This window comes from Castor canadensis, chromosome X, assembly GCF_047511655.1.
Source record: "Castor canadensis chromosome X, mCasCan1.hap1v2, whole genome shotgun sequence".
In the NCBI taxonomy this organism is placed as follows: domain Eukaryota; kingdom Metazoa; phylum Chordata; class Mammalia; order Rodentia; family Castoridae; genus Castor; species Castor canadensis.
Window position 1 is genome coordinate 135,708,502 of NC_133405.1, and position 288,018 is coordinate 135,996,519.

At 42.6% G+C, this 288,018-nt stretch overlaps 3 protein-coding genes and 1 pseudogene across 8 annotated transcripts; 2 read left to right on the forward strand and 2 right to left on the reverse strand.

Moving 5' to 3' along the window:
* The first annotated feature begins 3,448 nt into the window (after positions 1 to 3,448).
* Positions 3,449 to 5,400, forward strand: LOC109695759 (TAF5-like RNA polymerase II p300/CBP-associated factor-associated factor 65 kDa subunit 5L pseudogene; annotated as a pseudogene).
* A 71,830-nt stretch (positions 5,401 to 77,230) lies between these two features.
* Positions 77,231 to 77,926, reverse strand: LOC109675137 (uncharacterized; the record flags this gene model as incomplete). Its single annotated transcript, XM_020151931.2, has 1 exon — positions 77,231 to 77,926. A coding segment is annotated over one exon (696 nt), but the record flags the coding sequence as incomplete, so codon positions are not given.
* An 11,835-nt stretch (positions 77,927 to 89,761) lies between these two features.
* Positions 89,762 to 225,818, reverse strand: LOC109675136 (protein Shroom2). 6 transcript variants are annotated; one of them, XM_074063421.1, is made up of 11 exons: positions 225,435 to 225,818; positions 161,164 to 161,315; positions 136,163 to 136,294; positions 131,146 to 133,591; positions 128,895 to 128,995; positions 103,318 to 103,485; positions 102,825 to 103,034; positions 98,481 to 99,032; positions 97,598 to 97,769; positions 94,387 to 94,656; positions 89,762 to 92,488 (listed from the first exon to the last, which is right to left on the reverse strand). In XM_074063421.1, the coding sequence occupies exons 1-11, from the start codon at positions 225,609 to 225,611 to the stop codon at positions 92,222 to 92,224; spliced, it is 4,647 nt and encodes a 1,548-aa protein (XP_073919522.1). In that variant the 5' UTR covers positions 225,612 to 225,818; the 3' UTR covers positions 89,762 to 92,221. The 6 variants fall into 6 exon arrangements, with proteins under 6 accessions (XP_073919522.1, XP_073919521.1, XP_020007518.2 ...); XM_074063420.1 differs by having other exon boundaries at positions 94,387 to 94,659; XM_020151929.2 differs by lacking the exon at positions 103,318 to 103,485 and having other exon boundaries at positions 94,387 to 94,659.
* Positions 225,819 to 252,268: 26,450 nt separating this feature from the next.
* Gpr143 (G protein-coupled receptor 143) lies at positions 252,269 to 287,763 on the forward strand. The gene is made up of 9 exons (XM_074062693.1): positions 252,269 to 252,667; positions 256,825 to 256,934; positions 258,336 to 258,430; positions 266,785 to 266,877; positions 269,235 to 269,344; positions 270,712 to 270,820; positions 271,891 to 272,008; positions 273,589 to 273,832; positions 287,389 to 287,763. The coding sequence occupies exons 1-9, from the start codon at positions 252,418 to 252,420 to the stop codon at positions 287,481 to 287,483; spliced, it is 1,224 nt and encodes a 407-aa protein (XP_073918794.1). The 5' UTR covers positions 252,269 to 252,417; the 3' UTR covers positions 287,484 to 287,763.
* The last annotated feature ends 255 nt before the right edge of the window (positions 287,764 to 288,018 follow it).

Below are 288,018 nucleotides of genomic sequence, written 5' to 3' on the forward strand. Positions count from 1 at the left end.
GCTTCCTGGGCATGTAATAATCCCAGTGTCTTGCCAATCTCCTGGGACCACACTGAGGGGTTAAACCCATATGTCTTCCAATACCTGTCCCCGTTGCTATGCCTGACTCAGTAACGATCTCTAACACATGTCAGATAACTTGAGGCTTTATGTTGGCATGTTATACATGAAACATGAGGCATTAAAGAGGCAAGTACACATGGATGAGTACAGAAAAACATATACACTCCTACTGCATTCTTTTAATTGAAAAATTATCAAAAAATTAGAAAACCTATTTTTGTGAAAATTCGGATACAGCTACATTCAGAACTATTTACTTCAAGTTGCAGTATTTTTATGTGGCTTATGGGAAACTGCCATTTGAAAGGTAGACCTTTCTAAGATGGACTGCAAATCATTGCAGCCAGAAAACCAGCAAATGCAGTCAGGTATTATGATCAATGAGAGAAAGAATGGCTATTTCATTGGAAGTAGCTGTGACTCGCAAATATTCCCACTTCTGTATCTCATCACATACACAGACAGGCAGAAACATGCCTGCAATACACTCACACAGAGGTAGGCTTGCTTCTGTGATTATCTGTGCCATCACTAAAGCACATGGGCTGACAACGTCAAATTTGCAACACATCACCCTGGCTTACCTTTGCCAAGGCATTGTGGCAAACCAACAAAGAGTCGTAAAACAAGTCCCTGGTTTAAGGAAGGAGCGATTCTCAGTTTAAAAAATGTCCTGCAATCCAGCTAGCATGAAGAATAGGTAAGAGGATCTCAACTCAAGGCCTGCCTGGACAAGAAGCACTAGACCTTGTCTGAAAAATAACAAAAGCAAAATGGATTGGGTTAGAGGTGTAGTTGGGATTGAATTTAAGGCCTCACGCTTGCTAAGCAGGTGCTCTACCACTTGAGCCATGCCCACAGCACTTTTTGCTTTGGTTACTTTTGAGATAGCGTTCCACATTTTTCCCTGGACCAGCCTGGACCACAATCTTATTGATGCTTCCCACATAACTGGGATGATAGGCAAACACCACCACATACAGCTTTGATTGATTGAGATGGAACCTCAAGAACTTTTTGCCCAGGCTGGCCTCAAACTGCAATCCTCCCAATCTCTGCCTCCCCATTGGCTAGGCTCACAAGTGTGAACCACTACACCCAGCCAAACTTATTTCTTTAAAATATGTGAAGCAAAGTTGGCAAAATTTAACATGTATCAAATTTCCTGAAAGTTATTGGGGGATTTTACTGTTTGCTTTCTATATTTTCTACATACATAATCTTTTGTAATGTAAAGCCAGTTATTAAACTTCAATAACTATTTTAAGTCAGTGAAGCAAGTTACAGTGAATGGTGAGGATGAACACCTTGCACGTTAAAAATCACCACATCAAATAATTTAGGAAAATCACTCAAAACATGTTCAACAAGAAAGGGCAAATTAGAAAACAATGATACGGTGTCATATTTTGTTTTAAAGTTATTAACTCTCTCTTTGCATCACATATCTATAAATGTGAACATAATTCAGACTTTAATTACACCTGCATATTGCCATGGTAGATGACTTGTGTTTTTCTCTTGTATTCAAATTTTAAGATGAATATTTAGTCATTTTATTGGAAAAGAAATTAATGAATTGTTTATGTAAGTAGCATGTCAAAAGTAAACAAACAATAAAGAAAACTGTTCAATTTCAGAGCAAATACTATGAAATTATTCTTCTGACTAGTATATTTGATATGCTTATGCTGATGTCCTAAGGACAAATGGAAGAGTGTGTTAACCATGTAGAGTGGAACTATTTTTGCTTGTAATGTATTTTATGTGCCTAGGTCCAGATACAATTATAGTGGGTGACCTCAACACTCCACTCTCATCAATAGATAGACCATCCAGACCAAAAGTTAACAAATATATAGCTAGCATTTGTTGCCCTTAACGCAGAGAAACTAAAGCAGATACCTTAAAGCAACTGAGGCCAATAGGAAAAGGGGAACAGGTACTAGAGAAAAGGTTAGATCAAAAAGAATTAACCTAGAAGGTAACACCCATGCACAGGAAATCAATGTGAGTCAATGCCCTGTATAGCTATCCTTATCTCAACCAGCAAAAACCCTTGTTCCTTCCTATTATTGCTTATACTCTCTCTACAACAAAATTAGAAATAAGGGCAAAATAGTTTCTGCTGGGTATTGAGGTGGGGGAGAGGTAGGGGGCGGAGTGGGTGGTAAGGGAGGGGGTGGGGGCAGGGGGGAGAAATGAACCAAGCCTTGTATGCACATATGAATAATAAAAGAAAAATGAAAAAAAAAAAGAACTAAACAACACCATTGACAAAATGATAGTCTTCCATCCTACAGCAGAGAAATTTTCCTCAGTAGCCTATGGAACTTTCTCCAAGTTAGGTCACATCTTGTGCCACAATGCAAGTCTTAACAAATACAAAAAAGTCAAAATAATTTCCTGTATCCTAACAGACCATTATGGAATAAAATTAGAAACCAATAGCAAGAAAGACTATAAACACTTTCAAATATGCCCAGGGTCAATGAAGAAATTAAGAAAGAAATTTAAATTCAAATGGAAATGAAAACACAACCTACCAGAACTTGTGGGACACTACAATGACAGTGCTAAAACAAAATTTATAGCCATGAGTGCCTATATAAAAAAACAGCAAAAGAAATAATCTAATTGATAAATAGGCAAATGAACTGGACAGTTCTCAGAAGGAGAAACACAAATGGCTAATAAGCACATGAGGAAATATTCAACATCCTTAACAAAAAGTAAATGCAAATCAAAACCACACTGAGATTTGATCTCACCCCTGTCAGATTGGCTATCATCAAGAAAACAAATGACAACAAATGGTAGAGAGGATGAGAGCAAAAAGGAACCCTCATACACTGTTGCTGGGAATGTAAACTGGTGCAATCTCTATAGAAATCAGTTGGGAGTTCCTCAAAAAACTAAAAATAGACTCACTAGACCACTCTTGTGCCTGAAGTGGTGTATATCTGAAGGAGTGTAAATCAATATACAAGACAGACACCTGCACACCCATGTTTACTGCAGCTCTGTTCACAACAGCCAAACTGTGGAATCAGCTGAGGTGCCCAAAAACTGATGAATGGATAAATACAACCACAACAAACCACAAACAACGACAAATGTTGGCAAGTATGAAGGGGGAAAGGAATCCTTATCCACTGTTGATGGGAATATAAATGAGTGCAGCCACTGTGTAAATCAGTGTGAAGTCTCCTCAAAAAAACTAATAGTAGAACTGATACTCGGATCCTGATATACCACTCCTGGGTGCATGTTCAAAGGATTGCAAGTCAGGATATAAGGGAGACCCTTGCACACCCAGGTTTATTGCAGCACTATTCACAATAGCCAAGCTATGGAATCAGCTTATATTCCCTTCAACAGATAAATGGATAAAGAATATTCGGTACAGGCAGGCAGCGCCAGGCTCCGTCAGGCAGTCACGGAACCCCGGTGGGGCAGCAAGAGCCAGCTGCGATGTTCAGCGCGCGGAGTAGGTCCAGGTGGCAGTGTCTCTTACCCCAAATACCAGCAGTACGTGGACTCAGATGGCCCCCTGAAGCAAGGCTTGAGGCTGTCACAGACCTCATCTCCCTGAGGAGATGGCGACCAAGCTCACAGCCCAGCCAGAATCTGGTCGAGTCAACATAGTGTCTGCAGCCCCAAACTCCCAGTTTGGACGACTGCGGAGTTTTCTCACCGGTTCTGTTTCCCAGCACAGTCACTTGCACAGTCACGCAGTGATGCCCCTCCTCTAGCCCCTCTTTGTCTACCTCCATCTCCACCTGGTCCAGAACAGCTCCAAGAGCACGGTGGAGAGCTTCTACAGCTGCTCGCATGGGGTGTTCCTGCAGAACGCAGTCCACAAGGACGTCGTCCTGTAGAACTTCCAGCTTTGTGCATTCCTGGACAGGTATGTGGTCCCTCCAAGAAGGCAGCTCCGACTACCTGATCCACTACCCCCAATGCGACAACACTGTCCCATGCAAGGTCCTCACCGTGCACATGCACCTGGATGTGCAGCCTACCAAGAGGACGGACTACCAGCTCCACGCCAGTGGAGGCACCTCACGCAGCGAGCATGGAGGCCTGGAGCCCCCGGAGGCAGCCCTGGAGGTCCTACAGGAGAGGATCTAGAGTGTCAAGGACGTGCCTCCTCCCTCACCATCTGCTTCTATGTCTTCTACAACACAGAGCAGCTGCTGAACACCGCGGAAACCTCCCCCGACAGCAAGCTGCTCGCCGCGGGCTTTGGCAGCTCCTGCATCAAGCTCTGAAGCTTGCTTTCCAAGAAGCTGAAGTCAGAGCCCCACCACACGGACGCGTCCCGCATCCACCCTGCTTGTGACCCCAGGAGGGGAAGGAGGAGAGGGGAAGGGAGAGGAGGAAAGGAGGAGGGGGGGCGTGGGCACAGAGTTGAAGGTACTGGGGGGCCACTCTGTACCCCAGGAAGGGGAGGAGGAAGAGAGGAGGGGGGAGGAGGAGGGGGGCGTGGGCATGGAGATGAAGGTACTGGGAGCCACTCTGTACCCCAGGAAGGGGAGGAGGAAGAGAGGAGAGGGGAGGAGGAGGGGGGCATAGGCACGGAGATGAACTGGGGGCCACTCTGTACCCCAGGAAGGGGAGGAGGAAGAGAGGAGAGGGGAGGAGGGGGGGGCGTGGGCACGGAGATGAAGGTACTGGGGGCCACTCTGTACCCCAGAAAGGGGAGGAGGAAGAGAGGAGGGGGGAGGAGGGGGGGCGTGGACACCAAGATGAAGGTACTGGGGACCACTCTGTACCCCAGGAAGGGGAGGAAGAAGAGAGGAGAGGGGAGGAGGAGGGGGGGCGTGGGCACAGAGTTGAAGGTACTGGGGACCACGCTGTACCCCAGGAAGGGGAGGAGGAAGAGAGGAGGGGGGAGGGGGGGCATGGGCACGGAGATGAACTGGGGGCCACTCTGGACCAGTGTACAGCACGCGCTTCCTCGCAGACAGCTCAGGGTGGCTCCCTTGTTCTGAAGACACGCCCATCAGGTACTGGGACCTGGGCAGTGTCACCAACACTGCGCTGTACCGAGGACACGTCTATCCAGCGTGGGACCTGGACATCAGCCCCTACAGTCTCTACTTTGCCAGGCTGTGGTCCTTCGATCGGACGTACCCGCTGCGGATCTATGCCGGGCACCTGGCGGACGTGAACTACGTCCAATTCCACGCCTACTCAAACTACTTAACCACAGGCTCCACCCACAAGACCATGGGGAACTCGGTGCGGCTCCTCACCGGCCACCGCCGCCCATGCTCCCCCTCGCCTTCTCTCCCAACCGTAAGTACCTGGCGAGGGAAGTCTGGGGAGTAGATTAACCCCTCTTGATGATGGATTTCTGGAAGTGGGTGGGCGAGTTGACTGGACATTGGGCTGTTGCAGTGATGGTGAGAAAGAGTCTTTTCTTGGCTTCAAGTCTGTCAACAATTCTTTCCCTGAAAATGAAAAATTACGATGGGAGGGGGCGGAGTGGGTGGTAAGGGAGGGGGTGGGGGCAGGGGGGAGAAATGACCCAAGCATTGTATGCACATATGAATAATAAAACAATAAAAATTTTTAAAAATTACGATGGGCTGGGGGTGTAGCTCAGTGGTACAGCGCTTGCCTGGCATGTGTGAGGTTCTAGGTGTGATCCCCAGCACGAAAAAAGAAAAAAGATTATGCTAACGAATACTATGGAATAAGTCACAAGATAGGTTTAGGAGGTGCTGGGTTTTAGATGAACGTGGCTTTCGGCATCTTCATGGAGTGATCCCCTGCCCCGCACTGCAGCACCTGTCTCATGAAGGATGAACGCACTGTGAGCAAGTGGAACACGCAAATCAAACATGCACCGAGGACAGTTCTAATGTGGGGAAAGATTAACTATTTCTGTTTTCTGAAAAGAGTTATTTTGTATTTTGTTTTCTATTAAAATGTATTTAGTTTCAAAAAAGAATATGTGGCATATTTACACAATGAAGTATTATTCAACCATAAAAAAGAATGAAATTATGTGATTTGCAGAAAAAGGGATGGGACTGGAGAATATTGTGTTAGGCAAAATACGCCAGGCTCAGAAAGAAATTATTGCATGTTCTCTCTCACATGCACCATAAAGGCCATATATATATAGATATAATGAATGTAATTTGGGGACTGTTTGGGAGGACAAGTAGGAGAGGAAGAATAATGAGGGGTGAACAATATCTGAGGACATTGAGTCTTTGTATGACGATGAGTCTTTTTGTATGACGATGTCATAATGAATAGCATTAAACACTGTTTGAAATCGGGTTGAAGGACTGGGAAAAGAAAGAGCAATAGAGGGGGTTTATCTTCAAAGTACAATATACTCATGTAAGAAATACCATGGTGAAACCCATTTGTACAATTAATATGCACTAATAAAAAATGAGAAGCAAAAATACAGCAATGTTAACATAACTTTAAAACTTTGGCCAACGCATGGAACATGACAAAGTAAATAAAAATGACCTGCAGTTTCATGGTGGCTAATATTGTACCTTTCCCACCCATCATTACGACTCACACACCAGTACACATCTCCCTAGGCATTGCAACACGTTCACCAGTGAGGGATCAATATTTGTTTACAGCGGTTTTCCTTGGATAGGAAGTTTACACACAAGGAATGATGCCACTCTCTCTTTGTGCTATTTTCAGTAGTGTATACGAGGGTATAAGAGGTGCTTAGAAACTGCTTTTCTTAAACACCACTGGCTCCTGAGGCAAAAGCAGGACAAAAACTTGGCATTCCAGCCAGCATTTTCCATCTCTCTCCTGAGAGAGACTCCGAGTCCCTCTTCTGCAATCGCCTTAGGTTCCAGGAAGGACAGAACTGATCAATAACATCTATATGAAAAGGGACCAAAATTACCCCTGGGGAAATGAATTACGGAGACTCACAGGACACATCACCCCCCAAATGAGGACAATTGCATAGACTGATGAGGCCGCACCTGGAGCAGGAGTAATCCTCTCACAGGAACCAGACTGCTCCCTTCAAGTGATGACAGTGATAACTTCTCAGGAAGCCCTGGCAGAACCAGAACTGAGACAAAGATCAACCAGGACACACTTGACCTGGGACTGTTTAATTATGCACGTGTAGTGTCCTCTACCTTAAATCTTCCTCCACTTACACCTAAAGCTCATGCCTGCACCCCGAAGATGGGCTGAAGGGCTTTCTTTGCCTCTTCCCCCAGCATGCCCGTCCCATGTAATAAATCTCCCTTCTCTTTGTTTGTCTCTTTATTTGACATACTGTGGTGTGTGCCCAGACCTGGCATACGAGACCCCTGGAGTTGGGCCTCTGCGCTAGAAAAACCGTTACAATTATACCCAGTAATGTGTCTCATTGTCCCATCTCCATGCTTGCATATACGTTATTGAGACAGTGTGCACTAGGCGACCTCCAGTTTGAGGTCCTCCTGCCTCTGCCTCCTGAGTACTGGGAACAGGAGGTTACTGGACCAAACTCTCCTTCAGTTATCTGGCTTCCACAGGCCACATGCTTCCTATACACATTGGGCTGGGGCTGGGGATGAAGCTCAGTGGTAGAGCACTTGCCTGGTATGCAAGAGGTCCTGGGTTCTTCGCAGGACTAGAAAAAAAAGGACAAAATCCAACAAGATGACAAGCAATGGCTGCAGAGGGGAATCCACAAAAGTCAAAACTTGCTGGCCTAGAAGCATAAGACGCAGCAGTGCTGAGGTGTGAGGAAATAGTTCACTCGCTGCTGGTTCCGTTGTAACCTGGAGGATCTGGGGAGTGCAATTTGGTGATTTCTAGGGGAATTAAGGAGACTCACCATTGTCAATCAGCAACACCTCCTCTAAGAATCCCCACCTCCTCCTTCCGTTCTTCTTGGCTGGAACTTCTCCTAGCACCATCCATCCATCCATCCACCTGCCCATCACAGGAGCTCTGATGTCCAATGATGGGAAACCATGAGAGTTCATCTCAAGGGGAGTGTGTTAATAAATTATGTTATACTGATAAATTATATCTCGGAACAATCAAAATTAGCTTGGAGTATACCAGCATGAGGAATTCTCCAGTTAAGTGAGTAAATGATTCGCATGCAATTATATTTATGAGTAGAATTTTAAAACTCAGAACAACATTATTTATGGAATATCATTTTGCAGTTAAAGTCTGAGATCAAGAATAGAAGGTATACACAATAATTTCATAATAAAAACTCTTTGGGATGGAAAAATGAGACTAAACTCCAGAGAGTGACCCTTCAATTGTACCTGTAAACCATTTTTTTTTATTTTTTTTTATTATTCATACGTGCATACAATGCTTGGGTCATTTCTCCCCCTTGCCCCCACCCCCTCCTTTACCACCCACCCCGCCCCCTCCCTCTCCTCCCCACCCCCTGGATACCCAGCAGAAACTATTTTGCCCTTATCTCTAATTTTGTTGAAGAGAGAGTATAAGCAATAATAGGAAGGAACAAGGGTTTTTGCTAGTTGAGATAAGGATAGCTATACAGGGAGTTGACTCACATTAATTTCCTGTGCATGTGTGTTACCTTCTAAGTTAATTCTTCTTGATCTAACCTTTTCTCTAGTACCTGTTCCCCTTCTCCTATTGGCCTCAGTTGCTTTTAAGGTATCTGCTTTAGTTTCTCTGCATTGAGTGCAACAACTGCTAGCTAATTTTTTTATGTGTCTTACCTATCCTCAACACCTCCCTTGTGTGCTCTCGCTTTTATCATGTGCTCAAAGTCCAATCCCATTGTTGTATTTGCCCTTGATCTAATGTCCGCATATGAGGGAGAACATACGATTTTTGGTCTTTTGGGCCAGGCTAACCTCACTCAGAATGATGTTCTCCAATTCCATCCATTTACCAGCGAATGATAACATTTCGTTCTTCTTCATGGCTGCATAAAATTCCATTGTGTATAGATACCACATTTTCTTGATCCATTCATCAGTAGTGGGGCATCTTGGCTGTTTCCATAACTTGGCTATTGTGAATAGTGCCGCAATATACATGGGTGTGCAGGTGCCTCTGGAGTAACCTGAGTCACAGTCTTTTGGGTATATCCCCAGGAGTGGTATTGCTGGATCAAATGGTAGATCAATGTTTAGCTTTTTAAGTAGCCTCCAAATTTTTTCCGGAGTGGTTGTACTAGTTTACATTCCCACCAACAGTGTAAGAGGGTTCCTTTTTCCCTGCATCTTCGCCAACACCTGTTGTTGGTGGTGTTGCTAATGATGGCTATTCTAACAGGGGTGAGGTGGAATCTTAGTGTGTAAACCATTATTTTTAAAATGTCTGAAGCAAAAATGGCAAAAATTTACATGTATCAAATTAACATAGTGAATAACTGGGAAAATGTATTGTTTATCTCTTTACACTTTGTATACGGGAATTCATTTATAATTTAAGTCAGATAAAGAGCAAACCAGTTAAATATGTTACAATGAATACCCTGTACCCTTTAAAAGTCACCATGTGAAGGAACTTAGGGAGAACACTCAGGGCACATTTGATGTGACAGGGTAGATTAGAAAGTGGCATGGGTGACATATTTTGCTTTAAAAATAGTAGCTTCCTCTTTGATGTCAGACTGTTACTATACACCTGAGCATGGCCACTGTAGAGGACTTGTGTTTTTCTCCCCTCTCATGCTAACTAACTTTGCCCAGACAGTATAATGAACCAACCAGGATAAATAACATATCCATTCACCTTACATTTAACATATTTTGTGATCATAGCATTCAAAAGGCTGTCTTTCAACTCTTTTGAAATGTGTTACTGTTGTACTTTTAATTTTTATTAGTGTATATAAATCGTGCAAAGTAATGATTTTCTTTATGATATTTCCATAATATACATATATTATTGTCACAGGGTCATGCAGCGGAGCCCAGGCTGGCCTCTAACTCATAATTCTCCTGCAAAAGCCTCCTGAGTGCTGGGATTACAAGTGTGCACCATCACACTCAGCCACATATCTTAAATATGTAGATTTTACTCCCTTTCATGTCACTTCACCATAAACAGCTGGCTTAGAGTCACAGCAAATCAACAAATTAATCCAGGAAGGTGAACCAACAATTCAAGATCTGGTCCTCCCACCTGGGACTGGGCTTTGTCTCTACCGTTTCTTTTGCATTCTTAGTAACAGTGAGTTGCAATGTACAGGGGCCTGCACCTATCGTGTTAAGCTTATTGCTGGATACTTGAGAGTTCATTGCTTTCATTAAGCGACTTTTTTCAATTCTAATTTCTGACTGACTAGTGAAGCTACGTGGAAGTTGTTGATGTTTGTACTAGTTAGGGTCCAGCTGCTTAACTGACCTTTCTGCTAAACTGGAAAAGCTTTTCCTGGGATTTTCTTGGGGCTTTAGGTTTAGGATCAACTTAGCTGAGTAAGGATTCACACACCCCTCTGGAATGATTCGACCTTTTTTCTCTTTCTCCTGACGTATGTCACCCTGACTAGAACTTCCAGATCAATTTTATGTGACAGTGGTAATGACAAGCTTTGGATCTGATTCCTTATTTGCAGGGACCTCCTCTAATGCAGTGACTTTCAAGTGGGGACCAGGCTCTGTGGGGGTTGTTTAGCTGGGGTGAGGAAGGAGCACTTTCATTTAGACAGGTGCAAGAAGAGATTGTGAGATGGTCTGCCACCCACATTAAGGAAAAACCTGAATTCACTGTTAGAGGAACATAAAGAAGCTATTGAATAAAGTGCCTTGTTTTTTACACAATTCTTGTTTCTCAAGAATTGATGGTGTGGGCCTCTGAGGTAGGGCAGATGGGAGGTAGCCAAAAGGATACTAAAAAGTTAACATAAAACTACAACTGGTCAGCTCCACCCGAAAGCATGGGCAGAAATAAATAGCATCCATGTCCTTGATTGACCTTTTCAGCCATTTCCCCTACTTAAGACCTCATGAATATTACTTGAATCTAATGCATATTGGTAAAAACTCGGGAATCAGTGTAAGCACATGCACAGAATGCCCCATGTAACATAATAAGGTTTTCTCATGGCACCAGATAAGAACCTGAAACCACCTGAGTAACACCATGGTCCACTGGCAACATCCACTTGGCAAGCAAGTCAGAATGTAGAGAGTGCTTCAGTTTCCCCATGGAACCATATTTTGTGCTGGATTTTTTGCTGTCTGGGAATCCCAGAGGGTCCAGATTTTATCATCATTCATTCACCTTGTGCTATCTACCAGAGCTTCTTCATTCTGCTTTAACATGAATGCTTGCAACCATTTCTGCATCTTTTTCCATTATTGCAGCTTGCCCAGTATTCTAATTTTTCTTATGGAATGGTGAAACTTCCTCTTACACTTTCTTTCCTTTGACCCGGTGGAATACAGGATGGTGCAGGATCTCATACTGATGAATAAGACTGTGGTTCCAATACACTCCTTAGTAGCTGATCCTTACACAGTCCTGGCCCAGAAATAGTGACTGATTTACTGTTCTGGATCTCAAGGGTGCTTTCTTCTCCATTCTCTTACATGCATACTCTCAGTTTCTCTTTGCACTTGAATGGAAAGATCTAAATACCAGAGAAAATCAGGAGCTCACCTGGACTGTCTTACTCCAAGGGTTCTGGGACAGTCCCCACCTCTTTGTTACCAGTTTGCCTCAGGGGAATTTCTCCAATATGTAAATGAAACTCCTGATTTGCAGCCTTACTCCTGAGGCCTCAAATGCAAATGCCATATGGTCCCAAATTTGTCTACAGATAGGGATATAAAGTATCCGGGAAAAACGCTCAGATTTCTCAACAGTTTACTATACTTTGGGGTATGTTTTTAACTCCAGTAACCAGACATATATTCTCGGGAAGGATTGGAGCCATTTGCAAACTAGATGAACCTTTTACCAAATACAAATTATTCTCATTTGGGGCATGGCAGGCTTCTGTCATATCTGGATCCCAAATTTTAGCCTAACAGCTAAGCTCCTTCCTATATGAGGCCACGAGGAGACCAGAGAGAGCGCCTCTAATATAGACTGGTGGAATAAAATAATCCATCAAGTCTCTAAACAAGCATGAATGGAGGCCTCTGCCTCGGGATTGCTGAACTCTCCACACCCTTTATCTCCATGTTTCTGAAAGTGAAGGGGTAGCAGTAGGAGTACTAACACAAAAGCTGGGAACAAAACTATGCCTGATAGCCTATTTGTCAAAAGGGCTGGAAGGGACTGTTTCAGGATGGTCTGGATACTTACTGGGAATGGCAGCCACTGCACTATTGGGGGAAGGGCAGCTAAAGTTACTCTGGGACAGCCTTTGGTTGCCATCGCTCCCCACCCCCATGTGAAGGCTATCCTGGAAATAAGGGCCACCTTTGGATGACAGGGACTTTTTAATATGAGGCTAGCCTCTTAGAAAATCCAGAGGTGGTCACACAAGTCTGTAATATCTGAGTCCTGCCTTTTTGCTTCTTTCTGAGCTAATAAATGAGCACCTCTGTGAGGAAATAATATCCCAAACCATTGCTAGTAGACTAGACCTAACCGACAAGCCTCTTGAGAAGCCTGATGCTCAGTGGTTACAGATGGGACTAGCTTGGTACTATATGGGATGCAAAAGGCATGCTATTCAGTAGTTAGCTAAGAGGAAGCCATTGAATCACGCCCTTTACCAGCAGGTACTGCTTTCCAGAAGGCTGAATTGATAGCCTAAGCAGAGCTCTGATTGTGAGAAAAGGCAAAAGACTTCAGGTTTATACTCAAAATATGCATCCTTGATGCTCCATGCACACACAGACATACATAAAGAAGGAGGTCTCCTGACTGGTCACCAGCCTCCAATTAAATGTAGTAAGGAGATCCTCCAGCTACAGGAGGCAGGGCAACTACCCTAGGAAGTAGCTGTGATTCACTGCAGAAGCCATGAAAAGGACTTGTGCTTGGTATCAACGGCAATAATAGTGCAGGTAAGGAAGCCTGCCAGATAGCTTTCAGGAGCCCCACTACTGTGCTTGCTCTAGTGCCTTCCCCAATAGAACAGATCTCCAATAAAACCCGAGGAGGAAAGGGATGCTTCCCAAAAAGGGGGACATAAAGAGTGGACATGGTGGGAAGTGGATACAAATTATACCTACCCAAAACAGGTCAACGAAAACTAATTATGTCTGTATACAATTCCTTCCACATGGGCCACAGTGCCACCAGGTAAGGTAAATAAACTGTTCAGAGGACAATGATGAACTGCTGTCACCAAGCAAGTCTGCAAAGCTTGTTCCTTATGTGCTTACAATAACCAGGGACCTACATTGCCTCCTTTAGTAGAAGTGTTACAAAGAGAGGTACCTATCCTGGGGAAGATTGGCAGGTGCACTTCACTCATATGGTCCCCTGTAAAGGATACCAGCTCGTGCTAACCTTTAGTGATACATTTACTGGGTGACTCAGGGCTTTACTGTCTAGAACAGAAAGGTCTATGGAAGTGGTAAAAATCCTTTTGAAAAGAAACTATTCCTAGATTGGGGTTAGCTAAGAACATTCAAAGTGAAAACTGCCCTGATGTTGGTTTGCAGGTTACCCAGGGGACAGCCATGTCTTTGGGCATTAATTAATTACACTCAGCTTGGAGGCCTCAAGTCTCCAGAAAGGTTGAAAGAGATAACCAGACCTTAAAGAGGATGTTGGCTCAACTTTGCCAACAAACTTCTGAATTCTGGGTAACTCTTCAGCCTATATCTCTCCTAAGCATGAAAAATTCTCCAAGACCCCAAATTCACCTGAGCCCTCATGAAATATTATATGGCAGACTTTTTCTTTCTGATGACTTACTCATTAATTCTACAGTAAATGATATGATAAGGTTTGTAACCACCTGGGTCAGGTCCTACAGGCCATTAACGACATGGGGGAAAATGTTTTCCCCTTCTCACAAAATGGGAAAAAACTCCAAAGTACTCTAGAAGAGCAAGATGGCCGTCCTGCAGATCAACTATAGCCTAACCACTCCCACTGCCATTAAGGTAACAGAGTCAGGCAGTTAGGGCTGGAGGCCATAAAGGAGCAATTAAAGTCAGCCAATATGTTGTCAAAAATAGAGTTGACAAATATTTCGGTTCTTACATCTAGCAGGAGAAGACTTCAAGAAAGACACAAAGATTATAATGAAAATAATGTTGGAGTTTATTGGGAAAGAAATGCACTTTCAGGTGGTTGGGGGCGGGTCGTCTCAAGGGAGAGAATGGTGAGGTTAGGCTTCCAAGTTGAAATGTGTTTTTAAAACTTGTTTGGCCCCTGGGATGATCTCCTGAGTTTGGAGTCATTGTCTTGCTAAATGGGAAAGAGATTACCTATATAAACTATCGGTTTCTGCTCTAACTGATAGAGAGTCTCTGTCTGAAATTCCTAACCTCTGCTCTATCCAGGGTTCACTCTATCCCAGGTTTGGTCATTGTCTTGTTAAGTACACCTATGTAAACTTAGCACTGGGCCTAGCTGACGTTTAAGATGTAGATAACTCTTAAGTAAAGAGTGGGGAAAACTTATGTAAAATAGCTAACCTCAAAGCTGGCTCAGAACAGGCAGCCATGGGGGGAAGGGGAGGAAAAAAAGGCACACCAAGACCCTGTGAAGAAAAATCGGGTACCCATCTGTCAGCAAGCTACATCCAGGGACTTGCAGAGTCTGCACCATGTTGGACAACCAAAAAAACTAGATAAAAACTTCTATACATGCAGCTAGCATGGCTCAGTCTTTCTGAGTCCCACTCGCAGGTGTCCTGTCTCTTTTCTCCAATAAAACTCTCTTCTGCTTGCTCTTAGTCCAGGCTTGGCATTCTTCACCTAACCTGGACTAGAACCCCATGTACTCAAAATCAGTATCACCAGGAAGGGATAGCTGGATTCACCTTTCTAGGGTAAAAGAAGTTAGGAAATTCCTTTGAATCTTGAGGTACCAGAGGACTCCTATTCCTCTGAGCCAGTGGAGAATCTGAAGTCCCTCTTCAAGAAAAAAAGGGAAAAAAAACCATTCAGATAAGTAATGACCAACACTGATGCATTGACTCACTTTCTGTTCTGGCTTGTGCTAATTCTGGGACATTTCATGGTGATTTTTGAATGGCACAAGAGAACATGTGTGCTCCCTGAATCTCCTCTCCTGAGTTACTGGAGCCAATGGGTCGCTCTTAGTAATTCTTTTGCTCTTCCCCTTGGGGACCTATTCCAGCCTCCATCATCCACTGACCCCTCCTGTAACTCAGCACGCTCAGCTCCTTAACAAAACCATATGCTGGGCATATCATAAAGGTTGAAGGGACCAAATGAGATCCCTCTCTTGACATTTCCTGCTTCCGTAGAAATCTTGAGTGATCTCCCTGGAAAACCTAATGGGTTTGATGTTCTTCTGTACCACAAAATTCTCCAGTCTGACCTCAGTGGTGGCCATTGGCTCACTGAGGAGGCTAAACTATAAGCCAGACCCAGAAGCTGCCCTTGCATTTGGCTGAGCATCCTTTGTGGAAGGAAAGGCTGCCCTCTGTTTCCTTCACTATGGGAAAAGTAAGAGTCCCATTCGTGGTTTTCTTAACACCTCGTTCTGCAAGTACACATTTCATCTTGACTCTTCTAGTATGGATTTGGAAAGGGAACCTCAGAACAGGGAGAATGAATAAGAAGTTTTCTAAAAAAAAAATCCATCATTCTCTTTTAGGGTAGCTCATCATCTCTTAGAGCCACTAAGACTTATGTGAATGAGGCTTTCATGATAGTTAACAGCTCATATTCTAACTGCCTTTACATAGGGATAAGGCAAAGTACTGGGCAAGTCATCAATATCTCTGCATATACCAATTAATGGGAGCTGACCTCCCCGGTTCTGGCCTAAGAACAGTGTGATACAACTTTTGGTGTAATGATTACTTTTCAGGCACGAGACCACTATGACAGCACGGAATCTCACTACGGACCCAAAGGACCTGTCTACCACCACAACCTATACTAAAGGCATGGGCACAGGGATACACCAGAGAAGTAGATCTTTCAGGAACTGCATTCAATTTTCTCTGAGGGGATCAACTTTGTTTTGTACTCCCCAGAGGCCAATCTGGACTTTCTGCCTCCTGTCCCTGATATCACCGATCTCCAGCCTTCTGATATGAGCACCTCTGGAAGGCTCCCTAACCTAGGATCCTTCCTGGAGCCAGTCCAGACACGAACCAAAAGAAATCTCCTGGTGGCTGACTTGAGCAACATGGACTGAGGAGGGCATGCTCACGACAATCCTATTCTTAGGAACCCAGGTATCAGTATTTGGAGAATTTGGAGAAGGTTCTTTTGGTTTGCTGGGATTTCCCTTTTAGAAAGGTCAATACTCAACCTCACCATCAGGGCCCATGAGGCTTGGAGAGCAGCTGTTTGTGCCTTCAAGGCCCAACAAAAATTATAGACTCATTGGCTGTGATGTTTCTCCAGAACCAGAGCGTATGGATCCCTTCATGGCAAATCAGGGTGGACTTTGTGCAGTGCTTAATGAGACATGCTGTCTGTACACAAATTCCTCAGGAGTTGTGGGTGACATTTGGAAAAAAATTAAACAAATATTAGAATTATAGACAGACTTAAAAAAACTGTTGTGGGACAGAGTTCTTTATCAAGCCTCTTAACCTCTTTGGGGAATAAATTTATCATTTGCTACTCCCAAATGATAGTAGTTTTTCTCTGTCTTTGTTTTGACCCATGTATACTAAACTTGTGAAGTCATTTCATCTCTTCTAGATTATAGGCCTTCCACCAGCAAATGATGCTCCAAGCTCCAGTGGCAATCTCCCTTTCTGCTTTTGGGATGATCAGATCAAGCTGGAAAAGACTTTGGATGCCTCTCCTTAAGTTAGATAGGAGAGACTAGAATTCTATTAGATAGGGCCTTTTCAGCCCTGAAGCAGAAACAGAAGTCAGACTTTCATCCTTCAAAAACCCCCAAAGAACTTAGGGATCTTCTCTCAGGGGAAAGCTAAGATGGGGGGATGGGAAGGAGACTAAAGAGTTAACATAAAACTGAAAGAGGTCAGCTAAGCTACACCTCCACCCAAAAGTCTTCCCCTCACTCCCCATTTTGTGGTCATTAGCATCTGCTTTGCGGTTAGATCCTTCCTTCTAGAGAGGGAGGTGAAGAGAACTGGCTCTCACTGGACTGTAGAGCAGGCTTAGATATAGCACCCAATGTCCTTAACTGACCTTTTCAGCCATTTCCCTACTTAAAACCTTATGAATATTACTTGCATCATATGCATATCATTAAAACCCTGGAATCAGCATAAACACATGCACAGAATGCCCCATGTTGTATAACAAAACCTTGTCAGTCAAACCTGCTAATCACCTTAACCCCTCCTGCAAAGACTGCCCAGATATTTCCTGCCAGCCTGACCCTAATCACTACAAGACTGATAAACCTCTGAAGGCAAGCCTCTTGAACTTCTCCCTGCTCAGGGCAAGACTTCCACCCTGTGTACTGTGTCTCTAATAAACTTTGGCTTGGCTTGGCATTGTTTGTTTACTCATTCGATTCTCTGCTTATGGCATCAGACAAGGACCTACCTGATAACCATCTGAGGACCACCATAGCCCACCAGCAAGAGCTCTTTTTCATATATGCATATATAACAATTGTATTGAGCTGTAATCTACCTAACGTACAATCCCTCAGTTAGAGTTTTTGGGCCAGTGGTTTTCTTTTTTTTATAACTTTAAATATTCTATTTCCAAATACAGAAAGAATTCTGAAACCAGCTACTCTAACCCTCAGGTTCCAAGTCAGGAAACAGAGGCTCCAGGCTCTGAGCGATGTAGAGGGTTGGGCCACTCCCACAGAGAGTGTTGGCATCTGATCTAGATCATGGCTTTTGCTACTTGGCTGTTTTGCAGGTGATTCTGCAAAGCAGAATCACAATTCCTATATTCTGTGGCTACTTTTATTATGGTTGACTTCAGGCTTTTCCTAAAGTAAAACAGAATAATCAAGAATTTCCCTGGGTCTGTGCTTTTCATCCTGAATTGCAGTCTCCACACAAAACAAAAGAAGATGTGATTATGACTATAAAGCTTCACTGTTTTGAAAATTAAAGGTGAAGGAAAAACAATTGTGTTTGTCTTGGCGATTTTGCACTGATGTTGGGCCAGGCATGTTTTCCCTCTGAATTTTGATCACCAAGATTGTGAGAGGTACAATTCCATACTAATCCTTGCTATTGCATGGTGAAGACCTTTATTTTCTCAGTTCTGATGACTGGGCACGTCCACATCAGTATGCAGAAACTGTCCTTTTAAATAACTGAAATCCGAATTCTATCCTGGAACAATGTGAATATATTTGGGGATTTATTGAAAACAGAATTTATGCTGGGTAGTTTTTGTTGTAGGAGTGTAGAGAAATGCCCTTTAATTTTGAGATAATGGATGTCATATGGGTAGATGCCATTGTAATATCGATACATGTGCATTTATTTAGGTAGAACCTATTCACTGGGATCTTTATTCATATAGCAGATGCAGGATGGAATTTATATGACCTTGTTTAATCAGTGGGTACTATGTACTCACTTTTTCTTCAATTATTGATTAGCTCCTTTTTAAATGATTTGTGCAGTTGTTCTCTAAAGGTGAAAAGCTAATTGCTTAGCATGGCGCTAACATCACAGTGTGCATTTGAGTAAGTGGCAGTCTTCCACTGGCTTCTAAAATTATAAACAGTTGTTATAAATTTTCAATGAATTTGCCATCTGATATATTGTTGTATGTTTCCCTTTCAAGATACGATATTTTGCAGGATGTTACAAGAAAGTACAGGAGAAACTAGTTTAACACAGTAAGTTGCTTAATTGTCCAAAGTTACCCTTTGCTATTTAAAGAAAGATATAAATAATGTTATGTCTTGTTTTCTTTTATTCGTTTTTCAATTTTACTCCAAAGCTACAGAATACCTTCTTATGCAAGGGAATAATTTTAATCCAAATCGTTTTTTCTTAAAATATATCTCCAAAGAACAAAATATTTTCTTAAAGTATGAGGATATGCATGTCTACTTATTTGTCTTCTTTTAAGCTTCTTTCTCCCTTTCTTCTCTGTGCTGGACTTCAGGCATAGAAACTGCAGTTTGAAGAAGTGCATTTTTGTTTTCACTAGCTGCTCCCTGTCAGTCTGTTGACCAAGTGGGTCTTGTGGAATAAGTCCTCTTCAATTCCTCAAGTTCAGCCTCTTGTATGTGCCTTCAGTACCTTGAGGGAAGCAGAAGAGGAGGGGAGAAGGGTTTTCCTTGAAGTTTCCTTGAAGCACTCTGAGTGCTTGCCAGGCTTTGGACTGACACACAGTCTCACTGTGCATGCTGCTAAGTGGGAGCCAATGCCCAGGGTTGGTAAAAGCTGCCACACTTGGCTCTGCCTTGTGTTGGAAGTGCTCTGGGCTCCTTGTCTTTCACTTCACTGGGCCAGTGGTTTTCAGAGTTGAGCAGCCATTATCACCACCAATTTCAGAACATTTTCATCACCCCCAAAATAACCTTTTCTCCCAGCAATGAGTCCCCATTCCTTTTCCCCAGCCCCTGCCAACCATTAACCTATTTTGTGTATCTATGAATTTGTATACTCTGGTGTAGCGAGCTTTCTCGAGCTCCTCATCCTCCTGACCTACCAGAGATGCAGAAAGGACAAAAGGTAGACAAACATGCATAAAGTTGGGGTCAGGTGTGCTGGGCGCTCAGATGGAGATGCACAATAACCTCATTGCTTCTTTTCTCTAATAACTCTTCTTTTACCTTGCTTCTTTTCTTCTCTATTCTTTAAGGCCTTACTTCTTTATTGCTCTTTAAAACCTTGTTTCTTTTCTATTCTTTAAAGTCTCTTTCCTAAGATTTGCACTGTCCCATGTTTTCTTTAATCTCTCTTAAAGTCTTGGCCCTCAGACTTGCACTGTCCCATGTTCTCTTTAGCTTTTCTTTAGCATAGCTTTCTTAAAGCCTATGTATAAAGTTCTCAGTGCAGAAAGCTGCTCTGGTGGAGACACATAACACCCAGCAGCAGCAGCAGCAGTGGCAGCCTCACAAGCAGCCTGCAGCTAGCCAATCAAAAATCCCCTGTCCTCCTTCAGTGAGTCTTTTATATCCAGTGGTAAACAAGGAGGTGGAGCAACAGTTCTCATGAAGAGGTGTGACATTAGAACAAGAGAAACCTGGGGTTCCTACTTCTCTGAACATAAACAACTTAGGAAAACCAGTTGTGCTGCATTTTGCCCTTGCATTCTTCTGCAGCTGGGGCCATGCCAAACTCAGTCAATAGATCATTGAGCACAGCTTTGTTTATGTCAGGTTCCCATAGACTTCTCATAATCTGCTCCCCACACTCTGGACATGTCAGAAGAGCACAGTTGTACAATATGTGGGCTTTCCTGTCTGGCTTCTTTTACCCAACAGCCATTTTCAAAGTTCTCAAACAGTGGTAAGAAAAAAGCCATTTCCTGATTTCTTCCTGCCACTTTCACTTGTTTCAATGATCCAAGGATGCAGATTGTGCCACAAAGGCTATCCTCGTGTACTCAACAGTCCCCATCCTGAACCTATAAAATCCTAATAGAGCTCCATTTGCACCCCAAGTGTGAAAATCTCTTTGGGACCCTTTATTGGAGGTGTTAGCATGTCATCAGTCTCTCCTCAGTTACTCTCAGCTACCCCAATGCAACTGGTCCCTAGTAGCCAGGAAACTGAAGCCTTGAGGGACATCTTGCAGGCAGGATCTTCAACATCTGGCTAAGAACTTTGCCTTATGAATGAGTGCTTGTCCTGAAGGAGACCCCCACACAATTCCTCAGGGTTCTCTACTATGGGCATAGCTTATTCTAGGCACTGCTCCAAGCAGGTATACAGCTCCTCGGGAGGAAGTAATGTCAATCCATTTGCATGTCAGCTACCAGATGTTGTCAGGAATATTGTCATATTACATAGGCCTATACTATGATAATATATCTTTTTCTCTCATAAGAAGCTAATTAATGCTCTATAAGAGACAAGCATGGGTGTGTCTGGAGCCCTTTCCTGGGATCTCAAAAGTTGGGGCTCCTTCAGACATTTCCCCTAGGAGTTAGAAATCTCATATGAGATGTAAGACTCTGTAAAACCATTTACTAAGAAGGTCCACGTGGGGAATTTAAACCTGGAATTTACCCTAATATAATGAGCTCTGACCAAAACTGACTAAGTTTTTATTGGACCCTTGTTTGGGATTCACTAGGAATGGCCTCTCTTTCCTTGTCTTTGGAGTGAAGGATAGGGGCTCCTGACAAACTATGGATATAATTGTACCTTGTGTGCTCCTTTGGCTGTGGGTATCCACCATCTACATTACATCTGGGAGCTAGAATTGGAGAACAGGTATGTGGTTACACCCTCCTTGTGACAAGATGCTGCCTCCTACGAACACATCAAAACTTCCTGTCCATCACTCAGAAAAAGATGGTGTCTCTTTGTGCTTGTGAAGTGTGTGTGTGTGTGTGTGTGTGTGTGTGTGTGTGTGTCTGTAAGAGAGACAGAGATAAAGAGAGAGAGAGAAAGGGAGTCCTCTAAGTGCTCACTCTACAAGAGTAAGAAAACAGAAATTGCTCCAAACCAGGTGAATAACTGAGCAATGAATGAACTGTCTGCACATCCATATCTTCTTATGTAGATATCTCATCATATCTTCTTACAGAAATATCTCATCACAGCACAGTCCCTATCACCAATCACAAGTCTTCATCAAGGCCATGAGAGGAAGGAAGGGCTCCTTTTCTCGCCTAAGTGGAAGTTGTTGCTGTGGTGGTAAAAGTCTGGTGTGAGGTGCCTTCTGAAACTACAGTCATGTTTTGGGTTCAACATGGTTGGGGGCTAGCATGACTACATGACTGGCAGTCCTTTCTCAAGGAAGTCAGGGCCTTGGGGAAGGGTCAAACACCTATCAGTTAAGGAGTCAACCTTCCACAATTCTTAACATCTCAGCGCCTTTAAATCAAAAATAAACTTTCAAAGGGTACTTACAACAGAGATTTGTCAGCAACAGTGCTTTTAATGCTTAACTACTGTCCAGGTGCCCCAGGGAGTGGGGGTACCTACCATCTCTTTCATACCCAACTATGGAAACCTACAGTACACTTTGATACCTTGGATATTACATTTTTTGTTGACATTGAAATTGTAAAACAACCCCTGGAAGAGGAAGCAAAATCATCACCAATAGATCCCAGAGTAACCTGTGAAAGTTATTGTGAAGTTTTATTTAGTTAGCAATTTTCTTTAAAATCTTTTCAATATACCATAACTTCATTAGCATGGGTCATCATCTACATGAACACAGTGGTTCTCCATGGATCCCACTTGCCCATCAGAGGACATTTTCAGTTTTCACAACTGGGGAGAGTGTTACTGACATTTAGTGGGGAGAGGATGTGAACTCTACTGAACATCATCAATGCACAGCTTCCCCAAAAGACCCAACCCAAAATGTCAGCAGTGTCAAGGTTGAGATACCATATTCAGATCACCGATTTGTGTATATGTGAGCTTATTACAAACTATCTTCCAGCTGGGAGTCAGTTGTGTTCATTGATGCACGCTTGCATTATACCTGTGCTTTCTCCTTCCTTTGATTTTTGCCAGTATGTGAAGTGAGGTTCGCTCTCAGATTTCAGGAAGTGAAAGCCTTCAAAACAAGGAATGAACTGACAGAGTAGGTGAGGACGTAAGCTTTAGACAGTCTGTGCGACATCAAATCCGTGCTTTCGTTTAAGTCAGTAGAGGAATGCAACAGAATTGTGAGCACATTGAAAATTTATTCAAGAAAATGATCAACGTACTTTGGAAACACAGAATCCCTGAGCTCAGTCCTTTTGGGAGACATATTTGGCCCAAACCATGGGCTTCACTTGGTTCCCCTGTTTCATTGCGTATATCTCAGACATGAACATGACAGCACTAATCAGTGAGAAGGTGGCCGCTACCATCCCTAGTGGGAACACATGGGAGAGGTGTTTCTTTATTAGGGCTTCTTTTGTAACTGGAAAGGTACCTGGAAATTCAAGGGTGGTTTGGCCATAAAAGTCCACAGCATAGTTCCAGCTCACAGCAGCCACTGTGCAACCACTACTGAGTATAAGGAAAAAGGTAGCAAGGCTGTAACAACATCGCAGGAAATCTAGGTATGGGGCTCTGAGGCAGTGGACAAAAGTAGCCTCTATGCTGAAAACCAGGACTATTGAGTTCATTAAATTGGTCAGGAGAATCAGTTTCTGCCCATAGTGAAGTTCAGGAGGAATTACCCAGCTTGCATTGATTCTGCTGTGTACTGGCACCGGAACCATTGAACCCGAGATGTTAACCTTTTGATAATAATAAGCTTCGAATAGTCCAAGGAACACAAACTGAACAACACTGCTGTTGAATTCCCACACGCGCCAGGATCTGCTCTTTGCTAGGATTATACCCAAAACAGAGGTCACGAAACTGCAAAAGAAGCCGGTCAGTTTGTGGTTCCAGTTCTTCATTTCCATAAAACTGAAGATGAGGTTGAGGAAGCATGAAGTCAGTCCAGAAACAGTGGTGAAAGGGGAGGAGTGGAGAGCAGAGAACATATGTCATGGTTAACACAGTATTTACATGCAGTCTGTCTTGTCTGATAGCTAGCAATATTTAAGTACTCTGATACATATCAGCATTCTGGATATTTTAAATAAGAATAACAGAAGCCCAGAAAGCCATGACTATGGCAGGATTATCCATTTGTAAGACGTGCCGGGGTTGTAATTCAGAAGCAAAGTGCTTGCCTAATATGTGCAAGGCCCTGAGTTCATCCTCAGAATTACACACACATAAAAAAATTTGCAAGACACTTTGGAGGACAATTCGGCAATGTTTCAAAAGTTGAAATTTTCATACTTCTTGTCTAACAACTCCAATTCTTGAAATTAATAGTAACATAGAGTTTGCAAAATCATCAGTAAAGAGATGTTGCTACAGCACCACAGCAATAGAGAAGGACTGCAAATAGCCTAAGTAAATATAGGAGTGCTCAAATAAATTACAGCATCTCCAAAGCAGTGGTGGAGTAGGACATCGCCATGGCAAGAAGTTAATCTATATAAACGCTGGGAAGAAATCATAAAAGCAAATTGAATAATACATACAGAATGCCCATTTGTCTCAAAAAGAAAACCATTCTTGATTTTCTTTCTTTATAAAATAGATATGAACATTTTTTGGTCTTAAAGGTACACACAAAAAGAGTAATTCTAAGGGTATCAGTGGGGTCCTAAAGAGACATTCACTCTTATTTACAGATTTTTCTGAAATTTGTATGTTTTTAATGAAACCTATACATACTTTTATAATTAAAAGTAGGGTGTACATGACCTTAAAGATCTGTACTTTAAACATGACAAATCGTGGTCATTTTCATTTTTTTGCTCATCAGTTACTCAAAATTCCACTGTTAGATATTAACTTCTTTTAAGTGCAACTTTTAAAAATATCCTGATGTATTTTGCATGAAGCAAATATCTTCTATGAAGAAAAGCTTAGGGTTCACATTTACAGTGTGAACCAACTTATTTAGATCTCTTCTCAATTCAACTCTTGGGTATGTTAGGGTTAGTCTGAAAATTATGCTCCATGAGAATGCCCCCAATTTTTAAAAAATCCACGACATTAATTTTGAAAATTATCTATGCATCTTGTACACGAGTTCACACATATGGATGATGGGAGGATCACAAATGTTCTTCACAGAATTATGAAACGTTGGACAGGGAGGGCAAAGTCCAGCCAACCCAAAAATAGTCCCACAAAGAGAAGAAAGACCTACAGGAAATGAAGTAATGTTAGGGAGTGCTTGGGGCCCAGAACAAAGCCTCATAAATCCCTGTCTTTCACAAAATATCCATTACATGCTTACCCTACACTTTGTATAGGCCAAGCCCATTGTAAACACTTCAGTAAGATTGTCACATTCAGTTCTCTGGACAGTCCAATGATAGGCATACACTTGTGATCCCCATGTTATGCATAAGGAAGCAGAACACAGCTTAAATAACATGCTCAAGTTCTGAGTTACACAGGCACAAAGGGCAATGAAGGTCTCAGGTGCCTGATGGCTAGATTCAGTGCCTCTGAGTCTCTTTATTTGGATGGGACTTACTCCATCAAAAAAGTGTCAGCAAGCAGACTTATCCCATGTCAATTATGATGGCCATCTGTGACCTATAAAAATGAAAGTGAACAATACAAGCAGATTGAAAAATATAAAATACTTGCCTCCTTGTCTCCTTATTTCAGCTTGAATAAAGACGGTTTAAAGGACAATAGTTTTATCTAAGAGGAAAAAAGTACAAATGTTAGTGAGGATGTGGAGAAATGACAATCTTGTACAATGCTGGTGGGAATGGAAAGTGGGTACAACAGTGATTCTTCAAAAACTTAAACACAGAATTACCGTACGGCCCAGCAGTTCCACTTGTGGCATGTACCCTAGAGTATTCAGAGCAGAGTCTTCAATAAATGATTCGTACATTGATATTCACAGCACTCCTCACAATAAACAAAAGGTGGGAACACTGCATGTCCAGAGACAGGTGAATGAATACACAAAAGGGGTCTGTACATGGACGCAAAGAAGGAAAATTCTGGCACATGCTACAACGTGGAGGAACCCCGAAGTCATAATGCTACGTGTAATGAACCAGTCTAGCTCCTTCCTAGCAAGCATGAGACCCAGAGTTGTTCAAACATCGTTACCACAACAAACAACAACAAAAAAAGAGAAAAACAGGGAGAAAGGTCTCTAGTGGTAAAGGAGTTGGGTAAAGTTTGATCAATGGGTGTTAAGTTACATTTAGATAGAAGGAAGAAGTTCTGGTGTGATATTTCACAGTGAGGTGACTACGGATAGCAATAATATGCTGTTATATTTTTAAATGCTACAAGAAATGATTTTGAAAGCTTTCAAAATACGAAATGAGCAATGTTTAGCCTAATTTAAGCATTACACAATATACATAGGTAACAAAACATTGCACAATACTACATTAATGTGCATATTTTTGCGTGTTAGTTAAAAAAAATTAAAGATCTCTCCACGCCGATATAGAGTGATCTCCCAGAATTTGTTGTTAAGTGAAAAAAAGCAAGGTGCCAAACAATATACATAGTATGAGAGCATTTTGTAAGAGATGGAATAAATGTGAACACCTTCCCCTTACATTTGCAAAAGAAAATGATGGAAAATAAACCAAAAAATTTAAAAGTTACCTATGATGAGAGAGAATAGAATGAGGCTATGAACAAAATTTAGTTTTCATTCTGAATAAGCCTGGTTTTAAATTTTGACTTTGAAATTATGTAACTATTTCACATATTCCAAAAGAAGTCTCTGTCAAAAAGGCACAGGCAAGTCCTAAAAGTAGAAAACAAGCTAAAACTTGCTTATCCGGTTGCTGAGGTAGCCAAAAAAGAAATGAATTGAACCAAATAGCTTTAGGATACAGTATTTTCACTACTTATATCTAATACTTTGTGAACTGGGAAGACGTTGGTTAATGAGAGGAGTAATGCAAAGAAGGTCGGAGGGAAAATACTAGTGAGTTGTACAAGATGTGTGGAGTAATAAGGATGGAAGGGGAGGCAGCTAAAGTAAATAGAGGGGTAATGAGAAAGAAGGAGGAGATAGAAAAGATCCAGTTGATGGTGTAGTAAGAAAGGACAAAGAGGGGAAGAAGCTCCCCCAAAGGATGGGGGAATAGAGAGAGAAGAAAAATAAAAGCTATATCTGTTCCAGTTGTGGAGAGAAAGTAGAGATGAGGAAGAGGACAGAAGGAGGGAACAGATATGGTTAAAACGAATATTAAAAGATGGGTATATGTGACTATATAAGTGAGTATATATAGTTGAATATATTTTGTGGATCATATATTATATTAGACTGCAAAAAAAGAAAGGCAGGAAAAAGAAGGACAAAAAAGAAAGCAATGATGAGAGAATATAAATACCCAAACAAACAAAACACAAAGATAAAAGAGTCAATATTTTGGGAAGATAAAAAGTAGGATGGCTCTAAATACCAGGATTACTAGTGATTTTTCTTTCCTTCTTTGCTTTAGGGTAAGTCTATCACGTTTTTCATTGGAGAAAAAGGTAGAGCAGACTGAGACACAAACACAGAAATGTACCAGTTAATCATTACCAAGAGTAATAAAACATGAGCATCATCCTACGCTATCTCCCTCTTCTTGTGCACTGGTCACTTCTAGTGGACAAATCCACGATATTCACAGCAGTGTTACTGACACCAGGAAAAAGGAAACTGGAGGCCATTAGCATGTGAATCGATGTGGAATGCTCAAAGAATGTCCTAAGTCAAAAATGGGGTTAACGGAATAGCTCAAGTGGTAGAGCACCTGCCTAGCAAGTGTGAGGCCCTGAGTTCAAACCCAATACGGTCAAAAAAATCAAAGACCCTTCTTTCACTTTTGCCGGGTGCCCTTGGTTCATGCGTGTAATCCTAGCTACTTGGGAGGCAAAGATCAAGAGGATCACAGTTAGAAGCCAGCTAAGGCAAATAGTTCACAAGACCCTATCTAGAAAGTACCCAACACTAAAAAGGGCTAGTGGAGTGGTTTAAGTGGTAGAGCACCCGCCTAGCAAGCATGAGGCCTTGAGTTCAAGCCCCAGTGCTGCCAAAAAATGTTTTAATAACAGGACATCCTCACTGTACATTGAGTAGGGAAAAGATACAAACGAATGCACAAACATGCATGTAGTTACATATGTCACTCTATGTATATGCGTGTAAGTGCATGGCTCTCGGTCTTGCTTTTAAAAATACACCACTGCCAAGCAGCATGAGAGTGCAGATCACACCACACAGAGCTAGCCTGGGGAAGATCCAAATTCGAAGTTCTAAATTCTAAGTACGGTTTCTATCGGATGCATCGTCACTTCTACACCATCGTAAAGTTGGAAGGACGGAGTTGAAGCAGCATAAATCAAACCATCTGGTTAGTTAGCCTTTCCTAGCTGAACCAAAATACCTGAGAGAACACCTTAAAGGAGGAATTATTTTATGTTGACTCGGAGGTTTTAGTCCACGGTCACTTAGTCCTATTGATTTGGGGACCTGGTGAGATAGAAGATCATGAGGGCAGGAGTGTGTGGCAGAGCTGCTCACCTCATGGCAGGCAGAAAGCAGGGAGAGAGACAGAGTCCAGGACAAGATACAGCCCCCAAAAAACATGCCCAGAGCACCACTTCCTCCAGCGAGGCCCCACTTTCTACAGTTTCCATCACCTCCCAAAATACTGTGACCCACTGGGGAACAACCCTCTAAAATGTGACCCTTTTGGAGGGACACTTCATACCCAAACCAAAACATGATCATAAATCGGAGACCATGTATCTGTACAGACAATGGAATATTATTCCAATTCACAGCCTTGAAAAAGAAGGAAATTCTGACATGAACTGCAACATGGAATGAACCTTGAGGTCATGATGCTGACTGAAATAAGCCAGTCACAAAAGCTCAAATACTTTGTGATTCCACTTATGAGGTCACTAGAGGAATCAAATCCACAGAGACAGAAAGTAGAATGGTGGTTTCTAAGGGCTAGGAGCAGGGAGGACTGGGAAGGTGGCATTTAATGGGGACAGCGTGCCATGGATAGTAGTGCATGCCTACAATCCCAGCTATGCAGGAAGCATAGGTAAGGAGGATTGAGGTCTGAGACTGGCCCAAGGAAAAGCATCATAAGACCCTATCTGAAAAACAGCAAAAGAAAAATGGGCTGGGGGCATGACTCAAGTGGTAGAGTACCTGCCTAGCAAGTGCAAGGCCCTGAGTTCAAATCAAATTACTTTCAAAAATAATATAGTAATAATAATAACAATGGGGATTGCGTTTATGTTGGGAAAGGTGGTAGTGTTCTGTGGATGGGTGGTGGTGGTGGTTGCCCAACAGTATGCATATACTTGATGCCACTTAACTGTACACTTAGAATTGATTAAATGGGTCAATATATTTACATAAGTATATCTTATCACAATACAAAGAAAATGCAACAAAAAGGACAGAGCCTCCACTAACCAGCAATAAAGTCTTCACATGAACCAGCAATGTGGCAGGAGGATGGTCACTTCTCTGGCCAGCACCCCTGATATGAAAACAACTCTTCTCAGGTGTCTTTCATGGCCCTTCACCACCAGCTTCGTGGTCCAAGCAGTTATGGGGCTGACTACCAGTACCCAGAACTCCCCCACCTTCTATTCTGTCAGAAGATTCCATTACCCACTGTCATTGCTTTCCACATTCTCAGGTGCTAGCTCATGAATGCCATGACAACAATATTTTGGGGGATTGACCTTGGCACTATCTTTGATTTCCTTTGGGTGCTGGAGTATGTTTCCTATGACCCACCAGAGCCTATGTTCGAGATCCATCTGACTGATTTCGTACTCGTCTGCTATCACTTTCTTTGTTGCAGTGCCAGAAGTAGTGTCTAATCCACATTGCTGGAGGTAATGACATTTTAGAAAAGGCAGTGGCCATGTATAAACACAGATTTCAGTATAAGTAACATTCACCTGGATGAGATTTAGTTGCGACTCTCTGACAACTAAGCCCCTAGGAAAGATATTGTTTCATGAGAAATGACCTCCTTCTCGTTGGGCCTTGAATTACAGAATTGTTGGAACATGGTTCACATGGGTAAGAGATTGGAACATGGAAGATGATCCCTAATTTGTGGGAAATTAGAATGCTAAGACTGGGATAGCTTCAAGCGGAGATTCTGAAAGAAACAAAACTGTCAAAAGCAAAGGATGTCTATATGTTACATAGAAGCACAAATTCCACTGGAATTCTGTGCTTGCAACATTTCCACGATAAGGAATTTATCGCAAACAAATGAGCAGAGATGCATACAAAGATATAAGTGCAAAGTAGATCCAGTGAGATTGTACCTTAGACAAAATGGGGAAAACTCCTCAAACCCACATAGAAAGTACATTCAGAAAACCACCGTATCTCCTTATAATAGAATCTTACACTGCAAGTAGACATTATGCTGAAGTATAACTAAGGAACATTTTCAATGCTGCACAGCAAAAAGCAGATTTCAAAAATGTGTCCTTGGTATAATCTTGTTCCTTACAAAACGTCAAAAGAAAAAAGGAGGAATGGAGGGACAAAAATGATGAAAGGGAGGAAAGAAAGGAAGGAGGAAGGGAGGAAAGAGAGGGAGGGAGGATGGAAGAAGGGGGAAGGGTAGAAGGAGAGAGAGAAGGGAGGAAGGAGAAAGGGATGGGAGAATGGAACAAGGAAAGGGAGGTATGGGGGAAGTAGGAGGGTGGAAGGAAGGAGGGAGGCTAGATGGAAGAAGCAACAGTTAGGAAAGAAGGAAGGGAGGAAGTCAGGGAAGAGAGGGAGAGAGGGAAAAAAGGAAGGGAGGAAATAATGTGTATGTGGTCTTCCATAGCAATAGAGACTTTGCAAACATTACTAAGGATCCTGAGATGGGAGACAAACCTAGATTTGCTGTACTGGGTTCGGGCCAGTACAGCAAAAGGGGTCATACAGAGGAAGGAAGAAGGGGAGGATTACTGGAGGAGATGAGGTGGCAAAGGCAGGGACAGAGATTTAAGATGTTAAGCTGCTGGCACTGTAGCTGGAGGAAGGGCCAGCCCCTAGAAGCTGGAATGGCAAGGAAATGAAGTTTTCAGAGCCTCTACTATGACTACTACAGCCTTGGTTTTAGCTCAGCGACATTGATTATAGATGTCTGGGATCCACGATGGTAAAGGTGCACAGGCGCACATCACCATATGCAGCCTACATTTATAGCAATTTGTTACAACAGCGAAAGGAAACTAATCTAGTGCCTATGTCTGGCTGTGAGATGACAAGCAATTTTATTTGTTCTTTATTGTCCTGTAATATGTTTATCTAGTTTTCTGAATTGGCAGCTGGTCATCTTTTAAAGAGATGGGAAGAACAACACAGTCATGTGAACTGACCTCCACTATCTAAACCACTGCCTAGCTTCAGGCATCCACTGGGGGTTTTGGAAGGTATCCCCCATGGAGAAGTGCGGACGATGCACTCACAGCTTGGACAGCACTCTCTGAGCCAAGAAAGGCTTCCAGCCTAACATTAACACACTGGTTCATGTCACAACAGCCCATCTTTAATTACAAGGAAGGACATAGTGGGCTCAGAGACACTAGGTCACTTGCTCATGGCCATGCAACTAGGAGATGACAGAGGTGGCTTTGCTGTGGGTAAGCTGGCTCTGGGGTTTTGAATGTTGTAGTGCCACTCTGTATTAGCAGACATTGCTGTGGCAGATGGAGCCCACTAACAGCCCCAAGTTCCTTAACTCTCCCTGTATCACACTCTCCAATATGTCTAAATAGCTACCTCTGCTGAGCAGGTGGCGCTTGTTCCCCCCCTTCATTTTGACTTTTGTCCATGTGACGTGCTTCAACCAATGGAAAGTCAGCAAGCAGGATGTGACCAAAGCCATGTGAAGTCTTCACGTATAGGCTGGCAGTCCCCAGGCATTAATTTACTGGGCATGAGTTTCTTTCTTTCTATTTTGGTGATGAAGATTGAACCAGGGCCTCCGTGTGCTCAGCATAAGAGCCTGCTTTCCTACCAAGCTACTGCCCCAGAAGAGTTTCTGATTTTCTGCTGAGCACCAGGACAGTTCTAATTGTTCATGTCCTATTAGACATAGGATAGAGCTGCCCCAGTGCTACTCACAGTAGATGCTATGTCTACCTCTATCTTTGCAAGGGTTCACAGAATCTATGTGACACTTTGTGCTTTGTCCTTTAGAAGTGTCTAAATGAAAGATTTACAAACCAAGAAATGGTTGAGTCTTCCATCTAGTAGTGAATTCCACGATTCAAAGTTCCTCCTATATATATTTAGAATTTAAAAGTGAGACAAATAAATGGATGTCAATGAACTTAAAAGACAGCTTTTTTGTGGTACTGGTAATTGAACTCAGAGCCTCATAGTTGCTGGGCAATTGCTCTACCACTTGAACAGTGCCTCCAGTCCAAAAACCAGTCTTTTAATATAACTTAATGACTTCCATTTGACCAAAGTGCAAATATATAATCTTTTATTATGGCAAAATATACATACCATAACTTTTACCATTTTAATCTTTTTTGCATACAGTACTGGGGTTTGAACTCAGGGCCTCACTCTTGCTAGGCAGGCGCTCTACCACTTGACTCACTCCACCAGACCTTTTTTGTGTGTGTTGGGTGTTTTCGAGACAGGGTCTCTCGAACTACTTGCCCAGGCTGGCTTTGAACTGCAATCCTCCTGATCTCTGCATCCCGAGTAGCTAGGATTACAGGTGTGGGCCACCAGCACCCAGCTGAAGTTAGATGTTTTTAATTGTCTCTAGCCACTGTCTGTCTAGACTTTTACTGGTACCCTTTTTTTACTGGCTTAACGAATTTTCTCAACTTTCCCTGCAGCCACATACTTGGGGTTTTATTTCTGGTTTATGGAGACAAAAGAATGTGGTGGGTATCTGAAATCCACCATCTTCCAAGTTCACAGTAATTAACTGGAGGATTTTATTGTGTTTTTATCTGTATATTTTGCATATGGGAAATATTTTATCATTTAAAGTCAGTTAAACAGCCTAAGTAACTAATTTAGCTAAACAAATTACAATGAATAAACAGAATGAACACCCTGCACCCTGTAAAAGTTATCATATCAAACAATTCAGGGAAAATACTTAAACACATTCAATAAGAAATGGCAGATTAAAAAATGATATGGGTGGCATACTTTATTTTTAAAATGTGTAGTTTCCTCTTTGCATCATAGCTATAAAAATGAAGATGGATTTCAGACTTTAACCTGCACCTGAGTATTGCCAAATAGATGACTTGTTTTTTCTCCTATGTATCAAGTTTATGATGAATAAGTGGTCATTTTATCAGAGAAAGAAACTAATAAATGATTTAAGTAACCTGTCAAAATAAATGAGCAACTGACAGCAGTGTTCAACTTCAGACCGCTCAAATTATTTTTGATACTCCTATTTCATGTGTTTCTCTGCCAGGTTGTGAAGACAATACTACTTTATAAATGCAGAGTAACTCCTTTTTGCAAGTACCATGTTCGATGTGTTTGTGCTTCTGTCCTGTGAACAAACGCAAGAATGCTTTATAAATGCATAGTAACCGAAACTGGTTTTGGTACCATTGTACTTGATGTGTTTATGACTGCCATCCTGTGAAAAAATGGAAGAATGCTTTATGACTGAAGAGTGATAAAATTCAGGTATGTTCTTCACATATTGATATATTATCTATAACTTTTTATTACTAAAAATTAATACATGCTCATTACATAAAATTTAGAGAATTCATAAAAGTAGAAAAAACTAGAAATAAACCAGGTATAATGGGGAACACCTGTAACTACACTTGGGAGGCAAGACAGAGTTACATACAGAGACTGACTCCAAAGGAAAAAAAATAGGAAAGTAAGTAATGAAGGAAGGAAGGGAGGGAGGGAATGAGAAAGAAAGGAAGAAAGGAAGAAAGGAAGGAAGGAAGGAAGAAAGGAAGGAAGGAAGGAAGAAAGAAAGGAAGAAAGAAAGAAAGAAAGAAAGAAAGAAAGAAAGAAAGAAAGAAAGAAAGAAAGAAAGAAAGAAAGAAAGAAAGAAAGAAAGAAAAGAAAAGAAAGAAAGAAAGAAAAGACCCATTTTAGCATTAACTCAAGATTCTGAGTTCCTGGGCAGGGGATGTAAACACTGGGGTGCAGTACTTCCCTCAGCAAAAAGCCAATTTCTCTGCTACTTGAGTGCTAATCTTGGACTTGGTTCTGATATTGATCTTGCTTTGTTTAATGATAGAAAAAGCCTCTTTATACAAATAGCTAGTAATTTACCCATGTTCATATAACCTGGTTGCTTTAAGTTTTCCTTTTTCTTTACATACAGTAAATGTGGTGAAAGTGTATAAATATTTGTACAGTGTAAATTGCAAACAAAGTTTTGCTCAATGGCTATATGCATTTATACTTCAAAAGATCTTGTCAAACAGTCCATCAGAAGGTCGCATCACTTTATACATTTCCAAACTGCATGAGTACTTGTTTCCTAGACCCCAGCCCACAGCAACACCAGGTGCCATTCAACTCTTTCATCTAACATTTGTCAGTTTTCAAGGTAGAAAATTTTATCTTATTATTGCAGTTCACATTTCTTTTATTATGAGTGAGATTGCTAATTTATGTTTCTTTGTACCCTGGGGACTACTTCAACTTTTTTCTATTGCGTTCATTTTTTCCCTACGTTCTTCTTCCTTTTATTATTTTTAACTTTTGATTTTGAGGTCTGCATAAATCAAGTAAATCAGCCCTTCCTCTTGTTGGTGCAAATATATTACACAAGTGCCATTTTGCAATTTTTTATTTGTGGCTTTTGTTTGCTTATTTTTGTTGTTTTTCTGTTAAACGAATTAAAATTACTGTGTAGTAAAATATATAAATTTCTTTTTTAAATACCTTTTAAATAACTGACAATAACCAAAGAACAATAGGGGGCTAGTGAAACGAAATGGCTGGCAGTGGGCAAAGATGAAGACTCCAAGGTGGGCTGCAGCTGGAGAAGGCAAAGTAAACTCTCAGCAGGTTTGGTCATCCTGTGGGATGCCAACGTGGTCGCCAAAATGGATAGATGTCAGAGATGTGATGAGAATTTAATGGAGCCCAAAAGGCACTCAATACCATGGTCAGGAGGCAGGAAAGTAGCAGGCAAGATGGTGGATTAGAAGTGTCCACCTTGTTGACTCCCTCAATGTGAATGATCAGGTACCTCAGGAGAGACTGTATTCTGAATTGAGAAATGGAGGAAGAACTTTGGGGATCCCGAAAGAGATGGCAGGGCAGCTGAAAAGCACAGAAAAGCAAATGCAACAGAGAAAATCAGCAGTTACAAGGCCAAGCACAGCTCCCCAGGAGAAACTGAACATGAGAACAAGGTAAGCCAAAGGGCCCTGATAACAGACTTGCAATTCTAGCTGCAAGCCTGCAAGCCCTAAATCCAGTGCAGAAATTTGATGGGATATATCATTCTGGTGTACGGCACTCTGCATAAATAAATTTTAAGGTGGCAGTTGTGCCCAGCAATCATAAGCTAGAGTTGGAGCTCCCTGTCCATCCTCACTCACTCACTGGTGCTACAGAGGGGAGTCTACTTAGTGAGATCTTAAGACAAGCCTCCAGCTTGAGGGCCCATTTGGCACAGTTGGGGGCAGAGGTCAAGCTTCCTGCCACACAAAACCTTGGACAGAGCAGGTAACCCAAACAACCTGAGCCTCCACATGCCAAAAGCTGATCCACTTGCATCAAAAGAGCCCCCAAGTTCCTGATCAGTAGTGCCTCCTCCCCACCCACTGAGGCTGCTTCACCCGCTGGAGCAGTCCTTGTGTAGAGGTAGGAGACCCCACTCACTGAGAAAAGCCACTGTGCTGAGAAGTATGACTGTTCACTCCCCAAGCAGCCTCTCTGGCAGAGTTAGATGCCCCCCCCATGAGAATTGTCGAGGAACTGGAAAGCTCCAAGGATTTGGACCTGCATTCCTAGAGGAGCTCTGCCAATCAGGGGTCACAGCCCTAGCTGCCCAACTCCACTGAAGCTGCGAATACAGCACCCACAGCTGACCATCATGCCCAGGTTGCACCTGGAGGGGAATTGCTGCAGGCCCAAATGAAGAGGGGGAGCTACAGATGTAGCTCTGAGGGCCAAAGTCTGGAGGAAAATGCTGGACAGCCATGAGGCACTACCCTGTGCCACACTTCTCCTCGGCAAGAATGTAGACTGCTTTGTTTTGTTTGTATGTATTTGTTTTTGTTTCCCCCTCTTTTCCAATCCATTCTATGCTTCTCTGTAAGAATTCCACAGTGCTCCCTCACACTACTATTTCCTACACCTTCTCCTCTCTTTCCCTACCTTTCTTCTTTCCCCTATCCCCATTCCTCCTATCACTCAGATTTAATGTCTATACCTTTAACCATTGTTAAGTTCCCAGTCTGTGCCCTAGATAGATGTATATATGTAGATGTATATATACATACATATAACGTATTATATATAGATGTATATATATATATGCATATAATGAATGTAATTTGGGGACTGTTTGGGAGGACAAGTGGGAGGGGAAGAGGGCAGGAGAGTAATGAGGGGTGAACAGTATCTGAGGACATTGAGTCTTTGTATGACAATGGATCATGAATCCCACTAAAAATTGTTTAATTTAGTGGTGAGTGGGATGGGGAAAAGAAAGTAGTTGAGGGGTTACTGTGATCAAAGTACGGTATACTCATGCATGAAATACCAGAGTGAAAATATTTTGTATAATTAATATACACTAACAAAAATGAAAAAGTCTGGGGAGTAGATTAACCCCGCTTGATGATGGATTTCTGGAAGTGGGTGGGCGAGTTGACTGGACATTGGGCTGTTGCAGTGATGGTGAGAAAGAGTCTTTTCTTGGCTTCAAGTCTGTCAACAATTCTTTCCCTGAAAATGAAAAATTACGATGGGAGGGGGCGGAGTGGGTGGTAAGGGAGGGGGTGGGGGCAGGGGGGGAGAAATGACCCAAGCATTGTATGCACATATGAATAATAAAACAATAAAAATTTTAAAAAATTACGATGGGCTGGGGGTGTAGCTCAGTGGTACAGCGCTTGCCTGGCATGCGTGAGGTTCTAGGTGTGATCCCCAGCACGAAAAAAGAAAAAAGATTATGCTAACGAATACTATGGAATAAGTCACAAGATAGGTTTAGGAGGTGCTGGGTTTTAGATGAACGTGGCTTTCGGCATCTTCATGGAGTGATCCCCTGCCCCGCACTGCAGCACCTGTCTCATGAAGGATGAACGCACTGTGAGCAAGTGGAACACGCAAATCAAACATGCACCGAGGACAGTTCTAATGTGGGGAAAGATTAACTATTTCTGTTTTCTGAAAAGAGTTATTTTGTATTTTGTTTTCTATTAAAATGTATTTAGTTTCAAAAAAGAATATGTGGCATATTTACACAATGAAGTATTATTCAACCATAAAAAAGAATGAAATTATGTGATTTGCAGAAAAAGGGATGGGACTGGAGAATATTGTGTTAGGCAAAATACGCCAGGCTCAGAAAGAAATTATTGCATGTTCTCTCTCACATGCACCATAAAGGCCATATATATATAGATATAATGAATGTAATTTGGGGACTGTTTGGGAGGACAAGTAGGAGAGGAAGAGGGCAGAAGAATAATGAGGGGTGAACAATATCTGAGGACATTGAGTCTTTGTATGACGATGAGTCTTTTTGTATGACGATGTCATAATGAATAGCACTAAACACTGTTTGAAATCGGGGCGAAGGACTGGGAAAAGAAAGAGCAATAGAGGGGGTTTATCTTCAAAGTACAATATACTCATGTAAGAAATACCATGGTGAAACCCATTTGTACAATTAATATGCACTAATAAAAAATGAGAAGCAAAAATACAGCAATGTTAACAAAACTTTAAAACTTTGGCCAACGCATGGAACATGACAAAGTAAATAAAAATGACCTGCAGTTTCATGGTGGCTAATATTGTACCTTTCCCACCCATCATTACGACTCACACACCAGTACACATCTCCCTAGGCATTGCAACACGTTCACCAGTGAGGGATCAATATTTGTTTACAGCGGTTTTCCTTGGATAGGAAGTTTACACACAAGGAATGATGCCACTCTCTCTTTGTGCTATTTTCAGTAGTGTATACGAGGGTATAAGAGGTGCTTAGAAACTGCTTTTCTTAAACACCACTGGCTCCTGAGGCAAAAGCAGGACAAAAACTTGGCATTCCAGCCAGCATTTTCCATCTCTCTCCTGAGAGAGACTCCGAGTCCCTCTCCTGCAATCGCCTTAGGTTCCAGGAAGGACAGAACTGATCAATAACATCTATATGAAAAGGGACCAAAATTACCCCTGGGGAAATGAATTACGGAGACTCACAGGACACATCACCCCCCAAATGAGGACAATTGCATAGACTGATGAGGCCGCACCTGGAGCAGGAGTAATCATCTCACAGGAACCAGACTGCTCCCTTCAAGTGATGACAGTGATAACTTCTCAGGAAGCCCTGGCAGAACCAGAACTGAGACAAAGATCAACCAGGACACACTTGACCTGGGACTGTTTAATTATGCACGTGTAGTGTCCTCTACCTTAAATCTTCCTCCACTTACACCTAAAGCTCATGCCTGTACCCCGAAGATGGGCTGAAGGGCTTTCTTTGCCTCTTCCCCCAGCATGCCCATCCCATGTAATAAATCTCCCTTCTCTTTGTTTGTCTCTTTATTTGACATACTGTGGTGTGTGCCCAGACCTGGCATACGAGACCCCTGGAGTTGGGCCTCTGCGCTAGAAAAACCGTTACAATTATACCCAGTAATGTGTCTCATTGTCCCATCTCCATGCTTGCATATACGTTATTGAGACAGTGTGCACTAGGCGACCTCCAGTTCGAGATCCTCCTGCCTCTGCCTCCTGAGTACTGGGAACAGGAGGTTACTGGACCAAACTCTCCTTCAGTTATCTGGCTTCCACAGGCCACATGCTTCCTATACACATTGGGCTGGGGCTGGGGATGAAGCTCAGTGGTAGAGCACTTGCCTGGTATGCAAGAGGTCCTGGGTTCTTCCCAGGACTAGAAAAAAAAGGACAAAAACCAACAAGATGACAAGCAATGGCTGCAGAGGGGAATCCACAAAAGTCAAAACTTGCTGGCCTAGAAGCATAAGACGCAGCAGTGCTGAGGTGTGAGGAAATAGTTCACTCGCTGCTGGTTCCGTTGTAACCTGGAGGATCTGGGGAGTGCAATTTGGTGATTTCTAGGGGAATTAAGGAGACTCACCATTGTCAATCAGCAACACCTCCTCTAGAATCCCCACCTCCTCCTTCCGTTCTTCTTGGCTGGAACTTCTCCTAGCACCATCCATCCATCCATCCACCTGCCCATCACAGGAGCTCTGATGTCCAATGATGGGAAACCATGAGAGTTCATCTCAAGGGGAGTGTGTTAATAAATTATGTTATACTGATAAATTATATCTCGGAACAATCAAAATTAGCTTGGAGTATACCAGCACGAGGAATTCTCCAGTTAAGTGAGTAAATGATACGCATGCAATTATATTTATGAGTAGAATTTTAAAACTCAGAACAACATTATTTATGGAATATCATTTTGCAGTTAAAGTCTAAGATCAAGGATAGAAAATATGCACAATAATTCCAGAACAAACACTCCTTTGGGGATGGAAGAACAGGACTAGTCTCCACAGCAGAACTCTTCAACTGAATCCTGTAAACCATTATTTCTTTAAAGTATGTGGATCAAAGATACTAAGAACTTAATATGTATCAAATTTCCATAGTGAGTAATTGGGTGATTGTACTTTTTGTAGTACTAGGGATTAGAACTCATGGCCTTGTTCTTGCTAGGCAGGTGTTCTACCAATTGAGCCACTCCATCAGCCCTGTATTTTTTTGCATATGGGAAATATAACTTAAGAATCAGTCTGAACAACTTTAAACAAGCCAAACAAGGTACAATGAATCCAGAGGATGTACACTTTGTACCCTTTAAAAGCCACCATATCAAGACACATCTGATGTGAAAGGGTAGATTAGAAAACAATGATATGTAGGGTATCTTGTTTTAAAAATATGTAAGTTCCTCCTTGTATCATCTGTCTATAGAGATAAAGACAAATGACACTGCGAAGCTGACTGGCCTGCGTATTGCCTGGTCCCTGACTCGTGTTTCTCTCTCATTTTCCAAGTTTACGATGAATGTATGGTGATTTTATCAGAAGAAAACAATCTAATGTACAATTTCTTAGAATAAGTAACATGTAAAAAATAAAATAAGCAATTAACAGCTGGATTCAGCTTCAGACCAGATATTCAGAAGTTATTTTTGCTAGCTGTGTGTTTGATGTGTTTCTGCCGCCATCTGGTAGACAGTGGAAGACTACTTCATGACTGAAGAGTGACAAAATCCACACGTGTTCTTTATAATTCATAAAGGAAATTTAGAGAATTCTTTAAAGTAGCAAGAAATTAAAAATAAACCGAGAATAACAGTGACCACCAGTAACCCTAACACGTGGGAAGCTAAGGCAACAGGGTCAATCTGACTCAAACAAAAAAAAAGGAAAGAAGGAAATTTGGGGAGGGAAGAGGGAGGGAATGAGGGAAGAAAGGAGGAAGGAAGGAAAGAAGGGAGGGAAAGAAGGAGGAAGAAAAGGATGGGAAGAGAGAAAGATGACACCCATAATTTCACTTTAGCATTAACTCAACATTCTGAGTTCCTGGGCAGGTGACGTAAACATTGGGGTGCAGTACTTCTCTCGGTATAAAGTCAGTTTTTCTGCTATTTGAGTGCTAACCTTGACTTGGTTCTGATTCGTTATCCTTTTTTTAATTATTCATATGTACATACAATATTTGGGTCATTTATCCCCCTTCCCCCGCCCCCTCCCTTACCCCCTTTACCCCCCCCCCGCTACCAGGCAGAAACTATTTTGCCCTTATCTCTAATTTTTTTGAAGAGAGAGTATAAGCAATAATAGGAAGGAACAAGGGTTTTTGCTAGTTGAGATAAGGATAGCTGTATAGGGAGTTGACTTGCATTGATTTCCTGTACATGTGTATTACCTTCTAAATTAATTCTTCACGAATTAACCTTTTCTCTAGTTCCTGGTTCCCTTCTCCTATTTGCCTCAGTTGCTTTTAAGGTATCTGCTTTAGTTTCTCTGCGTTGAGGGCAACAAATGCCATCTAGATTTTTAGGTGTCTTACCTATCCTAATACCTCCCTTGCGTGCTCTCGCTTTATCATGTGCTCAAAGTCCAATCCCATTGTTGTGTTTGCCCTTGATCTAATGTCCACATATGAGGGAGAACATACGATTTTTGGTCTTTTGGGCCAGCCTAACCTCACTCAGAATGATGTTCTCCAATTCCATCCATTTACCGGTGAATGATAACATTTCGTTCTTCATGGCTGCATAGAATTCCATTGTGTATAGATACCACATTTTTTTGATCCATTCATCAGTGGTGCGGCATCTTGGCTGTTTCCATAACCTGGCTATTGTGAATAGTGCAGCAATAAACATGGGTGTGCAGGTGCCTCTGGAGTAACCTGAGTCACAGTCTTTTGGGTATATCCCCAAGAGTGGTATTGCTGGATCATATGGTAGATCAATGTTTAGATTTTCAAGTAGCCTCCAAATTTTTTTCCAGAGTGGTTGTACTAGTTTACATTCCCACCAGCAGTGTAAGAGGGTTCTTTTTTCCCCACATCCTCGCCAACACCTGTTGTTAGTGGTGTTGCTAATGATGGCTATTCTAACAGGGGTGAGGTGGAATCTTAGTGTGGTTTTAATTTGCATTTCCTTTATTGCTAGAGATGGTGAGCATTTTTTCATGTGTTTTTTGGCCATTTGATGTTCTGCTTTTGAGAAAATTCTGTTTAGTTCACTTGCCCATTTCTTTATTGGTTCATTAATTTTGGGAGAATTTAGTTTTTTGAGTTCCCTGTATATTCTGGTTATCAGTCCTTTGATGTGTAGCTGGCAAATATTTCTCCCACTCTGTGGGTGGTCTCTTCAGCTTAGAGACCATTTCTTTTGTTGAGCAGAAGCTTTTTAGTTTTATGAAGTCCCATGTATCTATGCTATCTCTTAGTTGCTGTGCTGCTGGGGTTCCATTGAGAAAGTTCTTGCCTATACCTATTAGTTCCAAAGTATTTCCTACTCTTTCCTGTATCAACTTTAGAGTTTGGGGTCTGATATTAAGGTCCTTGATCCATTTTGAGTTAATACTGGTATAAGGTGATAAACATGGATTTAGGTTCAGGTTTTTGCAGCCTGCTAACCAGTTTTCCAAGCAGTTTTTGTTGAAGAGGCTGTCTTTTCTCCATCATATATTTGTAGTGCCTTTGTCAAAGAAAAGTTGGTTACAGTTGTGTGGCTTCATATCTGGGTCCTCTATTCTGTACCACTAGTCTTTGTGCCAGTACCATGCTGTTTTTATTGTTATTGCTTTGTAATATAGTTTGAAGTTGGGTATTGTGATACCTCCAGCATTGTTCTTTTGACTGAGTATTGCCTTGGCTATTCGTGACCTCTCATGTGTCCATATAAATTTAACAGTAGATTTTTCAATCTCTTTAATGAATGTCATTGGGATTTTGATGGGAATTGCATTAAACATGTAGATTACTTTTGGGAGTATAGACATTTTTACTATGTTGATTCTACCAATCCAATGAGCATTGGACATCTCTCCACTTTCTATGTCTTCCTCAGTCTCTTTCTTCAGAAATTTATACTTTTCCTTGTAGAGATCATTCACATCCTTTGTTAAGTTTACACCTAGGTATTTGATTTTTTTTTGAGACTATTGCAAATGGAATTGTTTTCATACATTATTTCTCAGTTTGTTCATTATTTGTGTTTAGAAATGCTAATGATTTTTCTGTGTTGATTTTATATCCTGCTACCTTGCTATAGCTATTGATGGTGTCTAGGAGCTTCTGAGTAGAGTTTTTTGGGTCTTTAACGTATAGGATCATATCGTCTGCAAATAGGGATATTTTGACAGTTTCTTTACCTACTTGTATTCCTTTTATTCCTTCTTCTTGCCTAATTGCTCTGGCTAGGAATTCCAGTACTATGTTGAATAGGAGTGGAGATGGTGGGCATCCTTGTCTCGTTCTTGATTTTTGGGATAAGTGTAATACTGGCTTCATAAAATGTGTTTGGCAGTTTTCCTTCGCTTTCTATTTCGTGGAACAGTTTAAGGAGGGTTAGTATCAGTTCTTCTTTAAAGGTCTGATAGAATTCAGCAGAGAACCCATCAGTTCCTGGACTTTTCTTTTTGGGGAGACTCTTGATTGCTGCTTCAATTTCATTTTGTGTTATAGATCTATTCAGGTGATTCATTTCCTCTTGGTTCAGTTTTGGATGATCATATGTATCTAGAAATCTGTCCATTTCTTTTAGATTTTCAAATTTATTTGAATATAGTTTCTCAAAGTAGTCTCTGATGATTTCCTGGACTTCCATGATGTTTGTTGTTATCTCCCCTTTTGCATTCCTAATTCTACTAATTGGGGTTTTTTCTCTCCTCATTTTAGTCAGGTTTGCCAGGGGTCTATCGATCTTGTTTATTTTTTCAAAGAACCAACTTTTTGTTTCATTAATTCTTTGTATGGTTTTTTTGGTTTCTATTTCATTGATTTCAGCTCTTATTTTTATTATTTCTCTCCTTCTATTTGTTTTGAAATTTGCTTGTTCTTGTTTTTCTAGGAGTTTGAGATGTATCATTAGGTCATGGATTTGGGATCTTTCAATCTTTTTAATATATGCACTCATGGCTATAAACTTTCCTCTCAGGACTGCCTTAGCTGTGTCCCATAGGTTCCGGTAGGTTGTGTTTTCATTTTCATTGACTTCCAAGAACTTTTTAATTTTCTCTTTTATTTCATTGATGATCCATTCTTCATTAAGTAATGAGTTATTTAGTTTCCAGCTGTTTGCATGCTTTTTGTCTTTACTTTTGTTGTTGAGTTCTACTTTTACTGCATTGTGATCAGATAGTATGCACGGTATAATTTCTGTTTTCTTATATTTGGTGAGGCTTGCTTTGTGCCCTAGGATATGATCTATTTTGGAGAAGGTTCCATGGGCTGCTGAGAAGAATGTATATTGTGTAGAGGTTGGATGAAATGTTCTGTAGACATCTACTAGGTCCATTTGATCTATTGCATATTTTAGATCTCGGATTTCTTTATTGATTTTTTGTTTGGATGACCTATCTTGTTAAAGTCTCCCACAACCACTGTGTTGGAGTTAATATATACTTTTAGGTCTTTCAGGGTATGTTTGATGAAATTGGGTGCATTGACATTGGGTGCATACAGATTGATGATTATTATTTCCTTTTGGTCTATTTCCCCTTTTATTAGCATGGAATGTCCTTCTTTATCTCGTCTGATCAATGTAGGTTTGAAGTCTACTTTGTCTGAGATAAGTATTGCTACTCCTGCCTGTTTTCGGGAGCCATTGGCTTGGTAAATCTTCCTCTAGCCTTTCATCCTAAGCATATGCTTATTTCTGTCGGTGAGATGAGTCTCCTGTAAGCAACAAATTGTTGGATCTTCTTTTTTAATCCATTTTGTCAAACAGTGTCTTTTGATGGGTGAATTAAGTCCATTAACATTAAGCATTGGTACTGATAGGTATGTGGTGATTCCTGCCATTTAGTTGTCTTAGTTGTTTGAAGGTTTGATTGTGTGTACCTAACTTGATGTTACTCTCTACTGTCTTGCTTTTTCTTTTCCTGTGGTTTGGTGCTGCCTGCCTTTTCATGGTTAAGTTGGGTGTCACTTTCTGTGTGCAGAATCCCTTGCAGAATCTTTTGTAGTGGTGGCTTTGTGGTCACATATTGTTTTAGTTTCTGCTTATCATGGAAGACTTTCATTGCTCCATCTATTTTGAATGATAGTTTTGCTGGGTAGAGTATACTGGGGTTGAAGTTATTTTCACTCAGTGCCCGGAAGATCTCACCCCATGCTCTTCTTGCTTTTAATGTTTCTGTTGAGAAGTCTGCTGTGATTTTGATGGGTTTACCTTTGTATGTTATTGTTTCTTCTCTCTTACAGCCTTCAATATTCTTTCCTTAGTTTCTGAACTTGTTGTTTTAATGATGATATGTCGTGGAGTAGTTCTATTTTGATCTGGTCTGTTTGGTGTCCTGGAGGCCTCTTGCATCTGTATGGGAATATCTTTCTCTAGATTTGGGAAATTTTCCATTATTATTTTGTTGAATATATTACGCATTCCCTTCGCTTGCACCTCTTCTCCTTCTTCGATGCCCATGATTCTCAAGTTTGGTCTTTTGATGGAGTCAGTAGTTCTTGCATTTTCTTTTCACAGGTCTTGAGTTGTTTAATTAATATTTCTTCGGTTTTTCCTTTAATTACCATTTCAGCTTCAAGTTCTGAGATTCTGTCTTCTGTTTGTTTTATTCTGCTGGATTGGCCTTCCGTTTTGTTTTGCAGTTCTGTTTTGTTCTTTTTTCTGAGGTTTTGCATATCCTAGCAGTTTTCCTCTTTAATGTTGTCTATTTTTGTCCTGAGTTCATTTATCCATTGATTCATTGTGTTCTCTCTTTCACTTTGGTGTTTATACGGTGCTTCTATGGTTTCCTTTATTTCTTCTTTTGCTTTTTCAAATTCTCTATTTTTGTTGTCTTGGAATTTCTTGAGTGTCTCCTGTACATTTTGGTTGACCCTATCCACTATCATCTCTATAAAATTCTCATTGAGTACTTGTAGTATGTCTTCTTTTAAATTATTCTTGTGGGCTTCATTGGGTCCTTTGGCATAGTTTATCTTCATTTTGTTGGAGTCTGGATCTGAGTTTCTGTTCTCTTCATTCCCCTCTTGTTCCTGTACTAAGTTTTTGCTGTGGGGAAACTGGTTTCCTTGTTTTTTCTGTCTTCCCGTCATTGTCCATGGTGTTGTTACTGTCCTTGTACTGTGTGCAATTGAGTACTTTCTAGCTTGTAATAATAACAACGGTAATATTTAGAAGGGAAGGGTGAGCTGAGATGGAAAGCAAGAAGTTAAAGAAAAGGGGGAAACAAATATACAGACAAGAAGGAGAAAGCAGAACAAGGTATCAGACAAGAAAGTTTCAAAGGTATAAACAGGGAGTGTTAGTGTACTAATCGACAGTAAGCTGAACAGACATTAGAGAGACAGAGAGAGGATTGAAAATCAAAGATAAAAAAAATAAAAAATAAGTAAATGAAAGAAATATCTATATATAAAAATGAATTACAATAAAATGGAAAATAGAAAATTAAAAAAAAAACAAAAAACTTCCAAGTTTATATGCAATGCAGTTTCAGTCTTAATAATTTGGGTGTCCGTCTCAATCTCCAGTCCTGGAGTTGGTGCCTCAGATGTTGTTCTGCAGTTGTCTCATCAAAGGGGATGCATAAAGTAGAACAAAACTACACACTCACACACACACACACACACACACACACACACACACACACACACAAAAAGCTCCACCAAGTGTCCCAAGTTCAAATGCAATACAGTTTCAGTAAGTTTTTCAGCTTGCAGGTGTAATTCGGTTGTTCTCTCATCAAAGGTAGGGAGAAAAAGAAAACAAAGAGTCTGGAGACAGTTCTGAGAATGGTATCTGCAACTGTGGCTTGCCTGCCTGCTGCTCTCAGCCTGCTGTAGCTGGCGGCGTTATTTCTGCAGATCTCTGGGGTGAACTTAGCACTCACCTGGTCCCACAGGCTTTGTTTGCTCAGAGTTCTCCTGTGCGGGAGCCTCTGCTACAGGCTTTCCCCTTTCCAAGCACTGGGAAAGGTGACACTGCCCCCGCGTTGTCAGGCCTGCGTGTTTATTTACAGTTCATGTGGGAGGTGGGTCTTCCCCCCTCTCCTGTGCAGTTTTCCTCCCACTGCCACTTTCACAAGCTTTCCTGCTCCTGCTTACTGGGCAGTGCTGCTGCTCCTGCCAGCCGCCATGCTTATTTATAGTTCACGTGGGAAGTGGGTCTTCCCTCCCATCCTGTGGAGGTTTTCTCCCTTCGCCATTCTCACAAGCTTTCCCGCTCCTGGTTGCTGGGCGCGCGCCCTGCTCCCGCTCCCGCCAGAGGCTCTCTGGCCCGCCAGGCTTGTTTATTTACAGTACCGGGAAGGATTCCCTTCCCCCAATCTTCAGCGCTCAGGGCGCCCCACCCTCTTTCCAGCGTGTCTTAATTGTTCTTATTGCTTATTACCTCAGTTTCTCTTTTTTCCCTGGGTGGAGGTCAGTCTGTCCAGGGGGCTATGCTGCTCTGGCCCAGGATTGTCTGTGGGGGTACCGCGGTACCGCGAAGCTCACCTGGTCCGCGTCTTCCCAAGCCGTATGGGCGCCGACCACTGGCGGCCCCGGGGGCCCTCCTGGTTTCTCTGTTTAATGTGAAGTGGAGATTCTCTGCACCGGCTGGAGGTGTGGAGGGGTCAAAGTTATGCCTTTTCTCAGTGATTATGCCTGCAAAGTGTGTCTCCAGCATCTCTCCAAGATTTCACTATAGGAGGCTCGCTTTCTGCTTCCTACCTCTAGCCGCTATCTTGGAATCCCTAGAGAATTCTTTAAAGTAGAAAGAAATTAAAAATAAACTGAGAATAACAGTGACCACCAGTAACCCGAACACGTGGGAAGCTAAGGCAACAGGGTCAATCTGACTCAAACAAAAAAAAAGGAAAGAAGGAAATTTGGGGAGGGAAGAGCGAGGGCATGAGGGAAGAAAGGGAGGAAGGAAGGAAAGAAGGGAGGGAAAGAAAGAGGAAGAAAAGGATGGGAAGAGAGAAAGATGACACCCATAATTTCACTTTAGCATTAACTCAACATTCTGAGTTCCTGGGCAGGTGACGTAAACATTGGGGTGCAGTACTTCTCTCGGTATGAAGTCAGTTTTTCTGCTATTTGAGTGCTAACCTTGACTTGGTTCTGATTCGTTATCCTTTTTTTAATTATTCATATGTACATACAATATTTGGGTCATTTATCCCCCTTCCCCCGCCCCCTCCCTTACCCCCCTTACCCCCCCCCCGCTACCAGGTAGAAACTATTTTGCCCTTATCTCTAATTTTTTTGAAGAGAGAGTATAAGCAATAATAGGAAGGAACAAGGGTTTTTGCTAGTTGAGATAAGGATAGCTGTATAGGGAGTTGACATGCATTGATTTCCTGTACATGTGTATGACCTTCTAAATTAATTCTTCACGAACTAACCTTTTCTCTAGTTCCTGGTTCCCTTCTCCTATTTGCCTCAGTTGCTTTTAAGGTATCTGCTTTAGTTTCTTTGCGTGGAGGGCAACAAATGCCATCTAGATTTTTAGGTGTCTTACCTATCCTAATACCTCCCTTGTGTGCTCTCGCTTTATCATGTGCTCAAAGTCCAATCCCATTGTTGTGTTTGCCCTTGATCTAATGTCCACATATGAGGGAGAACATACGATTTTTGGTCTTTTGGGCCAGCCTAACCTCACTCAGAATGATGTTCTCCAATTCCATCCATTTACCGGTGAATGATAACATTTCGTTCTTCATGGCTGCATAGAATTCCATTGTGTATAGATACCACATTTTCTTGATCCATTCGTCTTAGTGGGGCATCTTGGCTGTTTCCACAACCTGGCTATTGTGAATAGTGCAGCAATAAACATGGGTGGGCAGGTGCCTCTGGAGTAACCTGAGTCACAGTCTTTTGGGTATATCCCCAAGAGTGGTATTGCTGGATCATATGGTAGATCAATGTTTAGATTTTTAAGTAGCCTCCAAATTTTTTTCCAGAGTGGTTGTACCAGTTTACATTCCCACCAGCAGTGTAAGAGGGTTCTTTTTTCCCCACATCCTCGCCAACACCTGTTGTTAGTGGTGTTGCTAATGATGGCTATTCTAACAGGGGTGAGGTGGAATCTTAGTGTGGTTTTAGTTTGCATTTCCTTTATTGCTAGAGATGGTGAGCATTTTTTCATGTGTTTTTTGGCCATTTGATGTTCTGCTTTTGAGAAAATTCTGTTTAGTTCACTTGCCCATTTCTTTATTGGTTCATTAATTTTGGGAGAATTTAGTTTTTTGAGTTCCCTGTATATTCTGGTTATCAGTCCTTTGATGTGTAGCTGGCAAATATTTCTCCCACTCTGTGGGTGGTCTCTTCAGCTTAGAGACCATTTCTTTTGTTGAGCAGAAGCTTTTTAGTTTTATGAAGTCCCATGTATCTATGCTATCTCTTAGTTGCTGTGCTGCTGGGGTTCCATTGAGAAAGTTCTTGCCTATACCTATTAGTTCCAAAGTATTTCCTACTCTTTCCTGTATCAACTTTAGAGTTTGGGGTCTGATATTAAGGTCCTTGATCCATTTTGAGTTAATACTGGTATAAGGTGATGAACATGGATTTAGGTTCAGTTTTTTGCAGACTGCTAACCAGTTTTCCAAGCAGTTTTTGTTGAAGAGGCTGTCTTTTCTCCATCATATATTTGTAGTGCCTTTGTCAAAGAAAAGTTGGTTACAGTTGTGTGGCTTCATATCTGGGTCCTCTATTCTGTACCACTAGTCTTTGTGCCAGTACCATGCTGTTTTTATTGTTATTGCTTTGTAACATAGTTTGAAGTTGGGTATTGTTATTCCTCTAGCATTGTTCTTTTGACTGAGTATTGCCTTGGCTATTCGTGGCCTCTCATGTGTCCATATAAATTTAACAGTAGATTTTTCAATCTCTTTAATGAATGTCATTGGGATTTTGATGGGAATTGCATTAAACATGTAGATTACTTTTGGGAGTATAGACATTTTTACTATGTTGATTCTACCAATCCAATGAGCATTGGACATCTCTCCACTTTCTATAGTCTTCCTCAATCTCTTTCTTCAGAAGTGTATAGTTTTCCTTGTAGAGGTCTTTCACATCTTTTGTTAGGTTTACACCTAGGTATTTGATTTTTTTTGAGACTATTGCAAATGGAATTGTTTTCATACATTATTTCTCAGTTTGTTCATTATTTGTGTATAGAAATGCTAATGATTTTTCTGTGTTGATTTTATATCCTGCTACCTTGCTATAGCTATTGATGGTGTCTAGGAGCTTCTGAGTAGAGTTTTTTGGGTCTTTAACATATAGGATCATATCATCTGCAAATAGGGATATTTTGACAGTTTCTTTACCTATTTGTATTCCTTTTATTCCTTCTTCTTGCCTAATTGCTCTGGCTAGGAATTCCAGTACTATGTTGAACAGGAGTGAAGATGGTGGGCATCCTTGTCTCATTCTTGATTTTAGAAGGAATGGTTTCAGTTTTTCACCATTAAGTATAATGCTGGCTGTAGGTTTGTCATATATAGCTTTTATGATGTTGAGGTATTTTTCTTCTATTCCTAGTTTTCTAAGAGCTTTTATCATGAAATAGTGTTGGATCTTATCAAAGGTTTTTTCTGCATCTATTGAGATGATCAAGTGGTTTTTGTCTTTGCTTCTGTTAATGTGGTTTATTACGTTTATTGATTTTCGTATGTTGAACCACCCCTGCATTCCTGGGATGAAGCCTACTTGGTCGTGGTGAATGATCTTTTTGATATGTTGTTGAATTTGGGTGCCATTATTTTATTGAGGATTTTTGCATCAAAGTTCATTAAGGAGATTGGCCTATAGTTCTCCTTTTTGGGGGTGTCTTTGCCTGGTTTTGGGAAAAGTGTAATACTAGCTTCATAAAATATGTTAGGCAGTTTTCTTCTCTTTCTATTTCATGGAACAGTTTAAGGAGGTTTGGTATTCGTTCTTCTTTAAAGGTCTGATAGAATTCAGCAGAGAATCCATCAGGTCCTGGAATTTTCTTTTTAGGGAGACTCTTGATTGCTGCTTCAATTTCATTTTGTGTTATAGATCTATTCAAGTGATTAATGTCCTTTTGGTTCAGTTTTGGATGATCATAAGTATCTAGAAATCTGTCCATTTCTTTAAGATTTTTGAATTTATTTGAATATAGGTTCTCAAAGTAGTCTCTGATGATTTCCTGGACTTCCATGGTGTTTGTTGTTATCTCCCCTTTTGCATTCCTGATTTTACTAATTTGGGTTTTTTCTCTCCTCATTTTGGTGAGGTTTGCCAGGGGTCTATTGATCTTCTTTATTTTTTCAAAGAACCAATGTTTTGTTTCATTAATTCTTTGTAAGTTTTTTTGGGTTTCTATTTCATTGATTTCAGCTTTATTTTTATTATTTCTCTCCTTCTACTTGTTTTGGGATTTGCTTGTTCTTGTTTTTCTAAGAGTTTGAGATGTATTTTTAGATCATTGATTTGAGATCTTTCAGTCTTTTTAATATATACACTTATGGCTATAAACTTTCCTCTCAGGACTGCCTTTGCTGTGTCCCATAGTTTCCGGTAGGTTGTGTTTTCATTTTCATTGACTTCCAGGAACTTTTCAATTTCCTCTTTTATTTCATCAATGATCCATTGTTCATTAAGTAATGAGTTATTTAGTTTCCATCTGTTTGCATGTTTTTTGTCTTTACTTTTGTTGTTGAGTTCTACTTTTACTGCATTGTGATCAGATAGTATGCACGGTATAATTTCTGTTTTCTTATATTTGCTGAGGCTTGCTTTGTACCCTAGGATATGATCTATTTTGATGAAGGTTCTGTATGCTGCTGAGAAGAATGCATATTGTGTAGAAGTTGGATGAAATGTTCTGGAGACATCAAGTAGGTCCATTTGATCTATTGTATATTTTAGATCTAGGATTTCTTTATTGATTTTTGTTTGGATGACCTATCTATTGATGATAATGGGGTGTTAAAGTCTCCCACAACCACTGTGTTGGAGTTAATATATACTTTTAGGTCTTTCAGGGTATGTTTGATGAAATTGGGTGTGTGCACATTGGGTGCATATAGGTTGATAATTATTATTTCCTTTTGGTCTATTTCCCCTTTTATTAGTATGGAATGTCCTTCTTTATCTCGTTTGTTCAATGTAGGTTTGAAGTCTTCTTTGTCAGAGATAAGTATTGCTACTCCTGCCCATTTTTGGGGCCCATTGGTTTGGTAAATCTTCTTCTAGCCTTTCATCCTAATCCTATGCTTATTTCTGTCGATGAGATGGTTCTCCTGTAAGCAACAAATTGTTGGATCTTTCTTTTTAATCCAGTTCATCAAATGGTGCCTTTTGATGCAGGAATTAAGTCTATTAACATTACGCGTTAGTACTGGTAGGTAGGTGGTGATTCCTGTCATTTAGTTATCTTAGTGGTTTGAAGGTTTGATTGTGTGTACCTAAGTTGAGGTTACTCTCTACTTTCTTGCTTTTTCTTTTCCTGTAGTTTGGTGCTGCCTGCCCTTTCATGGTTATGTTGTGTTTCACTTTCTGTGTGCAGAATCCCTTGAAGAATCTTTTGTAGTGTTGGCTTTGTGGTCATATATTGTTTTAGTTTCTGCTTATCATAGAAGACTTTTATTGCTCCATCTATTTTGAATGATAGTTTTGCTGGGTAGAGTATCCTGGGGTTGAAATTATCTTCATTCAGTGCCCGGAAGATCTCGCCCCATGCTCTTCTTGCTTTTAATGTTTCTGTTGAGAAGTCTGCTGTGATTTTGATGGGTTTACCTTTGTATGGTATTTGTTTTTTCTCTCTTACAGCCCTCAATATTCTTTCTCTTGTTTTTGAGCATGTTGTTTTAATGATAATATGCCATGGGGTAGTTCTATTTTGATCTGGTCTGTTTGGTGTTCTGGAGGCTTCTTGCACCTGCATGGGCATAGATTTCTCTAGATTTGGGAAATTTTCTGTAATTATTTTGTTGAATATATTATGCATTCCCTTTGCTTCCACCTCTTCTCCTTCTTCATTGCCCATGATTCTCAGGTTTGGTCTTTTGATGGAGTCAGTAAGTGCTTGCATTTTCTTTTCACAGGTCTTGAGTTGTTTAACTAATAGTTCTTCAGTTTTTCCTTTAATTACCATTTTATCTTCAAGTTCTGATATTCTGTCTTCTGTTGTTCTATTCTGCTAGATTAGCCTTCCATTTTTGTTTTGCAATTCCATTTCGTTCTTTTTTCTGAGGTTTTCCAAATCCTGAGTCTTTTCCTCTTTAATATTGTCTATTTTCGTCCTGAGTTCATTTATCTCTTTACTTATCTTGTGCTTTGTTTCACTTTGGTGTTTATACAGTGCTTCTATAGTTTCTTTTATTTCTTCTTTTGCTTTTTCAAATTCTCTATTTTTGTTGTCTTGGAATTTCTTGAATGTCTCCTGTACATTTTGGTTGACCATATCCAGTATCATCTCTATAAAATTCTCATTGATTACCTGTAGGATTTCTTCTTTAGATTATTCTTGTGGGCTTCACTGGGATCCTTGGCATAGTTTATCTTCATTTTGTTGGAGTCTGGATCTGAGTATCTGTTTTCTTCATTTCCTTCTGGTTCCTGTACTAATTTATTACTGGGGGGAAACTGGTTTCCCTTTTTTTCCATCTTCCTGTCATTGCCCTTGCTATTCTTACTTTCCCTGTATTGTGTGCAATTAAGTATTTTCTAGCTTGTAATAATAACTTTGGTGATATCTAGAATGGAAGGGTGAGAGGTTAGGGAAAGTAAAGAAGGTAAAGAAAAAGGGAAAAACAAACAATTTAAAAAAAAACAAACAATAACAAAAAAATGCCAAAGAAATAAACAGGGAGAGATAGTTTACTAATCAATGGTAAGCTAAACAGGCATTAGAGAGACAGAGAGAGGATTAAAAAAAATCCCCAAGTTCAAATGCAGTAAAGTTTCAGTCTTAATAATTTTGGTGTTAGTCCCTCAGCCTCCAATCCTGGAGATGGTGTCGCAGAAGTAGTTTGGTTGTTGTCTCATCAAAGGGAAAAAAAACAAAAAACAAAACAAAACAAAAAAACGGAAAACAAAACAAAAATCCCAAGTTCAAATGGAATTTGAATCCTTCAGCTTCCAATTCTAGTTCTGTCATTGTCTCATCAAAGGAAGAGAAAAAAAGAAAAAAAAGTGTCTGAAGACAGCTTTGTGAATGTCTATCTGAGGCTGTGGCTCACCTGCCCGCTGCTGTCAGCCAGCTGTTGCTGGAGGCGTTATTTATGCAGATCTCAGGAATGAGCTTAATACTCACCTAGCCCTGCAGGCTTTGTTTATTTAGAGTTCTCCTGGGTGCGACCGCCACTGTTACAAGCCTTCCCTTCTGCAAGGACACTGGGGGAGATGGTGCTACACCTGCCTTTTCTGGCCGGCTTGTTTATTTACAGATCGCATGGGAAGTGCCCCTTCTCCGCTCTCCAGTGTAACCCTCCTCATGACACTTACAAGCTTTCCTGCTCCTGGTTGCTGGGTGTGTGCCACCACTCCTGCCTTCTCCAGCCAGCTTATTTATTTACAGTTCACATGGGATGTGGGCCATCCCCCCTCTCCTGTGGAGTTTTCCTCCCACCGCCACTTTTACAAACTTTCCTGCTTCTGGTTGCTGGGCGGGTGCCGCCACTCCTGCTTTCTCTGGCCGCCTTGTTTATTTACAGTTCCATGAGGGATTGCCTCTCCCCCCTTCTTTGGCACTCAGGGCACCCTGCCCTCTTTCCTACGTGTCTTTTTGTTGTTGTTTATTATTCTTTTTTTTCTCGTTTTTCCCTGGGTGGGTGTCGGTCTGTTCAGGGGGCTATGCTGATCTGGCCCAGGGTTGTCTGCGGGATTGCTGCATGCCACTTAGCTCACCTGGTGGTCTGCTTCACTCCAGCCAGTAGGAGCTGGCAATTGGCGGCACGGGAGCTCTCCTGGCTTCTTGGTTTAATGTGGAGTGGGGATGCTATGCGTGGGCTGGAGGTGTGGAGGTGTTGGGATTTTGCCTCTTCTTGGTGATTTTTCCTGTAAGGTGTTCTCCAGCTTCTCTCCAGGATTTTATTTTAGAAAGCACGATTTCTGCTTCCTCCCTCTAGTCGCCATCTTGGAATCTCCCTCATTTCCACTGTTAAAACATTAGTCTAGGCCACCACTGTCCCTCAGTAGGTGACTGCCCTAATCTCCTTGCTGGTTTTCTTGATTCCTCCTGCCTTCCTGCAATTCATTCCACACAGCAACTTCTACTGTGTAAATCAAATCATGTTACTCCTTGCTTCTCGTTATTGTTATTTTATTTACTGATATTCAAGTTTCTGCATTTACACAAATAGCTAGTAGTTTGACCAAGTTGTAATATCTTGTTAGTTTACAAGTTTACAAGTTGTGATATCTTGTTCTTTTTTATTCCTGTGATAAAAAATGTTTACATGTAGTAAAGGTGTATAAATGTTTGTACAGTGTAAATTTCAAGCAAGGTCATGCTCAATGGCTATATGCATTTATGAATTCAATACATACTGTCAAATAGTCCTTCAGAAAGTCACACCTGTCTATACTTCCCAGTCTCCAACCCTCAGTGGCACCTTGGGCTTATATTTCTTTTATTATGGAAGAGCTTGTAGATTTATGTTTCTTTGTGCCCCAGTGGGACTGCAGCTTTTTTTCTATTGTGTTTGTTTTTCCACTGGGTTCTTCATTTGCCTTTTATTTTTTAAGTTTTGATTTTGAGGTTCACATAAATTAGGTAAATAAATCAACCCTTTCTCTTCTTGCTGTGAATATATTGCTCAGGTGCCATTTTTCAATTTGTTATTTATGGAGTTTGTTTGTTTGTTTTGTCATGCAAGGATTTAAATTTTTATGTAATAAATTGATAAATTTCTCTTTTCAGTTTCTGGACAAAGATCACTTAAATATTTTTAAATACCTGACCAGGACAGGGTATAGTGAAAAGAATTGTCTGCTGATGGGCAAAGATGAAGAATCCACTGTGGGCTGCAGCTGGAAAAGGCAGAGTGACAGAAACCTCTGCAGGTTTGCTCTTCCTATGAGATGCTAAGATGTGAGACAGATGTGCACAGATGTGAGAGCTATGATGACAGCATGATAGGGTCCAACAAGTGCTCGATGCCATGGTTTTGAGGTGGGGAAGCAGGTGCAGAGATGGCACTCTGGGTGAATGCAGGTGTGAAGTCTGAAAGTAATTACTATATGTACCTTGGTTTTTAACACGAAGAAATTTTCTGGACATGGTGGCATGCATCTAGAATCCCAGCACTGGAGAGACAAGAGCAGAAGTATCACCAACTCTAAACAGTCCTGTCCTAGATAGCAAGACCTGTCTCAAAAGCAAAACAACAGCAACAAACTTAAATCAATGCATGGAGTATGAAAAAGTAAATCAAAACCACCTGTAATTTCATCACAGCTAATCTTGAATCCATTTTCATCCCATCATTGTTCACACATCAGTTCAAATCTCCCTAAATATTGTCAGAAGCACACCACCAATAAGGGATCAATATTTTTTACACTGGTTTTCTTTGGATAAGCACTTTACGCAAATGGGTCACACCACTCCCTCTTTGAATTGTTTTTACTGGTGTATTTTAATGTATAATGTATCTTAATGTACTTAGAAACTGCTTTTGCTAAACTCCACTGACTCCTCACCTGGACCAAAAGCAGGAAAAAACACTCGGCCGTCCAAGTGACATTTTGTCTCTCTCCTCTTCTCTTAGTCCCTCTCCTGCAATCACCTTGGGTTCCAGGAAGGACAGAACTGATCAATAACATCTATATGAAAAGGGACCAAAAGAACCCCTTAGGAAAGGAATAGAGATTCTTCACAGGATGGATCACATCCTAAATGTGCACAATTACCCCAGATGTTGAGGCTGCACCCTGGAGCAGTAGCAATCATCTCACAGAAACCAAACTGCTCTCCTCAAGTGGTACCAACTTCTCAGGCCCCTGAGAGAACCAGAACTGAGCTAGTGATCAACCAGGGCACACTTTCTCCGGGCTGTTTAGTTACACATGCCTCTTCCCCCACCCCCATTCTTCCTCTTGTCAAACTTGAAGCTCATCTCCATACCTTTGAGATGGCCGAGGTGCTTAGGTTGCCTCTTCCCAGCTGTGCCTGTGCCAAATCATACGTTCCTTTCTCTGCCCTTCACCACTACTACTTGTTTCTTCATTTGGCACATTGGGGTGAGTGGCCAGACCTGACATGTGGAAACCCTGGAGTTGGGCCTCTGCCCTAGAAATATAGTTACATCTTTACAAAGTAATGATCTCACTGTAACATTTGCACATTACTGAGACAGGGTCTTCCTATGTAGCTCTGGCTGACTTCAAACTTGAGATCCTCCCACCGCTGCCCCATTAGCGCTGGGATTGCATTATTAAACTCTCCTTATATAATCTGGCTTGTACAGGCCACATGCTTCCTACATGGATTGGTCCAGGCAGGGATGAAGCTCTGTGGTACAGTGCTTGGCTCACACATGCAAAGCTCTGGGTTGGTTCCAAGAACCATTGAAAAAAAAAAGAAAGAGAAAAAACAGACTGAAAAGATAGTCATTGTCTAAAACATGAACTTTAAAAAAAATTCTAATCAATACAAGAAACACAAAAAACAGGGTTGAGTTTGTTGCTCAGTGATAGAGAGCTTGCCTAGCATGCAGGAAAGTCTGGTTTTCATCCTCAGCACTTAAAAAAAAGACAATGAGCCAAAGAGATGACAAGCAATGTCTACAGAGAGGAATTCACAAAAGACCAATCTGGCTGACCAAGAAGCATAAGATGCTTAACCTAAGGATGGTGAAAGCCCATCTCATACCACACAGCAGTGTCAAGGATGTGAGGAAACTTAATGCTCACTGTTGGGTACGTTGTAACCTGGAGGATCTGGGGAGTGCAATTTGGTGATTTCTAGGGGAATTGGAGAGACTCACCATTGTCAATCAGCAACACCTCCTCTAGGAATCCCCACCTCCTCCCTCCGTTCTTCTTGGCTGGGGCTTCTCCTAGCACCATCCATCCATCCATCCACCTGCCCATCACAGGAGCTCTGATGTCCAATGACGGGAAACCATGAGAGTTCATCTCAAGGGGAGTGTGTTAATAAGTTATGTTATATTGATAAACTAAATCTTGGAATAGTCAAAATTAGCTTGGAGTATATCATAATATTAAATGAATAAATGATATATCCATGGGAAGAATTTTTTACTTTAGAACAATATGATATTATTTATGGAACATAGCTTTGCAATGAAAGTCTTAGATCAAGGTTAGAAAGGATGCATAAATAATTTCAGAATAAGAACTCCTTTGGGGATGGAAGGTATGAGACTAAAGAGAGGGATCCTTCAACTGTACCTGAAAAACCATTATTTTTGTGTATGTGTGTGGTACTGGGATTTGAACTCAGGTCCTCACCCTTGCTAGGCAGGCACTCTACCGCTTGAGCCACTCCACCAGCCCTGTTTTGTGTTGGGTATTTTCAAGATAGGGTCTTGTGAACTATTTGCCTGGGCTGGCTTTGAACTGCAATCCTCCTGAGCTCTGCCTCCTGAGTAGCTAGGACTACAGGGTTGAGCCACCAGTGCCAAGTCTAAACCATTATTTTAAAGAAAACTGAAGCAAAGATGGCAAAATTTTAATATCAAATTAACACACTGATTGATTGGGAAAGTATGTTTTCTCTCATATTTTGTGTATGAGATTTCACATATAATTTAAAGTTGGTTAGAAACCTAATTAACTACTTTAAACCTGCTAAACATGAATCCACAGGATGAGCAGCCTGTCTCCTTTAAAAAGTCACCATGTCAGGGATTTAGGCAAAACACTCAAGACACATTCGATATGAAAGGGCAGATTAGAAAAGTGGTGTAATGATCATTTTTTGTTTTAAAAGCATTAATTCCCTCTTTGCATTACAGATCTATAAACATGAAGATGAATGTCAGACTGTTAACCTACACCTGAATATTGCTACTGTGAGGACTTGTGTTTTACTCCAGTATACCAAACTTATAATCAACATATACTCATTTTATTATAAAACACAATCTAATGCATAATTTGCGTAAGTAACATGTAAAAAGTAAAATAGGCAATTAACAGCAAGGTTCAACTTCATAGGATAGAATTATTTAGGCTAGTACTATGTGTGATGTGTTTATGCTGCCATCCTGTGGATAAAAAGAATATTTTAAGAACGTAGAGTGAAACTATTTTTGCTAATACTATATTTGATGTGGTTTTGCTGCCACCCTGTGGACAAATAGAAGAATGCTTTATGAATCTATAGTAACTGAAAATATTTTGTTATACTGTATTTGGTGAGGTTTTGCTTTCATCCTGTGGACAAATGCAAGAATGCTTTTTGAATTGAAAATATTTTTGCTATACTGTATTTGATGTGGTTTTGCCGACATCTTGTGGACAAATGCAAGAATGCTTTACGAATTGAAAATATTTTTTGCTAGTATTGTATTTGATGTGGCTTTGCTGCCATCCTGTGGACAAATGGAAGAATACTTTATGAATGTATAGTAACAAAATAGTTTTGTTGTATTGCATTTGCTGTCATTTGTGGACAAATGGAAGAATGATTTGTTATTATTATTGTTGCTGTTTTTGTCCTGGGGATACATTGTGACTTTTACAAGTTCTTACAATATATCATAGTTGAATTCACCCCCTCCATCATTCTCTTTTATCCTCCCTCCCCCCGTTCTTAGAATAGTCTTAACAGTTTTCATTTTTCCATTTTCATACCGCAGTACATTCTGCCTCCTTCACCCTTTCCTTATATCCTCCCTGTTCCCACTGGTACGAACACCCAGGCATGACCTGTTTTATCTTTTTGTTCTTCATTTTTGCAAACAGACATTTCGGTTTAAGATGGCTGTACAGGGAGTTTCTTTGTGACATTTCCATGCATATGTATTATTACCCAAATTGGTTCACCCTATTTTTCTCCTTTCTACCTTAATCCCCTTCTTATAGTGATTTCAACAGGTTTAAAAATTCTGTATTCATTCTAGTATAGAAAGTACATCAACCATATTCACCTTCTTTACTTCTTTCTCTTATCTTCCCTCTCCTGTTAGTGACCCCCTTAGCATAACCTGTTTTGGAAGAATGGTTTATGAATGCATAGTAACCGAAAAAGTATTTGTTACAGTATATTTGATGTAGTTTTGCTGCCATCCTGTGGACAAAAAGAAGAATGCTTTATTTTTTTCATTAATGTTTTGATTAAGATGCATTTGTTGTGTGGGGGGATTCGTTGTGACAATTCCAAATAGGTTTAAATTGTACATTGGTTAAATTGCCCCCACAATCTCTCACCCTCAGCCCTTCCGCCCTGCTTAAAGCAATTGCAAGAGTTATTTTATGAATATATAATAACTGAAAATATTTTTGCTAGTACTGTATTTGGTGTGGTTTTGCTGACATCTTATGGACAAACGAAACTATAATTTTTGACTTTAGAATAAGTGATAAAATAAAGATATGTGCTTTATTTTTTGTGGTACTGTGGATCGAACTCAGGGCCTGCAGGTTGCTGGTAAACGCTCTACCACTTGAGCCACACTCCCATACTTATTGCTTTTAGTTTGTTTTTCAAATAGGGTCTCATGCTGACTTTGCCCAGGATGGCCTCAAACGTGGATTATCAGGTCTCCACGCCCTCCCCAGTAGCTGGGATTACAGGTGTGCCCCAGCACACCTGGCCCATTCTTTACATATTGCTATCACTGTTTTCATGTTGTATTTTTATTTTTGTTTGACTCATGACAATTGAACATATTGATGTACTCTTTCAATATATGTGTGCATTTGTAATGACTAGAACTTCCAGATCAATTTTATGTGACAGTGGTAATGACAAGCTTTAGATCTGATTCCTTGTTTTCAGGGACCTCCTCTAATGCAGTGGGAGGACAGGCTCAGTGTGGTGTGCTCTGTTGGAGTAAGAATGGAGGCGGTCATTTGGAAGATAGCCCAGGCAATACTGAGATGGCCTGGCACCCAGAGTTAGGAAAGACAGCACTCAGGGTTTACTACTAAGGGTACATAAAGGAGGTATTGAATGAAGTACTTTGTTTTTTACTTTACAAAAAGTGTTTCTCAAGTATTGATGGTGTGGAGCTCCACTCAGCTCATACAAAGCCTGTATTGCTATTTATTTATTTTGAGATAAGGTCTCACTCTTTAGCCCAGGCTGGCTTGGGACTCATGAACCTGCTGCCTCTGCCTCCAGAATACTGGGATTACAGGCCTGAGCCACCATGCCTGACTATGTTCTTATTTTCAAATGAGGGAACTGAGGTCAAACATGGTAAATATCTAGTCCAAGGGTGTATAGTTATTGAGGGGCACAAAAACAGCCTCTCTTGTTCCAATCCTGTGCAGTTTTGATTGTACTATCTCTGATTGCCAATTCATGTTGTCAGGACAGCATGCTAAACAGTGTGTGACTGAATTTTCTCTCCGACCACCAGGTGGCACTCTAGACCATGCTAAAAAAATTGTTCATCTTTGTTGAGGAAAACAGGCACTTGAGAAAATACTCTCTTATATTCAGTTAAAACCTTCTCTAATAAGTTAGTAATTCTGCCTGAGATGCATATTTCTGTTCTGTCCTGTAAGTCATCTGGTGTGTTTTTGTTTGTGTTTTCTTTTTCTAAAATTGCTTCCTATAGTCTCTCTCTCTCTCTCTCTCTCTCTCTCTTGCCTTCTCTTTCAGTGGCTGTTTTAGAGAACATTTAGGGTCACAGCAAAATTACAAAAAAGGTTCAGAGAGCTCCCACTTGCCCCACAAGCACACATACACACAAGCAGAGCACAAGTACTCTCTCTCCCATGGTGGCACATTGTTACAGTCTATGACACTATTGACCCATCATTATCAGTCAAAGTCCCTAGCGTATGTTAGAGTACACTTAGCTGTGGTGCATCCTAGCTTTGGGACAAATGCGTAATTACTTATATCCACCATGATGGTTCATATGGAATGGTTTCAGTGACCAAAAAAATCCTCTATGTTCCAACTGTTTGTGCTTCCTTTGTCTCCACCTCTGGCAAACATTGATCCTGACATTGTCTCCATAGTTTTCCCTTTTCCAAAATGTCACATATATTACACAGCTTTGTCACTGGTTGTTTTAACTGAGTAAATGCATTTAAGGCTCCTCTATGTTTTCGCATGGCTTGGAAGTTCATTTATTTTTAACACTGAATAATATTCCATTGTCTGGATGGGCCACAGTTCACCTACTGGGGGTAGGTTGCAACTAAGTTTTGGCAATTGTGACTAATGCTGCTATAAACACCCGTGATCAGGGTTTTGTACGAACATCAGATTCAAACTTATTTGGGTAAATGCTAAGAAGGAGACTGCTGGGTAAGAGTCTGTCTCCTTTAATTCAAGATTTCATCAACCTCTTGTTTTAATGGAAGGTGTGGATAATTACAAGCTACCTGTGAAGGCAGATTCAGGAAGGATAGAACCAGATACCAACCCTTGGAAGAGATAATATTACAGAGAACTTTAAATAATATTGAAATGAAAAAATAGTTCTTTGAAAAATCTTGAAAAATTACCCCTAATACCTAATAACTCCATATTCCAAAGTGTTTAATCTCCATGAAAATAAAATTGCAAAAATGAGTGATTTTGACACCCATGAGAATTCTCTTAGTCCATATTTCAGTCCCAACCTGCAGGTCCTCCCACCTGGCCCTTTAGTGGCTGTAGGTTTTCTACCTACCTATTTTAATAGTAGGTGTTCATCCGCCTTAATTAAAGCTGCAAATTAGCAGGCCTGTTCCCAAGTAACCCTCTTTAGAAAGCAGCTGTATTCTGGCTGGTTGAGAGAGGAGTAAACTCACATTAAAACTGGCAGGATGGATTTGGTTTAATTTTAGCTTGTTATTGCTCGCCAAAACAACCCATTAAAAAGTTTCCTTAAATTGGTGAATTTATACTCAGTTTTCCTACTTCAAAATGAGGTAGCACTCCTTGTCCAAAGCCAGCTTATTCTATGCCTTCAAAGTTTACATCTTAGGAGAGGTAAAAAGATCAGAGTTTGGGAAGCTGCAACCCATAATGCCTTTTTCATAGCATTCTTGACTCAAAGTATTAATAGCAAAGTAATCACTGAAAGTTGCTTTTTAAATAAAATTACTAATAAATCAGCCAGGGGTTCAAAATGAGGGAACTTGAGGTAGAAGTGCAGGACTTGTTAGGAATGTTTTCCAGGACTTGGTTCTGAACCAACCAACACCAGCATTCGCTGGGGGCTGGCTGGAAATGCAAATTTCTGGTCCTGGGTGTAGCCCAATGGGAGAACACTTGCCTGTCATGGTGAAGCACTATTTAGTCTTCAATAATGAGAAAAAAAGAAATGTGAATTCTCAACATAGACCTACTGAACAAGAACGTAAACAAGAAATGAGGAACTGAGTCTGGGATATTGTGTTTAGCAAGTCCTCTGGCATGAATCCCTACTTTGCAATCAGGTTGACCTGGTGAGAGGTAGGTAGATTTCTGAAGTCAGAGGTAGCCTTCTACAAGACTATTAGCCAACAGATCATCAACTGAGGGCTGTTGGAAGCCAGTCCTGCTATGTCCATCCATCTGAGTCACAAAAACTCTAGCTATTTCAAACAGACAGGATTTAATACAAGGAATTAGGTGCTCCGAGAATAGGCTGACTTGGGAAGTAAGGTCAAAGAAAATTGCTGCTGGTTTTCAGATGATCTGGAGGTTGCTTAAATGCCAGGAAACTTTAGCCTATGTTCATGGCTGCCTGTATCACTGAAACTGGAGATTTGAGGGTGAATACTAGAGGGCTCTGGAGACTAAACAACAGAAAGGGATGAACACAAGTTACAACAGCTAACACTGAAGGCAAGTGAATAGATTCACTTGTGAGTGTCCACCCCATCTTCAAGAACACAATTCCAGCTCCGAGGAGTGGCTGCCAGAAGCCATGTCATTCCTTCATGTAGGCGATGTCTGTGTAATGTGCTCTGCCACTTTTCTACCACATGACCCTGCTCCTCGGGCACAGCTGAATTTCCATGGAGTACTCTCTGACCCACACTAGACCAATCAAATTCTTGCCTGAGAGACTGGGAATTGGGGAGACAAGGCATAAAGACATTTGACCATGTGGGATGTCTATGATCTTCTTCTGTTGCCCAGGACACAGGTAAGTAGTGAAATAGAAGAAAAGACTCATTGTAAAGTCTTATTCAAGTTTTCATACCCTGTGAATTATCCCAGGACTGTCCCAGTAAATTCTGTTTTGTTTATTAGTTTACTTTTTGGCTTAGGTCAGGTTTTCTCAATTAAGTACAGCCAGATAAGTCTATCCTCCCAGCAGAAATTGTTCAGCAGTGTCCCTGGTCCCCATCCACTAGATGCCAGTGGCACTGAAGCCCTACAGGGAGAAAATCATTCTAGTTGAGAACCACTGGTTTGAACTAACTCAAGTTGGTTTCTCTTACTTGAAATAAAGGTCACAATATTTCTGGAAGACATGATTCTTCTACTCAGGAGAGTCTCAAAATTGGATGAGCAATAACTTCTCAATGTGAAAGCCAAGCCATAATTACATGGCTTCAGGGCTGAGGGTGACATTCATATCAACTTCTGTCAGGGGTCCAAGAGATCTTGGTTCTCCAGGAGGAACACAGGCTACTACCCTTAAATGGGCAATGAGTCCAGATATGGGCACACTCACAGTGGCAGTCAGGCCTGCAATCCATTATCAGTAGGGTATGGAGTCAGCCTTGTGGCCATAGACAGCCATTTTGTGTATTTGTGGTCCCTTCCTACAGCACTAACTGGGTTTGTTGCCATCTATTTCTCGTGTGGCTTCTTCTCTGGCTCCTTGTCTGGTTTGTGGGGTGAAGAGCATGGCCTCAAACAACTATGCTGTCTCAACTGAAGTCACCCTTTGTGACCACACCCACACCTCCCACACAATCTTTGTTCTACCAGGCCTAGGTCTCCTGGCTCTTCCCCCTCAGTTCAGCCACTCAAATCCCAGAATGCCTGCTTCTCCTTCTGCCTAAAATGTCAGTCAATCTAAGCAACAAGTAAACTAAGGAAAATCAAATTAGCAAGATTATTCTTAGAAAATTTGTCTTGGTTATTGAAGATTGTCATTGTCCCATGAGTTCATAAATTATTTCTACTATCTTATTCTACTTTGCAGATAGCTGAATTTAAGTTTACCAGTTCTTAGAGTCTAAAATTTGCTTATTTTTGTCTCTGAAAATCAAGATAATAAGTTTCTGCCTTCAGTTAATTGGCAAAAAGAAGTATTATGATACATGCTCTGTGTAGAAACCAGCCATACTGCTAGACTAGACTCCTGTGAATAAGCAAAGTACCTAAGACTTGGCCAAGATAAAGATGCTTGGACAACATTGCTCATAATAGAGAAAGAACATAAAAACAACCATAAATCTAGGAATGAAAGAATGCATATAGAAATTATGTTAATAGTCCAAGTTGCAGTGGCCGTGGTGATAGCAGTGACAACAGATGTATGTTGAATGTATAATATGTGCCTAGAAATTTTGCAGGACATTGCTTGTATTATTTAGTCTCACCACATTCATATGAAGAGAAAACAACTAATGCTTCAGTTTTAGAGATGCAGAAACTGAGGGGCATAGTTAAATGTCTATCCAAGACCACACTGTCAATGTTTGTTGAAGGCCACAGCTGTGCCCTGCGTTGGGATAAGTGGCCCTGGCCACTTCATGTATATACAGCAGGTAACACATCAAGGGTGGCAGCATATGAGTGACTGATGGGGATTCTGTATGTCACAGTCTTTTTGGTTGTCACACCGGGTACAGGTGCTGATGCATCCAGTGGGTAGGATCAAAGATGCTGCTCAGCATCCTACGAGGCACATGAACAGCTCCCACCATAAAGATTTATCTCGCACTAAATGTCAGTAGTACCAAGCATGAGTCCAGCATGGGGGTGCACACCTGTAATAACAGAAGTGGGGGGTGGAAGCAGGAGGATCTAGAGTTCTGGGCCACCCTGTTCTACATTGAGGGACACTGTCTCAAAAAAGAAAAAAAACTTTAAAAATGTAGTACAGGAAAGCGAAGATGGTGGATAGAGGGAGGAAGCAGAAAGCGTGCCTCCTGAAGTAAAATCTTGGAGAGATGCTGGAGATACACCTTACAGGAAAAACCACCAAGAAGAGGTAAAACTCTGACTCTTCCACACCTCCAGCCTGCGCATAGCATCTCCACTTCATGTTAAACAGAGAAACCAGGAGGGCTCCCACGCCGCCGCCAGACGGCAGCACCCAGACCACTTGGGAAGAAGCAGACCACAAGGTGAGCTAAGTGGTACGCAGTACTCCCACAGACAACCCTGGGCCAGATCAGCATAGTCCCCTGGACAGACCGACCCCCACCCAGGGAAAAAAATTGAATAATAAGCAATAACAACAAAAAAGACACATAACAAAGAGGTTTGGGCGTCCTGAGCACCGAAGAGGGGGAGGGGAACTCTCTCAAGGAACTAAATAAACAAGCCGGCTGGAAAAGGCAGGAATGGTGGCACACGCCCAGCAACCTGGAGCGGGAAAGCTTGTAAAAGTGGCAGTGGGAGGAAAACTCCACAGGAGAGGGGGGAAAACCCACCTCCCACGTGAGCTGTAAACAAACACGCAGGCCAGAGAAAGCGGGGGCAGTGTGACCTTTCCCAGTGCTTGGAAAGGGGAAAGCTTGTAGCAGAGGCTCCTGCACAGGAGAACTCTGAGCAAACAAAGCCTGCGGGGCCAGGTGAGTGCTAAGCTCACCCCAGAAATCTGCATAAACAATGCCTCCAGCAACAGCAGGCTGACAGCAGTGGGCAGGCAAGCCACAGACAAAGATAGCCATTCACAGAACAGTCTCCAGACTCTTTTTTTCCTCTCTCCCTACATTTGATGAGAAAACAACTGAATGACACTTGCATACTGAAAACCTTACTGAAACAGTATTGCATTTGAACTTGGGACAATTTGTGGGGTTTTTTTGTTATGTTTTGTTTTGTTTTTTTGGGGTTTTTTCCCCTTTGATGAGACAATGACAGAACTACTTCTGAGACACCATCTCCAGGATTGGAGGCTGAGGGACGAACACCAAAATTATTAAGACTGAATCTTTACTGCATTTGAGCTTGGAGATTTTTTTTTCTCAATCCTCTCTCTGTCTCTCTAATGCTGGTTCAGCTTACTGTTGATTAGTACACTATCTCTCCCTGTTTATATCTTTGAAACTTTTTTTCTTTCTTTGTTTGTTTTGGTTTTTCTTGTTTGTTTACTTGTTTTCCCCTCTTTCTTTGCTTTCTCTCTCCTCTCACCCTTCCATTCTAAATACCACCATGGGTTATTATTACAAGCTAGAAAATACTTAATTGCACACAGTACAGGGATAGTAACAATACCAAGGGAAAAGATGGGAAGACAGAAAAAACAGGGAAACCAGTTTCCCCACAGCAAAAATTAGTACAGGAACCAGAGGGAAATGAAGAAAACAGATACTCAGATCCAGACACCAACAAAATGAAGATAAACTATGCCAAAGGAACCAATGAACAAGAATAATCCAACAAAATGAAGATAAACTATGCCAAAGGACCCAATGAACAAGAATAATCTAAAAGAAGAAATCCTACAGGAAGTCAATGAGAATTTTATAGAGATGATACTGGATAGGGTCAACCAAAATTTACAGGAGACACTCAATTCCCAAGATGACAAAAATAAAGAACTTGAAAAAGCACAAGAAGAAATAAAAGAAACCATAGAAGCACTGTATAAACACCAAAGTGAAACAAAGAACATGATTAATAAAGAGAAAAATGAACTCAGGACAAAAATAGACAACATTAAAGAGGAAAACACCCAGGACATGGAAAACCTCAGAAAAAAGAATGAAACAAAATTGCAAAACAAAAATGGAAGGCCAATCCAGCAGAATAGAACAAACAGAAGACAGAATCTCAGAACTTTAAGATAAAATGGTAATTAAAGGAAAAACCAAAGAACTATTAGTTAAACAACTCAAGACCTGTGAAAAGAAAATGCAAGAACTCACCAACTCCATCAAAAGACCAAACCTGAGAATCATGGGCATCGAAGAATGAGAAGAGGTGCAAGCAAAGGGAATGCGTAATATATTCAACAAAATAATAACAGAAAATTTCCCAAATCTAGAGACATCTATGCCCATGCAGGTGCAAGAGGCCTCCAGAATACCAAACAGACCAGATCAAAATAGAAATACCCCACGACATATCATCATTAAAACAACAAGTTCAGAAACTAGAGAAAGAATAAAAGAGATGGAACGAAAATAACTTCAAACCTAGAATACTCTACCCAGCAAAACTATCATTCAAAATAGATGGAGCAATAAAAGTCTTCCATGATAAGCAGAAACTAAAACAATCTGTGACCACAAAGCCACCACTACAAAAGATTCTTCAAGGGATTCTGCAGACAGAAAGTGAAACCCAACAAAACCATGAAAGGGCAGGAAGCACCAAACTACAGGAAAAGAAAAAGCAAGAAAGTAGAGAGTAACCTCAACTTAGGTACACACAATCAAACCTTCAAGCAACTAAGACAAGTAAATGACAGGAATCACCACATACCTATCAGTACTAACACTTAATGTTAATGGACTTAATTCCCCCATCAAAAGGCACCATTTGATGAACTGGATTAAAAAGAAAAATCCAACAATTTGTTGCTTACAGGAGACCAATCTCACCGACAGAAACAAGCATAGGCTTAGGATGAAAGGCTGGAAGAAGATTTACCAAGCCAATGGCCCCCGAAAACAGACAGGAGTAACAATACTTATCTCTGACAAAGTAGACTTCAAACCTACATTGATCAAATGGGATAAAGAAGGACAGTCCACACTAATAAAAGGGGAAATGGACCAAAAGGAAATAACAATTATCAACCTTATGCACCCAATGTCACCACACCCAATTTCATCAAACATACCCTGAAGGACCTAAAAGCATATATTAACTCAAATACAGTGGTCGTGGGAGACTTTAAAACCCCATTATCATCAATAGATAGGTCATCCAAACAAAAAATCAATAAAGAAATACTAGATCTAAAATATACAATAGATCAAATGGACCTACTTGATGTCTCCAGAACATTTCATCCAACTTCTACACAATATACATTCTTCTCAGCAGCCCATGGAACCTTCTCCAAAATAGATCATATCCTAGGGCACAAAGCAAGCCTCAGCAAATATAAGAAAATAGAAATTATACCATGCATTTTATCTGATCACAATGCAATAAAAGTAGAACTCAACAACGACAGTAAAGACAAAAAACATGCAAACAGCTGGAAACTGAATAACTCATTGCTTAATGAACAATGAGTCATTGATGAAATAAAAGAGGAAATTGAAAAGTTCCTGGAAGACAAAGAAAATGAAAACACAACCTACTGGAACCTATAGGTCACAGCAAAGGCAGTCCTGAGAAGAAAGTTTATAGCCATGAGTGCATATGTTAAAAAGACTAAAAGATCCCAAATCAATGACCTAATGATACATCTCAAACTCCTAGAAAAACAAGAACAAGCAAATCCTAAAACAAAAAGGAGAGAAATAATAAAAATAAGAGCTGAATTCAATGAAATAGAAACCAAAAAAACCATACAAAGAATTAATGAAACAAAACATTGGTTCTTTGAAAAAATAAGCAAGATCGACAGACCCCTGGCAAACCTGACTAAAATGAGGAGAGAAGAAACCCAAATTAGTAGAATCAGGAATGCAAAAGGGGAGATAACAACAAACACCAAGGAAGTCCAGGAAATCATCAGAGACTACTTCGAGAACCTATATTCAAATAAATTTGAAAATCTTAAAGAAATGGACAGATTTCTAGATACATATGACCATCCAAAACTGAACCAAGAGGACATTAATCACCTGAATTGATCTATAACACAAAATGAAATTGAAGCAGCAATCAAGAGTCTCCCCAAAAAGAAAAGTCCAGGACCTGATGGATTCCCTGCTGAATTCTATCAGACCTTTAAAGAAGAACTGATACTAACCCTCCTTAAACTGTTCCATGAAATAGAAAGGGAAGGAAAACTGCCAAACACATTTTATGAAGCCAGTATTACACTTATCCCAAAACCAGGCAAAGACACCTCCAAAAAGGAGAACTATAGGCCAATCTCCTTAATGAACATTGATGCAAAAATCCACAACAAAATAATGGCAAACCGAATTCAACAACACATCAAAAAGATCATTCACCACGACCAAGTAGGCTTCATCGCAGGAATGCAGGGGTGGTTCAACATACGAAAATCAATAAACGTAATAAACCACATTAACAGAAGCAAAGACAAAAACCACTTGATCATCTCAATAGATGCAGAAAAAGCCTTTGATAAGATCCAACACCATTTCATGACAAGAGCTCTAAGAAAACTAGGAATAGAAGGAAAGTACCTCAACATTATAAAAGCTACATATGACAAACCTACAGCCAGCATTATACTTAATGGAGAAAAACTGAAACCATTCCCTCTAAAATCAAGAATGAGACAAGGATGCCCACTATCTCCACTCCTATTCAACATAGTACTGGAATTCCTAGCCAGAGCAATTAGGCAAGAAGAAGGAATAAAAGGAATACAAATAGGTAAAGACACTGTCAAAATATCCCTATTTGCAGACGATGTGATCCTATACCTTAAAGACCCAAAAAACTCTACTCAGAAGCTTCTAGACACCATCAACAGCTATAGCAAGGTAGCAGGATATAAAATCAACACAGAAAAATCATTAGCATTTCTATACACTAACAATGAACAAACTGAGAAAGAATGTGTGAAAACAATTCCATTTACAATAGCCTCAAAAAAAATCAAATACCTAGGTGTAAACCTAAACAAAGGATGTGAACGACCTCTACAAGGAAAACTATAAACTCCTGAAGAAAGAGATTGAGGAAGACTATAGAAAGTGGAGAGATCTCCCATGCTCATGGATTGGTAGAATCAACATAGTAAAAATGTCTATACTCCCAAAAGTAATCTACATGTTTAATGCAATTCCCATCAAAATTCCAATGACATTCATTAAAGAGATTGAAAAATCTACCGTTAAATTTATATGGAAACACAGGAAGCCACGAATAGCCAAGGCAATACTCAGTCAAAAGAACAATGCAGGAGGTATCACAATACCTGACTTCAAACTATATTACAAAGCAAAAATGATAAAAACAGCATGGTACTGGCACAAAAACAGACATGAAGACCAGTGGAACAGAATAGAGGACCCAGATATAAAGCCACACAACTATAACCAACTTGCCTTTGACAAAGTCGCTAAAAATATACGATGGAGAAAAGACAGCCTCTTCAACAAACACTGCTGGGAAAACTGGTTAGCAGTCTGCAAACTACACCCATGTATATCACCCTATACCAATATTAACTCAAAATGGATCGAGGATCTTAATATCAGACCACAAACTCTAAAGTTGATACAGGAAAGAGTATGAAATACTCTGGAGTTAGTAGGTATAGGTAAGAACTTTCTCAATGGAACCCCAGCAGCACAGCAACTAAGAGATAGCATAGATAAATGGGACTTCATAAAACTAAAAAGCTTCTGCTCAACAAAAGAAATGGTCTCTAAACTGAAGAGACCACCCACAGAGTGGGAGAAAATATTTGCCAGCTACACATCAGACAAAGGACTGATAACCAGAATATATAGGGAACTTAAAAATCTAAATTTTCCCAAAACTAATGAACCAATAAAGAAATGGGTAAGTAAACTAAACAGAACTTTCTCAAAAGAAGAAATTCAAATGGCCAAAAAACACATGAAAAAATGCTCACCATCCCTAGCAATAAAGGAAATGCAAATTAAAACCACACTAAGATTCCACCTCACCCCTGTTAGAATAGCCATCATCAGCAACACCACCAACAACATGTGTTGGCGAGGATGCGGGGATAAAGGAACCCTCTTACACTGTTGGTGGGAATGTAAACTAGTACAACCACTCTGGAAAAAAATTTGGAGGCTTCTTAAAAATCTAAACATTGATCTACCATTTGATCCAGCAATACCACTCTTGGGGATATACCCAAAAGACTGTGACACAGGTTACTCCAGAGGCACCTGCACACCCATGTTTATTGCAGCCCTATTCACAATAGCCAAGTTATGGAAACAGCCAAGATGCCCCACTACTGACGAATGGATCAAGAAAATGTGGTATCTATACACAATGGAATTTTATGCAGCCATGAGGAAGAAAGAACTGTTATCATTCTGCTGGTAAATGGATGGAATTGAAGAACATCATTCTGAGTGAGGTTAGCCTGGCCCAAAAGACCAAAAATCATATGTTCTCCCTCATATGCGAATATTAGATCAAGGGCAAACACAACAAGGGGATTGGACTTTGAGCACATGATAAAAGCAAGAGCACACAAGGGAGGGGTGAGGATAGGTAAGACACCTAAAAAACTAGATAGCATTTGTTGCCCTCAATGCAGAAAAACTAAAGCAGATACTTTAAAGCAACTGAGGCCAATAGGAGAAGGGGACCAGGAACTAGAGAAAAGGTTAGATCAAAAAGAATTAACCTAGAAGGTAACACACATGCACAGGAAATTAATGTGAGTCAATGCCCTGTATAGCTATCCTTATCTCAACCAGCAAAAACCCTTGTTCCTTCCTATTATTGCTTTTACTCGCTCTTCATCAAAATTAGAGATAAGGGCAAAATATTTTCTGCTGGGTAGCAAGGGGGTGGGGGAGAGAGGGAGGGAGCAGGGGGGGTTAGGGAGGGGAGGGAGGGGGGAGAAATGACCCAAACATTGTATGCACATATGAATAAAATAAAAAATTTTTTAAAATGTAGTACAAAGCATGAAGTCAAAGCAGAATTGAAATGTTATTTTATTCCCTCACCTTTCCTATGACCACAGTGGCAGAGCTGGAATTTAAGCACAGCCAGTTGGATCCCAAACTCACTGTGAAGCAAACAGACTTAGATTCCACTCAGCTATTAATAAACATGAAATGGAGCTACATTAACTAACAGAAAAATGTCCTGTGTGTGTCTGTGTGTGTGTGGTGTGCAGTATTAAGTACATCATGATTTGCATGCTGGCAATCTCATTTACATAAAAATCTGAATGTGCATGTTAAAAAGAAAAGAATCTTGTTGCCAAGACTTCACAGTAGATATGTCTGTAAGGTGGAATGACAGGGCTGTGTGTGTGCTCATTTCCAAGTCATACATTCTTCATGTTTACTTTAACTGACAACATGTTTTGAAATACATCAAAAATCAATTGCCTAGGCCAGGCACAGTGGCTCAAGCCTGTAATCCTAGATATTCAGGGAAGAACAGATCAGTAGGATCACAGTTTGAGGCCAGCCTGGACAAAAAGTTCACAAGACCCCATCTCAACCAATGGCTGGATGGCTGGGCATGTTGGTGTGCACCTGCCATTCCAGCTCTACAGGGAAGCACAGATAGGAGTATCATGATCCATGTCAGCCAGGGCATAAAGCAACACCTTATCTCAAAATAATCAATGCATAAAAGGGCTGGCAGAGTGGCTCAATTGGTAGAGTGCCTGCCTTGCAAGTGTGAAGTCTAAGTTCAACTCTCAGTACCATCCAAAACTCAATTGCCTATAAATGATGGCTTTATTTATTTCTGGGATCTCTATTCTGTTCCATCAGCTTATGTGTCAACTTTTATGTCAAAACAAAGCAGCTTGATTACTGCACCTTTTAAAGCTATACTTACACACACACACACACACACACACACACACACACATAGCATTACTGGGTATTAAACCCAAGGCCTCAATCAGTAGAGCACCCACTTAGCAAGCATGAAGCCCTGAGTTCAAACTCCAGTCTCACTGAGCAAAAAGAGCAAGGCTGGAGGTATCACCATACCCAACTTCAAACTATATTACAAAGCAATAGCAATAAAAACAGCATGGTACTGGGACAAAAACAGACATGAAGACCAGTGGAGCAGAATAGAGGACCTAGATATGAATCCATGCAGCTATGCCCACCTGATATAGAATAATAATGAAATATTTCACATCAGTGTAGGAACACGACACGAGGAAACATAAAAACCGTTAGCACAGGATGGGGGAAAAGGGCGAGGAAGTGCAGTGGACAGGGTTACATAAACTTAAGCACAATGCATGTACAGGTGCAATACCAAGGCAAAAAATCCTACTGAGCAAGGAACAGATATCTAAATAACAAAGGACAAGAATGAAAACAGGTCACACTAAGGGGTGGACACTAACATGAGGGGGAGGGTAAAAGAAGGAAGTAAAGAAGGTGAATATGGTTGGGATACTTTCTGTGTAAGAATGAATATAGGGGCTGATAGAGTGGCACAAGTAGTAGAGTACCTGCCTAGCAAGCGTGAAGCTCTGAGTTCAAACCCCATTACTGCACAGAAAGAAAACTGACATTGAAATTCCACGTCACCTCAGAATGGCTATCATAAGAAAACAAACACAAATGGAGGTCTTGAAGATGCAGGGAAAGAGAAACCCTCACACACTGTCAGTGGGAATGTAAACTAGTGCAACCTGTGTGGAAAGCAGCATGGAGGTTCCTCAAAAAGCTAAAAGTACACCTACCTGATGACCCTGCCATACTAACTCTTGGGTCTATATGCTAAGGAGTGTAGATGAACATACAAGAGACACACCGGCACACCCATGTTTATTGCAGCACACTATTCACAACAGCCAAACTTCAGAATCAGCCTAAGTGCCCAACAGCAATGACTGGATAAAGAAAATATGTTATACATACACAATGGAGTATTGCTCAGCCATAAAGAAACTTTGCCCTTTGCAGGAAGATGGTGACTACCTAGCAAGCACTAGGCCCTGAGTTCAAATCCCAGTACTGTCAAAACAAAACAAAACAAACCATGATCAGTACTGGTTTAGATTTATCCACAATCCTATCAATTTCTTTACTCCGTTCTGGGTTCAATTATTTTTCTTGCCCAAAGTGTCTCCTTTTGGAAGTTCCTTATCTGAAACTGCCTTTATTTTGGTCTCATTCTTGAGAGATGGATGGGTTGGTAGATACAGATGATCAGCTGACCATCACTTTCTTTTAGCACTTTGGAGACATTATTTTACTGTTTTTTACTCTTTTGTGGAGCAGGGGAAGGGGATTCTGGGGTCTTTCGGTCTGATGTAAATCCTTCATTATTAATTTTAATTTCAACCTCACCGCAACTTTTCTCTTTTCACAATCTGTTTGTATTCTAGCCAAAACACCTTGAAACATTCACACGGCCATCTCATCTACCTTCCTTGAATCTTAAATGATCTATATCTTGTTTTTAATTTATCTTTCTCACTCTGTTTCAGGAAATTTCTTCAGATGTATAATCCAAGTTCCCCAAATCGCTCATCATCATGGAAATCATGGGTAGGCGAGAAGCTCCTCCAGTTATTTTGGGCCCTTGGTGGGTGTTTGCAAGCAGTGGTAAGGGGTGACAGCAGGCAGTGGCAATCAGCCCAAGGGTTTTGAGAGCTCTGACTGGGGCCCAAGGCTCAGAGTGTTACAGTTCTTTTACACCTCAGGCCAGGATCTGTGGCGGGAGAGGTGTCTCTGCCCACTGATCCACACGCCACTGTCAAGTTCACGTTCACAGCTGCCCACCAATGTCAGTTTTGCTCTCCCTGCCCCAGGCTGCTGCTTGCCCTGGCTGCTCCTGTCAATTGCCCTGCTTCTGTTCTTTCTATCCCACCACTGCTGCTGCAGCCTCTGCTGGGCTGGCCTAGGTGACACTGTCAGCACAATGTTGTTTCTGCTGTTGGCTCCCTCTACCAAGGCATCTGCTTTTTGACTTTGCAGCTGCTCAGCTGCTGGGCAACAGCTCCAACCTCCTGTTCTCCTGCCACTGCCACCTACACTGCCACATCTTCTCTCCCTGTTTCCAGCTCAGCTGCTCTACTAATGAAGAGAATCAGAAGTAGGGAAGGAAGACCACTCCTTAGAAGTCTTTATTGGGCCTGCTGCTACAACACCAGGGAGCAGCACAGGATGGTGTCTTCTGGCTGGTCACAAAGTGAGCTGAGCAGCCTGCATGCACAGGCAAAAGAAAGTAATAAGGAGGTGTCAACACTGATCACGGCACACCCCTAATGCAAATGAACCACTGTGTTTGCATCAGTCACAGCACAGTCCCTGTCAGCAATCGCAGGACCATGAGGGGAAGGAAGTGCTCCCCCTCTGGCCTGGGTGAAGTTGCTGCTGTGATGGCAAAAGTCTGGTGCAAGCTGCTGAATGGGGCAGTGCCTTCTGGAAGTACAGTTGTGCTTTGGGCTCAATGTGGTTGGTGCTGGCATAAGACAGTGTGCCTGCCTGGCTGGCAGGCCTTCACTCAAGGCAGCCAGGATCTTGGGGAAGGGTCTTAACAACTGTCAATTAAGGAATCAGCCTTCCCTAGCCTGTAACATCTCAGTGCATTAAAGGATAAATAAACTCTCAAAAGGGTGCTTGCAGCAAAGACTCATCTGCAACAGTGCTTTAAGAGTATTTAACGTCGCTCTAACAATGCTCAGCAGCTGTCCCCAAGGGTGGGGGGACGCCTACCATCTCTTTCATACCCAGCTATGGCAACCTACCATAGCCTCTGATACCTTGTGGATCACGTTGTACATTTACATTGAAATTGCGAAGCCACTCCTAGAAGAGAAAGAGAAGGGATGACCAATAGATCTCCCGAGTAGCTGACATGCTGCCCTGAGACTGTGCACTTTTATTTGGTTAGCGATTTTCTTTAAAATCTTTTCTACATACAATAGCTCACTAGCATGGATCATCCCCTACATGCAGCACAATGGTCTTCTGTGGGTCCCGTTGCCCATCAGAAGATATTTGGAGATGTTTGGACATGTTTGGTTTTCACAACTGGGGAGAGTGTTACTAGCATTTAGTGGGGAGAGCATGCAGAGTCTACAAATCATCCTCCATGACAGCTTCCCCGAAAGGTCTCAACTCAAAGTGTCAACAGTGCCAGGGTCGAGAAACCCTGCTCAGCTCACCAGCTAGGTCTTTGCGATCACTAAACGCTAGACATGGTTATTTTCTCATGTGTACATGTAAGCTTATTTGTAAACGTTCCCTAGCTGGGAGTCAGTTGTGTTCATTGGTGCACGCTTGCATTGTACCTGTGCTTTCTCCTTCCTTTGATTTTTGCCAGTATGTGAAGCGAGGTTCGCCCTCAGATTTCAGGAAGTGAAAGCCTTCAAAACAAGGAATGAACTGACAGAGTAGGTGAGGACGTAAGCTTTAGACAGTCTGTGCGACATCGAATCCGTGCTTTCGTTTAAGTCAGTAGAGGAATACAACAGAATTGTGAGCACGTTGAAAATTTATTCAAGAAAATGATCAACATACTTTGGAAACACAGAAGCCCTGAGCTCAGTCCTTTTGGGAGACATATTTGGCCAAAACCACGGGCTTCACTCGGTTCCCCTGTTTCATTGCGTATATCTCAGACATGAACATGACAGCACTAATCAGTGAGAAGGTGGCCGTTAGCATCCCTAGTGGGAACACATGGGAGAGGTGTTTCTTTATTAGGGCTTCTTTTGTAACTGGAAAGGTACCTGGAAAGTCAAGGGTGGTTTGGCCATAAAAGTCCACAGCATAGTTCCAGATCACGGCACCCATTGTACAAGCACTGCTGAGGACAAGAAAGAAGATGGACATATTGTAACAAAATCGCCGGAAATTTGGGTACGGGCCATTGACCCAGCTGATGAAATATGCCTCCTTGCTGAAAATCAGGACTACCAACTTCATAAAATTAGCCAAGAGTAGCAGGTCTTTCCCATAGTGCAGGTCAGGAGGAACGGTCCAGCTCATGCTGATCGTGGTGTGTACTGTCCACTCAAATACTGAACCTGAGATGTTAACCTTTAGATTATAATAAGCTTCCCAAAATCCAATATATACGAAGTGGACAGTATTGCTCTCAAATTCCCACACACGCCAGAATCTGCTATTGGCTAGGACTATACCCAAGAACCACGCAATAAAACTGCAAACCACACCAGCCAGTTTGTAGTTCCAGTTCTTCAACTCAGGAAAGCTGAAGACGATGTTCAGGAGGCATCAATCAGGTCAGGAACAGCAGAGAAGCGGGGAGGGGTGGAGAGCAGAGCGCATGTGTCATGGGTTGTAGAGTGGGAAGTATTTACATGTAGCCCTTTTTGTCTGAAAGCTATATGTAAGCTTTCTACATACCTACCCTTGCCCTAAGTATTTCAGATAAGAATAAAAGAAGCCCAGAAAGCCAGGAATATGGCAGAAGTACCCATTGGAAAGACGCGCTGAGGAGGTAGCTCACAGGCAGAGAGCTGGCCTCGCATGGGTTCTCAGGTCTGTCCCCAGCATCACACACGCACGCATGCACACACATGCACATTTTTATAAGATGTTTTGGAGGACAATTTGGCAGTATCTTTCAAAAGTTGAAACATCACTTCTTGTCTAGCAACTCCCAATCTTGGAATTAATAATAACGTAAAAGTTTGCAAAATCACCTGAAAAGAGATTTGTTTCAACACTACTTGTAATAGATACAAATCAGAAACAACCTAAATGGCTATAAATAAAGGAATTCTCAAATAAATTATGGTCTCTACAAGATTGTAGTGGTGTACAAAATGGCCATTAGCAAGAATGAGTTATGTATATGAACTCAGGAAGAATCCAAAAAAAGCAAAATGAATAATACATTCGGAATGCCCATTTATCTCAAAAGAAAACCATTCCTGATTTTCTTTCTTTATAAAATAGATATGAACATTTTATGTCTAAGAGCTGCACACAAAAAGAGTAATTCTAAGGGTGTCTATCAGTGGGGTCCTGGAGAGACATTCATGCTTATTTACAGATTTTTCTAAAATTTGTATATTTTTAATGAAGCCTATACATACTTTCATAATTAAAACCAGAGTGACCATGACCTTAAAGCTCTGTGCATGAAACATCATGAAAAGTCATGGCCATTCACAATTTTACTCATTACTTACTCAAAATTCCACCTTTAGATATTGGTTTCTGTTCAGTTCAACTTAAAAAATATCCTGATGTATTTTACATGAATAAAATATGTTCTGTGAAGGAAACCTTACATTTGAGCCAGCCCATAATCCCAGCTACTCAGGAGATAGCGATCAGAGAGTTTGAGGCCAACCCAGGCAAAAAAGTTCATTAGGCCCTATCTCAACAAATTAGCCAGGCATGATGGCATGCTTCTGTAATCCAAGCTATGAGGGAGACATAGGTAGGAGGAACGTGGTCCAAGGCCAGCCCTACGTAAAAATGTAAGACCTTTTCTGAAAAATAAGTAAAGATAAGAGGCTCGGGGCATGCCTTAAGTGGTAGAGTACCTGCTACAAGCACAAAGCCATAAGTGCAAAAACAAGTACCTCAAAAAAAAAAGAAAGAAAAACTTAGACTTCACATTTAACCCATGAACCCAACTTCTTTGGATCTTTCGTCTATTCAAATCTTTCAGTGTGCTAGAAATAGTCAGATAATGATGCTCCAAGAGAACCCTCCAAATTTTAAAAGTTTCTCATAACATATTCTTTTTATTTACCTTTCTATCATGTGTATGAGTTCACACATTTCGATGATGGAAGGATCACAAATGTTCTTGAAGAAGTAGGAAGTGTTGTACTGGAAGGGGAACGTCTAGCCAACCCGGAAATGTCCCCAGAATGTGGTGAACCACCTACAGCAAAAGCAGTAATGTGAGGTAGAGATTGGGGCTTGAACAAAGTGTCACAAATCTCCTGTTTTTCATAAAATATCCATTACATGCTTACCCTACACTTTGCATAGGCCAAGCCCATTGTAAACACTTCAGTAAGATTGTCACATTCAGTTCTCTGGACAGTCCAATGATAGGCATACACTTGTGATCCCCATGTTATGCATAAGGAGGCAGAGCACAGCTTAAATTACATGCTCAAGTTCTGAGTTACACAGGTACAAAGGGCAATGAAGGTCTCAGGTGCCTGATGGCTAGATTCAGTGCCTCTGAGTCTCTTTATTCGGATGGGACTTACTCCATCAAAAACGTGTCAGCAAGCAGACTTATCACATGTCAATTACAATGGCCATCATTGCTCTATATAAAATGAAAATAAATGACACAAGTGTAATGGAAATTGTAAAATACTTGCCTCCTCGTTACCTTTATGTCAACTTGAATAAAGATGGTTTAAAGGACAATAGTTTCATGTAAAAGGAAAAATACAAATGTCAGTGAGGATGTGGAGAAATGGCAATGCTTGTACACTGCTGGTGGGAAAGTAAAGTGGGTGCAGCAGTGATTATTCAAATACTTAAACCCACAATTACCACATGGCCCAGCAGTTCCACTTGAGGCATGTACCTAAGAGCATTCAGGGTGCTCCGTACATCTACGTTCATGGCATTTTTCACAATACCCAAAAGGTAGAAACAATTCTGCATGTCCAGAGACTGATGAATGAATACACAAAAGCGGTCTATACATGCATGCAAGACGGAAAATTCTGACAAATGCTACAAATGGATGAGCCCGGAAGACATAATGCTAAGTGTAGTGAACCAGTCACAACAGAACAACTACTGTATGATTCCACATATATGAGCTACCTAGAGGAGTGAAAGTCACGCAGGCAGAGTAGCATGGTGGTCTCCAGGGACTGGGGAGAGGAGGGTCTGGGGGTGAGTGTGGACAGAGTTTCACTTGTGCATGATAAAAATGTTCTAGAGATGGATTTAAACAATTAAATGTACATCCTCCCAGTGGTCTATACTCTTCAGAAGGGTTACGATGGAAATTTTATGTTATGTCTGTATGTTGCCATAGTAAAACTTACCTGCAAAAAGGGCAGGTGCTTTACAAGAGCAAAGAAATGTTTCATTTATAAAAGGAAAGACACTAGGTGGCTTGGCAATCTCATCACTTCAGGTTCCATGCCACAAGTTACCCTTTTATTTTCCCCACAGACATTTAATCACATGCTTCTTTACATACACATGGAGATGTGACCAGGGAGATGATATCACATAAAGCAGGAGTCACGATTCACATTCTAAGTGACATGCCGACGGTCTCACCTAAAAATGCCAACTGCTTCATAGATTATGCTGAATTATAATGAGGACCCTTTATGCAAAGTAAGGTTGGCCTGAGATGATATCTTTTGTGGAACCATCCAACAACATTAGACCATTTCATGAAGATCATGAAATGATTAAAGCTGATGCCCTGGAAGGCTCAATGATCTCAGGGACCTCTTCTCAGAAACACAAATGGTGGTGATTGCCAGAAGTAACAGAAATAACTCAAACATGCGTAAGTTTCCATGACTATCAGGGCTGGTTGGGGAATTCTGTGTAATGGACACATACCAAGGCATATACATAGTTTGCATCAAATACTCACTGGAAGGGTACCTCTTTTCCCACGTCCTTCCTCTGTCTGTTCCCTGGATGGCACGAGGTGTGGAGCTTTTCTCCACATGCCCTTCTGCCATGATGTTCCTGCCTTGCCACAGGCCTAAAAACAATGGAGCCAGCCTGCCATGGACTGAAACCTTGAGCTAAAATAAATCTTTCTTGCCTTAGATGATTTTTGTTGGGTATTTTGTTATAGCAACAGGAAGCTGAGTAACACAATATCACAAAGATAATACTGGAAACTGGTCTAAAGCTATGAAAAAATGCTCAACTTCACTAATACAAGAAATACACATTAAAATGGATGCTGAGATAGCATTTCTGACATTCGCATTGAAGCACAATTCAGATGTCTTACAGTGTATTGTTCTGACAAGCTTGTGAGGAGCAGACCATTTCATAGATTGCTTATTGGGGTAAAAAGTGGAATATTCTGATAATAACAGAATTAGAAATTTAAAAATATTACAAGTTTGGGGGCTCACCTGAAATGGTAGAAGGCTTGGCCCGAGAGCCTGAAGCCTTGTGTTCTATTCCCAGTACAGGTAAAAAATATATGCATATGTATATAGATAGATAGATAGATAGATAGATATACATACACATAGACTCATGAACCGTTTCGTCAGCAGTGATAGGAATCTATCCCAAGGATGAACTGGCAAAAGTACATAATGGTAAAAGCACAGTTATAATGTACACACTCATGCATGCATCACTGCTTCAACCAACTAGTGTACATTCATATGATGGAAGAATAAGCAGCTACAAAAACAGTGAGGAAAGGACTGGGGGCATGGCTAAAGTCGTAGAGCCATTGCCTAGCAAGTGTATGCCCTGAGTTCAAATCCTAGCACTGACAAAATAATTAAGAAATATGTGTAGTGGAAAGGAGAGATGAGGCAAAGTTTGATCAATGGGCAGTAAGTTACTTTCAAGAGTAAGAAGCTTGTTGTGAAATTGCACAGGAGGGTGACCACAGGTAACAAAACTATACTGTACATTTTAACATGATAAAAGAAAATGTTTTACCATAAGAAATGATTTTACAATAAGAAATGGTCAGTGTTAGAGGAGACAGAAATGATTACCTCATTTAAGCATTACACAATACAGTTCTATAATATATAATAGCATTACATGGTACCACATTAATATGCATATTGTTATGTATCAATTAAAAATTAATTGGTCTCTATACACGATGTAGAGTGTCCTGCAGGAATTGAATGTCACCTGACAAAAAGGGAAGGTGGCAAACAATGTACATAACATGAGAGCATTGTGAAAGTGACTGTATACATGCTAAACACATGTCTTTATATTTGCAAAAAAATTGAAAATGAACCAAAAAATTGAAGAGTTACTGAAGTTGGGGGAGAATAGACATGGGATAAAAACAAAAGTTTATTCAGAGGTCTTCCAGGATAAGCTTGTTTTTAGAATTTTCACTGGAAATTAGGTAACTTTTTCACACATTCCTAAAGAAGCTCTGTCAAAAAGGTAAAAGCAATCTCAAAACTAGAAAACAAGCTAAAACTTGCTTATCAAGGTGTTGATGTAGCCATACAAAGAAAATCATTATGCCAAATAAGTTTAGAATGCAGTATGTTGACTTCTTATACCTACTACTTCAAGAACTAGGAAGACATTAGTTAATAGGGTAGTAATGGAAGGAAAGTAAGAGTGAGAACTCTAATACATCACACAAGATGTATGGTACAATAAGGATGGAAGGGGAGGCGGCTAAATAAATAGAGGTGGGTAATGAGAATGAAAAGACCCAGCTAAAGGTGTAGTGAGAAACCAAGAAGGAAGAGGGGTAAATTATGTGATGTGGTAATCCAACAACCTGCCAAAAGTAACAACAATAAAACACGGTTTGGATAGGGGAATAGAGAGAGAAGAAAAAATAAAGAGAGAGAGAATGTCTAGAATTGTGGACAGGAAGTAGGAATAAGGACGGATGATAGAAGAGGGAAGGAGAAGATATGTTGAAAATTTGAATACTAGAATGGGGGTGTCGTGTCTGATGCAATGACCTCTGTGTGCTCCTACATTGCTTGTGTAATCAAATCTACTGTGCTGTCAGCTCTGTTTCCTTAGAGGAGGTTTGGTGTGAGACTAGCTCTTCAATTTCATGTGCTTATGAGGAGAGAAACTGGTCTGCAAAAGAACAAAAAAGAGAGCAAGAAAGAATGAACATAAATGCCACAAGCAAACAAACCGGAGACAAATCCAAAAATAGCCACCTTTCCCCTCCAGAGCAGTTTTATCTTATTTTTGAAAGTCTGAACTGCTTAGGCCAGTAAGAGCTAGCTGTCTACTTTGGAGATTTAACTCAAAGAGTGGCCGCAAACAGTGCACTGAATTCTGTGCTGGCACAGGGCGAAATGACAGACCTTGGCACTCTGATCAGTGTCAAAGCTGAGAGATGCCATCCAGCAGTTCCTGTCCAGAGGGGAGGCTGTGGAAATCTTAATTCACTGTGTCTAGACTTGAGGTCCTTGGTCCCACCTGTCAGCAAACACACCCAAGTATGCAGTTCCTAGAGGGAGACCATTAGTCCTTTCAGGTCCTGCCCCAGGAAGCTGACCTTCCTGGGGGCGGAGGAGGGGGATTGAAAGTCACATGATTCAGAAGGCCTGGGCTCAGGGCCCTCAGATCCACCTAGCAGCAAACACATGCAGCCAGAGGCAGGTTCTGAAGGGTGACTATTCTACCAGCCACAAGCTAAGGCTCTGTTTCCACTGTGACCCACCAGTGTTGGGACTGGCTCCTTGCCAGGGAGGGCTGGACCTCCAATCATGGTGCCTTTTACTTCCTGCTGCTTGAATTTCTCCGTGGGTCCACGTCAGACCCTCTCCCTCTCCACACAACCCAGAAACTGTGGCCAGGTGTCTTAAGACTCCCTCAGCCATGATTGTTCTTTGTTTTCAAGTCCCCTGAAAAGCTCAGTCGCAAACAATAGGCCCTCTCCAATCTTGCTATAGCTCTCAGAGATGAGAGGGGTGGACAGAATGTCTTTTTAATCTGAGGCTAGACTTCCACACCAGAGCAGTCATTGTATCACCAAATCTCTGCACTGGGTTTAAGGCTAGCTGGAGGTGTGGGATTACCCTGTGGCTAGGATTGCCAGTCTGTCAGAAGGGCCATCTGGCTTACCTTGTGAGTGTGTCTTCAGCTTCCCTTCCCCCTCCTAGACAGTCATGGGTGGGTCTTGGAACTGCTTGCTGCTTTTCTCTTGCCTCTGTTCCTCCTTGCTTCTCTGCTGTCCTACTACCTGTTTTGTGATTCTTGGTGACCCTCTTCTATTACTCTCTTCAGAATACAGTCTCTCCTGTGTTACCTGACTCTCCCCATTCACAGAGTCAAAATGGTGGATATTCTAATTTGCCATCTTGCCCCTGCCCTCCTTTTTGAGACAGGGATTCCCTATATCGCCCAGGGTGGCCTGAAACTCACTATACAATCCAGGCTTTCCCCAACTTACAAACCTCCTGCCTCAGCTTCCCAAGTGCTGGTATTACAGAAGTGAACAACCCTACCAAGAGACAGAAAGACAGACAAGCAGACAGAAAGAGGCCTGGAATGAGTTACAGTCCCCAAGGAAATGTCCTAATTCCATAGGATGTGCCATATTAGTCAACATGAAATCCTCAAAAATGTTTTAATAACAGTACATTGAGTAGGGAAAAGATACAAATGAATGCACGAACATGCATGTAGTTACATATGTCACTCTACGTATATGCGTGTAAGTGCATGGCTCTCGGTCTTGCTTTTAAAAATATACCACTGCCAAGCAGCATGAGAGTGCAGATCACACCGCACAGAGCTAGCCTGGGGAAGATCCAAATTCGAAGTTCTGAATTCTAAGTACGGTTTCTATCGGATGCATCGTCACTTCTACACCATCGTAAAGTTGGAAGGACGGAGTTGAAGCAGCATAAATCAAACCATCTGGTTAGTTAGCCTTTCCTAGCTGAAACCAAAATACCTGAGAGAACACCTTAAAGGAGGAATTATTTTATGTTGACTCGGAGGTTTTAGTCCATGGTCACTTAGTCCTATTGATTTGGGGACCTGGTGAGACAGAAGATCATGAGGGCAGGAGTGTGTGGCAGAGCTGTTCACCTCATGGCAGACAGCAGGGAGAGAGACAGAAAGAAGTCCAGGACAAGATACAGCCCCCAAAAAACATGCCCAGAGCACCACTTCCTCCAGCGAGGCCCCACTTCCTACAGTTTCCATCACCTCCCAAAGTAGTGTAGTAAGCTAAGGACCAACCTCCTCTTTTTGTGGGGGGGGCTGGGGTTTGAACTCAGGGTCTTACACTTGCTAGGCAGGCACTCTACCACTTGTGCCACTCCGCCAGACCTTATTCTGCGTTGAATATTTTCAAGATAAGGTCTTGTGAACAATTTGCCCAGGGGCTGTCTTTGAACTGTGATCCTCTTGATCTCTGTCTCCTGAGTAGCTAGGATTACAGGTGTGAGCCACCAGTGCCCGAAGGGACCAACCTTTTAATACACAAACCTTTTGGAGGGACTTTTCATATCCAACCCGTAACAGGATGGTAAGTCAGGGACCATTTATCTGTACAGACAATAGAGTGTTATTTCAACTCATAGCCTTAAAAAAGAAGGAAATTCTGACATGAACTGCAACATGGGCGAACCTTGAGGACATGATACTAATTGAAACAAATCAGTCACAAAATCTCAAATATTCTGTGATTCTACTTATGAGGTTCCTAGAGGAGTTATATCCACAGAAACAGAAAGTAGAATGGTGACTGCCAGGGGCTGAGATCAGGGAGGAATGGGGAGACGGCATTTAATAGAAATAAGTGTGCAGGGCAGGGCATAGTGGCCCATGCCTGTAATTTCAGCTGCTTAGGAGGCAGAGATTGGGAGGATTATGGTTTGAGGCATGCCTGGACAAAAACTTAGCAAGACCCTCAACAACAAGCGAGGCATTGTGGCACTCCCTTGTAAATCCCAGAAACATGGCAGGAATATGTGGGAAGATGGTGGGCTGAGGCAACCGGGGCAAAAACAGAAGACCCTTGAAAAATAACTAAAGCATAAGAGGCCCTGGGGACATGGCTCAAGTGGTAGAGTGCCTGGTTAGCAAGCAGGAGGTCCTAAGTTCAAACCCAGCACTGCCAAAATAGTAGCAACAATGATAATGGGGACAGTGTTTAAGTTGGGGAAGATGAAAATTCTTATGGATGGATGGTGGTGATGGTTGCCCAAAAATATGAATATACTTAGTGCCGCTTAACTGTACACCTAGAACTGGTTGAAGGGGTCAATTTTGTTATGTATATCTTACCACAATATGAAGAAAACACAACACAGAACAGAGTCTCCACTAACCAGCAGTACAGTCTTCAAGAGAACCAGTGACGTGGCAGGACAGTCAGCTCACTGGCCAGCACTGCTGATGTGGACACAGTCCCTCACCACCAGCTTCGTGGTCCAGGCAGTTATGGGCCCAACTGTCAGTTCCTGCACTTCCTCCCTTCTATTCTGTCTGAAGGTTCCACTACCCACTGTTCCTTGCCTTACAAACTCTCAACTAGTAGCTCATGAATGTCATGGCAACACCATTTTAGGGTTGACCATGGCAATTTATTTAATTTCCTTTTTGTCATGTATCCTCTTTGTCAGCCTTTGTGGGGTATGGTGTGTTTCCTATTGACTACTGGAGTCTATGTTTAGGATCCCTCCGACTAATTCAGACCAGTCTGCTGTCACTTTCTTTGTTGCTCCATCACCAGAAGTGGTTTCTACTCCATATTTCAGGAGGTAATGGCATTTTAGAAAAGGCAATGACCATGTATAAACCCAGATTTTAGCAGAGTGACATCCTCCTGCATTTTAACACTCTGACAACTAAGCCCCTAGGAAAGATACAGTTTAATTAATGGAAAATGACCTCCTTCTAAATGGTCCTTGAATTATAGGCTTGTGGGAACATGGTTCACATGGGTAAGAAAGTGGAACATAGGAAATGGTCCCTAACTTGTGAGAAATTGACCTGCTAAGATTGGGACACCTTCAAAAAACCAAGCTGCCAAAGGCAAAGGATGTCAATGAGGTAGTACTTAGGACCACATGTTACATAGAAGCCAAAAAATCCCAGTGGAATTCTATGCTTGCAACATTTCCATGATAAGGAATGAAAATGAGCAGAGATGTGTACAAAGATATAAGCACAAAGTATACCCAGTGAGATTGTACCTTAGATAGAAGGTGAAAAACTCTGAAAAACATTTATAAAATATATTTAGGAAACCATTTTATATCCTTTTAATAGGACATTACACCTCAAGTCAACATTATGTTGAACTATAATTAGGGAACATTTCCAATGCTACTCAGCAAAAAGCAATTTCAAAAATGTGTCATTGGTATAATCCTGTTCCTTAAAAAAGCGGGGACAGATGTATGGCAATAGATAAGTGGGAGGGAAGAAGGAGGGAGGGAAGGAGGGAAGGAGGGAAGGAAAGAACGGTGGAAAGGAAAAAGGGGAAAGGGAGGGGAGGGGAGGGAAGGGGACAGACGGAGGGGGAGGAGGAAAGAAGTACATAAGGTGAAAGGAGGTAGGAAGGTGGGATGGAGGGAAAGAGGAAGGAGAAAAGGAAGAAAGGAGGACAGGTGGAAGGAAGGAGATTAGGAGGCAGAGTGAGACAGGAAAAGACAGAAAGGAGGAAGGGAGGAACCAGGGAAGGAGGGAGAGACAGGGAGAGGGAGAACAGGAGGACAGGAAGAATGGCAGAAAAAGGGCAGAAGTCTGGAGAGATAAAGGAGTGAGGAAAGAAGGAATGAGGGAAAGAGAAACGGAAGAAGGGACAGGGGGAGGGAATAATGGATATGTCGCCTTCCATTGCAATAGAGACTCTGCAGATGTGAATAAACTAAGGATTCTGAGATGGGAAGAGGACTCTGCATTATCTACATGGGCCCAGTACATCGCAGGCGGTCTTGGAAGAGGAGGAGGAGGATTTGAGGATCAAATGAGATGCAAAAAAGCAGTGGCAGAGAGAGGTTGAAGATGCTAAACTGCGGCTCTGTAGCTGGAAGAGGGGCAGCCCCTAGAAGCTGGAGTGGCAAGGAAATGAAGTTTTCAGCCTTGGCTTTAACTCAGTGACATTGATTCTAGACTTCTGACCTTCGCAGTGGTAACAATTAATCAATGTTGTTCTAAACCACTTTGTTTTTAGCAGTATTTATTTTTTCTTTTTTATCAAGCAAGGCCTCCCTATATAGTCCAGGTTGACCTCAAAGTTGTGATCCTTCTGCCTCAGCCTCCTTAATGGCTGAGATATCAGAGTGCACGAGGACATTTGGCTTAAGTTTGTAGCAATTTGTTACAGCAGCAATAGGAAACTAATTTAGAGCCTCTATCTGGCTGTGAGATGAAAAGCAATTTTATTTGTTCTTTATTGTCCCATAATATACTTATCTAGTTTTCTGTATTGGCAGCTGGTCATCATTCAAAGAGGGAAGAACAACACAGGCACATGAGGTATCCCCCATGGATAAGTGGGGACAATGCACTCACAGCTTGGACAGCACTCTCTGAGCCAGGGAAGACTTCCAGCCTAACATTAACACACTAGTTCATGTCACAACAGCTCATCTTTAATTATAAAGGACATGGTGGGCTCACGGACACTAGGTCATTTGCACATGGCCATGAAACTAGGAGGTGACAGAGGTGGCTGGCCAAACAACTAGTAGGTGAGAGATGGCACTCCTGCAGCAAATTGGCTCTGGAATTTTGAATGTTTTAGTGCCACTCTCTATTAGCAGACTTTGTTATGGCAGATGGATCCCACTAACAGCCCCAATTCTTTACACTTCCCTGTATCATACTCTCCAATGTGTCTCAACAGCTACTTCCACTGAACAGGTGCAGCCTGATCCACCCCCTTTCACTTTGGCCAATGGAAAGTCAGCAGGTATGATAACAAAGCCATGACAAGCACCTTTATGACTGGGTCTGGTCTCTTGTGCACTCTGTGAAGATCATGCTAAGGCCACACTGCTGGTACCAGGAAGATGAGATGCACATGACAAGAGTGCAGCCTAGATTAGTTGCTGATCTACAAACTCATGTGTTAAGAACTTTATCCTGCACAATGAGATTTCATGTTATGTAGTATTACTGGGGCAAAAACTAACCAGTACAACCTACACCCCTGACTTATTTCTGAGCAGTGCCTCTCACAATTCTGAAAATTGACTGGTCTTAACTAGACTGACAAGTTACAAACACAAATAAAATTTACTCAAATGGTTTAAGAATCAGACACATGGTGACAAATTTTTAGGGGGCGTGTGAAATCAGGTACTGAACTCAAGGCTTTGCACCCACATGCTCTACAACTGAGCCACACACCCTCTACCCCAATAATTTGATTTTTTAGAAAGCTGTAATATAGGTAAATAGAAGACATGCTCCATTCACTCAAAGAGACATACATTGTTTATTGTTAAAGTCAAGCAGCGTATCTGTTGATAAGTGGTGTCAAGCATAAAATCTGTACACATTTGCCATAGTGGATGGCAGGGTACAAGCCATAGCAACAGTCCTGACAAAAAAGCAAGCTTGTATATGTACGAAGCATTCCATGGCTGTGCAATGACAGAGGACCAGGAATCAGTCATGACCTACAAATGCCAAGGGCCAACCATTAGCACCAGATTGCTTATATATGCAATAATATAACTATGTATAGCTATGTACACGGACTCACTGGAATCTTTGGGCCCACGCTAACCAGTCATTGAAGAGGCAAACAGTGGGACGGATAGGAAGGTTATGATTATGTGTGCTTTGCTAAAAGCATTCTAGAGCACTATATTGCTATGCATAAGAGGAAGTCCTAAAAAGCCTCCAAAAGGTTGGATACAGACACACAAATTTCAGTATTCACATTTTACACACGTATCACTAAAGCAATCACAATACTGTATTTGAGGGGAAAGAATCACAGATTAGAAAGCATTGTCTAAATAACAAAATACTCTCAAATTACTTGGGATGTCTGGGGACAGTCAGCTTCACATTTTCTGAGGTGACCCACATTCACAGCAAGGGATGACTAGGAGGGAAAGAGAAGGATGCTGAGGGGCAGAGCAGTGACTCTGTAAAATAGAAACAGCTTCATTTACCAGGAATAAACACTCTTGCAAAGGCATTTATTCTATTGGCATTGGCTGGTTGCCTAAAATGCAGTTTATTGCCTGCACCATTGAAGTTTTGCCATTTGGACTTGGCTGTATGGAGGGCATGAAGATCTGCACAAGTGCCTCTGGCTCAGGAAGCATGGATTTCACTGCTTTAAGACATCTGTGTGTGCGTGTCAGCATACACATGTGCACATTTGTCATGTGTACATGTGTGCTTTGTGTCACTGCAGATAGAGGGAAATCTTCCCACCAGCTGGAACTTCTTTATGGGATTAAGGGCAAATGAGGATTAAGATGATCCCTGATAGAACAAAAGTTCTAATTTCACCAAACATCAAGTCATTTGAGGGACTTGCTCTCTATTAACCATGCATTTAATTAAATGAACATGTTTTGAAGAACTACACCAGATCCACAGTTATTAGATAAAAATAAGTAAGCTAAAACCAAGCCATCGGTGCTAAACATATTTCATGTGCTTATTTGCCATGTATACATCCTCTTTGGTGAAGTGTCTATGCAAGTCTTGTGCCCACTTTTTAATACTGTTGGGTTATGAGTGTTTATACACTCGGGATGCAAATCCTTTATTAGAGACAAGATTTGCAAGTATTTTCTACCAGTGTGTGACTTGACAATTGGAAATTGACATTAATTATGACAGTGCTGGTTTAATGAGTAAGACTCTCTTTAGAATCTTGCTATTTCAACCGGTTAAAAAGGGCACAGAACCTTTAAACTGTGGAAGAAAAAGACCAAGTTTAGGCAAGAGATAGTCCCTAGGACCTCCAAAAACCAGAGGAAGAGATCTTATGGTACATAGAATGTAGCCCTCATGGGATGGTAACAAACTTGGAGGCCAAAAGAGATAAGTAGCCTATTATCACCAATGATAGATCACACATACACATAAAGTTAATATTCTTGGGGAAAGTAACTTAAAATATATTTCATCTACCTCAGGAAACAAACACACTATTAATGGAAACACTTTTAACCAAGTAATTTTACTTGGCCAGAAAACATTGTTTAAACTCTGAAGAATACAGCTGTTTGTATTGTGGTTTGAGTGTTGTGAAGCATGTGTGTGGCTTAAGTGACAATTTTAATCTTAGAATGAGTGCACTCAACATGTAGGCTGTTCATTTCACAGTTGGCTTTTAACCATTAGAAAACTATTCAGCTTTCCCATGTGTTAATAAATTATCATCATCATCATCATCATCATCAACATGATTTTTGCTGGATCACAGAACATCATTAAATGAGAGATTACGAAATCTCATACTGTCGAACAAGCAAAGATAAAACACAGCAGCCTGTGCCCAGATGAATCACGAGACTAGACGTGCGGCAGGGTCTCCCCTTTCATGCACCTTGGGGACATATTGGGCCTCTGAACATGGGAGGACCTGCGGCCCTTTGGTAGAAAATGACTGTTTATAGGTACTACCAGCCCAGTCCTTGGCAGCCACAGAGGACCTGGCCAGGAGGCAGAGCCTGGTGTCCTATGTAGTCACATTGGATGGATCACTGCTTGGCATTCCAAAGGAAACTAAAAAATTAACTAAATCATGCCAGACAAACACAGACGTTATTGCTTTTCTACCAGCCACTTTGTTCTGGGAGGAATCTCCCTCCAGGTGATAAAGACTGGCTGGGGTCTTCACTTGCACATCTGAGCAGAGCTCCAGGGCTCCAAGGCTCCATGCTAGCCCTTTGCCAAGTGGGGCTCTCATTTGCCTCTCTCGGGCTGCAGGCTGTCAAACAAGCACTTCAGCTGCTCTTCACCGAGGTGGATTTTGTCCTCCAGCTCCCGCTGCTCGATGATGAGGGCGGACTTCATCTTCACAAAGTGCTCATAGTCGGCCAGGCTCTCCTCACTGAGGTAGGTGGCCAGGATGTCAAACACGATGCGCTCACGCCGATCCAGGTTCTCTTTGAGCTCCTTGGCATCCTCGTGCTGCTGGGTGAGGACTCGTTGCTTCTCCAGCAGTGACTGCTGTGGAGGGAGAAACAGAAACAAGCGTGTTTAGGGTCAGGACTAAAGCAGCGGCTCAGACCAAACTTTGAAAGTGTGGCAGCTTTGCGGGGCTGGTCACATGGTTGTGTATCAGATGGTCAATGGAAACAATAAGCCACCTAAGATCCCATGGGAGCCGCACAGAAATGCTTAGGAAATGGGTAGCATGTGCCTTGTGGTCCAGGTAGCTTCCTCAAGGCCCAGCCATCTTGGGAGCCACTAGTGGACCCCTCTAGGTTTCTTCCCTTCAACTGAGCCCCATTGTCTGCCATCTGCCTTGAAATTGGGGACCACAAAGTACATAATTCTGAGATGCTCCAAAGAAGCCAAGGACTGAGGAATTCTATTAATGGGAAAGTTGGCAAAAGGGAAATATTATAAAGAAATGCCAGGGCAGGATTTGTGAACCCTCAGGCAGAAGGATTCAAGGAGTGTATTGTAGACAAGGGCACAGGAAGGAGTGGAGGAGCAGAGGGACTGAATCCCTTATTTCCTATAGGGTCCTTTTCCGGGAGACACAGACAACCCCGTTCCCAATATACAACACTCATCATCATTCTGCTCACAGAGCACACACCTAATTTCCTTACCACTTCTTACCACCTCTAAGACAAACTAAGAGAGGAAGAGATGAATGTGTTTAATGTCTTCAGATGTAGGCTGGTGGCCATGAGGCATTAATTTACTAGGCTTGAGTGTCTTTCTCTTCATTTTGGTGCTGGGATTGAACCAGGGCCCCACACATGCTGAGCATAAGCATGTGCTCTCCCACTGAGCTACAGCCCCAGCACAGGTCCTGAGTTGTAGCTGAGCACCAGGACAGCTGCTCTGTGATTCTGCTGCTTTGCATGGCCATAGGGGATGCAGACCAGAGGCAACAAGGAGCATGCTGCAAATGCCAGACATAGAAAGAGGTCAGCAAAGAGGAGCTATTATCACTGTTAGGAACCATGTACAGAAATAGCACGGTTACCAACTGTGCTGTTGGTGTGGTGCTTCTGTGAGATGCCCATGCCCACTCAAGCTTTTCAGATCATCCTGCCCAACTCTGAGGCTCTTCCTGATCCTCAGGTGTGAGTTGAACAAAGAAAAATATATTTTCATGGAAAGAGGTCAGGCCAGGTCAGGTCACTTTACTCCAATAGAAAGGGAAACAGATACTAACCGGTTCTAGAAATGTGTCTCAGGTTTAAAATCAGTCAAGCTCAACAATGCTAGGAAGCTGCTGAGGTGGTGGTGGAAGGGAGCAGGAATGGAATATGTGATTTACTAATAATAAAAGATCACTTTGAAGTTCTACCCTGTGCAAAGAATAAAACAAGATGTTTTACTGGTATTTGACCTATGAGGTAAAGCTAGCAAGGTCCATATTATTTCCCTTATTTTGCACATAACAAAACTGAAAGGTAGATTCACTGAGAAATGTTCCCAGAATGTCACATAGCAGGAATGGGAGAAAAGTTAGACAACTCTCTGATTGTTTCTAGACTGCTAGATGCATTCATGCTAAAACAGAGCAGCAACAATACTAAAATCCAATCTATCATGGAGTACTTGTGCACATGGTTAGAGTTAAAAAGAAGACTCTACTCCAGAAAGATATTATGAGCAGTGATCAACGGGAATGTCTGCAAGGATGTCAAAAAGAGGCACCAGTTCTTCTGGAGGATCTGGGAGGCCCTCAGTCCCACGGCTCAACTCACCGTATCTCATTAGCATGTTCTCTGCTTCCACTAAAAACAGAGTGAGAGCAGGGTGCTTCTCCCATGCACCAGGAGGCAGACAGGCTGCATACAAAAGAACTGACTTTCCCAGCACCCCTAAACAGCCTTTCTGCAGAACCATCCCCAATCCCATTTCCCTGTCAGAAATGATACCCGATCACCAGGAGAAGGACTGTCATCCAAATTATTGAGGGCATTTTCCACCCGAGCCAGGCGGCCTGACAGTGACAGCAGTAGGTTCACCACTTTGTCCAGGTCCCCGATGAACATCCGGAACTTGTCAAACTCATTGGGCTTGCAGACATCTTTTGCAATGGCCTCCACCTCATCCCCGAGAGCATTGTTGGCCTGGATGTCCTCCAGCAGGCTCTCACGGGCTTCCCGGAGGACCTGCAGCTTGCGGCTGATGCTGTCAATGAGCTCCTGCTGTACAGGAGCAGGGAGGCATGGAGACATTCGTTAGCCTAGACCTGGAGCCCTGAGACAGCTGCAGCACTCTGGCCTGGGTGCAATTCAGTCAGAATGGATGGAAGTTTATGCATCATCAAATAATGGAGGGTTTATAAGACTAAGAGAAGGAGAAGGTCTCCTGGTTAAATAATTTACATTCAATAAATAAAATGAACATGCAAAATTACATATATAATAAATACACAAAAGTATATTAAAATAAAACAGGGCAGTGGGTGTAGCCCAATGGTATAGTCCTAAAACAGACTTTTAATAGAATCTACTGACTTCAATTTGACCAAAATGCAAATAAATGACTTTGTTAAAATTATGGCAAATATATATATATAACATAAATCTTACCGTTTTAACCTTTTTCTTTTAAGTGCTGGGGATGGAACTCAGGGCCTCACTCATGCTGGGTCAGTACTCTACCATCTAGCTACACCTCAGTTGTGAAGCAGCCACTTCTGGTGAGATGGCATCAGCAACTGGTGCCTCCCAGAGCAGATGGACAGAGCAACACACACACATGAAGCTGGGTGCTACCAAAGCATGAACTTCTAAAATGCATTATACCATGAAAAACCAAGGTACACTTATAACGAAGGCAGCTTTCTATATCTAGGGTGTGGGCTAAATTAAATGGTCCTGGGCTGGTAGAGGGCTCAAGTGGTAGAGTATCCGCCTAGCAAGTGAGATGCCCCAAATTGTAGCCCTAGTTCTGCCAAAAAAAAAAAGGAGTCCAGATTACATGACTTTCTTGTTTTATGAGAAAAAAACTGAAAGACTGAAAAAAAAGTTTAAAAAAACAGGAAAATGTGAGCAGAATAAAGCAGATGGTACCCTGAGCTAGACAGTCTCTAAAAGCCCCAAGACTAACCCTTCACTTTCCATTTCCCTATTTAATTCCTTGGACCAACAAGTTATTTTTTAGAATGAAAAAAAGTTTTTGTTGTTTTGGCGGCACTGGGGGTTGAACTCAGGGCCTTGTGCTTGCTAGGCAGGTGCTCCACCACCTGAGCCACACCCCCAGCCCAACAATTTTATGTACAAGTGGGTCATGATACTTCATAACATTTCTTTATTTGGGGGGGAGGGTAGCAAGGGATACTGGGACTTAAACTCAGGACCTCACACTTGCTAGGCTCTACCATTTGAGCCACTCCACTAGTCCGTAACATTTCTATTTTAATTAAAATCAATCAATGGTGTTTTTGAAATCACTAATCATAATCATTTGCAAAGGTCACATTTAAAAAAAAAAGTTAGAATCTGGGCATAGTGGAGCACACATGGAACACAACACTTGAAGGCTAAGGTGCGAGAATTTTGAGTTAAGAGTCCAGCCTGGGCTATACAGTGAGACCTTGTCTCAATCAATCAATCAATGAATCATCAGTACTTTCCATGAGAATTCTTTTCATGGTGCTAGGCCCACAACAAACACACACAAAATGGTGACTGCTCCTTTTTCTTCCCCAGAACTCATGATTTAGGTAAACTCACAGTCCTTGGAATAAACAACACATGCTGCCCTCTAACTGACTTTCTTTGGCAATACTGTGTAAGTCCTTCCTGTATAAAACAAATAACAATCCTAATGTCACAGGTCTGCTCAGCTGACATGTGGAGATTTAAAGCTAATATAGTAAGTCACGATGCCAGCACTATAAGCCTAACTTTGACCCTACGGTAACTGTCATGGTTACCAACAATTGTCCTGAGTCCTGTTCTAAGCTCATCTCCAATCCTACCTCCCCTGTCCACACGGCTCTAGCCCCTATCTTCTAAGCTTTTCCAATGTGCCACCAGGCTCCCACCACAGAACCTTTGCCTTGCTCCCACTTGTCCTCCTCCCAGGAACATCAGACATTTCCAGGACTTGTAAATAATGTTACTCTGGGTCTCGTCTTAAAGCCCTCATCAGAGCCCTCTCTGCAATCACAGGCTGTCTCTATCCCTTCACCATTTTCTGTCATACTACTGATGTAGTATATCAAGGGTTGGCAAACTTTTTCCATCAAGAGCCAGAAAGCAAATATTTTAGACTTTGCAGGTTATACAGTCACTGTTGTAAATATTCAACTTGGCCACTATTCTCTGAAGCTACCATACTCCATATGTAAAAGAATGGATGTGTATTTCAATAAAACTTTATTGACAAAAACAGGTGGTAGGCTACATTTTCAAAACCTGTGTTGTATATGTGTCTGTGATGGCTGTCATCTCTCGCATGACAACACAGCTCCTTTACCCATAGAGAAGGCTCTGTCCTGCATTCCATCTACTGCTCAACCCTCAAGTGTCTGGATGGGATCTTGGGAGTTAATGCATTCTGGCTGACAAGTTACTTTCTGATCCACTCTTGGATTTATAATCATCTCGTTATGTATATTTGAACTTGATATTCAAAGAGGACAGTAATTCACTGAAAACCACACAATTAAGTCCCTTGGATTTTAATTGAGGTAGGAGAGATACAGCTATTGGATTTAACATTAAAATTAAACAGAATGGTACTCACTTTAAACTAACTTAACAATGGATCTTAACCTTATGGAAAGGTTACAACACATGAGGGGCTTACTCATTATGCCCCACGTTCCTTGTCTTACATGAAAGCCAATCAGAAATGCCCTCTGACATGTGATGCTGGGTCTCTTCTAGGGCAGAAATGTATAGATCCAGCACCTCCCACTTGCCCCGTTTTGTTTTGTTTTTTTTATTCATTTGTTTATCTATTTACTTACTGAATGACTGATTGACTGGGTGGGGCATTGCATGTTACCTAGGCTGGTCTTGACTTCCTGCTCTCAAGTGATCCTCCTGCCACAGCCTCCTGAGTAGCTGTGAGTTAGAGCTACTGCACCCAGTCCTACATACAATTCTATTTGGGAATTCCACTTCCTACCTTTTTCACTGACAGGTCATGGTCCAAGTCACCCCCTACATACTCCTCAGGCTCTTGCTGCTCCTGAAGATCCTTCATCTTGATCAGCAGCTCAGCCTTGGGGGCTGATGTGCTGTAGTAGGTGGAATTGGTAGCCAGGGACACAACCACTGGCACACTTGGCTCCTCTTTCCTGGGTAGAGAAAGAACCTCAATTAGCTGTGACCATATGCACAGACACACCCCCTCCAACCTTAGACCTCCTCCCTGGGTTGTGACAAATAAAAGCTGGCACAAACAGAAAGGCATCAATCAGGGAGATGAGAAAACCAAAGTGGCAAAAAAAGGTTTAAAGAAACAAAACTTCACCAAATGGATACCCATAAAGCCTATGGAATGTAGTCTTATCTGATTTTTGTTATTTTGCAGTGCTACCGATAGAACCCAGGGCATGTAGGATGAGCAGCACCCCTGGTCTATTTCCACTAGATGTCAGGAGCAGTCCCTCTCCAGTGCAACAGCCAAAGCTGTCACCAGACATTGCTAACTAAACACTCATGCAGATAATGGCACTCACTGAAAACCCCTCTCTTAGGGGAAAGGAGATCTGTGGTCATTACCCTAATACTGCTGGCCAAAAACCAAGGAGCTTAGCTGCTACATGTTGTATCTTCATTCCTTTGCCAGGCCCTAAAGTCATTACAGCCAGCGATGGTGCCTCTAACCCTTACTTTCTCTTTTGGGATACTCACATAAAAGTCTAAACATCAGCAGTCCCTATGAAATCTGTCTCACGAAGAAAGCAGTCATGAAAATCAATAAAGAGACATGGCCCTTCTCACTTTTTCAGCGTAAGAGATGCCAGACAGAATCAGGCAACGACTGGAACAGGGCATCTACTCACTTCTCTTCTGTAGTTCTGGGCGAGGGGATTTTGGGGAGCAGTTTCCGCCGCTGTTGAGCTTCCTCCAGGAGGTGTGCATCTTTGGGGAAGATTCCTTCCATCAGGTCCATGGTGGTTTTTATCTTCACACTGGGATCCAGTATATCAGCGAGGGACTTATCCTTTCCCACAATCTCCCTGGCCAGCTCCTCAGACTTCAGGTCTTCCACTGTCTTCTCCTTAGCCTTCATGTAGCTAAGGCCAGGAGGAGAGGCACACTCGTCCTTCACAGGAGGCACAGGGGCACTGGGTGCCTGGGGCTCGGGTGATTGGGCTCTGTGTGGGGCCTCAACCTCAGCAACATGCCGTGTGTACACGCAGAAGCGGGAATAGCATTGCTCCGATGTGCTCAGAGTCTTGATCTGGTCTCTCTCCAGCCCACTGGGCAGCGTGGGCAGCTCAGCTGGGGGTACCAAGCTCTGGCGGCTCTCCTTCTCAGGTTGGCTCTCTGAATGCACAATCTTGATGGGCACCATCTTCACAGTGGTATTGTTGTCCATCACTCGCTCGATTCTGGAAAGAAAGGAATCATACTCTAAGATCTCGAAAGGCACAAATTTTGACCCAGGACTGACTAGCTGGGTCTCCTCCCCCAAGGGAACACAATTCAAAGACTCCTGCTCAATTTTCCAACTGGAAGCAGCCTCCATGATCATAGGTGCTGGACAAAGTAGAGGGTGGAAGGAGGTTGAAAGTTGCCCTAAGAGGTCCAATTCAAACTGTCAGCCACATACGTACAGGTTTGTGAGAGTGACTTCTTGCCGTTTAATATTCATTAACTTTTATTCCAATGCGAATGCAAACTGTAACAAGTCTACTCAATAAACTATCTTTTGTAGGAGAATCTATAGTGGCCAGGCATTGTTCACATAATTCCCATGAGTATAGTCAGGGCTACTCAAAGCACATCAGTATACATCTATTGATACCTGACTGCTTATTAGGGACCCTGGAGGACCTCAACTGAGTGGCTGAGTTTGGACGCAGTACTGAGCACTTCCACTTCCGGGTCCCACTCTGAAGATTTGTGTGCTCTTATACACTGCATGCCTCCCTCTACCTGCCTCCTACCTCCTAACACTGCAAGCCATCTGGGGCAAAGACTTTCTGACCAGTGTGATGAGCATTTTGCAGTAAATGGGAACTCACTGCTTCTGTGTTATTCTTAGTGACTCACACAGCACAGAATTCCTTTCTTAAAAGCAAGTTTTGGGTGAAAGGAGCCATGGAGGCACCAAAAGCATCCATGAGAAGAGAGAGTAAAGGGGAGGCAACCTTCCCTACAACATCACAGTGCCTTGCCTAGGACACCTGAGTGCTGGTTGTATTCTGATGCACCTGTTGGTCTATGAGGTGGGAGCTGTGCACATGAGGGCTCTGTGTCAAGATCAAGAGTTTCTCAAAGGGTTTTGAAAGGTCATTTTGGACAAAGGAAGCCATCTGCTGGACAAGTGTGGAAAAAAGTAAATAAGCTGAAATACCCACAAATGAAGCCCAGGACTTGATTCTAGCATGATGAACCAAAAATCACTTCTACAACATTTTATAAACTGACTCTGTAGCCCAAAGGATACCATGGGGCTCTCAATAAAATGCCTTTATTATCTTATTTATTTGCCTTTATTTGGAAACTAGGAACACAAAATGGCTCTTTCTCTATTTAAACATGAGGGAGTGCTGTGCAGGCTAAGATGAAACAATTTGGTATTTTCTTCTGTCTCTCATGGGGAAGCAGTAAGAACCTATGTGTTTGGCAGAGGCATTTGTGTACAGTCCTCTTATCTCCTCGTGAATTCACTTTTTAAAAGTCTAACAGGAAAATCCTGTTTAGATATGTGAACTTAGAAAAGAAAATGCTGCCATCTTACCTAAGCCAGAACATACATGAAAAGCTTTGCATTGACTTCAATGCACATGTAGAAACCATGGTCAACTGTTACTGACTTTTAACTCATCCTGTAATTGTATCTTCCCCCATTTGTGGAGAAATGCGATTTCCAGTAAAGGAAGGAGCAGCAGAGAAAAATTAAACAGCCAAAGCAGATCTTCCACAGGCTGGCATATACTTTCCAACAAGGTACTCATTCCTGGTCATTTCTAAACACTAATTATCACTCTTCTTACAAATGATCAAGACTCCCGCATTTAAAACCTGGGCAGCTTTCCTTCAGGTGAGTGGCCAGCTGCCCAAAGGATGCAGCTAACATCAGGCAGTCCAAGGGCTCAACTCACATGGCCACTACTTGGGTACTCTGCAGTCTTGCCTGCTGTTCTGGGTCCACACGTTCTGCTCAGAAGATTCACCAACACTGATGGTAATAATACTGTCCAGGAGTACCCTGTTCACTTTTGCTCACACACACTTCAAATGTAGAAACAGAAAACTTGCCTGAGAATGCTTCTGAGGGCAATCAAACTTCTTAACCTTCATCAAAAGGGATGGAAGTTTCTACCAACCATCATTGCCATTTCGAAATTTAAAAACAACAAACCGGACAAAATCTAAAACTTTAGATAATTTTAAAAGGTTTAAGAGTAAGGTCCCTGAATGTTCTATTTTCTCTTTCTCTGCATCCCTACTGCCAAGCTTAATGCCTGGCACGCTGAAACTTATTGAGAAATAAATGTCTGCTACTGGGCAGGCAAAGGAAGCCTGTATGCATGTGCATGGTAAATGCAGAGGGAGAGATACAACATCGGTGGTATAGTAAATGTTCAAAAAATCTAAGGAAGTCATTAGAAGTCAGGACAAGTTTCTCTGACCAATGCTCATGTGACAGGACACTTTTTTGTCTGACAATCAGTCTTCTACACTCAGTTTAGAGCTGGATTATGACCCATGTTGAGCACCTGCCCCTTACAAGTTTTATAGGTAATTGGGATTCCACGTTTTCATAACAAGACTAACCAATTACACATGGCTGGGGCACTGACATTTAATCCAAGGCATGATAAGTAACCTCCCAAATAGCAATGCTCATAGGTGGCATGACCGTCATCTGCCCAACTATATTTTCAGAAAAGAACAGAGAGAACACAGGTGGACACTGCTTTCAGAACCTAACAATATAGCATTAAATGGTATTAAATGGTATTTACATTTTAAATGATATAAGGCACACTCTAGGCACACAGATAAAGCTGTGATTTTAATGCCATTTTGGAGATATAGCAGTATCAACAAAGTATTTTCTCTGCTGGGTTATTTTGAAGTTACAAAGGAAAAAGGCTCCAGACTCCACAGCAGGGAAGTCAAATGGAAATTTGTGTAATGAGGGAAATACTTGTTATGTGTTCTGTCCAGCATAGCAGTCACAAGCCACCCATGGTACAGCTGAGGAGCTGAATTCTTTCCCTTGGTTTTCATTAACATATACAGCACAAGTGACAGGTGGCTACTGAATCACACAGCAGAGCTCTAGAGCAGGCTTCTCAACCTCAGTGCCAATTGATATGTGGGTCCAATAACTCCATTGTGTGGACCGTCCTGTGTGTTGTGGGATGGTCAACAGCTTCCCTGGCCTCCACACTCTAGATGCCAGCAGCATCCTTATGACCACAAATACTGCCTCATGTCCCCTGGGGTAGGGGCGGGGGGGCACACTGCACTGCATCCCCCAGATTGAGAACCAATCAATGCTCTAGAGAATGAGATGAAAGCTCTCCACGTCTTCCACTCCTCAGTTCCCCAAAGACTCTCAGGGAGGGAACCTGGTGTGAAAACAGTGAGGCAGTCGGTGTTCTTGAATTGTCAGTCCTTGCCCGGCAGCACTCATCAGCATCTTGACCACCAGCACAGAACATGCCTGCCTGAAATTCTGACACCACCACCATGGAATAACATTGACTTTTGTTCTGCTTTAAGAAGAGCTGTGCACCTGCTGAGCTTTCTATCACTTAAAACATGCAGAAAGGGAGTGTGAAAATGTGACACTATGCAAAAGACCAACTTCATTTAGAGATCTCCTGCTTAGGTAAAACCTGACTGTGATCATAAATATTAAATGCACGGGACAAACAGTCCTAGTCTGCAGGTGCCATGGGTCACGCATTCAGCTTGGATGAAGGGGATCGGGGCAGCCATTCTCTGTAGGCAAGGGCACCCCCACCCTCCACAGAGAGTTAAAAACCCAACTGATCCCTGCAGCCGTGGCTTCTCCTCCAGGTAATTTCCCAGGACCAACTTTAAATCCAGTGTCTCTAGCTGAAGCAACAGTTGAAAACACTGAAGCCTGTGCCTACAGAAGGCATCTTATGAGATGAACAAGTGATACACACACACACACACACTGACAAAAGCAGTACCTTGTTGAATTATCATCTTGGATAAGCAGAGGAGGCTTGTCCGTCAGCTTCTGTGGAGCGAACTGAGGGGAAGGGGAGCGAGAGGTTTCCATGGAGGATGTCTGCAGGTGCCCGACCTTGGAAGGGAGCAGTGCTTCTGGCTTAAGACAGGACGTGTCCTCATTCACATGCTGGCTGTCTTGGTGCTGGGCATTGCTGAACACAGAAGGGCTGTGGGAGAGGGACAAGATGGTCACACATACATTCAGGGACATGGGAAATGATGATGATGCTGGGAAGGGTTTGCCAGGCCCAGGCAGGTGAGAGTCTGCAAGTGTACTGTCAGAGCCCCTGTACTTCCTGAGCTCAAGTTTGGGCAGTTGAGACCTCTGTAGGGCTAGCTTCTTGGGGAGCAGATGTGTGCTCAATGGCCATGAATCATGCTCGAGTACATGAAAGCAAAGGGGTGTGCTGGCCTTGGGGTCTCAAGTCTGAAGCTGTGTTCTCTGAGTACCTATAATCTCGAGGTAGAGTTCCTGCTCGGCCCCGACCTTCCTGGGGCAGGTCTGGGGCTTCCCGAGTATGGGATGATTCAGATGATGTGGACAGGATCCGTGGGTTCTGATTTGGTAGATCCTGTGATGTTGCTGGACTGACTTGCCAACACTGAGCATCTGCTTGTCTAGAGGAAGAATGAATAAAAGTTACTCATGGATTCCAATTTACACCTTCTTCCTACATGCAAGAAGACCTGAATCTTAAAGATCCCCTTAAATCACTTTAAGGAGTTAAATCCATATGTTTTCTAAAATCAGCCCTGATTGCTACACCTGACTCAGCAATGATCCCTAACGCATGTCAAGACAACATAACATGTATTTTGGCATGTTATATATGATTCATGGAGCCTTAAAACTACATATGTGACACACTGGTTGGGTATGAACACACATAGACACATCACTGCATTCTTTTAATTAAAAAAATTTAGCAAACCATGTTTTTGTGAAAATTTCTCAGATACAGCTATGTTCTGAACTATTTACTTCAAGTTGCAGTATTTTTATGTGGCTTATGGGAAACTGCCATATGAACAGGGTAGACCTTTCTAAGATGGGCCAGAAAACTTGTAAACGCAGTCGTGTATTATGACCAATAAGAAAGAACAGCTACTTCTTTTGGAAGCATCTGTGACTTGGTAAATCTTCCCACTTCTAAAGCACATGGATTGTCAAACTTGCAACAAATCAGTCTGTTCTACCTTTGCCAACATACTGTCACAAACCCAACACAACAGAGTAATAAAACAAATCTCTTATCTTAAGGAAGGAGCTATTTTCAATTTAAAAGTAACCTCTGAGGGCTGGAGTGTAGCTCAGCGTTAGAGCATTTGCCTAGCATGTAGACGGCCTTAGGTTTGATACCCAGCACACCAAAACCAAACCTGAACTGTTTAGAGAAGACCCAAGCAAGGACAGTAAGTAAGCATAAGTACCAGTAAGAGATATCACCGAGATACTAACAAGCAGAATACAGCCCCACTTCTACCAATATTGAGTGTATAAGAGCATCATTCTAGTGCCTACCTTGAAGCCCCAAAGAATTGCCTGCCCCTGAACTCTGTCTTGGAGCCATCTGGACATGCTAAAATCCTCCATGTCTGAAGAGAGCAGGACAACTCATGTTCCACTGAGCCTCAAAAGAGGGCACATTTGTTCTCTGCTCAGAGGAGGTTAAAAAGTTTAGAAAATAAGCCGTAACAAAACCACCTCAACATAACAGTTTAGAAAAATTTCAGTCCAAGTTAAGGACGTTCTGTTCCTTATGAGTATTAAGGTAGACACACACAGAATCTGAGGCAGAATAAACAGATGAAACAGGGAAATTCAAATTAATAGATATTAAAAGGGCCAGACTCAGACATTAGAGCCAGGAAGTAAAAACTGAAAAACAGCAGCAAGCTCCCCTCCCATGACCTCCTTTTAGTTGTTAACTTACATGGGTAGGGAGACAGAGGGGCTATCTGCAGCTGCTTTCATTCTTTGAAATGTTAAGCTGCAGGGCTCCTTGAAGGGATAGAAACAGAATAAAAGGCATGTCTCACAAAAGGAAGTCCTAAAACTCACCTATTTTTCCTGCATCTTGGGTAGGCCTAGACAACATCTCCATGTTTTCACACCCATCTTGCCCACTCAGAACCATTTTCTGACAATTGGGGGTTAGTAGACTGCCACTTGATGACGTGTATTTCCCCAGCCTAGAACATGTAAAACTCAAAGAGCTGCCATTTTTTAGCTTGTTTCTCACTCATCATTTCCAAGCAGGAGGTACATTTTCCTCTTTGATTTTCTCCCTACTTTTATCCTGTTAAACTAAAATGAATCCTTGCTAAAACTTCTACCTTGTGAGAGCCTCCTTTCTGTGTGTGTGTGTGAGACACCTTGAAATTTTTTTCACATGTGCGGATCTCAAGTACCTGTGAATTTTGCATGGAAATGGAATCCTTTTGTGTGTGTGTGTGAGACACCTTGAAATTTTTTTCACATGTGCGGATCTCAAGTACCTGTGAATTTTGCATGGAAACTGGGAATCTAAGGAATCCCTTCACCCTCTTACCTGGTGACAAAACTTCTAGTTTGAAGTTTTCTCAAAATAACACAAGCCAGGCATGGTGGCCAATGCCTGTGATGCCGCTACTTAGGAGACAGAGATTGGAAGGATCTTGGTTTTAGACCAGTCTGGACAAAAACAGTTATCGAGAGACCCTGTCTCAAAGAATGAGCCAGGTGTTGTGGTAAACATCTGTGATCCCGGGCAGTGGGAGGTGGAGGTAAGAGGATCTTGGCCCAAGGCTGGCTAGGGCAAAAAGCATGAGACCCTATTTGAAAAATAACAAAAGCAAAATGGGATGGTACTGTGACTTAAGTGGTAGAGCACTTGCATAGCAAGTACAAGGACAAGTTAAAGTCCCAGTACTGTCAAAAAAAGAAAAACAAATAAACAAAACCAAAACCACACACACACACACACACACACACACACACACACACACACACACAAACCCTTGAATACAACAGTGATTGCTTAGAAGTCAATAACCAGTTAGGCAGTGGTCTGGTTACCAAGCACAGAATGACATTAGGATGCTGTCAAATTGACCATATATTTTGAAGTTCATAGGTCAGATGTTGCCCTATTTCATTTTAATATTTTATTTCATTTCAAAAAGTTGAGGTACACTGGAATTTTTTTCATCCTATTAAAACTCCTGAAATTTAGCATTCATTGACCCATCTAAAAGCACCTGGTACCTGTTACTTAACAGCCACTGTGACATATAAACAGAGAATTAAATGAGCTGCAGGGTTTTTTAAATACTAAAATCTCTTATCTTTGTTCACCTAGATGCATGCAGATTAAAATTAAGTCTATTTGCAATGCAATCTCTGATTTCTAACCTCTGATCTCATGCTGAAGTATTCCGATCTATCTGTCCATGGGGAGGGGTAAATAATGGCTCAGCAAAAAAAGGCTAAAATGGCTCAGAAGAAAAAAAAAGCCAAAAGGACCAGCTGAGAAACTGTGCTTTGGGTTGGTTCCTGGTGCCTCTGCTGGTCAAATGACTCTAGGACTTGTTCCTGGATTATTAAAGGCCATCCTGTGCAGGACTTGAGGGCTCTGTTCTCTGGAAGAAAAGTGCATGCTACACAATCACTTCTCATGCTAGAAGTCAAGGACACAGCACTCCCCCCAACATTTGGCTCGGTTTAGACTTACACTGGCATAGCAGTTTCTGAACCAAGATTGTCCCCCCAAGACTGTCCCTTTTTTGACTCTCTCTACCCCAAACATGCAAAATCAAAGTTGTATAATCACTAACTAGTTTTAATGGTCCCAGGTGATATGAATCCAGGAAATCATGTCATAGATACAGACACATGAAAAATCAGGTCACAGAATCACACACATATTCCCACAATGTTACCACATTATACATGTGGTTATGCTGGGATCATACCCCAATCTCTGTTTCTACAACAGGTACTTAGAAACTGTTTTTCCTAAAGACACCGACTCCTCACCGGGGCCCTCAAGTTAATTAAAAGTAGGAGCAAAGCTTGGCATCCCTGCCTCCATTTTACATTCCTCTCACTTGCTCTGAGTCTCTCTCCTCCAGTCACCTTGGGTTTTAAGAAGGACAATACTAACAATAACATCTTCATGACAAGGAAGGAATTACAGAAACTCACAGGCAGACCACTCCTTAAATGAGGACAATTACATAGACTGGTGAGGCTGCACCCTGGAGCAGAAATTATCATCTCACAGGAACCAGACTGCTCCCCTGAAGTGACAACTTCTTCAGAGCCCCTTGCAGAACCAGAACTGATATAATAAAACACACTTTGCCCTGTTTTATCAAGCATATCTCTTACCCTCCAGCCCCAATTCTTCCTCTATTTTAAACCTAAACCTCATTTATATACCCTAACAATGGATGTGCCTGTGCCAAGTAATAAATCTCCTTTATCTGTTCTTCACCACCACTTGTCTCTTTATTTGGTATACTCGGGCGAGTGACAGACCTGACACATTGGAACCCCTGCAGTTGGTCCTCCGGCCTGAAACTCCAGTTACATTTCTAACAAGCTCCAAGAGACTATTTTGTAGATAATGCAGACAATGAGTATATATGTGGCACACTGTGTTATGTATGAGTGTAGACATACACAGATGAGTATGTGTGTAGTTATATATACTAGGTGTGTGTGTGTTGTACATATGTGTAGGTGTGTGTCTGTAGATGTGTGCATGTGTGTATGCTGTACATACCTGCTTTTGTTGTATATACTGTACATGTGTGTAGTTGTGTGTGCCATGTAAACGTGCCTGTATTTTGTTGTATGTCATATGTGCAGTTATATGTGCTGTGTACATGTGTCTGTGTTGTGGGTATGTGTAGATGTCTCTGCACATCCCGTTTTTGTTCTTTGAAGGTCAACATAAATGGTGATAGCAGATCCAGAGACAGAAGAAACATGTCAGTAAGATGAAGGACTGTGTGTCTCAGGACCAGGGCCTGGAAATAACACTGAGTCAGGGAGGTAAGTAAATCACACAAAGGAACATCTCAAAGGCAGCTGAGTTTCAGAGTCCTGGCAATTGATATTCAGGCTGGGTTGGTCGTTCATTCTCATGCAAAACATGCTAATACACGTTACCAAGGAGTAGCAGTTCTGAGAGGGGAGGAGAGGGGGCTAGCAGGCTCCAAGCAGCAGGGGTTCCAGAGACCAGCAAGTGGATCTTTCAGGCAGGCTGTTCTCTCTGGCCCAGATACTACTGAAAGACAGATACAGGTACTCACAGGTACTGCAGAGCCTGGAATAGGACTACAAACTACAAAGCCAAACCAAACTAATCTGAAGAGGTCAAGCGTGGGGTGTGTGTGTGTGGGGGGGTGGTTTAAATGGTGCTTAGTAGTTCAACATACTCCCATAGTGTAGAAACCACTCTAAGGGAAAAAGAATCAAATGTCTTTAAATCCTATCAACATCACTATTATTCAAATTGACATTTTTGATCCTGCTATGGAGACAGCCAGCTCCACAACTAAATGTGAGGTTCCCACATATGAGAACTGGCTGTTTTATTTCCAGACTCCATCTGGATCTGGGAAAACACCGAACCCAATTCCCTAACCCTGCATTTACTACTCCCTGAGGCCACATCTTTTGCACAGCTGACTCTACCACACAGGCCCTTACAACACCAGCCCAGCCCAAAATCTAGGTCCTGCCCTAACATGGGACATTCTTAAATTACTTTTTGTTCACCTGCATCCTGTCTGGCTAGCTCCACATTAAGCATTTCCACAGAGGGCAGGGGGCTGGGCTATTTTCTGCAGTGCCTGGTAGGCAACTACTTATTACCTGCGTCATGCAATGCCTTTACCCATACACCCATTAAACATGCAAATACCAAACACTTCCAATCACTGTGTGGAATGTTACTGAGAGGGGCTGCATTTTTTTTAAAGATGTGTGAGTTAACTCCTCAGTGAAATGACCTTGGATATGAACACTCCCAACATAACTGAACATATTTTGTACTGCTCCACAGTCAATAATCCACTGTTGTTTTGAGGATAGAATTTATAGTATCTTTGGGGGACAGGGCAGTATGGGGGATTGAACTCAGGGTCTCACACTTACTAGATAGGTTCTATACCACTTGAGTGAAGTTCCCTTTTTAGATAGTGTCTCATGCTTTTGTCCAGGCCAGCCTTGGACTGTGATCCTCCTACCTATGCCTCTCAAGTGTACCACCATGCCCAACTCTTATCAAGGAGGATGTGGAAAATATCCAAAGCTTTTTAGGTTACTTATGAAATACACACCACAGGGTCCTCCTTTCCTAACTACTTTGGAACAGGATAGAGATGCAGGGCCCAATCTGATTTGTGGACACAGTTGTTGCTTCAATGCTGGTATGGATGTAATCTTGGTACCTGAGGCCTTTGTTAAAGTATGAGTCCCATCTGATCTGGGGTTCACTGGACAGACCTTTCTAGTTGTAATCAATCACGTGCCAGCCATGTGACATCTGGCCAGTGACTGTGCCTTAGGAAGCTTCAATTTCCTCCCCTGTAGACAATTATCACAAGCCAAACCACACAGGGTGGCTGTGGGAATATAGCATGATAGGATTTGTGTGGGGGGTGTCTAGGAGCCAGGCAACTATGCTAATAAGCACCTAAGACACAAGAACCAGTCTACAATGTTGCAAATCCAGGTGCAGGTCTCCATGATACCAACACCACATATAAACTCTTCCCAAGAAACAATGTATATCCCTTATGGAGCCCTGAGACACACCAAGCCAGCAAGTCAAGAGTGAGTGTGGGTGTAAATGCACCAAAAGAACTCTAGGCAACAGTGTGGCCTCATTTTGACAAAAAAGAGAGTCAGAGTGAACAAGCTTCCAGCAAACGGATAATAACATTAAGGCACGTCCTTTCATCTAAACACGATGCAAAATGTTAACTTAGGCCACACACAAACATATTATCTACTGACATACTGTCAAGAGTAGCATCAGACAGGGGCATTTCTTTTCTTTCTTTTCTCTCTTTCTTTCCATTATACATAGTGACTACAAAGCACAGAATTGTAGTATCACCTGTCATCATCTAAAAACATCAACCTTATGTTTTGCCATGCAGGTGAAGGTCACATTATATCAAAATGCTGAAGAAGAATTTTCAATAGTTTTACTATATTTTTGAATTAGCATACATTAATAATAAAAGGGGGTTTCACTGTGTTAATTCCATACATGCATTCATACAGTGTACCTTCAACAAGTTTACCCTTCATTATATTTCCATTCCCTCCCTTCCTCCCTCTCCTTTATTTCAAAATGTTTGGGGTGTTTCATTACGCTGTCTTTGTGTGTGTGTGTGTGTGTGTGTGTGTGTGTGTGTGTTATGTACATATACACACTGTCTTTGTCTGAATACTTCAATCCAGAGAAGGGCATTTCCCTATCGACAGGAGCTCAAGAATCAGACTTGAGAGCTTGTAGCCCAAGTTATTGCACAGAGAGTGATTAACTGGGGTGGGACCAGGAGTCTCTGTCTTCTAAACACAGGGAATGTGGGCCATTCCACAACTCAAATGTTCCCTTGAGTTCAACATTTACAGTTTGAGGTTAGCGTTTAGAAAGTGCACCTCCAACCAGCTGCAGGAGTAAGTAGAAGTGATTTTGTAAAGAGTAGATTTGCTTATCAGAAATTACACATTGCTTATCTGCCGGCACCAGTGGTGCCAGGTCTTTGGGTTGGGCAGACAGGAGAAGGTACAAGGAATTGCCCTGCTATATGCTTCCATTCTAACCCCCAGTGATGCACATCCTGGATCAATGACTACGATAGTGCCCTATGTCCTCACGGAGCCACTCCCTGTATCTAGTTTAAACCCCGAAGGGCAAGGAGGAGGAAATGCACAGGCACCTGCCTTCATCCTCCCAAAAAGCACAAGCCTATGACTTCCCATACCTGGGTAGCCATGGCACAAACAATCTAGGAGGGGCTACAAGAGGAGGACCTCAGTCTTGTGCCACCCGGTAACCCCACCTTATCGGATAGTGAAGCCCCAACTCCCAACAGCCATTGACATAGTCAGTCCTCATCCAACTGCCCACCTCAAGCTTCAAGGTATACTTTCACTTTGCTAAGAAATCACTCTTTGCTATATTCTTACACTTTGTGGTTCTTTTGCTGCACCTGGGCAGAGTCCTAGTCTTACACCTGGTACCCTAAGAACCAAAGAACATCTGAAACACCCCAACTACCCATAACCTCTGGACAGGAGTCAGTTAACTGTGAAGCTGGATACTCACAACACTCCATGTACAAATCTGCCAAATGGGCTCCTGGTGTCTCCACTGTGCTTCTCATACCCTGGGAAGTTGTTTTTGTTTGTTGGTTTTTTGGTTTGTTTGTTTGTTGTTTTTTTCCTAAGACAGGGACTCACTATGTAGCCCAGGTTGGCCTGGAAGTGCCGATCCTCCAGTTTCTTCCTCCCAAGTGCTGGGACTACAGGCCTGAGCCACCATGTCCAACTACCAGGCAGTGTAGTCTCTCTTCTGTCCACACATCACCCCATAAATATCAAACAAGGTGGGAAATGGAGATGGTGGGATAGGGCATCTGAGCCCAAGCAAGACAATCAACCTACCCACTGAGCAGTGAGCAAATGACATTACACAGCATGAGCCTCCAAGAATATCACCAACTACTCTCTTCTTAGAAACAGCAACTCGCCCAACTCTGAACTTCTTAGACCATAAGCAGTCACAGGGTCAGAGCTGTCTGATAGTTCTCTGCATGCCCACTTTCAGGTATGGAAAAAATACTGGCTGAGTGTTTCTTATTTGAAAACACTGGGACCAAAGTTTTTTGGATTTGGGTTTTTTTTTTTTTTTTACAATATTTGTATATACATGAGATACCTTGGGGATGGGACTCAAATCTAAATATGAAATTCATTTATATTTTATACAGACCTTATACACATAGCCTGAAGGTAATTTTATATAATATTTCTAGTGCATCTGTAATTTGAGTGTGACCTGTCACAATGTGATGTGACTTCAGGTATGGGATTTCTCCTCTTGTGGCATCATGCAGACAATCAAATTTTCAGATTTTCAACCCTTTAGCACTTCAGATTTTCAGGTTAGGGATTATAAATCCACATTTGCCCAATGAACTGACACACTAATGATGACAAAGGATAGAGATATGTCCACAAATTCTACTCAAACTTTTGTGTCTTTTTGTTTTTTATTTGTTTGAGACAGGGTGCTTGCTATGTAGTCCAGGCTGGCCTGGAACTCGTAATCCTCCTGCCTTGGCCTCCTGAGTGCTAAGATTACAGACGTGTATTATCACACTCAGTCTTCAAACTCTTGTGTCTTGCAGAACTTCCTTCAGGGAGAACACAAGCCCAGAAGCATCCTGAACTCACTATCTCCACCAAAGCATTTTATTCTCTTTATTCTAGCCACAAACATGCCCTTTGTACCAGGATTCTAATGCCATGTGGGAAAAGTGATTACTTTAGAAAACCAGATGGATTTTATTTCTCCAATGTCTTCACAGATGGATAAAAAGGTTTGCAATTTTCTTGGGGTTTTATTTTTGCCTGCAGGGACTTGGATGTCAAACAGCAATGAAGTTGAGTAAGACAGACTGATAAGGCATTTGTTGTTAAAGAGGAGGGGGTGGGGAGAGAGAACAGATTAAAAGAAAATTCTATTCACAGATGATCCAAAACCAAATCAACAGTCACTGAATTCTTAAGGGGTTAGTATCCAGGAATTAAAAAAAAATAGTCTAGACTGTAATTTGTGACTATTGCTTAAGTGTCCCACTGTGACTATGCTTTTATGACACACGTGTTGATAATCTGTTGTTGCAGGGCCTCTCTCATTTCTGTGGCTGAAGAACTTTATTCTTGGTCTCAAGATCTAACCCATGGGAGCTGGGCTCTGTTCAAACTTAATCAAAAAGCCAGGCCTGGGCACAGATAGGAAGAATTGGGGGATGACATGCCTACAAATCTGTACTTCAAGGCAAGCCTTTCAGACAACTTGGATGTCAAGAGAGCACTGGGAATCTCCGCTTTACAAACCTCTCCCTCCCAAATTCCCTCTTACCCAACTTTCTACCTACTATATCTAAATACTAGCTATTTTCCTGATGTTTTCATTTTTGGTTTGGCATGACCCTTCCAAAGTAAGTAATAATCATCTACAAAAGTGGTCGGACTGAGTGCTCCCTGGCATCAGACTTGGAGAGACCTATCTATATTCTTCCAGACAAAACAGCTTTGTAAGCCCTGGGCTAAGCCATCTCTTCTAACTGTGTTGACTTCAAAAGGCAGTTTGTGGAGCTCCACTCGGGTTCACATGCAGATGGACCATTTCTCACAAAAGCAACTAAGAGGCCAGGAAAGAAACCATAGCTTTTAAAAACTCATTAATCCTCCCACTACCACCATATAAACAAAGTCTCTTTTGTCCCTTCTTTCCAAGTATTATCTTCATATCCAAGCCAGGATTTAGACATCTAACTTCTGACTTCTGTAATAACACTATCTGTTAGTCTGAACTCCTTGGCTTCTTCTCTTGAGAGCTTTATCTTCTTTCCAAAGCATTGTAGACTACTTCAGAAGAAGGTCTACACCTCCTAGGGAATTCATGTTAATAGAAACATGGGTGGTTACACCTAATGCAGCACAAACTGTAACCAGAGATCAACAGTAGTAACGCACAATGGCCAGAAGCCAGTGACTACTAAAATACAGAACTGGCTGCACAAAGCCACCAGGTGCAAAGGTATTGATTGAAATGATGATTAAATACATCTGTCTGTTAAAATCTAGCCCTAACCAATCATAAGTGCTTGAAAATTATACACTACACTGCATGGATGTACTTGCAACCTAAATGACAATGATCAAAAAAGCTCTCATCTTCAATAGGAAAATAAACACGAGTGTGAACAGTAATGTACAAAAGAAAAAATACAAATGGCTAACAAATATACATAAAAATTTTAACTTTCCTGGTCACTGGAGAAATGCATGTTAAAAATGAAATCACTTTTTTGCCTAACAAATCACAGAATTAAAAAAAAAGTTTAATAATGACAAAACTGTGGGAGAAGCAGGATTTCTTAGGCTGCTGCTCATTGGAACATAAATAATAAACATACACTTGATAGGGCCATGAGGCAATATCTCCTAAATGCATATATAGCAATCCACATCTACATTTTTATTGTAAGGAAACTGGCATGGAAGGGCACAAATATTTCATGATAAGATGTTCATTACAGAATTATTTATAATTGTGAAAGGCTAGAAGCAGGTCTCAAAGCCCACAATATCAGTACTGGTTGGTCATATCTTAGATTATTATGTATCACACATGTATAAGATTTCTTAAAAGGCAGTTTATGCACAATGAGTAGTAATCATACATGTAAAATATATGACTGCATTGAAAAAGGACTTCAAGGCAGATACCATTTCCATGTTCTACAATGAAACCTCCAGGTGATAGGATTGAGGGTAATTTCTAAAATCCTTACTCTAGTTTCTAGAACTTCCATATATTCTTAATAAAAAGGTTTCAGTTAGTAAAACATTATTTTACAAAGGAAATATTATTTAAAACTGTATACAACTGTGTAGGAAGCTGTATCTTCAGATTAGTCTAAACCCTGGCTCTCAAACACATACATCAAGCTTATGAAATAAGGGCCAACTGTGAGTTTGAGGCGGCCCTTTCATGAAACATGAAAATCTAGTTACTATAAATAGCGCATCATGTGCATAAAATAGAGAAAATCATTTGCTTCAGGTGTATTCCTTCTAACACAATTCCATGTGACCTGAAATTCAGAAAATTTACATGTCAGATCTTTTCCTGATTATTAGTTTTCCAGCTGGATCAAATTTAGAAATGGATTTTTCCCCCCAACAGAACTCAGGTATTTGTTGTAAATGAAAATTTACTTTATGTGCTGAGCTACTATGGAAAGTGTCTATATGCAGTATATAAACATATATATGCATAGTACATTTAAATATCTTCCTAGAATTTCTAGTTTTTCCACCTTTAGTGGCCTCCAAGTACATTTAAGGGCCCACTGACTAGATTTTCTAGCAAAATACTTAAATAACAAATTTCATTCAAATCACACCCAAAGAACACCTGAGAGGTGACCTTATGAATCTTTACACAGAACACCTAAAGTAGGTTCAACTGTCAAGGACACTAAACAAAGCCCTGTTGCCAGAAAATTAAATTAGCTGACAAGAGCTAACTTTACTTGTATGTGGTATCAATGCTATTACTTGTATATGTGTTTCTCACATGTATTTATGTTTCCATTTGTATAGATGATGGTACATGAGCAAAAAACACAACTATAAATCAGCCCATGGGGCTGGATATATGATTTTTATAGGAATTCAAATCCCTGAATTCTCTTCCTAAGAATCACAAATTACTATATCACAAATGATTTAGAAAGGCTTTAATCCAAGTTACTTATTTTATGGATAAAGAAACTAAGTATCAGAAAGGTCAGACAACTTGCAAATCCTGTGTCTTGGCCTGGTATGGCGTGGGGGGAGGGGCTCTGTACACATGGCCCTGGAAGCCCAAACTGAAATTTCACCTCACTGCATTGTCAGCACACTGGATCTGCGATGTGAGAGTTAATAAAAGAATAGCTTTGGCATCTCGTACCAGGTTTACATTCAAGCCATAATTACTTGTAGCACCTTTCTTGGGCATTAGCAGGAACCTAGCAGATTGAAAATTAGCCACACTGCATTGAAAGGTCTCTATTAGCTAGTAGGAGAAACCAGTCACTCAACCCCAGTTTATGTCACTGTAAAATGAACATGGTACCCACATTATGAGACCCAAGATATATTTGTGAAGATTAACTATGAACTTTCAGAATTTAAAAACTGAGCTTTGCAAAGATTTTTTAAAAGGTGAGTAATTAAGTAACTCTTGGATCTCTTCAGACATCCAGGGATGTCTACAAACCTCCCAGCAATGAGCTGGCTACTAACCTGCTATAGGAAAAGCCAGTTAGGAAACCTGTGTCCAAGGACAAGGGAAGGGGAAAGATAAGTCGATCAGGGTGGACATAAATGCCAGCTTGTGCCTCTACTTCCTTACCCCGATCTTCTTATATCTAAGTACATGTAAGAGGTAAAGAATTCAGGGAGTACGGAGTCATAGAAAAGTATTCCAAAGGCCACATAAAATATCACCTTCCCAAACTCAAAAATCCAGAGGCTGACTTTGGGGAAACAGTGAGTCCATGCAAAACAAGCAGCAGTTAAGAGTGTATCGACTGGGGTCACTTGTCACTTAAGCTGTAATGATAGTATTCTGTGAAACTTTGCTTTTTGTATGCCTGTATGAATAAGAGAATTCCCCTACAAAGTTTTTTTTAAGGTGTGTGTGTGTGTGTGTGTGTGTGACAAAGTATAAAATGTTTTTTCAACTATGCATCAAAAAAGAAAGTTTAGACATGCAACAACATCAAAATACTTGATATTTATTTATTTTGTATAGAAAACATGCCAACCATTCATCAAATCTGTACCAAATCTTGTGGTTTTTTGTAATGTGATGTGTTAAAATATTTTTTCACTCCTTCATTCTATTAATCTTAAGACAGTCTATAGACAACAAGCTGTTTTGTTATAAATGCTGCCAGATACATTTCTAAGGACTTTCCCTCAGTCTCCTTTTCCTTTTTTACCTCTCCACTTGTGCAGTCAGGAAACATACATCTCAAAATGACACCTTCTTCCCACGAGTCAATAGATACAGACTCAGAGCATGTGCATGTGGATGCACAGAGCTATCTATGCAGCAATTTCCCTGTGAAAATGGCATTCCCCTCTACACACACAAAAGCTTCCTTTCATGAAGCAAAGGCAACTCAATCATTTAGCAATGTGGCCAATAATGTTAATCTATCTCTTTTATCACAATATAAAGAGAAAGAAACAAGCATATACACAGTAACACCCTTAAAGACACAGCATCCCTCTGCAGTATTGTAATCACACCAAAGAGGAAAATTTGAGACCTGACAATGTAAGAGCCACAGTAATTCAACTTTCTCCACATAAATCTTTTTCACTGCAATTAGTAGGCTATGTGTGAATGTATCCATGGAGTATTTTTCACGACCAAACATGCACACCTGATCTCACCGCCTTTTTTTTTTTTTCCATTTGGGTATGGCTGACTCACCATTTTCTTTCAATGTCCACACTCTCTGTCTTGGGAATGAGAATGCGTGTTTCTTATGTTATTGAAAAAGAAAAGGGAAAGCAGGTAAGCTCTCATGTGACTCTGGTATCCTCCAGCCAGCCCCCTCAGGTAATACACCTCAGAACTTACATGAAGCAATGATTCCACATCCCAAGGTCTACCAGTCCCACCAGCAGGGATAACAGCACTGTGGCTTCCAGCTCCAATGTACCTCTACTCAGCTATGAAAACCAAAGCTGCAAAAATTGCATGTATCCAAGGGCACACACACAGCAGCAGTTAGAGTGCCCACGCACACATATATGCACGCCCGCAGAGCTCCAGCAAGAATGTGCACCCTGATTTACATGACTTTTCATCTTCAGGCAGAACAATAAACAAAGATGTTTGCAGATCTTGCCAGATCTTCCCCCACGCCATTGTGAGCTGACAAGCAACCTGCCCTTCAAGACAGCAGAACAAAAGAGGCATCAGGAATTAACAACTCTCTGACAAATAGCACAAGTGATTTTAAAGCCAGTCCCCTCTAGGATGAGATGCCCTGAGAACAAGCATGGAGTCCCTTACCTGCTTCTTCTCTGCTTGCTGCAGTGGATCACAGCTCGCCCAGGCTGTAAAGGAAGCTACGTGCTTTAGCGACCCACAGCTTGCCTCTGCGCGGTAGCACCTCACTCCCTACAGTCACGAAGCCATGCTGACAACAGCTGGAGTGTCAGAGCCTGCTGCCTTGTGATGGACAAGTTCACGCAGGCTCATCAACTTCTACCTCCATGACCCAGCAACTTCTGGCCTCAAGGGGAATGTTCCCAACATTTTAACGCTGACGCCCCAATAGACTTCTCATTTTAAACCCCAAAAGGCTTGAGGGGCCTTCCTTTATATGTTTTAAAAATGGGAAATATAGAAAAGCCTACTGCACAGATGTCAGGCAGCTTGGTCTGTAAGTACTCTTGATGATAAAGAAGTATGTGTGCACATGGTTCAGCTTTACAGCTATAGTGAAATTAAAAGAGATACTCAATAGCCTATTTTATATCTATCAATATTCTTGTGCTGATTATGCACTCATTAGGAATGTAATCCATCAACCAACTAACCAAATGTTCTGGAAGTTTTACTGTGTGCAAGAACTCAGATAAGAAGACAAAGCCTCCAGGCTCCTTGACTCACCCAATTCATCACTTCACAATGATCTGTATTTAGTCTTTGAGCCCCACCTCCACTCATAGCACAGGCCATGACCTCAGTGCCATGGCCTGTACAGGAAGTGCCTCCCCCACACTGTTCCTTACAACAGTCCCTTCTCACCAGCACAGCACCCTCCCATGGCTTGGCCATCAGAATCAAATTTCTCTTTCCAATCTGCTTCCATCAACTTCTCAACTCAGAAATCATTTCAGAGTCCAGTCCAATTCACCAAATAGTATATGCTACCACTTTACAGTCTCTGTTTCATTAACTATTTAACATTTTCCCCACATCTACTTGATCTTAAATACTGTGCTGATCTCTTAATGTTATGTCCATTAGAGATTTAAATAAGTCTGTAAGAAAGGTTGCTATGGATTTCCCCACCATTCAGGGATAAGAGGTTAGCAAGCTTGGGTGGCCTGATACAACCACAATGAGAAGTAGAATGAGGATGTGATCCTGTGTCTTTAACTCCAAAGCCCACATTCTGGACTTCCTCCCCACCCCTTCTTTTGTCAGTACTAGGCAATTGTCAGTAGGGCCTTGGGCTTGCTAGTTAGGCACTCTACCATTTGAGACACAATTACTGCCCTTTTTGCTTTAGTTATTTTTCAGATAGGTAGAGTCTCCACTTTTTTGCCCAGGACCAGTCTCATACTGTAATCTCCTAGCTCTGCCTCCTGCATAGCTGGGATTATAGGCATGCACCACCACACCTGGCTTCTTTCCAGTATTTTTATCTTCCCATATTACATTACCAAGTACATGTTCATGTCACCAACAGTAGGCACTAGTCCATATCCCAAATAACCAATGTATACTACAAGGCCACACACATAACAGAAATCCAGTAAGTACCTGGTAGTTGATTAAATATTTCATTACATTTACTCCTGAAAAGGTATGTTTTTCATATGGATACTCTTCAATTTAGGATGGGATTATGTCTTGATAAGCCCACTGTAAACTGAAAATATTGTAAACTGAAAATGCATTTAATACACTGAATCCAACAAACATCCTAAGTTTAGCAACACTACACACTATAGGGTTTTGGTTGTTTCTGCTTGTGATCACAGGGTTTACTGGGAGCTGTGTCTGGCTGCCCAGCATCATGAGAGAATCACATGGCATGTCGTTAGGCTGGGAAAAGTTCAAAATTCAAAACAGTAGGGCTTCTACTGAATGTGCATTGCCTTTGAACCATTGTAAAGTTAAAAAATCATTAGGATGAACCACCCTAAATCAAAGCCATCTGTACTTTGAGAAACTCAAAGTACATTATAAGAGTCACAATTTTAACTTTTTCTTTCTTTCCTTTTTTTTTGAGGCAGGGTCTCACTACATGGCCTAGGCTGGTCTCAAACCTCCCAAGTGCTGGGATCACAGGCTTGTGCTACCATGCCAAGTGCTCATCTGGAATTTTTCCAAAAGGAGGATTTGTCTATTCTCCATTTATTAATCATTTCTGTATATACTATGGACTTATGCATTTATTTTATAAATTAGGTCATATCTACTACTACTTTATTTTGTTGCTTACATTATTCCAGCTTTGGTAATTATGGGCTTCTGTGTCTCTATGACATACCCTCACTATGGTTACATGCTATTTGTGGATATGTTTAAACACATCCATCCTTTCCGCCACCACAACCTGCTGAAGGCTGGCTCATCTTCTCTGTTCCCTGTCTTGCCCTCAAGGTTGCCCCAGCCCCATCTATATGAGAAGGGTTTTAGTCATCAAGATTTCGGTGCAGGCTGTGCTTTACGAATGCATTCTTAAAGGAGCTCCTCCATGAATTACTTCTAAACCACTTTTAAAATATCTAGGTTTATAATTTAGGTTTCCATATACTCATGTTTCATAGAATGAGGTATAATTATCAGGGCTTCCAAGATGCTCAAGTATTTTCATAAACTGTTCAGTATTAATAGTATCAACAGACAGAGATCAGGAGGATCATGGTTCAAAGCCAGCTCTGGGCAAATAGTTTGCGAGACCCTACCTCAAAAAAATTCATCACAAAAAAGTGCTGATGAAGCAGCTCAAGGTACGGGCCCTGAGTTCAAACCCCAGTACCCCCCAAGAAAAAAAAAGAAAAAAGAAAAAAAGATAGCTATGCAGGGTATTTCATTGTGATATTTCCATGTATGTAAGTATGATAGCCCAAACTGGCTCATCTCCTCTATATTTCTCCTTTCTACCTTAGTCCCCTTCTTATGGTGATTTCAACAGGTTTAAAAATTCATTCTTGTATAGAAAGTACATCAACCATATTCACCTTCTTTACTTCCTTGTTTTACCCTCCCTCTCCTGTTAGTGACCTCCCCTTAGCATAACCTATTTTTCATAATATTGCTGTATTTGTATTGGGTCTATATACCACATATTAGAGAAAACATGTGGCCTTTGGTTTTCTGAGCCTGGCTAACTTCACTTAAGATGATGCTCTCCAGTTCTATCCATTTACCTGCAAACAATGAAATCACTACTAATTTCAGAACCTTTTTGTCACTTCAAAAGAAACCTCATCCCCATTCACAATCACCACATGCCTCTTCTTACTTTAGTCCCTGGCAACCACTAATCTACTTTTTGTGGATCTATCTATTCTGAAGTTTGTTGAAATGGAATCATATCCTATGTGGCTTTGATTATTTTTATTGAATTGTTAAATATGTCTAAATGTAAAATCTGTTTTATCCTCCTTATTTTTATAGCTCTTAGGCTACAACCACAGAACAAATTTGCAAGTTATATGCAAATAAAACTATAAAGCCAATGTCAGTTTAATATGAAAGGTGACAGGGCTGTGGTAAGAATAAACTGTGATGCTCATGGCTCCAAGCACTGAAATGCCACTTCTGGGCCCAACTACCCTGGTTTCCCAGATGCCTCAAAGACTCATTCCATCCATGACTTTTCTTTCAACTAATGGGACACAGAGCTCTACTGGCACAATACTCATTCAGAGAGAAAACATCGTTTACATGGGAGCTCTGAACTTAATTCTTTCCTCTCAACCAAGGGAAATTATATTACTATCACAGAGAGTAAGACACACATGGGAGTCACAGTCACTCACATGTTCCAGAATATCTCGGTGTGAATTTTAAGACTTAGCAAAGAGGACATGCATGTTCCCAAGGACATGTTCCAAAAGTTATGCCTGAGAAAATTTGACATAGATAAATAGGTATACTTCTCAGGCTACTGCTTTTGTCACTATCCATGTGTGGCTCCTGTTCCTAAGTCTGCATTCTCGTGGGGCTGGGGGCGGGGAGGGAGTGAATTTATGGCACAAGCAAGAGAAGCAGGCTGCTCAGTGAGGCCCCAGTAGGATGTAGACTTAAAACATGCCCATGGCGGGAAGGGGAGGGGGGGAACCATGCCTGTGGCTCTGATATCCTCCTCCTCTTCTAGGAAGCCCTTGTGTTTGTGCAGGTTTAAAAACCACTTGCAAACATCTGAATGTATTTTCTACTGATGTTGAGAACAAGGACTTACAGAACTCTTTCCCTTTTTAATTTCAAATGTATGGCACCTTCAGAAAATGGGCAAGTTAAATAGACTCCTAAAAGTAACTGAATCTGTGGGTTTATTTAAAGTTAGCCATTACAAATAAACACATTTCAGGAGTGACTGTAAAGTGGGTACAGGGTTTCCATTTACGATGATAAAAGTGCTCTGGCACTAGACAGTGGTGGTGGATGCAAAACTTTGTGAATGTACTGATGTCCCCACATTTTTACAGGTTAAAATGGGAAATTTAATGTTAATGTAAGGCTTACCATTTAAAGATAAGTAAATAAATGTATAACCTCATTTCTGAGAGAGATGAGAAGAAAAGAAGAGAAGAGAAGAGAAGAGAAAAGAGAAAAAAAAGCCATTTAGAATAACCTCATGGACAAGTAACAGTGAACATGGCCCTCTGTATATACACCTACAAGACCTGTGAGTCTCAAGGGAAGACAGGATATCCAATCTCTGCAGCTGTCTTGTGAGAGCACTTAATCTTGGTGGGTTTTTGCTTCCCCAACAACCATCTGCAGATATGATGGTTTCATAGTTCTAATAGACAAATACTAATATGCAGGAAAAGGAGCAAAGGAAAAACTCACTATAATCAAGCTTTTTTGAGTACAAGCAATGTAAGAAAATGTGGAATGAATAAGTTAACTAAGGAAAGATCCTCAGTGGTAATCAGCTATAATCTCATGTGCCCTTCACCTTGCTCCTCTGTGTGGCAAGCTCTCAGTCTTACCAAGGTTCTATAATGATGCTTTCTCATGTGATCGACCCAACCAGGAACGTTTCAATGCCCTTTTATAAGCTGTACCTTCCTCTTGAGTGAAATCATACAGTCAAAACTCACAATTCAAGATGAGGTATGCTTATAATGCTAACCTAGGGTAATCCTATAGGTTTAATGACAGAGCTCCACCTTCACTCGTTAACAGTAGAAAAGCCATGAAAACAGCTATGAAATAGGGTGCCACATAGGGTTCCATTAGAAGAAACAGGAATCAAAGACCAGAAAGTTCTCAATTTGGTTCTAGAAGCAAAATGAAAGCCTCTTAGCTAAATAATGAACTAAAAGAGGCCATGAGAAAGAAAAGAAGATAAAGATGGTCTCAAAGATAGCCTGTGATGGTGTTGCCAAAGACTTTGTTACTTTGAATATTACTAATATAAATAATCTGTACAAGTTCACAGGGGTGCCCATACCACCTCAGCCCCACCGAGGTGGAGGATTCTGCAAGAATACAGCAAATAATAAGTGAGACTTGAGGAATCTACAGGAGAAGATGGATGCCTGTGTCCTCATGAATTCTTTTAGAGAAAGACAAAAAAACAATGAAAAATATGTTATAGGCAAATCCAACCAAGGTCAAATGAAGAGTGAAAGCTTTAAAGAAAGAGGGCAACTGAGAAGAGACCAAAGAACAGAAAAAGCAGAGCAGGTTCCTGTACTAGCATGAGCTACAGTATAGCCTTTCCACCTGAGAAGAGTGTCATGGATTCCAGACTTCTTACCAGGCTAAAAGAAAGCATTTGTGTAGTTGCTGGGGTGGGGCACTGGGGAACTGAAGGGGCAGCTCTCCCCAGGGCTGCAGATTCTCCTGGGAAGGCAACCATCAGGCACAGCCAGGAAGTCACTAGTGGCATAAAGGAGACTGCAATTATGGTTCTCTATGTGGGAACCCAATCAAAAGGCAGAGGCGGCACTCAGACATTCTGCCTACACAAGCATTTGCTTCCTTGGCTCTACCCAGCACTTAGATGTCCAAGATAAATTATCATCCACTCTTCCTGTTACACTCAGCTTTTGCATTTCACGTAGTTAACAGTTTTCACCCCATCTTTGTGTGCTTCACCTCCACATTGGCGCCTTCCAGATCTATCTCCCTGGTTTCCTTTCTCTCCCTAATCACAAGTCCTACAACCATCAGACTAACTCCTCCTAAATAATGAGGAGTCACAAGACCAAACCAACAAATAAATAAACCTGCATCCCCTGTCCAGGCTGTGGGTTTCCTAAGTCCACGTGACATAAATACAAAGGGAAAATGAAGATGCAAATTACAACATTAAACCAAACCTGCTAGTCTCATGCTCCCATCTTTTTCCTGAGGCTGCTGTTTTGCATTTCTTGGATGACGCTGCTGTGTTTGCAAGTACTCCCTGCACAAAAGAACTTTTCTATTCTACCCTGTATGGTACTACACTGAAGAGGACCACATACTGAATGCTGGCTCTGTCCTGAAAAATTCAAAGTTTGAGTTTCGCCTGGTTATCTGGACCCACCCAGCACAAGCTGCATAATTACCCAGTAAGCAGAGCAGTTCAGAATGGAAAGCTTCAATTGCTCCTCAGCTAATTGAAGGCCAGGCACTGTAGATGTCTGCCCTAAAGCCACAAGCATGGGGTAGGGCTTGGATGATTAATCTTTGTTACTTATTCTGAAATCTACTCAACAGAAGATGGTTTTAAAAGAAAAATTGGTCTTCACATTAACCTCTACACACCAAATCACCTCTCTGGGAAAACATCCAAGAAGACAACCTTCATGTTTGTCTAGCTAGTTTATGAATTTTATATTAAAGCAAACTTTCCCTAAAGACCTCTACTTCAGTTTTGTTGGCTATATTGGGATTTAGGATATACTCTCATTCTTCCCCAACATTCCAAATAATATGAGCCCGAAGTCAGTACTTACTTCTGTGCTTGGCAGTAGTCTCACAAGCGTGGGCAGAAATGGCTAGGATAAGGCAGCGGAGAGGGATACTACCAATACCTACAGCCACAGCAGCTGCCCCCAGATCTCATCTAAGCTCCAGTTCCTAGAGCCTTCTAGAACACAATCCTCACTGAAGATATTCAAATTGAAGGAGCAACAATCAAACATATTACATCTTAATTTTCTTACAAGGTTTAAAGTATAATGCTGGAAAACAAGTCCTTGCTACCAGATTTCTTTTGATGATGCTTAAGATAAGTATAGCCCATTTTACCTACTGGCATATAAACTAAAGCCTTAAATAAACTTTCAGCATACAGAATATACCACCATGGACTCATCAGCCACCAAGTTTAAGAAAAACTGTATTTGAGACCAATCCAGGCAAACAGTTCTTGAGACCCCATCTCAATCAATAAGCTGGGTGCAGTGGTGTATACCTGTCATCCCTAGCTATGCAGGAGGTTGAGATGAGGAGGATTTTGGTTCCAGGCCAGCCTGGGCAAAAAATGTTCATAAGATCCAGTCTCAACATGAGGGAGGGAAGAAACTGGTTGTAGCAGTGCCCTTTGTCCCAGCTATGGCTGAGGAAAGCCTAAAATAGGAGGATCATAGTCCAGGCCAGTGTGGGCAAAAAGTGAGACTCTATCTCCAAAATAACCAGAGCAAAAAGGGCTGGAGATGTGGCTCAAGTGGTAGAGCACCTTCCTAGCAAGTGCAAAGCCCTGAGTTCAAACCTCAGTACTGCCAAAAAAAAAAAAAAAGCTTAAGGAAGTTTGGGGTAGTACCCATCTATTAATCTACTTACCCATCCTTCCATGTCTACTCATTCACCCACCCATCCATCCACTTTCCATCAACCCATCCACTTATTTACCCATCTATCCATCCATTCATTCAGCTCACCCATCCTTCTATTCATCTGCCCACTCATTCATTCATCTATCCATCCATCCATCGGTCATTCACCCATCTATTCTTCTACCCACCCACCAACCTCTCTATCATTTACCCGAGGACTAGTCCATCCATCTTTTCACTCATCCATTTACCAGTCCACTCACCTGCCAATCTGTATAGGAATTATAAAGGTATTTTTAAAAAAGAAAAGATAAAATCCTGGTCTTCTTGGAACTATCAGTCTTGGCAGGCAGGAATGAGAAGGGAGTACCCACAGATCAAGAGAAGGGTGTGGCAAATGCGTGGTGATGCAAATACAAATACAAGGAGAATGCTGTGGCCATTCTCCTCCCACCATCGCAGTCTGCAGAGGACATCACTGTTCACAGTGCAGCAGACTTCCATTTTGAAGGTAAATTCTTAGAAATACAACTACTGAACCAGAGGGAGGGTGTGTAATTGCAAGGTTATAATTGCACCCTGCCCCAAAGCCCTCCAGACAGATTCCACCAAATTCCTCTCTTCTCAGCTGCACAGAGAGCAGCAGCTCCCCTCGCTCTTCATTTTAAATGCTTTCCTAGCAGTTGGGAATGTGAAATCTCACCAGCTCAATGATGGAACACTTTCTGACAAAGGGAGAGAATTCACTAGCATAAAGGTATGTGAAAGAAACAAAGACATTTCTGCTAGGTTATGGACTGAACAGTATCTCCTCCAAAATTTGTATGTTGAAGCTCTAGTCCCAGTATCTCATGATGTAATTATATTTGGAGACAGGCATGACACTAAGGTGGCCCTAACCTAATCTGTCTGATGTCCTTATGAGAAGAGGAGAGTAGGACACAGACATACACAGAGGGATGACTATGTAAGGACACAGGGAGAAGATGGCATCTACAAGCCAAGGAGAGAGGCCTTAGGAGAAACCAGCCTTTACCATACCTTGACCTTGGACTTCCAGCCTCCAGTACTGTGGGACAATAAATCTCTGCTATTTATGATCCCAGCTGTGCATATGGGGAACTTCAATACCCAGTGTTCAAGGAACTCCCACATTGGAGGGAGAAAGCATTTGCAAGAAGCAGAATGACTGGGATTGGAAGTCCAGCATAGAACGTTTGAAAGTAGCGGAAGCCCTATGGAACAGGCAAGACATGCACAGGTGAGGCAGGCTGCTCAGGGCAGGACATGGAGGAGGTAAGCAAATGCCACTGGATCTGCTCCTTTGGGGTCAGGCTTATTCTTGCCCCACAATGTCCTGTCTTCTCCATAACCCAGTTGGATATCACAACATTTTCTCCTGATTTCAGATGTACCATGTAACCTTTTTGTGGTTGTTTGGTTATTTAAGAGAAGGTCTCACTATGTAGTGAGGCTAGTCTCAAACTTGAGATCCTCCTGCCTCAACTTCCTGGTGCTGGGATTATGGAGGTGCACCACCATGCCCAGCTCCCATGTAACTTGTTTAAAGATTACAGGTCATCCCATCAGTATGTAAATATTTGTGGCATTATTTCCCTCCTAAACTGTAAGGTCCTATAGGATCTTTAAACATGCAACAAAAAATTAATCTCCATTTGACTAGGATGAACAACCAGCAAATTAAAATAATCCCTATATCAACATTCTTCTATTATCCTAATAGAACACCACAAAACCACTTTTTAATAGCATGTGTTCATTACCAGATCAGTAATCCATTCATTATACAACATGTTTACATTACTTTAAACTTGTACAAAACATTGGGTATCATTAAACCTGCATTATAGATTTTGATTTTGGTAGGGAAAGGAACAGTCCTTTGCCTTAACTTTCATTTTAATTATTCTCAAATTTAATTTTCAAGCATATTCTTTCTTGCCGATCCTTCAGAAAATTAAATGGTGTCAGGAAAAAGTTGAAAATGAGTTTTAAACATTCGTATTCTAGAATTTCATTGGGCCTTGCCATTCTTAAAAACACACACATGACAATTCGGAAAATTGCTGGGTTTGTAGTTCAAAAATGGAATGCTTCTGGAACTAATTTCTTCAGAGTGGTTACACAGTATGCTGGAAGATACTGCCACAATAAATAAAGTCTATGGCCCCTCCTCCCTTCCTGTTGACCTGTTCAGTATTGACAGTGTCACTTATACACACACACACAACATGTGTATTACATGTGTTCATGCCATATTCTCAGTGCACAGCAGAAGACATACACACCCCGCACTACATGTGCGCGCTTCGCAGTTTATATGCTCATGCATGGGGCAGGGTAGAGGAGCAGAGCAAGACCCTATGTGCAGAGTCAGCCATGCAATGCCCAAGTGACTCCTGATTGCAGCAGCGCCTGGAAGATGGCTTTGAAAACAAACCACAGCTGGCGCTCAGCACATGACTGGCTCAAAATCCACAGTCATAAAGCTCTGATTGTGCACCTCAGGCACTGTTAAGCTCTGTCAGTGGATTATTCATCAGTCTTTCTTACCCATGGGTTGTCATTTTTAGCCAAACAGACTGCAAAGTAATTGTCCGGACTTCTGACATAGGTACACACAGAGTATTAGTCCTTTCACATAAGGCTAACAGCATTCAGTTGAAAGTCAAATGAAATAAAACCCTGTACATAAGGCTCTTGAAAGTAACATCTAAATTGGTTGTTGCTGATTGAAACCTTGAGCACTAAGGTCCATGCTTAATTTGCATATTGCAACAACCAGACAAGATGCACCAGGCAAAAGAAAAACCCCTCACTTGAGACTGTGGTGCATACTGATTTCTATGCACCCATCAGCCCTTGCAAAGTAATGTCTACCACAACTGTAGAGATGTACACTCTCCTCCTGCCCCTTCCAACATAACTATGTCTTTATTCAAATCCCATCCTCTCCACAAGTGAAACGATGTCAGGCAACACTGTAACACATCCTGATGCCTCTCTCAGGTAAGGTCTATTTTAAAGCTAAAATCAACTCATTAAAGAAGTCTAATTTAGGAAGGTGGGCCCTGCTCCTTTCTAACTGACGATCCTCAGAGCCAACTCCAAATCTGAAAGCATGGCCCACAAACACAGCTCTGTGCTGGATGATTAAAGCACGCCATCACGCAATTGCTTAGTTCAAGGGTGTTAAACTGGACTTTTCTTATTGTCCCCATAAAGTGTCTCACGGTACAAAAACACAGCAGCCATTTGAAAAACCAAAAATGCCACCTTGGCAATGCTTCTCTGGACAGGGCTGCAAGGCACATGGGCTCTGCTCAAAGAGCATCAGGGATGCTTGCAAATCATGCAAGCATCCACACAAGCAGACATATGGGCATGTTAACCCAGCATTCACCTTCCATAAAGTACCTTGTCAGTAAGTCCAAACCCAAATTTCACCTACCTAAGAATGGAGTGGCCCTCCTCGGCACGCACTGTGGACGGAAATGCTACTTGGTGCTCACCAAGGTCCTCCGCCTGTCTTCGAGGTTCCACAGATGCTTCCTGTGAAGGGCAACACCATGAGACACCAAGTCATCAAGCTACTCATCTGACTACGACATGTTATTATGAAACCCCTCATTTGTGGGCTCGCCTTGTGCGCCTGTCCCACAACACCAATTGCAATCTCCGTTGTCCTGTACTGAGACGCAGCCACAGGACATGCCCATTCAGCTCTACAAAGCATTTCATTGAGACAACTGACCTAAGACCCAGCATCCACTTCTGGACAGGGAACAGAAGTCTGTAAAGCATGTGATACAACTGGTCAAAAGAAATACAATAAGACAGCTAGTCACAAGTCACTATGGAGAAAGCTCAGGCCCCAGGAGTTGTGGGGGCTGGGATTTTTCACCCCCGCTGAGCAAGCATGGAGTTCTCAAGGCCTCACTGAACTGTGACCAAGCTGAAACAGTGGTGGTAGTGTCTGCACGGGCTGTCATTACAGGATGCCATAAAGAAAATGGCAGCTCTCTTTCAATACATGTTGGATATCTTGTGTTAAAGCTACCACTGGTTCTATTAAAAGAAACCGAATCTGTTACTACAACAATTTTTCTCTTTGAAATACACAAACACAATGCAAATACACAGAAAAAGTAGTGACAGGGACAGGGAAAAGGAGAAGAAAGGAAGAAAAGGGAAGAAGCAGAGGGAAAGAGACTGTGATTTCTGAAGTACTGATAAGGACATGTGGTTTTCTAGAAAGCTTGAAGTTAAGTCAAACATCAAAACCGTTACCTTAGCCGGGTGCCAGTGGCTCACGCCTATAATCCTAACTACTCAGTAGGCAGAGATCAGGAGAATCACTGTTTGAAGCCAGCCCTGGGCAAACAATTTGTGAAACCCTATCATCTCAAAAAAACACATCACAAAAAAGCAGCTGGCAGAATGGTTCAAGTGATAAGAGTACCTATCTAGCAAGCATGAGGCCCTAAGTTCAAACCCTAGTGCTAAAAAAAAAAACCTGTCACCTTAGAATTAGTGCAATGGGGACTAGGGATGTAGCACAAGGATACGACGCTTGCCTAGCATGCATGAGGTCCTGGTTTTTATCCCAGCACCAAAATGGAAAAAACAGCACACAATAATGAAACCCACTAAAAACTGTTACAGGGGAGGGGCATAAGAAAGAGTAAATTTGATGAAAGTATATTATATGCATGTATGTAAATAGCATATTGAAACTCCTTTGTAAAATTAGCATATGCTAACAGATTTTAAAATATTTAAAACATTTTCTTAAAAAAATTATGTAGGAGTTTAATGCATTTTCAAATATATTTTGTCCCAGAGCAATCCTTTAAAAATAATTGCTAAGTATTTGCAAGTATCTACCATGTATGGTGGCACAAACCTGTAATTTCAGTTACTTGTGAGGCAGAGATTGAGAGGCTTGAGATTGTGGTTCAAGGCTACCCCAGGCAAAAAGTTAGGGAGACCCCATCTCAACAAACCAAGCCATGTGTGCTGGCATGCAGCTATAATCCCAGCTTTGTGGGAGGCCGTAAGTAGGAGGATCATGGGCCAAGGCTGGTCCCAGGCAAAAAGCTGAAGACCCTATCAAAAAAATAACTAAAAGCAAGAAACAGCTAGGGGCATGGCTCAAGTGGCAGAGTGCCTGCCTAACAATTGTGAAGCCCTAAGTTCAAACCCTAGTACTGCTCTCCTTCCCCAGAAACCTTGCAAATTAAAAAAAGTATAGTAAATAGAACAAATATTATAAGAATTAAGTGGTATCAATATTTGAAAAGTGGCTGGTGTATGTTAAGCCTTTAGATAAAGCACCTGTTTTCACCTCGTTAAAGTTACCATTTTATTTGTCAACCCCTCCTCACCCACCAAGTTCTTCACTTAGCATGAAGGTAGAAGCAAGGTAATTAAGAGGAAAAACAGTGAAGTGAGAAATTAGAAAGAGGGCACTGGGAACAAAAGGTGGGTTGGCAGAAATACGGCACTTAAAATTGCCATGCAAGTAGTGATTTTATCCTCAAGTATCTTTTACATTAGATGATTCTAGAAATGTTGGTGAAGAAATTCAGACAGCTGGCCTCAAGTAGGCCCATATGTGACCATCACATTCTGGGTTTGTCCCATATGAGTCTCAAAGCAGTGATCAGGGCAGCCTGTGGTCCAACTTGTGCAGTTCTTACCTTTGAGTAGTGCTCTGTGGATGGTGACGACCGGGATCGCTCATGAATGTACTGTGGCCTCTGGTGTTGGTCCAAACCCACATCCAGAATGTCATCTGCCGAGTGATACCTCCCAGAACTCCTGCCTTCCAGAGGCTTCCTCTGTTCCTTCCAAGATGCTTGATACTCTGCAAAGGTTCCAAGTCTCTGAGGTGGGTCCAATTTCCCTGCCGCCTTTTCTGATTTTCTTTGACCATTGAGAATCTCCCCAAAGGAGGTGGCACGTGACCTCTTCTGGAGCCAAGGTTCTGTGCGCTCACAGCCATTGCCTGCTGTCCTAGGCCTCTCTGCCTTTTCTCTCAGGGGCCCAAAGACAGCTTGTCTGTGGCCTGGCCTCTGGATAATAGGTTTGCTTGTTTCTTCAAAAAACTTCCACCTGTCAGCAAAGGTGCCCACAGTGTCTTCAGGTGTTCTGGGGTGTGCTGGAGGACCATGGTCCCCTGAGAGCCCCACTTCATTCATTTTCTCTGGCTCAGAGTATGACTTCAGTTTCTGCTCCAATGTGAACCGTTTCCGGCCTCCGATGCGTGAAATGTGGGCCACGCCACCTCCAGACAAGGATGGCTTGGTCAGGCCTGGCTCTCCAGGGAATGAGGATGAGGCATTGTGATCTCCAGACCTGTGTTCTGATGAGCCTAAACACTGGTCTGCTGGGTTGGGGTCTAAATCGCGGCGCTTGAAGGAGGTGGCCCTCAGGACGCGTGCTTGGGCCTCCTTCAGGTGATCTTTATAGATGGTGGTGAAGGAACCTTCTGGGTTGGCCCCCACCTCAGCCCTCCAGCCAGCAGTGTCCTCCTCAGCCTCACTGGCTCCAGCCAGTGCCACTGTGCTCTTGCTCTTCTGCAGCTTGGCTCTGCGCATCTGGATCTCATTCCTCAATGTGGTGGCAAACCGGTCACTTCTGCGTGTGGGTTTCCCCACCTGAGCATCAAATGGTGGCAGCTTCTCACTGCCACTGTCCTGGCTGGTCTCAGGCTGGCGCACCCTCTCCTGGGTCAAGGAGTGTAGCATGGGTGTCTTCTGGTGAGAGATCCTGCTGCTCTCTCCATCCACCCACTTGAAGCTATCACTGGTTTTCTGCAGACTGGCTTTCTCTGTGTGGCTGGCTTGGGGAGGCTCTTGGATACCTGAAAAGCAGGCTTGAGCCCCTGCGTTCAGTGGGAGACACCGTTCTCTGTCATGGGCATCCATGGCCTCCTCACACTGAAGTAGGTGGCATCGTGAGCTCTGGCCTGTCGGCTGCATGGAAGGATACTCAAGGCCGGCTGGGGCCGTGTCCAAATGCCAATACTCCCCCTGGAGCAGCGGCACCTGGGCACCCCCCTGCATGGGCTGCCTGACAGGCACACAGTAGTAATGGCTCTGCCTGCCAGTGTCTGCCTTCTGGTCAGTATTACTGGGCCACCTCACATAAGGGGTGCTATGATCCTGGCAGCATAAGGCAGGAGGCTCCTGCTGGCCTCCACACAGAGCCACATTCTGCAGCACCCTTGGCAACGTGGGGGCCTTGGGGCTCTCGTCGCTGCACTGGTGTGGGTGCTGGCCCCCATGGTAAGGCTGTGGGAAACATACATCAGTACTGGACAGGGAGGCCTGGAGCCTGCCTGGAGCCCCTGGGAAGCTGCCTGCCCTGTCATTGGAACCCAGCCAACCACAGTCCAGGTGGACTTCAGGTGTGAAGCCTGAGCCTCCTGTTTCCTTCCTGCTGCTCGAGCGTGCCAGCCTTCGCTGCCGATCTTCTGGTTCTGGTCTCCATTCCCCTCGGGGCTGCACTCGGGTCAGAGCTGTAAAGTGCTGCATGGTGACCACCTCTGAGAACAGAGGACCCTGAACCTTCTCATGGCCCTTGGTGGCAGTGAAGCTATCACTGCGCAGAGGTGGTGGAGGTGGAGGAGAGAAGGAAGGGGCTTTTTTCTTATCAGGAACATACCAGACTGGCCCAAAATTGGATCTCCCAGAATTTACCAGTTTAGGCTCAGCACTGTCCTCTGGCCTGGGGCTTTTACTGTTGTCTCCAGATACTCTGGGTAGGAAAGACGGGGGCCTGTCCTCCAAGCCCTGAGGGTCACTCATGGCATGACCGTGCCGGCTGCTACCTGGCCTGGACGCCTCCCACAGGCCAACTTTGTAGAGGATGTTCTCTGTGGAGGAAGCATCAACCTTGGACAAGGTATGGTCAGGGGTGCTGGAGCTCGTGGAGAATGAACCATATGCTGAGTCACGTTTGTTGTGACCGCCCAGGTGTTCAATGCTGCTGTTAGACTTGGCAGCTGAGAGGCGTCCAGACGGGTAGGGCTGGGAGGGGTGGTCCAGGCTGTCAACGCTCCCCAGAGAACTAAAGTGGTCAGAAGTGCGCTGTAAAGTGGTCATCTGTTCCCAGGATCCAGACAAGTCATGGGAGGAAGAACTACAGCAATGAAAAGAACACAAGCAATAGGTTTGCTTTAGCACTGAGTGACAACAATGGACAAGGTTAGAGATCAAGTGCACTGTGCTCTACCTGCTGAATGCCTTTTTAATGGCCTCCTTCAATACAAGCAAATTTTCTCAACCTAATGCCTGTATTGCTGGCAATGCCTAAATGAACACTTCCATGGTCCATCTGTAGTTAAGTGTAGGGGATAGCAAATGACAACTCATGAGCTAAGAATAGTTTTTATCCTTTTAAGTGGTCAAGGGAAAAGTAATCAAAGGAATAATATTTCTCCTACTTTACCTGTGAAAATTCTATGAAATTCAAATTTCAGTTCATAAATTTGTATTGGAATACAACTGTGGCCATTTGTCTATATATTGTCTGTAGCTGCTTCTGTGTTACAACAGTAAAGTTGAATAACTGACAGAGACTGGCCTACAACCCTAAAAATAACTTAACATTTAAGCCCAGTACATGGTTTGTGGATCCCTGCTTTAGTGTATACAATGAATTCTTATCATAGATTATTAACATGGATGAGGAAGCAAACAAATGGGAGTAATTTTTAAATTACAAGGAAACCTTCAGAAATAACATTTATCTTCCAAACTCGAATACTAACTAAATTATGACTAGCTCCTCTCTAAACTCTCAGTTGGCTGGATAGTTGATTGAGAAGCAACAGGCTGTACCAGCAAGACCATGTGCTACAGGGTTCAGCTGAGTAGTATACCTCAGAGTCATTGATGCTGCACATGAACACCAAAGACTACACACTCCTTGTCAGGATGGTGTCTAAAGCAGAAGGATAAATGATTAATTGAGAAATTAATTATTTTGTGGCAGTAACTGTGTGCATGTGACTTGTGGTTCTTAATAGTAAAACTATTTATTCAGGCTGTTAAATGCTTTCCTTAAAACTTCACAAAATGAAACATTCATGCTCAAGGAAGAACAAAGCTGTGGCTACATTAGGTTTAGGGAGAATGGGGGTGAGAAAGAAACTGTGACTACAGGGTGAAGACTAAGAGAACAGCTGGCTAAGTCATCTGCAGGAGGTAGATGACTGGTTGGGTTTTACACGGTAAGGACAGACCCAGTAGTCTCAGAAACGGAACATGTTCCTGACTGTTCACCCATGGTGATTCTTCCACAAGATCCTAAGTCCAAGCTGATATAAATAATAGTGAGTGGGGCTGGTGGAATGGCTCAAGTGGTAGAGTGCCTGCCTTACAAGCATGAAGCCCTGAGTTCAAACCCCAGTATCATAAAAAAAAAAAAAAAACCAGAAAGTCAGTTTCCACACTGTGGACAGCACAAGAGACTGTCAGAGGGCTAAGATGTAGCTCGGTGGTACAGTGCTTCCCTAGCATGTGTGAGGCCCTGGATTTGATCCCAGCACCAAAAAAAGAAAAGACAAAAAAAAAAAAAAAAAAAGACTGTCAGATCCCAAGTAGCCTAAATGGAGATCATATTACATTAAAGTCACTTCAAAAATGAAATGAAAGGCCCATTTCTCACTTAAGTTTTACTATTCAGTTGAGAATTTGTGGCTTTTCAAAAGTATCCTGGGCTCTAAATATCATCCTCTCATGTTGCCCTGAATAGGTAATATTGTATTTGAGAGCTGTTTCCCTTATGCCTCATAAGTACAATTTTTTTGGTAGGAGACCAATATTTATTATCAACCAAAAATAGATTCTGAGACGGTTACATTAGCTTCAAACACACGGACAGACATGCATGCACATACACACAACAAAGATACCATACATGTGCATCCCCCCACATAAGACATATACACAGGCACACATGAGTACACATACAGATACACATTGTATACATTCATATACCATGCACATGCAAGCAAACAGAGATACATATGTGCACATGCAAACACAAACATAGATACACATGTACACATATGTAAATGCATGCATACTCACACATGCACATGCATTCATGGGGATATAAAACCAAGAAATACATGTGTACTACCTGCTGATACTTCATCCTTCTAACAGAAAACACATGGGGTTGCTGGCTACTAATACACTGATGGGATTGGGGGGTAAAGTGGATACACACAGTAAAATACCCCAGGGAGCTTTTATAAATATACCTGCCACCATATAAATATCTCCTGACTATCAATCCATAGGAAAACCCTTGAGAGAAGAGTGGTGGCTGTGCACATGTGAGTGCCACCATGCAGAGCCACTCTGCTTGGCTCAGAACCACTAAATGCCTGGTGTCCCTCTGGTGAGTCCCAAAGGGATTCCACTGGAATGATAAACCTGGAGGCCCTCTTCTAGTAAACAGCACACAGAAGAAAGCACACTTGCTCATCCTTTGCCTCATCATTTCAGTTTTTGTCTTCCACTGTCTCATACTTACCTGCTCAGTGAAAAAAATTCAGGGTTCTAACCCTAATTAAGCATTGATGGACTTGTCTTATCAGAAACACCAAACCCATTCTGAAGACAACAGGTACACTGGAATTTGTGAACATGTGCAAAACATTACACAAACTTCACGTAGTCTCAGAGAATTGGCACCTACCTAGCATGATGCCGACCTTGCCAGGAAGGGCAGCCGCTGGCACAGGCTAACTGCGAGGCCGCTAGCTCAGGGTGGCCATCAGAGAACTTGGTGGCATGCCAGGAATGAGGCCTCCAGCTTGGGTCACTCCTCCTGGAAAAGAATGCAGACAGTGAGGAACTTCCTTCCAAGATAGGAACTGATTGTGGCTGCTGGCTCAGGACACATAACGTGCTTCCCACTCTATCTACACATGCATATTCTTCTAGATTTCTGCTAATGACCAACTTGCTCAATGCAGAGTTGGAATCAGAGGCTCTAAAATATGAAGCAGCCCTTATTCTTTACAATTTATGCTTCCATAAATACATGATTATTGCTGGTCAATTACAAATTTTATAAATGTAAAAAAATAAGACAAGCAAATTGTAAATAAACTTTGTTCCCCCCACCCACCCACCCACACACACTAACCAAAACAGATTCTCCTTATCTTTAGAATTTCAGCACCACTTTGAACAGGACCCTAAGCCTCTGTGGAAAAGGGATCAGGCTGGAGAAAAGGTCACTGAATCCTCTAGTCAGCTGGGACACACAGAGTTTAAACTTCATGTCTCTCTTCTAATTAAGTAAATACAATTGTCTTGTAGTTAACTAAAACTAATAGACACATCATCCTCTAAGCCTTGTAACACGTATTGTGAATTCAACCCAAGATCTCTGTCGAGTAATCACGATGCCTCACACTTAAAGTCCGTTCAAGCCAGGGCTTCTCAGTGTGGTACTTGCCTTTACCAGCTCCCATGCCACAGCCCCTCCCCCCGCCCCGATTAGGCGGGGGGGGGGGGGCTGGGGGGGGAAGCGGGGATTATTAATATTTTGGCCACACCTGCTTGGGTGTGGTAAGGTGTGTCCAATTAGAAAACCCTACAGATTACAGGATGGAGCCTCCAGGGGAATGTTACTAAGTCGGAGGCCCTCTGAGCTTCCTTACTGCATGTGGTTACTACATAAAGCCAAGTTTAGTTTTCACTTCTCTAACTTAGGACAGAAACAACATCACTTAGGGACAATTTAGGGATGAATCAAGAGTGGAGAAAAAACTCCATGGAGTATCTTTAGGTGCTTTATAGAGCTCATTTTACCCAGCATGCCTAAACATCTAAGAATATTACACACTAAAGAATATCTTCCAAAATAAAATCAAAAAGCATGATTGATGAGCCCAATCATTTTAATTAGGAAAAGTATATGGGTGGAATGTGTTGACTTTATGACAGTTTCCCATGTACTGAAGAGAAAGTATAAAATGGACAAAATTCATCATACCACAGAACTAAGAAATTATAAAACATTCCTCATAGAATAGAAATTCCTCATAGAATTTCTCAAAATCCTTGTGAGGAAGGTTCTGGCCACATGAATTTCATTTTTAGCTGGCTTTTTCTGTGTTATAATATCCACAACTTCTTTCATCTTTCTTTATGATTAATTAATAAGAGAAATAAAAAAGGCTGACCAAAACCGGAGGCAAAGGAGAAGAAAAAGAAGACTGAGGAGAAAAAGAGGCCTAACATTTGTGGCTACTATTTGTACCCTGCCACTGGAATGCCTGAGGTACTAGTTGGGATTAGTGAAGCAGCAATGCTACGTAGGCAGAAAGTTCTTCCAGAAAATTATCAGCAAGCAATAGTAAAATTATCAGCAATAAGTTTTGCTTGCAGCCATGTGGGGCTGCCTATAGTCCCAGCACTCAGGATGTGGAGGCAGGAGGATCACAAGTTTGAGGTTAGTATGGGCTACATAGTAAGACTTTGTCTCAAGAGGCAAAACCAACAGAAATTATTTTCACAAAATATGTGTGTTAGATTAAAAATGGCTGCAAAGTCTTTGCTACCCTCCCATTAGGTAGATTTGCATTCCCTCCTCTTCAATGTGGGGCTGGCCCAAGAGACTCGCTTAAGTAACAGAATGGGAGGAAGTGACATTCTAGGATATTTGTGAATAGTAGGAAGTCTTGTTCTCTGTAGACATCTTAGAATGTTTTTTTTTTTTGAAGAAAACCATTCACTGTATAAGAAATCCAATGACCAAGGGGCTCTATGCTGCAAGGAAGCCCAAACAAGACATATGGAAATGTTGCATAGAGAGCAATGCCAGGCCAGACCCAGCTGTCACAATTTCTCAAGCTATGCATCAGACACATGAGGGAAAGATATAACTTGCACATTACAGTTCCCTGTAGAGGGGACATAGGAACCTAGTGAACAGCTTGAACCAAGGACCCCAACTGCGGGGCATCTCCAGCTACCTGAGCCACCCCAGAAGAGGGTCCAGTTATTGTGGAAGATAAATTGTTTATCCCTGCTGTGCCCTGCTTTGATTCCTGGCTTTGGCCCTAGACAGGTGGGTGTCAATCTTAAGTGTGGCCACATAGACATCATGGGGAAGGAAGCAAGTCACTCAAGTTCCTAGAACTCTGCTGCTCAGCACAGTAGCCTGTAGCATACACGGTTATTTAAATGAATTCAAATGAAGTAAATTCAGAAGTTCCGCTCCTCAGACATACTAGCACATCATGGCAAGTCTCCAATAACCACGTGAGGCTGGAGACTGATCCATTGTTAAGAGTAGATATGGACAATTCTATCACAGCTGTAGTTCTACAGACAGCATGCTGCTACCTGCTCAGTGCTTAGGAGTCCAGCACAGCACCTGTCTGCAATTGCCTCCCTCCTTGTCCTTCCTTCAGGTACAAGCAGCTACTTCTGAAAGAGCATATTTTAATTTTGAAATAACCAGCCCGAATATGTAGCATGTTTCCAGGTATTACCCTGTAGACCAACTGCTTTGTGCTTATACCACTTTATCACTAAAAATTCTATTCTATCTATGCCACCAATTTTGAGGTTACTTTCAATGCAGCAAAGATTACTGGAAGGAAGTATAACAATCCTAAATCTGCTTCTGAAAAATATTTCCCAGCTAGTCAAAGTTTCAGTTTACAGAACCATTTCAAAGAAAATGGATCACCCCCCATGGACCAAATTCTTGAAGTGTGAAAGGAGCTCAATTATTATCAAAAAAGACAGTGGTGTGTTGATAACTTACACTATACTAGGTCAGTTAGCAAAACAAAAAGGGGGGGAGGCCTCACCCTTGCACTGACCTCAGGAGGAAATAGGAGTTACTATTCAGTATTGTAAATGAATCAGCCAGTGACCACAGAAGTAAGCTGGCAGCTGACAGAGCTAAACAATTCCATTCTAAATATCGCTCTGAAAACTTAAAGAAAAAAACTGTTTTTTTAACTGCCATAGCAATTAATATTATTCAACTTGCATCTAATATTGACTCTTAGCAGTTAGCCACTTGGACAAAACGTATATGGTTCCACAGATGGATAAATGGATAAACAAAAAGTGGTCTACATATACGATGGACAATTGTTTAGTCAGAAAAAGGAAAGAATAAATGTTGTAATATGCCTGCATCTTGAGGGCATTATGTTAAGTGGTGTAAGTCAGGTAACAAAGGTCAAATACTATATGATTCCACTTAGAATTAGTATTTTTCTGAGGGACTTAGAAAAACCAAATCCATAGAGACCAAAAGTAGAATGGTAGATGCCAGGGGCTGATGCAGGAGGGAATGGGAGATGCTATTTAATAGGTACAGAGTTTCCACTTTGCAAGATAAAAAGAGGTCTAGAGATAGGTTGTACAACAGTGTGACCATACTTCACAGTACTGAACACTTAAAATAGTCATACGGTAAAATTTTATGGTTTTATTTTTTGCAATTACAAAAAACAATCAAAAGGTCTATTGTCCATCTCTGGTAGCTACAGGACATCACTGTGGGTAAGTCTGTCTGTCATGTTGACACAAATGCAGACGTAGATATCAAAATGCAGGCCAGGAAAGGGGAGGTAATAATCAGGGGTCATCAGTTAGAACTGGGGCATCAGAACTGCAGACTAATGTAGAAGCGGGATCCCCATGGTAGCCATGGGGACACATGTATGGAAGGCAGCTTAGGAGAACTGTATGAAGCAGGAAGGAATCAACCATAAAGAAAGTGAGACTTCCAGCACTTTCCTAATATGCATCTCACCTGGCTATCAGAATAATGGGCAATGCTCTATGAAGCCATGAAGAAATGTAAAACTACCCAGAAGGTCCTTTTTAAAAAGCAAATAAACAGATGCATGTGTCTATTTCAAAAGACATAGTCAGCAGTTAGGATACCCACCAGGGCTATTTTAAGCAAATAAATGAAGGCACACAGTGAAAAGTTATACTCCTATATGCTACAAATGAAAACTCCAAGGCTACTGGGGACAGTGAAATTTTCCTAAAATGCATGTGCTTTTCTTTTTTCCACATCCTCTAAATTTCCTGATGCATCATGAACACATTTGGGAATCAAGCAACGGTTAGGAGGTTTTCTTTTTGTTAGTACTTCTGATGCCCAGAAACAGTTGGATTGGTGTTGTGAAGACAGAAGCACCTTTAAGATTGTTCAATCACAGCCCTGTGGAGCTGGGAGCAAAGCTCTCTGGCGCCACCTAACACCTTCCTACACTCATTGCCTATTCCCCTTGGTTTCACCAGTTCTCTGCTGGCATCCAAGTGCCAAGAGCAGATTTGAGATCCTCTTTTCAACAAGGCTATAGTAATCCCTCCACACACTCAGGTGGCCTTTACCCAACCTGGTCTCTATAAATGTAGGTATCATGAGGAACACAGATGTGCCATAGTAGTGTCATAGTAACAGGGGAGGGAGGGGGTTCAAAGACGATGACAACTGCCCTGCTACTGGGGCCTCTTGACTGCACAGAAGCATGTACTCAGTCCCCTAAGCCATGCAATGGATAGTGAAGATTTCACTGATGACACTGTAGTGATGCCTTAAAAAATGAACGAGAATATTTTCAGGGTTTCCCAGAAATCATTTCACACAAATTTAATACCAAAATTGAATTAAACTTAATTCAATTTTTAAAAATAATTTTATATGCTAGGTAACCTTTGTTGTTTTTTTCTTTTTAAAAGCCAGGGTTTAGATCACCAATACAAAAATAATGCTAAGATATCATTGAAAATTAAGAACAGGCTTAGATGTCAAATTCTATTCATTTTATTAATTATTGGAAGAATTGTTCTTGATGAAATCCTTATTATTTACAAGGAACCACAGAATTACTTCCTCTCCATAAAAAGAAAAAATCATGTTAGTGTTGGGATATTTTTATAACCTTTTAGAAGAAAACAAAAATGCAGCATCTCTCCAAATAAATACAGTTTGTGTCTCATTCCTCCCTGTTAGTTCTGCTAACAGCAAGTGCTAGCTGGAGGCCTGTGCCTTGCTCATGCTCCTGCCTGGAAATTATAATGGGGGAGGTGGGAGGTGGGAGGTTGGGGAGGTGCTATTAGCTTGCACTGAGGGCTAGGGAAGACTTCTTGGTGTCCTGGGGAATCTTAGAGATAAGAAGTTGGAAAGGGCCAGGATGGGGTTACTGAAACTACTCCAGGGATTTTAGGGAATGCAAAATCTCTGGTGGGAGACTCCAAAGTTCAGGGAGGGGAGCAGGACTGAAAAAGCTCCTGAGGGGCACGACCCACAGAGGGCATAGGTGAGCAGGACACTTTGGGAACACTTGGGGAGGGGGAGAGGGAGATTTAGCACACACTCATCTAATTCTTTACACAAATAAAAAGCACATTACTACAAACAAAATGAGCCCTAGCTCTGATCTCGTGCTTCCTTCCCTTCCCTGACAAGCCTCCAGAGACCTCTCCCCCCCCCCCACCTCCCAGTTTCTCTTTACCCCTCTGCCAAATTAACATCCAGGCAACACAACTCTGGCCAGATCACCCCACCCACACTCCAGAGCCATCAGCTATTCCCACCTTCCACAAAAGGAAGTCCACGCTCCCAAGTTCTACAACTCTAGACCAAAGATTATCAGGGGCCAGCAGTATCACATGGAGGCATGTGCATAAAGCAAATTCTCAGGCCCAGTTCAGATCAGACCCAGGTTAGCAGCTCAGGCCTTCAGTGGGACAGGTATGTTTGTTCCAGCCTCAAGCTCCCTTTCCTTGCTTTCCTACCTACCATTTTTTACCTACCATTCTCTTTTGGACTTATAGCTTGGTTTCCATCTTGGATGCATGCACCTAGTATAGCGGATACAGGTTTGTATCTGAATCTCAAACCTGACTGGGCCTTAGGACCACTCCACATTCTGTCCTCAGGAAATGCTTTCCTAGGGTCTGTATCCTAAAGCTACTCCTTGTTAAGAGTATCTCCAGTTCATACCTTTTGGGCCTGCTCATTAGTTATTACTGGAATGAGCTTAAGCACTTGGCTGGCATGCTTCTAGCACACATTAAATGAATGTATAAAAAGTATGTAAGGAGTGTCTGAGCAGTCACTGAAGGGGAAGGAACTGTGGATCTGTGTGTGAACTGGTGTGTGCAGCTAAGTTAGACTCTCAACTCCTTGGATACCATTTGCTATTCTTTTCTTTCTCTCCCACACCTATTTGGTGATAGTGGATGTTTATATTTCTGTTTCTTTTCATTCATTTACAAATCCTTAAAATTTGTATGGTGGGGGAGTGGGAAAGCAAGAAAGGGGAAAGGAGAAGAGTAGTAACAGAAGAGCAGAAAGAGGACACGGAGGTGAAGAAGAAGAGGATTAATGGGGCTGGCAGAGTGGCTCAAGCAGTAGAGTGCCTGAGTCTAAACCCTAGTACCACCAAAAATAGTAATAAAATAAAGGCAACAGACCAGAATAGAGATCTGTGGCTGCAGGCATGGCTCAAGAGATACAGCACTTGCTTAGCAAGCGCAAGGCCCTGAGTTCAAACCCCAGTACTGGCAAAAAAAAAAAAAAAGAAAAGAAAAGAATCTAGAGTTAAGGAACAAAGCCATGAAGGAAGGGACAGAGTTAGTCCTTGATAACTGCCTGTGCGTCAGTGGGAAAGGGAAGGCCAGAATGACACTTTTAAAGAACTAACATGAAATTAAGTTCACTGGTCTAGCTTTTCAGCTTAAGTAAACTTCTAAAGTTGGAACTTAGTGACAACTTCTGGAGGCTTGGAAGTCCTGGCAAAGATTAAATATTACCTACCTCAATCTGAATGAAAGCAAAATCAAAGATCTTAGCACAGTAGAAAACTCTTTAAAAAGTGTTCACTTGTTTAACTGTGAGATCACAAACCTGGAAGATTACAGCGAACTGCTACAGTAAATCACATACTTAGATGGATTTGATCAGGAGGATTTGAAACAAGCAAAGTGGGAGCAATGAAGCATTTTCTGAGATAAGAATATTATTCAGATAAAGAAGAGGAGACTTTTGGAAGCAACATTATTGTTTCTCAAAAGTCAGAACAATGGGTTGTTAATGATGAGATGGTCAAGTAAAAATTTTAAGTTGATTTCCCAAATGATTTGGATACCAACCCAATGAAGTATCTATAATTTTTCTGAGTAGAACTTTTTTCTTTTAAGCCTTACTTAGATTTGTGGGTAGTATTTTCATGCAAATAAGGGTAGATTTTCTATTTTGTAGAAGTTTTGGGTCCTATTTTAATGTTCTTTGTATGGATATATATATAGCATGTGTATATATATAGTACATGTCTATATATAGTGTGTGTGCATATAGAGTGTGTGTGTGTTAATTTCCTCAAGAATTTCTCCTTAAAAATTTTGAAGTTAATACTTTTGTGCAACTGTGTTTTGAATAAAGCAATGACAGTGTTAAAAACAAAAAAATACACTGCTCCTGGTCATTTTTTATTGCTTCTGACTATTCTCTGGTTTTTTTGAGACTGCTGGACCTTAAAGTTTTTGAAACTGAATTGCTTCAAATAAATTGAAATTCATAATATTTTTTAAAATGTCAGAAGCACTGGGGGTGGTAGAGCACTTGCCTAGCATGTGAGGCTCTGGGTTTGATACCCAGCACTGCAAAAAATAAATTTGTCAGAGCACCTATAAATGATAAAACTGCATGTGCACTTGTGTATTTACTATAAGAAATCAGTGGACACATCGATGGCATTGTGGGAGATTTATATAGCAGCACATTCTTTTTCTGGGCAGTGGTATGGCTGATGCCATGAGGAGGACGAGAATATCATGCATGATAAGACCAATAGACCCATGGGACAAGACTCAAGGAATTCCTACCTTTATACATGAAGAGAATTAAGGAAAGATACAAATTCCCAAATGACCTCAGTAGCTGAAATTGATTCAAGACATCAAAGGCACATTTTCAGCAAGAGCAGGGGTATTCACACAAGATGAAAGCATTAGAGTTCCTCCCCACCAGGCAGTTGGGTTTCCCTTATCTCTCCCTGGCCAGAGAGCAAGCATACCAGACCATACTTCTGGAGGTTTCAGCCTCCAGTACTCCTCCTGGGACTCTGGCAGAAACCACTGTGGGAGGAATGTTGCAAAACAAACTCCCACAGGACCCAGAATTGGAGCAGACCCAAATGACTATTTTTCTGGTGGCTTTCATAATATGCATTTCTATAAATTCATTAATATTGGAAAGGGAAGAAAAAGAAAGGCTCGCTCTCCCATTATCCAAGCCACCTGTGTTCAACAGCACGTATCTCCCAGCCCACCAAATGCATCATGCAACAGTTCATGCAACTTGTTTTAAAAGGGCACCAAGGCAAGCTACATTTCAACACGGATATGTTGGCAAAGAAACTCAAAACATGCAAATGTGCAACTATTAATATAACTAATTATAAATAGCCCTAAAGATAAACAACAGAGTTGATGAGTCTTATATGTAAGAATAAAGATACAAAGCTGGGCAAGGTGGTGCATATCTGTAATCTCAGCACTATGGAGGCTGAGACAGGAAGACTGCAAGTTCCAGGCTGGCCTGAGCTGCACTGCCAAGACACCATTTAAAAACAAACAAACAAAAAACCTCCTGGAATTCATAGATATAACTGACCAATATACTTGTGGCCACTAAATTAATTTTTTGCATTTTCTTGAGCTCATCTATGCACATTTCATTGACATTTATAGCTGCCTACTTTAAATCTTTTTTGCAGTGTGCAAGTAAACAATGTAAATATCTTTAGTATAATTTTTACTGTAGAGTTAATGTAAAGCAGCTATTGTTTCTGTTTCTCTCTCTCTCTCTCTGTCACTTTTAAGAAAACCAGTTTTCTAAAGTTCTTACCTCAGCCAGATCTAACTAAACTGCAGGCATTCAAAACTTATCTTCTGCTTTAGGACTAGGAAAAAGGATATCTTCATTCTGTCATAAGTACAATATGCATTCGGATCTCTTTTATAGTTGGATCTATTAACAAATGTGTTTTTGTAAACTGCTATTGTATAGAGTTTATGATTGCTTTTCCTCTTTGGTCTTCATTAAAATATAAGGACAGATTGTATTTTATTGGGGAAAGAAATAATTTTATCTAAATTTAAAATTTTGTAAAAATTATTTCAAAATGCAAATTAGAAAAAAGAAGCAGAAAAGAATCAGCAAGAAAAGAAACATAAAGTGAGGAAAGAAATATAAACCAGGAAAAAAATATAAGATACATGAAAATACTTTTAAATGAAAAAAGACTTTGTAAAGTAAGCATTGTCCTACAGAACTGTTCCAAACTGGAAAAAGAGAGCTAGGACAAAAAAACCCAGAAGGATCGGAAAGCTGTGCAGTGTATGAGTAGGTCTTAAAAATATATAAAAGATGAAACTTATCAAAAGTTTATGTGTGTGATTAAGTTGTTTATAATTTTAAAATTAAAGAATTTTCTAAGTTCAAAATTTAATGTACTGTTGGAAAACTAAAACCTAATTCTCTATTTCTATAATAACAATATTGTTCTGCTTTTAGTAACATTTGTAAGAAACTGGCTTAAAGGAAAGATTTTATATGAAGAGCTATGTGTCTAAACTTTTAATACTGTTCAAACATTTATAGAGTTAAGTGTGTAAGTTTAGTACATGTAAAATGACCAGTTAATGCTCTTTTTAGTTAAAAGGCATTGTATCTTAACCTTCAACATATAAAAAGTCAATGAAACTTTTGACTTTTCTGCTGTTTGTAATCAGTAATATTCAGGGGGAAAACCTGCCATTTGAGCAATCCTGCTATTTAAAATCTGACCTACAGTTATTTGTCTTAACCAGATGAGTGCTATTGTATATATGACACACACTACTTGGGATGACTGGCGCTGTCCCCCCAACTTGTAAGAGATCTAAAAATTTAATTTGTCACTGTTATATACCTATTACCTTACCTAGCCAAAAATTCTAAATTTTACTCCAAAGGGAAAAAGCTAATTAATATGTACATATGTCATCTGTGTAGCTGTGATAGTAAGTGTCGCTGGCTCCTTTGTAATGTCCTTATGTTCCCCAAATATAGAAGCCTTCTAAAATACAAAGCTTATGAAAAAACTTTGCCAAGCAGGTGTCTCTAAATTAAAATTCTTAGTGATGTTAGTCTTTTGCAAGCTCGTGTCTATGTATACCTAATAAAGCTTAATGATGCTGATGCAATGCTGTCAGTTCTAATTATTACCCTAAAATGGTATGTGCAATGTAAATAACTAGACTATTTTGTCAACTGCTAAACTCTTTTACAAAATTTTAACCACAGCTATTCTAAGTCTTATCATTTGCAGTCTGGGTCTTTCTCTGCAGCGTTTGCAATCAAACCTGTGAAAAATTACTTAAACAAGTATTAATTTGTCAAACAAGTTAAGTCTTTTAAGTATTTCCTTTTGTTGGCCTCATTTTGTACTTTCCTTGTAAAACTTTGTAATTGTTGTCTGTTGACATTCTGTAGCATTTTTAAGATGCCAGTACATAATCTATAATTAGAGAGAATTAGGCATAAAAATGAACTCCAGGTAAGCCTAAGAGCCACTCCTTGTAAACCTCTTTGTTGCTTAAATTTGATCAAAAAGGTCTTATTGGCACTAAGTCCCACCTGATCTTTCTGTTACTTCCTCTCCAATTGGGGATCAGATCAGACCATCTGGAAAAATGGTGGTAAGAAATTTTCATTAACCATATACTTAATTGGCAAAATCTTCCGAGAAACAAAACTGTTAAGAGACAAAGAGTTTGGAAAAAAAACTGCTTAGAAAAGCAGGGGAAGATGTCAGAATTCAAATGGAGTCACTAATGCCAGATCTCTCAAAAGTAACTAAAGCCAAGAGGTTTCAAAGAAGTGTTCTGTGTATGGCTACTGGCTATAAAAGCCATTCCAGGCACCTCTGACAGAAGGCAAACTCATATTTTTGGCTAAGGTCTTTTTTAAAAATAGAAACAAAAATGACTATTTCTAATAACTCCAAACATATCTTTTTTGTAGTTTATGTTCATGGAGTTATTTTAAAAGAGGATTTCCTATGCAATTTATTTAATTGGATGTCTTCTGACTTTTATTCCCTTTATATTCTGCTTCATAATGATTTGTCTAGTTTTAGGCTTTAACAAGTATTTTTTACTTATATACCTTAGCTATTTGCTCCCTTCTCCTGTACTAATTTATCACTGGCCAAGGATCCTGCAAAGCATTAGCTATGCATACTTTTTGACCTCTGCCCTAATTCTTTGTCTATTTAAAGCTAAAGCTCATGTCTGTACTGTAAAGACAGCTAAAGATGTGCTAAAGTGCTTACTCTGCCCTTCCCAGGGTATGTCCTGGGTCATGTAATGAATCTCCGTTCTCTGCCTGTCAAAAATTAAAAAAAAAAAAAGCAAAAGGAGATTGCAGATTGCTATTGCTTAAATGCTATGTATAAGACTGAGGTATAGTCAGTGTTAGTGCTTAGTATGGGTGAGGCTCTAGGTTCCATCCATAGCACCACAAAAAAATTAATAATAAATACAAATAAATGTTACATATAAAGAGACCTTTTATGTAAGCAAATGTCAAGGAAAAGAAATGAGATACTAATTAACTCATATACCCTTTTCTGAATTCTGTCCACTATACAAATCTCATTTGTCCTCAAATTTCCTTCTTGGAGTCTTTGGTTATTCTCAGCATCCCCAAGTTAAAAGCTACTCTGAGAGTTAAGAAGATATTTCTCCTAGAAAAAGAAACAAGGAACAGGGATATACAAAACATATACAATGTTGAGGGTAAGCAACCCAAGAAAATAATGTTGACTCACCACATTGAAAAGAAATGTTGAACTTTGACCATGAAAAAAAATGTAACTCCTCTATAAAATCAGAAAAAAAAAAGCAAAGTCAATTGAATTTACCAAGAATTCTTCCAAACACATAGTATAAACCTTGCTGGTTAATTCAGTGTGGCAACAGTCAAATGCTGTTCTAACTAAACAGCAATTCTTCAAAGGAAACCTGTCATTTTAATCCCCACTCTTTGTGATCATTTATACACTCACAGAACTATTAAACAACACCACATGTGCATGACTACTGTGGTACATGATGATCCATGTCTCCTAAGCAGCTGATGAAAATTTCCAGTTATTCCATCATGTATCATGTCACTGAGGACTGATGACATCCTTTTCTTTACAAAGGCACTGAGCCAGAGAATGGTCCTCTTTATCCTTCAATTTAATGAACCACAGGGACTGGGGTGCAATTCAGTAACAGAGCACTTGCCTACCATGTGTGAGGCCCTAGATTCCTTCCCCTGAACAGCAAAAAAGAAAAAAATAATAATAATGATGATGTCATAGTTGCAAATTCAAAGTAGGGAAGTTGTGCTCAAGAAAGATCTGGCCAAAGAGATTCCAAGATGGCGGCTAGAGGTAGGAAGCAGAAAGCGAGCCTCCTATAGTGAAATCTTGGAGAGACGCTGGAGACACACTTTGCAGGCATAATCACTGAGAAAAGGCATAACTTTGACCCCTCCACATCTCCAGCCGGCGCAGAGAATCTCCACTTCACATTAAACAGAGAAACCAGGAGGGCCCCCGGGGCCGCCAGTGGTCGGCGCCCATACGGCTTGGGAAGACCCGGACCAGGTGAGCTTCGCGGTACCGCGGTAGCCCCACAGACAAGCCTGGGCCAGAGCAGCATAGCCCCCTGGACAGACTGACCTCCACCCGGGGAAAAAAAGAGAAACTGAGTAATAAGCAATAAGAACAATTAAGACATGCTGGAAAGAGGGTGGGGCGCCCTGAGCGCTGAAGATTGGGGGAAGGGAATCCTTCCCGGGACTGAAAATAAACAAGCCGGGCGGGCCAGAGAGGCTCTGGCGGGAGCGGGGCGTGCCCAGCAACCAGGAGTGGGGACGCTTGTGAGAATGGCGAAGGGAGAAAAACTCCACAGGATGGGAGGGAAGACCCACTTCCCACGTGAACTGTAGATAAACATGGCGGACGGCAGGAGCAGCAGCACCGCCCAGTAAGCAGGAGCAGGGAAGCTTGTGAAAGTGGCAGTGGGAGAAAAACTGCACAGGAGAGAGGGGAAGACCCACCTCCCACATGAACTGTAAATAAACACGCAGGCCTGACAACGCTGGGGCAGTGTCACCTTTCCCAGTGCTTGGAAAGGGGAAAGCCTGTAGCAGAGGCTCCCCCACAGGAGAACTCTGAGCAAACAAAGCCTGTGGGACCAGGTGAGTGCTAAGTTCACCCCAGAGATCTGCATAAATAACGCCGCCAGCTACAGGCTGAGAGCAGCAGGCAGGCAAGCCACAGTTGCAGATTCCATTCTCAGAACTGCCTCCAGACGCTTTTTTTTCTTTTTCTCCCTACCTTTGATGAGAGAACAACCGAATTACACCTGCAAGCCGAAAAACTTACCGAAACTGTATTGCATTTGAACTGGGGGCACTTGGTGGAGCTTTGTGTGTGTGTGTGTGTGTGTGTGTGTGTGAGTGTGTAGTTTTGTTCTACTTTATGCATCACCTTTGATGAGACAACTACAGAACATCTGAGGCACCAACTCCAGGACTGGAGATTGAGACGGACACCCAAATTATTAAGACTGAAACTGCATTGCATATAAACTTGGAAGTTTTTTGGTTTTTTTTTTTTAATTTTCTATTTTCCATTTTATTGTAATTCATTTTTATATATAGATATCTCTTTCATTTACTTATTTTTTATTTTTTTTATCTTTGATTTTCAATCCTCTCTCTGTCTCTCTAATGTCTGTTCAGCTTACTGTCGATTAGTACACTAACACTCCCTGTTTATACCTTTGAAACTTTCTTGTCTGATACCTTGTTCTGCTTTCTCCTTCTTGTCTGTATATTTGTTTTCCCCTTTTCTTTAACTTCTTGCTTTCCATCTCAGCTCACCCTCCCATTCTAAATATTACCATTGTTATTATTACAAGCTAGAAAATACTTAATTGCACACAGTACAAGGACAGTAACAACACCATGGACAATGACAGGAAGACAGAAAAAACAGGGAAACCAGTTTCCCCACAGCAAAAAATTAGTACAGGAACCAGAGGGGAATGAAGAGAACAGAAACTCAGATCCAGACACCAACAAAATGAAGATAAACTATGCCAAAGGACCCAATGAAGCCCACAAGAATAATTTAAAAGAAGACATACTACAAGTACTCAATGAGAATTTTATAGAGATGATACTGGATAGGGTCAACCAAAATGTACAGGAGACACTCAAGAAATTCCAAGACAACAAAAATAGAGAATTTGAAAAAGCAAAAGAAGAAATAAAGGAAACCATAGAAGCACCGTATAAACACCAAAGTGAAAGAGAGAACACAATGAATCAATGGATAAATGAACTCAGGACAAAAATAGACAACATTAAAGAGGAAAACTGCTAGGATACGCAAAACCTCAGAAAAAAGAACAAAACAGAACTGCAAAACAAAACGGAAGGCCAATCCAGCAGAATAGAACAAACAGAAGACAGAATCTCAGAACTTGAAGCTGAAATGGTAATTAAAGGAAAAACCGAAGAAATATTAATTAAACAACTCAAGACCTGTGAAAAGAAAATGCAAGAACTACTGACTCCATCAAAAGACCAAACTTGAGAATCATGGGCATCGAAGAAGGAGAAGAGGTGCAAGCGAAGGGAATGCGTAATATATTCAACAAAATAATAACGGAAAATTTCCCAAATCTAGAGAAAGATATTCCCATACAGATGCAAGAGGCCTCCAGGACACCAAACAGACCAGATCAAAATAGAACTACTCCACGACATATCATCATTAAAACAACAAGTTCAGAAACTAAGGAAAGAATATTGAAGGCTGTAAGAGAGAAAAAACAAGTAACATACAAAGGTAAACCCATCAAAATCAAAGCAGACTTCTCAACAGAAACATTAAAAGCTAGAAGAGCGTGGGGTGAGATCTTCCGGGCACTGAATGAAAATAACTTCAACCCCAGGATACTCTACCCAGCAAAACTATCATTCAAAATAGATGGAGCAATGAAAGTCTTCCATGATAAGCAGAAACTAAAACAATATGTGACCACAAAGCCACCACTACAAAAGATTCTGCAAGGGATTCTGCACACAGAAAGTGACACCCAACTTAACCATGAAAAGGCAGGCAGCACCAAACCACAGGAAAAGAAAAAGCAAGACAGTAGAGAGTAACATCAAGCTAGGTACACACAATCAAACCTTCAAACAACTAAGACAACTAAATGGCAGGAATCACCACATACCTATCAGTACCAACGCTTAATGTTAATGGACTTAATTCACCCATCAAAAGACACCGTTTGACAAAATGGATTAAAAAAGAAGATCCAACAATTTGTTGCTTACAGGAGACTCATCTCACCGACAGAAATAAGCATATGCTTAGGATGAAAGGCTAGAAGAAGATTTACCAAGCCAATGGCTCCCGAAAACAGGCAGGAGTAGCAATACTTATCTCGGACAAAGTAGACTTCAAACCTACATTGGTCAAACGAGATAAAGAAGGACATTCCATACTAATAAAAGGGGAAATAGACCAAAAGGAAATAATAATCATCAATCTGTATGCACCCAATGTCAACGCACCCAATTTCATCAAACATACCCTGAAAGACCTAAAAGTATATATTAACTCCAACACAGTGGTTGTGGGAGACTTTAACAAGATAGGTCATCCAAACAAAAAATCAATAAAGAAATCCGAGATCTAAAATATGCAATAGATCAAATGGACCTAGTAGATGTCTACAGAACATTTCATCCAACCTCTACACAATATACATTCTTCTCAGCAGCCCATGGAACCTTCTCCAAAATAGATCATATCCTAGGGCACAAAGCAAGCCTCACCAAATATAAGAAAACAGAAATTATACCGTGCATACTATCTGATCACAATGCAGTAAAAGTAGAACTTAACAACAAAAGTAAAGACAAAAAGCATGCAAACAGCTGGAAACTAAATAACTCATTACTTAATGAAGAATGGATCATCAATGAAATAAAAGAGAAAATTAAAAAGTTCTTGGAAGTCAATGAAAATGAAAACACAACCTACTGGAACCTATGGGACACAGCTAAGGCAGTCCTGAGAGGAAAGTTTATAGCCATGAGTGCATATATTAAAAAGATTGAAAGATCCCAAATCCATGACCCAATGATACATCTCAAACTCCTAGAAAAACAAGAACAAGCAAATCTCAAAACAAATAGAAGGAGAGAAATAATAAAAATAAGAGCTGAAATCAATGAAATAGAAACCAAAAAACCATACAAAGAATTAATGAAACAAAAAGTTGGTTCTTTGAAAAAATAAACAAGATCGATAGACCCCTGGCAAACCTGACTAAAATGAGGAGAGAAAAAACCCCAATTAGTAGAATTAGGAATGCAAAAGGGGAGATAACAACAAACATCATGGAAGTCCAGGAAATCATCAGAGACTACTTTGAGAACCTATATTCAAATAAATTTGAAAATCTAAAAGAAATGGACAGATTTCTAGATACATATGATCATCCAAAACTGAACCAAGAGGAAATGAATCACCTGAATAGATCTATAACACAAAATGAAATTGAAGCAGCAATCAAGAGTCTCCCCAAAAAGAAAAGTCCAGGACCTGATGGATTCTCTGCTGAATTCTATCAGACCTTTAAAGAAGAACTGATACTAACCCTCCTTAAACTGTTCCACAAAATAGAAAGCGAAGGAAAACTGCCAAACACATTTTATGAAGCCAGTATTATACTTATCCCAAAAATCAAGAACGAGACAAGGATGCCCACCATCTCCACTCCTATTCAACATAGTACTGGAATTCCTAGCCAGAGCAATTAGGCAAGAAGAAGGAATAAAAGGAATACAAGTAGGTAAAGAAACTGTCAAAATATCCCTATTTGCAGACGATATGATCCTATACCTTAAAGACCCAAAAAACTCTACTCAGAAGCTCCTAGACACCATCAATAGCTATAGCAAGGTAGCAGGATATAAAATCAACACAGAAAAATCATTAGCATTTCTAAACACAAATAATGAACAAACTGAGAAATAATGTATGAAAACAATTCCATTTGCAATAGTCTCAAAAAAAATCAAATACCTAGGTGTAAACTTAACAAAGGATGTGAATGATCTCTACAAGGAAAACTATAAACTTCTGAAGAAAGAGACTGAGGAAGACTATAGAAAGTGGAGAGCTGTCCAATGCTCATTGGATTGGTAGAATCAACATAGTAAAAATGTCTATACTCCCAAAAGTAATCTACATGTTTAATGCAATTCCCATCAAAATTCCAATGATATTCATTAAAGAGATTGAAAAATCTACTGCCTTGGCAATACTCAGTCAAAAGAACAATGCAGGAGGTATCACAATGCCTGACTTCAAACTATATTACAAAGCAATAGCAATAAAAACAGCATGGTACTGGCGCCAAAACAGACATGAAGAACAGTGGAACAGAATAGAGGACCCAGATATGAAGCCACACAACTATAAGCAACTTATCTTTGACAAAGTAGCTAAAAACATACGATGGAGAAATAGCAGCCTCTTCAACAAAAACTGCTGGGAAAACTGGTTAGCAGTCTGCAAAAAACTGAAACTAGATCCATGTATATCACCCTATACCAAGATTAACTCAAAATGGATCAAGGATCTTAATATCAGACCCCAAACTCTTAAGTTGATACAAGAAAGAGTAGGAAATACTCTGGAGTTAGTAAGTATAGGTAAGAACTTTCTCAATGAAACCCTAGCAGCACAGCAACTAAGAGATAGCATAGATAAATGGGACCTCATAAAACTAAAAAGCTTCTGTTCATCAAAAGAAATGGTCTCTAAACTGAAGAGAACACCCACAGAATGGGAGAAAATATTTGCCAACTATACATCAGACAAAAGACTGATAACCAGAATATACAGGGAGCTTAAAAAACTAAATTCTCCCAAAACTAATGAACCAATAAAGAAATGGGCACGTGAACTAAACAGAACTTTCTCAAAAGAAGAAATTCAAATGGCCAGAAAACACATGAAAAAATGCTCACCATCTCTAGCAATAAAGGAAATGCAAATTAAAACCACGCTAAGATTCCACCTCACCCCTGTTAGAATAGCCATCATCAGCAACACCACCAACAACAGGTGTTGGTGAGGATGTGGGGAAAAAGGAACCCTCTTACACTGTTGGTGGGAATGTAGACTAGTACAACCACTCTGGAAAAAAATGTGGAGGCTACTTAAAAAGCTGGACATCGATCTACCATTTGATCCAGCAATACCACTCTTGGGGATATACCCAAAAGACTGTTACTCCAGAGGCACCTGCACATCCATGTTTATTGCGGCACTATTCACAATAGCCAAGTTATGGAAACAGCCAAGATGCCCCACTACTGACGAATGGATCAAGAAAATGTGGTATCTATACACAATGGAATTTTATGCAGCCATGAGGAAGAAAGAACTGTTATCATTCTGCTAGTAAATGGATGGAATTGAAGAACATCATTCTGAGTGAGGTTAGCCTGGCCCAAAAGACCAAAAATCATATGTTCTCCCTCATATGCGAATATTAGATCAAGGGCAAATACAACAAGGGGATTGGACTTTGAGCACATGATAAAAGCGAGAGCACACAAGGGAGGGGTGAGGATAGGTAAGACACCTAAAAAACTAGCTAGCATTTGTTGCCCTTAACGCAGAGAAACTAAAGCAGATACCTTAAAGCAACTGAGGCCAATAGGAAAAGGGGAACAGGTACTAGAGAAAAGGTTAGATCAAAAAGAATTAACCTAGAAGGTAACACCCACGCACAGGAAATCAATGTGAGTCAATGCCCTGTATAGCTATCCTTATCTCAACCAGCAAAAACCCTTGTTCCTTCCTATTATTGCTTATACTCTCTCTACAACAAAATTAGAAATAAGGGCAAAATAGTTTCTGCTGGGTATTGAGGGGGGGAGGGAGAGGGAGGGGGCGGAGTGGGTGGTAAGGGAGGGGGTGGGGGCAGGGGGGAGAAATGACCCAAGCCTTGTATGCACATATGAATAATAAAAGAAAAATGAAAAAAAAAAAAAAAAGAAAGATCTGGCCAGGCTTGGTGGTACATGTCTGTAATCCCAGCTACTTGGGAGGCAGATTATATTTGGAGGCCAGGACAGGCAGAAAAGTTAGTGAGACCCTATTTCAAAAAAAAAAAAAAAACCTGAGCATGGTGGTTCACACTTATAATCCCAGTTATGTGGGAGGTAGAGATAGGAGGATCACAGTCTGAGACCAGCTCTGGGCAAGTGTGAGAATATATCTGAAAAAATAACTAAAACAAAAAGGGCTGGTGGTATGGGTCAAGTGGTAAGTCAAGGTCTTGAGTTCAAACCCAGTACCACCAAAAAAGAAAAACAAATCTGAATCTTCCTTGTACTTTAAAATAACAGCTGTAGGCAAACTACCTTTCTTTTCTTTCAGGTTTGTTTTTTTTTTTTTTTTTGGAGGTACTGAGGTTTGAACTCAGGGCCTTAGCAAGTGCTCTGTCACTTGAGCCTCATCTCCAGTCCTTTTTGTTTTGGGGATTTTTTTAGACATGGTCCCATGGTTTTGCCTGGATCTGCCTGGATCATGATCCTCCTACCTAAGGCCTCCCAGTAGCTGGGGCCACAACACCCAACTTATTGGTTGAGAAGGGGTCTGACTTTTTGTTGGGACTGGCCTAGAACAATAATCCTTCCAATCTCAGGTAGCTGGGACTGAAATTACAGGCATGAGCCATCTTGCCACAGCCTACTTCACTTATTATGAAATGCAAGAAAACACCCACTCCAAGAGACTAAAAGCAGCAGAGCCAGCCTCCACGGTGGACGCCATCTGCCATCCCCCATCCCATCAGTAACACCAGCTGCCCCACCTGAACACAAGCAGGCATACTGGAATGACCTGAGTTGTTTAATAAGCTCATTTCACTACCACAGCAATGCTGTTGTTTTTATCCTTCAGCAAATCTCCTAAGCACTTTCTTAATAATACCATGCCATTCAATTAAAGAGTCTTTAGACTCTCATAGCCACTAACAGGAGTTAGCAGGCACCTATTCTAAATTGTTCTTAAGAGGGTTTGGTTCTAAAAGTACCCTTGCTGGCAGAGACATGGGAAAAGTCCTGAACTTGAGGGGAAGGAGTGTCTGGGCAGGAGGGAGGCCTAGGACAAAGCTGTTCTGTACAGAACGCTTTCTTTGCATAAATGAAATGGAAATGTAAGGGAAGGAGGGAGGAAAGGAGGGAGGGAGGGAGGAAGGAAAGAAAGAAGGAAGGAAGGAAGAAAGGAGTGAGGGAGGGAGGCAAAGAAGGAAGGAAGGAAGGAGTAAGGGAGGGAGGGAGGCAAAGAAGGAAGGAAGGAAGATTAAGCTGGGGTTGTAGATCAATGGTAGAATGCTTGACTAGCATGTATGAGGCCATGGGTTCATCCGCAGCTCCACAAAAATAATATAACTTCATCGTGAGTGCTATGACTCATTTCTCAATTCCTCAAACCTCAAAATGAACATGATCTGTACAGTGTGAGCATAATTATGCAGGAATTCACCACACACATTGAGTCAGGCATGGTGGTACATGCCTACAATCTCAGCACTTGAGAGACTGAAGAAGGAGGATCACAAGTTCTAGGCCAGGCTGTGTGCTAGAAAGTGAGACTCAAAAAAACAAACATATCCACAGTTGCTCTGGAAACCTCAACTAAACACAAAAATAAGCGACACATTCTCTGTGTGTCCTAATGTATTAGAAGCCATGATGTTTTCAAACTAAATTTTACATACATCATTTGCATGTCTGTTATCAGTATTCATATGTTTCAAAAGGTCTCATTCCTTTATTATAATAAAAGAACTGAAAAACAAAATCGCAACTCTTTCCATTCTTTACTTGACCTAGAATATGAAACATCTCATGCAATTACACATTCATCTGATTAAATTTCTTAAGCTATACACTAAGTCCATACCTGAAAGAAAGTAACTTTTCCCAAAACAAACCAATTCTGATCTATGTAAATTTCTTTCTTCCCAAGTTTACTGAATAAGAACAATATTGGAAAGCAGCCCAAGTAAGTGAGGGTGTAAGCCTCAGTGTTTTCTCTGTTTTAACAGGAAAATAAACACAGTAGCAAATAGCCATAAGCCTCCAAATGCTCAGAGTAGAAATACTGCCTTCAACCAAGAACAAACAATACCAGCAACTGTCCATGGCCCAGGTTTCACCTGACACCTCCAGCATCTCTCCAAGAAGCACACCGGTGCTCCAAGTGAATGTCCAGTGTGAACACGCATGGCCATGCGCAGTTACTGCCCCTCAAAGAGCTCCTGGGATGGACAGACCTGCTGTTGTCTTGGCCAGCCCCTTACTCCTGCATACCACGGAATGCAGTGGCTCTTGGGAACATCTGTGCTAATCAGTGTTGGGGCTGAAGGGCCACCTGCTAAAGGCCAGCTCCATGGAGCACTACACAGGCCCATCTGCAGCTGGAGTCAATGCAACTCTGTAACACCTGAGAAGGTATACATGTTGCAAGCAACTTGCTCTTAACAAGCAAGACTGCTGTCACTTCATGAAAGCCTCTTTTCTTCAAAAGTGTGTCCACAGAACACATGCAGCCTCCTGGAAAAAAAAAACCCTACCTTGTGGTGCTAATCTGCTGCTGAATGCAGGCTTAGTGGATGTAATTAGATTTACAAAAGGGTTTAAGGTCGCCAGCAAATAGGAAGTAACATAAAATCAACTATAACCATGATTTATCCCTAACCAAACTTCCCTAAACAATTCAGGATAGGATCACAAGGAACTACAGGGTGGATTAAGATTGAGGTGGCAGGTGTAATTTGTTGTAAAGAAAACTAAAATAATAAAATTTTGAAATAAAAATCGAAAGGGTAATTACAAGCTTTAGACAATAATTTATGGTGTGATATCGAAAAGAAACTTTCCCTAGGGCATTTAAAAATCACAAGTACTTTTTAAAAGCTGAACCTGCAGCAATTTACCTCTGAATTGAGAAAACAGGTGATTGTCTCCTCAGAGTAGTTAATGCATATGTTAGGGCATCAGACAGGGACAGCCATGACTCTAGGTATTGAGGGAGTAGGACAAGCCCAGCCCAGCTAGTTGCTGTGATCCCTTCTGGGTTCTTCCAAGTGTAAGGGGTTTATCTACTAAGCTAAATTAGTTAAGAAAATGCCAAGGTGCCACCCTGTTTGTGACCTCAGCCTTTTCTCCAAGCACATCTGCTTAGGCCAATGAGTAGAAAAACCAATGTAGCCATCAAACAAAATAGCCTGTGGCCCTGTATGAAAGCCGCAGACCCTGGATCCATTCCAGCCCTATCTATCAGGATCTTCGGGGCAGAACTGGACACCTAGGGAAACAGTAGATGACAACTGCTCAGACAGAAAAGTGCATACATAGTCATAGGTTGCACATCTACCTGGAACTTCCTGCAAAGGGTTACCTCCTTGGCTAAGCAAAGATGAGACAGCAAACCACTGAGGAAACAAAGAGCAAAGAAAAATTCTGGCTTCTCAGCCTGTCCTCCTACCCCCACAGTTGATTTGGTTCCTACAGTCTCCCACCAGACCCTGTCCTAAGTCTTGTGGGCCCTGGATGCCATCTGGGCATCGTGAAGGAGAACATATGTGCTCTTACAGGGGATGATTGCTACAAGTTCATTGTTTCTAGCCACTCCTGTCTGGGAGACAGGAAGCGCTTGCTCTCATCTGTCTGGGAAAGAATCTTCACTGGAGAGAGAGATGCCATGTCTCCAGGGGCATTGTGATCCTAGTACCAGCTTCTCAATGACAATAAGATAGCATTGCCTGTGCCCCATGAAACAAGATTCTACCACTTTGTGAAACTGGCCCACAGCAATCCTATCCCGGCAGCTTGGTCCCCTGGTCACTACACATACTAAGATAAAAGGAACATGAGAAACAAAGGACATGGAGCAGCTGTCATCCAGGGCAGGGAGTTTGTACCTGAGGGAGGGAGTTCATGTGCTTTACAGGGATGTGTAGCCCTTCCTCTTCACCCCTCCCCACTACTTCTAAGGCACATGAGGTGGGCACCTACAACAAGTCAAGGGTTGGAACAATCTAGTATATCATTTGGTCATGCTTTTAAGTAGGGCAGTATATGATATTTATGTGCTTGTAGCTCAGGCTTTTTTGTTTATAAACTAAATGCTCACCACCTCCCCACCACACCCCAACCTTGTTGCTGGGGAATGGAACCCAGGGCCTAAAGGATGCTAACCACACATTCTACCACTGAGCAACACCCCCAGCCTAGGTGCACTTTGTAAGAAGGCCCACTCCATTGCATGAAGCTCTACATAAAATGCTACTAAATGCTAAGTAATCCATAGGGACAGAAGGCACATTAAATGGTTCCTTGGGGATGGAAGCAAAAAGAGAAAAATACATGTTTTGACTATAAGAATTTTTTTGTCAGTACTGTGGCTTGAACTTGGGGCCTCAGGCTTGCTAGGCAGGTGCTCTACCACATGAGTCATGCCCCCAGCCCTTTTTGTTTTAGTTTGTTTTTACATGGGGTCCAACCTTTGAAAGAATTCATTAATTCTGTCACAAAGAACATACAGACACTTTATTTTAATTAGCCAAATACAAAAAAATTATTTCTATCTAAAAACAAACCACAAATACTCTGAGTACTCAGGAGTATTGTTTTCATTCCTACACATAAAAGCCACATGTCCCCAATTTCATTTTCTTAGACCATCAAAACCCCATCAACACCCCAACAATCTAATTTATAGGAATTGGTAGCATGTTCCCCTCACATCTCAACATAGTATTATGAACAACTGGTAGGTGATGTTTCCATCTATGAGGCAGTTGCCCTCTTTCCAGCCTAAACCCCAGAAACACAGCAGCTTGCCACCTTGTAATGAACAATGTATCTCCTAAGTAAGAGTACATCAGTTTTTCTCTCCATAAAGAGGAAACTCTATATACTGTCAAAGAAATGATGAAAGTATTCAAATTCACTTAATAAATGAAAAACTTTAAAATCAGTAGAAATAAAATAACGAACTCTTTAATTGTATGATATTGGGTTCACCCATGTCCACGGGTTCTGCATCCAGAAACAACCTGACTGAAAATATTTGGAAAAATAAATTGCATCTGTGCTGAGCATGTTTCAACTTTTTCTTGGCATCCTTCCCTAAACAATTCAGTATAATAGCTATTGACAGAGCATTCACATTGTGCTAGGTATTATAAATGCAGACAAGATTTAAAGCATACAAGAGAATGTGCCCAGGTTATATGCAAATATGACACCATTTTATAGAAGGGACTCAACTGTACAGATATTTTGGTATTCGAAGAGGATCCTAGAACCAATCCCTGGAGGTTATCAAGGAATGACTGGTATTTCTCAGTGCCACACACACACAGGACCTGGTCCAAATAGAGACCTCTGCAGTGATCCAAGCAAACCAGCCAGGACTCACAGTTTGATGTTCTCTTTACTTCTGTTTGTGTTGGTGAACATGAAAGAGACTCACATCTTACCTTTTGACCACCAGCTTGAGGGTCTTATGGGACCCTTTCACCAGACAAATTGCTTCCTGTCTAAAACCCGAGAGACCAACGTCATTGATGCCCACGATCTCATCTCCAGCCAGTAACTTGTGGACAGCTGCGGCTTTACTTCCTTCTTCGATCTGTAACAGAGAAGTGGGTTCCATGAGCCTCCTAAGTGAGCAAGTAACCCTTGAGTCAAAGCAAGTCCCCAGAAGGCAACTGGAAGCAGTTTTTGGGTCCTTAGGGCTGACTTTAGGATTACCCAGAAGTGAAAGGACCCAGGAAAGTTGAAGGGTCCAGGGACCCAATAATGCATGGCTTCTTTTGCCATAAGGACAAGAGCTGCTGTTCACCAAGGTGGAAATGGGAAGGCTCAAAAACACACAACTGAAAATATGGAATCCACAAATACTGCTCATCTTCTGGCTTTCTTTTATCCAAACGATAACTTGGACCATTTTTATTATTTACTAATTATTTCTCATACATCCATCCTGCACTTGTTAGTTTCTGCAACAATTTCATTGAGCTACAATTCAAGCACCATACAGTTACTCATATGAAGCATACAATTGTGTAGCTTCTAGTATATTCACAGAGTTGTAGGACCATCACTACCATCAACTGCAGAACACTTATGCTCATTAGCAGTCACTTTGCAATCCTCCCAGCCCCTGGCAACCTCTAACAACTTTCTCTTCTTTTTTTTAAGACAGGGTCTTACTATGAAGTCGAGGCTGACCTCAAACTCTTGATCCTCCTGCCTCAGCCTCCCAAGTGCTAGATTACAGATATGAGCCACCACATCTGGCTCTTATATTACTTTTATTATTGCACTAGTTAGATTATTATACCATGCTGTGTATATTAAGATATTTACTACTCACCATTAAATGTAGTCCGCTCTAAATGTCTTAAAACATTCCTGAAAAGCTTAAATCTTGGGCTCAGGCTATCACTTAGAGGTAGAGGGCTTCCCTACCATGTTCAAGGCCCCGGACTTGCACCAAAATAATAATAATAATAGCAAAGAAAGAAAGAAAAAATCTTGAATGTCATCCATTTTGTAAGTTTAACTCTGATCTTTTAATCCTTAACCACTTTTTCCTATACAGCCATAATATCACTCAGTAGCAACTAACCAGAATAGTGGGGATCCACACACAATTAACTCCAGTTGATATACCTATTTTCTGCACAAATGATTGGCAAACTAACCAATGCCCAAAAAAAACATGGCAAAAACCAAAAATATTTACTACATGGCTTTTTTCAAAAAAAAGAATGCCAACTCCTGTTTTATTTACTCCAAAAGCTTTACAAATGGCAAAGGAACCCAGTGGAAAACAAATGACTAGTTCCAAGCCCTCAGAGTACAGTCTGAAAGTCCACTGCTTATGCACTGTACTCCACAGCTAATTTGTGGATAACTTCAAAAGTTGGTACAAAGTGCTCACAAAGCAACTTATGATGACTCCTGGGTTCTGAAGCTGCATATTTTCCTAAACTTTCCACCTAGATCCCAGGACAACTGAACTCTTAAGATTAGTTTAAAAGGCAATTATTAACTAGGTTTGGTGGTGCATATCTGTAATCCCAGCTACTTCAGAGGCAGAGGCAGGAGGATCTGGAAATTGAGGCCAGCCCAGGCAAAGCTAGCAAGACCCTATCTCAAAAACAAAATACAAACAAAAGAACTGGAGCTCGGGTCAAGTAGTAGAGCACTTACCTAGCAAGCACAAGGCTTTAGGTTCAATCCCCAGAACAGCAAAAGTAAACAAAAAAGGCAGTTATTTGCTGCAAGATAATACCATACACAAAAGTTAAAAGACCACTCCTGGCAAATATAGGAAGCAATCCATTTCTAGGACTGGCTTCAAAGTCAATTTTATCCCAATGTCATAACAGACAGTGATTTTTCTTTTGGCGGTACTGGGGGTTGAACTCAGGGCTTCCTGCTGCTCTATCACTTGAGCCACACCCCCAGTCCTTTTGCTTTTTAGACAAGGTCTAGCACTTTCATCCAGGGCAGCCACAGACTTCATCCTCCTACCTCTACCTCCAGCATGCACACCTGGCCAGATTGTAATTTCTACCCGCTCAAGACTGCACACTCAACCACATACAGCCAAAATGTAGGTGACACCTGGTAGAGAATAGGTTTTGACATGTCTTATGTGGGAGCCCCAGGGACTATCCAGAGGGAAGAGCCAGTGGGTAACTGACTGTCCAAGGATGGGGTCCAGTCAAAGGTGAGCTATATATCAGGTGACCAACACAAAGTACTTAAAGCCTAGAAGTGGGGTTGGGGCACTGAGAAAGGCTGCCTAGATAGAACACAAATCATAGAGGATAGACGAGCACCAAGAACAGACTCCTGATACTGGTAGAAAAGGGGCTACCGGAAAGCCAGGAGATATAAGTGAGAATAACAGAAGCTTAACACAACCCAAAGCAAACAGAGTAGATAAAAGGAAGGCCCCCCAACGTCCTAGCTGGGGTCACTCACTAAAGTCAGCCAGTGGCATCTTGATACCAGGCCAACCTACCTGGTAAAGGTTCAGGATCATGGTGGGACACACACACACACACACACACACACACACACACACACACACACACACGTATACAATGGAATATTATTCTGCCTTTAAAAAGAAGTAGAGAGGGCTGGTGGAATGGCTCAAGTGGTAGAGTGTCTAGCAAACATGAGGCCCTGAGTTTAAACCCCAGTAGCACCAAAACCAACAAGAAAAAAAGAAGTAGAGCTGGGGCTGTAGGTCAGTGGTAGACTGCCTGCCTAGTATGTGTGAGGCCCTGAGTTCAATTCTCAGCATAAAAAAGAAAGAAAAAAAGGATATTCTGTTACATGCAACAACATGGATGAACTTTAACATCATGGTAAGTGAAATAAGCCAGACACAAAAGGACCATATAACACCATTTGTGGGAGCTACCTAGAGTGGTCAAAATCACAGAGAGAGAAAGTAAAATGGTAGTTTCTAGGAGCAGGAAGAGGAGGAATGGGGAGTTGGTTTTAATGGAGACAGAATTTCAGTTTGAGAGGATGGAAAGTTCTGAAAATGGACAGTGATGATGGTTATACAAAAATGTGAATGTATTTAATGCCATGGAACCTACACTTTTTTTGGCTTTTGGCAGTACTGGGTTGAACCCAAGGTCTCATGCACCACTTGAGTACCACTTCCAGTTCTTTTGCTTTTAATTTGTTCTTCAGATAAGGCCTCATGTTTTTGCTGGAGCTGGCCATAGATTAGGATCCTCCTACCTCTGCCTCTCAAGATCATAGGTACGCACCAGCACACCTGGCCCTGAATCTACACTTTAGTATAGTTAAGATAGTCAATTTTATACTATGTGTATTTTTAAAAGTTATGCATTCCTCAATAACTACAAATAAGAACACTGTTTTGACCCAGTATAAGAATGATACGTCCTAAATGTCAAAGTTGTGTCCTTCTCCTTGATACCTTTGAATCTAAGAATTTCTAGAAAATCTTTAGGCAAAACCACAATGACAGATGACTTGCAAAGTCTTGGAACAGCATTTGTTTGTTTGTGCTTTGAGACAAGGTCTCACTTTGTATCCCAGACTGGCCTGAAACTCTCAATCTCCTGCCTCCAACTCCTGGAGCTGGGAATACAGCTGTGTACCACCATGCCCAGCTTGGGACAGTTTTTGAGGAACACTTTCTCAGAGTGACATATTACCTATGTCTTACTCAGTTACAACAGGTGGTTTTTCCATCTCATTCCCACAAACACTATCTAACAAGTCCTGCAAGACTCTGGCAAAACGCTACCATGTTAAAAATATTCCACCTTCATGAAGAAGGGTGACACCAACGTGTTAGTTCTCAGACTCCTAAAGGCCCTCCTCTACAAACAAAGACAGCATTCTACAACATTCATCTGCCTCCCTGATCCACACCCCACCTACGCTGCCCAGCAAAGATGTGTTTGGGTTTGGGAAATAAAGCAGTATCTTTTTCCATTGGTTTCCTTGCCAAGATAATGTCTCCCCAGGATATTCATTGTGTTCACAGGGAATGTAGTCAGAAAAGAAAAAGCTTTGAAAACTTCCATTTTATACTCTTAACCCATCTAACTTCTCAAGTTCAGTTGAATTAATTAAGCTTGAACTTGAGAAGAACAAACCTAAAGTTGCCACTGGTTTTCAAAGACCAATGACCACGAGTGCTAGCATCATGCATTACAAGATTACAAAATGAGCTGAGTATGGTGGCACATTCCTATAATCCCAGAACTCAGGAGGCTATTCCTGGGCAGCCTTGCCCAGGAAATAGAAAAACCTTGTCTCAAAAAAATTTTTTTTTAATTTTGCTTTTATTATAGTCCTGTGTTTGCAAGGCAAAAACAGCAAGTGGCACTGTAACTATCAGTGGCAATATTGTCTAATGTCTGTAGCCTGTGCATAGGAGAGTCCTATCCTGCAGTAGTTAGGAAAAGTCCTTGTTCTCACATGCTGTAATTTCAAAATTCCTTCTGCAATAGCCAGGAGGTAAGTCATCCCACAGCCACAATCACAAGGCTGGTCTGTGTGCTTGCTGTGGGTGCTCAGAGACCTAAAGCACCAAGTTCCCAAATGCAGCCAAATATTTTCTTCTTAGGTATTAACTGGTATTCTGGATGGAAAACTCACTCCTATGGTCCCAACTGTGAGTTAATGTCCAACAATGTGCAGAATGCCTCACTGTTCTTACAAAAATGTTTTCTCTGGAAACAGGAGGGAAGAAAGTGAACAGTTAATGAAAGTCTTTCCTGGAACAAAGTTTTTCAAACTTCACAGAATATATGATACAGGCGATAAAGGCAAAAGAATGCTGACTGCCGAAGCTAATCAGATGCACCTCAGAGAGAATCACGCCCAGTGAAGTGAGAAACAGAAAGCATCATGAACAGCAATGTCAAAGAAAGAGTGTGAACTTGGGAGGACATTCCAAAAAGGTCTTGAAATGAAGAAAGGAGCAGGCAAATGTCTAAGAAATGAGTCAGCAGGCGGGGTGTAAAGTTCATGCAGGAGTATGTGAAGATAAGAGTAGAAAGAGAAAAGACTGGGAACTTGACCTGGAGTCAGAATATGGACAATACCCTGCAGGCAGCAGGGTGGATGACAGCAGGCAAAATGAAGAGTGAATTTACTATAAAAGCAACTGGATGATTAATCTTGTAGTTACACTCAAAATTAATTTTAACAATAAGAACAAAATCACAAAAGCCAGGCTTGGTGATGTATGCCTGTAATCCCAGCTGGGAAGCTGGGCAGGAGGATCAAGAGTCCCAGGCCAGTCTGAGTTACACAGTGAGTTCAAGTCCAGCCTGGGATACACATAGAGATCGTGTCTCAAAAAATAAATAAATAAATAAATAAAACAAAACAAAAACAAAGGACAAAGAACAAAATGGCAAGGTGCCAACCCTGATAGGCACCTACTCCTAAGACTCTGCAATACACCTGACAAAATGGAAATAAGGGTCTGAATCAATCCAGAACAGAAACACCTAAGGTGAGCAAGGACTCTTGAGGTGGTAGAGGGACATGGAGACATGACACCTAGCAATACCTTCTATAGTGATGTGAGATTTCGAGCTTAAGGAAATTAGGAAATCACAATGACCAGAGATGAAAATGAAAGGAGGAAGAACTTAGTATCTCTAAGTCTGATATCATACTTCAAAGTCTATGAATCACACCCTCGATTTACCAGTTGTGACCATCTCAACAATGCTTCACTTTCCAAAGAATAACCTAGATGCATGACCAGGCAATGCATTTGGTTAGACAGGACAATCATGAAGTCACCTCAGTCTGCTGAAGTCTCTTAGTCATTCTACTGAGCTCAGTTCCTTCAGAAAAGAAGCCTGACTCACTCCGGCAAGCACAGGTTGTGAAATACCCTGAGTACTACTGCTCCACAGTTTCTTCTTCAGTGAGACAGTGCTCTGATAAGACGGAAGCCTATAGGAAATGGAAAGCCACCACCCAAGTGTGTCCAGACTTAAAACAGAAGAACTCCTGGCCCCCTACAGCAGGTCCCAGGAGCTAGGGTGGCAGGAGGAGAGGCAATGGCCAGGCAGCCTGGATTCATGAAGGATCTGGGTCCATGGCCATCTATCACTGTCAAGATATGCAAGAGGAAGCCCAGCTCCACCCAAGGGATGGCAAAGGGAGAGCCCAGGAGCCTGGCAAGGTTGTCAGTTAACCCTGCTCCCACACAAGTGGAAATGAAGTCAGAAGGCAGCAGCAAAGGATAAATCTTCAGACAGAAAAGTCCAAACAACAAGGAAAGGGGCAAAAAGGGCAAAGGGGCTAAAATGGCTGACCAAGAAAATGAAGATCTACCTGCATAAAATGTGAAAACTGGGCTGGATGTATAGCTCAGTGGTACAGCCCTTGCCTAGCATGGGAGAGACCCTGGGTTCCAACCCCAGAACCACAAATAAAACCAACCAAACAAAAAAGTAGAAACTATAATCAAGGAGAGTCCAGCCCATGATGAAGCAGGAGAAAAATCTAAGTAATCACATGCCCTGTCTTATCAGCGATTCCTGGCTCCCTCTTTGTATAAGCCACAGGAACATTCTTATCAACTGTTATAAATGCAAGTGTTAGGAGCTCTAGAAACATTTTTTTAAAGGAAAAAATCCCACCTCATTCTATTGTTTTAAGTGTAAGTGCTTTTTTTTAAGAGGTAAAATCATCTTATTAATTTTTGGTGCAACCAGAAATGAGCAGGATATTGAATTTCAGAAGGTTTTGACTGTCCTGGGCTAACATTTCCCAGGCTAACATTACATAGATGAGGATGTGTGATTTTTTTTATATCCTACAAGACAAAGTATTTGGAATGACAATTTGGAGTCACAGTTGCACATTTAAAATATCTTGAACAGTTTAAGTTGTTTCTATTCTCATGTGTATTTTTTTTAAACAAAAAAGTTTCTTAAAGAATCCGCTCCTTGATCCTGGCTCTCCCCGTCAGAAATGTGTGCACCCCAACATCTTTGATCTTTGGTCCAGATTTCTAATTATTCTCTTGACCTGCTTTGAATGACAGAAAATTTGAGTTTCAGGTTGGCACTGAGGCTAGCTGAGCATGCCTGAGGCCATGGGTTTGATATGAGGGGGTGGAGGAGACAAGAGAGAAGGAGAAGTAAAAAGGAAAGGCAAAAAATGAGTTTGTAGTTTTTATGATAATAAATTGTGAATTACTCAGACTTCTGACAACTTATCAACATCTGAACAGATGGTACCTGATAGGCAAACGTGTCTCTAGATCTTATGATGGAAAGTCATTAGAACAACTAGAAAAGAATCACAACTACACAGCTGTTTAGGTTTTCAGAAAGTAATTAAGAGTTGTGTACATATTGAAATATCTGTATATTGATCTTCAAAACATTAAAATCTTTTCAGAGTCACTTTATTTACTTATTTATATTGGAGGTGCTGGGGATAGAACCCAGAGCCCCATGGATGCTAGGCAAGTACTCTACCACTAAGCTACACCTCCAGCCCAACCAATAAAATCTTAATAATGAAAGGAAAATAAATTCCTTTCCTAATGAGTTACCAAAGAAACATCCAAGAAAAGAAAATGATTTTTTAAAATAACCCCCAAAATGAATAAAATAAACCAAAAACCTACCTCAAGTGCTTTAGAACAGGTATTTAGCCCATAGCATAAGAACATAAAAATGTAGGGGTTGGGAGTAGCTGAATGGTATAACCATGTGCTTAACATGCACAAAGCCAAGAGTTCAATCCTCAGCATCCTCTCCACACACATGAAAAGAGAAATCTAACAATCCTTTCATTCCTCCTTAAAATGAAGGCTGGATCACAGTTGGCCCTAAGACACAGAAGGAGGCATCCATGGGACCTCAGCCTCCAAAGACAAGCACAAGGCTCGGAGGCTGTGGAAACAGACATTAGTAAATAAAATGGAACTGAGTGATGGTGACAACTGCGTAGGGGGTGGAATTTTACCCAGGGAGGGGGCAGCCTCAGCATCCAGGCCAGTTGGAGAAGGAACCAGGGAGGTATGTGCATTCTGTGGCAGAGGCTCACAGTCTTGGGGGGCAGAGGGCAGCAGAACAAAGCCCAGCACTGTATGCTTCCTCTCCAGATGGGGAGAAGGTCAAAAGACTTCAGAACTTGGCAAAACCCAGGTCATTGGGATAGCACTGTATTCCAGACAAACACAGACCACATCTGCCCAAGCTCATGAAGAGCAACATCCAGGAAACACTGTTTGAACTCCACACAGTGGAGTTCAACTATTGTCATAGTTGTGAAAAAAGATTTGCAAACAACCTATCCCAACACTGTCATAAAGTCACTGCCTCCCGGGAATAGCAGAGGGTCTACCTCCAGGCTGAGACAGAGAACCTGAGGAAGGAAGAAATCTGGAACTATGTCCTCTAGCCCTCTGATGGCCTTCATTGTCCACACTATGAACCTGAGAACTTTTCTTCTGCACCCATGGTACCTGGTCAGTGCTGTCAGCAGAGGGCACTGGAGGGACACAATAGGAAGATAGGACATCCCTTCCTGATCCCAACCTTCTGTACTCCCCTGTTGGACATGGTTATAGTGTGGCACTAGCAAACCCCAAGGGTGGGTTCCTAGCTAGTTCCCCTGCTCCAGTGGGCAGCTTCCCAGAAAGTTTTAGCAACAACCCCACAGGTGGCTTTCCAGCAAGTCCCACAGACACCCCAGCCAGCTTCCTAGTGAGCTTCACTGGCAAGCTGGGGGAACAGCTTCCTACTTACCAGCTAGCCTGTGGCCCTTTGGGAATCTTTCCAGGATCCATAAAACCACAGTTATACATAAGCCATGAGATGTGCATCTTAGCTTTGGAGGGGCAGGAGAAGGTAGTTCCAGGTTTCTTCTTCAGGTTCTATGCTGCCCTTCTGTATGCTATTCCTTTAGAATTCTCTTTATTTGTATTGCTACTAGTTAATATCAAGTCAATAACAAACGCCTGGAGAATAATTCTTTATGTTGAGAGGATATGTTTCTTCATCAAGAGCCTTAAAGCAAGTGGTTTTGTTTTGTTTTGTTGTTGTTGTTGTTGTTGTTGTTTGCTTTTCAAGCCCTACGGTCTCTGTATTAACTGCTCGACCTGGCTTTTACAGAGAAAAAAGACAAAAAGCAAGTGGGTATTGGCAGGATTTGGCCAACTTGTCAAATCCTGATTTAAGTATTCCTTGTTCCAATTACTATATGGTTTCTGTCTCCTAACCCTGACTGATAGAAATTCCATGATGCAAGCACAATACCAGATGCAAACAGGGTGCCCTGGTGGCATAGAGGAAAGAATAATCAGATCACCAGGTGGTGGGGAGGGACCTGCATCATGGAAGGTTTCAAAAAGAAGAGGAGGATCTGGTACTGAAGACTTGCCTCTACATAATTTGGAGAATGTTACTTAATTTTCCTTAGTCTAGGTCTGATCAGCCAAAACAATGGTGATGTAAGAGACGGCTGAGGGGCTGAGGCAGGAGGATCAAAAGTTGGAGGCCAATAAGTCTTTGTTCTCGGACGTGGGGGTCTGAGGTAGGGATCTTACACAGTAGGACAACCAGGAGAAAAAACTTCAGGTAATTATGAAAACATGTTGCAACCTCTAAAGTATTGTACAAGAATATACACAAATCATTCCATTATTGTTGTTACAATCTGTTCATGTCCAAATTGAGACTGGAACCCAGCCTAGGCTGTCCAACTCTCAGGTTCAGTGACAAATTATCTCACTCTTGATTGTAACATGAAGAAACTGAAAGCTTAGTGGAAAGGGAGACATCCCTCTTTACAATACTCCAAGCTACTCGGTAGAGTGCTTTCTAATCCCTTTTATGTAAGATTGTTTGAAATGAAAAAATCCAAAAGCTCGGTTATCCTAGAGGCTCTTACTGTTTACTTTAAATATAATAGAAAGTTTTCTCTGCCCCCTTTGTAGCTAACTATAGCATTACAGGAAACACAGACAGTTGCAATTTGTAAATGGAGTGATTTATAAAAATTTAGCCTGATGGATTATGTGCAAACCAGGCCATATTCTCCCCATAAAAAAACTTTTTTAAATGGCAGCTAACTTCTCCAGCTCGGATACAAATAACTCCTTAAAATATGCTATGGTTTAAATAGCACATATTTGCAAGCAAACAAGGAATAAAAAAGAATGCATGCACATATCCCCAGCTGGCCTTTTGAATGTGTACAGGTCAAAGGTGTATACCTTAGGCATAGTGCCTGACCATCCTAGTCAAAATGGGAACTATGTTTTCCAGGATCTCTGTCCCTGTTGGTTTTCCTTAGATTGCATTCAAAGAAGAGAGAGGATGTGCCCAAGGATTGAAGGTAGAGGTGATAAAGACAGCCACTATATGTTATATGTCACATCACAGTCACATGGGCAATGGATGCATACAGAGGTGTCTAGAAGGCTCTAGCTTGTCTTCACATTCCACTGCCACATCTTCCTGCCAGCCAGGGATGTGTGAACAACCAACAGCTGCCTTGGGAGATGTTGGCTAAGACCCATGGAGAGTCAGGCTCTCATAAGCATCCCCTCTCCAAATCATTACGGGCAGGCTTCTCAAACACCCTGGTTAGTGACTCTAACCAAAGATCCTCCAATTCACTCCTATGGTCCTTCTCCCATAGTCGCATCAGTTCAGAATCTCCTTGCCCCCACAATATCCATAAGGCCTCCATTTCCTGTCTGAGCCCTGGCAGAAACAGGTGGTCTCTCCTGTGTGTTCAGCTGCTCAGAGCCAGCCTGTGCAAGTGCAGGAGGTAGCCCTGGCAAACTTGCTAGGAACAAGTTGCCCACAGAGTGAGAGCACCTACAACATTTTTTCTTTTTTTTTTTGAATTGTAGTAAAAGGGGGGGGAAAAACCCTCACATAAAACTTACCCTCAATCATTTTTTCATATACAGTTCAGTAACAGTAAATATAATCACACTGTGGTATAACAGATAACTCAGTTATGTGTACATGGGTGTTATCTACCACTGTGACAAAAACACCTGGGAGTATCAACTTAAAGAAATAAGTTTATTTTGGTGTAATGCCTCTGAGCCTGTGGTAAGGCAGCAAATTATGGCAGAAATGCCTGGCACAGGAAACCTATTCATCTCCTGGTAGCCAGGAGGCAAAGAGAGAGAGAGGATGTGCCCTGGAAGGGCACATCCACAATGACCTAACTTCCTTCCACTAGGTCATACCTCCTAAAGCTCTACCACCTCCCAATAGCACCACAGGCTGTGGAACCAAGCTTTTAACATATGGGTGGGACTTTGGGGGACATTTAAGATTCAAGTCATAACAATATGTTAACCAAAAGCCCCACAGAAATCTATATAGTCTATATATAGACTATATAGACTGCCCCACAGCAGTCTATATAGTTAGTATTGATGGTTTTACTCAAATGTCCAAATAATGGACATTTGGGTAAAACAAAGTTTTTCTACCTGGGTACTATTGACATTTGGGGCCAGATCATATTTTGCTATAGAGGGCTGTTCTGTGCTTTGCAAACCTGGTCACTACCCACTAGATGCTAGTACCAACCTCACCCCTTCTACCATCAATGATGACAACCACAAATGTCTCCAGACACTGCCACATCCCCAAAGAACAAAATCACCGCCAATGAAGAACCACTTATGCCAGAGATAGGACGACATATTAGAGATGGCCAGAACAGTTCGTACAGAATAGAAAAACAAAACCAAGTCACCTATAAAGGCACATTTTAACCTCCTGCCTTACACCACCCATTTGCCATGGCAAGAAGCAGGCAGCCACTCTGCCTCACACTAATTGTCTTCTATCTGGTCTGTAACAGAATGTAAAAGACCAGTTTAGTCAGGCCATGTGAAGGCCACTGTGTTTAACAAAGTTCTACCACTTCCACGCAAAACAGGCCTTGTTCTGGACACCACCAGCCCTGCCCAAACATCATAACCAGGCAACAATGAGCCCTTTGTCCTTCCTCCCAGAGAAAGTGGTCTTTCTTGCCTGCTGAGCTTTGTTTACTACTGGGCCCCCTCTGGCCTCACTGTCCATCCCATCGCTGACAAGCACACACTCTGCCTGGCTCGCCCACATTCATCCAGTACAACTTCACTTGGACCCCCACTGTTCCACAGGAGCATCATGAGTCACTGCTCCTAACCCTGCTGACAGTTACCTGCTTTCACTTCTTACCCCACAATACTATTATGGTTTGGATATGAAGTGTCCCCCCCGCCAAAATGTTCATGTACTGAACGCTTGGTCCCCATGGTGAGTGGATCATAAAGGTTCTGACCTAATCAATGATTAATCCATTGATGGATTCATAATTTGATGGCATTATTGGAAGGTAGGGTTTAGTTGGAGGAAGAAAGTCACTGAGGGCATGCTCTGGACGGGGTGTATCTTGTCCCTTGTCCTTTGCCTCTTTCCCTTCTTTCTGGCCACTATGAGAGAAGCATTTCTGCTCTACTGTACCCCTCCACCTTCACATTCTTTCTCACCACAGGCTATGTTGTTTAATGTAGCCTGCCAACCATGGACTGTAACCTCTGAAACCATAAGCCAAAATTAAGCTTTCCTCCTTTAAGCTGTTTTTCTCAGATATTTTGTCACAGTGACAAAAACTGTTTAACCCACAACTAGCATCTCTCTAAGGACAAAGACCAAGTTCTGTCTTTGTTTCTTTTTCTCCTATACAAATGTCCTTTGTAATGCAATAGGCAATGTTTCTGGAAAGGATGACCAAAGAGGAAAAGAAGCCCAATAGATAAGCAAAGTTCCTGTCTAAAACCTGGCTTTCATCTTAGGACTATGGGAGGAAGGGGGTGGGAGGGATTCACCACAGTTCTTTCAAGAGGGTTTGATAAGTATTAAGAACCCACAAGTAGGCTTCCTGCCAATCTAGGAACACAGACCTGCCCTGCTCCTTACCCTTTCTCACTAGGTCTTTTGAAAACTAGTAGTCAGATCATTTAATCACCTGCTTAAACAGAGATGAGTAGAATTACTTAAATCCTTACCTTTCAAAGTGAAAAGGCAATCAGGAAGAAAAGATACTTAATCGAGAAACAGGAAGCAGAACTGCTGGATGTTAGAACACAAATTGCTGGCTTCTCAGAACACATGACTGTTTATTTTTAATGTTCATTCCTCTCCTACAGTTGTTTCAAAGGCACTTGTTGCTTTTAGACAACCTAATGCTGCCACTGTGCATGTAAAAGGGGCATAAGGGAGGGAGAACTGGGCCGAAGTGATTTAACCTTCCCTTGGAGTTAACTTGGGGACAATACCCACCAAGCCTTCCTCTTTCCCTTGGATAAAATGTGAATGATCTCACTCATCACAAGGCTATTTTTCTTTTGAAAAACTTTTCAATGATGTGTGTTATAAAAAGCCTAGCTACCTGAGCCTAACAGGCACTAAGAGAAAAGAGGAAGCCCTGGGTTGCATATGAAAGTGTTCAGGGGATGGGGAAAGGGCTGATGCAAATGGAGGGGTCAGGTGTACAAAACACACAACTTACAGAGAGTTGACCCTATGGACAGTGTCAGGGTCCTCCTAAAGGTCTGCCCACCACCCAGTGCCATGGGGAAATAACTTTCCAGGGTAGCAGATTTTCCCATTTTGGTTTAAAGCAGTAGAAAAATCTGGATTTGGGCAGGTAATCTCCTTCTGTTCTCAAAGGTTACATTCAGTTTGCTTTTCAAAATAAGTGAAACCTCCCCCACTCCTCCCACTCTGCAAAAAAAGAATCATGTCCAAGGGTCACATATGTGTAACCAACAACAGTCATCCCCTGGTTTAGGTAATTCATGTACTACTCTCAGATGTAAAAACCACCCTCTTATGTGTTGGAATCCACAGTATGACCAGGAACCCTGTACCCCAAGGCACTCTTCTCCACTTTGCATTGCTATTTTCTTTGTCCTGGAGTTAACATTCCAACATTCATTCCTCTTCACGTTGACCTTCCTCTTTGGGCTTCATTCAAGTCCCAAGTTCTCTGGGATCCCTGATCAGACCTTTTGAAAGTGATACTCCTTCTATCCCCCATCATTAATATCAGACAATTAATGGTGGCTGCTAACCTTGCCCTCTCCAGTGTCTGAATGTACTGCAGAGACCACAGGAGCCTCATCCCTAGTTGCAAGGAGGCCAAGCAGAGAAGAGGGAGGCAGAAGTCAGCTAGGAGCTCCAGAGGAGAGCCAGCCTTTGTCTGCAATCAAAAGGCAGATACATCTGGGAGCAGTCTTCCCTTTGCTCTGGCCTTGAACAAAGACAGGATACCTGAGGATGTTGCAGCTACCTTGCAACTGGAGAGAAGGCCTGAAGGCCCAGGGGTCCCAGGCATGCCAAAGCCACCAGCCTGGGGGAGTTAGGGAATGCAGGTCAGACACTGCAACTTAGGAGCAAAGTTACTAGTCTAGCATTCCCAGTGTTTGCCTGAGAAGCCTGGAGCTAAGGTAGTTAGAACAACTGAAAGACTCTTCCTAGAAAACACTGATAGTTTAGAATGGTTCATAATTCTTTATGAATCCAAATTATTTTTCTTTTAATATTCATAATTTTTAAAACCCAGCACCAATCAGAATAGGTCTAAATGGCAAACCTTTGCTTGGTTTCGCAAAAAAAAGTACTAAAGGATAAAAGTATTATGGTACCTGAGTAATAAGCAAAGAACAATGATTTCTTGCTGGTTTTATGTTTTTCCTTAAGTCACACTTGGCTAGAGGTGTAGCTCAGTGGTACAATGTATATTTGGCAAACCCCAATACCAAAAAATGAAATAAAAGTTAAAACATACTGCATGCACCATAAAATCTACCAACCACAACAGTCATTACATTTCTATGCATCCAATGCCTGTACTTCTTGCTGAAAAAGAAGGAGTACAGTTGTCCCTGGTATCCATGAAGAAATGGTTCCAAGACCCCCTGTGGATACCAAAATCTGAGGATGCTCAAGTCCTTCTATAAAATGGCACAGTCTTTGCATACAACCTGTGCATGATCCTCCTATATACATTAAACCATCGCTAGATCACTTATAATACCAGATTCAATGTAACTGTCACGTAGGTAGTTGTTAAAGTACATTGTTCACAGAATAATGTAAGAGAAAAAAGTCTATACATGTTCCATATAGACACAATTTTTTTCAAAAAAAATTCTTTTTTTGAGACAGAGTCTCACTTTGTAGCCCAGGCTGGCCTGGAACTCACAATCCTCCTGCCTCAGACTCCTGAGTGGTAGGTACAAATACTATTTACCTGAGGTTGATTGAATCTATGGATGTGGAACCAATCAGTATGGACCAACTTCAGTGAACTTTTTAAAATGAACGTTAAAAAATAATATATTATGGCGGTGAGGAACAAGAGTTAACATTCATAAAGTTTAAGTAGTTAAATGCAATGAGATTACATTGTTTTATTATGCTGACATATTCCTCATCTCATCAGTAGCATTACTTGATGCTAGCATCAAACCAAAATAGCCAAACTATTTTCTAAATAGTAAACTTCCTCTGTCACTAAAACATAGCAAGGTATTTAAGATTTATGTCACTCTAGTCAAGACAAGATTGTACAAAAACCAGAAACCCTTTGTTGATTTTTTTCAGCAGCCAACTCTCATATGTAAAATCTTAATTCTTTAATGATATGTTTATTTCTCCCAAGTTCATTCACATTTTGCCGGGGGGGGGGGGGAGGAGACTATGTATGTCTTTTAAAAATGACTCAAATTAAAATTACTTAATTCTTCTGATACCTTAGACTCACCTTAGCCATAGCTAAGTAAAGCTGAACAAGTTCAGAAGGTTTTAAGTTGTGCTCTGAAGGTGTGCAACCTTCTCCTGGAATGGCAAAACTTGCTCTGCTTTCTCCAAGTTAAAGCCTGAATTAACTTCATCAGTCCACCTGTACCACTGAGCTAAGTATGTGCTTAGTTTAGGATAGGCCCAAGTTTGCAAAGCAAGGCAGAGATGGCCAGACACACTCCTGCACGTATGTAAACCAAGGATGGATTCATCATTTTTTTTCTGGGTTTAACACTCAACAGAGCAAAATCTCGGCTTCAAAGTCACTTTTGGTTCTTCTTGATTTTTCTTTTTAAACAGTGCTGGTGATTGAACCCAAGATCTTCCACTGAGCTATACCACCAGCTCTCTCCCAGCCATTTTGAAACTAGTTGCAGCCTTGTCTCACTCCATCTCCAGTACTGTTCTCATTCGGTTTAGGGACAAATTTTGATGCAAAAAAATACACATTTATCTGTTAGGCTTGATATGGAAATATTTGGGATATTTATCATTATACTCAAAAAAGGGAAGACATCAGAATCTTTCTATGACATAATATAAAAAAGGCTTCAGAGATGGGTGAGGTGGTTCATGCTTGTAATCCCAGTTACTCAGGAGGCTAAGGTAGGAGAATCTCTTGAACCCAGGAGTTCAAGGTCAGTCTAGACAATATAGTGACACCCTGTCTTAATAAAGAAAAAATAAATATATGGACATGGTGGCACATGACTATAATTCCAGCACTCAGGAGGCTGAGGCAGGAAGATCTTGTGTTCAAGGCCAGCCTGGGCTACAGAGTGAGACCCTAACTCAAAAATAAAAAATGTGCCAGGTGAGATGGCCTATAATCCCAACTACCTGGGAGGCTGAGATTGGAAGGATCACAGTTCAAGGCCAGCCCAAGCAAATAGTTTGCAAGACCCCATCTCCAAAATAACCAAAGCAAAATGTATTGGAGGTGTAGCTCAAGTGGTAGAGTGCCTGCTTTGCAAGTGTAGAGCCCTGAGCTCAAACCCCAGTCCAAACAAAAAAAGAAGGAGGAGGAGGAAGAGGAGGAGGAGGAGGAGGAGGAGGAAGGGAGGGAGGGAGGGAGGGAGGAAGGGAGGGAGGGAGGGAGGGAGGAAGGCAAGCCATGGAACAAATCTCAGTATCACCACTGCATTATTTGATGTGATTTTTGACATGAAACATGGTATGAGTATGTGCGTCATTTACTCAGAATGAAAATCATTAAGAAGGGCTTTGCAAGGAAATATGACTACCATGTTTCTATGTTCTTATCAATTCAATCTGATATAACTTTCCATAATATAATCGCAATTTAAATACAGCTATCCTGTATTGCTCAAAGTTCATTTTTCACTCATTTAGTACTTGGCTTCTTAGAACCCACTCTGTGAAGGTTCTAAACACCATTTGCCTGCTTTGGTGGTCATGGTGGTACACACTTGTAATCCCAGTACTCAGGAGGCTGAAATAGGAGGATCATGAGTTCCAGGCCGGCCAGGGCTACACAGCAAGACCCTGACCCAAAAACAGTCAAACAAACAACTGAGAGATGAAAGGTCAGGAAAGAATTTCCTTCTCAAACTCTACAGGAAAGCAAGCCAAGGATCATATCGATAAGTGACTTACTGTGACAGTTACTATGTGTATGTGACTTCCACAAGAATGGTAGAGTCAGAATGGTATGGCTTTAAGATAGGAGAAAATGGGCTGGCGGAGTGGCTTAAATGGTAGAGTGTCTACCAAAAGGGTGGGGGGGTGGAAGAAAATGCAGAATAAAGGGATAGCAACTTAGACCTCTTTATTATGTCAGTCTCTCTCTTGTGGGATCAGGTCTCAGATTGTGTGGCACAGAGCTAGCACTGGATGTGACCCGCAGTCCAGTCCCTTCCTACTATGCACACAACCCATCCACTTTATAGAGAAGGTATGACTGAAGGCCTGACAAGGCCAACCTTCTAAACTGGCAACAAAAGGTGAGAGTGGTGTCTCTGCTTTTAGTATGTAACTGAACATATCTCAGATTTATTTCTTAGAGGAGCCTGTGGAACAGTCTCTAACTTCAATCTAATTATTCTATTCAAAATGCAATTTATTTTATAAAAATGTATTGCTTTACAATAGAGTTCTCAGGAAGCCACTGAGGTTAAAAAGTGAAAAGTTTGATTACAATTCACAATAGGACACCTCCATCTTTGGGTATTTTATTGCAGTGTACAAGGCCTAAAGTGTCAACAATGTATCAGATTCAACCCTAAAAAGCACAAACCAGACTAAAGAGCCTGGGGAAATGCCTTCCAATGGAGGACTTCCTTAAAAGGTATGGGATTGGGGTGGGGGGCGGTTGGTAGAGATCATTCCTTCTATTCCTTCATCTGGGCAGAGGCTACTAGTGCAGTTTGCAGTGTGCAAATCCACCCAGTTCTACACTCACAATGTAAGCATTTTCCTGTACATAGATTTTATCTCAAGAAAAATGTTATGAGCTGAATTATGACAAAGATATGAAATGTTGAAGCCCTCACCCCGGCACCTGTGAATGTGCCCTTATATGGAAATAGGATCATTACAGATGTAATTAGTTAAAATGAAGTCATACAGGATAAGGTTGGGCCCTAATCCAATGGATTGTCTACAAATAGGAAGAGGAAAATTTAGACACACATGCAACATGGAAAACCAGGTGAAGACACAGGCAGAGACTGGAGTGGTGCAGCCACAAACTAGGGAATAAATGCCTGTAGCTACAAAAAGCTAGAAGGGGCAAGGATCTTCCCCTAGACCCTCCAAAAAAGAGTGTGGTTCTTCTGACATCGATTTCAGATGTCTGGCTTCTAGACGTCTTACTGGATTTACTATGAAACTAAAAAAATCTCTGTTGCTTTAAAGCATGTGGTTTGTGGAATTTTGTTATGATAGCCCAAGGAAACTAATGCCCCTCCTTCCCATACAAGAAAAAGACTATGAAAATGTGCACAAAGAACCGCCAGTATGGCCAACTAAAGGTTCTGACTTTCTTAAGAATCCACTGTCCGCACTCCCACTGCCTTTGGTTGTCCTGGCAGGTGGATTTGATGTGCCCCACTCCCACATAGGATGCTCTGTATCTGCCTCTGGCAGGAAAGACCAGGCTTCTTTATGGGCGGCTGAGGTTGAGTTATACACAAGAAACATATGAAAATAGGCTTTCCTCTTAAAAAAAGAAATAGTCTACAATCTCACTGAGAAGTATACTCTCAAAGCTTTAAAGAAGCTGAACTTCCTAGATTGGTTTTTAAGTTGCACTGTCAAAAACTTGCACAGATGCCTGGTGTGGTGCCTCCCACCCACAAACTCAGCACTTGGGAAGCTGAGGCAGGGAGGACCGAGAGTTCAAGGCCAGCCCAAACTGTCTCAAAAAAAACCTTGTACAGACTGGGTGCCTCTTACTGAAAAATCAGGTGAACTTCCAGCTTTTCCTATAGATAGAAGCACATATTTGGGGCCAACTTGTCACCCTTTCTTTGCCTCTTTCCCAGCCCATAAGATGATCAGCTCATTGTTGACTAATTTAAAGATCTCTTTTAGCCTTAAAATTTTGAAACTACAATTATCATTTTTACTGTGGTCAAATTCAATAGCTTTTAAAATTGCAATTCACAGCCCAATGCACACCTGTAATCTAGTTACTTCGGAGGCTGAGATGAGGAGGATGGCATTCCCAGTCCAGTCCAGTCCAGGCAAACAGTTAATGACACCCCATCTCCAAAATTACCACAGCAAAATGGACTAGAGGTGTGGGTCAAGCAGTAGAGCGCCTGCTTTGCAAACCCCAGTGCCACTAAATAAACAAACAAATAATATTGTAATTCATGCAAAAAACTGCATTACAATTACAAAAGAGAAAGCCTTTAGCTGACCCAGCTTAGGGCTGTCTTCAAGGTGGTGGCAATAAGAACTAATCCTCAGATGCTAGAAAACATCAGCAAGGAGCTAGACACATCTCAGCTGGCAAACTCCCACGGGTGGTTTAGGAATACAAAGGTAGTACGTGGTACCCACTGTCGTGCCAAGTGAAGGAGCCTTATTTATTTATTTATTTATTTATTTATTTATTTATTCATTCATTCATTCATTCATTCATTCAGAGCTGAGGGTCAAACCCAGGGCTTGGCACATGCTAGGCAAGCTATAGCTGGAATGATGCAGCTACTGAGGAAAAAAAATTCAGTTTGTAAAATGTTCCAGTTACAGCTTTAGCTAAAGTATTGCCAGGAAGTAACCTGGGTTTTTTTTCAGACTAGCCCACAAACTTTTTCACAGGCACTAACTAGCTCCAAAGTATTTGAACTGCTCAGCCAGCTACTAGTCACGCCTTGCATTCCAATACATCTTGATCAACTTCACAAATGCCTGCTTTTAATGAGCAAGCCCTTTATACCAGGCCGTAACTCTTTTTTTGGTGGTGCTGGGCATTGAACCCAGGGCCTTGCAAATGCTAAGCACACACTCTATCACTGAGCTAAACTCCCAGTCCCCAGATCATAATTCTTTATAGGAACAGAATGAGGTAATGACAGGTCTCTCTTCCAATACAGTAAACTCCTGTTAATTCAAAACCGGAAGCTGAAGGGATAAAACCAACCCAGGGAACATCCTCCACTCTAAGTCAAATGCCAGTCTAAATAGTTGACAATTATTAACAGGATTTTACTACGTAATAAAGTTTGGAACTTTTTAGATATACAAAAAAGCAAGATAGAGTGGATCACAAGGTAGAAGCTAAAAGAACACAATGTAACCAAGAAGGGAAAACAGCTCTATTTTGACAGAGTAAACATTATACCTTTGTACCAATCTATAAGTCCCCCTGGCATGGCACTGTCTCCATACACGTACAGTCCATAAGAAAATGCTGTAAGAATGGGGCAGGAACTCCAATATCTCAGTGGCCAGCATCACCCTGTTCTGTCTAAATTCCAGCTGCCCACATGACAAATTCACAGAAAGTGTGACTTGCTACTGAGAGCTCTGACTGACAGCACCCCAAAAGCTCCACCTTTCAAAAATAACCATGGAGTCTACAGGATGGTTTATAAAGCATGAAGAAGCAAAACCCAGCAGATCAGCCATGCCTCAGGGCAGAAATTGGCTTGGTGGGATGCCTAAGTCCCAAGGAAGCTACAAGAATGTGTTACTTCCCTTCTTCCTTCCTTCCCCACACAAAGACCAAAATTCTCAGAGGTGGAGACACAAAAGACTGGCCCAAAGTCCTTCAGCAGGTTCACAGTATGGAATACTATTTGGAACAAAAAGAAATGAACCATTGGTGATGCACATGACCTTGACAGAGCTCCAGAGGATCATGCCCAGGAACACAGTCCATCTCAAAGGGTTTCATACTGAGTGACTGACTCTACTTAGGGAGTCCCTAAAGCATATTCTTGAAAAGAATATTCTTAAAAGAATACAGTTGTAGAAACAGGGTCTAGGGCCTGAGGTAGGGGTGAGGGTGTGAGGGAAGATGGAGTGGCTATAAAAGGGCAACAGAGGGATTCTTGTGGGGATGAAAATGTTTTCCATGTGGACAGTATCCATGCCAATAATATCCTGATGTGATGCTGTTACTACAGTGCTCAGGGGGAAACTGGGTCTATGACATCTCTCCCTACTCTCACAACCACAAGTGAACCTACCAAAATAAGGGTTTAACTTAAAAGAAAAGACTGGCAAAGAGAAGGTCATAAGGTCACCTGGCTCTATCAGGGGGCAGGAAGCACAGGGACTGGGCCTGACTCTTAGATGCTATGGTGTGGAAGTAGGAAGGAATCATCCCACCAAGACCCACCAACAATAAGGAGCAGATCTCTTTCATAAGGAAATGGGAACCAGGAGAAGGGGCATATGAGCCAAGAACCCAATCACCAACCAACCACTGTCTGCCTTTTATTTTCCCCCAGATGCTTGGGGATGGAACCCAGGGCCTCACACATACTAAGCAAGCATTCTACCACTGAGTCACACTCCCAGTCTTCACTGTCTGCTTTTGAAGAGATGATGAATTCTCATGGGACAGCCAGTAAGCATGCTACTGACTTACTTTATAACCCACCTTTAAGAGATTAGAGAAATGACTACAACAAAGGCCCAACAATGTGTGTGGCCTGTCATTTGTTGTCACACTCAGGAGACTCTCAGCCCATAGGAAAAAGAATTTATAGAAAGTGACATAAAGCACATCGAAGGAAGCACCTCTCTACCTGCTGCCCCTCTAGGCAAACTCAGATTTTGGTTTTAAATCAGTACCATTAAAAATACCCACCTTGGTTGAGGGACTGGCTCAGTGGCAGAGCATGTGCATAGCATGTATAAGGACCTGGGTTCAATCCCCAGGTCCAAGACAACAGCACTCCATTTATATAACAATAAAGTATATTTTCCATCTCAATTGGAAGCTAAACACTAATACCAATAACATTTCATTTAAGTGAATTTCTCTAATTCAGTTAAACACAAAACCCTGAGAGTTAGATATGCTATTCCTCTTGGTTTAATATGATTAGAAACATCTTTTTAGTAGGACAATCTTAATTCTCCATTCATTTCCACATAAATGAATGGGGCATTTGTAAATGAACGATTGTTTTTAAGACAGGGTCTCAACTATGTAGCTCAGGGTGCTATCAAATTCATGACCTTCCTGCCTCTGCCTCCTGAGTGCTGGGATTGTATGTGTGCCACTATTTCCAGTTATATACAATCTTTTGTAATTATAAACTTAAAGTTTGTCTTGCCTTCCTTTAGGTGGACTACTTTTTAAAAATGATAATATACTATTGTAAACTAAAAAATGTACTAAGACACAAATTATGAAGTAAAATTGCTCTGTAACATATGCAATTGAAAATCAATCTCTCTTCCTGGAATTCTTCCCATACTGCCTAGTGCAGAGCCTAGCTTTGAGATATTTTCTAAATATTTATTTGAATATTTTCTAAATAAACAAGTGCATGAACAAATAAACCCAAACTTGCATAACTGAGCTCTAAACCAAGGAACAATATATGCATGAAACATCTTGACAAAGGTATTGAATATCCTTTTAAATTCAAGGGTTTTAAAAAATTATGCAGATGTCACCAGATGCTATCTTGAGTCTGGCCTTCATGGGTCTGGTTAACACAGACCCTAAATCTATGAAACTTAGTAACCTACAGTCCTTCCCAAAATAGGAGCTTGAAATATGCAGCATTACAATGCCAAAGGCATTACTAAAGCATTAAGTCTAGATCACAGTCAGTAACTGATTCCAGGTCTCTACCCTGACCTGGTATATAAGTAGTAACACATAAAATAACTGTAACAAACAAAACACAAAATTCATAAAGACATCCCACACTGGTTGCAGTGGCAAACACAAGTATAAGTGGAGTGGGTGCAAAGGCTAAGACAATGATGGCTCTTAGAATGGCAAGGAAAGGAGAACAAAGGGCGGGTGGCTGACATGTGGCTTCAGGCTACACAGCCTGTGTGTGCTACAGACCAGAATGAGCCAATAAGAGCATTTAAGCAACTCTATGCTGGGGGCAGACCCGCCTGGACCTGGGGTGTCCATCAAGTGGGTAAGGGGCAATGAATACCCAGAAGCCTGGGGTATTCACCTCACTAATGTCTTCAACTCTCTTGCCAAGTACAGCAGTCTAATCTTTTTTAACTCTCCCCAAGCATGGGAGGATAAAATCACTACCCTCAATATTCCCCCACCAAAATGTACACAATGCATATGAAGCATCTGCTGTGTCAGCCAGCTTTTAAAAACTACACTGTTATGTGCCCGCTTTTGTATATGCAATCTAATGTTCCATTCTCGCTAGAATGCATGCAACAATTTTGATTTCTTCTGAACTCAATGAAGTAACCTATTTTGTCTATTGGTATTATCTTTTAGCTAGCAAACAGGATGGCAAAATTCCTTGAAATTAACTGACTGTCTTAATGTGACTGTGGAAGCTTGCTTTGCCTTCACATTAAAGCTTTCACTCCAGAGGAAGATATTTGGAAGGACTGGGGTGAAGTAGAAAGAAGACTCAGCTCTACATTCACTACAGAAGGCTCCTGATCCACTAGCCAATAAACCTATTCTGGGTGATAGGTTAAAACTACCTGCCATCAGCCCAGAGTGAGTGGGAGGAGCCTTCGTAAGAACCACTCCTGCAAGGTAGCACCTCCTGTCTGTCTCCAAGTGTCTGTGCTTAGGTGCAGAGGCTGATGCTCCCATCTTCCTTGGCTCTCATATGCATTTGACTTGTAGCACAGCTGCAGCAGCTGCCAAAGGAAGCTGAAAACCGATCCTGGGTCAGTGCAGAACTCCGGATCAGCCATGCTGAGGTAGGGCTGGAAGGATGCCCCATTCAAACACTGTTTCTTCTACACTGTCTTCTGGGAAACAATGGCAGGTTCAGCTATACTACTATGTTCTGGCAGACGGAAACAGGGTCTCCTTATAGACAGAAATGATTACCTGAGTGGATGCCCACTTGCCTTAGCCCAATGGAAAGGAATCTGCATGTGCCAGGAGTAACAAAAAACATCTTTCACCAAATGCGTCATGTGCAGGGCAGCAGCTGGGTTTTCAGCATATTATTTAAACCTTCCCTAACCCTAAAAGAGATGTACCTGAATGTCCCTAGCCTGTATGTAACAGATTCAGGAAAAATTTTTATATTGACTAAGGACAGATAATACAGCTCACAAATATGAAGTAACATAGCTGATTAGTGGTACAGCATAGATCAGTATATCACAAAGCCTTCTCCTATTTCCTCTCCTGATATCCCTGTAGCAAAGGGGTTTTTATGTCCTACATATTTAGCACTTAAATACTTAGATACTTAAAATGAGCTTCTCAATAGATACACAACTTAACTTTAGTAACATACATATCCACAAGGGCTACACAAATTCAAGCTATTCTGTGACCCAGTCACACACCGGTGAATCTGTAAATGTAGATTTGTAAATCTATGCAACTGTTTTCTTCTAATCCACACAACATACGCCATAATGCATGCGCAGCATTAACCCCTTATTAACACAAGGTTTTCAGGCTATTGATAAATACTCCCCCAAATGCTAAATCTATAGTATAACCCTCCTTCCACTCCTTTCCTAGGTATTGCAGGTGAGGAGAAAAGCAGTAATTGATGCAAAGGATTAAAGAGACAATGGTATAAAACTGATTGGGTCATATGTAAATCAAATGGAAGAACTCCTAAGTACCCAGGAGCCTGGGAATATTGTGAACATCGGTGTACATACGAATGGCATGCAAGCTCCAAAATCTCTAGTGAGGACATCAGTTCAAAATAAAATAAATCCAAGTATCCCTCATATTTGAATACTAGCCAACGCTTGCCCTGAGGCCTTCTTAGGGACAACCACAGCACACTTTGTGCAATGGGATGTTTGGCCAGTTTTTCTTGGGATAAAAACTTTTCCCTAGTTATTCCCCTTGCTTCCTCTTCTCCCTTTCACTGGCTTTCAACTTACTCAGTCACTACCATAACATTGTGTCTGCTGTGTTCATCTGCACTGAATACCTCAGAAGCAGGCTGATATTTCCTGGCCCATATTTGGATTCACATAGCTATTCTGACAAAAAAGGTCACCTGCCTTTGGAACATACTGCATTTTAACACATTATGGTCACACACTGCAAAAACTGTTTACAAAACAACTTTCTCATCTGACAGACCAGATCTTTTTCAATTCCTAAAGTGACTACCCCTTCCCCAACACCATATTGTGGTCACCCATCTCATAATAAAAGCAAACCACAATCACTAAAGAGCCAGTACAGCATAATCTATGACAGTTTCAAGGTCTAACTCCTTTTCATCGGGGCTAAATGTTAAAAAGCCTGGTTTGTCAGGCTTATTCTACCAGGAGATTTGCTTTGTTTCATGGATATTGGGCAGGAGCCAACACAAGCACTGAACAATAAAAATGGTTAACAGCCTCAACAAACCAAAATGAGAAAAATCAACAGATCAAAGACAACATTGTGGCATTTGGAACACCCTTTTAAAAGTGGGAATTTACCATGTCTTGGAGTCCAGATTCCAGGGCTATGGACTCCCTCCCCCCACCACCAAAGAAACCATTTATAGCCATCAACTGTGTCAGACATAGAATCAATTGATACCTAGAAACAGCTAAAATGAATTCTGAAACTCTACTGAAATAGTTGTAGAGTGGCTAAGGGAAAACAATGAATTTTTGGAAGTGGAGTCAACCGCAGAGCAGCCAGGCATGGGCTGTAGGACAACATATATGTCAAATCTGTGTTTAACCTGTCTAATATTTGGGAAGGATGAAAAAGGATTAAGGCCACCAAAAACTTTCAAAAGTACCTTTTAAAAAGTTCGTGGCAAGGAAAATGAATGACAACTACCACCAGCAAAAATATGAATGAATCTTACAAAAATAATATTGACACAAAAAGCTACACATGCCAGTAATCCAGCATTCAGGAGGTTGAGGCAGGAGGATCATGTGTCCAAGGCCAGGCTGGGCTACATAGTGAGACCTTGATTCAAACAACAAAAAACAAAGAAACAAACAAATAACCAGCAAAAAAAAAGGGGAAAAAAAGCCAGACAGAAAGAGTAAATACTGGATGATTTCATTTATAGAGACCTATGGCATGAAAATTCAAGATAACCTTCTTAAAACAGCAATAGGAATGTTCTAAGCCACCACTGCACCACATCAGCAGCCCTTAATGTTCTACTTCTTGATCTGGGTAGTGGATAACACCACGTGCTCTTTCCACCAAACGTGGAGAAATGGGTTGCTGTGCTGGAGCTGTGAGAATAACATTTCTCAATTCATAGAGTGGGGCTGTGTGCAACAAAGAAGAGATCAAGAGGAACAGAGAAAGACAGGAAGAGAACCACCATAAGGAACTGAGAGGACTTCAGTACCCAGAAGTGAGGGGCAATCCCTAGGGATTTTTTTAAACTCAGGAAGTGCCCCCCCCCATCCTTCCCAACAACTAAAGACAATAAAGGTCTCTTTGTTTTTCAAGAACAAAAAGGCAAGAGAGATTAACTTAAAATGACTCCCTGCAATTTCAAAAGCTAAAGACTTCATGAACCAAGGGTAGCTGTTATGGAGAACTGGGACCCCAGCTAATTGCTCAGGCTTTCTGGGTAGCTTGCTGGTCAGGTTTACCGGCTTGCTTTAAATCTCTCCAAAATATTCCTTAGCAATAGAGCCCTTAGCTGACTATCAAACAAAGAGTAGGTGCCTAGTAGATACTTGCCAAATGCGCAAATGAGACAGACTCTCCTAGAAAAGCAAAAATAAGACAAAAGTCACAGGAAAAAAAACTGTTCTGCAGTAGAACAAGGGTCAGCAAACTACAGCCTGCTACCTGTGTTTATAAATATTTACTGAAACATAGTCACACACTTTCATTTATATACTGCCTATGGCTGCTACAACAGCCTTAAGTAGCCACCACTGAGATATGTGGCCACCCAAACCTAAAACTGACTACCTGGCTCTTAAGAAAAATTGCTGACCAATACCTACACTAAGGTAATATATTAATTTGTAAACCTCACACAGTCAGGTTTGAGGGGTAATACATAACTCTGCAAGAATGAAAGTAATGTAATCACAGTGGCAGGTCAATTCACCACACCTTTCAAACACTATTTTGAAACCCAAAATATTTATTTTTAGGATACAGAACAATACAGAGCAAGACAAAGAATACAACCATAAGACATACTTGGAGGATCTTCCTGGTTAGGACAATTGCCTGTCTAAGAATCTGCCATAAGTTCACAGCATTGATCACCAATAGTCTAGGGACATTTCTTTACCAACACATTTTCAGAAGGAAATAAGTTTGTTCTTCCCTAAAGAAATTTCATCAGCAAAGGAAATTTTCTAAAACATAGGTATTGTGAAAATTCTTCACCAATTACTAGAGTTAAGAAGACGACTTGGGTTAGGGTTGGGACATGGCTCAAGCAGTAGAGTGCCTGCTTGGCAAGGTTGAAAACCTGACTTCAAACCCCAATACACACACCTCCCCCACACAAAAAAATGAGTGGGCTGGTGGAGTGGATCAAGTGGTAGACTGTTTGCCTAGCATGCACAGTCCCAGGGTTCAATCTCCAGTACTGCCAAAAAACAACAATAAAAAAGACAAGAACTTGAGTTAACTTGGGTTAGGCATGGTGGTGCATGCCTGTAATTCCAGCACTGGAGAAACTGAGGCAGAAGGATTAAGAGATCAAGGCCAGCCTGGTTACACAGTGAGTTCCAGACCAGCCTGGGTTACACAGTGAAATTCTGTGTCAAAAAAATCAAAAAGAGAAAAAGAAAATTTGGAAAATCAAAGTAAAAAAAAAATATATATATATATATATGCATGTATGTACACACATATATACCATGCGTAAGAATGGCCCTTTACCTCAGTGGTCTTCTGCTGCCAAAACCAAACCCCAGTCTATCATGAGAAAAATCATCAAATTCCAAGAGACAAGCAGTCTAGGAATATCTGAGTCTAGGAATATCTGAGTAGCACTCTTCAAAAGGGCCATCAAAAAACAAGACAAGCCTGAGAAACTATGACACCAAGAGGAAACTCAGGTGACAGGAAGACCAAATGTACTCTGGTATCCTGGGGTTAGCATCCTTGAACAGAAAAGGGCATTAAAAGGAAACTAAGGAAATCTGAATAGAGCATGGGCTTCCGTTAACAACAAATAATGTATCAACATTGGTTCATTGCTTATAAGCAAGTACCAGAGTCACACATAAACAGTGGGGAAAATCAGTGAGGGCTGTATGAGTACTCACCCATGTACTGTGTTTTCATAGGTCAAGTAAAGCCCAGCCCCAGCCCTCAACCAACAGCCAGTGTCCCTAAACTAGGGAAGCCAGCTGCAACTGGCCTTTCTGATTTCTGATGGCCCAGGCTGTGTCAGTAAAGGGCCCAAAGGAAGCCCCAGACAGTTCTGCAGGCAATTTCCAGCTCTCTCTCCCTGCCAAAAAACCCTGTAAGACAGGTCCCAGGCAAGAGGACAGGGAAAGGAATGGAGGGAGAAGCAGACAGAGTCAGAAACAGACTATCACATCCAGGGTCCTGTCCTCAACTCCTCTGTGGAATGCCAGAGGGCATTTCTGAACTCAGGAGGATTGTCAGCTTTCTTGTGGAAACCAACCAACCAGACAACCCTACCTGAAAGCTCCAAGCTCCCCCAGCCTTTCATTTGTGGGAGAGGAAGAGGGGGGAACCCCTGAAAAAGCCCTATGCCACAGACCTTTGGCTTGTCACAAAACAAAAGGCACTAGTTTCAGACTTAAGGAGAGTGAGGGGCCACCATATTCATGATCCAGCATTATAAGTAGGCCACTGCAGCAGGAATTACCTCACAAGCCCCTGAGAAAAGACAAGGGGAGACCTGCCATGGTGGAAGGAAAAGATATGAACACGTTTTACAGAAATCACCAAATCCAACTGAGTTCATGCCTATAATCCTAGCTACTTGGGAGGCAGAGACAAGGAGGATCGTGATTTGAGGCCAGCCAGTGTTTCGAGGCCAGCCCAGGCAAAAAGCACGGCCCTATCTCATGGTGGAATAGCTCAAGTTGTAGAGCATCTGCCTAGCAAGGGTGAGGACCTGAGTTCAAACCACAGCACACCAAAAAAAGAAAAGAAAAACACCAAATGTCTGAATCCAACAAGGATCTTAAATCTTCAGAAATTTTTTAAATGAAAATCCATCAGGACTGGGGGTGTATCTCAGTGGTTAAGTGCTTACTTACCAAATGCAAGGCCCTGGGTTCCATCCCCAACACCTCAAAAACAAAACAAACAGAAACCTACATTAACCATGAAATAGTACAATAGGTGAAGAGGTAAATTGTCCAGACTCCATAGATTGTCCTTTCTCTAATAAGAATGAAAAGAAAGGAATAAAGAAGTCATAAATTTAAAAAATGCTTAATTCACTATGTTTACTAACTTAACAAGCAAATACTACACAACATGAGGAACTTTGAATATCAAAAGATTCAGCAGTATGGCCCACTGCCTTCAAGACTCTGGGATCATTTTACATTAATACATTCTGATTTACTATCTAAAGCGTGCCCAAGAAAGGCAAAGAAACTCAGCCCTAGGTAGACTCCAGCTGTAAATGCACTGAGACTAAGCTGGGTGACCTCAGGCAAGCAGAAGGAACTACTAACCCTTGGGGGTGGTCAAAGTGAGGGACCACACACTGAGCATCTTCTATGGCAACAAAGCAGACGAGAAAACATTTTTTAAGCTATTGTTTTTCTAATCCAATACTCCTCTCCTGTCTTCTATGTAGGTAACATGGCCCAAGTCAGAAACTCCACAGTTTTCATCATTTAAGCCAAGGCAAGAAGTCAAATCAATCAAATCAAAAGACATGCACAATAATTCATAAGTGGGATTTTATACATTATGAAAATCCTTGCATACATTTTATTGTACTGTATTCACAGTCATGGCAGGTACAAAGAATTTTTTACAAGAAGAAAAATCTTTTAGGTTTCAAGTAGACCTAGTGAGAAAAGTTACATTTTGCAAATAAAGTTGGGTACATTTTATCCACTTTCTTAAATATTCAATACAGAACAGTTTTAAAATACATAAAAATATAAAGACAAAAAAGTATGAGGGAGACCCATCCATGACCTGAAAGCAAAAACCAAACATTTGGTGCCTTGATGTACTCTCTCAAATATTTTTCCCCTTGCCTATGGCACAAGTAGATTTACATTAAATTAGAGGCAGTTGATCTACTGAAAACTCATAAACAGCAGCTTGAACTGCTACATAACAGCCCATGCTCAAACGATTTCATAGAACTCTCAATCAGTTTTCACTTAGCAACTGTGAAAATAGCAGCAGCAACAGATTTGAACCCTGGGGTTAAAAGGTTTTATTTTCTATCATATATTCACAAGAATTTCAAACAAAACCAACTCTATTTGTGAATTCAATGTGCAAAATTTTCTTATTAAAAGCAAACTTCCTCACAGCACATATACAAACTTAAAGGCAGTAACAGTAACATAAAAGGGGGAGGGAGGGTTAGAAAAGTCCATTGAAAGTAAGTGTGCAGCCCTGCTTTCTCTCTCCAAATTAACTTTACACCTCTCAACCACCTGAAAACTTTCCATTGTTGCTCTGTTTTTGATAAAGTAAAGGAGACATTTTCTCCCCTGACCTCGAATATGGTAGAAAATTGGTCTTATCTAAACTCAGAAAGTGAAATCAAGGTCGTGAGTTCTGTGGCATTTCAAACAGACTCAGGAATCAGAAAAGACAAAAGCAGGGCTGGTGTAGCTACATGTAAAGCTCTTGAGTAGCATTCATGAGGCTCAGGATTAGAATTCAAGTGTCCCCCTCCCCACTGCCTATCCCACACGCACACAAAAGACAAAGCACCATGCTGGTTCTCAGGAAAAAGGGAATAATTTTCATAGACAAGAGAAATCATCTTTGTTCTCCCTGTTGGTTCTCCTTTCAACTATTTTCTAAAAACTAACTTGAGATATCAAAGGAAGAAAATCTGCCAAGATATAAAGTGCAACTATGGATACATTTGACAAGGACACCTCAAAGTACTTAGTCTGAATGGAGGGAGCCAGGCAGGAGAGGCTTTGTTCTATAGAGTTCCATTTAAATAAAATTACAGAAAACGTACACTGAACCACAGTGGCAGAAAGCACATCCATGTTGGAGCTGCAGAAGGAGGCTTGCAGAGAGACAAATCTAAAAGGGGGTGATGGCTATTGTTGATCATCTAGACTGCGGTGATGGTTTACACAAGCTCTCTGCCCTTGGGACAGACAAGCCCAATTCTAAACCCACTAAGGAAATGTGAGTGACAAGAAGGTGAACAATTCCTCAGATATACTGCCCCCAAGCCCCAGAAGGGGACCAGTAGAAAGCTGTGACCCTCTCCTAAGCCATCTCATTGCTATGGAAACCCAAGAGCACCCACTCAGGATCAGCTACAGGACACACATCAGCTGCTGGAGTTGGGGACATCAATTAGGAAGTGACAGAAATAATTAATACTTGGTTTCACCTGATACCACTCAGTGATGTGTATCTCAGAACCAAGAGCAACTAGGTGAAATTTCAGTCAAGAAACAGATGCAGCTCTTTTCATACATCCTGCTCTCTTGTTTGGTTTCTTTTTTGTCTGTTTGTTGTTTGGTTGGTTTGGGCATTTTTTTGAGACAGGGTCTTGCTATCTAGCCTAGGCTGGCCTGTAGCTCACAATCCTCCTGTCTCAGACTCCTGAGTTACTGGGATTACAGGCGTGCACCACCATGCCTGGCTGAAAGTTGCATCTTAATAGGTCATTTCTCTCAAACACAAGTGAAATGTCCAACACCAGTTCTAGAGAAGTGTACTGGCCCTCTTGGACTATCAAATGCAAATCTTTTCCAAACTAAATTGAGACATGATGGAAAGGCAGTCTTAAACGTTCTCTCATTTAAGGTATTCTGTTTCATTTGTTTTGAACTCAGGTTGCTGGCAGGCTTAGGTTTGCACCAGATTTTCTGTAAAAATTTCAAGAGGAAAGCCCAGGGCAGTGGTGCATGCCTGTGGTCCTAGCTACTATGAGGCTGTGGCAGGATGATCAAGCCCAAGAGCTTGAGACCAGCTCAGGCTTGAGATCCCCATTTCAAAAACCGCAAGCGTTTCTAGAGGAAACAAAGGCTATTGTTACTCCCTGTGTAAACACTTGCCTGTAAATTACTGCAACTGCTTCCTTAGCTGTCAAGACCTGACCTACATCATGTGCCTGTGCACCCTAAAAAATATGCTTACAAGTGAGCATCTTATCCACAGCTTGCAGCTCTCCTGGCTGTTGACAGTGATCCAATCACAGACAACCCCCACATTTAAATCCTTTCTGTACTCCATGCTCCTACTCTCTAAAGAAACCTTCAGGACCACCCAAGTCCAGTTGCGCTGAGGACTACCTGTGGCCCTCTGTGCCCAGTGGCCTAACGTGGGAGACCTGCCAAACATTATTCAGACACTAAGCTCTGAGTGAGGACAACAGGATGAGATGCCTGCCAGCCATGAGGAGCTGCTTCACAGGGGTACTGGCGGGGAACCTGGATAAAGTATGTGGCACATGGCCAGGACCAACAGGTGTCTGACCACCTGCTGTCTCCACTTTACAAAAGAAAACAAAGCAAAACTAAAGAACTGTTTCAGAGGCAGCCCACTGTGAAACTTGCCACTATTGAAGCAATGCTTTTTTCAAAGCACCTTAACACATTCTGCACCACTGGGTGGGGGGCAGGACAGGGCAGGACAGGACACATGCACACACACACATTTTATCTCCTGAGAAAGGACAAAGGGAATATGAAGAAGCCTTTGTCCATTCCGTTGTCAGATTAATGAAGTTGCAGATTTTTCTCCATATAACAGGAATTGAGTGTTACTTCCTAAGGTCAGAAAGAAGCAACATAAAACACATTTTTCACATATTTAGCTTATTAGATTTTCCCAACTATCCTATGATACATATATAAAGAAAAACTCATCCCTGAGCACAAGTGATGCAGTTTATAAGGACTCTAATGATCTGCCTCCCCCAAGCCACAGAGCTTAGTCACTCCCGAAGACGGGGCCATGTCCCTTATGCCTGCTAGGGGAAAGGAACTGTCCCCATGTTCAGGGTCTAGGGAAACAAGGAAAATGCTCATCAGCTGGTGAATGGGTCAACCAGATGCCGTCAACCCATACAAGGAAACAATACTTAGCAACAGACAGAAATGAACTTCGATACTCTCTACAATATGGCTCAACCTTGAAAACTTATGCTGAGAGAAAGCCAGACTCAAAAGGTCAAATACTGTATGATTCCATTTATAGGGAATGTCCAGAACAGACAATCCAGATAGACAGAGAGCAGACTCTCTACTGATTGCCTGGAGCTGGGGTGGGAACAGGGAGTGACTGATTCATGGATACAAAGGATCTTTTGGGGATGATGGAAATGTTCTAAAATTGGATTGTAATGATTGGGTGTGCAACTCTGAATTTACTAAAAGCCACTGAACTGTGCACTTAAAATGGGTGCACCTCCATAAAGATTTGAAAGGAAGGGAAGAAAAAAAATGCCACTGAAGCTGCAGAAAGACAGCTATAGAGGGAAGACAGACAGATGTTCCAACGATGTGTAAGCAGGGATCTGAAATATTCTTAACAACTTCAAGTTCCAAACCACTGAACATCACCTATGTGTCAGATGACAGAAAGCCCTTTTACAGATGAGGAAACAACTTGAGTGTGGTTCATATTTCATCTGAGGTCACCTGTTCAAGCAGAGAGAGGAGCTGGGTGAAGGAAGTCAAAGCCTCTCTGCTCCACCAGGCCTTGAGCCTCAGCCTTAGAAGGGCTGACCCGGGCTTCTGGCCCCAACTGCTACAAGTTCCCCTGCCCAGATCTTCCAGATCTGCAGAATGCCACTGACCAAGGAGAAATGCCTCCATGGGGTGCCAGAGCTCCAGAGCAGGTATCCAGACAAAGCCTCTAGATAGGCTCTGCTCCATAGCAGGGTTGACTAACTCTTGACACATTGGGGAACTCCAGCTTCAACCAGTTTTACTCAGTGAACCACTGTGTTTATCCTCCAAACAAAACCCTCTCTTCACAGCCTAGAGGAAGTGTGGAACAAGGTGGGCTAGTTCATCTAGTCCCTAGGGCAGGGCTGGTATCCTTCCAAAGCCCTGAAAGATCTGTCTTCTAAAATAAAAATTCTTCTAGCATATGCTTGTTCTAAAAGCACAACCCTTCTTCTGGGTATATTCCCTGACTGTACAACCTGAAAGGATTATTGAAATATTTTCCTCAAATCTAGCATGGTTGTGTGGTTTTTCTCAATTATACTCTGCAATTCTAATGTGCTCCCAAGGAGATGGAAGTTGCTGCTGGTCTCACTCTCTTAGAATAAATAGCAAGGCTCAAAATGTTAAAGCTGCAGAAGGTAGGGACACAGATCAGTTCCTAGAAATATGCCACACATACAACCATACATGCATACACACAACCCATCCCATCTTCCTATGAACTTCTGGTCTTCCAAACAATCACAAAGCTTCAGACCTTTGGTGCTGTGGATCAAATTTCCTCATCTGCAGTTGGGAAATGAAAACATGATGTCATTATATTTACAGTAAATATTGTAACTACATTTTTTTTCTGCCTTAAGTGAGCAGTTTGCAAGGTTAACAAGATAAGTCCTTCTTTGCACAAATAAAAAAATTCTCCAGAAATCCTGTTGGATCTCAGAGAATGAGCAGAAATCAATGCTGACTGGCTAAGCAGACACACTACAAATGCTGGTGAATTTTCAGAACAAATCCAGCCAATGCAAAGCTAATCAGCCTCCCCCAGGCACAGATATGCACCTCACAAACACCCACTTCCTCCTTCATGTCAGATCTCTGACAAAGAAGATCCCACAAATGGCTCTGCGTATCTTCAACAGGTACAGTGTTTACTGTATCTGCTGGTTGGATCTGGGCAATTGGTGGAGCCATTTCTGCTTGTCTCTATCGCAACACGCCAGTGCACCTGTCCTGCTTCCTGAGCTCCCTTTTCTTTCTGGATTGCTCTCCCTATGCCTCCCAAAGAATCTCAAAGTAAACTGCCTACATTAGCTAAGAATTTGCAGGGAGTCTGTGATGCCAGGCTACGAAGCATCCCTTTGGAGGGATTCCTGTGTTATGTGTGCCTTAATACTCAAAAGCTAGAGCACTCCCTCTGTCCTCTTCACCTGCTCCCTCCTCTGGTTAGCCTCTTCCATCCTCACTGCCCATTCCTGTTCCCTCTTCTGCCCCTCTCCTGCCCCTCTGCAATTCTCCCTGGAGGACCTTGTCCAATCCAATCTCTTCATTCATCCACTCTCCCCAGCAGAGGGAAACCTCTAGTCCTGGACCTTCACCTCCATGCCTCAGAAAGTAGGTGTTGCCAACTATCTCCTGAACATCTTCAGTTACAAACAGAAAAAGACAAAACAGACATTGGAGGCAGTCTGGCCACTGTGTGTGATTCGTGCAAAGTATTTAACAGTATCTAAACCACTACCCCAGGGGGAGAATGTGCGTACAAAGCACAAGGAAATTATAGTCAAAGACGTCAAAAGAGAGACAGCAGTACCATGAAGAAAATAGATGAAACCAGACAGGGCTGAAAGCACAGGAAGGAAGAGTTTCCCCACATCAGTAAATGTAAAGAAAGAGTTGACAGGACCAAATATCAAGTGCTGGAATAAAGCCATAGGGGAGGTAGGTAAAGAGCTGAGAACTAGGACATAGGATTTTCTGGTGCTTGTTGTTGTTTTGTTTTCATTTTGCTTGCTTGTCTGTTTTTAAGAGAAGAGTAGGGGCTGAGGGTGTAGCTCAGTAGTAGAGCAGTTGCCTAGCATGTGACTGGTCCTGAGTTCCATCTCAAACACCACAAAAAAACACAGAGAAAAAAGAAAAATATAAAGGAGGAAACTTCAGTAAACAACATACAAACAAAAACACACCAGATGACTTATAGGACAGAACAGAAATATGCATCTCAGGCAGAATTACTAACTTATTAGAGAAGTTTTTAACTGAATATAAGAGAGTGTAGTTTCTCAAGTACCTCTTCTGCTCAACATACCAACTGTGAACAATTCTTCTGGTTTAGAGTGGTCTAGAATATTACCTGGTGATCTCAGAGAAAATTCAGCCACACGCTCTGCTTAGCATGCCATCATGACAACATGAATTGGCAATCAGAGATAGCACAATCAAAAGCGCACAGGATTGGAACAAGAGAGGCTGGCTTTACACCCTCAATAAGTATACACCCTTGCACTAGATATTTACCATATTTGAGCTCTAGTTCCCTCATTTAAAAATAGCCAGGCGTGGTGGCTCAAGCCCGTAATACCAGCACTCTGGAGGCGGAGGCAGCAGGATCATGACTTCTAGGCCAGCCTGGGCTAAACAGTGAGACCTTATCTCAAAATAAATAAATAAATGAATAGCAATACAGACTGGGTATGAGCTAAGTGGTAGAGTGCTTGCCTAACATGTGAGATACCCTGATTCCATCCCCAGCACTGCAATAAATAAATAAAGGAAAATAAAAATAGGAATAAACCAGACCTGGTGACATATATCTACAGTCCCAGACACTCAGGAAGCTGATGCAGGAGGAATTCGAAGCCAACCTTGGCAATACAGCAAGACACTATCTCAGAAAAAGAAAAAGAAAAAAATGAAAAAGAGTATGTACCTATAAGAGTTGTTTACAATTAAATGAATTTGTGTCCTACTCTTAGAAGAGAATTACCTCCATGAAAAACACCCACTGAGCAATATTATTCAGGTGGCAACATCTCTGGGAACATTTTGTAGGACCAACCAGACAGGACAGAAACTACAATAGTAAGGTGGGAGGAGGAAACGAAAGGAGAAGACAAAAAACTTTTATTTATTTATTTTTTAACTTAGGGGTTGGGGGATGTAACTCACTGGAAGAGTGCTTGCCTACTGGGTTCCAATCCTAGCACCACACAAAAAAATTTTTAAATCAAAATTTCACTGCATTAAGTAGTGCAGTGAAATTTTCTGCTCCACAGGAAATTTCAAAACCAAAACTTTTATACTACTAAGCCATAAGTTCCTAATCAGAAAAATACCATATTAACAAAGACACTAAGGAACCAAAGTCTGTCTAAATTCTGTATGAATCTCTGAAAGCACAGGCTGGATAGTTGATTTTTGTCAATATGATTTTTAAGGTTATGAAATGCTGTGGTTTTGATGACTTTTTGAAAGAATTAGGTAATTTTTCATATTCATTGTTTGTATGTTCTGAGACAGGGTCTCTCTATGTAGCCCAAGCTGGCCTTGAACTCCCAATCTTCCTGCCTCCACCTCCCAAGCAGTTGAGATTACAGGTGGGAACCACCATGCCCACTATATTCACTGTTTTTGAAGATCAGTGCTATGTGATAGTTTACATTGCCCTTTGCAGATTTATAGATGACCAAATTATCTTTTGAGGTCCCCTCTAAATCTCTAGTTGTAGACAACCTCATTTACCTATATATAAACATGCTATCTTGAGACTTGAAGACCCCCAGACTCAAGGCTATAAATATGAAACTAATCTCATATACTTTCTGAAACATTAACTAAGGATCCTCAAAACAAGTATGTACAAAAGGTCTCCTAAAAAGCATCAGCGGAATAAGAAGCCTGAATAACGTTGTATTAGATCTGCATGTTAGTTTTCTATGTGTGATAAGTCACCTTACCTATCCCCAACTAGAATGTGGTAATAACTATGTTTTGGTAATTCTACACAACAAGCAAGTGTGTGGTTTTTGCCTATAATGTGCATCACACTTTCTATCTGACATACCTTCTAACTTTAGAAGGAATCTTCACTTGTGATTCACCTTCAGCCAATAGCATTTGCTCAACCTTGACACTCTCCATCCCTGTTTTTATTCACATAACAAAACAGTTTCTTCTGCTAGAAATGACTAGTAGTTATCTCCCCTGGAACCGCAATGTTCCCTATCACCCTAAGAGCTAAAAGGAAGTCAGTGTGTGGCATTTGCTCTCTGGATAGATAGTGGTCCTATTCATCTCCCATCACTGTGATGGAATTCCTGGAGATGGAATCCCTGGATTACATGTGAAAGGTTGGCTCTGGTCACTGCCACCACTGACTGCTTAGCCAAACAAGCCAATCACAGCTACTAAAAGGACATTTGAAATGTGGAGAATCTATCTAGCATTACAAAACTACCATCAACAATATGTATCTACTGCTGTCAAAGCTTCTCCAACAATCCTGTGAAATTATTTTTCTCTAATATTAGGCATAGGAAAACTGCTCAAAGATTTGAAATGACTCAGAGAGTTTAAGATCAATCAACACAAAGGGTTAATTTGTGAATTTTTAACTCACACATAATCCTATGGTCTTTGTACCATACCTTGCTAAGGTTCTGTTTGTTCAAAACCTTGCCATTTGTAAAACTATATGTGTGGGTGGACTGATAGACAGACAGATGACTGATAGATAAACACACATGATTTTGTTTAAATAACCAAAGCACTACAGTCATGCATAAAATATAAAGGGAGAAGCCAGGCAAGGTGGCACATGTCCCAGCAACATGGCAAGACTTTCTTTGAGAAAAAAGAAAAGAATGTGTGTGTGTGTGTGTGTGTGTGTGTGTGTGTGTGTGTGTGTGAGAGAGAGAGAGAGAGAGAGAGAGACAGAGAGACAGAGAGACAGAGAGGGGGAGAGGGGGAGGGGGAGAGAGAGAGAGAGAAAGATCACCCCACAGGCTCATTTGTTGAAGGCTTGGCCTCCAGCTGACAGCACTATTTGAGAGGTGCTGGAATCTTTAGGAGGTAGGGTGGTAGGGCCTAGTTGGAGGATGTAGGTCAACATGGATATGTCCTTGGGGACTATATCTTACCCTGACATTCCTGTCTGTCTCTTTATCCTTAAGTGAGCAGTCCTGTTCCATCTTCCCTTCCACCATGATGTCCTGCCTCACCATGGATCCAGCAACAATGGAGCCAGCTGCCATGGACAAAAATCTCTGAAACTGAGCCAAAATAAAATCTTTCCTCCTTTTAAATTATTTTTCTCAGGAATTTGCCACAGCAACAAAGAAACTGTAACACATGTGTGTGTATATATGTATATATACACACACATACATACATGCATGCATATATAAACATATGTCTGTGTACATATATGCTTCATTAAAAAGCTCAACATGTAGCATGGCACCAGTAGCTCACACCTGTAGTCTTAGCTACTTGGGAGACTGAGATCAGAAGGATCATGGTTTGAAGCCAGCCTGGGCAAGTTTAAGAGATTCCATCTCAACCAACAGCTGAGTGGTATGGACCTGTCATCCCAAACTACAAGGGAGGCTGAGATTAGAAGAATCACAGTTCCAGGTCAGCCTGGACAAGAAAGTTTGTGAGACCTCATCTCAATGGAAAAAATCTAGGTATGGTGGCATGTACTTGTCATCCAATTACTGTAGAAAACCTAAAATAGGAGGATGGCAGTCCAGGCCAGCCTGAGCAAAAATGAGACCCTATCTCCAAAATAAGCAGAGTAAAAAGGGGTGGGCACATGACTCAGGTAGAAGAGCACCTGCCTAGCAAGCATGAAGCCCTGAGTTCAAACCCCAGTACCACTAAAAAAAAATAAGCATGTATTAATACCAACTCCTGGCCACACACTAATGGGCCTCACTTTAATTCTGTCAGTTCTGGAAGCAGGTGTAACAAAGGTGAGCAACTTGGCATTTTGAGCTTTCAAATGAATGGCCAAGTTATGAGGGTCCTCCAGAGGCAGGGGACAGACAGTAAAACCTCAGATGCCAAGTCTGCCACAAATCAACCACAAATCTCTGGGCTTGTGTGTCCCTGAGTCTCACTTTCCACCACAAACTATAACAGTAAAAATGAGTAAGCACTTCCCTGGAGCAGATGTTAAGGAATATATGAGATGAAGGCTGAACTGCTGAGGTTCTCCAAGTCCAGCTCACAACCAGAATCCCCTGGAGAACCATGCATGGGCAGCTCACTGAGCCCCACCCCAAGTTTCACATTGGGCAGCCCTGGGTGGGACATGAGACTACACGCCTGACAAGCCCCCAAAGGCAGCAACGCTGATTCCAAGAACATCATTACAGAACACCTGCTAGTGGCAACTGCAAGGGTCACAGCTGGTACCCCATGAAAGGCAGCTCACCCCCCAGGCTATGGAAAGGCCCCATTCTTCTTTAGCAGAATGAAGACCTGCTCATTCCTCCATGTCTTGGCCCAGCAGCACTTTGCAAGGTCCACCCTTATCTGCTTTCCTTTGCCCTGTGCTTCCAGAAGTGGGAAAACGCATTCCACAATCCTTTTTGCTCTAAAATCCCTCAGCTCCAACCTCAATACAGAGACCTTTCTCCTCCCATAACCCCTTTGCCACCAGAGTCCAGTCAAAGCTCCGTTCCCCTGTTCAGCCCAAAGGGGACCAATGCAGCCTCCCTAGCTCAGAAAACACATTTGTTTATGCACCCAGGTGGGCCACCAGCCAAGTGGACTCATTTTTTTATCATTAAACTTTGAAGGGAATGCTTGGTGCGTGGTTGTCAATCAGCCATTGGAGTTAAGGCTAAAATATAAAACCATGATTCTCCATGCACACTGTACTCTCCTGGTGTGTTTGTCAGCTTTGTGTTACTGTAACAAAATACCTGAGATCATCCACTTATAAGGAAGAAAGGTTTATTTTTGCCTCCTGGTTTCAGAGTTTTCAGTGCCTGTCTAGTTGGCCCCATTCCCTTTGAAGGAGGAACAGTATATCATGGCAGGAGTACACATGGCAAAACTTATGGCTGCTAGCAAGCAAAGAGACAGAGAAGAGACTGGGGTCCCAGTATCCCCTTCAAGGGTACCCCAGTGATCTAACTTCTTCCATTAGACTCACTTCTTAAATGTTCCACCACCTTCCAATAGTGCTACAGGGTGGGAACCAAGCTTTTGGGGGACATTTATACAAAGCATAGCACCAGTGAACTTTAAAATCTCTAATACCTGGGCCCAGCCCCACTACTCTGACTTAACTGGTCTAGGTTGCAGCCTGGAATCAATAGCTTGTCAAAGTTCCCCCTCCCCCCAAGGGTGAATATGCAGCATTTCCACAGGACAGTTCTTACACTGCTAATAAAATCAAGCAGAGGCCCTAAGGCTCAGCATTCCTTTTCACTGTCTACATTCCAAAAATGTTGTAGCCTGTGGGGAGTTTTCCCAAGTCTTATTCACTCTATCAAAGGTGAGTACTGACATTTTTTGTTACTGTATTTAAATAATAGTAAGAGTTAAAGATACAGTTAGTCTTAGGAATAGAGAGATTTTTTGGCATGTATGAGGACCTGGGTTCAATTCCCCAGCTCCAAAAAATAAAATAACAACAAAAGAAATATAGATTTTTTTCAAAAACAGTGAAATGATAGCTATCAAAGAAAGGTTATTTAAAACAAGATTTAGTTGTCACAATAGCCTTGTGTTATCCCATCTGTGTTATGTGTGTCATTGGAGCACTGGAAGGATGTATAAAGTGCATGGCTCCTGACCCCACAGACTTGCTTGCAAAATCCAATGTGCTGGAAATGTCACAAGGAAACTCCCTGTGTACCTACCTTTACCTGAAACAAGCAAAAATGTCTTTTTTTTTCTTTTTTCTTCTACAAAATAGGAGAATGGGGGGGGAGCAAAACAGGTCCTTCCTGGGGGGTTGGTACCAGTGGGAGGGGGGGAAGGGTGTAGGAGGGCGAATATGGTGCAAATACTGTGTACACATGTATGTAAATACAAAAATGATACCTGTTGAAACTATTCTAGGAATGGGGCTAGGGGGAATAAAGGAGAGTAGTGGAGGAGGTGAATTCAAGAATGATATACTTGATACGTTGTAAGAACTTTTGTAAATGCCGCAATGTATCCCTACCCAGCACAATAAAAAAAAATTGTGCACAAAGATGAAGCAATGAAAGGTAGCCCTTGAATATGACAGGGACCATTGCACGACACATTCAATGAGATCCTAAAATTAAACAGATACTGGGCAATGTGGTAGGGACAATGCTCCCAGAGGAGACTGGACCCACACTGTCAAGTCCTTGGAAAGCACATGATCTCACCCAGGGGAAGGGCAGTGCACCTACAGGAAGTTGAAGGGAAAATAAGGCTTGTTTCCAGTCTTGGCTACAAGTAGAATCACCTGGAGGGTTTCAAACCCAAGATGGCAGGGTTTAGGTGCAGCTCAGTTGTAGAACACTTGCTTAGAATGTGTGAAGCCCTGGGAAAAAAAGAAAAGGGTGTCCAGGTGACTAAAACGTTCAGCAAGGGTCAGTATGTGCTGACTGAAAGGGAAGCCTCTGAGTTTCCTTGTTGAAGTGCGACACACACACACACACACACACACACACACGCATGCATGCACACACAGCTTATGGTACCAGAAATATACCTTGAGCACACAGAATCCAATATAAACGTTAGAAAATGCCCACTTCCCTGGGGATTCACAGAATCTCCTTAACACTCTAGTTCCTAGAGAATAAACTATACAAGGTTAGGTTTTTATCAAACACAGGAAGAGGAGAGGAAGTTACAAAGTAACTTTCAAATGCCCTCTCATAGATTTTCTCATCCCCATTTGAGTTTATGGAAACAAAATACCAGAGGGCTGGGACAAGTCAAAAAGCCTTCAGAGTTAAAATGAAAATTTCATGCTGTCAGGGAATTGATTATTGCTTTACATACTGTTTCCCTGAAGCAAGGATGAAGCAACACAATCAACAGCCGTCTCTACTAGGAGAGTCCCAGGGCATTAAATAATCCCAGCAAAGGCAGCTGGGTTTTAAATACACTGTACATAGGGCTGCAGGCGTGGGTCAGTGGTTAGAGTGATTATCTAGCATGGATGAGTACCTGGGTTCCATCCTCAGCACCACAAGAGGAAAAAAAATCTTCATGATTCCTTTGATCTTTTTCCAGTGCTGCCTATTTTTTTCTTTAATACTGAACCACAAAGAAAATTTTTGAAGAAGTTGACTACTCCAGAGAGAAACCTTAACAGATACTCCATGTACATACTATCCCATAACCTTTGTGTCTTGATATTTAGGGAGATTTTTCCAAAGCTCTCATTGCAATAATAAGGAACTTTCACACAAGAAGAACCTTTCCTGTCTTTACTCCGTTACACCTGAAAATGGGATACTTCATTCAGAAAAGCAAAACTGCTTTCCCTCCGTTCGTGAAATCAAACCTGCCACACACACACAGCGCCCCAACCCCCCCCATCCTGAAGCTATCTGGAAGACGGGGTCCCAGGGAGCAGACTGCACAAGTGGCACTCCATAGGAGATCTGGGGAGCTATTTGGCTTGGAGTATCTCTCCCTACGTGCCAGGTACTGAGTAGTAACTGAATATGCTAACAAGAGAAAACAGCCATTTTACCCTGCCCAGCCAGCCCCACTAAGACCCTGAACAGTTCAAAAGGGCAGAATTCTTGTGTACTAGGGTCACAGAAGCACAGCAGGGCTGTTGACCCATTCACTGACATTCAAATACCCAGACTGCTTCCCCAGTTTTCCTCCATTGTTTCTTTGCAGGAACTTGGGAACTAGCTATGAAAGGTTTCGTGCTATTACTTTCATCCAAATGAATGATATCTAGGGAAGGAGGGAGGAAAGAGGACAGGAAAAAAATCCATTGAAGATTTCTAGGTTTATGTGTCCCAATTTACAAATTCTCTGCTCCTGCTAGAAATCAATGATCTTTTAATTTTTAAACTGTTGGTTAAAAACATTAGGGAGGAAACCCAGAATGTAAGTGAACTTTATTCATTTTAAACTATAATGCTGGTCCTGGGGATGTGGCTCGATGGTATAGCGTTTACCTAGCAAGTACTAAGGCCTTACCTTAGGCAAGGCCTAAGGTTCCATCCCCACTACCACAAAAAATAAATGAAAATGTAAATGCTGTTTCTCCACTTAAATTTGGAACATAACTCAAAAATAACTTTGCACATATCTTGCCTCATCTTGGGAAAAGTAATACAGTTTGTAATAATACAAACTGATATTGTTACGTTACGATTTGAAGACATAACCACAGAAGACCTCATTTCTTATGGTAACAATTCAAATGCAACTTTACCATTAAGAATAATATGGGACCAGATGCTGGTGGCTCATACCTGCAATTCTAGCTACTCAGGAGGCAGAGACCAGGAGGATCATGGTTCAAGGCCAGCCTGGGCAAATAGTTATGGAGACCCTATCTCAAAACTACCCAACACAAAAATAAAGGGCTGGAGGAGTGGCTCAAGTGGTAAAGCACCTGCATAGCAAGCGTGGGAGAAAAAAGAACATGAAATTTATGAAAACAAAACATTGAAAAGATGTATTCAATCAGATAACAATAAACTTTTATACTAAAGTACAAGTAATTTGGCAATAGCCACATAATCAGAATGGTTACTGATCTGAATATTCATCAGCTCAGTGACAGTTTCAAGGTGATTAATATTTATATTGGGCTACAACTTGGGGCAGAATTACAAAGGCTTTAAATGCTAGTACTGGAATTAGAGCCTCAAAGTACAGGCAGTTAAACAAAATGGTTTGCCAGGTGCCAGTGGTTCATAACTGTAATCTTAGCTACTTGGGAGGCTGAGATCGGGAGAATCTCAGTTCAAAGCTAGTCTAGGCAAAAATTTTGTAAGACCCCCCATCTCCAAAACACTAGAGCAAAATGGGCTGAGGTATGGCTCAAGTAGGCAGGCGGAGAAGCCCTGAGTTCAAACAAGGAAGGAAGGCAGGGAGCAGAAGGGAGGGAGGAGAAAGAGACGTCTCTAATCTTCCCTTCCAAGGAAGCACAACCCATACTTTTATATTTGTTTACCACATCCTTATTGTGATTTATGATGTTTCATAAAAAAAGAAGAAATCTAAACCCAGCACTCTGGAGGCTGAAGTAGGAGGACTGTGAGTTTAAGAAAGCCTGGGCTACATAGCAAGTTCCAGGTCAGCCTGGGCTACATACATATTAGGATCCTATGTCAAAGAAACAAAAAAATAGCTGGGGATGATGGTGCATGCCTGTAATCCTAGCTACTCAAGAGGCAGAGATCAGGAGGATCAAGGTTCTAAGCCAGGACAGGCAAAAAGTTGTTGAGACCATATCTCAACAAAAAGCTGGGCATGATGGTGCACACCTGTAATCCCTGCTACTCACCTATAATCCCTGCTACCCAGGACAGAGGCAGGAAGATCAAGAGTTCCAAGTCAGCCACACGAAGTTAGCAAGACCCTGTCTCAAAAAGAAAAGTTTCCTTCTCAAAATGGAGTCTTCTTCAACAGATTGCTCTGGAAGCAGTTAGGTCTGAGCACAGAAAATGCACAAGTCCCTGTTTGTGATGAGCCCTCTTGGAGAGAAAGAGAGAGGCCCTGGAGAGGCTTGGCCCACACCTGCGACCTGAGCACACAGGCTCCAGGCCTCCACATATCCCTGAGCAAGTTTGCTGCCCTCAGCTCCAAATGCTCCTGAGCACAGAGACCCCGTCTGTACCAGACTCACCATTCCCTCCACAGAGCTCTCATGAGATGTTGCCTGCCCCATGCATGGCAAGATCTAGGAGCCAGGACTCCTGTGACTGATGTCTGCTAAGCCCTGGCCTCCACCAGGCAGATAGGAAGTAGGAGGAGAAGCAGCACCTGCAGGCATACACCTACATCCAGGTGCCTTCTCCAGCATCCTCCATCTAAGCACTAGGTGTGCCTATGGTGCCTCACTTAGATCCCCAGACTGTTCTCTGCCGCCACAAGTAGGCCAAGGCTTCCTGACTCCCCCCCACACCCCTCTACCTGTTGGCTCTTCTGCTGCCAGAGTGATCCCTGCCACCACACCCTTACTTAAAACCTTCCATGGGGCTTCGGTGCAGCTCAGCGGTAGAGATGCATGCTTAGCATGGTTGAGACTCTGGGTTTCATCCCCAGTACTGAAACTATAAAATATTTCATGGCTCCCACTGCTCTTGAAGCAAGGCCCTGGATCCTGCCCACCTGGTCCACCATGGCCTCTTCTTCTCCCCATTTACTCTTTCCCACCACCTATCCATCCAGGGGTCAGAGCCAGAGCTGTCACAGCGCATTCACAAACACACAGACCACTTAGCAAAGATCCCTGTGAAATGCATGATTTAGGGCCACTCAGGACCTGCCAAAAGTTTGAGATCTGTAAGGTCCTTTGAGGTCAATCGAGGTGTTTGCAATCCAAAGGCAGAACACATTGATCAATTTTCTTTTTTATATAACAATTTTCTTGAGATATTACTCACATACCATAAAATTCACCTTTTTCAGTATACATTTGAGTGGTTTTTAGTATATTCACAGAATTGTGCAACCACCACTGCTAAGTACAAAACATTTTCATCACCCAAAAGAAAGTCATGGCCATTAGCAGTCTCTCACCATCCCTGTCTCCCTGGCTCATCTGCTCTCTCATTTCCTGTTTAGATCACTGGATGTAGACGGAATCAAATGGCATCTCTCAACCAATTTTCCCTTCATACACTAAACATAAACTAGCAAATGTGGTGGGATGCAATAGTTAGGACCAACAGGCTGAAATGAAATTCCAGAAACTCCTGGCCTTCAGGCTATACAATAGATGTTAAGAGAAAATAAGCAAATCCACCTGTTTGGACCAGATACTCCACGCAAAGTTCATAAGAAGACAGTGCAAAGGCACACCCCTCCCAGTTTTCAATATTCACAATGCTCCCCCGCCATGGCCTTCTTGCAAACCACCCCAACTGAGTACAGACTGCAGTTTGACAAAGCTCACTGACACCTCGTCTTATGCCTTAGACATTGATTCTTATTCAGTGTGCTCCTAATCACCTGGGCCAGGTACTAAAATTCAGATTCCTGGGCCCTGGCAACCATGCTCGTGTGGTTTTGTGCAGGTTGATAATTCTGAACCAGAAGAGCCATATCTCTGTGCATCAGTGGTTCTCAAACTGGAACCAGCACCAGAATCCCAACAACCCCACCCCATTTGGGCTTCAGTAGGTTTGGAATGGGGTATAAGAATTTCATCTTTAACAAACTTTCAGGGGAGACTGACAATGCTGATCTGGCTAGGGACCACACTTTAAAAACTACTGCTTAATGAAGGTGGCGACCACAACCAGCATTACACCACCTACTAAATAAAGTTTTATTGGCACACGACCCTTTCATTTACATATTGTTTATACCTGCTTTTGTGCTACAAAGGCAGCACAAAAAAAAAGAGGAAATAGGCCCAAAAGTCAAAAGTGCTTAGTCTGTGGTTGGCCCTTCAAATAAAATGTTCTCTGACCTCTACTTTATGGAGAACCACTGACTATTAGAAACATCATGAGCATGCCTACTGTCAGTGTGAGACAAAGAGTTCAGAGAATGGGGGAGGTCTGGAATTTGATAAAATCCTGAGGGTGTTTTTTACGTTTAGAAAACTGATCTTAAGAAAGACTGTATTTTTAAATTACATGGAAAGAAGAGTTATGCACTACTGTGCTCAAAGGCACAAATGAAAGAACCCTGGTTCTCTTAGTCACTTAGGTTGATGTCCATGCAGAGCTGGGGATAGAATCCAGGACCTTGTGCATGCCAGGTAAGTGCTCTACTACTGAGCTATATTCCCAGCCTTCAGCAGGACACTAGGTCCTGGGTTCATGCCTATAAACATAAAAAGCCTCAGCCAAACCTCTTGGCAGACTTGTTATGAAATCAGAGTCAAATGAAAAATAAAGTCTGATGTAGTGGTATGTGCCTGTAATCCCCAGCACTTAGGAGGCTGAGGCAATAGGATCTTGAGTCCCAGGCCAGCCTGGACTACATAGCGAGCCCCTATCTCAAAAAAACTAAAAAAGAAAACTGAAATGTTCAGAAGAAAACTTTATAAACTCTACAGTGCTATCTATCAATGACCCTCAAATGTGGAAAGTTTAAGTTGATTGAAGGATTCCCCTCTAGTATAGGTGCATCAAACATAACCAGAAATCATCCAGAAGGGATAGTTTTCATTTTCTTCTGAAGCTGAGTTATTGCTTGAAAGAGGAACAAGTAGGAAGAAATTAAGCGAGAGAAGTTCATTTCCCAAAGGGGTTCCTTGCTGAAGTGCTATTACCCTTGGTGCACCGTGACCCTACTCCACATCTGGACCCCAGAATTACCCTGCAGTGGAGAAAAGGCATCCTACTATGCCAAGAGAAGAATGGAGGTTGGCACGGCACCACTAGGGACAAAAGAGGCCCACCTTCAAAGAAGGTAGTCTACTTTCTCTCCTTTCCCAATATTGACCTAATTGGTTGGGGGAGGGCACCTAGCAGGGCCCAGAGCAATGCTGCCTACACAATGGGTGTGGTCTCCCCTGGCAGCAAATCTCTACCTTCTTAGGCAAAACAGATAATCACCACATCCATCACAGGGCTGTCCAAGGATTCCCCACACTCAGCTGACAGTGAGCCTGTGATAACCCATTTGTAGTAATCCCAAGGACAAGGATGATGCTGGTAACTGGAATACATCCTGTTTGGGGGATTCTGAGGGCTCAGGTAAGATGCTAACCATGTTTGTCACAACAAGGTTTCACATTCCTAATCCTGTGACTTTTGATAATTGTTAGTTTTAGGATGTTTTTTTAAAAAATTTGTAAAGTGTTTGTTTTAATTCTGCTTAAACAGCCTCAAAACCAGAATGACCAATCCTATTCTTTTACCAGAGGTATGATGACCCCTGTGCACAGGAAAATAACAGGTACCACATCTGGGGGAGGGGGAAGGATCTGACAAGCTTTGTAACACAAGGAAAATTCCCAAGAGAATTGAAAATGTTTATCTACATGAAGATTAGTAAGTGAATATTCATAGCATACCAATATTACTCACAATAACCAAAAGGTGGAACACCCAAATGCCCATTGACAGATGAATGGATGAACAAAGTGTGGAACAGTATTCAGTTATACAGAGGAATGAGCACTGACATATGCTACAACACGGATGAACCTCAAAAACATATGCCATTATGTTCAGTGACAGAAGCCAGGCACAAAAGATCCACACATCAGGATTGTAGATTTATGAAATACCCAAAATAAAGCAGTTTAATAATTGCCATGAGCTGAGGGCAGGTAAGGAATTGGAGGGATGGGCATGTAAGGTTTCTTTTGGGGGGGTGACAAAAATGTTCAGGCACTAAAGTGACAATCGCACAATTCAATGAATAAAAACCCACTGAACAGTACACTTTAAAAGGGAGAGTTTTAGCAGGTGCAGTGGTATGCACCTGTAGTCTCTGCTGCTCTTCAGGCTGAGGCAGGAAGATCACTTGAGCCCAAAAGTTGGAAGCCAACCTGAGCAACACAGCACAGCCCCATTTTAGAAAAAGAAGAGGGTGAATTTTATGGTGAGCTATATTAATTTTCCATAATTTAAAAAGCTCAAGGGAAAAGAAACTCAGGCTCTCCTCCCTCCCTCCCCTGCCAACCCAAAGGAAGAAATGCAAGACTGTATGCCTTTCATCTGAGAGGGTGCAGAAAGACCATAGGTACTAGTAGAAACTGTAAAACAGCTAGCTATCAGAATGCTGTCAAGGCTACAAGGTCTGGAAGGAAGTCAGGCCATGGAAACTGAATGCCTGAGACAATCCTCCCCACAGCATGCAGCCTGGGCTTGTCCAGAGCAACAGCTTGGAGTTACCTGTGCTCAGGTGTGCCTGGAACACAGGATAGTCAAGCATTAGGCTCTCTTCCTCTGTACCTGCTGGGCCACTTCCTCCTGAGTCACACCGCTCCCTGACGTCCCAGTGACATTAAATCCTGGTCATAAAAGGATTTCAGAAGCAGCAAACACAAGGAACATAGCAAGAAGTAGGCCACTCAGGGGAGCAGGGGATAAGAAACTCCAGAGAGCCTGCTGGCCCCTCTCCCCAGAGACAGGGCCTAGCTTAAATATGTAAGCAAGCTTCCCCTGCACTGCACCACCATGCTACCTGCAATTCAGCAAAGAGAAGAAAGAAAAACTAGTCCCTCACACCTCAGTAATGTACTACAACCACTGTAATCTGTCCACTTTTAATTCCTTTGAGATGAGGCAGAGGGAATCTTTTTTTTTTTTTTTGACAGTTTAGACCAATGTGCATACAGTCTGGATTCTGGTTTTATTATTTCCACCATATATCACATGCCCTGTGATGTGCCATGTCATGGGGGGGGGAGGGGAGCTGTGGAAATGTGATTTTGTCAAGCCTTTATAATATGCCAAGGCCTTTTTTTTCAGAAATCCTTTCTTCAGTCTTGGTGGAGTCCTAGTCTCCACACAGGTCCCTTGGCTCAAGCTCATGGGAAATAGTGTCCTGCATGATCCGCAAGATCCTACAGTTCTCAACATTTGTCCCCAAACTCCCATTCCTGAAGCAACTCAGGAGCATGACCCAGGCCATTACTAGGATCTATGCACGGACACCATCAGGCCAAGTGTGCCCTTTTATGGGCCAGATTTCCTAACCTATCAAATCTCTACTGAGAGTCTGCCATGTGTCAGGCATGAACAGAGCTAGGAATCACCCATGATCAAAGACACACAGGGCAGAGAACTTCACAGGGCCCTAAACTCACAGAAGATGATTTTTTAGGATCACTTTTTGTTTTGTTTTGTGCAGCTGGGGACCGAACCCAGGACATTGCAGATGCTAAGCATGTACTCTATCACTGAGCTATGCAACCCTATCCCCACCCAGAAGTCCTGACAGGACAGCATGAAAACTCAGCTTCTCCACTGACTAGCTGTGACCTAGGGCATGTACTATGAATGTCTCAGAAAGAACCCTGACAAAGAAAAAACTTCCGCAATAATGTAGGATATTGGAAGACAAGCAAGGCTTTCTTCAGAACAGCACTTGCCAAACTTTACCATGTGAACAAATTATCCAGGTATCTTGTTACAGTATCAATTCTATTACAGCAGGTGAGCCTGGGAAACTGGCAGAAGCTAAAACATAAAAAACCTTCTATACCCAGCTAAGGGTTACATTTAAAGTTACTGAGGGCTTACCAGCTTAGTGTTTTGGCACATCCACTGTTGGAGGTCTGGAACACTTGGCCACAAGGAGAGATTGGAGGCTGTATACAAATGGTAAGGCATACTGGAGCCAGTGGCAGTGCGAATGAAAAAGAAGCAACGAACACAAGATATTTAGACACCAAAGGACTTCATAATCATTTGGCTATGGAAGGTTAAAGGGGAAAAAGCATCAAGAATGACTTCTAGACTTAGGGAGAAGCCTGAGTTCAAAATTAGAAATCTAGGAGGGGAATTAAAGAAGGTAAAGAATTATTTCCATTTGATTCATGTTGTGTTTGAAGGGCCTCAGCCACACCCAAGAGCCATCCCAGAGTTCAGAAGAAAAGCTGAGGCTGCACACATAGATTTGAGAGTTGCCTATATGCCCAAGACCTCCTAGACAACATTCCAGAAGAAGACAAAGGACATGAACCAATAAAGGCTACTGTAAAAATAGGTGGACAGAAAAGGCAACGAGTTTTCACGTAAATTAAACATATTTTTCAGAACTGTAATTACAGCATGGGTAATCTGAGAATTAAATTCCTGTAAAAACAAAGAGAGTTACAGCCTCTGGGCATCCCCAGGAACCAGCAGAGAATGTAAAATGCATCTTTATGGTTGAAATGTCACAACTATACAGAGTGGTATGAGGTTTTAACTACTTGCCTTCAAAATACCAGCCACTGAAAATGGGGAGGGGAAGTAGAAATAGCTTCCCCCCACTTCCAAACTCCTAAACTCCAAATGGGATCAGCTGTGTAAAATTTGTTAAATCAACACAAAACAAATAAAACAAATATGACTGGAACAGCACAAAGCCATACCTTTTCATGTCCAGATGTTTACTTTCCAACTTTAATTCAAGTTCAGGACCTCTACACATAATGAAAATGTTAAGAAAAGCTGCACATAACCAAAAAAAAAAAAGCAGTTTTAAAGACTGATATATTTGAATCAACCCAAAGTTTTCCAGAAGGTAGAGGTATTTTTAATATGCCTACTAAGAAAAAATAAATTATAAAACTTAATATATCGCACAGTGAAAAAAACCCTCTTGCCCCTATACCCCTTCAGTGCTGGGGATTAAACCCAGAGCCTGTAAGTACTCTACCACTGAGTCACATCCACAGCCCAAAATGTCATCTCTTACTATTTCAAGCGTTCAAATGTCATCTCTTACTATTTCGTGTCCAAATTAAACTTCCACTAATCTATCATCTGATTCCAAAGGCTGCTAACAAGGAACTCCCCCCCCCCCTTTTTTAGCTTTTGGAGGTACTGGGGATTGAACTCAGAGCCTTAGGCAAGTGCTCTACCACTTGAGCCACACACCCCAGTCCTGACAAAGTAATTCTTTCAAAAATTATCTTCGAGCATTTAATAATTAGGTTGACATGATTCCAAGCAAAGAATTCCACAGAGAGGGGGAAAATCAAAACTAAATATAGCTGTGAAATTATATGTGTTTGGGGTACTGATCAATCTTTTCCTTTATTTTCAACTTCTGCAGTGCTGGGGATCAAACCCAGAGCCTTGATTGAGCACAGTAGAAAAGGGATCTGTTACTGAGCTCCATCTCCAGCCTCAAAACTATTGTAATGTTTTTGCAAAAAAGAAAAAAAAATACTATGCCACTATGCTTACAACTTTACAAGCATACCTACAATTAGCACTGATGAATATCACTGCTTACAAATTTACAAACATGCACAATTAACACAGAGGCAGAACTGCATCAGCTACAGAACCTACAAGCCATAGGCTTCACTTGCTTTCCAAGTCTGGGGAGGGCTTTCAGATGAGGGGCCCTGGTCTCCCTCCACCTGACCTCATGTTTGCAAGCTTTCCTAGATGAAGAGGTACCTAGAACAGATAAGGTCCTCCTTCACTTATTCAGCACTTCCACATGCCTCCTTTGCCTTACTCCATCCAGAGGGCAGGTGTAATGTGCCCTCATCTTCATCTCCTTTCTCATTGCTGGTCTTACTTGTACGTCTGTCGTAATCCTCAGAGGGAAAAAAGTGTGCTATGCAGGACTATAATTAATTAGTCTGATGAAGGTGCCCCTATTAATGAGGACTAACTTGTAGCCCTCTTGGGTTCATGTGGTTAAGAAAAGGACAGGACTGTCAAGAGAAAGAAAGGTCCAATCCCTGAAATCATTCTAACAGGGAGCAACTCACCCACCTCTGCCTCTGGCCAGCCCTACCTGAGGGCTAATTATCTACACTGGGCATTCTCCCAGCCTCTTGCCCTACCTCTCCAGGGCTCCCAGGAAATCATCTGCAGGGGGTGGGGGGGGGGAGGAAAAGCAAGACAGACTGAAAATTAAATTATCAGCTGAGGAAGAAAAGCTAGGGTGGAAAGAAGCCATGGGTACGGAGGTCTCATTTTATATAATAAGTGTGTGGGGAATAAGCTATGTGCTAATTGGACACCCACAGTGATTCCTTTAACAAGTAAATAATCCTGTATGGATTGCAAATAAAGCACTCATATGGGATTTGCACTCTTGTGTGGGTGCAAATAAAGCACCTGTATGTTTCATCTCTAAAAGTGGAGTGTATGTGTTAAAAGGAAAACTTTTGATTTCTCCAGATCTCATTTGTTAGAACGGTCTGATAATGACAAGTAATCCAGCAACCAAAACACAACACAGGTTTATTTCTTGCTCATGTAGTAATAACTGTTGGGAGAGTGGCCAGGCCCTGGGCACCCACCTCCTCAGTTACTCAGGGACCCAAATTAATCAGGCACTGTCCTAGAGCCATCTTCATTCCAGCCAGCCAGAAGGGAAAAAGTATAGCAGGGCTATAAAATAGCAGGCATCACTTCCCCTTGCACACAGGATAGAACCTTCACATGTCCATTACAAGGAAGGGATGCTAGGAAATGTCCAACAGTGTACCCACTAGGAAAAGGAGACATGGATTTTATCAAACAGCATCTCTGCCATACCTGCATCCAACTACACCTTGAAAGATTTTCTACTGCAAAAGAGTAAAGAAGTAGAGAAATGGAATCTCTGATCATAGGGATATGTGACCTTCATCTTTCCCATTATTTTCATTTCCTAAAGAAATCACCTTTTAAAAATTCTATTCCACGCTGGATACTGAAGGCTCATGACTGTAATCCTAGCTACCTGGGAGGCTGAGATCAGGAGAAATGAAGTTCAAGGCCAGCCCAGACAAACAGTTCAAAAGATCCCATCTCCAAAATAAACAGAGCAAAATGGACTGGAAGTGTTGCTCAAGCAGTACAGTGCATGCTTTGCAAGTGTGAAGCCCTGAGCTCAAACCCCAGTATGATCACACAAAAAAAGTCCTATTCTAGTGCCAGATGAGGTGGCTTGTGCTGCCTTGTACCTGTAATCCCAACTACTTAGGAGGCAGAGATGGAGAAGATAACAGTTTGAGGCCAGGTCAGGTAAAAAATTAGCGAGATGCTATCCAAAAACTAAAGTTAAAAAAGGACTGGAGGTGTGGCCCAAGTGGTAGAGCATCTGCCTCACAAGAGCAAGGCCCTGAGTTCAAACCTCAGTATTGCCAAAAAAAAAAAAGAAAGAAAAGGAGACTGTAAGCCCAAATGCCAGTAGCTCATGCCTATAATCCTAGCTACTCAGGAGGAAGAGATCAGGAAGCTCACAATTTGAAACCAGCCCAGCAAAAACAGTTCATGAGACCCTATCTCAAAAAAACACCATCACTAAAAACGGCTGGCAGACTTGCTCAAGTGGTAAGAGCACCTGCCAAGCAAGTGTGAGGCCCTGAGTTAAAAACTCCAGTGCTGCAAAAAGAAAAAAAAAAGAGAGAGAGAGAGAGAATGTGAAAAGAGAACATTTTTAGAAACCAGTTAACGTTATCACAGAAAGGAAAGAAGAACCATGAAACAAGGTCAGTTATGGTATTAAAAAAGGAACACCCAAGAAGCAAACAAAATTTGGAATTAAAAAAATGAGTGCACAAATTTAAAACTTAAAGGATTCAAAAGTGAGATTAAACAAAATCTTCCAAGAAGAACAAAAATACAAAGAAATAAAAAATAAGAGAAAAAAATTACAACCAGTCTAAAGGATCAAGAACAGAGAGGTTTTGACCTCCCTCCAGCAATACTGCATAACAGCAGAGAATGGAGACCACCTTCAGAGTGTGCCAAGGGACGACTGTCTCCAACTGAGATTTCACACAAATGATCAACTTGTCAAGATAAAACCAGCATTTGCACACAGCAAAGAAAGAAGATCCCCTGTGTTTGAATATAGCAAGAGATGTTTCATCAATGGGGAGGATTTGGAGAATAAATCAATGATAAGTACATAGGAAATTAAACACAAAAATGAAACTATCCTTCACCCTAATGACTGTAAAATCTTGTGCACAGGAAAAATAATCTTATTATGTACTCCAGGCTTAGTAGCAACAGCATTTGCAATCAAAACCATGTAGGACTGGGGTGTAGCTTGGTGAAAGAGCACTTGACTAGCATGAACAAGGCCCTAGGTTGAACCCTCACTACTACAAGATATTAAAAGTAAATAAATAAATGAAAGCTATAAAATCTTTGGAAATGCAGGTTTAGCTCACTGGAAGAGCACTTGCCTAGCATGCATGAGGCTCTGGGTTCCAACCCCAGTACTACAAACAAAACACTGCTTCTCAGAGAGGGCAATCTTGCCTCCCAGAAGTCATCTGGCAATATCTGAAGACATGTTTGGCTATCACACGGAGGTGTTAGTATCAAGTGGGAAGAGGCCAAGGAAGCAGTTAAACATCCTACAATGCACAGGACAATCTCACAACAAAGAATGATTTATTCCAAAATGTCAATGATGTCAAGGTTGGAAAAACAAATCCTCTTCTAACCAAAATTATGGTGCCATTAAATGGGGAGTGTAGGGGTCCAAGAAATGCATGTGTGAGTAATTGAGAAAAGGCAGGTGGAGTAGTGGAGGTGTAGAGGAGAAAGGGTAAATCTTCATTTTCTATAATAGGAAGCAAAAACCAACAAATGAAAGTGGCAGTATATAACATGTAAATCCACTGTTTAAAGGATACGGACAGATGTGCCAAAAGTAATCAGCTAAAAAATGTTGACAGTTGTATCCAGGGAGGGGAAATATCAGTGAGGAGAGCTGTCAGTATGTAACAATCCCTGAAGAACTATTTGATTACTTACACTGCTCAAGAGCCACTTTGATAAACATAAAAACAAAACTCAAACAAGATACACTAGCACTTTGTCCCCTTTCTTCTGCCAATAAGTAAAAATATTGCCTTTCAAGGACACAGAATCTACCCTGCCTGGGTTCTCCTTGGCCTTCACAATTTGCCTTTGATCTGAAAATCTTTAAAAGTCACCTTTGGCCAAAACATAATCCCAGCCCTTCTTAGCCAATCCAGAACACTGTTTTTCTTCCTTCTCCATCTAACAGAGGCAATCTTCATTGCTTGCTACTTAATACTCTAGGAATTTTTTTTAAGTTACCTTTGCTTTGCAGTTAAGAACATCCTTACTTTGAGGCTCAACTATGTGAGATTAGTTCAGTTTTTGTTTTGTTTGTGGTACTGGGGATCAAGGCCTCTCTCCTCTGGGCAAGAACTCTATCACTGACTAACCCCCATCCCCAATTTTTTGCTAATATTTGTTTTCTTTCAGTACTGGGGGATTGAACTCAAAATCTGAGCTTACTAGGCTGGCACTCTGCCACTTGAACCATGCCCCCAACTCCTTTTTGTTTTATTTTTGAAACAAGGTCTCGCTTTATTTATTTATTTATTTGACAGTATTGGGGTTTGAACTCAGGGCCTCACACTTTCTAGGTAGTTGCTCTACCACTTAAGTCACTCCTCCAGCCCTGTTTTGTGTTGGGTTTTTTCGAGATAGGGTCTCTCAAACTATTTGCCCTGGCTGGCTTCAAACCACAATCCTCCTGATCTGCCTCCTGAGCAGCTAGGATTACAGGTGTGAGCCGCTGGCACTCAGCCAAGGTCTTGCTTTATGCCTGGGTCCATGATCCTCCTATTTATGCTTCCCTTGTAGCTGGGATGACAGGTGTGCAACACCACACCCAACTTTCATTGGTTGAGATGGGGTCTCACTAACTTTTTTGCCCAGGCTGGCCTCAAACCACAACCCACCCCCTAGCCCCCATCTCTGACTCCCAAGTAGCTAGACTGACAGGCTTGAGCCACCATGCCCTACTTTTGTTGCTTTTCTCTGCGATACCATCTCACTATGTAGCCCAGGCTGGCCTCAAACTCAAAATCTTCCTACTTCAGTCTCCCAAGTGCTGAGATTACAGGTGTATACCACCAAGTCTGGCCCCAATTTTTTTTAAATTATACACTACAGTCCTTCCATTAAGAACATTCCCCAAACAGTAGACTGAATATTCACTCACACACATAAAAAGAACAGGCTTGGTCTCTACTACAGGAAATGCAAATATTGAATCAAACAAGGTAACAAGAACGTAATGCCTCCAGATTATGCCCTCTGTGCTCCAGAGACTGGCAATGTTTCTTTGTTGTTGCTTTTAATGGTGCTGAGGCTCTAATCCAGGACCTCTCACAAACTAGGTAAGTGCTCTACCACTGAACTACATTCCCAGCACTCTGGCAATGTTTTTAAAGTGCCTAAGAAAGCAACGTCCAACTCTTTCAGAATTCTTTCAGAATTATCGTGAGCTAAAGTTTTCAGCTCACATAAGTAGGAAGAGCTTAGACTTGCAGAAACCTGCAGAATTTCTGCTGAAAGTGTTGCCCTACACCTAACTAGCATTTGAAAGTAAAAGATGACCTAAATAAAAAGTCTCTTCAGCCTTTACACCCTAAAATTATCTTGTAGAATGATTCCACCATGCCTAGTGTGCAAAAGGAAAAGTTCCACACAGCCCAGGACTCCCCCCTTCCCCCACCAACACACACACACACACCGTGAAGGGCCTGGCCACAAATCCAGGTTTATTTGCATGCTGACACAAAACAACTTTGACAAAGAGACAACTCCAAAGTGTATTTCAAATAGTCCTCCCCAGTTTCTTTGGCCACGAAATATAAAAGTGAACCAGTTCTTTATGACCAGGTGAAAACTATGTCACTTGACATGTAGCTCTTGGGCAAATTAACTTTCTTCTCTCACTTTTTTCTTTTTTCTTTTTTGGTCAAGAGTTAAATGTTAGGACATGTTAAGAAATGCACATAAGTGAGCCATGAAGACCGAATTCAGACTAGTACAGAAGTGTAATGCATATCTTAGGTTTATAGCTTTTCATAATCGTGGAAGTCTCTGGATTTATAGGTGTGAGTCATCTACACTAATGTCTCAGAAAGGAAGAATCCTCCATGAGTTGAACCTCAAAGCCTCCAGCTACCAGACCTTGGAATAGAACTTTAGGCACTTTGCCTGGCTCCCCACTCCCATGCCCAAAACATCTCTGGAGGAACAAGGATTAGAATTCAGTAGAGCCAAGTTAATTTGCAGGCTGGGAAAGGGTAATAAAGATATATTTGAAAGCCAGTTGGCAAGGCAGGTCTCCCAACTGAAAAGGTCTTTCAGCACAGGAAAGAAAACTTACCTCGTGTTCTTTAACCATACTATTAATTCTCAAGTACAAATGAGTCTTTAGAATTACACTCACCCCAATAACTTGAGAAAATGCTGTGACTGACATCAGAAAGTGACTGGGCTTTACAATTTTCAGGACTGCCATGACCACAGCACCTGGGTGTGCTGAGGCAAGGGGACATTTCTCACACACCCACAAAAGCAGCAATTTTGCCTGCTGCAAACCAAAATCCACAAAGACGTTTTAGATCCATCGGTTCCACATCTACTGCTGAATTCAATGGATCCCTCTTTTTTAAAACCCTAACTGATATCTGCCAAAGAACTTGGTTCTTGGAAGCAAACACAAGGGTCCAACGGACAACAATTTGTCCTAACCAGGGCTGCTGCACCTTTCATCAGTGGATCACAGATGACCTTGACTCCACAGGGTCCCTTAATTTGGAGCCTCCTCTTCAAACCACTAAAGGAGGTATAGTACACATGTGGCTTCTCACCTCCACCCCTCGCCAACTGTCTGTCCTGAGCCCTGTGCTATCTTTGGCTCCTGCTAACACTTTACATTTACCACCTAGTGTAGTGGGTATGCCCCAGAAGTACCCTGATCCCCCTTCCAAGTTTACAGAAGGAAGGATGCAAGAGGGCTTGGTCTCATATCCAGTGAAATGCCCTATCAGCCAGATGCCCCTGAAAGGTGAATCAGGTGGGGCCTGACTATAAACATTCCCAAGCATTCCACACCACAGCAATTCTGCCACCCCTCCAGGATGGCCCTATTCCCCTGAAGGCAACCTGAAAAGCAATAGGTTCTCTCTCCATGAGGCCAGGCCCAAATGAAAGTGTTCTTCATGGTTTCTGGCATTCTGGCATTCTTAGTGGGGACTCTAAGAAAAGATGAATAGGCAAGGCTGGGGTTCCATTCCTCCTCCCTTAATAAATATTCCTGAGGCCATGGGGGTGGGTGGCCTCCTGACACCCAGCTGGTGCATTTAATGCATCCTACCACATCCCCCTACAGCCTTTTTGGACATGAAGCAATTGTGGTGATATTTTAAAAGTCAGCTCGGTCTCCTTTCCCACTGAAGGTTTCCACTGGCTTAACTGATGGGGAAAGAAACATGAAAACCAGCAGGGTGGGGCTGGACAAGTAGCTCAGTGGTACAGCGCTTGCCTAGCATGTGGAAGCCTCTGGGTTTGATCCCCAGCACTGCAAATAACAACAAAAAACCACCAGCAGAGCACTGGATATCCTGGAAGGTCCTGCATGCAAGCATATGCTCAAAAGTGCTAACAAGTTCTGCAGTCTCTTAGACCCTAGATGATATCCCTGCTCTTTCTGCAACAGCAGCATGGGAAAATGGGTTTTAGTGTGTTTTGGTTTTGTTAGGTAATGGTAGCAAGAGTTCAAGTGCAAATCAGTGTAAATGTAATCTGTTGCCATCTTTCAGCAGAGGTCTCCTTGGGTTTCAGGCAGGCACCTCAAGCTCCATGAATGCTACTCTTGCAGGAGGTTAAGTGTCCTTTAACTTCAAACCAGAAAAATTCAGCCTATACCCAGCAGCCACTCTGAAAGCTCATAAAACAACACTGGGGAGTCCCTGCTTCAGTTTCCTTTCTGGGGCTACAAAAATGCAGATGAAGCAAGTATTTGTTTGCATTTTACTATGTAAATAAAGCTTTTTCTCAGGGCCAAGCTTGGGAAAAAAATAGCCCTCCACACAAACACTGGAAATGCCAAGGGCCTCTAAACACATCACCCCTTAAAGGCCAGTGTCTTCAAAAAGAGGAATTAAGTAAATAAAAGCTAAAACTCTTTAAAAGCAAAGGTGACACACCATTAACCTAACAAAATGATTCACAACTGGGGTAACATTTGGCAATGCCTAGGGACATTTCTAGTTGTCACATCTAGAGACAGGTGTCATTGGACTCCAGTAGGTAGATGCCAGGGAAGCTGCTGATCCACCTACAATACACAGAACAGCCACCACCACAAAAAATGATTCAGCCCAGAATATAAAGTGTTGAAAAGCTGTCACTGACAGATATCACCAAGTTATTCATGGACATTCAGGATCAGGGTCTGATTCTCAGGGCCCTTCCCAGGATTTTCCAAGTTTGTGACTTCAGGGTACACCATTTAAACTCCCTTGGCCACAGCTGTTTTCATTTATATAATGGGCCAATGAAACCTCTCCATCTGAAGAGGACTGAATCACTGTGTTCTTGACATCCCGTCCAATTTTCTTTTGTTTTGAGGTGTTGGAGATGGAACCCAGGGCCCTGTGCATACTTGCAAGCACTCTACCAACTGAGCTACAGTACTCAGTTCTGAGAAGTGCTCAATATGAGACTTTCAAATGAGACCTACATTATTCAAATAATACCCACCCTATTAGCAAAAGAATGTATCCTCTCATACTCAATCAAATTACCTCCAAATCAGAATCAACTAAATAGAAAATTAATTGTGCAATATATCCCAGGGCTCTAATATGTAACTATTTAATTACAAAGATTTTTTTGGGTTTTTTGTTTGTTTGTTTGTTTTGTGGCGCTGGAGTTTGAACTCAGAGCCTCACACTTGCTAGGCAGGCACTCTAACCACTTGAGCCACTCCACCAGTCCTAATTACAAAGACTTTTTAAAGTGTAAAAGAACTATTAGAAGAATTATTTAATAAGCCCCATTTGGCTTCTCAGTAGCTACTGAAAAAGGAAGATTCAAAGCTTGGATTAATTTGAATTCTGGTTGTAAAACAATTTTCCCGAGTCTCTGTCAGAACATATACTTCTACTTTTTAAGTGGACATAAATGGACACATTCTCCTCCATCTTTTTTTTAAATAACATGACTGTTAACTACCAGTTGTCAGGCTGCAGGCAAGTACCACCCACTGATGATCTTAATCCAGAAAAAGAGTCAGGTACATAAAATATTGCTGATACTATGCAACAGAATGTGTGGTTAAAGTGTGCAGAAGCACTGGTGCAACAGCCATGTGTGTGGGTCTATGTATGTATGGAAATACAGAACAAAAACCCTGTGCTGGTGAAGTGGCTCAGTCAGTAAGAGCGCCTGCCTAGCAAGTGTGAGGTCCTGAGTTCAAACCCTAGTACCACCAAAAAAAAAAAGACCCCCCCCATCTCACAACAAAAGCCCAAGATATTTTGAATCCCTCCATCCCAAGCAACCAAACCGTATTTTTCTAATCTCACTGTAGCATGTGGGGCTGGAAACATGGCTCAGTGGTACAACTTGGCGTTACTGGGTTTGCCCAACACTTCCTTCAGTTTCTGGAAATGCTAGAGAAGCAGGAGGCACTAAGAATGAGATGTTTTAAGGGCTGGAGGAGTGGCTCAAGTGGTAGAGCACCTGCCTAGCAAGCGTGAGGCCCTGAGTTCAAACTCCAGTACCTCCAAAAAAAAAAAGTGGGAGAAGAATGAGATGTTTTAAAACCTGGGTGACCTGTACAGAGGAGCAGGAGTTCTGATAAGTCTCCAGAGTCTGATGAAACAACTGGATTTTAGACAAAGAGCAACTTCCAACTTTGTTACACTGTGGAAAGTCAAAAGTAAGACTTTATATTAAACGTTTTACAATTTATTCCATCTGCTTTAAAGACATGTTTAAGGAAGATGTGCAGAATCATGTGTTTCTCTTTCTTTTTTTTTTTTTTGCATCCCCAGTGATGGAAAAAGGAAAAAATGCACATATAAGAAATATGCAAAATTGTGTCCTATCATTTCAAAGAATCCAGTTCAATAAATTTACATTCGTAACAATGACAACCTGTTTCCTGATTTCAACATAAATTCAGTGCACAACTTAACAAGTCTCTCCTCAGTCTCCAGTTTTGTATACATAAAAATGAGAGAGGGGCTGGGCATGTAGCTCCGTGATAACAGCACTTGTCTGATCCCGAGCACCAAGAGAGAGAGACAGACAAGACAGACAGACAGAGAGCGACAGAGACACAGAGGAAGGCTGGAATAGAGAGGTATAGTGTCTCATTTACTGTTTGAACAACAAAGCCATCCTACCTACTTCTCAAATTCATTACCAGTGGGGTGGGTTAGGAGTCACTTAATTTCTTCCTGCGGTGGTGAGAGACGATGGAGAAAAAAGCCAGTAAGTCACCTTCAAACGCTTCAAGTAGCCAAGAATATTTACATTTTAAAGGGAACTTTGCTCTTAGGATTGGCGAGCTAATCCTCCCTAGAGAAACTGACCACTAGACACTTAACCAGAAAAAACCCGAGAGACTGACTTGTTTGTTTTTACAGGTTTATACAGGTTCAGTCGCTAAGTTTCAAGATAGATTTTGTTGTAAAACAAGAGAATTCCAAGTTCTAGAGCAACCCCCCCCACACACACATTAGGAATTTCGTATTATCGGAACTCAAATCCCACTTTTATAAGCACGCTGAAAAGTTTCTGTAAGTTTCTGCAAGTGTGCAACGCGCGTGGACACAGACTGGCAGCCGAAAATCAGTAAATATTGATGATGTCTCAGTTGAGGACTGAGAAGCTGGGGGCGGCAGCTGCCAGTCTGGCTTTCGTGGGGAAAACGGATGCAGGTCCAAGGAGTACAGAACCCGGGGGCTCTAAGAAAGCAAACACAAGTTGGGGACGGCTCTGTCCACCTCCTGGCTCCTGGGAATGCGCCTCTCATCTCCGGGCAGCCCCGCAGGTGTAGGTCGCCCACCAGAGGCCAGAAGTGACAGGGGACTCTGCCAGGCCCTTTCCCTGAGGAGGATGGGAAGGGGACCCGGAACAGAAGCCATTTAAACTTTCAACGACGCTGGGAGCCGCCGCAAAGAGGCGGGGTGGCGCCGGAACCGCACACCTATGCGGGCCCAGGGCCAAGGTCTCCCGCAGGTGACGCCAGCAGACTCGCGCTCCAGAGGCGAGGGTGCCAACGGGCCGTTCCCTTCAACTCCCCCAACCCCGACAAGCTTCCAGCGTCGCGGCCACCTCCGGACTGTCACCATGTAGGCCCTATGGCCGCCTTACCTTGGTGATGACCAGCGGCTCGCCATGCTCGCGGCCGCCCTTCAGGGTGAAGCCCCATGGCGCGCCGCCGCTCAGCTGCACCTCCACCAGGCGCCCGCCGTCGGCCGTCCGCGCCTCGGCCTCGGCCTCGGCCTCAGCTAGGCGCTCAGTCCGCGCGCAGGGTTCGGCGCCCTCCATGACGCGGAGCGCTCAGCCCCCCGAGCCGGTCAGGTCCGCACTCATGCACTCCGCGAAGCCCCTGCCGGCCAACAACAACGAGGGAGCCCCTCGGCGTCCACACCACCGCCGCCGCCGGCCACTAGCGAACTTGCGCTGCAACTTGGAGAAAAGTGCCGGCCGGGCCGGGAGGGAGCGGAGGGCCGGCTGCGCGGCGCGAGGGGGAGGAGGAGGCCGGAGGGGCGGGGCAGGCGCGCTCTGGAGCCCGCGCGCTCGGTTGGGCCAGGGCGGGGCGCGCGCGTTCGGGGGCTCCAGCCCTGCGCCCGGAGGGTGGTAGGGGGCGGGGTCAGGCGCGCGCCCGAGGACCGCACAGGAGAGGCGCACGGGGCGGGCGCGTGCGCCCAGGGGTGCGTCAAGTGTGAGAGCAGGCCGGGAGGGGCGCGCTTAGGCGCTCGACCTGCTCCTTGCAGGGGGCAAGGAGCGCGCGCTCGGGGTCCAGCGCAAACTGCATGGACCCGGCCGCGGGCTGGCTAGGGTGGCTGCGCGAGGACCCGCCCTTCGGCGCGAGCGCCTAGTGGCGCTTGGAGGCTCTGGGTGCGTCAGTCTGCCTCCCAGGAGGCCAGGGCGCTGCAGGTGAGGCGACGGGCGGAAGCGCCCGCACGGGGCGGGGCGGGGTGGGGCGGAGCGCGGCCGCTGTGGCCGCAGCCCTCGGCACCTTCCATCTTGGAGCGCGCGGCCCGCTCGACGCCTCCGCCTTTGTTCCTGCGGCCCGCGGGCGGCGGCGCAGGTGAGGGCGGAAGCGCAGCAGAAGGCTGCTCCCTGCGTGTCCGCTTCTCTCCGGTGCGACTGCAGCTTTGCTCCAACCTTGGGACCGGCTGTCCTGAGAGCCTTCCGCGCGCGTGGACGCTGTCCCGGCCCTGATCGGCGCGGAGCTCGCCCCAAAGCCCCGGCTCTGTAGATGGTGCTGTGAAAGCCCGGGCAGGACTCTAGACCCTTCGCATGAGGGCCTTCCCACCCTCCTACAAATTCCCTCTTGTGGAGATAGCCCATTGTAGTGTTGGCTGGTACTGCTGTTCTAGCTCAGGGAGCCTTTCCTTTCCCTGTTCATAACTTCCATAGAATTGGGCCACAAGTTCTGCCCCACATTTACATCCCTCACAAAGGGTAGTGGTGGTCAGGAAATGAGAGTCTGTGTATAGTCCTGCTCCTTTTCAATTTCCATAAAACTCCAGCCTTTATTTAAAATACCTGCATTGATAGGTATTTGCATGCTTTGCTGAAACAAAAACAAAACAAACTTATTTCGTTGCTGTTTGTGTTGGTAGCCAGACCTGGTGAACACCTGTTTCTTCAAAACAGCTCCGGTACTTCAGCAGGTAAAGGACCTGCTGGGAGCTGATAGAAAAGACAAGCTGAGAGAGCAGTGGACCCTCCAAGAGGGTCGGGTTCCCTGGGTCTTTGGGCTCTGCCTTTATGAAGCTGGTATAAGGAATCTCTACTCTGGCCCCAGTTACTTCAGAGATCAAGGGCGATTCACATGGCTGATCGTTTTGTATCTCATCAGGCCAATTAAGAGTCCATTCTCCACTGGTATCCGTCGTGGCTCTGGACATGTGGTTACTGCCACATAAATAATTTCTATAGGGCAATCTCCAAAATGCCTCTAGTTAGAAGAAAGAGGTGATTTTTATCAAGTAGAGACGCAAGGAATGTGCATCTCAGAATGAATTCCAGGTATAAATTGACTGTGCTGTTGCTCCCAGGAATCAGCACAGATTAAGTTATAAAGAATTAAATACATGAATGAATGCATGCAAAACTAGGGAAATCTCAATTAAGATTGGTCGGTTGTGTCAAGGTAGATATCCATTTTGTGATATTGTGTTAGTTTTATAAAACTAAGATGTTACCATTGGGGCTGGGAGTGTGGTTCAGTGGTAGAGCCATTGCCTGGCATGCTCAGGGTCCTAGGTTCAATCCCCAGCACTGCCAAAAAAAAAAAAAAGTTAGTATTGGTAGAGGCATGTCAAGGGTGCATAGGACCTCCCTGTATTAGTTCTTACAACTACATGTGAACCTGCAATTACTCAGAGCTTCATAGGAAGTGAAGGGTGGATAAAAGATAAAAGACAATGTGAATGCACCCAGTGTGCTTACCAAAGTTTGCAGAATTCTCCTCCCCAAACAGCTTGCAGTCCTCTCCAGACCCGTCCCCTCAAACTGGTATTGACTTAAGTCTCAACCCTAACGTGGGGCTGAAATGCCTTCTTAGTTTCTTTCTTAAACTTGGGTGCAAATTTGTGTTCACCTCACCAAGGTCTTTTTTAAATCTTCACATTAGACATCATTTTTGTGTTTTTGCATCATTTCAATATTCATAAGGCTACTATCTATATCAACAATAAATATGCAAAAAGGACTGGACCAAGACTTGTGTGGCTGCTATGAGACAGATGCCTACTTGGTGTCATAAATCCTTTAATCAACATTCTTGGGACTGTGTGGTTGAGCACATTGTCCATGTTTTCATCACACTTAGATCTCTGTATCCTGTTTGTCACACCACTACAAGACACTGTCAAATGTCTTGTGAAAACATCAACTCCTTGTAACTGACAGACATTGCCCCAATTTATCAGCCTTCTACTCACCTGGGGAGAGTTTATTATGGCATTGAACCAGTGTGAGCTCCTGTTGGAGATGGCTTTCTTTCCAGAGAACTTACCACTTAGCAGGATTTTCCAAAGGTAGAATGTGTTTGTCAACATCTGCCTTTCCTCCTTTTGGAAAGCCTGAGACTAGTTGGTCTGTTGCTTCTTGCTTCTTGGATATTCGGCTTTGTTACTCAGGAAACACGAGGACTAGCATTAATCTTGTGACCTGCAGGGAGCATGACCCTAGGCTCTCCTCCATCCAGGGATGCCAGAGCTACAGGTGTTTCTTCCACGCCTTCAAATCTAACACTTATTTTCTTTGACAGAAAAGAGGTGAAATTAAAACTATTCTTTTACTTTGTCAACAGTGAATGAGTGAGTTAATAAAAAGGTGAGCTAACTTTCAGAGATTTAATTAATAGCTAATCTTCTGTATGAAAATATCATCATGAAACATGTTTTGTGCAATTAATATATACCAATAAACATTTTAAATTTCTTAAAAATTTTTAAAAATACCTAACCTTTATGAAATGGAGCTCAAATTATTTTTTCTTGTAACGATATTTATACTCATACAATGCATTGCAAGATGGAGTTCCAAATTTTTACTTTTACCTTTCAATTTAATGAGTAAATCAGCTAGTAAGGAAGGCCATGCTTTCCAGACCTCTTTTAATGTGGTGGTTTTACAAGGCAAGGGGGATGAGCGGATGGCTCAGTTATAGACAGCATGAAGCGCCATTATCAAAAACGTAAAAGGCAGTATTAGTCGTTTCCACCCTTGATCCACTGTGTACCTGAGGACACAGTGGATCAGACTGGCAGAGGATCAACCAAGACCAGAGAGCAAACTCACAATGAGTTTGTCCTTTGCCACCAACTTTGTCATCTCATTCTGGGTTTCTACAAGCTACTACTACAAACATTGGGATTTAGCCTAGCTGCAGATCTTATACCAATGATAAAAGTGGAATGCTAAGCTATTTCCTACCACCTCCCCCATCTGACCTCATAAGGATTTCATACTGGCTTTTTTTGTTGGTTGGAATATTTATAGATCTCTGCTTCTAGATGTGCAAGGGAGTGAGGAGAGACCACGGCCTCTGTCCGTGCCTGGCACCATTATCATATTTCACCTTTGCAGTTTGCATCCTATGGCCCATATCATTTTGCTGAGGGAAAATGCAGCCACAACAGATAAAAAGAGTAACTTTCATTCACAGAGTGCCTGCTGTATGCAAATGGTCTCAAGTTTTCTTGGTATAGATATCATCCCATTTTACTCAGGAAGACTCTGGGACCCAGAGGAGTCACAGAGCCCAGGTCTCCTTGGAAAGAACAAGAGCCTGAACTAGAGTGAGCATCCAGGAGTACAGGGCAGTTTTCACCAAGCAGGTGTGGTGGCTTGCCTCTGTAAGATTGCAGGACACATGGCCTTAGAGACTCCTTCATCTCCAGGTCCAGTTGTCCAGCAGGAAAGAGGCCAAAGCCTACCAAAGGGGCAGATTTGCTTAGAACACTAGATGCTCCCTTAGATCTGTTCCAATTCCAATTCTTTTTCCTTTGGGACCTTTTTAAAATGTTCCATGTGTGACCCCAGAGTAATGGTGTGTACCTGTAGTCCTAGCTAGCTACTGGGGAGGCTGAGACAGGAAAGTCTTTTGAGTCCAGGACTTTGGAACCAGTCTGGGCATCATAGTGAGATCCCATCTCTTTTTAAAAATCGTATGTATATGATTCATGAATTATATATTAAAATGAAGCTTTTATTTTTAAAAACAACTTTTTAAATAATTCTGTCTGACCAGATTTCCTATATTTCAACTAGAAGAACTAAATAAATAACTGGAGATTTATATATATATCTGTATATATACACGTGTAATGTTACTGTGTAACAGATATGTAACATGTAAGTACATAGCAATTCCTAATTTTCCCAATTAGGAGTACTTAAATAAAAAGAAAAAGATAAGAGTACTGAGATAAGCTACTGTAAAAGTGTTTTATATTTCAATATAGTTTTTGGGAAAAAAAACATTGACTTGGGGCAGTGGTATAGCTCAGTGGTAGAGCACATGCTCAGCATTCAAGACCCTGCCTTCAATCCTAGCTTTAAAAAAAACCCATTGACTTTAAAACTATTTTATAATATAGACATTGAGCATAGACTTCTTGAGCACTTCTTACTTGTCCAATACTGGGGGAAGGGTGCCAAGGAATATAAAGGATGCAGGAAATATGAAACATTAACTTTAGCTGTGAGGGGAAAAATTTATGAAATCTCATGAAAAACTAAGGACTACATGACTTTGAACTTCCAAAGTGTCATCAGGAGAGAAAGGAAAGTAGGGAAGAGAAGGAAAAAAATTAATAAAGCCATAGGTGAAATATTTTCCATCTTTCATTGTGCAAATTTGCAACAGACACAAAAGTCAAAAGTCGAGCTCTTGTTTCATCCATCACCTTTTTAACCCCCTGAGGCATTTCAAAGCATGTTCAAGCCATAAAGTGCCTTGAAGAATGAGAGGAAGTGAGGGTGAGGACCCCAGAATGAAGGCTGTACAGTGGTAGAAAAGTCCTTCATGGAAAAGGTGCAAAGCTTCAGGAGTGGAAAGCAGAAATATTGCAATGAGTGCAGAAGTGCCCAATAATGTTGAGGTCAGGTTCTGAATGGCTGTCCCCTTGTCCAAAGCAATACTCCAATATACTAGTCTCCACTTATCCAAGGATTCAGTTTCTGTTACAACAATCATATATCATATGCAGTATTTTGAGAACATGATCACATTCATATTTCTTTTACTGCAGTACATTATCTGTTGTATTCTAGTATTAATTATTGTTAATCTCTTACTGTACCTAATTTATAAATTAAGCTTTATCATAGATACATATGCATAAGAAAAACCATAGTATCTATAGGATCCAGTAGTATCCATGGTTCGAAGCTTGCACTGGGAGTCTTGGAACATATCCCCAGGGAGTAATGGGGAACACTTTAGTGCTTCTGTTAATGGCCAGCAGAGCTCATTCCTTCACCAAGAATACCTTGACCATCCACTCTATGGCATTGTCTTGAAGCCAGAGCATCAAAGGAAACAGAGAAGGCCTATGCCCACGTGGAATATAATGTCTTGGAAAGGTAGACCTTAAGGAGGGCCGTGTCACTGGTAGAGAACTAAGGGGTCACAGGATGAGGAGGCGCATCTGCATGGACATTGAAGGGGTCAAGGTTTATCTCTGGAGAATGGTGGGAGACAGTGACAGTGAGCCAGGCAGTAATAACCCTGGTGTTAGCAAATGACTTCAGAGGATGGTATGAGCCCAGGACACCAGTAGGCATAAGTTTTTAGAAGTAGAGAGCTGGTTGGAAGGCTGAGTGGGAGTCAGGAGGAGCCCTTCTCACCACTGCCATTGCCTGGCAAGGCACTCAGGGTATAGAGAAGTGAGCCAGCACCCAGGGCTGAAGGGAGGAGGAGTCCCTGGCTTCCATCCCAGCCAGCCAGCTTGGGGATGGTTTAGAGAGGAGGTTGCAAACAGAGTGGTTCTGCTGATGTTTGGGGGTTTCAGAGGGGAGGAGGAAAGGTAGATAGGAATATGCAAGGGCATGAGGGAAAGGGAAGTGACTGGGCTGTCTGGCCATGTGGGTTGATTGGCCTGATCAGAGATAAAAGGCTTGGGGTGTGGCTCAATGATTGCTCCTGTGACTAGCAAGTGTGAGGCCCTGGGTTCCATCCTCAGCACCACAAAAAGAAAAACAGAAACCAGGGCACATGCTGTTGTGAATGGAACCTTAGGGAGGGGAGGGCTTGGAGATCGATCACAATGAAGTGGGGGAGTTCTGTGGGAAGTAGTTTCAAAAATAACTCCTGAGGCTCTGGCCAAACTAACTGAGTTGCCCAGCTAGTAAATGGAAGATGGAAGTGGAGGAACAGGTGAGGGAAGGCAGTGAGTTTCCTTTGGGCAGGCTGGGTATGAGATGCCTTTGGGCATCCTGTCATGGTAACAAACTCTACCATAAACTTGGTGGCTTAGAACAAGAGCCTTTTTTTTTTCCTCACACAGTTCTGGAAGCCAGAAGTCTGAAATGCAGGTGTGGGCAGTGCTGTGCCCCTTTGAAGTTTCTAGGGAAGACTATTCCTTTGGGGGCACCTGGCATTCCTTGGTTTGTGGCCACATCACTCCAGTTTCTGCATCTGGGGCCATACAGCTGTCTTCTTGATTTGGAACTGCTGGTCCAAAGGACTGTGAGAGAATAAATATCTGTTGCTTTAGGCCACCCAGTTTCCTCCACAAAACTGACTCAGAACAGGTTTAGATTTGCAGAAAAATTGAGCTGACAGTTTAGAGTGTTCCTGTGCACCCCACACCCAGCTTCTCTGTTGTTAAAATCTCACATCTGTTATAATGAAGAGACTAATGTAGCTGTGTTATTATAAGTTCCTACTTTATTCAGATTTCATTAGTTTTTCCCTAATCCTTTTCCAGTCCTGGAATCTTGTCCAGGATACTCCATTGCATTTAGTCATCTTGTCTTCTTGGGCATCCTGAAGAGACTGGGGTTAATTTACTCAAAGATATCTCTCCATGGAGCTTGGATACCAGATCACAGAGGCCGAGCCACCACCAAATGTGAGGATGCCCCTCTCAAAGCTCAGACTCTTTCCTTACTTACTGACTCAAAGGCACCTAGAATCTAGTGAAGCAGTGTGACTTGACCATGGTTAGTCACCTCCAGGAGGCTTTACCTGAGTGTCCAGATCCCTCTCCTGCCTGAAAGACATGAGACATGCCCAGGTGCATCGCCAGCACTGCAGAGACCCCTCCTGCTTCCCTCCATCCCACCCCATTACACAACCACAAAACCTCTTCACATCTTTAGTGCTGAAATAATTTGGGTACTGCCTGAGAAGGAGGTGAAACAGAACCTGGGTTTTCCTTGATGTTGGAAGACTGACTGCTGACAGGATTTGGGAAATTCCTTCACTGGCCATTGGCCAGAATACTTGTTTCAACTGAATCCATGTTACTGAGCTTCAAGAAATGTAGCAATATTTGACTGGCCATAGAAATAGCAAGAAGTAATGGAGGACAACTGTTTGAAAGTTGGCAGAATTTTTCCTGTACAGGGAGATTTCTTCCAAGCAGTTGTAGATGTAGGAATTTTCTAAAAATTTAAATGATGGTTATAGTTCTTTACATTAGCATAATTACACATGTGGAAGCTGACAGGAAATATGTGATTTACATTTTATTAATGGGCATGTAAGCTCAGTAGTAGAGCAAGAAGGAGTTACATGGTCTCATAAATCTGCATTCCTGCACCCTGAGGACAAGATGCATGGTCACATAAATCTGCCACGGGGCTGATAGACAGGATGCTCTCAAGGTTGTTTCCCCCCAGTAAGGGGCAAATAGACCAGATCATCGAAGAGAGCCCACGTGTAGTGCACGCAAATCCACAGCCAATGGAAAGAACCCACCTAACCCTTACCCTAACCCAGGGTTAAAGCATCCTTAAAAAGCCCCAGCCTTACAGAATTCAGCAGTGAATCCATCAGGTCCTGGACTTTTCTTTTTTGGGAGGCTCTTGATTGCTGCTTCAATTTCATTTTGTGTTATAGATCTATTCAGGTGATTATTATCTTCTTGGTTCAGTTTTGGGTGGTTGTAAGTATCTAGAAATCTGTCCATTTCTTTAAGATTTTCAAATTTGTTAGAGTATAGCCTCTCAAAGTAGTCTCTGATGATTTCCTGGATTTACATGGTGTTTGTTGTTATCTCCCCTTTTGCATTCCTGATTTTACTGATTTGGGTTTTTTCTTTCCTCATTTTAGTCAGGTGTGCCAGGGGTCTGTCAATCTTATTTATTTTTTCAAAGAATCAGCTTTTTGTTTCCTTGATTCTTTGTATGGTTTTTTTTTGTTTGTTTTTTTCTATTTCATTGATTTCAGCCCTGATTTTAATTATTTCTTTCCTTCTGCTTGTTTTGGGATTTGCTTATTCTTGTTTTCTAGGAGTTTGAGCTGTAGTATTAGGTCATTGATTTGAGATCAGAAAGATCTTTTAATATCCTTTTAAAAGATCAGAAAGTATTAGGTCATTGATTTGAGATCAGAAAGATCTTTTAATGTCCTTTTAATATATGCACTCATGGCTATAAACTTTCCTCTTAGGACTGCCTAAGAGGCAGTTTCCCATAGGTTCTTTGCTGTTTCCCATAGGTTCTGGTAGGTCGTGTTTTCATTGTCATTAACTTCCAGGAACCTTTTAATTTCCTCTTTTATTTCATCGATGACCCATTCGTCATTGAGCAATGTGTTGTTCAGCTTCCAGTTGTTTGCATGTTTTTTACTGCTGTTTTTATTGTTGATTTCTAGTTTTAATGCATTGTGGTCAGATAGAATACATGGGATTATTTCTATTTTCTTATATTTGCTGAGGCTTTCTTTGTGCCCTAAGATATGATCAATTTTGCTCATGGATTGGTAGAATCAACATAGTAAAAATGCATATACTACCGAAAGCAATCTACATGTTTAATGCAATTCCCATCAAAATCCCAATGACTTTCATCACAGAGATTGAAACATCCACTTCAAAGTTCATTTGGAAACACGAGATCGTCAATAGCCAAGGCAATACTCAGCAAAAAAAGCAATGCTGGAGGTATCACAATACCCGACTTCAAACTACATTACAAAGCAATAGCAATAAAAACAGCATGGTACTGGCATAAAAACAGACATGAAGACCAGTGGAACAGCATAGAAGATCCAGATATAAATCCACACAACTCTACCCACCTCATTTTTGACAGAGGTGCCAAAAACATACGATGGAGAAAATACAGCCTTTTCAACGAATGTTGCTGGGAAAAGTGGTTACCTGTCTGCAAGAAACTGAAACTAGATCCATATCTATCACCCTGTACTAGTATCAACTCAAAATGGACCAAGGACCTAAATATCAGACCTGAAACTCTGAAGTTACTACAGGAAGAGCAGGAAACACTCTGGCACTAATAGGTATAGGCAAGGACTTCCTCAATAGAACCCCAGCAGCCCAGCAACTAAGAAAAAGTATGGACAAATGGGACAAAAGGATGGACAAATTCATAAAATTTAAAAGCTTCTGCACAACAAGAGAAATGGTCTCTAAACTGAAGAGACCACCCACGGAGTGGGAGAAAATAATTTGCCAGCTATACATCAGACAAGGGACTGATAACCAGAATATACAGGGAATGTAAGAAACTAAACTCTCCTAAAATCAATGAACCAATTAAAAAATGGGCAACTGAACTTAACAGAACTTTCTCAAAAGAAGAAATTCAAATGGCAAAAAATCACGTGAAAAAATGCTCACCATCTCTAGCCATAAAGGAAATGCAAATCAAAACCACACTAAGATTCCACCTCACCCCTGTTAGAATAGCCATCATCAAAAACACCACCACCAATGGGTGTTGGCGAGGATGTAGGAAAAAAGGAACCCTAATCCACTGTTGGTGGGAATGCAAGCTGGTGCAACCACTCTGGAAAAAAATTTGGAGACTTCTTAAAAATCTAAACATGAACCAGCAGTCCCACTCCTGGGAATATACCCAAAGGAATGCAACACAGGTAACTCCAGAGGCACCTGCACACCCATGTTTATTGCAGCACTATTCACAATAGTCAAGTTATGGAAACAACCAAGATGCCCCACTATTGATGAATGGATCAAGAAAATGTGGTATTTATACACAATGGAATTTTACTCAGCCATGAAGAAGAATGAAATCTTATCATTTGCAGGTAAATGGATGGAACTAGAGAACATCATTCTGAGCAAGGTTAGCCAGGCTCAGAAGACCAAAAATCATATGTTCTCCCTCATATGCAGATGTTAGATCTAGGGCAAATGCAGCAATGTGGTTGGACTTGGGTGACATGACAAAGGGAGAGCACATATGGGAAGTATGGGGATAGGTAGGAAACCCAAAACTTGAAAGCATTTGATGTCCCCACTCCAGAGGCACTAATACAGAAACCTTAAAGCAACAGAGGTTATCATGAGAAGGGGATCAGTAACCAGTGTAAAGATCAGTTAGAGATGAATCAACAGGGGTCATAACACATGTGTACACGAAAGCAATGCTAGGAATATTTCTGTATAGCTAGCCTTAACTCAACTAGCAAAAACACTTTGTCTTCCTTATTATGCTTGTCTCTTTTCTTCAACAAAATTAGTGATAAAGGCAGAACAGGACCTGCCTGGAACTGAGGGGGGGAGAGGGGAGAAATGACCCAAACAGCAATGTATGTACATGTGAATAAATTAATAATAAAAATAAGATTAAATTTTAAAAGCCCCAGCCTTCACCTCAGCAGGGAACCACTGGTTTCTGGGTTCCGCTGCACTGCTCTAGCTGCAACCTTTTCTTTTTCTAATAAATCTACCCATGTGTGCACTATACATGCCTCGTGAGCTTATTCCTAAGCCCAGCAAAGACAAGAACCCCTGGAGCAGCCCCCCCGCCCCCATACCCCTCAATACCTCAATATCCATGTATAGTTCTCATGTGCTTCTGTTTAACTTATGCATCTACCATGTCACATTGGTCCTTCCTTCTTTGTATAGTTTCTCGTATTTTCTAACGCAAAGTCAAATACTCGAATAATCTTGCCAATACATTACAAAATCCCACACATACTTCTTATTTTAGTGTTGTTTTGTTTTATTTAGTTAGTGCAGTGGGAAGAGGGTTGGAAAATTATGGTCTGAGTGCTGACTGCTTGTTCTTATAAATAGAGGCTTAGTAGCACAATGCCAGGTCCACTCACCTACTGTCTATGGCTTCTGGCTCTTTAAGGAAAAGTTTTTAGGCACTTGAGATCAACTTTAAAAATGTCATGAGTTTGAGAGCCTTGGGTTATATGTCTGGTTTACTTTAGGTGTTTAATCAAGGTCAGAGCAGGGAGATCCAAAGACTTAGCGGCAAAGGGCCATTACACTTAGCCCACCAGGCCCCACTCAAGGGAATAACTTACGGTACCTTTTGTATCTCAGTAGCTCTCATTCATCCTGTCAATGAGATGTGTGCTCCACCAGTGTGTGTGTGTGTGTGTGACAATGCTGCTGCAGTGCACAGGAAGCGGGGAGCCAAAGTGACGTGGCCTGCCCACACAGCAGCTCTAACCACAAACCAAAGGCCTGAGGTTAATGTGGATTTCCTATTCCCTGCTCATGGCCACTTGATTACTGGGGAAGTGGTCCTTCCAAAATTAACCACAGTCAGGCTGGGGGTGTAGCTTAGTGGTAGAGAGCAAGCTTAGCATTGCTGAGTTCTTGGGTTCAATGCCCAGCACCAAGAATAAAGAAGTAGATAAGTAAATATATTAGCCAAGTCTATGGTTTTTGTTAGATAGCTGAGATTTGATAGACTTATGTGAATGAGCATACAATCATTGGACAAATTAAGTCATCTCATTTTACTGTATTGCTATAATGTGCTTCAGAAAGAAACACTAGGTAAAAATTGAACAAAGTTTTGAAATATGTAACATGTATACATGTGTATCCATCCTAATCATCCCAACACACACACACACACACACACACAACCATGAAAACACAGTTGCTGTCAATAAGGCATCAAAATTGGTTATTGACAACGGGCGTCAGCCTCTCAAAAGCAAACTCTGTGTTGCTTTAAGAAAGTGAGGTCAGAAAGTACCTTTCTTTGCTCTGATAGATTGCAGACCCTCAGAGTGACTGGGAAGTGAATCTCCAGTGCACCTCTGGAGGTAGTGCTCCTGACATAGCCTGCCTGAGTTGGATTCTCAGCTCCACCACCTACGGGATCTTAGACAAGTTGCCTCACCTTCTCTGGTGGCTCCTACATAAAATAGGGGTAAAACCCATGAGCCACAGGGAGAAGGTAGGAGTTAAGCAAGAGGATGTACATTCAGCACCTAAAGTGGCTGGCCTGTGGAAGGGAGTACGTAATGATAAGGATGCCTCCACGTCTTTTCAGGACACACCCACCCCTGTCTTCTCCATGACTTGCTCTCTTCCTACGTGGAGCCTCTTAGCTCACAGACTCATCCATCACCTGCCTACTGCAGAACCCATGTTCTGCTCTTAGGCATTATTTCTCAATCCACAAACTCCTGTTCTTTTTCAGAGGAAGACATGACCCATCATTCTCATGCTTCATCTGTGAACTCAATACCCAACAAAAAGTAAAAATCAGGCTCTCTGGATTTGAAGCTGAGTTCAAAGCCCAGTCATTTGCAGAAATGCTGAATTCCCCAAGGGGAAGGGGAGTGGTTCAACACAAAGATAAAAGCCACCACAATGTGTTATCCTCCTAAAGCTTTGTAGCCAACCCCTAGCACTCTTGCCCATTCTACAGGATGGAATTATACAGAAATAATTCAAGATGCAGAGGGTGGCAGATGCTGCCTGTGGTCATTCATGTAGTCCTTGGGTTCTATTAACATTTCTCTTTACTGCAACAGCCAGTCTTGGTACTTCTTTGTAAGGGGACACCGCCAGATGGCAGGAACTCACTCTGCAGATAGTCTCAGAAAGTCTGGAGGACCAGATGCGCCTGGAAGTTAAAGCACCTACCCTCAGGGCAACCTGAGCTAGCTGGCAGACAGACAGGAATAGGGCATGAAACATCCAAACCCCCTGCACCATCAGACAACCCTGAAGGGGGCTGAGATGGCCACAGAATGTTCTGGCTGGCTTTGGTGGTTCTGGGGATGGAACTCAGGGCCTTGTGTATGCTACACCCTCCTCCAGCCCCTCTTGGCTGGCTCTAATGAGTCAAACCGAAATGGTGTGAGCTACCTCACATAGCAAGCAGCACAGAGAACTGAATCCTGCCCATCCTGGATACTTTATCGCCTGCCTGGACATAAAAGCAAGGCCTTATTTGGAAAAAAATCTAGAGCAAAAATTGCAGAGGGCATGGCTCACGTGATGGAGCCCCTGCCCAGCAAGCACAAGGCCCTGAGTCAAACCCCAGTACCACCAGATAAATAGAGAAGTATTAATATTCCAAATATTGACATTCCTTTTTGTTTGTTTGAGACAGGGTCTTGCTATATAGCCCAGGCTGGCCTCAAATTTACAATCCTCCTTCTTCAGCCTTCCAGGTAGTGGGATTATAGGCATGCACCAAATATTGACATTCTTTGAAGTAATAAATTCTGGGAAGGAAGGTAAGAAGGAAGGAGGGAGAAAGGAGGAAAGAAGGGTAGAGAGGGAGTAAGGAAGGGAGGGGGGAGAGAAGGAAGGAAGAGAGGAGGTTATTGGCATCAGATTCCAGGACCATAGGAGTGAGGACAAAAGGAAAATGAGTCAGGGAAAAGGAGTAAATTAAGAGCAGTGTATTTATGAACTGGCTGAAAGATTCCTAAGAAACCCAGATGGGTATTTAGGACCACTCCTGGGTATGTCCATAGGGAAGAAGAAAGGTTGGGCAGTTTATCTGCCAGCAATGCTCTGCTTCTGCTCTCTCATTGGAGTAAATTTGCCCCAATAAGTGTTAACCTCTCTGCATTTCTGGTTTAGTCCCCCAGGTCTTTGGGACCTTTGATGGCTAAGCCAGGTCCTCTGTTGGTAGGCTTGCTGGGGCTACAGCCTTTGGCTCTCTATTTATTTGTAAATAAAGTTTTATTGGAACACAGCCATACCCACTCACTTATGCATTATGTACATCAGTTTAGGTATTGATAACACACATTGGAAAGGCTCATTTTTTCAGGAAAAGGAAAGATTGATTTATTAGGGCACCACTTAAAAGGAAATAAAATGATATGCAGCTAGGTGCACATTGTAGAGATGCCCTTGCCTATGTATTTGTTGTTCTGGTAGAGGGTTATGGAGCAGCCCATAGAGATACGGCGAGGTCTAATTGAATACAGAATAGAACTGTATGGAAGCCTGGTCCAGAGGACTAAGAGGCACTGGAGGGTCAGATGGTAGGAGATGGAACTCACATTATAGCATCATTTGTAATTTTATGGCTGGAGGAGAGAAGAAACAAATCTGGTTAGAACATTACTAAAGCAAGGTCCAATGGCAAAAAGGAGTAAAATAGAGACTAGAGGTCCCAAGAAAGGATAAGCCGTGATAGCCATGACCAACCATTTTCCCATGGGACCCATCCTTGGGTGGCTTGTTCTATAAGTTGAGAGGCTTGGTGGGTTCCTTTATGAATGGTAGTTTGAACTTGTCCTGATCTATTAACCCAAAGACTGCAGTCTTCCAAGCATAGTACAGGTTCCCCCTTGGGCAGTAGTGAGCATATTTAAGGCCCTTCTGTTCTGTTAAACTACCACTGCTAAAGAGTCAATTCATCAAGAGTGTTTGGGCTAGGGTATCTAAAGCATCAGATATCTCAAGTGACAGGATTTTGTAGATTAGGAAAGAAGAAATCATTACTTCCACTCCTGTCCCTATGCCTGATGTAATTTTGAAATCTATCAGCAGAGGTATGAGTTGGATAGCCCCCTTGTTTCTGAGAGGTTGTCAATGTCTATACATAGGATGCGATATATGGATTTTGCCTGCAGCTACAGAAGCAGCAAGAGAGAGAAAGGCTAGGGTGTAATATGGAGTTTGACAAGCATGGGCTTTAGAGTTAGGTAACAATGCTTATTTTCTTTACAACCTCTCTCATCTTTAGTTACTTTGGAAGGTCTGGCACAAGTGACTCCATTTGGAATCTGAGAACGTCTCCTCTTGTCTGAACAGTTTCCTCTGAAGTGCTTGTCTCTGTGTGGTCTCTCGTTGCCAGGATAAACTGTCCTTGTAAGACTTTCCTTGTTATGGGGATGAGATGTTCCGGTTGGTCTGATCCAATCCCATGTTGGAGTAGAAGTGACAGACAGGTCAGGTGAGAGTCAATGCCAATAAGACCCTTTTTGTCCAAATTTAAGCAACAAAGACATTTAAAAGAAGTGAAAGGCTCATTTGGTTTTTTTTTTGTTTTTTTTTTAGTGGTTCTGGGATTTGAACTCAGGGCCTCATACTTGCTAGGCATGCACTCTACCACTGGAACCATTTCCTCATTCTTAATGTTACATGAGATAATAAACATAAAATTCAGAGCCTAGTACCTGACCATACTCCACAAATCATTTATTATTTAAATCTAATTTATTATTTAAATTCATGTTGTGAATAACAGTCTACTCATCATCCATCTGCCCCAAACTCCCTCCTCCCTTGGTTTCCGTGGGATACCTGGTTCCCACCATGCTCTCAGTCCTTTCCTTGGAGACATCTGAATGACAAAGGACTCACTGTGAAAAAAAGTTCCCTGGGAGAGAAACCTAAGCCTTTCCCAGCAATTAGTGCCCCTGATCACATGCGAATGGCAGGCACCCTGGGAATTGAGGAGCAGAAGCAAAACCAAGACATAGAGCAGGACATCTCCAGGGCACAGGTACTCTGGGCAACCCAGGCTGAAAATGGAGAGCTAATTCAGGTGCTAAACTGGGAGGGAGGATGGTGCAAAATTGAACTCACTTCCGTGTGCTCAAAGACCCAGATTCTTACTGCACAGGTACTCAAAAATTCATGCTCAGTGTTGCCTTTGTATTTCTCACATTGATAGTACTTCCAGATGTTTCTGCCTACCAAGTGTGTGTGTGCATGTATGTGTGTGCATTTGCTTTACCTCGTCGTTTTGGGTTTTTTTTAATATTTGTGGTTGCATTGTTTCATGAAAGATTTCCTGTTTTAATTCTTTTTTTTTTTTTCATACTAATGTCAAGTTCTTCACTTTGATGGCAGAGTTTTTTTTATTTATTTATTTTGATGCTGGGGATGGAACCCAGGGTGTCACCCCTGCTAGGCATATGCTCTGTCACTGAGCTACACCCCACCAGTCCAGTTTGCTCTTCTAGTCCATGCTTGTGCATGTTCACTGTGAGGCCCATTTGTAGCAGTCGTCTGCACCACCAGGGCCTAGAACTCTGCGTTCTTCCCTAAGAAAGTCCTGAGCACTGACGTCTGAGGGGGGCTGGCCCTGGAACACTTGACCCCGGAATCAGCCTGAGCTCCCCATGGAGTGCCTGTCCCCAGATAGGGTGTGCAGAGGCAGAAAACAGAAATTGAAATGCAGCAACATATTTGCTCAGATCGGACACACAGGCCTTTGGCATTCAGGCAATGGAGACACTCCTTTCTCACTTTTATCACTTAAAGCGTGCCCCAAACCTGCAGAAGCAACCACTGCTTTCTTAAAGAGAAGGAAAGAGATCAGCTGTCCAAATTAGATCTGAGGACTTGTGCTTTTCCATATCCACCTCTGGGGAGTCGTTCTTTGTGCTTTCTACCATGAACTAAGCACATGAAACAGAAGAGCAGTTAAACCAGGTATGGAAGTACACACCTGTAATCCCAGCACTCAGGAGGGTGAGGCAGGAGGATCCTGTGTTCAAGGCCAGCCTGAGCCATGTAGTGAGACAACTCAGATTAAAACAAAACAAACAAAAAACCCAGAAAAGCTGCTAAGATTTTTTTGTTTTATGTTTAATGTGGGTCTCTTCTGACTTCCAGCAGGGCAGCTGAAGCAAGAACAGGCTGTGTTTACAGATGTGCCAGGTCTCACTCTTTTGAAGTGGTGGCGTTTGCAGCCCATTGTTAAATAAGGCTCTATTCTGGTTTGGCAGAGCAGCCTCCTATCTGCTTTACTTGGGGACACAACAGGAAACCCAGTCTTGTGGTCCCCAGAGGAAACAGGTATAGGATCAGAGCTCAGATTTCACAAAGCTTGTGGTGGACATTTAGATGAGCCGCTGACAAAGAAGGGAAAATATATTGTCTGCATCTAAATGCCCAATAAGGGAAGAACTCCTAAGTGAGCATGGTGTCAAATGTCTGTAATCCCAACATGTAGGAGGCTGAGGCAGGAGTTCAAGGCCAGCCTGAGCTATATAAGGAGACTCTGTCTCAAAATACAAACAACAAAAAAGAGCCTTTGAAAACAAAAGGGATACCTCAGCTTTGAATGATTGAAAACCGAAAGGGGTCCATTTTACTGCAAAAGGGGAAGAAGGGTGTCTGTTTTTTTGTTTTTTTTTTTATCACAAAGCACTTATTAGGTTTATTGATGGTGACAAATATGAAAGACCTGGGTTTTCCTTTTTTCTTTGTATGGTGCTAGGGATGGAACACAGGGTCTCACTCATGTGCTTTACCCACTGACCTACATCTCCAGCCACTTTTTTTTCTATTTTAAAAAATAAAAGCCATAATGTAGAAGGGGCTGTTCTATTTTTACCTTCAAGAACTTAAAAAAAAAACCTTTACTCAGTATACTTATTATTATCGCTAGTATATTTTTGAAATTTATGTATACAGAATAAAGCAATATTTTCAGTATACAAAAGCACATCAAAAAATTAAAGCTGTTAGGAAAATCTGAATAGACTTGAATAATAAACTTTTTCTGGACAGAATCACTTTAGAAAGGTAATTTAAAGTGTCAAAGCCATACCATATATTTCGTAGCTGAGTAAAAACTGTAACAGAACTGAAAGTTAAGGTATAAAATGTGTGTATGTGTGTTTTATGCTAACTAATTTCTTCTTATTTTTTGTTAAAACTTATTTTTAACTGAAACATAAAAATTATAATATTAATGGGGTAAGGTGATCAAACTAAACATATGTATTTCCTCAATTATTTGTGGTGAAAACTTTTGAAATCCTTTCTTCTAGCTTTCTGAAATACACAGGTCATTATTGCCATGTACTACTGTGCAGTAGCACCCCAGAACTTCTTGCTGCTATGTAACTGTAACTTAGTACCTATTGATCAACCTCTGTCCATCCCTCCTGCCTCCCCTCTCCCCTGCCTCTAGTAGCCACCTCAACTTCCATGAGATCATGTTTAAATTTCACATATGAGTGAGGTCATGTGCCTGACTTCTTTCACTTAACATCATGACCTCCAGTCGTACCCATGTAGTTGCAAGGGGTAGAAGTCCATCCTTTGTGACTGGATGTTATTCCGTGTGCACATGTACCACATTTTCTTCATCCGTTCATCCACTGAGAGAGACACTCAGTTGGTTCCATGCCTTGTGTCTATGAACAGCTGTCTCTTTGGCAGACTGGCTTCACTTCCTTTGGAAACACACCCAGCAGTAGGGGTTGCTGGGTCACATGATAGTTCTATTTTGAATTCTTTGAAGAACCTTCGTACTGTTTCCATAATGGTTGTGCCAATTTGTATGCCCACCAGCAGTGTGCAAGGGCCCTTTGAGCCATGTCCTTTCCAGCAGTTCTTACCTCTGGTCTTTTTCATAACAGTCATTCTTACTCAGATGAGGTGACATCAGAAAAACTTCTGATAAAGAAGTTGAGGACTGAGTAGACCCGCAAGTTATAAAGCCACAACGATGAAATAGCAGGGCATTGGCACATGAATAGAAAGAAAAGGGAAGAAAATAGTAAGTAAGCTCAAACAGAGGCCCAAATACATGAGTATTTAGTTTATGAGAGCAGTGTGGGGAAAGACAGATTCAGTAAAAGGGGCTGGGGGCGTGGCCCAACTGGTAGAGCACCTGCCTAGCAAGCAAGGGTCCCTGACTTCAAACCCCAGTACTACCAAAAAAAAAATCAATAAAGGGTATTTGGGGACAATTGAGTAGGTATTTGGGAGAAAAAGTAATATGTACAACATATTCAGATGTAACTAAACTTTGAAGTTAAAAAATGGTGCCAAAAAAGTAGTATAAGCATAGGAAGATTTTTTTCTAACTCTAAAAGGAGGAAGCTTTTCTAACTATAAATCAAAACTCATAAATCATCAAGAAAACAACTAACAAATTAGTCCTGCATGATGAAAATCACCATAAAGCAAAGAGAGATGACAAATGGAAAACCTCTGCAGCTCTATTCACTCAGCCAGCCACTGTTATTGAGAACCTGCTATGTACGCCAACTACTTTTTTCTATTTTCACGCATAGTCTTGCTACACATCCCACGTTGACCTAGAACTTCCTGTGTATCCCAGGCTGGTCTCAAACTTACAATCTTATCCTCCTGCCTCAGCCTCCCAAGTACTGAATTTATAGGCATGTACCACCACACTCAACTTGCCTGTTAGTGTTACAGGTATTTGGGACACTACAGTGAACAAAACAGAGAAAGGGCTCATTGCCCTAGTGTATAAGTTCCAGGATATGGACATAGCTCAGAGGGAGAGTGTCTGCCTAGCATGAATAAACCCCTGGGTGTGATCTCTGGTACTAAAGGAAGGAAGGAAAGAGAGAGAAAGAAAGAAAAGAAGAAAAAGTCACTAGAGATCAGTTTTTAAATGACCAACAGAAAGCAATATAAAGAAATTGATTACAGTTAAGGAAACACAGGCTCTTAAACATGTGAAAAAAGTTTCATTCTCACTTATGAAAAGGATGACCCACAAGCCAGGTGTGGTGGCATACACCTGTAATCCCAGCACCTAGAAAACTGACACAGAAGGATGGAGAGTTCAAGGCCAGCCTGGGCTGTGTAGCGAGACCCTTTCTTCAAAAAACAAATATATAAGGGCTGGGGTGTGGCTGAAGTGGTAGAGCACCTGCCCAGGAAGCATGAGGCCCTGAGTTCAAACCCCAGTACTGCCAAAAAAAGAAAACAAGATAGTTATTAAAAACGAATAAATAAGCAAACAAAAAAGGGATGCTACAAGATGAAACTACCACACTGAAATATCAATTTTCACCTATCAGATTAGTGGAAACCCCCAAATTTGATCATGTCCCGTGCTGGTAAAGTATAGAAAATGGATGAGCCCATCCATGCATTGCTGGTAAGGTGGTACTGGCACATGAATGAGGTAGAAATTAATAGAATAATAAACTAAAAAGTGGGCTGGTGGCATAGCTCAGTGCTAAAGTGCTTGCCTAGCATGAGAGGCCTTGGGTTTAATCCCCAGCAACACACACACACACACACACACACACACACACACACACACACACACAGAAGCACAAAGTATTTTGTATCACTAACAATGACAACAGCAAAGGAAGGTAGGATGATAAATTGGCACTACTGCAGCAACTGTTGAGCGCATGGAACTGCTAACCTGACAATGATGCCTGAGTATTCGTGGAGCCACAGTTTGTAAACAACCTAACTGCCTATGTCACTGTGGTATTCCTCACTGCAGTTTGTACTCCCAGTCTAAATCATGAGAAAACCCAAGACAAAACCAAACTGAGAAAGGACTTGTACAAAATATTTAGTCAACCCCCTTCAAAAGCATCAAGGTCATAAAAAAGCAAATCAGGAGTCCAAGGAGGGGTAGATGTGGAGCACAAAAAGGACCCTAGCGAGGAAACCGGGGTGATCTGGAAGTCTGGAGTTTACTTAATAGTGTTGACCCTATCTATGTTAACGTCTTCATTTGATGAATACATCGTGGTTATATAACATTAGTGGAAGCTGGGTGAAAGAGCTCAACCTCAGCACCACTGACATCATTACTGGGGGGATGTGCTATGAATTGCACCAAGCCACACCTCCAGCTATTTTCACTATGGTTGTTTTAGAGATAGGATCTTGCCTTTTGCCCAGCCAGCCTGGACTGAGATTCTCCTATTTTATGCTTTGCTGAGATGACAGGGGCACGCCACCATGCCCAGGTTTTCTCCTTTGAGATAGGGTCTAATGAACTGTTTTTGCATGAACTGGCGTAGAACCAAGATCCTCCCTATCTCAGTTTCCCACATATCTTGGAATGAAAGGCACTCAGCTATTGGTTGAGATAGAGTCTGGCAAAGTATTTGCCCAGGCTGGCCTCAAACTGTGATCCTCCTGATCGCAGCCTCCTAAGTAGCTAGGATTATAGGTGTGAGCCACTGGCGCCCAGCTTGGATATTCTTTAATATACATTGTGAACTCACCCCTGGCTGAACACTACAGATATACACTAATCTCTAACATCAATGCACCAGTGAAATCCTTTATCTCTTGGTTCATGAGAAGAATAATCAGACGTGTTCAATGTCTATGAGAATGACTTTTTCTTTTTGGCAGTAGTGGGGTTTGAACGCAGTGCCTCAGGCTTACCAAGCAGGTGCTCTACCACTTTAGCCATGCCCCCACCCAGTACAGTTTTTTGTTTGTTTGCTTGTGGTGGTAGTAGAGTTTGAACTCAGGGCCTCCCTCACTCTATCACTAGAGTCATGTCTCCAGCCCTGAGAATAACTTTTAATTAATCAACACTTGATAGCAAGAACTGGCAAATGGGATTGCATCAAATTAAAAAGGTTCTGAATAATAAATGAAACAACAGAGTGAAGAGATGACATGCAGAATGGGAGAAAAATCTTTACTAGCTATTCATCCATCCGACAGAGGATTAATATCCAGAATATATAAAGAACTCAAGAAAATTCAACATCAAAAGGCCAAGTTAATCAATACATTGACCCACCAGTAGAAAGTGTATTTAGGGTTCATTCACTTATACAAGCGTGTAGGTCACCAGAAGGCCGTGGTTTGTCAGAGGCTCATCAGCTACAAACCAAATGACACCCAGTGGGTTATATTGAAAAAACAATGTGGAAAATTCTACAACATTGGGAAGAAAATACATTATAAGAAGTCCATACCCAATGGCATCAGACTTCACTCTGGTGCCATTACTGTCTTGAAAGGTAACTTAGGTGTGTATGGAAAAGTTACTTCTATCATGAGAAAAACTGCACCACAGGAATATCTTTGCTTTCTAAATCACATAACTGGAGATCATTCCTTAAACATGGACTGGTCAAAAACTGACTTCACCAAGGTGTGGACAGTGTTGGAAGTCTCATTCCCCTGCACCCCTGGCTGACCCCCCTGCATCCCAAAGCACTAGCCTCCCACTTCAAATCTGGACAGAATCTCTCTCTCTCTCTGGACTGGGGTTTGAACTCAGGGCTTTGCTCCTCCAAAGCCAGTGCTCTAGTGCTTGAGCCACACCTCCAGTCCATTTTGCTCTGGTTACTTTTGAGATGGGGTCTAATGAACAGGCTGGCCTCAAACCGCAATCCTCCTGATCTCAGCCTCCCAAGTAACTAGGATTACCTGCACCTGGCTGGACAGAATCTCTTAACCCCATCTTGAATTTGTTGCTGGTTTCTTCCTCCTGCACACTTACATTGTGGTATTTGGGAAAGTCCAGTGGCTTCTTTCTGTACATGCTATTTAGGGAAATGTTCTCAAGAAAAGATTGTTAACACCACTTTGAACAGACCTCCAAATTTAAGCACTCCCGTCAATTAGCCTGCAGCCCTTGAGCACTGTTTTTGAAGCTAGCTGTTTTCAACAGTTAGTGAAAAATGTGCCTCGCTCTACTCCAAGAAATGAAAGAGAATGGCATTAGCGTTCAGAGAGGAAATCAGCTATATAAGAACGTATATAGACTGAAATTTAAGGCAGAGTCCATGTAAAATCAATGATACCAGCACTAAACCTAAATCCTGGATGACTTTCTCTGTTTCTTAACAGCTAAATTGCAAAAATGGCATTAACATTCTTTGTGCAATAATGAACCACATCAGTCACCTTTACTGAAAAGAGTAATTAGTTATTTGTTTTTCCATAAAAAAGCATCCAAGTGCATTATGTTCGTATTTACAATAATGAAAGAGAACGCCCTTTTGTCAATAGCTGTCTGCAGAGTCCTCATATTTTCTCCCTCGCAGTGTCAAGTACGAAAGTCAAGGCAGGTGCCAGGCCCCTCTGCCCAGAGCTAGTGTGTGGGACCAGCAATGGGAAGGACAGAGGCTAGAGCTGACCCTGTTATCCAGATGGCATGGGGGAGCTCAGGCTGCCGCTGCGCCCCTTGCTGTCCTCATGTCCGCGGGGCGCGAGCCTGGCAGGTGCAAGACCGCGAGGGCAGAGGGTCCCACGTGTCCCAAGCCCCACGTGCTTTGCTTGCAAACCGATGCCAACCGTCACTCGAATCCTGTGAGCTTCGCCTTCGGTCACGTCCACAGACCTCGAGAACGAGATACCCACTCGAAGGCTCCAACCCCACCGTCACCGCACTACCATGGGCAGCTACCTGAGCAGCTACCTGAACAGGTACCTGGGCACCGACAAGGCCCCGCGGCCGATCTGGCCCCAGAGGGCCCGCCCTCGGAAGCCCAGGCGTCGCAGGAGTCTCCTGGGCATCTACCTGGGCAGGTTTCAGAGGTGCTTCCTGAGCACACGCAAGGCCGCCCAGAAGCCCCGCTCTGCGAGGCCCAGGCCCACCCGCCGCGGCGCCCTCCTGGGCAGCTTCCTGGGCCCACGCGAGGTCGTGCTGCGGTCCTCTACCCAGGAGCACCGCTTTGCCAGGCCCGGGCGCCCCCAGGATCCCAAGCTCCTGGTGAGCACCCCACGCCTCCCTACCGTGCAGCCTGGCATGAACCACGCCAGAGCCTCGGGGTCACTGACCACCAAGGCTCTCAGGCACCCTCTCCACACCTTGCCCGTCTGGCTCGTCGTGATTCCCGGTCCTCTGGGCAATCGCTACCATTTCCCGAAGCGCAGGCGTTGGGCGGCGAAGTACATCCGCGGGCACCAGCGCGGGATGAAAGGCCTAGTCTCCTCTGGGTGCCCAGGGAGCCGCTTCAGCTGCCCATCCCCTGAGGAGAAGCCCGACCCCTGCGCCAAGGAGACTGCAGAAGGCGCTCAGCCAGTGCAACAAAGGGAAAAGGAAGTTCGACGGGCCGCTCTGGTTTGAGGTCCCTGACCCCAAGATAAGTAAGCAGAGCCCTGCACCCACACCATCTGCCTTCAAGCCCGTAACCAGAGATGGAGTGCCCAGGCCTTTTGTGCCCAGGCCTGGGCGACTGAAGAGAGGCGTCGGCTCCCCCTGGGTGAAGGGAGTTCCTTCCAATAAAGCCTTCCCTCAGCCTGCCCAGCCTGCTGCCCCACCGGCCACAGAACCCATGGCAACCCAGGAACCCAGTCTCAGAGCCTCAGCTGTGGAGCCAGCAGCAGATGCAGCCCTGGACAGGGGCTCAGGCCCCTAGCTTCTGAGCACACCCAGCCTGCTGGCCCCTTTTGGCTTCTAGGAGTCAGCCTTGCCTCCTGACATTCCAAGCCACAGTCCTTGCAGCCTACTGACTGCTGCTTTACCACCAGGAGTCACTGAGCCACCACCTCACTTCCTGCCCCTTCAGTTGACAGGTCTGCCACCTCCCAGACCACCTGTCCTTACCATGAACAGCTTACTGATATCAAAAACCTGGCCTTGTCCCTGCAAGCCCAGTCATGCCTTGTCCCTGGGAACAGACTTATCAGGAAGGTGGCTCCCCCCCCTCCATGCACCCAGTTTATATAGTTTACACGATAATATAAACAGTTTGATTATTCTAGAGATTGTCATTTTCTTTCTCTTAAAGACTACACCATAGCTCAGCATGGTACCCTACACCAGTAATCCCAGTACTCTGGAGGCTGATGCAGGAGGACTGAGAGTTGGAGGTCAGTCTGAACTACACTGGGAGATCCTGACTCAGAAAAACAAGGGATGGGGGGAGGGAGTGTGGCTCAGAGGCACAGCACTTGCCTTGCATGGGCAAGGCCCTGGGTTCCATCTTCTGCACTGAAAAAAAAAAAAAAGATTACACCATGGTTTCTCCAATTGACACTGCTGGCCTTGGGGGCCAGAAGGGGGCTGTCCCGGGCAGTGAGGGTGTAAGCAGCATCCCTGGCCTCTGATCAACAGGTGTCAGTACCACACTCACAGTTGTGACAATCAGAAGTTTCTCCATGTATGGCAAAATAGTCCCCAAAACAAAACCAGCCCCCAACCCCGTGGAAACCACTGAACTAGAGTTATATTTACAAAAGCAAAACAGGTTACATATCAAGAAGACACTTTCAAGTGAGAAAGATTGGGCCAGTGGAGTGGCTCAAGTGGTAGAGCCTAGCAAATGAAAAAGACTGCAAGTAGAATATCGTCTGTAGTACAATGCCATTTGCACAAATCATATAATGTAATTATTATGTAATATCATCACCACAGAATTTAATTCACATTTATATTTCATATCTACATTTACATAATATGGGTATTATCAATTAAGTAATAAATTAGGAATAAAGTTTGTAATATATTCTGTATAAGTTTAATGCAATTAATACTTTCCATTATATAAATTATATAAAAAGAAATACCAAATGGTGTTCGAGCATAATAGAGGAAGCCCAACACCAAATAGAGTCATTTGATATTTTACTTACCTCGTTCTTTCCACGTAAAGGTTCTTTCCATGTTGTACAAACGTGAATTTCACGGTATTCCCCAGTCAGAGAATACTATAAACAAAACAAGCCCCTTTTCCTATGGAGCTTGCTTGGGAAGGTGGTGGAGACACGAAAACCAAGTAAACAAATACACTTTGGGGTGGGTGTGTGAGTGATAGCAAGACTCTTTTAAAAAACCAAAAACAAAACCCCAAACCCAAAGCGGGCCTGGAGATGTGGCTCAAAGAGTGCTTGCCCAAGAGCGGGGTGGAGAGGTGAAAGTGAGAGGGCCCTGGACTGAAACTCTAAAACCCAAGTGTTCAAACTGGACGTGTTCCCCTCATGTACCCGCCAGTCTACTCTGGTTCCCCCCTTTTTAAAGGTTTATTAGGCTGAATGGCTCATTTCTGAATTTTAAGCGGAAATCTCTGTGGGGTTGTTTCCACGGGGGACAGTGATCACAGAAAAAGCCTGTTTTAACCAGCCACAGCTGACGGACATGTGTGTGATGCCTCAGAGGCATCAAAAATTGGACGTCCTGGTCGCTAACAGGAACTGATTCCCGAGGCCCGTTTTTCCAGGAAGATCAGTTAGGGACAGGTGACAGGTTTGAGGCGCTAGGTCCTGGAGAAGTGAATGGCTAGCGGGGAAGGCTCGGCGAGCAGGGAGGCGGTGACCCCGACCTCGCGCTCCCCCCCACGCCTCCTCCTGCGGCGATCAAGCGTCACCCTCGTGAGGCCTCGTGCCATTTGCGGAGGGCGCGCCGCCCCCACCGAGCCTGGCGCCTTTTCTGCAAGCACGGGGTTGAGGGGAGGCCAAGGGCACGTGATGCCACCCCCCTCAGCCCTCCCAGCACATGACCCGGGGCCGGCCGGCGGGGTCCTGGCAGACTGGAGCGGTGTCTCCGAGCACGGCCCATGGCCTCCCCACGCCTGGGGACCTTCTGCTGTCCCACGCGGGACGCGGCCACGCAACTCGTGCTGAGCTTCCAGCCGCGAGCGTTCCACGCGCTGTGCCTGGGCAGCGGTGCGCTCCGCCTGGTGCTCGGCCTCCTGCAGCTGCTGCCCGGGCGCCGGGCCTCCGGCCCCGGGACCCCAGCGGCCTCCCCGCCGGCCTCCGCCCGCATCCTCCGCGCCGCCGCCGCCTGCGACGTGCTGGGTTGCTTGGGTAAGGGCGCGCGGCCCGCGGGTTGGGCAGGGCGTGGGAGCGCCCGGGTACAGAGAGGAAGACCTGCAAGCCTTTCCTAGGGACTGGACGGGACTAAGGGCTCTGTGAAGCAAGGTGGTTGGTAAAATTGACGACTAAGTAACATTGTGTTTGTTATTTATTGTGTTTGTTATTGCGAGTCTACTATGAAAATCGCAGACGGTGCATGCAGTTAGTCCAGAAAAACATATCAGATCCAAAGTCAATCCACAAGGAGTGACTAACAGTTAGCACCATGTCTCTCTCTCTCTCTCTCTCTCTTTCTCTCTCTCCTCTATGTGTGTGTCTGTTCTTTTGTACTTTGCTATTTTGTACCATATATTCCTTCATTTTTTTTTCTTTTGTTGTTAGTACAGGGTTTGAACACAGGACCTCACACTTGGTAGGCAGGTGCTCTACCAACTGAGCCACTCTGCTGGCCCTTTTTTTGTGTTGGGTAATTTCAAAATAGGGTCTCGCCAACTATTTTCTGGGCTGGCCTGGAACCTTGCTCCTCCTGATCTCTGCTAGGATTACAGGCTACTGGTGCCTGGCTGGTTTTTCTTTTCTTTCTTTCTTTCTTTCTTTTTTTTTTTTAACCTTGAAAACTTTTCCTTTTGTAGTGCTGGTGATGAAGCCAGGGCCTCCTGCCTGCTAGGCAAAAGCTGTATCACTGAGCTACACCTCCAGCCCCTCTTCAGGTTTGCCTTTTACATCAGGTGCACCAATGGCAGACTGGAGGCCTCCAGCTTAGAATGGTTTTACATTTTCAAATGCTTTTCAAAATCAAAAGAAGTTTGCTGGCCTGTGAAGATTACACGAATTTAAATGTTAGTGTCCATAATAAAAAGTTTGATAGGAACACAGATATGCCCAGCATTTGTACTTTGTCTAGGACAGCCTTTGCCTGACCAGCACAGACTAGAATGTTGGACAGACAGAATGGTCCTTAGCGGAACAAATTTGCCCAAATCTGCTTTAAACTACAGCATGACACATTTTACAGAACTCTAAACTAGATTTTGCCATTTTTGTTTAACTTTTCATTTTGGAAATTTTCATCATGCATAAATGTGGTTAAAATATATAAACAAGTATCATGAATGCCCTCTCCTCCCTCCTTACTGGATTAATTTGAAGCAAATTTCAGACTTCATGTATTTTCATTCATTTGGAAACATTTAACCCCACCTTATCACTTTAAAGTAATGAAACCAATTCCTTGGGCCGGAGGCATAGCTCAAGCAGTAGAGAGCTTGCTTAGCAAGCAAGAAGCCCTGAGTTCAAACCCCAGTACAACACATACACACATACACACACACACACACACACACACACACACACACACACAATTCCTTAACATCATCAGCGTAGGTTCCGTTGCCTTATAAATATTACTTTATAGTGGGTTTGTTCAAATCAGGATCCAAATTCTGTCTGCCCTTTGCAGTTACTTGAAAGTGCTAACCATGTTGGAATTGTGGCTTTCAGTGATGTTTATCCTTGAGGCAAAGGCTGCTCTACCTTGAGCAGGTATCTGGGCACAGGTGGCTGTGTGTCCCAAGAACCAGTTCTGTTCTGTCCACTTGCCCCAAGTGAGAAAAATGTGATTGGAGATACTCAAGACCTTGACTTCAGATAAATATTATGTAACCTCAAGTCATGTTCTCAGATATGAAGAATAAGTCAGGAAAGGAATATTTCCTTTCTCTTAGGGATAAAATCATGCTGGCACAAGATCATTCAATTAAACTGCTTTTCTTCCTGATTCCAGAAGTTCGTTTTGAAAATAGATCTTAACTAATTTATTTCTGTAGCTTGGATATCTGGAAATAACATTGTATCCTTCAAAGAGTAGGTAGATGGTGTAGAGGACAAATGAGAAGTCAAGAGACCATCCCCCTTTCTGAAAAATAATAAGAGATACCTACTTTATAGTTTATAGGGTTTTTTATAGTTATAGGGGTTTTTTTTGTTGTTGTTTTTTGGCGTTTTTTTTGGTGGTACTGGGGTTTGAACTCAGGGCCTCATGCTTGCTAGGCAGACGTACTCTACCGCTTGAGCCACGCCTCCAATCCTTTTTTTTTTTTAAGAGAGTCTTACTATGTAGCCTAGGCTGGCCTCAAACTCGCAATCTTCCTGCTTCAGCCTGCCGACTGCTGGAATTAAAGGCATGTATCACCATGCCCAGTTCCTCACAGGACTTTTATTGATCTCAGAAGAGTGCTAGGTAGGATTTTTGTTAGCAGTGGCTTGAAAATGAGCTAACAAGAAGATGTGTCTTTAAGCTGTTTTGTGTTTGCAGTTCTCCTTTAGCAGTGTAGTACATAGTGTATATGTGCTTAGTAGTATATTCCATAGTACATATGTGTTTCAAAGTGCATATGTTTTATAGTGTATTGCACAGTACATATTGTTCAGTGCATGTGTGTTCAGTAGTGTAGTACATAGTGCATATGCTAGTAATGTGTTACACAACGAGTGTTTGGTAGTGCATTATGTAGTATATGTTTAGCAGTATATTCCATGCACACTATACACACTAGTTCATAGTGTTTAGCTTTGTGTCATTTATTGCATAGTGTACATTTAAGCAACAGATGTTGCATTTCCTTGCAAAAAGCTGTACTGTATAGCATGAGTGTGTGAGCTGTTTTGAAGAACATAAAATATATGGGTTTAGGGCCAAAGTGGAACTCAGTGGATGTGTATTTGCCTAGCATGCAGGAGGTGTTGAGTTTGATCCCCAACACTACAAAAAAAGAGAGGAAGGAAGGGAGGGAGGGAAGAAGGGAGGAGGGAAGAGGAAGGATAAATGGAAGGAAGGAAGGAAGAAAAAAAAAGAAAAAATTCCAAGGAAAACTCAAATAATAAATGTCAAAAAGCAAATAATTGACAATACATGAAGAATGGCCACTACTTAACATTTATAAAAATAACCTTGTGGGATTGATTGCAAAATATACTTTATCACTGCCCAATTTTTACAACCCTAAAAAAAGGCAAATGATTGAGAGCTAACTTGTGAAGATCTTATATGTATTTCTTTAAAAGAATGAAGAAGGGGCTGGTGGAGTGGCTCAAATGGTAAAGTACCTGCCTAGCAAGCCTGAGGCCCTGAGTTCAAACCTCAGTACTACCAAAAAAAAAAGTTAATGATGCAAGATACAAGACAGTACTAAATTTGTGTTAAAAAAAAAAAAGATGCATTTAGTATAATCCTAGCTACTCAAGAGGCAGAGAGCAGGAGGATTGTGGTTCAAGCCAGACCCAGCAAATACTTTGTGAGACCATATCTCAAAAAACCCATCATAATAAAAGGGCTTGTGGAGTGGCTCAAGGTGAAGGCCCTGAGTTCAAACTCCAGTGCCACAAAATAAATACACTTAAAAAAAAAGAATGAAGGAACAATATGTTTAAACTTTGGAATTGGGCTTTCTAATAATTCTTCATGTGTGTGGTATGGAACAGAACCCAGGGCCTCGCAATGCTTGGCAAGCACTGAGCCACATCTCCAGCCCAACAGTTCTTTTTTATGTGAAACAAATCAACATGGACACTCAAATATGTAGCTGAGAAATACTGATTGCTATTTACATAATCACTTTGTAATGCCAAGTCAGCAAACAAATAAAAAAATTGGGGACAAGATTGTGACTAATGACAGTTTAAGTGGAAATGGAAGAGCCTGGGACTGCATTCTCAGCAACTCACTATTCTTTTTTTTCTGTCCATGTGCCAACATGCATGTCTTTCCTTCCTCCTTTCCTTCTTTCCCTTCGTTTCTCCCTTCTTTCCTTCAATCATTCCCTCCTCCCTTCCACCTCCTCTTCCTCAATTCCCTCCTCCTCCTCTACCGTCCTTCTTCTATCTAGCCTGTCTATGTATCTATGTATCTTTGTATCTATCTGTCATCTATGTGTCTACCTATCATCTATCTGTCTGTCATCTGTTTATCTATCATCTATGTATCTAGGTATCTATCATCTATCTATCTATCTATCATCTATGTATCTATCTATCTGTCTATTATGTATCTACTTTCTATTATCTGCCTACTGATCTACCTATTATTTTACAGAAAAATAAGTTCACTTTACATTTAGATTACAACCAGATACCTGTACATCATCACTTAGGAGTCATCATCCGGTCCACAGTGTGGATAGGATTTCCAGATTTCGTGGAAAACATCTCTGATGGGAATGGAACAGACGTTTGGCCTGCTGCTTTCTGCGTGGGGACTGCGGTAAGTGTGCCTCCCTCCATTCATCCTCTCCCCTACCTCAGCTCCTGTCCCCCAAAACTCAGCAGCAGAAGCCCCTGGAAGCCTGTGAGGAATGCAGATTCTCAGCGTCCACCCAGACTTACAGGTCAGGAAGCCTGGGGAGGGCCAGCCAGCCGTCTGTCTGCGTGGTGCTGATGCATACTCCCCTTTGAGGGCTATCCCTCTAGTGTTGTGCTTTCCACACATGTGCACCCTTTCCTCAGTGTGCACACAGCTACAATCAAAACCATCTGGAACCAGGCATGGTGGGGCATGCCTGTAATCTCAGCACTTGGGAGGCTGAAACAGGAGGATTGAGAGTTTGAGGCCAGCCTGGGCTATATGGTGAGACTTTGCCTCAAAAAAGCAAACCAAACCAAACAAACAAACAAGCCAGGCATCAGTACCTCACATCTATAATCCTAGCTACTTGGGAGGCTGAGATCAGGGGGATCATGATTCCAGGCCAGCCCAGGTTAAAAAGTTTGTGAGACCCCCATCTCAACAGAAAAAAGCTGGGAATGTTGGTGCATACTTGTCTTCCAAGCTATGGCAAAAAGCCTAAAATAGGAGACTGAGGCCCAGGCCAGCCTGGGCAAAAAGCAAGACCCTATCATCTCCAAAATAGCCAGAGCAAAAAGGAGTGGAGGTGTGGCTCAAGTGATAGAGTGCCTGCCTAGCAAGTGCAAAGCCCTGAGTTAAAAAAAATCCTTCCAAAACCCAAAACCCTACATCTGGAAGGGCATGGGAAAGATGGATTGGCCGTGCTTTGCTTAATGAAAAATATCCAAATATACATTAAATAAATAAATATCACACACAGCACAGTACACACATACCCTACAATGCTCTGCATGGTGCATGGACGCTGAACTGATTCTGGGTTCCCAGCTTCCTACATTCCCTCTGTCCTGTGGGCTCCTAACTGCACCCCGATGAGGCATCTGGCCCAGCCCCACTAGGCAGGCACCTTGATTTTATGCTGCCTTAACCCCTGGAGTCCCCTCCCTTTCCTGCCTACTCTAGAGGTTTTCTGAGTCCTGCCCACACTCTTCCATTCTCAGAATCAGAGCTTCTGTCTCAAAGCCCTGTGAGCCCTCACCACTGGAAACTGCCTCCCTTAGATCCTTATCTCCTGGGCCTACACGTGTACCAGAGGCGCAGTTCCTTAGTCAGGTCCAGCTGTGCAGACAGAGAACAGGTGCTCAGCCCTCTTTGGTCACAGCCCACCCTTGCTCCCAGAGAACGTATCCACACGTGACAGTTCACACATACTGCTTCCTAACGTTAGATGAAGCCGCATCTGCCTGTGGTTTCATGGATGGGCTGGGCACCTCGTGTCTGCTTCCAGGATCTCTCATGCCGGGCTCCTCCTTCTTACAGATGTGGATCCAGTTGCTGTACAGCGCCTGCTTCTGGTGGCTCTTCTGCTATGCACTTGATGCCTATCTGGTGATAAGGAGATCGGCAGGACTGAGGTATTGGGGACAGGGGAGGCACGAGCAGGGATAGCTGCCACCTGGTTCCATTTTCTGAACAAAATTTGGAGATGCTGCTGAGTATTCAAAGGTATTTTACAGAATGGCCGACACCATCCCTTAGCCTGTCATGTGGCTCTTGCCCCCAGAAACATCTATGGCAGCTATGGCTGGCCTTGAACTCACAATCCTCCTGCCTCAGCCTCCAGAGGGCTGGGATTCCAGGTGTGTGCCACCATACTCGACTGGCAGCACATGTTGAGGTTTTTCAAACCTTGATGAAGTCAGGAATGGCGGTACGTGCCTGTAACCCCAGCTACCTGCCTGGGAGGTACAGACGGAACCATTGCAGCTAGAGGCCAACATGGGCGAAAAGTTAAGCAAGGCTCGGTCTCAAAAAAGCAGCTGCTGTGCTACACGTCTGTAACCTCAGCTACATGAAAGACAGAGGTAAGAGGATCAAGTCCAAGGCTGGCCCCCAGCAAAAGTGCAAGACCTTATCTGAAAATAAATAAAGCAAAAAGGGCAGAGGTGTGGCTCACGTAATAGAGCACTTGCCTGCCAAGCACAAGACCCTGAGTTCAAACCCTAGCACTGCCAAAAACCAAACCAAAACAAAAGCCTTGTTAGCACACAACTCGAGCCAAGTGCTGCGGCTCATGCCTGTAAGGCAGAGTTCGGGAGGATTGCAGTTTGAAGCTAACCAGGAAAAAATCTCTTGAGACACCATCTCAACCAATAAAAGCTAAGCATGGTACTGTGTGCCTGTCATTCCAGTTAGGTAGGAAGCATAAATAGAAGGATCTCAGTCCAGGCCAGCCTGTGCATAAATGCAAAACCCTATTTGGAACATACCTAAAGCAAAAAAAGGGCTTGGGGGAGTGACTCAAGTATTAGCCTACCTAGCAAGCTCGAGGCCCTGAGTTCGAACCCCACACCAGCAAAAAAAAAAAAAAAGAAACTCAACAAATTACATATTTTGGGGCCATAGGAGCACTTGATGGTAGAGTACATGGCTATGCAAGGCCCTGGGTTCATCCCCCAGCACTGCAAAAATAAATGAATAAATTTTAGCCACTGTCGTGTGTGTGCAAGATGGTATTTCACTATGACTTTGACCTCCTTCGAGGGTAGTGCTGCCATTTGTGTACCTTCTTTGGAGAAATGTCTATTCAAATCTTTTGCCTGGTTTTTTTTATTGATTTATTTACTTTTGGTCCTGGGGATAGAACCCAGGGCCTCACCACTGAGCTATACCCCCAGCACTGCCCATTTTAAAATTGGGTCTTTGTCTTTTGACTATTGACCTGTAAGAGTTCTTTGAGTAGTCTAGATACAATTACCACATCAAGTCAGGTGCTGGTGGCTTACATCTGTAATTCTAGCTACTCAGGAGGCAGAGATCAGGAGGATTGTGGTTCAAAGCCAGCCTGGGCAAGTAGTTCAAGAGACCCTATCTCAAAAAGGCTCATCATTAAAAAAAAAAAAAGGGAGCTGGTGGAGTGCTCAGAACATAGGCCCTGAGTTCAAACTCCAGTACCGCAAAAAAAAAAAAACTGTATCAAATTTATGATTTACACATTTTTCTCCCATTATGTTGGTTTTTGTTTCACTTACTGATAGTATTTGAAACATAAAAGTTTCATTTTGCTTTATTTTGGCGGTAATGGGGTTTGAGCTCAGGGCCTACACCTTGAGCCAGTCCACCAACCCTTTTTTGTGATGGGTTTTTTCAAAATAGGGTCTCATGAACTATTTGCCTGGGCTGGCTTTGAAGTGTCATCCTCCTGATGGCTGCCTCCTGAGTAGATGGGATTACAGCCGAGAGCCACCAGCACCCAGCAGAATAATTCACTTTTAAATCCAGTATCAGTAGATGAATAGAGATCTGGTACAGGCTGTAGAATCCACAGGGCAATCTTGGTTGGTCACAAGGTTGACATTCCTTGCGCACATCACATCGCCATTAACGTTGGGCTCTGTGGCCCAAAGTTTAGTGCTTACCTTCCTTTTCTTTCTTTCTTCTTCTTTTTTTTTTTTGGTGGTACTGGGATTTGATCTCAGGGCTTCATCCTTGCTAGGCACACACTCTACCACTTGAGCCACTTTGCCAGCCCTTTACCTTATTTTTTATATTTGTTCCTTTTATCTTTTTACCTCAGCTCCAAAACTCTTACACAAAACCTAGATATACTTTGTTTTGTAAAAGCTCTAGGGAAGATGGTCCAGGCCAAAGCCAGTCAAACAAGTTGTATCAGCCAGGATAGGTTTGGGCTATACAAGATATACACAATAGTTACTTAAATTAGATAGGACTGTCTCTTGTATGCTTGAGAAGCTCAGAGGGACACAACCCTGGGCTCTTCTGATGGACACCAGGGACTCCGGCTCCTTCTGTCTTTCTGCTCCACTGCCCTGAGGGTGTCATGGCCCAATATAGCTGCTGCATTCCTGCAGCCATCACATCTGCATTCCAGGCAGCAAGAGGGAGGAAGGGAGCAATTCAAAAGGGGCCTGATTTCCCCTGAGCCAACTTTACCAGCAAACATGGGAGTTTCACACAAGGCCAGTTACGTATTATCAGCCAGAACTTAGTTTCTGCTGTCAGCTCCTAGGAAAGATAAGAAATAAAGCCTGTTAGCCAAGCATGCCGTTCCTCTGTATGACATCTGAGTTGTGTTACTAAAGAAAAAAGAGAGAATGGTTTCAGAGAGGCAAAACTCGCAGCTTGGGAAAGCCATGTCCCTGAAGCCAGTGCAGATGGTGCGCCCCTGTCTGATACCTCCCCCATTAAATTTGGGATCGATCAGAGCTATAACACAAATAGAGATCTCATTGACAGCCAGAGAATGGAGATGAAAGGCCTAGGAGTGCCGGAAGGAAGCCGGAGGCAGAATATAACCTTTGCTGTCAGCGAAGGATGAGTTACTTCACCCCCACCCATGATAGGAGTCTGGGGCAAGGATGGGACATTGTGAGAACCGTCTGGACCCAAAGGACAGGCCGAGCCTGAGAAACTGGGACAGACAACCAGGAAGTCAGAAGCCCTCACCGCAGAAATGTGTATGGAATCTGCTTTGTCCAGCCTCTCCAGGATGGCTGAGCAGGGTGTGGCTTCTGAGGAACAGCCGCTCAGGATGTGAGGCACCTAGACCGTGCCCAAGGGCAAGAGCAAGGGCAAGCTTCCAGGCCCAAGATAACTCACTTGGGAATGAAGTGGACTCCCGCATCAAAGAGGAGCACAGTGCGCAACAGAGACAAGACAGGTGGCCAGTCGCCATGGAGACCAGCCTCTACCAGGTGCCTGGTATGAGTCCTACAGTCACTCAGCTGGGCGGTTTGAGCCAATGCTGGGGCTGGGGCTTCCGAAGCCCCTGTGGAGCTGATTCTGCAATTGGACATTAAGAGACTGCAGCTGGTGGGGACCAGAGTGTCCCGCCAAAGCCCAGGACCAGGGCCAAGCTTTGCAGGAATGCTGGTTAAACTCCACATGCCCTCTGAGGTGGTCAATACTTAGCTGTTTTCTTTGGCAAGGGAGTATTTTTACTTTTCAATCCTAACCTTCAGAAACATTATTAAGACGGATTTCCAGTTAAAATTTAAATCGTTTGCTCTGGCTCCAGGTGTGGAATCTACAGGTTTTAAACAACCACAGATGGTGCTTGGGATCTTGAAAGGGAACTGAAATGGCCAAGCTCAGTGGTGCACACCTAGAATCCCAGCCCTCAGGAGGTAGAAGCAAAAGGATAGAGTTCTAGGTCAGCCTGGGCAACTTAGCAAGACCTTGTCTCAAAAATAAAGGAAAATGAAAGTGTGGGAAGAAAGAAGGTTTTCAGGGAGGACCCTCCAGCAGACGGGTACAGGAGCAAGGGCCTCAACATAGTCTGGCTGCCACTGAGCTGTCTCTGGGTCCGTCATTACTGTGGCTGCTGCCTGCATGACCTGGCCCAGGTCTGAATGCTATCTTGTAGGAGGGATGAACCCCGTTGACCAGGCCCCAGTGTCCTCCACCCTTGGACTTGCTTGACCTCCCCGCTGGCTCGCTCTCTCCTGCCTCTGTAGATGCTTCCAGCACCACCCAGGCCGAGGTGCAGGTCCGGAACAAGCAGATTGTGCATTCTTCAGCAATGCAGCCCTTTGCAGAGGGCCGCTCCAAGGGCTAGCAGAGTCTCCCACGCAGCCTCCGGCTTGAGGCCCACCCCACCCCAGTGAAGGGGGGACGACAGCTGCTCCAGGAACCCGCTAGAATGTGGGAGGCAAAACATGCTGGAGTCATTTCCTTGTGGCCTCCCAGACAGCTGGCTACAAAATGTTTCTTCTCCCCAAGCTCCTTGCCTTGCTTGCCCGCTGTTTCTCTTCCCGCTTGTGTCCTTGCTCACTCTAATCCCTCACTACCCGGTACCCACTTTGTCTACACAGCTGATCTTCAGAGTTAGAACTGCAGTGACATGAAGGATGCTATTTGCAAAGCATGCTGCTGAGTGAAGGTGACCACCTGCATGGTGTCCTATTGATGGAGCCCTGCCTGTGCCATCAGGGGGACGGGGCCAACAGAATGCTGCCAGGCAGCCATCCGATGGCACTGTACTCGCCTGTCTTCAGACTTCCTGACCACATCTGGAAGGGTGTGTGGAAGCACACAGATGAATGAGAGGGATTGGTCAAGCATGCTAGCTGTGAAGGGAATGGGGGGGGTGGAGAGGTGGGAGGGTAAGACAGAAAAGACCCCTGCTGAGGAATATCTAGTCACCACCAGTTCCCTGAGAGAGCCACCTGGGTGTGGACTGGGCCTTCAACTGTGCCCCTTGGACATTAGGTGCAGGGGTGACTTCAGGAAGGAGTCACCTTCAGGAGGCCTTGGGTCTTGCTGGGCAGGCACGGTTGCCCTTCACCTCGCTGAAGGGGAGCCCAGGCATTCAGGACCGTCTACTGTGAAACTCCAGATTCAGGTCAAGATAGTTCTAGAGCCAGCTTGCCTCACTTCTGTGTCTGAGAGCCAGGCAGAATAGAGAAACCAGGTCCAAAAATTGTCCTTTACCTCACTTTCTGTCATCTCCACCAAACTACAGTCCCAAAGATCCTTATTCCACTCCTGATGAGGTGTTTTTTTTCCAGATTCCATGTTTTAAGCTTTAAAATTTAACTTATTGCAATATTTTTTTGAAAAATGAAAAGAATTCTATAGCTGATTCTCATCACATTAGACCAAAACTGACACTGTCCTGTGGCCCTCCCTCCATTCTCTCTCTCTCTCTCTCAGTCACAGTGAGCTCTCAGCTTCTAGAAGCTGTCTGCCTTCCTCGGCGTGTGACCCCTTTTGCCCGTCTTCAAATATGGAAACTGTGAGTGAACCTCAAATCCCATCTCATGTGTTCTTTGCAGCTGGTAGAGTTTCTTCCTTTTTTTTCTGCAGTGCTGGTTATGGAACTGAGGCCCCCTGCACACCACTGAGCCACGCCCCCAGCTCAAGGATTCTCTACTTTTCTGGATTCATGTGATTACACTGTGCCCAGGCACACGGTCCAGATTGAGCTCCCAATTTTAGGATCCTTAATCACATCTGCGAAGTCTCTTTTGCTTTACGAAGCAACATAGTAATAGGTTCTGGGAATCAGGACGAGGCTATCTTTGGGGACTCATTCTGGATACCACAAATGTTTGGTTACTTAATTCATAAACATAGTCTTATCTCTTAGACTAATCACTGCTCTGAACCTGCTTTCCCAGCCTCTGTGTCTAGCCCCCGATTGAGGGTTTGGGGGGGCGGGCAGGGACATTACTCTTCTTGTATGTCACCCTCTAGAGATTGTCAACCCCTGTTGAGAGCAGGGACCTTCTTTTGTTTTTAGTACTTTTTGTGACTCCTAACTTTTGCTCTATAAACACTTAGTTGAGTGAGACACATCACCTTAATACAATTCCATTTTATTCCTTTAACTGAGTTATAATTTACATGCTATAATATTTAATGGGTTTTTTTTGGGGGGCGGGGGTTGAGACAGGGTCATTGAGCCCATGCTGGCCTCAAACTCACAAACTTCCTGCCTCAGCCTCCCGAGTGCTCGGATTACAAACAAGCCTGGTTTATATTCATGCTTTAAAAGTGGTAAAGTAAGCAGGGCACCAGTGGCTCAAGCCTATAATTCTAGCTACTCAGGAGGCAGAGATCAGGAGGATCACGGTTCGAAGCCAGCCTTGGCAAATAGTTCTCAACTACCCGACCAAAAAAGGGCTGGCAGAGTGGCTCATGTGGTAGAGCGCCTGCCTAGCAAGCATGAGGCCCTGAGTTCAAACCCCAGTACTACCAAAAAAAAAAAAGTGGTCAAGTAGCCGACCATGGTGGTATATCCCTGTGATCGCAGCTACTGGGGAGGCAGAGGCAGGAGGACTGAGAATTCAAGACCAGCCTGGGCAAGGTTATTGAGACCCTATCTCAAAAACAAAAAGGAAAGTACAAAGCGAAAGGGCTCACTTAGAAGCACAAAGCTCTGTGTTCAATCCTCCGAACCCCTCTTCCAAAAAGTGGGCAAGTCAGTGGTTTTGGGGAGTTCACAGTTATACATTGGTTAGTACCGCTACTAATTCCAGTGCATTTCCACCACCCCCAAAAGAAACCCTGAACCCATTAGCAGCTGCTCTGCATCTAAATCATATAGGTGGAATAGCAGGAGATGGGGAACTTTTGTGACTGGCTCCTTTCACCCACCATGGTGTTTTCAAGGTCCTTCCCCATTGAAGCATGCGCTTATCAGCACTTCATTCCTTCTTGCCAGACTCTCCCTTTGCACACACCTGATGGCTGTTTTATACTTTTAGCATCTTTTCTCACTGGCTCCTCTTCCTCTTAAAGAATGTGTGGCCAAAAGAAGACCCAAGAGTGACCACATTGATGGTTCAGCAATTTCTCCAAGGTTCCTGTGCACAGGATGCTGGTGAATCCCATTGCTGGGGTCTCCTTACTGCCCTCAAAATTACTGTCCCTCTTAGTCTTCCTCCAGACAGGTGGGCATGCAGGTAAGCTGCAAGTCCAAGATCAAGTTGTGGCACATTCAGTATCTGGTAAAGGCTGGTTCCTGTTTCATAGATGGCACCTTCTTGCTTCGTCCTCACATGGCAGAAGTTACAAATGAGCTCGCTTAGGCCTATTTTACAAGGGGACTAATCCCATTGGTGAAAACTCTGTGCTCACGGCTTTATCGCCTCCCCAAAGGTTCCACCTCTTACAGCATCACTTTGGTGTTAGGATTTCAGCATAAGAATTTGGGGGGATCCAAACATTCAGATCACAGCATGCGGGACCTGAATGATGCCATCAGAGGATCCTATAGATAGAATGGCCTATTTATGGAGAGTGAGTCCTGTTTAAGTGAATGGCAAAAGTAAGCATTTTCTCCCCAAATTGGAGCTGAGGATGGTGGTGCACCTATAGTCCCAGCTACTTGGGAGGTTGAGGCAGGAGAGTGGCTTGAGCTCAGGAGTTCAAGTCTAGTCCGGGCAACATGAAGAGACCCAATCTCAAAAAAAAAAAAAATGTTGGCAAAGATATGTAGAATCTGATTCCTCCAAATGTTAGACACAAAGGGCTCTGTGGCAGAGCATTTGACTGGCACATGTGAGGCTCTGGGTTCAATTGCCACCACTATCACCACCACCACCAAAAAGGAAATAGCATACGTGCTAGCGATTTCATTTCTAGACATAGACACCAAAGAACTGAAAATAGGAACTCAAACACTCGTATGCATTACCAGCACTATTCATTGTAGCCAAAAAGTAGAAACAACCTGAACGTCTGTTGATAAATGAATACAGAAACAAAATGTGGTCTATCTGTAGAATGGCATATTATTCAGCCATAAAAAGGATTGCAGCACTAAGACGTGCTACAGTGTGGGTGGACCTCAAAAGTATCCTGAGTGAAGAAACCAGCTCCAGAGGACCACACAGTGTGTTACCATCTCTGTGAAATGTCCACAACAGACAAATCCATAGACGGAAAGCAGATTAGTGGTTGTCAGGGGCTGAGGGCTGGGGAGTGACCCCTAGGGGTGTAGGTGCGGTAGAAATGTTCTGGAAGTAGATAGTGGTGATGGTTGGACAGCACTGTGAATGTACAAAGTATCTCTGAATTGTCCACTCTTTAATAAATTTTATATTATGTGAAGTTCACTTTAACTAAAAAACAAGACTCCAGTAATAGCCACCCCAGCAACCTAAGGAAACTCTTTGCAGAATGGTTTGGCTCTGACCTTTCGCTGTCCTGGACAGATCATGGATGCTGGTTGGTGGTTTCCATGGGAACGCCTTTGCCCCTCCTCTGAGCCGTGGTCACCCCAGTTCTGTTTCTCTCCTAGCACCATTCTGCTCTATCATATCATGGCCTGGGGCCTGGCTGTGCTGCTCTGCGTGGAGGGCGCCGTCATGCTCTACTACCCTTCTGTGTCCAGGTAAGCCAGGACCCGCAGCCACCCAGGTAGCCCTGTTCCCTGGTCACTGTGTGTTCTCTCGGAGGAGGAACTGAATGGGTGCTTTGGAGCTCAGGCCCTTGTCCCCGTGCCACTCAAGGCCATATTCACAGACCCATCCAGTGAGACCTGCTGTGCTCCTATAGTCCCTTGCCTCCTTGGGATGCCCCCCGCCCCACCTCTGCCTCTCTCTGCGGGTAGGTCCTGAGCAGTGTGTATGCTAACACTAGGTATGCTCGTCTCTGTACAGCAGTAGTGTCCTCACATGCTTGCTTTATTTGCATTTCTAAGTTTCCTCTGGCTGTGGGCTGGGCAGTGGCTCAAGCCATAAGAGCACCTGCCTAACAAGCGTGAGGCCCTGAGTTCAAACCCCAGTGCCACCAAAACAAAACAAAACCCCAAAAGCTTTCTGTGGCTGAGCAGGTGCTTTTAACATTCTACTTTTTTTTTTCTTTACATACTCGTGATTGAACCCAGGGCCATTGAACCTTTGAGCTACACATCCCCAGCCCTGAGTTTAACATTCTCAGAATGAATTTGGGCTGACGTAGCAGAAGCAGAGGGAAGCTCTGGGGAGAGCAGGTTCCATGCCTCCGATTCCGATGCTCACTGCTCTTCCAGCTACTGCACTCTCAGCTGCTCTGAACACAGATGCAGGGAGATGTGGCCTCTGAAACTGTTTCAGCCATGTCTTCAAGTAGACTAGCCCATCAAAGCCAGGTGTGGTGGCCTATGCCTGTAATCCCAGCTACTTGGGCAGCTGAGTTTGTGTCAGCCTGAGCTATATAACGAGACTCAGAGACTCCATTTCAAAAACAAAGAAGAAGGGGACCTGCAGGTGTAGCGCAAAGGTAGAGAGCACTTGCCTAACACTCTTGAGGCCTTAGGTTCCATTCCCATAACCACCAAGAAAAAAACCAATGCAACTATTTGCTAAGCATTAGGGCCTCAAGGCCTCTCCAAGGATGCATGCTCTCAACTTTTAATGGAAAACGAGGAAAGAGATGAAGGTGGACAGTATCTCAATTAGTCGTCCCGGCGTTGGTGCTGCCTCGTCACCATGAATGCTCCAGGGAGCTCTGTGGCAATCCATTGCACAGTCTGCTTTGCTGGGGAATGTAGAAAGGACAACTATCATGTCCCAGCAGTGGTACCAAAATTGGAAAGAGAGTTTCAGTCACTTTGCTCACCTGCAGGACCTGTCCCCTCCTGGCAAAGTTGCATGTGGCAGAGCTCCCAAGTAGTCGAGGTGTTCCCATGGGCTCCAGGAAGCCAGCCTGATTGGTGTCTAAATCTGTAACCATCTCTTAATCTGCACACCCAATGGCCCAGAGCCACTGGCAATCCTCGCGTGCATCCCCACGTTCACTGTCACTTGCTTTCTGTCTTTCCACAGGATTCCCTTCTCTTCTTCTGCTGCTCTTTCTGCCCTGGAGTCCTTCCAGGCCATAGTCTTTGCAGCTGCTAGTGAAAGTACCTATTGGTGCTACAGCAATCTTTGCCATGGCAAGAGGAGATGGGCATTGCATTTTTCCTACCCAATGTTTTGCATTTTCTGCCATTTTTCCCCTTCCGTCTTGACCACTCCATGGATATTAAGAACGCTTTTATTTTTATTCGCTCACCTCTGTGGCCCCAGGGACTTTTCTGCTTCTTTCTTTGGTTGGGCCTGGGCTGTCCTCCATCCCGTTTGCCTTCAATTTTCACCTCCTCTGTGCCATTTTTTCTTCTTTCCTGCATCATGCATGTCTCAGCTGATAGCTCCTACCTTGGTTACAAACACCGTGACCAATGGTGACAAATGATTTCCATGACTCAGCAGTAGAAATCTTTGTCCTTAGACTGTTCATCCCTAACGATGAGAACAAATTTCCTTAAATATGAAGCCCCTGCATTTTAAGTTGCTCAAACACAGAGACTGGATCACATATGTGTTATTACTCAAGGCCATGTAGCAAGTATTCAAAATCCAAGTAGTTCACTGAGTGCCTTTGTCTCTACGTGTGAGGGTTTTTTCTTGAAGAGACCCTGGGCAGGGAATCCACCATCCCAGCATGGCTCTTCCTTCCTTCCTTTTCTCAGAAGGGACCTTTACAAGCTCCTCCCACGTGGAATGTTTTAGAAGTTCCTCCATTCCTGAGACAGAAATGGGGCCCATCTGCCCTTCCTCTGCAATTTATTTCTTGCTCTCAGATGTGAGAAATGAGTCAGATTTCCTTTGGGCAGAGTCAGAAGCAGATTTACGCATTTCCCTCGTTCTCTTATCTCAGCTTCCAGATAAGCAGGCATATTTTAGCCACAGCTTTTCTTCCAAGAATGATTGGATGTTCCTCCCTCAGGTGTGAACGGGGCCTGGACCATGCCATTCCTCACTATGTCACCACATACTTACCATTACTGCTCGTGTTGGTGGCCAATCCCATCCTGTTTCAAAAGACAGTGACTGCAGGTAAATCATGGAGAAGTTCTCTGGATTCTGGGCTCTGACAATAATACACATTGTCCTTCTGGAATGATCCAGGTCAATAGACCTCATTCATCATGCCCCAGAGACATAAGCAGAATACGGTTGGAGAAAGTGAACAGGTTTAATGAGTGGAAATGAGCAAACCTATTTATTAATAGAATGACCCAAGTCCTCTGCTGGCATTAGTCGGCTCAAGTTCAGGACTGGTTGACTCGTCACTTCTGTGCTGGGCTCATCCTGGATCAGCCCGTGGCATGTTTTGGAAGCCCAGAAGGTGGCCTTGGAAATCTGTAGAGTGAGATAGGAGCAGGAGGAGAAGAGAGGGGGATGGCATATGGACTGGGAAGTCCAGTCACTCCCATTATGCTCTTCTCCTAATGCCTCTTCTCAGATGGGCAGGAAACAGGAAGTAGGGCAGAGGAAGTGAACCCATTGCAATGGTAAAAGTGAGATAAGAGGAATGTAGTGAGCAGAGGAAAAGACCTCTGGGTTAGGACTGGGAACCTGCGTCCTGCCGCACAATCTTATCAAGGAAGTGTGACCTGGAGCAGTCCCTTGCTGCCTCAGGCTGTGAACCTCTCAGGGACAGAATATGAGTAAGGACATTAGCTAGGACTTCCACCTTCACAGAAAGGTAGTTTGCGGATCAGCTGTTGGTTACAGAACTTTTTAAAAACTTTGTTTAGAGGATAGGAAATTATTGTGGCTCATTGGACAAGTCGTCTCCTATCTATATTTAAATACAGCACATCAAATAGCAATTTTTTTACAAAATTGTATAAAACTAGTGATTGGATTATATCAAACAAGTGAAAATTGCTTATAAAAACCATTAAAAATAAAAGTGCCACGATGTTAGCAGTGGTTCTTTCTGGGTGGGAGGAGGATGAGCTACTAATTCTCTAAATTTTTTTACATTTTCTAACCTGTCTGTAAACAGAAATGTTAAGTTTTCCAATATCTTAAAGGAGTAACAGTGTATTATTTCATACTACAGAAAAGCCTTTAAAAACAGCAGCTGAAGTAGTAAACTCCAAATAAAAGCGGGAAGTCAGGTCGTAATGTGCTAGTACTAGCTTCTTAGTTGTGGCAAAGGCCTGCGGTTGTGTGCGGTGTTAGCACTGGGGGAAGCTGGGTGGAGGGTCTAGGTTCTCCATGATAAGGAACTCTGAAGTTCAAAGTGACGACTTCAGCTGTACAGCCAGGGGGTGACATGACTCAGGAAGCAGTGAGCTTGCTCTGTGCTCCACTGGCCTTGCTGACGGCGTTCATCGGCTTGGGTTTCCCTCTCTGACACGGGCTCATGTAAGTAACGAACACTGCATGTCCTTCCTCTGTGTCTCTCGCAGTGGCTTCTTTACTAAAAGGAAGAAAAGGCATTTACACGGAGAATGAGAGACGCATGGGTGCCGTGATCAAGACCCGGTTTTTCAAAATAATGCTGGTTTTGATAGCTTGGTAACCTTTCTTCTGTTTCTGTTGTTGTTGTTTGTCATTGCTGCAAACAGCTTGCCCTTTTGCTTTTCCAAGTGTGACCTGGGCGTTCCAAAGGAAAAGATCTGGAAGGGACACCTTTGGGAATGTGGTGAAACAGGGGGACAAGATCAGAACTCCTGCATTTCTGGAAAAGATATTAAATTTACTCAAATTATATTTAAAGCCCTGGAAATAAGAAGTCGGTTTTGAATAAGGAGTTCAGATTTGAAATGTCTCAGCCATACGTGTTCTGTGTTTCATCACACTGCTGGGGTTAACCACAACAAGGGAGTTGGTCATGCTTTTTAAATGCACCCATTTACCTCACTCTTGACCCCAGAATTCCTGTCTGTGCAGGGTCAGGGCATGTCTGCAGTGTAAACACTCAGCCCAAGGAGGGTAGACAACAGGCTGAGCAATTTTTCTCTCCTTGGTTGGCCCACCACTGGTGTCCTGCCCAAATGTTTCTGGCAAACTCTTTGAAAATAGACATGTAACTCATGCAAAACGACTGGCATTGGAACACCCTGTATGGTGGTGAGTCAATACACTGTAGGATAGGGTGGTCCTTCGAGGGCATTGGAGAGACGCAAATTATCTGCCCCTAAAAATATACTCAGCTCACAATTTCAAACTTCACTCACTCACCAAGACTGACATTTAGAAATTCCAACAGAAAATGTCAAAGAAAGAGTTTGGTCTCCATCAAGACCTTAGGTTACTCTTCAGATGAAAAATGAAGAGTAAAATGAATAAAAAATGAACTCTGGCTTTTCTGCTACAAGGCTGGAAGCTTCAGCCTGATGTGGTGGTGAGTGTTGCCATCAGAAGGGCTGGTTGCTCTCTGCACTAGGCTGAGAGACTCCCTTCTCTCACCTTTCTTAAATAAGTCTCACTGTGCTGACTCACTTCCTTACTGCTGAAGTGGCCATCTGTCTTCACAGAGACAGCACTCAGGAGCCATAGGAAAAAAACATCCCCTGGCTCTTAGCATTTAAGATGAATTTCTGTTGTATGTTCTCCTCATCTGAGGGACATTTTCTTTCTAACAGTTGGCTGCCCAATATCATCAATGAAAGCCTTTTATTCTACCTTGAAATGCAACCAGATATCAATGGAGGCTCTTTGAAACGTGTCAGAAATGCAGCCAAGACCACGTGGTTTATTATGGTAGGCCAATCTAGATGTACCATTATGTAAATATTTAATTAGTTGCATGGGTTCTGAGACCATCTGTATCTGGCCTTGTACTACCAAGCTAGTTTCATTCATTGTTGGGTTCGTTATTAAAAGGTGTGGGGCTTTGGGGCATAGCTGAGTGGTAGAGTGCCTGCCTTGCATGTGGGAGGTCCTGGGTTTGAGCCTCGGCATTGCACAAAAAATCAATAAAAAAGGCATAACTCACGTGGCACCAGTGGCTCACTCCTGTATTCCTACTGTGAGAAATACGCTTACCTGTCCAGACTTAAAGAATGGACTCAGAGACACCGTGGAGTACAGTGAAAGTGAGACTTTAATGGTGACCTTGCAAGGTTGGGTGCCTGACGAGCAGAGCCCCTGGAAGCTGTTGCAATAAGCATTATATTATCTAGTGTGCAAGTCCCTCCTCTGGTTCCTCATTGGCTGAATACTATGGGGTTTACATTCTTTTCACAGACATCGCCTAATTCCTATTGGGTTATTTAAAATTTGCCGCTTGGGATTGGTCAGATTCTAGAGGCGGATTTTAGGTGGTTATCTGCCTTTGTGGCAGGAAGGTCTCCCTGTGATATGTGCTTTCTAGCATGTGACACATTCAAGTGCTCTACTACTGGCCTGTGTCTCCAGCTCCTTTCCCCCTTTTTTACTTTATTTTGAGACAGGTTCTGACAAAGTTTCCCAGGCTGACCTCAAACTTTCCATTCTCTTGCCTCAGCCTCCTGAGTAGCAGAGAGTATAGCCGTGAGCTACCACACCAGGCTGATCTTTCATCTTGATGAAATGTCATCTAGAAGTTAAAAATGATGATTATGGAACTTCTGTTATTAAGTGGAAAACATAGCATGTGACATTATATTAATTATTACTACATAAAATGTATATAAAAAGCACTGGGTGGAATTACATGAAATCATAATATGGGGACTCCCCACCCCCCAAGTATCTCCTTTAGATTACAGTTATAACAAAAAGGACAATTAGCATTTATGATGTTTCTGAACTGGGCAAAATCTGATTCACAAAGGCCTTTAAATAAGCCCAATGCTTTGATCACCACGCTTTGGGTTGAAGCTTTGCGTGGTTCTGTTGCTTAGCTCTATGAGTACTTACTACACACAAAGGCAGAAGGATGTTAGCCTTCAGACATTTGAGGAAAGCAAATTCTGTCTTGGCATCCCAGGTGGAAAGCGCAGGAGAGCAGAGCTCCCTGGCAGAGTCAAGAACTTGGCTGGTTCCACGGCCTTTATTACTTTCATCTCCCTTCCCCACTTTCTTTTGCCTTCCCCTTGCTCTTCTCTCCTCCTCATCCCCTTAATGCTCCCCTTCCTTCTCTGTCCTCATCTGCCTTTCCTTCTCCCTTTCACCTGTGTCTTTTCACAGCTGGTCTTTGTGTTGCCCCAAACCACCCACCCACCAGTCAACCTCTTCCAAATAAGGCCAGCCCAGTGGGCACCCAAGTGGAGTTTTCACTGTATTGATGGACTGAAAGCTATAATGTCTGCTGTGCTTCACTGGCCACCATCTGTCCTTTTGCCATCCCTCCCTCCTAGGGGATACTGAATCCAGTCCAAGGATTTCTCTTGTCTCTGGCCTTCTATGGCTGGACAGGATGCAGCCTGGATTTCAACTCTCCCACAATGGTGATCCAGTGGGAATCGATGACAACCTCAGCTGCCGAGGGAGCCTACCAGTCACCTGTGGAGTCCTGTGTGCCCCGTGAAAACCCTGCTTCTAGGAAGGTGGTGCGTGGCGGGGAGCACACCTCCGACGACGCCCTGAGCATGCTGTCTGAAGGTAATGCCCCATTGGCCAGGGCAGGTAGGCTTCGGCACTCCAGAGCTCCGCTGGACCTCTTTCATCAAACATCGAGGTGTAAATGGAAAGTTACAATAGCTAACGTCCACTCTGCTCTTACCTTTCATCACCCACCTCTCCTTTGAATTTGAATTTGAATTTTTTTGGGACAGGATCTCACTACGTATCCAGGCTGACATCGAACTTGCAGTCCTCCTGCCTCCATCTCCCACCTGTGCTGGAATTACAGCTGTGTGCCATCATGCCTGGATCCTTTTAATATTTTAATGGTGCCTTTAATTTAATTATTAAGCACTGTACCCTTGTAGTCATTATAACTGACTCCCAGTTGGGCTGGATGGCTGCGTTAGTGAGCTTTCCATCGTTGCAACAAAATAAGTGAGAAAATCAACTTATAGTAACGAGGAAGGATTTATTCCGGCTCATGGTCTCAGAGGTTTTTGTCTGTGGTCTCTTGGCCCTGTCGCCTTTGGGTCTGTGGTGAGGTAGAACGTTATGGCAGAAGCACATGGAGGAGGAAAGCTGTTTGCCTAATGGCAACCAGGAAGCAAAGGGAGAGACAGGAAGGGGCTGGAGTCCCACAGTGCCCTTCAAGGGCACACCCCCTAATGACCTGACTTCCTCCCACTAGGCCTCACCTCTTAAAGGTTCCACCCTCCCCGCAAAAGTACCACCAGATGGTGACCAAGCCTTTAGCAGATGAGCCGGGTGGTGGTGGGGGAGGGGTATTCCAGATCAAAACTACAACCAATGGCAATTTGAATATATGATAACTTGCCTCTTTAAACTCTGTTACATTTTCTCTGAATCAGTGAATGCTTATGGTGTGACCTCCTTAGAGCACAGACACAATTTAATTCATGCAGCTCACTTGGGGTGTGTAAGGTGCAAAGCCCATGAGCCAAGACCGGCTCTCCTAAGCTACCCCCCTCATGTAGACACTCGTGCTGTGCTGTTCAAACTGTGCTCTACTGTTCCTTCAGGTGTCTAGGGAATGATTTAAATCCATCCCAAAATTCCTATGGAAATATGCGATAAAATTATGCATACTCGAATGTGTTGACTACCCACTTTCAACCCACGAGTCTTTTAACTTGATTAGCTCTTTTGTTTGTTTATTTTGTTGGCTTGGGACAGTGTCTTGCTATGTAACCCAGGTTGGCCTTGAACTTGTGATCCTCCTACCTTACCCTCTCCAGTGCTGGGCTATCAGGTGTGCACTACCGTGCCTGGCAAGGGTAGCTCATTTTTGGTGTGGAGCTCAGAATAATGCTCTACCATCTTTTTTAATGGACGGCTATCCCGAGATGGCAAGAATTACTTAAAAGCTACTTTGGGTTCACCTCTTGAGCCATTGAAAACTAGATTTCCTTAATATGGTACCATCAAATCAAAACAAGAGAAAAAACTTAGACGTTCAGTTGGTAGAAGAGTCTAACTTTCATCTCAGAGTCTGCTTTAAGCATCCTGTGTAGACTAAAGTACTCTTCTAGTTATATTTGGTTACAACACTTATTTTTGTTCATACACTCCTGGCTTAGAGTTCTTTGTAAGGCTTTGTTTTAGTTAAGTCTTTGCGTGAAGGAAAGAAGTTTGAAAATCACTACAGTGACATCCGTGGCATTTTAACTGAACTAATGACTTGGAATGCACTAGCAAATGATTCCTTTGTGGAGGTTTTCGTGGCTGGAGTTTTATGGGAGCCCACTGGATATCTAAGGAGGGTCTTTTCCAACACTCAGAGACATCAGCCACTCTGTCTATCTTCAGCTGGGCCTTGGATTAGGTAGAACTGGACCTGAGTTCACTGTTAAATTCCTTATCACCTACGGTCTCCTCCCCCAGGGCACTGCTCCTTATTCTTGGCGCATTGGCATTTAGGGCTGGATGACTCTTTGTCCTGGGTGCTGTCCTAAGTATGCGTTGTAGGACATTTAGCAGCTTCCTTGGCCTCTGCTCACTGGCTGCCAGCAGTGCCCTCCCCAAGTTGTGACAATCACTTCTTTTTCTAGACACCAGACACTTACAAATATCTGCTGGGTGGCAGAGTGTCTCTAAGTTCAGAGGCTCTCTCTCTCAGTATACTTAGCCTTTCCAAAAGCGTGGATCCAAAAATTTGCTTTACAGAACATGTTATCTGAGCTAAATGCAGTCACATACACACACACACACACACACACACACACACACGAACATGCACACACAACCAAAGACAGACAACACACAGTCTAAACTACTTTGGTTTACACCAAAATAAGGTTGGAATTTGAAGCAGAAGTATTTTGCAGAAAGATGTGTGGAAATGGCTAAGAGATTTCTATTTTTCCCCATTCCTACTAGTCTAATATATTAAAGGAAGGTTCATTTTCAGGGGACAATCATGGTTTAAGAACAAAAGGATTGATTCCTTGAGACAGTACCGTCTAGAAATTTAAAAGAAAACAGAGAAGTAGTTCTGGGTGAAGCTACAGAACAGAGAGAAACCATGTGTGTACAGACTTTCCTTTTCTTCTTCTGCAGTGCTGGTGGTGGAACCCAGGGCCTCGCGCATGCTAGTCGAGCACCTACCACCAAGTCACATCCCAGTCCCCTCTTTTGCTTTTAAGAGAATTGAGATAGGGCTTTCAGAGATTTGTGAAAAATTAAGGCAGACATTGATTCCTTGTTGTCTCTTTGTTAACATGGCACTTTTTTCTTTGGTTCTTTTTTTGGAGGCAGGGTTGCACTATGTAGCCCAGGCTAGCCTGGAACTAATGATCCTCCTGACTCTGCCTCCTGAATGCCAGAATTATAAGTGTATGTCACAGGACCCATCTCTATTCTTTAAAAAAAAAAAAAAAACCCACTACTGATGGCTGTCCCAGAACTCCACCAGGCTTTGCATTAGGAGCGGTGTGAGATATATGTGCCAGAGAATATAACTTTGCTCTTAACAATCTCACACTCTAATTGGGCAAATTCAAAATATTTTTGAAAAATAATTATTCCATTCTAATAATAGAATAACCAATGGAAATACTGGTTTGAGAAATGCTTGGAAGAAGAGAAAGCAAGTAACAAAAATCTTTTGAGAAAAACAGAATACAACCAGTATTTTTAGTTTTGGAAAGAATTTTGGTAAAAATGGCAGCCGTCAAACTGGAGGCATAGCTCAGTTGTAAAGCACTTGCCTACCATGAGCAAGGTCCTGGTTCCATCCCCAGCACTTCAGGAAAGAAATTTAATTAATAGAATTAAAAGGAAAAAAAGAAACAAAAAAGGAGCTGTCAATTTCAAAGCCACAGTGGTGTGTCATTAGCTAATGTCTGTTAGGTCAGGTTTTTTTTGAGGAAATTTTGAAACACAGAACAAAGTTGCAAAATTATCAACAATTTTCTACAAAACTACAAAGTAGAGGTGCTTCACAGGTGACAATAAGGATCTTCCAATGCAAACTTATGTCACCTGGGAATATTGATATTAAAACTGCCCCTAAGATACAGTCACCACTGTCTTGTGTGGTGACCCTCTACAGGAATTTGCATATGTGACTCTAAAAAGAAGGATGAGGGCTTTTATTCAGAAATTAAATCATTTAAGTGCTTCCCTGCTTATGACACTTCAGCAAATTTATAGACCTATCATCATCCTTGTATTCTCTGGCAATGTGCTAGTCACTTTGAGTCACTGTGACAAAATACCTGACAAAAACAACTTAAAGAGGAGAGGTTCCTTTTGGCTCAGGGTTTTAAAGATTTCAGTCTGTGGTCACTTGGTGCCATCCCTGCAGGCCTGTGGTAAGGCACAACGTCACGGCAGGGAGCGTGGTGGAGCAGAGCTGCTCACCACATGGCAGTGAGGAAGCACAGACAGACAGTCAGACAGAAGAAGGGGCTAGGGACAAGATCTACCCTTCAAAGGCACCCTCAGCCACCTGCTTCTTCCAAGCAGGCCTCACCTTCCACAATTTCTGCCACCTCCCGATAATAATGCCATCAAATCATGTCACTCCACTGATGATGTCAGAGCCTTCATGACCCGCTCACATGATGCAGAGTCTGTCCCTGAACGTTGTGTTGGGGACCAAGCCTTTAACACGTGAGCCTTTGGGGAACACTTCATAGCTAAACCATAACAAGTGACATTCTGAGGATTCATCTTAACTCTTCCTGGGTCAATGTGCCTCTGAGGCCACTTGTCAGTCCCCTGAGAGTGTGCTTCCTTCTCTGTCAGTGGTGGGAAGCTCAAATGTGATTCTGGTTTTCTTACCAGATGCCAACTCACAGGAATAGTCTGAGTTTGCCTCCCTCCCTGCCTGTGGGCCCAGGCCAACTGGTGTGGAAAGCTAGGCTACACGATGCTAGTTCTATGGCCGAAGACAACTAAAACTCCTTACCAAAGTTTTTCTGTTGACCCAACCTGGACAATGGTTCCTAAGCAGGTACAGAGAAAACTTAGGCTTGGGTTAAGATAGGCTTCTCCCTTCCCATCTGTTGAGATGAAGCTTGGTTTATTTCTCCCAGCCATGAGAGTGTACTACAGTAGTCTTACCCAATTCCAGTAGGCTCAGTCTTGTCAAATATCTGACATGCTTAGCACTTCCTAGGCAAGTTAGACAAGCTAACTGAATTTGATCCTAATATTCCTTGAGTTTTATATGGCCAGCATCATTTTATCTAGGACGAGTGAGTGTTCCTGAGAAGTAGAATCTATTAAACTCGCAAATAAGTACGGACAATTCTACTTTTTAAGTTTAACAATATCGGTGCAGTGTTAAAGGAACCACTTGGGGTTTGGAGCACTGGGACTTTCTGGAGGGTCCCCAGGACAGAGCAGCACGGGAGAGGCGAGGAGAATAATGCAGAGGGGGAAGCAGCTCTGTGCAATCGCAGAGGGGGATAGCTGGAGCTGGAATGGCAGGAGGGGTTGCTGGACTCTGGAGATGCAGGTGTGGGCCACATGAGGGGCTTTTACTGGTTTTGCTGAGGAGTTGGGGCTTTGTTCGGTGGCCAATAAAAGGCCAGTTAAGTAAAGAGCGCCCCTGTCATTGGCTTGTAGGACCAGCCAGGGCATCGCTGCAGGAGAACTGGCTTAATGTCTGGCGTTTTGTGACTGTGGCTACAGTTTCCACGGAGGGGATGTGTGTGCAGCCCACGTTAGAGGACGTGGACAGTGGTGGGGCAAACTTAGTTCTGTACCTGCCTCCATTGTTTCTTCACTGAACCATCTCTGTTTATCAAGTCGTGTGTGTGTGTGTGTGTGTGTGTGTGAGAAATCTGAAGAAAGTCATTATTAGACAAGGATTGTGTGTCTCTAGCCTCACCTCACGCTTCAAGTGTCAGCACATAACTTGGGTCACAGTATATTCTGAGGAGCCTGGGAAGGATGTCAGGATGGGACCAGCCCAAGGTGGCATGTACTCAGTGGAGGCCAGGTGGGAGGGGGTTGGCAGTGTGGGCCTTTGCTGAGAGGTAGGAGTGTGTCTTCAGACAAGTCTAATTGCAGGATCTCCTTAGATCCTAGTGGGGAGCTTCTTAGGGAGAGGAGGGGTTCTAGTCAGAATGGAACACAGCACACAGAGGCGTGGAGGTGTCTGCTTGCAGTCCCAGCCACTGGGGAGGCTGAGGCAGGAGAATGGCTTGAGCCCAGGAGTTCCTTTCCAGCCTGGGCAACATCTGAGACCCTGTGTCTTTTTTTGTCTTTTTTAATGATTGACCAAGTATAAGTCATCATAGTAGAACATGGTAAAAAATGTTACTTTATCCATAGATAGGTTCCTAAGTCATGTAAAGAGAGATTAAAAGTCTGCTTTATTTTTCTGTGGAATCAAGCACTAGCTTACTAGTTAGAGCTGGAATTTTTCTTGTGTCACTTCCCAATGTCAGCACAGTTAGCATCACCTTATCAATAATCAAATCATAAACCAGGGTGCAGTGGTCACACCGGGTAGGGTAGCAGGAAGCTTTCATTTGACTGCTTTAGCCAAATAAGAAAGAACTGAGAGGCTCCTGCTGCCCCGCAAAGAAATTAACAGACTCCAGCTTTTTCTCTTCTTCTTCTTCTTTTTTTTTTGTGATACTGGGGTTTGAACTCAGGGCCTCACACTTGCTAGACAGGCACTCTACCACTTGAGCCACTCTGCCAGCCCTTTTCGTGCTGGGTATTTTCGAGATAGTGTCTTGAACTATTTGCCTGGGCTGGCTTTGAACTTCAAGCCTCTTGTTCTCTGCCTTCTGGGGAGCTAGGATTACAGGCGTGAGCCCCTGACGTCCAGCTCAGACCCCAACTTTTTGCTGTAACTCTAAGTGGGCATCTTGACCAAAAGACCCTGTCTCCATCAAAACTGCAGATTGAGCTGTGTTGAGTTTCTCAGTAGGCGTGGCCTCAGCCAAACCAGCACACGCCAACCCCATTTCACAGTGGGAGCCAGAAAAAGTGGCTTGGGGCAGCACCAGTTCCCATGTCCCCATCTTCCCCACAATTCTGTTTTGCCCCATAATTCTCAGTTCTTCCTCAATTCCCCTCTTTTCCCATAATTCATCCCATTTCCTCATGGTCCTTTGTTTCTCCCACAACTGTTTTACCCACAATACCTCGTGTCGCACACAATTCCTTGTTTCTCGCACAGTCCCCATCTTTGCCACACTTCTTTTTGTTTGAAATGATCTTCAGATATTCCGAACCCGACATGCAATATTGTGCAACATCTTTCTCCTTGGTTCTTTGCTGGCCCCAGTGCTGCCAGTCCTCCCAGTCACTCCACTGGCTGGACTTCAGCGGTGGTGCGTGGAGTGGGGTTTGGGCAATGGAGATGCAGACAGTAGTCAGTAGCTGGGGCAGGGAAGCTACTGGTGACATTCTTTCGGGCCATCCTAATAACATTCTCGGTCGTGATGTGGTTAATCGTCCTCCTCCAAGAAGTCCTTGGGCTGCAGCTACGAGGTCACAGGGTCCCCAGCCACTTCCCTGGGGCTGCAACTACAGGGTAAGGAGCAGGAGACCATCTTTCCCACAATTCCTTGCTTTCCCACGCTTCTCATCTTTCCCATAATTCTCTTCTGTCCCACACTCCTTATCTTCCCTATGATTCTCTGTTCTGACCCACAATTCCTTGTTTCTCCTTCAATTCCAGTTTTCCCCCATAATTCATTCAATATCCCAAGATCCTTTGTCTCTCCCACAATTCCATTTCTACTAACAATACCATGTGTCTCCCACAATTCCTTGTCTCTCCCACAACCTGGCTTTTCCCCACAATTCAGTTTTCCCCCACAATTTTTCATTTATCCTACAATCCCTGGTTTCCCCATAACTGATTTAATTCTCCATGAACCTTTGTTTCTCTCACAATTAGTTCTACTCACAATACCTTATGTCTCCCACAATTCTTCATTTCTCCCACAATCCCCTTTTCCCATAATTCATCTCAATTTTTGATTATCCTTTGTTTGTCCCACAACTCTTTTTTTTTCTTTCACGGTACTCATCTTTCCCACAATTCTGTTCTCTCCCACAGACAGAACAATTCCCATCTTCCTCTCAATATGCTGTTCTGTCCCACAATTCCTTACTTCTCCCAAATCCCAGTTTCCCCATAATTCATATTTCCCCATAGTCCTTTGTTGATCCCACAGTTCTTTTACTACCCACAATATCTTGTACTCTCACAATTCATGTCTTTCCCACAATTCTGTTCTTTCATAATTCCTCATTTCCCAGTTCCTGATTTTCTCAATACGTCATAATCTCCCATCATCCTTTGTTGCTCCCACAATTCCTTTACTAACTACACTTTGTGTCTCCCACAATTCATTGCTACTCCCACAATGCCTGCCTTTCCCACAATTCTGTTCCCTCCCATAATTCCTCATTTCACACACAATCCCCATTTTCCCATAATTCATTCCAATCCCCCATCATCCTTTGTTGCTCCCAGAATTCCCTCTTTTCCCACAGTCCCTTTTATTTCCCACAATTAGTTGTTTCTCCCACAACCCTCTTTCCCCCAATTTGTTTTCTCCCCAAATTCCTCATTTCTCTCACAATTCTTGTTTTTCCTAAAATTCATCCGAATCACCGTGATCCTTTGTTGCTCCTATTTCTATACTACTCACAAAACCTTGCAGCTCTCACAAGTCCTCATTTCTGCCACACTCCCTGCCTTCCCATAATTCTGTTCCCTCCCACAATTCTTCATTTCTCCCACAGTCCTTTTCCCCATGATCCTTTGTGGCTCCCACAATTCTAATTTTACCCACCATACCTTGTGTTTCCTGCAACGCATCATTTCTCTCACAATCCCTGCCTTTCCCACAATTCTTTTCTCTCCCATAATTCCTCATTTTTCCCACAATACTGAATTTTCCCAAAATACATCATAATCTCCCATGATCTTTTGTTGCTCCCACAATTCCTTTACTACCCACAATACTTTGTATCTCCCACAATTACTTGTTTCTTCCACAATTCCCTCTCCCATATTATCTCTCCCCTAATCACTCATTTCTTTCATAATTCCCAATTTCTCATCTTTCATCCCAGTCCCCCATCATTCTTTATTGCTCCTAGAATTCTTACTTTACCCACTATACCTTATGTCTCCCACAATTAGCTGTTTCTACCACAATCCCCTCTTCCACAGTTCTGTTCTCTCCTATAATTCCTCCTTTCTCCCACAATCCCTGTTTTTCCCATAATTCATCATAATTCCATAATTGTTGCTCCCACAATTTTGTTACTACCCATAATACCTTGCATCTCCCATGACTAATCATTTCTCCCGGAATCCCTGCCTTTCCCACAATTCTATTATCCCCATATTTCCTCATTTCTACCACAATCCTACTTTTCCCCATAATCCACCCAAATGCCCCATGGTTATTTGTGCTCCCACAATTCTGTTTTACTCACAAAATTTTTTCCCAAAATTCCTTGTTTCTCCCAAAGTTCCAGTTTGTCCCATAATTCATTTCATTCCCCCATGATACTTTGTTCTATAATTCTGTTTTATGCACAGTACCTTATGTTTTCCACCATACAATGTGTCTCCCACAGTTCCTTTTCCTCCCATAATGCCTACACTTCCCACAATTCTGTTACCTCTAACAATCCCTCATTCCACCCTCAATTATCATCTTTGTCCTAATTTTCTGTTGTTCCCACAGTTCCTCATTTCACCTTAATTCCAGTTTTTCCTATTCATCCCATTCCCTCATCAACCTTTGTTTCTCCCACAATTCTCCTTTACCCTCAATACCTTTCATTTTCTACAGTTCCCACCTTTCTCACAATCTGCTCACTCCCACAATTTCTCATTTTTCCCACAGTCCCCATTTTTCCCATAAACTCATCCTCCCATGATCCTTTGTTTCTCTCACAATTCTATTAGATTTGCAATACCTGTGTCTCCCACAGTTCCTTGTTTCTTCCACAGTGCTCATCTTTCCCATATTTCTCTTCTCTCCCACAATTCTTTGTTTCTCCCATAATCCCCATTTCCCCCATAATTCTGTCTTGTCCCACAATACTGCATTTCCCTACAATCTTCATTTTCCCCATAATTCCTTCTACTTCCTCTATGAACCTTTGCTTCTCCCACAACTCTGTTTTAACCACAATACCTGTGTTTCTCACCATCTCCATCTTTCCTGCAATTCTGTTCTCTTCTACAACTCCTTGTTTCTCCCATAATCCCTGCCTTTCCCATATCTGTCTGTTCTGTTTCACAATATCATGTCTTTCACATTGCCTCTCTCCCACAATGGTTTATTTCCCCCACAATTCTCTACTCTTCATTTGTTTTCACACACTCTTCCCTTTTCTTCTATATCTGTTCCCTACCATGTTGTCTCTTCTGTAATCCCATTTCTCCTACAGTTCTTCATTCTCCACCATAATTCCTCCTCTCTCACAGTTCTCCATTCTTTCCCACAATTCCCCTTCTTTCCAACAGCTCTTCATTCTCCACCATAATACTGTCTCACAACTGTTTCATTCCCATACTACCTCCTGTCTCCCACAAGTCATTCCCACAATTTTCTGTATCATCCCATTCCTCCTTTCCACACAACTCCTTGTCCTCCACACTCTTCACTCTCTGCCCTCTCATAAACCTGCAATCTCTCCTCTATAATTCTGTTTCTTTCTACCTCATTCCCTCTCTCCACACTGTCTTCCTAGTCTCCCCAGAATACTTATTTCCCCACTCTTCTATTCTGTCCTACTGCTCCCTGTCTTCCACAGTTCCTGTGTTTCCCACCATTGCTTGTGTTACCACAAGTCCTTCTCAGGATTATCTTCGAGGGTCAGCCCTCTTTTTGGCATAGGGTGAACCATGTTTCAAACAGGAGAATTTAGGGAGCTTAGAGGCTACCTTGAAGAGCATCTCTTTTCACTGCTTCTGAAAGACATCGTGTTGGGCTGGTGGAGTGGCTTAAGTGGTATAGTGCCTGGCTAGCAAGAGTAGGCCCTGAGTTCAAACCCCACTGAGTACTGCCAAAAAAACACATCATATTAACATGGTCTTCTCTCCTCCATTAGCTGCAATTTTTTTCTCTTAAGCTATAGGCCAACTGTGCCCCTCACTACTTACTCATAGGCTCCTTACCCAGCACCACGCATATGCATATTTCTGCGGGAGTCTATGCAGTGCCCTGAGACCATGCTCAATAACTAAACAATATGCCACTGCTCCACACAGACAGCCCTAGTCTCATGGGTCTCCTGGGCTTGGGAGATCAGCCTTTCCCTTCTTAGTAATGTGCTGTCACTTCACCAAGCCCTGAAAGCAACACATGGTATCTCCCTTGGTTGTAATCGCCAGGGGAGTGTCAGGGAGAACTACCCCAGGGCCTTGGGCTCTGCCAGGCTGGCCAGCTCAGACTGAACACCTTGGAGTGGAGCTGGGCCCAGGTGCTACATGTTTTCTGTGGCTCAGACACTGAAATGTTTGCTGGTTGGGGTTTCAGTGCTGAAAAATGAAGGCAGAGGAGACCTACAATGTGCATCCATGCCTCACGTCTAAGTGGGACTGGCTCTTTGGCATCACAGGGTCACTGGCCCAGCATTTCCTGTTAAGTGTTGACAGACTTTGCACCAATAGGGAGTTAGTCACCACCCCCAACAGCCTTGTTGACCTGCATATTTGCTCTCCTGGGGACCTCTAAGACTGAAAGAGAAAACCATGGCAATCCAGGCCTGCTGCAAAGCTCACCGCCTGCCAGCTCCTGTCCAAGTCAGGACAGAGAGAGCTGTGCACAGCACAGGCGACAGGGTGCCTGCAGTGTTTGCTTCAAGGAGGTTGTTATGCATCCATATTCTTCTCCTCACATTCCCAGGGCAGGGATGACTCTTCAGAGCCACGGGACCCAGAGCTTGTCCTGAAGTGTGAGGTCATGGTGGAGCATCCTCCGCCCAGGACTTGATCACAAGCCACCACGTGACACCAGCCAAGTCTTGTTGAAAAGAACCACAGAAATCCCACAAAAGTTCCCTTGGGCCTAGGATGTGTCAGAAACAGTCCTGACTCTGAGAATCAGTCTTTTGGAAGTACCACCAGCCCCTCAGCATCAGTGCTCTTCCGGAAACGGAAGTGTTTTTTAGATGTCTTCCCAGATGGTGCCTAGTCACTGTGACCAAAAGGTCTTCTCTCATCCTTGTGGCCTCCAAACTCTCCTCATGGCCTAGCTGTAGGTCCACAGCTACATTACTACTCCTTTCTCCCATTCTCTAGACTCTATTCCTTCTCTTCCTGGACATCATACTGGGCCTGACTTCCACAGATCTTCGTTCTTACAGACTCACCTTCATCCAGCAAGGAGGAGGGTCTGGGTGTGTTGTCCCCACAGTTCACTGTGGCATTTTCTCTATATGAGAGGAACATTGTAGCATTGTCCTTGTCTTCTTTAAAAACTGTGCTTATTTCTGCCCTTCTTCACAGTGACCAGTCTTAATTACTGTAACAATGTATTAATGCTATGTCTGACAATGTCAAAGTACATACCTATGTACATCTATCCATTTGCCATATTTATTGAGCACCTTGTAAGTGCCACTGTTGTTTGAGGCATTTGAGTTACTATGACCACTAAGAGAAAAATTTCCTGTCTACCAAGATACTCCATGCTGGTGGCAGAAAAGGAAAAATCACAAGTAGTTATATAAAACTCCATCCATGTAGTGGGAAGCACTAGGACGAACAACTAATCAGGAGGATATGTGGCAGAGTGTTTTAGAAAGGGTGATCCAAAAGTGTCTGAGGATGAGGCTACAACTGAAGCAAGAGGTCAATAAAGTGTAGAAGTGAGTCATGAGAAATTCCAGAAAAGAGGTTTAGAGATAGTAAAAGAGGTGTGTGAAGTCCCTGGGGCAGGAGTGTATGTGAGAGAGTGATCACTGTGCCTGAGGATGGTGCCTGAGGGTGGTAGGTAAAGAGAGAGGGACTTAAGAAGAGGCTCCAAGGTGCATTGGTGATGGTAGAGTGGCAGGGGGGATGAGAGGCTGCTTTGAAGAGCAGTTACTTGCCACATTCACAGTTGAAAGGCTGCCTTTCCTTGTGGTGTCCATATCTATATTCTCCACCCACAGTCCACAACCTGGCTTAGAACAGGTGCTCCTGGCTATTTACAAGATGAAAGAATTATTCTGTCATTTGTTCCAAAGGATCTCACTGCCCTGAAGGAAGGTGCGACAGTGAAGTGATTCAACAGATCTCTGCGATAATCACTCTTTTGATGACAATGACGTGTTTCCTTTTGCTGATTGTTGCTCACCTCCCTCCTCCCCCTCGCTGTTCTGTATCTGCTTTTTGAAAACTGTCTCATATTCTGGGTGGAGATGATTAGTAAAGAAAGGGCAGGACCACAAAAGAATGATGATAAAGTGAAAAGGAAGCCGGAAAGAATCAGCCTCCACAGTTACTTAGAATGGGTGCTAGGAGGCTGGAGGTGTAGCTCAAGTGGTAGAGTGCCTGCCTAGCAAGCACAAGGCCCTGAGTTCAAATCCTGCAGCTTCTCACAAAGGAGGGGCTGCTGAACAGCACTGGCCTTATTGGACATCACATTCACTTAATCACCCCGTGCATGAGCAGAACAGAGAAGCACGGCTTGACCAATGTTTGTGCCGTTGAGCATGGGGCCCTGATGTGCATTCTGACTCCCACTCTTTAAAGATGGGTGAGCTTCCTGTGGTCAGAGCTGGGTGCTGGAGGAGGAGAGCTTTGTGTTGAAAGTTGTCACAAAGACGTTTTGGAACTTTGCAGGGTGGGCACAGCCTAGTTGATTGCAGGCAGCTGCAGGGTTCCCGAGCTCCCGAGGCCTGGCTTAGAACCACCTTAAGCGTGAGCCATGGCTGCTTCCTGGGGCAGCCAGCGATGGCTCCATCCTCTGTCCCCTGTCCTCTGGAATGATCGGGTAAGCGGAGGTGACCAGGAACGCACGAGGCGTCGGGCAAAGTTTGTGAAAAACTCGGACCGTTGCTGAGTAGGGACAGCGTCTTCAGAGCTGAGACGAGCGTTCCAGGGCCCAGGCTCCATCACTGTCCTCTCTTCTCCTCCCCAGGCTCCGATGCCAGCACAGTGGAAATCCACACCGCAAGCGGGTCCCGCAACGAGCGCGAAGCCCCCGGTGCGCCGCAGGCCCAGGGAGACCTGTGAGGGGACACATGGGTCCCCACTGCACAGTCATCACTCCCTCTGTGATTGCCTCGCCTTCCTTCCCGCACCCACAGCCTGGCTCTCACCCCGTAGGAGCCTTCTCCCTGGGGACCCCGTGCCAGGACAGGGGACCCACAAGCCTGTGCCTGGGCAGGAAGAAGTCCTTCTAGGCCACTCAGCCGCCCCTCTGGACTTAGTCGCCACTAGCTTTTCTGAGGCTGGTTGTCCCGCGTCCTCAGGACGGTAGCTAAAAAGAATAAAGTCACAGCGACTGACCCCAGCCTGACCTGGATCCTGTGCAAACACCTGAGGCGGCGCTGTGCCCAAAGGCAGCGGGTAGAGGCCTAGCGGGACAGGTGGGGAGTGGGGCACCATGGAGCCGCATGAGTGCCATCCTTAAACTTAGGCACACAGCCACCTGTTTATCTAGCTCATCTGTCTGTCTGTCCCCCATCTATGTCTATCGTTCTATCTTCTGGATTTGTACTTTGGAGTCACAGAGCTGCAGGTGGCTTCTGGGCACGCTGTGCCCTGG

Coding starts and splice junctions, on each gene's coding strand:
- LOC109675136 (XM_074063420.1), bottom strand. CDS start 225,611: ATGGAGGGCGCCGAACCCTGCGCGCGGACTGAGCGCCTAGCTGAGGCC. Junction 133,592..136,162: donor CAAGGTCGGCATCATGCTAG/GTAGGTGCCAAT, acceptor TCATTGCTGTAG/TTCTTCCTCCCATGACTTGT. Junction 99,033..102,824: donor CAAGATGATAATTCAACAAG/GTACTGCTTTTG, acceptor CTTTCTTTCCAG/AATCGAGCGAGTGATGGACA.
- Gpr143 (XM_074062693.1), top strand. CDS start 252,418: ATGGCCTCCCCACGCCTGGGGACCTTCTGCTGTCCCACGCGGGACGCG. Junction 269,345..270,711: donor TCAAAAGACAGTGACTGCAG/GTAAATCATGGA, acceptor TGTCTCTCGCAG/TGGCTTCTTTACTAAAAGGA. Junction 270,821..271,890: donor ATGCTGGTTTTGATAGCTTG/GTAACCTTTCTT, acceptor TCTTTCTAACAG/TTGGCTGCCCAATATCATCA.